Source organism: Spermophilus citellus (genome assembly GCF_964194105.1).
Source record: "Spermophilus citellus genome assembly, chromosome: 15".
Classification (NCBI taxonomy): Eukaryota; Metazoa; Chordata; class Mammalia; order Rodentia; family Sciuridae; genus Spermophilus; species Spermophilus citellus.
Window position 1 is genome coordinate 21,949,522 of NC_138195.1, and position 288,358 is coordinate 22,237,879.

Sequence of the window (288,358 nt, forward strand, 5' to 3'; positions counted from 1 at the left end):
CTTCCCAGGTCACTTGGATTACAGGCTCCGCCACACCCAGGCACTTTTTTTTTTCTTAATAGTAATCACAGCAGCTTGAAACTGTGTTTCTATAACCTACTGTTTACTATTTAAACAGTCATTCAGAGATTTCAACTGATTATTTCATGATTCCCAAACTAACAAGTCCTTGGCCTATGATGGCAGATGGATATTTGACCATCTGCCCGCTTGGCTGACTAATCTATACTTTCGCCCCTGTTCATGGATTGATAGAGACTCATGGGGCATTATGATCAAGATGTAGTTCCATGCCAGATGAATTCAGAAATTTACTCTGAGTTATGTGTTCATTTTGATTCAGACTTTACCTAGGAAGCCGGGATAATACTGAAAGAGTTTGTCTTAATATTTTGTAAAGTGGTTTGATAACCAATACCTTTTAGCATCAAATCTTTTAGGAAAAATCTCACAATAGCAATGATTATAGGACCATGAGGCAAATCTGGGAGAAAAAATATTTTATTGGAAGTGTTTGTATATTGATGTATAGGCCATGTTATATAACAATAATTACATCTGAAATCTTTTTAGAAGATATTTCAATTGATCTCTCTATTTCCTGATTTCTCAATTTGGACTTACCTTCAGGCTACAACCACTATGTAGTTCTATCTAGACACTTTTTTCTTCAGAGTCTTTTAACTTTTATGTGAGTATAATCATGTTATGGGTATTGTCCTGTGTTTTTATTGTTGTCACTTTTTACATTATCTTTTTACTTTTATTTGAGTTTCTTTTACTCTATTAAGAAAATTCTGCCAGCTAAGCATTCCTGTTTCTATATACTGCATCAAAAACACAGAGAATTTCAGGGTTTCACAGAATCTTATCAACTAGTCAAAGTAGTACTTCCAAATGTGTTTATCATCCTGGGCAAACGGTTGTCATGATCAACCACCTACAACTTAAAGGGTATTAAAGTGATTTTCTGGATATAGTAAGTGCCACAGTAAAATCTGAACTCAGGTTCCTAACTATTAGCCTAATATTTTACAATTTTACTACTTCTGTAGGTGGTTTTTGTTGTTGTTTATTTATTTTTTCATTGTTTCTTTTTAGTTAAACATGACAGTAGAAATTATATCACATAATTACAAAAACATGGAATATATCTGCTTGTAATGCAGTCCCCAGTATCTCTTCTTCCCCTCCCCTCATGCACTCCAGCCCCTCCCTTTCCTCCACTGATCTTTCTGCCATTTTCCCATAGATATTTTTTTAAATTAAATGATTTCAGGTTTGCACAATGGTTTCTCTATGATATATTCACATATGTACATAGGAAAATAATGTTAGATTAATTCCAGGGTCTGTCCTTTGCTGATTTCTCCTCCCTTCTCTTGACTCCTGTTTGTCTATTCCACTGAAATTCTATTTTTTTAATGCTCCCCACCCATTTATTTTGGATTAGCTTCCACATGTCAAACAAAATATTCAAGCTTTTGTTTTATGGGAATATCTTATTTCACTTAGCATGATAGTCTCCAGATCCACCGATTTACTAAAAATTTTCATAGTCATTCATTTCTTCTATTTCTCCATTAGGTATATATACCTCATTTTCTTTATCCATTTATCTGTAGAAAGGCACCAAGCTTGGCCCCATAACTTGGATATTGTGAATTGTTCTGGTATAAACATTGATGTGTCTGCCTCAGTATAGTATGCTGATTTTAGATCCTTTGGATATATACCAAGAAGGTGTATAACTGGTTCAAATGGTGGTTCCATTCCTAGTTTTTAGAGGAATCTCCATACTGCTTTCCAGAGGGGTTGTACCAATTTGCAGTTTCACCAAAAGTGTATGAGTACACCTTTTCTCCTCACATCCTTGCCAACATTTATTGTTATTTGTATTCTTGATAATTGCCATTCTGGTTGGAGTGAGATGAAATCGCAGAGTAGTTTTAATTTCCACATAGCTGAGTGTTTTAACAACAGAATAGGAGAGCTTGTCTAGTGAACTCAGCTGAACCCAACTGAAGAAGGTGAAAGTGAAGGTAGTGCATGATCGCCATCCAGAGAATCAGAATGGAAGCAATAGAGGAAAGACAAGTTTGAAGAGGAACATTCTGAGTTTTGGAGGCATAGGTTTTGAGAAAGAGATCAGAATATTAAGTTTTGTGGCCAATTTGTTAATGACCAAACAAACATGAATGGCAGAGGATGTTGGGAGCTATCTAGAAAGGCATATTTAAAAATTGGTGCCCAAGGGAGGTTGCTGTTGCATGCTTTTCTGCTTTATTGGAGGAATGGGCAAAATCCAAGTTCCTGTGGAAAGATCTTAAAATTATTTGAGCCACTGGGAAGAGCAGAGAGCAATGTGAGGAAGGGTTAGAGTTCCTCAAGCATCATGGGGCTTGAAGTTGCTGAACTTCAATTTTCTATTTCCCTGAACAGATGTCTGCTCACATTCATCCAACTCACTGATTCCATTCCTATGTAGGGTTGGGCTGGATTGTGATTGGGTGGCAGAGCCATCATGAAGCTTCAGTTGAGTAGCTGTATAACATGTTCACACTGAGATCAGTGACTGACACTCATTTAGCTTATTTTCCAGGAGCAGGAAGAGAGAGCTCCTAACTTTGTCCTTTGAGCCCAACCTTGTTTCAGAAATCTTCATCTTCATAGGATGAAGTAGGAGATTGTCTTTGAGTCCTGCAGCAGAGGGCCTTTGGAGTGGGAGCCCATAGGGAGAAAGTTATTTACATAGTACTTAGGGAAACAGAGGTACAGCTTCCAGAACTCTACTTTGCCAATAATCTTTCCTCTTGAGTGTCTGAATGCCCTACAGAATTTTGAATTACTTGGTATTTAATGTGGCACTGAATAAGGTAGGACCTATATAAGATCATGAGTTGCATTTTATAATGTATAATGCCTCCATCTTGCAGGGAAAAGTATTCTCAATAACACATTACACATTTGTTTTTTACTATTGTAAGTTCATCTTTCAAACAATTTAAATGGAACAGGTAACTCCCTATGATATTTCTGGATAAAGGGGAGCAATAGATTCTTTTCAGGAAGTCGTTTCCATGCTGAGGAACTATACGTGCCACTTTCAAGTTAATGTGGCTTAGTCTTTGATTCCTGGAGATACAAGGGAGTAGAGACAGTGTATCTGAGGTAGAAACCTCATCTGGGTTACCAGTGTTTGTTTCAGTTCAGGTAATAGCAGTGATTCCTCCGATTAGTTGGATTTTCTGTTCAGCCTTCAGGACCATTTTTTAAAAAGGTTTATTCTCAGGCTCTGTCAACCTGGCCATCACCTTTGAAACAGAACTAAGTATGTCTTCTTTTACTATTCCATTGATTAGAAAAGTAGAGTCGAGGAGGGTAAAAATACTGTTTTTTAAAACAGAGGTCATATGTTAATTACATCAATTTAGAAAAATCATGTAATATAATGATATCCAGATATTGACCAGCTTTTATTTCTTTGAAAACCTGGGCTCACTCAATGTTGTTTTTCATTTTTGCTCTAATGATTTTCCAGGGAATCTGGTTCTGTTGAAGATGGGCTTACATACAATGTGGGCACCAATAAATCTGATACCAAGGTAAAGTGCACCATTGTGAAATTAATGTTCTTGGTATGAATTTTGTTTTGTGAAGTGTGTACCATTACAATTAGCAGTGATCTTCTGGTTATTTTATGTTGGAATTTTGCAAAATAAACAATGTTATGTGCAGTTGAAGTTTTTCTTTATTTTATTTTTATAGTTTTGTACATAGTGATGGTCTGCAAGCACTTAAGGGTGGTAGCAGCTGGAAAATATGTAGTGATACAAGAACTGGATTATGTAGAGCCTTCCAGCTGCAGAGAAATAATGAGATTTGGTCAGGGATTTTTGTTTATTTACTGTGACCTAAGTCCTACTGATGTGACTAACATGATATTTGGATCTAAATTAATTTTTAATTAATTAGTTTTGGTAATTATCATGGTGACTTTTGTTTGAAAGCTGCACAGCACATTGCCTGTAGTAGTTGTTCTCTGAGCCACTTTATATTTTAGTATCACATCATTTTTGGTAGAGATTTTTCTCCTTCTCAATCCTTGGTTCTAAATTTACACTAGATTTTGTTAAGAACTATGAAAATTTAGAAATTTTAAATCTGTTTTTTAAAATTTGTATGACAATGGTATTGCCCCCATGTTTTCTGAGTACTTCCATTAAAAGAGTATTTAAATCTCTTCATCCATCTGAAGGATATATTACAAATAATAATCAGTTCTAGAAAGAAAGACTCTCACCATATTGTACAACATTAATTACAAGATTGTTTTTACATAGTTATGTTTTAACATATTCACTCCAAGACCTCATGTCACATTCTAAGATTCAAATTATAGAAGTTTCTGTACTTATTTATTTTATTTTGGTACCAGGGATTGAACTCAAGGGCACTCAACTACTGAGCCACATCCCCAGCCCTATTTTCTATTTTATTTAGAGGCAGGGTCTCACTGAGTTGCTTAGTGCTCACCATTCCTGAGACGAGTTTTGAACTTTTGATCTTCATGTCTCAGCCTTCCTAGCTGTCATTGGAGGTTTGCTAGGGATTGCATAAACTCTGCACCACTTTATGTATGTGGATGTTTTCTCAATATTGTCTTTTCATGAATATTAGGTCTCTATATTTTCTTTTATCTTGTACAATTTCCTTTTTATCATTATGCAGTTTTCTTTGAATTGTTACATAATCTCTTACCTTGGTTAATTCCTATGTATAAATTTATTTCTATTGTGAGTGGAGTTGTTATCGTGATTTCATTCATTTTATTGTATACATATATCATTTATGTTTGTATGTTGATTTTGTTTTCAGCTACTTTGCTAAGTTTGTTTATCCCATCTTAACTTCTTCTGGGAGAGCCATTAAGATCTTCTAAAAGAGGATCACAGAATATGTGAAAAGGGATAGTTTGACTTCTTACTTTTTATTTGCTTCCCTTGTCTAATTGCTCTGACTGAAATTTCAGGTGCTATTTTGTATAGGAGTAGTGAGCATGCAGAGCTTATTCTTGTTTCTGATTTTAGGAGAAATGCCATAGATTTTCACCATTCAGTGTGCCATTGGCTTTGGCTTTGCCTTTGCCATACATGACTGTTGTAATACTATAACAAGTTCTTGATGTCCTTTGTTTCTTAGGACTTTTCTCATGAGGAATGGCAGAATTTTGTCAGAGGCTTTTTTTACTTCTATTGTAATGATCATGAGATTTTTGTCCTCTATTGTGTATGTGGTGTACTGCATTGATTTGCATATGTTGAACCATTTTGCATTCTTCTAATTAATTGAATGTTATGTTGTTCTATGATGATTAAATGTGTTGATGAAATTGTCTTCAAGTATTCCATGAGGGTTTTTGCATATATCTTCCTCAAGCATATAATTAAATAATTTTCTTTCCTTGTTTCCTTCTTATTCAGTTTTCCTATAATTTCGCAAATATTATGTGTTTTGCCAGTCTCCTTCTTTTCTCTCCCATGTAATCTTTGGGGGTGCATCATTATTAGTTGTCATTTGATGGTCTGGCAGAATTCAGCCATGAATCTCTATGAGGTATGTTTTTATTCTCCTGGTTTCTGGTGTTTTAATTTTAACCTTGTCAGATGCTTTTTGTGCTTCTATTGAGATAGTTATGGGATTCTTGTGTTTTTGTGTCATGATGTGATGAATTACATTGGTTGTTTTCCCTACGATTGGCCAACATTGCATCCCTGGAGTGAAAACCACTTTTCTATGTTGTCTAGGCTCTGTTTGGGTAGGTAATCTTAATGTAGAAATTTTTCAATGTTTTTATAATTTTCTATGTGTTTGGAGTATAAGTTTTCAAAATATTTTCTGATTAGCCTCTGTATTACAATTCAATATTGTCTGTGGTGATATTTCCATATACATCATAAATTTTAGAAAATTGAATTTTTTCCTTCTTTCTCTGATTAGCATGGCTTAAGGTTTATCAATTTTATCTATTTTTTTTAAAGGAACAACTTTTTGTATCATTGTTATATTAGAAACTTTTTTTTGTTTCCATTTCATTGAATTGACCCTGATTTTAATTATTTTTCATCTTGTGCTACATTTAGTGTTAATTTGCTCTTCTTTTTCTAGGGCTATGGGATGTAATCTTAGGTTATTTATTTGGAGAATTTTTATTCTTTTAATGAATGAAATCAGTGCTCTGAGTTCTCGTCATAGAATCACCTTCATAGTGTCTCAGTGTTTTGGATATGTTGTGTGACTATTCTCATTTATTTTATATATCCTTATATGTTATCCATGACATCCTCTGCTATTCTTCAGTCATTCAGTAGCATACTATTTAACTTATAGTTATTAGAGAAGCTTTTATATTTTATTATGTTGTTGCTTTCTAATTTCATTCCATGATGATCTGATGGAATGCAAGGTAATTTTCTAATTTTTTGAATGACTTAGAGATGCTTTGTGGCCTCAGATGTGGTCTATTTTATAAAATGATCTGTGTGTTTCTGAGAAGAACCTGTTTGTAATGCTTGCTCCTTAGATTTATTATGTTTTTCCCTTTCTAGACTGACTGTGAAGGAAAAGAAGAAGTTAGTAAATATTTTTGGCAATCCAAGAATGATGGTAATCTCTTTGGTGACTTTCCATTCTTGTACTGTTTATTGACTTGAAATTACAGAGAGTTTCATGTGTATTTTACTTTTTTTCATGAAAGCAAAATGTGACCCGGACAAGGAAGAAAATCAAGCCTCACATGACAAGAATGATTCTGATAAAGGAGTAGAATGTATATTTTGGGCTGCTCCTGTCAGAATCAAAGTTAAGAGCTTGCATGATACTCCTCCTTCGTCACCTGACATGAAGGTAAGGCTCCTTGTAACAAATTTTTCCCACTCCCCCTTTTTAACCTATCATCCTCCATATCCTTATAATGGTGACACTGATCCTAAAAAGAAATATAAGGCCCCTAGTAGTTCACAATAGCAAATGAGTATAGCACCAAGAAAGAATTATGTGCAGGACTGAGATTTGTAGATGTTGGTAGAAGAAAAGATTGTCATGTATGCTGTTGTGGAGGGAAAGAAGTAGAAAGAAACCAAATGAATAGCTGAAAGGTGAATTTGAATGTTAGAAGGCAGAAAAATAGGAAGTAGTCTTTAATGAAGAGCAATATAACTATGTAGATTGAATAAGAAAGTGAACACAAAGGACGTACTGCAAACAACAGAATTAGTGAAGTGAAGGATAGCAGTAACTGTAGACAAGGGTCTTCTGAAACACTTGAAATTCATGTCAACTAAGAAGTGAAAGAAATATAATTTGTCTTTCTAGTTTTAGGAGTAACCACCCTCCTGATTTCCATAGTGTCTATAATAATATTCATACTTACAGATTAATTCTAGATAGGGCAGAGGAGTGGGAGGGAAAAGGTGAGGGCAGGGCATTAGCAAGGATGGTGGAATGTGATAGACATCATTATCCAAAGTACAAGTATAAAGGCATGAATTGGTGTCAACCTACTTTATATACAACTAGAGATGTGAAAAATTGTACTGTATATGTGTAATAAGAATTGTGATGCATTCTGCTGTCATTTATTTAAAAAATCAACAAAAAATAATATTCATCCTCAACAATAATGTTGAAGAATTCCTATTCCCCATATCATCATTATAGTTTATTTCTTGTATTCTTAAATATTGCCTTTCTGAATGGGGTAAGATAGACTCTGAATTCAATTTTGATTTGCATGTTCTTGATGGCGAAAGACAGTGAATAGCACTTCATATAAATGCTGAGCAATTATACATTTTCCTTTGTGACCTCTCTATTCATGTGCCATTGATTAAATGGGTTGTTTTTATTTCCAGTGCTGAATTTCAGTCTTATTTTATACCTAGTATACCAGTCCTTTGTCAAAGATTAACCAGCAAGGATTTCCCTCCATGCAATAAACTTTCTCCTTACTTTGTTAATAGTTTCATTTGCTCTTCTAAAGATTTTATTTGAGTGCACTTCTGTTTGTGTCTTTTTGCTATTATTTCCTCTGCTATAATATTCCTGTTCGTAAAGCCTTAGTCTAGTTATATGATGAGATGTTTCCCCGGATTATCTAGAAGCATTAGCAGCACATCTACTCTGAATCTATATTTTGTATCTGCTTTGTGTTATCTTGTGCATGGGGAGATATAGAGATCTATATCATTCTTCAACATATGGATATCCATTTTAACCAATACCATGTGTTTTTCGATAAAGTGCCTTATGGTTGAACATGAGTTGAGTTCATTGTGATATAATCATACATGCATTTTGTTGGTACCATTTCAGACCCAGGTTCCTCCCTTTCCTTTTTCTCCTCCCTCACCTTCCTCTCTTCTACTAGATACCTTTACACTCCTTTAATTTTTAATTTTTAATCAGTGCTTATTGAGATACATAAAAGTGGAGGTCACCATGATATACTTACACATGGAGGTCAAGTAATTATGTCACATTCTTTGCACATTCCCTCTACGAATCTAACCTTTCTCCTTCCCCATCAGTCATTTTCTACTTCACTAATCTTCCCTTAACTTCATGATATCCATTCCAACATTGTTCTTCTTCTGTTGCTTTAGCTTTGCCTATGAGAGAAAACTTTTCTTTGCTTGATTTTCTCATTTCACTTATTGTATTTTGTACGACATTCTCCAATTTCATCCATTTATTGGCTGATAGAAAAATCTCATTCAAAAAGACAGAGTAAAACTTTTCTATGTATATATACCACATTTATATTCCATTCAGTACGTCTTGGCTACTTGTTTTGCTATAGACATTGATGTATTTGTATCCCCATTTGTCTGCTGATTTTACCACTTTGGACAAACACAGAGGAGTATATCTCCACATGGTGGTTTCATTCCCAGTTTTTTGAGAAATCTCCATTCTCCCTCCCAGAGTGTTTGCACCAACTTGTCGTCCCACCAACAATGTGTGAGTGTACCTTTTCTCCAAATTCTCTCTGACCTTTATTGTCTATATTCTTGATATTTAACATTCTAACTGAATTCAGAGGAAAATCTCTGTGTAGTTTTGACTTGCATTTCCTTGATTACTAGATATTTTGATCATTTTTTTCTTACATATTTAATCATTTATGTTTCTTCTCTTGAGAAATGTTTGCTTAGTTCTTATTCATTGACTTAATTGTGTTCATGATATTAAATGTTTTGTATTCTTTATATATTCTTATTTATTCCCTCTCAGGGGAGTTGTAGATAAGATTTTCTCCTCTTCTGTAGGTTCATTCTTCAATCTCTTTATCATTTCCTTTGTTGCCAGGTCCTTTTTCAAGAAACTTTCTTTTTCCATGCATTTGTTCTTGACATTTCTGTCCAGGAATCAGATGACTGCAAATTTGTGGATCTGTCTTTGTGTTTTCAGTCAGTTCTGGATTGTTTTAATGCCAGGGTCATGCTGTTTTCCTTACTATTGCTCTGTGTTATACTTTGAAATTGTGTATTATATTGCATTCTGCATTACTCTTATGTTTCAAGTTTTCATTTTCAATTTTTGGTCTTTTTTTCAATGATATGAATTTCAGGATAATTTTTTCCAGTTCCATGAACACCATCAGAGGTTTGATAGAAATTGCATAAAATCTGTGAATCACTTTCTGAATATAGATATGTTCCCAACATCGTCTGCCTTTTCTTGAATATTAGATATTATCTATTTTCTGATGATTTATTTTTCTTCTTATTTTTGCTCTTGAGACTTCTTTAATTTCATTTTATCATTCTGCTATTTGCCTCTTTGAATTGCATTACTCCTACGTATGATTTTGCTTCTACTATAAATGGAGATGTTATCCTAATTTCAGTTTTAGTGTGGTTGTTTTTATTGTATGTGGATGTATTCTTCATATTTGTATTGTGAAGTTGTTTTTATTCCTAAAATTGCTGAAATTCTATATCCCATCTTATCTTCTTCTGGTAGAGCCTTGAGAATGTTCTCAAAGAGGATCACATGACCTGTACACAATAATTTGACTTCTTAACTTTTTATTTACTTTTCCTGTCTAATTGACTTCTTACTTTTTATTCACTTCCTCTTTCTAATTGCTCTGAATAAAATTCCATTGAGTGCCTTTAAATGTGAGATCTGGTGAACAAGCACACCTCATCCTTAGTTCTGAATGTAGAGAAAATGTCATAGATTTTCCACCATTCAACATGCCCTTTACTTTGGATTTGGAATACACAGACTTTATAATACTACAGCAAGTTTCTGATGTCCTCTGTTTTAAAAACTTCTCATTAAAGACTGTTGAATTTTGTTAGAGGCTTCTTCTGTCCTGTATCTCTGAGGTGTACTGCATTTCTTGATTTCCATTGTTAAGCCATTCATGAATTTTATTGTATATAATTATGGAAATATGTTGTTGAAATTGTTTTGCAGTATTTCATGAAGGGTTTTGCAAATATCTTCAAAATGAATATTATTAAATCTATTTATTTCCCTTTTGTTTTATTATCCAAATTTCCTGTAAGTGTGATTTTACCTCATTGAGTGCATTTGCCAGTTACTTCCCTTTCATATCCCTTGTTATCTTTTGGGGAGCATCAGTGTTGGTTCTTATTGGAAGGTCTGAAACAATTCAGCCATGAATCTCTTTGGTCCTGAGCTTTTGTTTTTGGAAGGCTGATTATTACTAGTTCAATATAATTGCTGGCATCCTGTGTTTTTCCTTCCCAGAATGCCCCTGAGGACAAAGAGGAAGTATGTGAAAATTTCCAGCAATCCAGGAATCATGGTAATGTCTTTGAAGTCTGCCAAATGTGCTCTTAATTGACTTACAATTACACAGATTTTCATGTATGTTTTACTTTGACTTCTTCCCATAACAGGTAAAATCGACCTGGGGAAACAAGAACACCGAGCCTTGCTGGACAACAATCGTTCTGAGACTGAGAGAGAACATGTGGTTTCCACCTCCCGTTCAGTACATACCACAAAGAAGGGCTTGCGTGATGCTACCCCTTCATCACCTGACCCCAAAGTAAGGCATGTTTTAATACTTGTTTCCCGTCCCCTGGCCACATCTTTGATTTCTTCTTCTGTTTTTTGTTTGTTTGTTTTTAGCATATCATCTCTTATATCCTCATAATGGTGACAATGATCCTACACAGAGGGCCCCTAACTCAGGGTCACAAAAGGAAATAAGTGTCTCACCAGGAGGGGCATAAGGACAGGATTGTGCTTTGTGGGAGTCAAGAACTGTCAGGCCTGCGAATGTGGAATAAAGAACTAGAAAGCAAAGCCAATAAGTAGCTACTGGAAGCTGGAAGAGAGATTTTCATGCCCCAAATAAACCTTTGTTTGAGTGCTGACTAGAGTTTTTCAGTCAAGAGTGGGCATTGGTACAGCTGGGCCCTTTTGAGTTTCAGGAGTCAGCTCCATTCTGATTCTCATAGTGGATGTAGTACTAAGCATCCTCACCAACAATGTTGAAGCATTCCTATTTCCACATGATCATCAGTGTGTATCATGTATGTTCTCAACATTACCTTCCCGAACGGGGTAAGATGGACTCGCTGTTGAAATTTGATTTGCATGTCCCTCATGTGTGAAGACTGGGATTGTTAGGACCTTGATGAGCTGAGCGATTAGCCATGTTCCTTTGTGTACTTCGTGATCATGAGCCATTGGGTAAATGGGTTGTTTGTCTTCCCAGAGCTCAGTACCTTTAGCTGTTTATATTTAGTATGGCAATCCACTGTCCAAGAGAAACTCCTAGGCTATATGCTTTCTCCTCACCCTGTGAATGGTTTTCTTTGCTGTTCTGCAGATTGAATTTGGATGCGCTCATGTTGACCACTTCTTGCGAGCACGTTCTCACGTGCAATATTCCTCTTCCTAAAGTCTTCTTTGATGCCTCTATTCGGAGGTGTTTCCCCTGTATTCCTTCCAATGGCTGCCATCTTTCTCATTTGTTATATGTAAGTTTGTTAGCCCTCTTGTGTTGTGTTGTGCATAAGGAGAAACAGAGACCTAGTTTCACTCTGCTTGGTATGGATATCCAGTTTGCCCAATTCCATCCGTTGTTTTGCTTTTGCATTGGATTAAACATGTGCTTGATAGTTGGGTTCCTATGGACATATTCATACACGTAGTTTTTTTTACACCATTCAGACCCTGGTTCCTCTCTCTTATTTCCCTGCACCCTCAACTGGCTCTAATCTACTGGTCTAACTACCATTCATTCATTCATTTAGTGGTTTTTTATAGATATACATTGAATTGCAATTCACCATGATATAATTTCATGCTTGTAGAGAATGTTCATCAACATTCCCTCCACTACCCTAACTCTTGTGTCCTCCCAAAGATCTTTATCTGCTCTACTAGCCTTTGCTTTCACTTCATGATATCCATGCCTACCTTGCTCCTAGTAGGTTGCTTTACCTTCAGCCTCCATTGGAATCCTTTCAATGCTCCATAGTGTCCTATGACTTATTGAATTGAGCATGGGATTCTCCACTTCCTTCCACTCATCGAAAATGGTATAAGTTCATTCTTCAACATATACTAAAACTTGTTCGTGTGTATACGCCTCATTGTATCATCCATTCAATATGTCGCTGCTGCTAAGGGTTTATGCGGCTACAGACATTGATACACTTGTGTCCCTGCTGGTCAGCTGAACACAAAAGAGGCATGGATATCAAGATCCTGGGGTGGTTCCATTGCTTGTTTTTGGAGGAATCTCCATAGTGCCTCCCACAGTGGTTGATCTAATGTGTGGTTGCCCTAATGTGTGGTTGCCCTATTGTCTGTTGTTTTGCATCTCTGGAGCCCAAATTGCATCCCGAGGTGAATCCCATGGGATCCTAGTGGTGTCCTATCTTTTCCCTGTGCTTTGGAAAGTGAATTACCGATGTTTTACTAAGATCTTCTGCATTTATTTTCATGAGAATGATTGGCCTCAAGTTTTGTTTCCTGATGGGTCTTTGTCTGGTTTTGGAATCGGGATGATGCGGCCTTCACAGAATGAGTCTGTCCGGGTTCCCTCCCTTTCTTTTCCATGGAATGGTTTCAGGGGTTTCCCATTAACTCTTTATCAAAGGACTGGTTGAACTGGGCTCAGCTTCCATCAGGTCCTGGGCTTTCCTTTGCTGGTAGGGTCCAGCGTATCTTCAATTTCATGGCTTGATTTGGATCTGTTTAAATTTCTGATGTGCATTTGGGTCGGCAATGCTGGTATAAGTTTCCCAAATAGTTTCTGATTATCCTCTCAATTTCATTGTGCTCCACGTTGATGGATCCTTTTCATTCCAAATTTCAGGAAATTGAGTCTTGTCTTCCTGTCTTTGGATAGTGTGCATAAAGTTTCATCAAATTTATGTTTGGTTTCAAAGAACCAAGTTTGTATATTGTTGATTTTGTTGGAACCTTGTTGTTTTCAGTTCTTAAAGTTTGGTTCTGATTTCAATTATTTGCCATCAAGGGCTGCATTCAGTGTTGATTTCTCCTTTTTCCATGGCCTTGAAATGTCATGGGAGGTTTGTGTTTGGGAGGTTTTCTGTTCTCTTAAGGAATAAGATCGGGGCTGTGAACCTTCTTCTCTGAACCACCTTCTGAGTAACCCTGGGTTGTGGATAGGTTGTGTGGCTCTTCTCAGCAACCTTGAAGTATTGTTTATTTCATCTCTCATGTCTTCTGCTCTCCAGTAGTTGATCGCTCAGTCCTTGGGGGCTTGAGAGGCTCCTGTGTTTTTATTCTACTGTTGATTTCTGATTTCATTGCATAAAAGTCTGATGGAACACCAGGCATTCTCCCTAATTGTTTCCTATGAACTGATCCTTCCTTTGTGGCATCCGATGTGGTGTTTTTCAGAAAACTATCTCTGTGCTTCGGAGAAGAAAGTGTCTTTATAGTGCTTGCTAATTCCTGGCATCCTGTGTTTTTCCTTCCCAGAATGCCCCTGAGGACAAAGAGGAAGTATGTGAAAATTTCCAGCAATCCAGGAATCATGGTAATGTCTTTGAAGTCTGCCAAATGTGCTCTTAATTGACTTACAATTACACAGATTTTCATGTATGTTTTACTTTGACTTCTTCCCATAACAGGTAAAATCGACCTGGGGAAACAAGAACACCAAGCCTTGCTGGACAACAATCGTTCTGAGAGTGAGAGAGAACATGTGGTTTCCACCTCCCGTTCAGTACATACCACAAAGAAGGGCTTGCCAAAGCAATGGAGATAGCTAAACACAGATGAAACTTCTAAAACATGAGCTAAAATAAATCTTTCCTCCCTTTAATTTATTTATCAGGTACTTTTTTACAGTGATGCAAAGATGAAACAGAAAATCACAACCAAGAAGTGGAGGTCATTGATGTGAGTGTACCTAACAATGTGGTTCAGAAGCCTTTGAAATTGTTTGGTGGAAAGAATTTGGAAAAAAATTGGAAAAGTGGGTTCAAGAAAGTCTAGAATGTATAAGCAAAGCTTAATAGGTATTTTGTCACAGTGACAAAACATTAATATAAGGTGGCAGGGAGTGAATTAAAATCCACTTCAGTCTGGCTGAAGACTGAGCTCTTTTCATTCCCTTATATTGTCATTATTAGTATAATATTTCATCTGGTCCACTAGTCAGACTATGGTCTACTTGAGTACAAGTTTAACATTTCATTTATCTTTATTTACCAGTGTCTTATACAGTGGTTTTGCAGTAGTAGATAAAACTGGCAATATATATTTGTGGTTGGTTAATAAAAAACAAAACAGTTTAGTAACTTAATTTATGTGATTAGGGATTAGGTAATGGGAGCAGGCCAGGGGATGTTAGTGAATTATATGTGGCACTAATGCAACTCTTTACATTGTCCTTTATAAGTAATTGCTCTCCACTCCGTATCAAAGGGAGAGAGAAAGTTTATCTTGTCTCTTTAACTATAATAGAATTTTTAAAAATCTGACAATAAGTGGGTTCTCTGTATGCTGATCATCTTCCATCTTCCCCTTGACTTGGCTAAGAACTGAGGATAATGGACAATGGAGCTTGTTCTCCCTGGTCCTTCCTCTGATTTCTGAGTTGCCATGCCCCTTTCTAATGGCTCATTTCTCTTTTCCTTTCACTTAACTTGGCTTTTATATATCTGTCCATCACTGACTAACTACCAGCTAGGATGGCCCGGCTCTTTTTAAACTTTCAAAGGAAGCTGCCTGCTCTGAATATGTAATGTTTAAGAATGGGTTTTGGTAAGTACTTAAGAACAATTGTTTACGTTCCTTCAAATGTTGCCAAGTAATAAATAGTTGTTTGGAAGTGAAGGGTAAAGTGATATTTCATCACCCTGTTCTTGGCTATTGGTAATGTCTTAAATTATAAAACTGTGCTCTGACCTTTGTAGGGGGATCTCACCAGCTTGGGGTTACTGAGTGTGCAGAGATACTCTCTTTCCTACTTAGTACCCTGGGCACTGCTCAATCCTAGCCTGGTTGGAACTCCACTGTTTGAACCTTTGAAGCCGATTGAAGTTTCTGAGCCAACAAAAGAGGCAAAGGGCCTTTGTACTTCAGCAAGGAAATGTTCCAGTTCTTTTGCACTTTCCTAATGAAGGCAGGCCCAGGAGCCCTGTTTTCTCTGGTGCACAGAGAGGTTGTAGAGAATAAAGGCAACTTGACTCTTTGGGGTCACTCCTCTCTTCCCAGGGACTTTTATGGATGGTCTTCCAGCCATTGAGAGGTTTGGTACTCATTCAGATTTCAAAGCTTTAGGTTTGGATGAGGGGGTAAAAAGAGCTAGCTGTGTATTGCTGAATTCCATGAGTTATTTCAGTGTATGAACACTCAGGTATACTTTTTCTCATTTACCACCATCCCCATCCAGCTTCATTTGTTTAGATCACCTATTGGCCTTGTAGCAATTTCAGTTTGCCATAATAAATTTACATTGTAAGTTCTTGTGCTATGAAGTGTCAACTATTTAACATTGTTAATGTTAGACCAATTTAAAGTGTTTTATAGAATGAGTTCTGATATTAATTCTAGCATATGTAATGCTTCTAATAAGCTAAGTGAATGAATAAGTCTTTTTTCATGACATGATTTTAGAAAATTTGAGATTTTTTAAAGTCCAGGATTCAAATTCCATTGTGTCCTGTTGTGTTATATATGTGGATATGGAAATTGAGGTAAGTATAATTGTGAACAGCAGTACTTAAAAAAGCTTTAGGATTTGATCCTTTTGGTCCTCAAAAGTATAAGTAAGCTATTTGGACCTAGAGTGATTATTGGATATAAGTTAGTATGTAAGATTATAACTATGTCCCATTGGTTATCAACCAGAATTCTCCAAATTTGCAGAACCAATGAGATGTAAAAGAATGTTCTGAATGACTTAGAAGAATCTGGCTCATATCAGACTCCAATTTTAGATCTAATCCTACCTAAAATTTTCTATAATTTATTACATCAGAGAACTCAAGGAGTTATTTTTATGCTGAGAAAATTGGACTCAAGTAAAAGATATTTTCATCACTTCATCTAATTACAAAGCTCAGCACAGAACTATAACTATTCAAATATGTTGCAGATATAATAAAGAGAGTGAATAGCAATGAAAGATGTTCTTGACTAGCTGCCTGGGTAAGCTAGCTGCCCTGGTAAGCTAAGCTAGAAGATAGGGGAAATGACTCGATTCTTGGACTGGAAAGTAAAGAAGCAGTATGTGTGTGTGTGTGTGTGTGTGTGTGTGTGTGTGTGTGTGTGTGTACATGCGCGCACACGTATGCTGGGGATGAAACCCTGGACCTTGAACATGCTAAGCAAATAGTATACTGCTGATACCACTGACATACATCCCCAATCTGGAAAAAGTAATTGCTTTTTAATTAGATATTTCCAACATTTTGCTTATATTCCCAACATTTTGCTTAACTATGATATCTATTATTTTTAGCAGCATATAGTTTATCCCATCAATGAAATATGTTTTCACTACAACTGACTTAAAAAACATTATCTTCCATTGAGGAAAAAAAAGAGAGATAGAGACAGGACTTACATGTGGGTCACCAACCTTGGGACAAACATACATAGAGTTCAGATTTAGGCTATAGTCTGTATCCCTTGGGATGATTCTTATCTTCCTTTGGCTTAACCCAAAATCACATTAGCTCTTAGAAAGAAACAATTATTTATAGGGAGATAAAATTTAGAAAAAATAATACTCTGAGTTTGAAAGTAAAACAAAGGAAAATTCAGTATGACAGGGGAGAATTTAAAAGTCAGTAAAATATTTTAAATCCTTAAGCAATGAATTCTGTTTGGTTCAGAGAAAAACTTTAACTTTTTCTAAATCCCAATTAGTTGTGGACAGATTAAATAGATATTAGCTTATCTAATTTCCTTCCAATATATTGCTACTAAGAAGTTTGCATCCAAATCTAAGAAACCTGAAATTAAATCCAAATCATGTAACTTAGCAGACATGTGACCTAACCAGTCATCTCTCTCTAAACCTTAACTTTCTCACCTGTAAAATAGGGTAAAGAATGACTATTTTTAAAGTAAGTGTAAAATTAAACCTTAATAAACAATAATTTCTAACGTGTTATATCTAAAACTCAATTACTGTCAGTACATTTTTATTGTTTCTGGAAGTCATTGGAAAAAAAAAACTGGTTTTTAAAAAATTTATCTAGTTATTCTTACCTCATAGAGACCAAACAACTTAGACAAATGGATCTCTATACACAGTGGTAGTAGTTTACACTAGTCCAAGATATGATACTACTTCCCAGAAAATAGAAGGGATAGGAAAGAGTAGGAAAGAGGTTGGAACAGGTAATTTTTATATTGTCATAAGCTATAACCTTATTGTGCACTAATTTGGAAATATTCCTAAGATTTCACTAAGATTCCAAATAAGACATATAAATACTATGCAAACACATGAGCATTCTTATTATTGGACATCTATGTACTTCACACATTTTAGGTGCTTTACATATGCCACTTTCATTTACTTCTCACTGTGACCCTATAGAATAGTTATCATCCAAATTTTTAGTTGAGGGAACTAACGCTGAGAATTAACCTGGATTTGTAAGCAATGTGTACATTAAAAAGTAGAAGTAGGGAGGATGCTTTTGCAGTAAACTAGTTGAGAGGAATTATTAGTCTGTGGGAATATAAAGTGAATCTATAGGGAGCATTCTATAATGTGGTTTTGTCCAAAATGGCATATCACAGCAATCAATTTAATTAAACAACAACTATATGTGCAAGCATGTTCTTACAACACTTTGGACCATATCTTGGACTTTCCCTTAACAAATATGGTTTATAAATTAAATGGACTTTAATTAAGAGAGAATGCCTGAACTCCTACGTAGTATCTGATTTAAAGTGAGATTGAGAAATCTCCCTTGTGAAATGTTTAACAATTCTGGCTACCAGGATCTACTTTTGGATATCTGATCGTTAAAACTGAATATTTGGTGAGTAAGTATTAAGTTGGCCCTGAAGATATATCACTGCTATCTCAATATTCACTCTTCTCTGAATTTACCAAATGAAAATAGCCAATATAATCTTTTTTAATTTACTATTTATATTTACCACCCCTTTCTTTATAATGAACCATACATATACACAGCCATAATGCAAAGGAATATTTTTAAAATATATATTTTGATTAACTGCAAGACTGATCTTTTGCTAGCGTGATCAGTTATGTGACTTTTTTCCTTTTTTGTTTTTTACCAAAAAACCTTTCCTCTACTAACCTGAAGCTGAAATCTTGTATTTTATCATCTGAGAGTTAGTTTTCTAGCATTAGATTACCGTAGAGTAGGATTTCTTAATGTCAACATCTTGGACCAGATAATTCCCTGTTGTTGGGGGTCTGTCCTGTGCAATGTAGGCTATTTAGCAGGCTTTCTGTTCTCCATCTACTATATGCCATTGGCAATTCCCCCAATCCAAATTATAAAGAACAAAACTATATACAGACATTGCCAAATGTGCCCTACAAGGCAAACTGTCTTTGATTACAACCACGGACCCAGATGTAAGGATTATGTTGCTTCATTTTCAGTCACAAGATTTAATGATTAAGTTTGTTTTTCCACATGTATAACAACTTGAATGACTGAAGAAGTTTATAATTATTACTACTAAAAATCAATTTCTCCTCATTTTAAAAGAGCATATATGTCCATTGAAAGAATTATCAGAAAATACCAACACAACTATTAGAAAACATTATTTAATCACACTCATTCCTATGTTCCAGAGACAAGCAGCATTATTATTTATGTATTAACCTTCTTGATCAGATTCTTCAAAATGACATTCTACCACATACACTTCTTAGGAATCTGATTATTTTTAAATTGATAACATAGGAAAAGTTATCCACCTACAGTGTTATTTTAAAAGAATAACAGAACTTTACAGTTCGTGAGCCATTCATTCATTTAATAAGTATAATGAGCCTCTGTGTGTCAGGAACTGTGCTAGAAATAAAATTTTTGAAGACAGTTGAGAAAGGAACCATCCTCATCAAGTTGGGGAGACCAAAAAAGGAGATTAAAAAATGTAAAAGAAAAAGAAGAAAGAAAGAAAGAACAAAAGAAAGAAAGGAAGGAAGGAAGGAAGAGCCTAACACCCTGAAGCAAAACAGGTCATTGATTTAGAACATGTACTGGATTCTTAGAGATGGCATACAATCTTAGTTGGATATCATTTTCAATCTGATACCTCAGTCGGCAGTTCCATTAGTCTTTCAAGCCTTCAGCCCCTATGTGGAATGAGGTAAGACCAGTAGATCCTATTGTCATATGCCTGCTGCTGTGCCTCTTTTGCTTTAAAGTGGGTTCCTTGATCTGTGTGATATTGTATTTTTAGTGGACTAAACAATCTGTAAACCTTCAGATAATGATGCTGGCTGAGTACCTACAGAGAAGGAAAGACAGTTTAAACCAAGAAAAAAGTTGACTCTCATCAAAATGAATCTCATCATTCATTGAACATTGTATTATGTATCCTAGTTGATGTAATTATGTCAAGAAAAAGAAATAAAGACATTCAAGTTGAAATGCAAAAAATAAGCTATTTGCAAAAGACAGGATTGTTTATATGTAGAAAGTCTCAATCTACACACCCCTCCAAAAAAAAAAAAAAAAAAACTTATGAGAACTAAGAAGTGGATTTAGAAAGGCCATAGGATGTCCATATAATGTATAGCTTAGGATACTTATATAAATGGAATCAAAATACATTTATAAATGAAAACAAATTCATGAAATTAACAAACAATGTCATTTTGATGTGCATTTTCTTTTTCTTTGCTTGAACATGAATAAGACCCACTCTAATCATAATATTCTACATTGTTTTGAGATAAGTGCATCCATTTCTTTGTTACATGTGATAATTCAAACTCTTCTTCCATTCCTTTTCTATTTCAACTATTCGTACAATCTTTTGACAGCAATTTGGATTTTAATGGGTTTAAATGCTTCATTCATTTGTTAATTAGAAAGCACGAATAAAAATTATGTAACTTGCACTCCACACAAAATAATCATAACTGCAAGTGTAAACTTTGCCACTGAAATGTGGCAGCACTCATCTATGCTTTCACCAAAATGATGTAGAATGTTTATATTAATTAATTTCTAAATATTTTCATGATTTTTTAAAAAAATCACAGACTCTTCATAAAAATATCTCTGTGGATTCTATGGAAATTCTTGGATTCCTCTCATTTGGCAATCAACTATATGAAGTCTTACATTATCTGTAGTATTGTGTCCTATATATTAATTACCACGTTTGGTTTGCTCAGTAAAGGTTTGCTTCTTTTTTTAATATTTATTTTTTAGTTGTAGTTGGATATAATACCTCTATTTTACTCATATATTTTTATGTGGTGCTGAGGATAGAACCCAGGGTCTTGCATGCGCTAGACGAGCGCTCTACTGCTGAGCCACGACCCCAGCCCACTTCTTATATTCTAAAAGTAGTAGGCACTTATCTGATACATATGGGTAAAATTATGCTTAAACTCTTTTTTCATGGATACAATGCCTTTGACCCATGCAAAGTATTGTTTTACTTTTCTCTCTGAAAGAGGTAACATTTTATATGTGCCCTGTAGTTGCACAAATTAATAGATCTGAAATATGTAAGCATTTAATGGTTTTATGTATGGCATGGGAACAGAAGATTTATCTCATTAAATCCTATTATGAAGCTTATGCTGTTATCCATATCCTTGGTGCTTAAGAAAGTATAAAAGCACTGAAGCTCAGAGACATTCAGCAATTTGTCTAATGTAACCCAGCTGCTAAGCAGCAGAACTGGGGTCTGAACTCATGCAGATTGGCTCTGAACCAGAGCCAGAGCATTAGACCTCAATGTCTAATGCTCAGAGAATCCTGGAAATATCTTGAATATCCTTGGTATGTTTGCCTTCTGAGTTCCACATTTTGCCCTCCAGCTACTTAAGTTGTTTGGAATGTCTGTTACACAAACACAAATGAAAAAAATCTTATCTCTGATCCATGAAGGTCCATCAGGACATTCTTTCTCAATGTTGGTTTAGTGGGTTTATTTTTTTTCTTGAGTTTTGTGCATGATTTGATGGGGACTACTAATGAGATAGGAGCAGTAAGGTACTTATTTGAGGAGACTGACTTTTCTGGCAAAGGTTTCCTCCAATAATCAAAAGATACCATTCCCTTTTAAAATACCCAAGGAGAGAAACTGCTTCTTCTTTATTCTCTACATTAATCCAGATGGAGCCAGAGGAGATTCACAAGCCATCTGGATTTAATTAGATAGTGTAGAGTATAGATATGGTGGTGGCAGAATTGCTGTGAAAGAATTAGATTTTATGGAGAGAACCTTAGATTTAGAGTTAGGAATTCTGGTTCTTTGTGGCTTCTATTACTAACTTTCCATAGTTTTTTTTAATCAAAAGAAAAGGGATTGTGGCTCAGCGGTAAAGCACTCGTCTAGCATGTGCAAGGCCCTGGGTTCGATCCTCAGCACCACATAAAAATAAATAAATAAAATAAAGGTATTGTGTCCAACTATTTCTAAAACATAAATGTTAAAAAAAGAAAACAAATCTTTGTCACCTCACCAAATTTTACTTTGGAGATCAATAATAAGTTATAGGGAAATGTCTCAAAAAGCATACATATCTGCAGAGTGTGAAAGATTCTTTTGTTACTAACTAGGTACAGCAACATTTAAGCCATGGTATTTTTTTATATCTTTATTTTATTTGTATGTGGTGCTGAGGATCAAATCAAACCCAGTGCCTCATGGATGCTAGGTGAGTGCTCTACCACTGAGTCACAACTCCAGCCCTAAACCATACTATTTTTTAAACAACTTTTCTAATTATATGATAATTAACCCTCTTTCTCATCTGTGACAAGTTGATTGGACTGAAGATGGGGGAGCAAGACAGTTTGAGGCTTTAATTTGGAGCCCAGACTCTGCATCACTTTGCTCTGTCATCAGCCCTCTAGCCTTTATTTGCAAACCTCCCTTCTCCTTCTCATTTCCTCAGATTTAAGAAGTTAAAATATTTAGGCATAATTCTTCAGTGTTTCGAGAAAGTCAAAGAGTTATTATTAATTTTATATTCGACTGAGGACTCTAAAATAGTTGAATAAGAGAGAAATAATCTACATAGAGCTTGTAATTAGCCAGCTATGAGTGGGGAGAATCAGCTTCTATTAGGGGAAACTTCAGCTGGATTAAACAATAGCAGTGTGTAGTTCTCTGATTCTGGTTCCAGTTTGGAGCTATAGTGACTCTTCAGGAGTTTATTCCTTAAAAGATATTTGTGGCTGTTCTCATTTCATTGGCAAATATTTGGAAATTTAGGATTTGGAGTATGTTCTTTGAAAAACATCAATTCTTTATTAGGTAGCTCAGGGTAGAAGGAGCAAAATCATTCTGTATCTCCACTTATATTATACTCTCGATTCAGTCTTGCCTCTTAGATAAGTAAAATAAGACAAATAAGTTAAAAAAAAGAAGAAGAATCACCAAATAAAAACAGCACTTGAGCATTAAAAACCTAGAAGGATTGGGATTTCTTTTTGTCTTTTTTCCCCGACCCCCCACCCAACATTTTCCAAACCCATTTATTCTTCCAGGATTCTTAGTCTGATTTAGAAGTTGGAAGAAATATTTTCATTTATTTTCTTTATTAGCATCAAATTTTATTCTTATAAGTGCCTATTTCTTTAAAAAATGTTTTTAAATGTTATTATATAATATGTGATAGTGGTGTTTGAAGAGAAGACTTTGAGTTTATCATTGCCTTTGAATTATTTAACAATTCTATAAGTTGAATATAACTGATAGTAGCTTAAAAGAATTCTTGTTTATAGACATACAGATAAATTCACTCTAGCAGAGGTTCAAAGACTTCCCTCTTCCACTATGGATATAGCATTTTTGTGTCCATTTGCAAATTAATTTCCACAGTCCTTGTCTATATACCATGTCTGTTCTCTGGATACTCTTTTGAGCTGGTTTTAATGTCTTACTGGTTCTCATTTATTTGAGTTAAATGAAATATTTGATATATGCTCATTTTATATTTATCTGTGAGTCATGATTTTACATTTGTTAAGAATGATTCTTGGCCATGAATTTAGGCTCCAGAGTTAACCAGGCATGGACTAAGACCTAATTTGGCAGTTTACCAGCTGTGTAACATTAGGCAAAACAGTTAACCCTCTCTATTGGTAACAACAGTCTCATTGGATTGCTGCAGGGATTATGTGACAAAGTACTTCTATTCTGAAATTTGGAAGCACTCAATAAATATTTGAGTTATTGTTTGTTCCTTTTACTTTTATAATAGTTGGTAGAGCTAGTATATGGAGTGACCAATGTGTAACAGCAATAAAGTGGATCCATTCAATCAACATCCTAAAAAGTACAACAGACTTCTCTTTTTGAATACCTCTTAAGTTTCTGTCTTTAACTTAACTATCTATATAGATCAAAAATATTTTAAGAAGCCATACAAATAAAAAGGGGCTCATGAATTTCAAATTCCATTTAGGTATATTTAATATGCAAAGGTTAATCAGTGAATAATTTTGCAATCACGTTTGCACAGAAAAACACTGGTAACAGTCAATTTCATCTATTTATTTTCCAAATAAGTTTTCCTGAAGTTCTTCCTCTAATATGTAATTTTCAGCTGGTGCACATTTACTATCAGGACTTTTTCAGCAGATTAAGAACACAGACTGTCCTTAAAAGATTAGTACTCTTAGCCTTAATTCTAGCTAAAGTCATGAATATAATTAATTCCTCCTGAATTTATTCTTTGTGTTTTACATTTAGAAAAATTGAAACAAACCACCTTTTTTGGTAAAATGAAATAAATAATTAAATACTTTTTAAAGTGGTTTGACAGTCAGTTGACAAAAGTAGACATATTAGCATGTGGTATTTTATGCCATTTATGTAAACAGCCATTTATTCCAATTTGAAGTTCCTTTCACAATCCTTTAGAGATTAAGATTTCTGACTTTTAGGAGATTTATTACCAATCTTCTTAACTTCTGGAAAAAAGTATTCCACCTACCCCCCTTCAACATTCCCCACCCATCTACTCCATTCTGTACTTACAATTATGCAAATAGTATTCCCTTAAATGAGACACATGAGAGTCTCATGTGCTCTCTGTAAATGTAACTTCAGGATATGTCTAGAATATTTCTCTCACGTTAGATTGCTTTAGATTCTGAAAAAGGTAATAATAAAAATATTTTACTTTGTTAAGTCCAGTGTTTACAAAAATCCCAGGCCACATCCCACATCATGCTCCCTTTTGCCACCTTCCTATAGAAACGTTTGCTTCGTATGAGCTACCACCAAGCCTATATAAATGCTGTCTTCCCACTAATTTCACAATAGATCTTAACTCTGGGGTATGTTAGACTTCCATTCCCTCATCTTAAGTGCATCAGAATATCAATATATTGTTAAAGTGTCCCCACGTGATTCATATTCAGTCACTGTCCTTAGCTTTAAGCTTCATGAAACAGGGGCTGGTTTTGCTCATTCATCATTATTATTCCTATACTATAACAAAGCATTTGTCAAATAAAGAAAAGAATAAATGAATGAATACTAAATAGTGTTTCCTTGGAAAACACTACCTTAGGAAAACATTTGTCAAGCAATCATATTACTGAACAAATACTTGTGTGTGTGTGTGTTTTGTTTTGTTTTCTTTGGGATATGTGAGGAGGGATGGTCCAATTTTCTCATTTCATGGACTTAACACCTTTGTGCTTTTGCTGCAACACTACTTGCTTAACATCTTTGGATTTTCTGCTGCAGAAAATTTTTTTCCACAGAAGATTTTCTGTGGAATTGTTCTGTTACTGTGGAGCTGAGGGCTATGGTCAGAGAAGACCCTGGGTGTTTTCTGCAGCCATATTTGATCTAGTTTTTCAATAGCTTCTAAAGCTCTGAATTTTATGTGATGAGTTCCCCAAGTTCACCCTGATTTACGTTTTTTTTTTTTTCTGGAGTCTGCTGAAGTCACACTATCACAGTGAATGCTTTCTTTGTTCATTACATTTTACAATATTATCTAGCTTCTTTGAACAACCACTGCCCTTCTTTATTCATTAATACAAAAAGTGGATCTTAGTGCCACTGGTATAGATTCTATAGTCAAATCTCACAATAGTTCCTATAAACAACCACTGCATTATTATTTATCAATACAAAAAGTATATCTGAGTGTTGCTGGTATAGACTGTATAGTCAAATTGTCTGTTTTTAAATATTTCCTGTAACAATTCTAGCTATCTAACTCTGTGCAAATTATTCAATCTTTTCATATCTTAGTTTCTTCATCTATAAAATGAAGATGTATAAAATGTCCTTGCCCCATAGAGCAGTGAGGATTAAATGGGACAATGAATGCAAAACCTTCAGCATCATGTTTTGACCTTAGTAAAAATCCAATTGTTATTAGCCATCTTTTATTTGTTTCTTGATAGTTGTAATTTTTTGAAAACATTGTTTGCTAGGTTTCATAGGTTTATATCCTGATGTACCTTCATGGATTATGAAGTCATTATCTTGATAGTATATGTTGTACATAGTTGATTTGCAAACCATAATTGTTGGTTATTACAGATAGTGCTTGAACAGGTGTTTTAGTCAACTTTTTGTCTGCTGTGATGAAAAGACCTGAAAAGAACAATTTTAGAGGAGTAAAATTTTATCTGAGGCTCACTGTTTCAGAGATCTCAGTCTATAGATGGCTGATTCCACAGCTCTGGGCTGGAGGTGAGGCAGAAAATCAAAGTGGAAGGGCATGGTGGTGAAAAGTAGCTGAAGATATGACAATCAGAAATCAGAGAGATACCCGAGTTCACCAGGGACAAAATATATACCCCAAAGGTATGTCCAAAGAGACCTACCTTGTCCAGCCATTCCCTCTCTGCCCATAGTTATCAGTGAGTTCATTCAAGTAGATTAGTGCACTGATTAGGTAAGGGTCTCATAACCCCATAATTTCACCTCTAAACTTTCTTGCATTGTCTCTCACATGAGATTTTGGGGGACACCTCCTATCTAAACTAAAACAGAAACAAATATATTTGGTTTAGTATTCTCTTCTAACTCTCACATTTCTAAATTAATGGAATTTCTGGTATGTGAAGAAGCATTAGTAGACTTTAAAATTGGCCTGGACTCAAAGACAGACTCTCTCCTGGCATCTAAATCTCCATCCCAAGAGAAATATGACCCACCAAAGAATACTTTGAACCATGACTTGGGTTTCAGATGTACAAAATTGATATCTTTAAAGACCTGCACTACTTGAGACATCTTAGTTCTTTAGAATTCAAAAAGGTGTTAGAGAACTTATAAGATTGCTAGATAATTTCAGGACAGTAAGAAAACCTAGTATGCTTTCCTCTCACCAGCCACCATGTTTTTTTCCTCTGCATCTTATAGAATAATTTTTCTTAAAAGTGGGCCGAGAACAATACTAGGTTACAATCAACTGAACAATGTTTAGAAACCACAAATGCCCATGTTTTATCCAAGACCAACTAAATTAGAGAATCTCTGGATATGGAGTCAAACATCACTATTCACAAAATGTCCTCAGATGAATGTTATATGCAGGCAATTTTGACAATCACTAAGAGAAGAAGATGCTTTTCTAAGAATCAATAGGAGATGTACAAATCTGAACATAACTTTGTGCTCTAGGTATCATGGTGGATACAAAAACAACTAAAAGTTTTCACAGTTCAAGGAGTTTTCAACTCCTTGGACTTCCACCCAGAAAAAGATAAATTGTCAAAGTCTCCAAGGTGGACAACATAAGTGGGATAGAAAGTAAAAGCTATAGAAATGTTGAGGTGAGAAGTCAGCGAATGCCAGAGTATCCAAGAGTTGCACAATAGAGGAGGGGGAGACAACTGAAGATTTAGAGAGTTAAGATGGTAATAAAGGCTGCCCTTGACTTCTTTTTTAATAATTTTTAATTTTTTTAGTTATGACAGTAGAATGTATTTTGACCCATTATACATATATGAAGTGTAACTTCCCATTCTTATGGTTTCCTTTGACTTTTGTTTTAATAGTTGTAGATGGACAGTAGAAGCATGCCTTTATTTTATTTATTGTTTATGCTATGCTGAGTATCCAACCCAATGTCTCACATGTGCTAGGTAAGAGCTCTGCCACTGAGCTACAGTCCCAGCCCTGCCCCTTGACTTTTCAACATTAACTTTGGGACACATTTTCAGGAATTTAAGTGTCTGCTAAGAAGCTTATATGCTTGTGGCCAAAATTTTTAAGGCACTACAAAGCTTTATGAACACATGTTGTTATTTCTATGAAGTTTCAGTTATCAGAATAGCTCTTGAAGGTAATGCTATTGTTTAAGAAACTGACAGAAAAGATAAGTTAGAGCTTTAAAGAAATGTGTCATGTCTGCAGGTACACATTGAATTTGAGGGAACAAGTTAGCAAACTGAGAAATAGACAATAGGCCACTTGTCAATGTTTCTTAGAAAATCAGTGCTCCTTTTGGTTTTCAGTCTGTCCGAAGGTCATATGGAGAGTACAAACTCCATAAAAAGCTGGCTTGCCTCCAGTGGCTTGATCCCCAGCATAGGGGCTACACTCTGCTTTGTACATGATAGTGAACTTGGTCTTTGACTATGTGTTTCTTTCAATGAGAACCTGGAATCTCATCTCTGCCTATTTTGACAATTTTTCTTGCCTATTGGCCCTAAGAATTGTACATGGAAAAAAAATTAAAAATTTTAAAGGCATTTGAAATGAATATACCTTTTGACTCCTTTCAAGAGTATTTTTTTATACAGGGAATTTTAGGTATCTAGGATTTCATTTCTGAGACTCACACCTTCATAACACTTCAGTCAAAAGAAACTCATTAGTTAGAGGCATCACATGTCTATTTGAAGCCAGTTTTATTTTAACAGAGGACACTGCATACCACATTCTAGTTGGCTTGAGATCGTTTTTTTTTTTTTATATTGTTGGTCATTCAAAACATTACATAGTTCTTAATATATCATATTTCACAATTTGATTCAAGTGGGTTATGACTCCCATTTTTACCCCTTATACAGATTGCTGTATCACATCAGTTACACTTCCATTGATTTACATATTGCCATTCTAGTGTCTGATGTATTCTGCTGTCTATCCTATTCTCTACTATCCCACTTCCCCTCCCCTCCCCTCCCCTCCCCTTTTCTCTCTCTACCCCCTCTACTGTAAATCATTTCTTCCACTTGTATTATTCTTCTCTTATCCCTCCTTTCCTCTTATATGTAATTTTGTAAAACCCTGAGGATCACCTTCCATTTCCATGCGATTTCCCTTCTCACTCCCTTTCCCTCCCACCTCTCATCCCTGTTTAATGTTAATCTTCTTCTCAAGCTCTTCGTCCCTACCCTGTCCTTGGTTACTCTCCTTATATCAAAGCAGTCATTTGGCATTTGTTTTTTAAGGATTGGCTAGCTTCACTTAGCATAATCTGCTCTAATGCCATCCATTTCCCTCCAAATTCTATGATTTTGTCATTTTTTAATACAGAGTAATACTCCATTGTGTATAAATGCCACATTTTTTTATCCATTCATCTATTGAAGAGCATCTAGGTTGGTTCCACAATCTTGCTATCGTGAATTGTGCTGCTATGAACATCGATGTAGCAGTGTCCCTGTAGCATGCTCTTATTAGGTCTTTAGGGAATAGACCAAGAAAGGGAATAGCTGGGTCAAATGGTGGTTCCATTCCCAGCTTTCCAAGAAATCTCCAGACTGCTTTCCAAATTGGCTGCACCAATTTGCAGTCCCACCAACAATGAATAAGTGTGCCCTTTCCCCCACATCCTCTCCAGCACTTGTTGTTGTTGGACTTCATAATGGCTGAAAATCTTACTGGAGTGTATCTTAGGGTGGTTTTGATTTGCATTTCTCTGACGGCTAGCGATGGTGAGCATTTTTTCATGTACTTATTAATTGATTGTATGTCCTCCTCTGAGAAGTGTCTGTTCAGGTCCTTGACCCATTTGTTGATTGGGTTATTTGTTATCTTATTGTCTAATTTTTTGAGTTCTTTGTATACTCTGGATATTAGGGCTCTATCTGAAGTGTGTGGAGTAAAGATTTGTTCCCAGGATGTAGGCTCCCTGTTTACCTCTCTTATTGTTTCTTTTGCTGAGAAAAAACTTTTTAGTTTGAGTAAGTCCCATTTGTTGATTCTAGTTGTTAACTCTTGTGCTATGGGTGTCCAATTGAGGAATTTGGAGCCCGACCCCACAGTATGTAGATCATAGCCAACTTTTTCTTCTACCAGACGCCGTGTTTCTGATTTAATATCAAGCTCCTTGATCCATTTTGAGTTAACTTTTGTGCATGGCGAGAGAAAGGGATTCAGTTTCATTTTGATGCAAATGGATTTCCAGTTTTCCCAGCACCATTTGTTGAAGATGTTATTCTTCCTCCATTGAATGCTTTTAGCCCCTTTATCAAATATAAGATAGTTGTAGTTTTGTGGATTGGTTACTGTGTCCTCTATTCTGTACCATTGGTCCACCTGCCTGTTTTGGTACCAGTACCATGCTGTTTTTGTTACTATTGCTCTGTAGTATAGTTTGAAGTCTGGTATCGCTATACCGCCTGATTCACACTTCCTGCTTAGCATTGTTTTTGCTATTCTGGGTCTTTTATTATTCCATATGAATTTCATGATTGTTTTATCTATTTCTACAAGAAATGCTGTTGGGATTTTGATTGGCATTGCATTGAACTTATAGAGAACTTTTGGTAATATCGCCATTTTGATGATGTTAGTTCTGCCTATCCATGAACAGGGTATATTTTTCCATTTTCTAAGGTCTTCTTCTATATCTCTCTTTAGGGTTCTGTAGTTTTCATTGTATAAGTCTTTCACCTCTTTTGTTAGGTTGATTCCCAAGTATTTTATTTTTTGGGGGGATATTGTGAATGGAGTAGTTGTCCTCATTTCCGTTTCAGAGGATTTGTCGCTGATATACAGGAATGCATTTGATTTATGCCTGTTGATTTTATATCCTGCCACTTTGCTGAATTCATTTATTAGCTCTAATAGTTTCTTTGTAGACCCTTTTGGGTCTGCTAGGTATAGAATCATGTCATCTGCAAATAGTGATAATTTAAGTTCTTCTTTTCCTATTTTTATGCCTTTAATTTCTTTCGTCTGTCTAATTGCTCTGGCCAGTGTTTTGAGGACTATGTTGAACAGAAGTGGTGAGAGAGGGCATCCCTGTCTTGTACCAGATCTTAGAGGGAATGCCTTCAATTTTTCTCCATTCAGAATGATGCTGGCCTGTGGCTTATTATAGATTGCTTTTACAATGTTGAGGTATGATCCTGTTATCCCTAATTTTTCTAGAGTTTTGAAAATAAAGGGATGCTGTACTTTGTCGAATGCTTTTTCTGCATCTATTGAGATGATCATATGGTTCTTATTTTTAAGTCTATTGATGTGGTGAATAACATTTATTGATTTCCGTATATTGAACCAGCCTTGCATCCCAGGGATGAATCCTACTTGATCATGGTGTATAATTTTTTTGATATGTTTTTGAATCCAATTCGCCAGAATTTTATTGAGGATTTTTGCATCTAGGTTCATTAGAGATATTGGTCTGTAGTTTTCTTTCTTTGAAGTGTCTTTGTCTGGTTTAGGGATCAGGGAGATGTTGGCCTCGTAGAATGTATTTGGAAGTTCTCCCTCTTATTCTATTTCCTGAAATAGCTTGAAAAGTATAGGTGTTAGTTCCTCTTTAAAGGTTTTGTAAAACTCTGCTGTATACCCATCAAGTCCTGGGCTTTTCTTAGTTGGTAGTCTTTTGACGGTTTCTTCTATTTCCTCTATTGTTATTGGTCTGTTTAGGTTGTCTATATCCTCCTGACTCAATCTGGGCAGATCATATGACTTAAGAAATTTATCTATGCCTTCACTATCTTCTATTTTATTGGAGTATAAGGATTCAAAATAATTTCTGATTATCTTCTGTATTTCTGAAGTGTCTGTTGTGATATTGCCTTTTTCATCCCATATGCTAGTAATTTGAGTTCTCTCTCTTCTTCTCTTCATTAGCATGGCTAAGGGTCTGTCGATTTTATTTATTTTTTCAAAGAACCAACTTTTAGTTTTGTCATTTTTTTTAATGTTTCTTTTGTTTCAATTTCATTAATTTCAGCTCTGATTTTAATTATTTCTTGCCTTCTACTTCTTTTGCTGTTGTTTTGCTCTTCTGTTTCTAGTATTTTGAGATGAAGTATGAGATCATTTATTTGTTGGTTTTTTCTTTTTTTAAGGAATGAACTCCAAGCAATGAATTTTCCTCTTAGAACTGCTTTCAATGTGTCCCATAGATTCCGATATGTTGTGTCTGTGTTTTCATTTAACTCTAAGAAGTTTTTAATTTCCTCCTTGATGTCTTCTAAAACCCATTGATCATTCAGTAACCTATTGTTCATTCTCCAAGTGATGCATGATTTTTCCTTCCTTCTTTTATCGTTGATTTTCAGTTTCATTCCATTATGATCAGATAGGATGCATGGTATTATCTCTACTCCTTTATATTGTCTAAGAGTTGCCCTGTGACATAATATATGATCTATTTTTGAGAAGGATCCATGTGCTGCTGAGAAAAAAGTGTAACTGCTTGATGTTGGGTGGTATATTCTATATATGTCAATTAAGTCTAGGTTATTAATTGTGTTATTGAGTTCTATAGTTTCCTTATTTAACTTTTGTTTGGAAGATCTGTCCAGTGGTGAGAGAGGTGTGTTGAAGTCTCCCATGATTATTGTATGGTGGTCTATTAGACTCTTGAACTTGAGAAGAATTTGCTTGACGAACATAGCTGCACCATTGTTTGGGGCATATATATTTATGATTGTTATGTCTTGTTGGTGTATGGTTCCCTTGAGCAGTATGCAGTGTCCCTCTTTATCCATTTTGATTAACTTTGGCTTGAAATCTATTTTATTAGATATGAGTATGGACACTCCTGCTTGTTTCCGCAGTCCATATGAGTGGTATGATTTTTCCCAACCTTTCACCTTCAGTCTATGTATATCTTTTCCTATCAAATGTGTCTCCTGTAGGCAGCATATTGTTGGGTCTTGTTTTGTGATCCATTCAACTAGCCTGTGTCTCTTAATTGGTGAGTTTAAGCCATTAACATTTAGGGTTATTATTGAGATATGGTTTGTTCTTCCAGCCATATTTGTTTATTAATGTTACTAAACCTGATTTGTTTTCCTCTTTGATTATTTTCCTCCCTTTACTGTCCTACCTCCCACTGTTGGTTTTCATTATTATTTTCCATTTCCTCTTCCTGTAATGTTTTGCCAAGGATTTTTTGAAGAGATGGTTTTCTAGCTGTGAATTCTTTTAACTTTTGTTTATCGTGGAAGGTTTTAATTTCATCTTCCATCCTGAAGCTTAATTTCGCCGGATACACGATTCTTGGTTGGAACCCATTTTCTTTCAGTGTTTGAAATATGTTATTCCAGGATCTTCTAGCTTTCAGAGTCTGTGTTGAGAGATAAGCTGTTATCCTGATTGGTTTACCCCTAAATGTAATCTGCTTCCTTTCTCTTGTAGCTTTTAAAATTCTCTCCTTATTCTGTATGTTGGGCATCTTCATTATAATGTGTCTAGGTGTGGATCTCTTATGATTTTGCGTCCTGTAGGCTTCTAGGATTTGGGATTCCGTCTCATTCTTCAAGTCTGGGAAGTTTTCTCGTATTATTTCATTGAATAGATTGTTTATTCCTTTGGTTTGGAGCTCTGTGCCTTCCTGTATCCCAATGACTCTTAAGTTTGGTCTTTTAATGTTATCCCATATTTCTTGGATGTTTTGCTCATGGTTTCTTAGCAGTCTTGCTGAGCTGTCTATGTTCTTTTCAAGTTGAAATACTTTGTCTTCATTGTCTGATGTTCTATCTTTTAAGTGATCTACTCTGCTGGTAGTATTCTCAATTGAGTTTTTAAGTTGGTTTATTGCTTCCTGCATTTCTAGGATTTCTATTTGTTTGTTTTTCATTACCTCTATCTCCCTGTGTAATTGATCTTTTACTTCCTGGATTTGCTTATGTAGTTCCTTGTCAAAGTGATCTTTCACTGTCTGATTTTGCTGTTTCATGTCTTCCTTGAGACTCCAGATCATCTGAAGCATGTATATCCTGAACTCTTTTTATGACATTCCATCTGTTGCAGCTATTACCTCTTCTAAAGTTGAGTTGACCTGCGTTGCTTTTGGTCCTTTCTTTCCTTGTCTTTTCATACTGCTCGCGTTTCTTTCTGCTTGGTGAAACTGTTGTGTTTTTGAAATTTTCCCCCTATTTATTTATATTGCTCTTGTATAGTTGGAAAATCTCCCTTGCAGGGCGGGTAGTGGCTGTGCTCCTCCTCTAATTAGGGTGATCTGTCTACCACTCTGGTCAGTCGCAGGTCTGGCCACCCTGTGGGCACGGGTGGCGGCCCTGCTCTGCCCGCACTCTAATTGTGGTTACGTAACTACCACGCCCTCGGGTCGTTGGTCCTGATCCGGATGTGGGCGGCGGCTCTGCTCGGCCCCTACTCCAATTGGTGTGACGTGTCTACCACGCTGGCAGGCCTCTAGTCCTGTTCCGCCGGTGGGTCGCAGGTCTGCCTACCTTGCGGGCTCGGGCGGCAGTTCTGCTCAGCCCCCACTCCCAATGGGGGTACCTGACTGCCTCAACAACGGGTCGCTGGGCCTTTTCCGGACATGGGCGGCGGCTCTGCTCCACCCCCGCTCCAACCAGTGTGATGTGACTGCCTCGGTGCTATGTGTCCACCACGCTGGCAGGCTACCGGGCCTGTCCTGCCAGTGGGACGCAGGTCTGCCTAACTTGCAGGCTCAGACGGCGGCTCTGCACAGCCCCTACTCCAAACGGGGTGACTTGGCTACCACATCATCGGGTCGCTGGTCCTGTTCTAGGTGTGGGCGGCTACTCTCTTCGGCCCCAGCTGCAGTTGTGATACCATGCTGGCGGGTCACTTGGCCTGCTCTGGGCGCAGGCGGCAGCTCCACTCTGTCCCCCTGGCCCCCACAGCACCCAGCAGGACCCGGGCCGAGAAGCAGTCACCGCAGTTTCCCCAACCCTAGGCCAAACAGCTTCGGGAGCCAGAACCTGGCCTCTCCGATCCCGGCTCATGCTCCACTAGGAGCAGGCTCCAAGGAACGACCCCTGCGGGTTCCCCTGCCCCAGGCCAAAGCAACTCCGGGAGCCAGAGCCCGGCCGCTCCAAGCTCTCCGAGCTCGGTGCACGCTCTGCTGGGAGCAGGCTCAAAGACGAAGTCCCCGCGGGCTCCCCAGTCCCGGGCCAAAACTGTTCCGGGAGTCAGAACACCGCCGCCCCGAGCTCAGTGCATGCTCCACTTGGAGCTGGCCTCAACACGCAGTCTCCGCAGGTTCCCCAGCCCTGGGCCAAAGCAGCCCCGGGAACCAGATTCCGGCCACTCAGAGCCCGGCGCACGCCTTTCCAGGAGCGAGCCCCTAGGAGTATTCTCCACTGGTTCTCCAGCCCCGAGCCTGAGCAATCTGTCTGTGAGACGCAGGCAAATACCAGCCTGAAATCACCTGTTCCGTAGCTGAATGAGCTGAGATCAGTAGAAAACAAGGATGATTACATCAGCTCTCCAAGATGGCGGCTGCTGTCCTCCTCCGTGGTCCGACCGGTGTCGAGAACTGAACTGGACCGCTTCTCTCCTCTGTTTCAAAGCCGGAACTCAGCACTAAGCACGGCCATTGCACCACTGGCAGGAGCCCCCAGAATCCGCATCGCTGCACCCCCGCTCCGGCACCTCGCCGCTTCCCAGCGCACGCCGCAGACTCCAGCTGCAGGACGCAACCCTCCGTGCGGAGAAATCGCCCGCGTCTGAGCCCCCGCAGCGGAACCTCGCGTGATGGAAGTCCGTCCACTAGATTCTGGAGCACCTCAATTTCACTGGAAATTCCCAACAAGATAGCCTTCAGCTGTTTCACCTCGTCTTTCTCCTGCACAGTGACGCGGCACACTGGGGTGATGCACTCCCTTTGCCGCCATCTTCCCCTCTTGAGATCGGTTTTTTTGAGAAGCAAAATCTGAATGAACATTGACCCCAATTACTGGCATTTTTTGTGTGTGTGCTTCAGTGCTGCTGTTTCAGAATAAAAAGCAATGACTAAACCCCACAGAAAAGGCTTTATAAACTTTTGTAGTTAGTCTATAGCTCATTTTTCTTTTTTTCATGGTCACTGAATTGATTTTTCCTTGTTGTTGTACATAATGTTCAATTACAGTGCATTGCCAAATTCAGATGACCATCAGCTATCAGAGAAACTCTCTGGAACTTGAGAGAAAATATACATTTTAAAGCCTTCCCAAATGATGACATCACAGCCTCTGACTTTCTCATCTGGAGAGCTTGTCACTATTTTTAGGTTGCTCTATCAGGTTGTTTAGATTTTGCCATTGAATGAACTTGTCAGTTACCTTCATTAAGAATAATGTATAAGTTGTCTTAATTTTCCACTTTGGAAAATTATCTTTAAAATATAATTGGTATAAATGCTTTTCTAGGGGTTATTTCAATTTGACCTTAAAACCAAGCCATTAAAAATGAATTAGCCTCCACCAAAGAAAAAAGTAAAACAAAATAGAAGCCCTGGGTCATAGATCCAGGATGAACACTCATTTAGAAAACCAATTCAAATTGAAATAGAAGGCTGAATAGAGTCTGGGAGGGTCTCCAGGAAAAATGGAAATGGGAAATTACCTAACAGGTTATATTTGCAAGGGATTCTGTTGAAATGCTGGCTGCTAGAGGATATAGTAAGACTTAAGAGTAAATTCAGAGAAAAATCAAGTATATTCTTTAAAAAGCTGTAATATATAACTCTAGGAAAAAGCAAAACATATGTTCTGGAAAGAAAATGTAATTAGAGTATGTGATTTGGTCATGAAGTGACTCATATTTACAGTTAAAGTTAGACCTAAAGTGATTTAGAAGCATGGAGATAAATCTTAGGAAAAAAAGTTATTTGAAAGTAGTTACCTTTAGAGAGTGAGGTTAATATTGCTGAGGATGATGGAGCAACTATTCTTGCATTAGTATGAATTACTTAGCACTCTATAATTTTTAAAAATCTGTTACCTATGTGGTTTTAATAAAAATAAGAATTAAATATTTAAAATATGTTTATATTTCTAGTTCTTTTTGCATGAGTAAAAGCTTGCTATGTTTTTCCCTAATTTTTTATGGAAGAGTACAAAAGGGTGTTGTTTTCTCGACATGTGAATTATAAAAGTTTGGTTGTGTTTGGCAGGATGGAGGAAGAACCTTAGAACAGGATTCTGTCTAGAAAGGTATTGGTCAAATTTAGTTTACAACTCTGTTTAACTTTGACCTCTGATAAATAAGCAGGGAAACTATCATGAACCTCAGAGGATTCATTTAAGATGCTGAGTTTCTTCTAACCATTATTGGTTAGTGGCTCAAACATAATTCTCAATTTGAAAAATATTCCTCTGGGTTGCCTGTGTGTACACTGGGCTTGTATTTAAATCCTACATTAGTCAGTGCATCTTGCTAGATCTAATGTTTTTGGATGAATATGGAAACAGGAGGCTGAGGAATCAAAATGCATGTCTAAAAGTCAACAAGGATTTACCCTGAACCCTTGTCTATGAGCAGAAATGCTTTGTGCCTTCTAATTCATTCTTGAAGTAATTTTTCTTAATTTACAAATCAGAATCCGTGACAGGGCAATATGTATGGGTTTATAATTATACTTTTTTACTTGAATAAATTTCAAATTCTTACATCAGCTGGCACTTACACTCATGCATCCATATTCTGTCATGCCCCAGTCATTCAAACAAAACTAAAATATTTATGGATTGGCAATTGGTCATTTTGAGTTGAGGCATGCAATTTTTTTTTTACTATTTTAAGTATGTAGAATTGTTTATACTTGGGTTAAGAATTAACAGAGTCTAGTTTAGCCTTAGATTATGAAGGAATATGGTATGCATTTGGGAAAAGAAACTAATAATAACTAAGCATATGCTATGTAGTGGGTATATTACATACATTATTTCATTAATTCCCACAAAAGCCTGCATTATTATTCTTAGTTTAAATACATGAAGCAGAGAGATGTCTGACTTTTCTAACGACTCTTAGCTATTCAATAGTAGAACTGTAACTTTAAGGGACTGCAGGTAATAAAAAAAGGAGAGAGTCTGACTAATTTTTATTAATTTAAATCCAGTTGCAGCAACATCACAAGTGAAATTTATTAAAAGTGGAAACTATGGCTTCAATTCAAGGCCTATTAAATAAAAATTTCTGAAAGAAGAGCCAGGAAATACCTTGTGATTCTTGACAACCACTGCTATAGTATAACTGCAAAAATTATGCTCCAGTTATTTTGTAGAATACATGGTGTTATCCTGTGATTAACCTCCTTGAAACTCAGCCTTGTTTAATTACCTACTACTTCTCATTCCTATGGATTCAGTTAGAATTTCTGAAAATTCTACATACAGAATATGTCAGATGATTAAATTTTATCCTTGAGTTGGGTCAAAGAATTAGCATTTTTCTCCTTAGATTATGTTTATAATATAATCATAAAAACAATAGCAGAGTAGCAAGAAGAGAGCTGAGAAATATTATATATGTATGCCTTCATGGCAAAACCCACAATTGCTCTATATTTATTTAATGTGTTTGTTTTTAATGACTGATACTATTTTAACTAATATGTGCCAATTTTTCTCCCACTTATTCTGATGATTGTGTTTCTCTCTCTTACCCCAACACCATCTTAGTCCTTATGCATAGTTTATGTCCCAAGTATCTTTGAGAAGTCTGAATGAATGTTCCCAGAATCCCTAGAAAGGTTATTTCCAGCAATTTAATAAAAAGACAAATAAGAGATGGACACAAATCCAAATGCAATACATTTTTTAAAAACACAAGAAAAAAGAAAGAAAAGAAGTTTGCACTTTCTCATTTTTTTCCATAAACCTAAATAAATGGGCTATGACCTAAATATAACAAAGCAGAAATAACAGAACAAAAAGAGATGAGGGCAGTTTATGCTCTTCCTACTGTGTCCCTTTCCAAAAACAGAAACTTGTTAATGTAGGAAGGTAGGGGGTATGGGTTTTGGCACCAGAATATTTCTTTGATAATAACTCAGTGCATATTTAAAATTTGGATGTATAATGTCAGGAGTTTGTTCTGGGATATTCATTTTGAGTTTAACAAATATTTCTTGAATGGTCTATATTGAAGCCCTCTGAATTTTGAAATACTAAACTCTTACTCAGAGTCAGGAGACATGAGTTCTAGTTTCATTTAGTGTGAAACATAAAGCTGGTCACTCATTTTCCTCTGACCATCAATCTCTTTCTCTATCAAAGAAAGTGTCAAGCCAGATATTTCTGAGTTCTTTTCAAACTCTAGGAGTCTATGACTGCATTTATAATCATGCCACAAGGAATGTATGGATTTTTCTTTTTTGGCTTAGGAAATTTTGACTGACTTTATCATAAATTTGTTTAAATTAATGAAAGATTACAACAGGACAGACATATTTTTATTGTCAACACAGTAGGCATTATTTCTTGGATAAATATGCAGTTATTATGAGTGTAACAGAGGTCCCTAGATAGAATCTGCTTATGTCTGATATAGTTATTAAGTTAGTTGTTCGGCTGATAAAATACAATCCTGATGCTCAAGGTGCAAAGTAAAGAATAGAAAATGGTAAAATATTTGCATCCTAATAACTCTAGGTAATATCTTCTATATTACTATTTTCACTTCTTTTTAGGCAGCTTTATTGAACTTTAATTGACATACAACAAACTGCATATTTTAAAAATACCTACTTTTAGAAGTTTTGATACATGCCTGCATGTTAAGTATGACCTATAAATCCATTACCATAATAAAGATAATAATCATATATAGTAGACCCAAAAGGTTCCTTGTGCCTCTTTATCATTTTTTTCCTTCTATCCTGCCCATAAAACCCTTCATGTTCACCACCTGGTTGTTTCCAGACAACCATTGATCTGTTTTTTATCACTATAAATTAGTTTGGATTTCCTAGAATTTTTACATAAATAGAATTATACAGAAAATACTTTTTTCTGTTTTTTTCAAACTGAATAAGTATAATCAGATTCATCTATGTTACAACATGCATCATGTTTGTCCCTTTATTTATTATATCCATTTATTTATATCCATTATACAGATATAATATAATTTGTTTCTCTATTAATGTATTGATGGACATTAGGATTGATTTTAATTTGGAGCTTTTATAAATCAGTGATAGGAACTTTTGCATACTTTTCTTTCTGTGGCTCACATTTCTTTTGGGTAAATTACCAAGGAGTAGAATGTCTATGTCATATGCTAGATATATATTTAGCTTTATAAATCCTTTCAAACTGTTTTCTAACAAAGTTGCGCCATTTGTAAAACCAAAGTGTCTCCCTTTTATCATTACAAAATAACTTCTCAATTCCTAATGACATTCTGTGTTCTAAAATCTACTTAGTCTGATATAGCCATTCCAGCTTTCCTTTGTTAATGTTAGCATAGCATATCTTTTTCCATACTTTTACTTCTTAATTTATTTGGCTTTTAAATTTGAAATGAGTCTTTGGTAGTCCTCATATATGTGGATATTAATTTTTCATTCTAAATAAAAATCTCGGTTTTTTTAATTGTGTTTAGATCATTCATACATCATGTGATTATTAGGATGGCAAGATTTAAATTGACCTCCTATTTGTTTTCTGTTTATATGCTTTTTGTTCTCCATTTACTTTTTTCTGCCTTCTTTTGGGTAAAAATTTTTTTATTATCCTATTTTATCTGATCATTAGTTGTAATTTGTTACCTTAGGGAATGCCTCACAGTTTATAGTATACATCTTTAACTTAGGATAGGCAACTATTTCATGTATAGTAAAAGGACCTCATAATACTTCCATTTCTCCCTTCTTGGTCTTTGTGCTATTATCATCACATATTTTACTTCCACATAATTTTATAACTCTATATTCCATTGCTATTGTTTTTTTTGGCATGTGCAGTAAATTGTCCTGTGGTTACATGCCTATAATCTCAGCTAAATGGAAGGCTGAGACAAGAGGATGGAAAGTTGGAAGTCAGCCTCAGTAACTTAGTGAAGCCCTAAGCAATGTAGTGAGACCCTATCTCAAAATAAAAATTTAAAAAGGCTGTTTATGTGGCTCACTGGTAAGGTGCCTCTGATTCAATCCTTAGTACCATAAGAAAACAAAAAAACAAAAGACCCCACAAATCTGTAATGCCTTCATGTAGATTCAAATTTTCTTCAGATATCATTTTCCTTTTGCCTGAGTATTTCTGTAAATAGTTCTTGTAATGCAAGACTACTAGTGATAAATTTTCCCATGTTTTTATGTTAAAAGCTTTATGTCAGATTTTCTTAAAAATATTTTCACTGGGTATAAAATTCCAGATTGACAGGTTTTTCCTCCCTTTTTGGTACATTAAAAATATTGCTTTACTGTGTTTCTATTTATTTTGATATGAAATCTCTAACTTTAGTTTTGTTCCTCTGTATATATATTGCAATGTTTTCTTTTTCCTCTAGCTGCTTATAAAACTTTCTAATCATCACTGATTTGGGACAAGTTGTTTAAGATGTGCCTTGTTATACAATTCTTTAGATTTCTTGTTTTTAGGGGTTTTGAGAATTCCAACATATCTTTTAGGTGAGGGTCAGTTTGTTTGACCTTTCTCTTCATCATAGGTGGTATTTTCCTATCTCTTTGCACACCTGGTAATTTTTGATAGGATACAAGATATTCCATGCTTTACCTTGTTGAGTGCTGTGAATCTCTTTGTATTCTAATAACTATTCTTGAGTTTTGTTGTAGTACACAGTTAAGTAATTTAGAAACAATTTGATCCTTTTGGCTACTGCTTTTAAGATTTATTAGCAAGACCTAAGCAATATTTTATCTAGGTCTAATTGTTCCCCAATATAGAAGATTCTCCTTAATACTCTCTAATAGCTCATGAATTATGAAGTCTTCCTTTCTGGAAGAAAATTGAGCACTATTTCTTGCCCTATGTGGAATCTGAGCACTGTTGCACATAATGTTTTTGAGTATTTCTTTCCCTACTCTCAGATCATTTCTGTCTATGCATTCCTGAGTATTATTTGTTCAATAATTGAGAAGGACCTCTTCTTATTTTGGGAGTACCCTTTCTTTGCAGTCCTTTCATTTCTAGTACTCTGCAAACTCTAAGTGCTCTATTATCTCTAAACAAGCTTTCGTCTCTTCAACTCAAGGATTTCTTGGGTTCTGATTGTGTTTCTCATCAGTGCACTTGACCTGGAAAATCTCTCAAGGCAATCAAAGGGTGTCCTTCATTTGTTTACCATATCTTAGAGATGACTGTTCTGCATTGCCTAATATTCAGAATCCTGAAAATATTTTTTTTGTTAACTTTATTTGACTTTATAATTTTTTCTGGCAGGAGGATAAACTCAATTCCTATTTTTTCTTCTTAGAACCAGAAGTCTTCTCTATTTTTAAAGTACCTTAACATTACAAAAAAGAGAGGGTAAGAGAACAGAAATCTTTGGGCAGGGTGTGGGGGAAGCTTCCACAACATTTTAGATAAAGGAATTATCTAAATTTTAATGCTTAAAATATAAATAAAAAAGTTATAGTATAGGCTTTTAAATTAATTTAGATAAAGGAATTATCTAAATTTTAATGCTTAAAAATATAAATAAAAAGTTATAATATAGGCTTTTAAATTTTGTCCTGAAGAAAGGCTCAAGAAATATATGCATGCTTTGTTAATTTCTTTTCACTGTCATTATTTCTATATATTCTCAATGCAAAATATAAAAGCACAAATGTCATTCCAGACATAAAACTGTATAGTTTTAGAACATGTGACTATTTACCCTGACCCCATTTGGCTATGTTGATCTATTTACTATGTTTTGAGTAACTTGCATATAAGGGGACTGTGAATGGCAATAAGCCTTTGAATTCTTTCACATAAGAACCAAGTCACACTTTTTGAAGATGATGAAGTGATCATTTCTGTTGGTGAATCTTAAATACAACAATCATTTTGATTGCTTCATTGAAGTCTGACTTAGTAAGACAGCAACAGCATTTCCCTTCAACAAATCTCAAGATCATACCAACCATTTCATGAGAAAATTTGAAAAATGTCCAGGATTTCACATAGTATTAACAGGTCAATGTGAATCTCTTTTCTTTTGCCATGGTCTACTGACAATAAATGGAAAGAGAGTAGAGTAGTAGAGAATATTGTTAAATTAAAATCAAACCTTGAATTTCATAGTTGCCTTTTAGACTTCTCTTTTATATTTCACTTTTTTTCTCTTCCATTTTGTGAACCCCATTTCCAAAATGTTTAAAAAAATAATTTATGGTACTTCTCAAATTCTTTTAGAAAGCACTACATGGAAATTCTTTCACTACATGCAAACAGTAATCTAGGTTGTTACTGCACATGGCTGACATATTTGGAGGGCAGACACTTCCCATCTTTGTCAAGTCCAGGAATCAATCATAGCCTAATGTGATGCTAAAGCTAGAAAGACCTTACAGAGTGCCTAGTCCAGGAGTTTCAAACATCAGGCATGAGGCCCTCATTCTTGTATCCTGTGCTTAGAACTAATTGATCATAAAACATTCCACTGTTACAAAAAGATTTATCTCAGGTATTTCAGTTCAAGTAACCTAGGCAGGCACCACTTATTACTAAAAGTAAAACAGTAAAGAAAAGAACATCTTATTTGTCATTGAGGATATAGTCCATTCTCTTAATTTTACATATATGGGAACAGAGACTTCCTGTCAGCCGCAGTACTAATATTGGGACCGGGACCCTAACTCTGAGCACAGGCATTCCAGAATGTCTTCATAATCCTCTAGGGCCAAACATTGTGTGATACAGGATGACAGAGCTGGCTTGTAAAGAAAATTAAGTGTCCTTAATTATTCTGTTCTGCTTATTTTCAGATTGAGGTCAAGTATGAAATGGAAAATTTACTAAAAGGAAAAAAAAGGTTTTTAACTGATTTAGAAAACAAATTATGTTGGTAAAACAACCCCAGAAAAAAGGGAACTATGGGTTTTATTTGCTATTTTTTTTAACCTAGCCAGCTTTTCAGAGAGCCAGAGAGAAGAATATCCACATAAAATTATTTCAGAGTCATTGCAAGTCTCCAATACTTAGAATCCTTAGCCATTTCTCCATACCTGTAGTTCCTTTAGTAAATTATAGTCTATCAGTGCCTACTGAATGATTATGCTGAAAAACAGATTGCTGGGAAGAAAAGGAACTCATTGCCTCATGTATCAACAAGTCTCAACAGATTATTTTCTAGGGAAGTTTGTGATCAAGAGAACTAAAAATAAAGTACATAGTAGGGAAGAAGATGTGGAAAATGAGGCTGGGACAGAAAAGGGTATTTTTTTAAAATTGAAGATAAGTGAGAATTAAGTGAGTTGCCCAATATCTTTCATGTATAATTGAATTTTTGAACCCCAATAATCCTTTAATTCATGTTACACTCTACCACTTTATACCCAGCTCCAGCCATTACTCAGAAACCTTCACCATTACTAACAATTACTGACTAAAGTTTAAAATAACAATCACTATTAGTTGAAAATGTACTATGTACTAGACTACATGCTTACTGTTTTTAGCATGCAGTAACTCACTTAGTATACTTAGAAAAATTATATTGTACATTTATTTATTATCCCCATTTTATAGATAATAAAAAGTGAATCTTAGAAAAGTTAAGAAATTTGTCTAAAAATTCTGAGATAGAAAGTTACAGAGATTGAGTCACAATCTGTCAGATGGCAAGCCAAACTTTAAACCACTATCCTAACTTGTTTCCAATCTTTTCATTACAAAAGAGAAGAGTCTTAGCCTTGTTTTATATATTCCTCAGTATTAATAATGCAATTATGGAACAATGTAAGAATTCTAAAGAATTCATATACCTTTCCACTTTTGCTAAAAAGCAACAAAAATGTGAAAGGATAACTGATAGATTGTGAAGCAAAACTAACAGCAAAAGTCAATAACCAAATCAAAGCCTTTGATCAAAACTTCATATTTTATACCTAAAACAAAGCAAACAACAACAACAATAAAACCCCACTAAAGAATACAATTAAATGTTAGATGTTATAATCCATTTGTCACAAACTCATTCTCATGTCTATTTATATGCACAAGTACAATTCTAAAAACATACAACAAAGCTTTTAAGCCCAAAGTCATCCCAACCGAATTGTATGTGAATCTCTTTCTGGATAGTTGAACAGGCAGAGTTAAGTTTGGGAGATTTTGAAAACCTGAGGATATTATAATCTAAATATTTGTTTCATTGGTGGTTAAAGTCTTTGGGATACTGAGGGTTGTTTTCTCTAAAAGGAAGTTCTCGATAGATCAGTTACAAGCCAAAGGAAATGGTAGAAATCTAGATGCAAAGAAGTACATGATATGGAACTGCAGAGCTCAAATCTGGGCTGTACTATTAGAAAAATTGGTATTTTTTTATATGTGGCCTAATGTTTTATATATTTACTGACAAAAACCTATATATATTTTGCACAATGTGTTGTTGAAATAGTATACTTTGTTGAATAACTAAATCAAGCTAATTAATGATTGATAAGCCCTTATAGACTTCTTATTTTATGTGTGTATATGTGCTAAAATATTTGAAACTGCTCTCTTAACAGTTTTCAAGAATACAAAACATTGATTTAACTGTGTTAACCATGTTGTATGATAGATTGTAAACTTTTTCCATCTATCTAACTTAAATTTTATACACATTGACCAACATTTCTCACACTTGCTCTCACCATTCAGCCCCTGGTAACCACTTTTCTTGTCTCTATTTCTGTGAATTCAACTTTTTCAGATTCCATATATAAGCGAAATAATGCATTATTTGTCTTTCTGTGCATGGTTTATTTCCACATAGCATAATGTTCCCCTCGTTCACACATGTTGTCACAAATGACAAGATTTTCTCCTTTTTTAGGTTGACTAGCATTTCATTGTGTATTTAGAACATATTTTCTTTATTCATTCAATAACTGATGGACACAGGATGATTTCCAAATATTTGCTATTAAGAATGCTATAGTGAACATGGGGATACAGATATATTTTTGACATATTTATTTTTTAATTTCCTTTGGATGTATGCTTGGTTTCTGATCTTATGTTAGTTCTATTTTCAATTGTTTGGGGGCACCTACATACTTTTTTCATAATGGCTATATTACTTTACATTACCACCAACAATGTACAAAGATTCCATTTTCTTCACATTCTCTTCAACACTTGTTAACTTTTGTCTTATCAATAATGTTCAGTTTAACAAGTATGAGGTGATAACTCATTGTGGTTTTAATTTGCATTTCTCTAATGAATAGTGATTTTAAGCGTTGTTTCATATACTTATAGACCATTGTTTGTCTTCTTCCAAGAAATATCTATTCAGATCCTTGACCTTTTTTTTTTTTCATTTGTTTTACTTTGTTCTCAATACTGGGTATTGAATCCAGGGCCTTGCTCCTGCTAGGAAAGAGATATATTGCTGAGCTAGATAATTCTATTTTTAATTTTCTATTTATTATTATTTAATTATTATCATCATCATCATCATCATTATCATCATCATCATTAATATTTTCTATTTTTCTTACTAACTTTCCCAGACTGGCCTTGAACTTGTGATCCTCCTGCCTTCACCTCCTAAGTAACTGAAATTGCAGGCAGGCATGTACCACAAGGCCCAGTGCCTTTTCCTATTTTTTTAGTTTCCTACCATTGAGTTCCTTATATATTTTAGATATTAATCCTTAATCAGATATATCATTTGCAAATATTTTCTGCTATTCCATAGGTTGCCTCTTCCACTCTGTTGATTATTTCCATGGTTGTACAGAAGGTTTTTAGTTTCATATAATCACATTTTTTCTCTCTCTTATTTTGGTCCCTATACTTTTAGTTTCATATCCAAAAAAATGAGGTCAAGACCAATTTGGTGGAGTATTTCCCCTATTTTCTTCTAGTAATTTTACAAATTTCAAGTCTTACATTTAAATCTTCAATTCATTTTGAGTTGATTTTTGTATAGTTGTATTAGATAAAGATCTACTTTTATTTTTCTGCATGTGGATATTTAGTTGTCCCAACACCATTTACTGAAGAGACTGTCATTTCCCCATTGTGTGTTCTTGGTATCTTTGTGGAAAATCAATTACTTGTAAATGGATAGATTTATTTTTAGGCTTTCTATTCTGTCATATTTGTCTATTGCTGAGAGCCATAGCTAAGTAGGAATGACACATGGCAATTTCCTTGACAGCCTACCCCATGTTGCTTAGAGGAAGGACTCTCCATTGTGGAAATGGGCTTGCCTTGGACTCAGGTCATTTGCAGTGACATTGCATGAATGTTTGAGAAAGGTGACCCTGCTCAAGGACCAGGGTGGATCCGGGTTTAGGGAGGATCCTGCTGGATTAGGGTGGGTCCAGGTTTAGGGTGTATCCTGCTGGGAATAGGGAGTATCCCGCTCCTTGGGTTTAGGGTGGTTCCAGGTTTAAGGTGGACCCTGCTGGGAATAGGGCATATCCTGCTGCCTCAGGCGCCTGCTCCTATTGAGTTCTTGCAGAATTCAGAGAGTATTTTGGCATGCAGAGCCCGGTGGAGTTGTGGATTTTCCCCAGAACGTGCGTGTAGAGTGCCCGTGTGAGAGTTCAGGAATAAAGAGTTGCTGTTTGAATCTACAAGGCTGTGAGTGGCTCGTGATTTTGTGCCCAGCCAGACTGCGGCAGTTTATGTGTCTGTTTTTGTCCCCTGCTCTTTTGATTACTGCAGCTTATAGTATATTTTGAAGACAAGTGTTATGATGCTCCCAGCTTTGCTCTTTTTGTTCAGAAAGTATTATTTTCACTCATTTGGAGGAATTATAATGATCTCAAAAGATGAAAGCATATCAATAAAGAAAATCTTTTGAGATAAGTGTCTGGTCTTTACCCAACAATTCTTTTTGTAGGAAAAATCAGAAACTTCCTAAGAGGATTCACTTATCTTGAGAATATGAAACTGGTATTCTTAAAAACAAAAGAAAAAGAAAAGAAAGAAAAAATGGCTCTTGCTATATTTGCATATAATACAAATCAGACCTTTGCCTTTAAAAGGGGTAATACAATTGTCCCTTGTTCTAATTTGTTTCTAAAAAGTTTTGATTTTTTTATATCTTCTATGACAAATTCCTCATTTGAAAACATATTTTTATTTATTTATTTATTTATTTTAGTTCTCGGCGGACACAACATCTTTGTTGGTATGTGGTGCTGAGGATCGAACCCAGGTTGCACACACGCCAGGCGAGCGCGCTACCGCTTGAGCCACATCCCCAGCCCCCTGAAAACATATTTTTAAATTTCCACCTGTAAAAAATGATTTCTGATTTTTATCTTGTTATTGATTACTATTTTTATTCCATTATTATATAATGGAATAAAAGGAATTATCTCTATTTTTTTTTGTATTTGCTAAGACTTTCTTTGTCCCAAAATATGGTCTATTCTAGAGATGATTCCATGTGCAGCTGACAAGAAAGGGAATTCAGTTTTGATAATGGAATATTCTACAGATATCTATTAGGTCCTATTGATTAATAATATCTTATTTAGTTTTGGAGAGGTTTTGCTAAGTTTATGTCTGGATGACTTATCTATTGTTGAGAGATGTGTGTTGAAATCATCTAGAATTATTGCACTAGGGTCTATTTGAGTCTTTATATTGAGTAGGGTTTGTTTTGTGTATGGAGATGTACTGACCTTTGGGACATAAATTTTTATAATTATATCTTGATGTCGGATAATTTTCTTAACCAGTATGAAATTACATTCTTTGTTCCTTTTGATTAATTTTGGCTTAAAGTCCACTTTGTCAGATATGAGAGCAGCTATTCCTGCTTGCTTATGGTCTCCATTTGCATGGTATGTCTTTTTTATCCTTTCATCTTCAGCTTGTGGATGTTTTTGTCTATATGGAGAGACTCTTGTAATAACAAATGGTGCAAAAATCAACTCAAAGTATATCAAAGACCTAGAAATTAAAACATAAACTTTGCAACTGCTGGAAGAAAATAAGGGCAATTACTCCAGTATAGTTGCACAGGCATCTACTTCCTTAACAAGACCCCTAAAGCTCAAGAAATAAAGAATCAACAAATAGGACAGCATCAAATGAAAAATCTTTTGTATCACAAAGGAAACAGAGTGTTAAAGGGAATGCATACAGAATGGGATAAAATTTTTGCCAGCTCTTTCTCTGACATGGGATTAATACCCAGAATATATAAAGAAATAAAAAAACCCACAAATACACACACAAAAACAACAACAACAATTGAAAGGAAAGTGACCACAACACTTGGAGCAACCAAAAGATCTTTATTGCAGCAGTGCAACAAAGAGAAAGGAAAGAAGGAAAGAGAGAGAGAGAGAGAAAGAAGAGAAGAGATGAACAGGGAGAGAACAAGAGCAAGAGAGAGACAGAGAGCATGCAAGAAAAAGAGAGAGAGAGAGAGAGCAAGAGAGAGAGAGCAAGAGAGAGGGGGGCCTGGCAGGAGGGAGTTTTTATAGCCCAAATCTAATGGGGCCTCTGGGTCTGCAAGCTGCCTTGTTGGCCCAAGGGGGGTTGAGTGCTCGGCCTTGAGCGGGACTTGACACAAACAGGTGATAAAGGACCAGATAGAGGGGGGTTTGAGTGCATGGGCTATCTTGCAGCCAACATCTGTTCAGCCTGCCCTGCAGACAACACAGTTCAGCCTGCTCTGCACCCAACAACAATAACCCAATCAATAAATGAGCAAATGAGTGAAATAGACATTCTTCAAAAGAAGAAATACAAATGGACCATAAATATATGAAGAAATGTTTAACATCCCTATTTATCAGGAAATGAAAATGAAAACATTGAGGTTTTATCTCACTACACTTAAAATGGCAATCATCAAGAATACAAATGATAATAAATATCGGTGAGTATGGGAGGAAAAATGTACAAGCATACATTCTTGGTGAGACTTCAAATTGCTATAACCACTTTGGAAAGTAGTACAGAGATTCTTCAAAGACTAGAAATTAAGCCATTATATGACCCAGCTATTCCATTCCTTGGCATTTATCCAAAGGAACTGAAATTAAAATATGTAACTCAGAAATTCAGAGTTGAATTCTCACCAGTAGAAATGAATTCGTCTTGGTGGAATGGGCTGGCTGTGGCATAAAAGCTAAGAAAGAGAGAACAGAGAAAAAAACACAGGACATAAAAAGTAATTTAAAGGTGGGGGTAGGATGGGCTAGCCAATCTTTGGAATGGAGCTTCTAAAAAGAATGAGATGGATCCCGTGCTTGCTTTATTTATATTGGGGAACATCAAAGGTTTTCCAAGAAATGTTCTTTGCCAAATAAGGTAGGAGGTGGGCTGTCCAGTTCCCAATGGGTTACACCCAGTCCAGCTCCAGAGCTATGAGAGCAATCTTCCTAGGAGAGTAGAGATAGAGGTCACCTGCATTGGGCAATCCATTGAGTGGGAAGAGCCACAAAATAGTTCACAATGCCAAATAGAAATCTCCCGGCTTCTATACTGAGAGAAGACCCTCAAGGAATTCACGGGTGCTTTCCTGCATTGAATGTTTTCTCTCATATGTGGAAGATAAAGAGAATTAAGTAAATGAAGGGGGATCCCATGAAAATAGAAGGGAGATCAATAGAGTAGAAAACGGAGGTTGAGGGGGCCAGGAGGAGGGTCAGGCAAAGAGAGGAACTTTAAAATGTAATTAAACAAGTTATGCTATACACATATATTAATAAATCACAGGGTATTCCACAGTTATGCATATTTATAAAGCACAAATTAAAAGATAAATAGAAGGAAGACCAACAGAGTAAAGAGGGGAGCAGGGTAAGAGAGGAGAGGATGGAAAGTAGAAATAATAGGGATTGTAATGGAGCAAATTATGTTCCATGTATATATGATTATGTCAAATTGAAACCCACTATTATGTATAACTATAATGCACTCATAAAAATCTAAATAGACTGACTGACCCTTTCAGGAAGTGTAGAAAATTTTAGTATTTTTTTGTTTTTAATGGGCTTTGCTCACTGGACATATGTTAAATCCTGAGTCAACTGTGCCATCTTTAATACTTGACTGGAATAAAAAGTATGACCAGTTTTTGTTGTTGGGCTTGCATGGACCTGAAATAAATTGCAGATGTAAAATCTATTAAAGTCATACATTCAAAGATATTTATTTCTGTATCTAATGAGTCTGGAAACTGCAAAATTTTGAAGATTCAAAGGTACAAAGATGTGATCACTGAATTCAAAGAGTCCATGGCTTTTTAAGCAATATAGTTATTTAGCCATAAGTAATTGTAATTATAAGGGTAACTGTTTTAATGAAAATAAATGTACATGGAAGTGCCAGTACCAGATGAGGTATTTCTAAGTCTGCCAGAACAATTTGGGAAGGCAGAAGATAATATTTATAGAAGACTTAGGCAGAGGAGATGTCACTGCTTCTCTATTCTGGACAAATGCTTACAAAACCAGTCCCAGACTCCTGTTCACTTTTTAATTTCTACTAACTGCTGCTGCTTTTTAATAAAAAAGTACGATAGGTAATAAAATATTTTAAACATGCAGGAAAATACACAGAATGTACATCATTCAAAATCATATCTACCACTAAGAATCAACAAATACTGACATTTTTCCATATTCAGATTATTTTTACCTCATATAGTTTTCATTACAAAAATGAAGTGTAACCTATAGCTGAAGACCTCATCTCATTCCCTTCTTTCCCCAAAGACAGCCACTTGTGTGAAAATATTATGCTTCATTTTTATAATGCATTTTTAAATATTTACCATTCAGATATTTTCATAAATTATATGTATTATTTTAAAGTGTCAATTTGTTTAAAAATGGTATCTTACTCCCTACAAATTTTTATTTCACATTTGTTTAAGATTTTTGTACAGACATATAAATGAGATTAATTCACTTTAACTACTCTATACTATTCCATCATATACATGTAGTATAAGTATTTATCCATTCCTATTGTTAGACATTTAGGTTATTTCTAAATATTTGCTATTACAAACTAGGTAATACTGAGCATCCTTCTGCATGTCAGCCTGTGCACATTTTTATGAGTTTCTCAAGGGTACATACAATCAATGAAATTTATAAAATATGCCCAATTTCTCTGCAAAGATTTTCTTTCATTATACACTACCTGTATTATATTCACACTCTTTAATTTTTGCTTTCCTCATGAATGAAAAATATTGTCTCCTTATTTTCATTTCATTAATCATTAGTGTACTTGTTCACCAGTTTTTTTTTTAAAGGTTTTTGGCCACTTCTGTATTTCCTCTGCAAATTTTCAATTAGTACCTGTTGCCAGTTTCTTGTTAATCTGTTGTTTGTTTTCACTTATTAATTTGTAGAATTTGCTTATATATCCTGTATACTATTCCTGTGTTGTTTATACAGCTCTAAGTTTTAGATTTCTCTGATAATGAACCAAGAAAGTAATCAAGTTTATCAGTCTCTTCCATAGGATCTTGACATTTGAATCTTTTAAAAGAATTTTCCCTGCCTTATTTCAAGAATATTATTCTACATTTAATTAATAATTCTATCACTTTTTACATTTAGGTATTTGATTCTGATGGAAATTTCCTGGAAATATATATAATTCATTTTCCATGTGAATAGACATTGTTCAAGTAACTGTTTGTAATTCATTCTTTGCCACGATAGTATAATGTCACCTTTTAATTCCAAGTTATTTCCACATTCTTTTATGTTTCATGTATCTATTCATTTATTCCAGTGTCAACAGCACACTATCTTAAACACTATAGCTTTAATAATAGGTCTTGATATCTAACAGAGAAAGTCTTTCATCACTGGTCAGATTCCTGGGTAGAAAAACCCTGAGATAGAAATTAGCATGAAGGTTTCCTAGAGATTCCTCTTGGAACTAAAACCTGTGGAAGAGAAAGGAAGAAGGGTGAATTGGCAGAGGAAGAAGTAAAGTCCCAAAAAAGACTTCAGGGAGCTCTGGAACTGGAATACCTTTTTTAGAACTGTCCCTACATTGATGAGTAAGCAGCCCTGGAAAGATGTCATGACCTTGAGCTAGATAACTTTTTTTTTCGAAATTTAAGTATTCTATGTTTCCATTTCCCATGAAATACAATGATAAATATTCAACTTGTATAAAATGTTTGTCAGTATTTATGTTCCACTGCAGGGGGTGTCCTGGTAACATTACCACATAAAAACTGCCAATCACAAATCTGCTCAAGAAACATAAGCATCTTTTAGAATAGTTAAGAGTTATTTTTAAAAATATGACCAAATACTACAATTTACACATGTAAAAGCAGAAACATAGAAGAAAAATGGTTGAAATTATTTTAGAATATTTATGTATTCTAAATGAAAAACTATAATTCAGGAATGATACATAGTATGGTTTGTTATTTAGAGATCATCTGGGAATGGAACAACATTTGACTCAGCTATCCCTCTCCTCCTCGGTCTATACCCAAAGGACTTAAAATCAGCATACTTCAGGGACACAGCCACATCAATGTTTATAGCAGCACAATTTACAATAGCTAAACTGTGGAGCCAAACTAGATGCCCTTCAGTGGACGAATGGATAAAAAAAAATGTGGCATATATACACAATGGAATTTTGCTTAGCAATAAAAGAGAATAAAATCATGGCATTTGCAGGCAAATGGATGATGTTGGAGAAGATAACGCTAAGTTAGTCAATCCCAAAAAAACAAATGCCGAATATTTTCTCTGATATAAGAAGGCTGATTCATAGTGGGGTCGGGGAGCATGGGAGGAATAGACGAACTCTAGATAGGGCAGAGAGGTGGGAGGAAAAGGGAGGGGGCAGGGGGTTATCATGGATGGTGGAATGTGATGGACATAATTACCCAAAGTTCTTGTATAAAGACACGAACACACAAAAAGATGCTGCACATTGTCAATCACTTGGAAAATGCAAATAAACACCTTTTAAACCCCTTATTGAAAGGGTGACTAGTTTTATGCTAAAGAGATAAGAACTATTTTTTTCTGGGAGGGAAACAGTGCAGTAAGGTTCAATGTGTGACTCCCAACTAGATATAGACTATGAATGGGGAAAGAAAAAAAAAAGATTCAATAAAGATTCTGGAATAATACCTTGTCTTTAAACAACAACAACAACAACAAAATTAAAACAAAAACAACAACAAAAACAAACAAAAACAGAGTATCTCTAATCTACTATTGGAAATAGGGTATAGAATCAATTTTCCAATAATGGATTTTTGATAGTTATAAAAAAGATACAATTTTGCAGCTAAAAAGTGTAATTTTTCGGTGCTGTTTAAAAATTCAGTGTTCCCTTCACATATAGTAGAGTCCAAAACAGATAATAGTAGATAAAATAGAGTCCCATATAGATAAATGGAGAGAAACTGAATCATGGGGCATCAGTCTGACCACAGGTTTCAATAAAATTGAGAGAGACACTTCAATGGTTTGTATAAGGTGCCAAGAATTTGAGGTGAAATTATAGCCATAGACTTAAGATCCTGCCAAAAGAACTTGCCTTCTACAAGTTATCCTTCCCCAGGAGTTCAGTAGCCTCTGTTCCCTTGGCCTTCTTTAGTTTCCCCTTAGCTCTTTGAAATTGTGAACTTTTCTCTCCTCTTAATTCTTTTTGAGCCTTGAAGGACTCTGAAGTCCAGAGCTCTTAATCTCTGATCTTCCTTTGTTTCACTCTAACTGCAATTTTTCCCAAACCTCAGTCTCAGGCTTCTAGCCAGGGATAATTCCCACTCTCAGCCAGGCAGACTTCCCAGGGTCAAATGGGTTATTTTTCTGTGTGTGACCTCTGAAGGCTCCCACATAACTCCTCCAATTTCACCTTTCTACTCCTGTGATTTTTTTCTTCCATTTGTCAGCCTTGCAAACATGTTTCTCTGCTTTTATATATATGTCAGCACTATTAGCTAAACTCCACAGTTCACATTTGAGTCTTGCTTGAGTTATTTTTCTTTTCCCATCAGATTGCAGTAAGTTTCCAATTTGTTTTCTCCTAACTTACTTCTATCTCCTCAGCTTTCTTTGACCATTTCTGTGCTGATACAGTGGGTTATTTATTTAAAGCTATCTAAATCCAATACTAAATTGAATGTTGCACTGTTCAATTATTCATTACCACATAAGAATGCTTATTTTTTTTCCATATGCTTCATTATAGGGTTGTTTCTATGGTATACTACATCAAGAAAATATTTTGGAGTAAATTATTTTGATCTATTGATCATATTAATCTATTGACAATTGAAATATTTCAATTTTCTATTGAAAACAAGACATAATATTTTTCCAGAGGAAGGATGACTTGAGAGATATTTTGATGAAAGCTTAGCATTTCAGGAACACACAATTTGAGTCCTTATGCTGTGTTGACTCATAATAGGGCCTCAGAAGTTATTGAGAAATGTACTTCTCTGTTAAGTGAGGATGAACAGCCTCTTGAGTTTTAGATGAGGAAGAAATTGTTAAATCACTTTCCTAACACACTGAGCTTTGTATCTTATCCATTGTCAGAGACTAGTTAAAAAGTAGGAAATGGCTGTCTGGATTTTGTCATACATCCCTCATAATTGAGTAAATTCTTCTAAGCAACAGAACACACATGGGAACTAAAAAAACTTTTTTAACTAAATCACATATTTTGTGGAGGTATTGGGGATTGAACCCAGAAGAACTTAACCAATGAGTCACATACCTAACCCTTTTGATTTTGAGAGAAGTTCTCGCTAAGTTGCTCTGGGCTTCTCTAAATTCCTAAGGCTGGCCTCAATTGTGATCCTTCTGCATCAGCCTCTTGAGTATCTAGGTGTGTGCCATAAGGTAATAGAATATACACACGGAATCTTAAAAAAAAAAAAAAAAAGCATGCTTGTAATCCCAGTGGCTTGGGAGGCTGAGGCAGGAGAATTGCAAGTTCAAAGCCAGCCTCAGCAATTTAATGAGATCCAAAGCCACTCAGCAAGACCCTGTGTCTAAATAAAATATAAAAAAGTCTGGGGATTTGGCTCAGTGGTTAAGCACCTCTGGGTTCAATCCCTGGTACCAAAAAAAAAAAAAAAAAAAAAAAAAAAGAAAAGAAAAAGAAAAAAGGAAAAAACACGCTTCAATTAATATCCTTTGCAAAGTATGTTAAAGAACTTAAGGATATTTCTTCTCTTACCACTGAGTAGAGCTGTATTTAATGAGCCAATGATTTAATACCCATCTTGTTTACAGAGTTTAATCTCCATCTAATTAGAGATGGTATCTTCTTGTTAAATAAACAAATAAGTGAATAAATGACTTTTTAACTAAACCTCCAAAATATGATTTAAGCATGAAGTTCATTTCAGGATTTTGTTTTACCAGGTATTTCAAGATACTTGGGAGTTGAACAATCAAACAATCAATTCCATTTGTTATGTGTCCTTGGCACAGCTGACAACTACCATTTATTGTGTGCTGGCAATTACATATTTTTAGAGGGTTTCACCTAATTTTTAATGAGATGGAAAGATTACTATCTTGGTGTTTAATCCTTGTAAGTAGAATTTATTTATTGACCTACAAATGTTGGGCCTGAAGTATAAAAATAAGACTTTATTTACACATGCAATTTAATAAGAAGTCTGAAGAAGTATAGATTCACAGAAGTTAATCATTAATATAATAAACTATTCCCATCAATTGTTCTCTACTAGATATTGTTCCTCTAATCAGTTCTGTCTATGGAACTTTTTCTAAAGTATATATAAGCAATAGTCTGTCTACCTCCATAACTTTGCTGCTTTGTGCCACTATATTCTAACTGTAGCTATTAAACTCCCTATGGACATAGCTGAGGCTCTGTTGGAGGTAGAACATTAATCCTGACAATCAGAGTCAGGATTGTTTTAATGTTATTGCTATAATAGTCACTGACTTGGCAGCTCAGGGAATAACCTCTTCCAAAGTAATCTGAAATGTCAATCCCAAATCAAAGCAAAATCCTCACTTTGTTGTATACTGACCTCTGGCATATTTTCTTGCCTTGCTCAAATACTGTTAGCAGATGGTTCAGTTTTCCCCTCCACCAGCCATTATCCCTTTCATCTTCATAATAATTTTTGATAATTCTACCAACTCTCTACTGCTGAACCATATAAATTATAACCCCCCAGTTTAGAGATCAAAACTGCCTCAGATCCAGAACCTCAAATTCTTGTACATGAAGATGTGTCATTACTTGTTCTAATGGAAAGAATTAATAAGAAAGGCAAAATGGGAAAATGATCCCTTTGTTCATTGAGAGGAGTCAGCATGTGTAGAGGACCAACAGTGAATGAAAGACAACTTAAAATACATTAAACATGGCAGGGTAAAAGGTGGAGTTCAATCAAGAGTTAAGATGCAAAAAGTAGGCAGTACAGGGCATTAGGAACCTTGGAAACCACACTAAGGTGTTTAGACTGTACTCAAAATTATTGAAGGATTTTTGACAGAGCTGTAACAGGATAAAATTCTCTTATACTATGGGACCTAGTGTGGGAGAATTTTCCCTGAATATGAATACGTGAGAGGCAATTTCCTTTTCTTCCTTCCTCTTATCTTCAATCCTTCCCTTTCTAAGGACTGTGCAAAGTAAGCCTTCTCAAATGAAAAGGGAGATTGTTTTCTTTATGTTTAAATTCAGTTCCATGCTATACATTTCTAACTCTATCCAGGGACATGAGCTGCTTTCTGTTAAGAAGGTCCCACAAAAGGGTCAGGCTAATTTTTTTTTCCAGACTTGTGTTTTTGGTATGCTGTTGGCACTGACAGTCCCTATGGTTACACACTCTGTTAGCCAGAAAACTTCCTTCAAGCAAGCAGGCAAGCAGAGATGTAGGGAACAGAATGGTGGAGAGAGCGGGAAAATGCCCAGCAAGTTGCCTTGTCTAGAAAAGTAATGGGATTCAAAATGATAGCTGAAAGAATGGCTTGTGAACAGAGACAGGCAAAGGCAGGAAGAATAATAACATGTTGAAAGAACTCTGGAAGTAAAAGAAGAAAAGAAAGAATTTATTTAAAAAAGAACATGAGGGTACAAAGAGTAATACAAAGATCATAATAAACTAAATTATTATTTGGAGAAGAAAGAACATTTAGTTTGTAAACTTAAGGCATCTGGGGTTTATATTAATGCTCCAAATATATATTTTTTGCATCCAAATTTATATGTCAAACCTTTCTAATGATGTAGATTTCCCTATGTACCCAGCATAGAATAAATGGTTCTTCAGATTTTAGGAATCATGAGATACTGTTAAGAAGCTACTCAGAGATGTGGAATCTCCTTGTATGGGAAGAAAAAACACACCTATAAACAAATACACCTATAAACAAAACGTTATCTGTATAATTTAAGTGGTTTATGGACACAGTAAACCTTATTCATGAACTCAAATATTCTCTGATAAAGGGATAAGAATAAAATATTTTATCCTCATTTAAATGATGACAGCTAGAAAATAAAAATTATTATTTTTCAGAGAAGAATCATGACATCCTAAAAGGATAAGCATTGGGAGACAGAGAAAGTTTCTACTTAATACTTAATCCCTAACTCTAAGAAATTATTAAAACCTTCACTGTTTATGTTATAATACACATTAAATAGAACATTAAACAGGGCTGTCAGATTGACTTGACAATCCCTGCTTATGTGTTTTATCTAACGATTCAAATTATGCAAGGGAAGGTTAAAATTGTATATTTCAGCTGATCTACTTTACATAAATTGCATGTCTGGTCAAAGGCAAGGTGTCTTTCAATAGAACAGGACCCAGAGGATAGAGATGGGAAGGCAAAGCAGAGAGAAAGAGTGCCAGAGTGGGACTAGGAACTGGAGAGAAATTTAGTCCTCTTCGCACACGTGAATAAATGATGAACATAGCAAATACAATTAAAATCAGAAAATAGTAAAAACACAAAAATGATTTACTATATAAACTTTGTATAATATAAATATTAAGACTCAAAAGTAAAAGTTAAAGAGCCACATATGGGGCAGGGATTAGCAAGGATGGTGGAATGGATAGACAAAGTACATGTATGAAGACACAAATTGGTGTTAACATTCTTTATATACATACCAGAGATATGAAAAATTGTGCTGCATACATGTAATAAGAATTGTAATGTGTTCCGTGTCATTTATTTTTTTAAAAAATCAATAAAAAAAGCTAAATTGGATCTTGGAATAGAAATATTTCCTTAGTGGAAAAGCTGGGGAAATTTGAATAAAGTCTATGGTTTAGTTCATAGTATTATACCCATGTTAATTTTGTAATTTTCCTAACTGTACCATGGTTATGTAAGATGCTGACACTGGAAAAAGTTAGGTGAAGTATATACTAGAACTTTCTGAACTATCTTTGTAGTACTTCCATAATCTAAAATTATTTCAAAATAAAAGTTTAATAAAAAAAGTCCTGAATAGAGGAAAAAAGTAGATCTTGAAAAAATTACCAAGTCATCAAATATGATATCAGAAAACTAAGTGCCAATCCCTCTAACTTTGAAAGATTCATAAAGGTCCCTGGTTCTCTAGCATTACAACTCTATTTCCATAGTTCTCCTTTACATCTAATCTAGTCCCAAGTCTTGTTTCACCTATTAGGAAAGGCAAATGCCTGGTTATGCTTCAGTTTTTCATATTTTTGATTTAACACTTCTAATTTCTGAAGCAAAAACATTCCTTGTTAGCCTTTCTCATTGATGAGATTAATCCAGAAATTAATAATTTCTGTTCATTTCAACCTTGTCAAAATCTCAATTTCTCCTAAGATACTATCTATCTATAGGCATTAGTTTAATTGCGTGGAACAATATCTAATGTGTACTATTAAATGGAATGCCTTGGTGTGTGAACAGTCTGATAAGAAAATACTTCTTTTCCAGTACTTAAGGAATTATGCTGACTGGTTTAATAAAAATAGGTTCACTGAACACTTTTTAAAATTCAATAAACATGTATTAAAAGCCTTTTATTAGCCACATGATGGGGAAACAAAACTAAATGAAATCTATGACTTTAAGGAGATTCTATTCTAGGGAGGACTTGGCCAGGTAAAGATGTAACTTCAGTGTGTTGAGTGCTATTAGAGAAATACATCCACAGTCTTATGAAATTGTACAAGAAAGGCATTAGGACTGTGGCCAAATACATATGTAATAATTCTTTTGCCCAGCGTTAAACACCTATAAAATAGGCTGAAGTGATGCTTTCCCATGGCTTTTTTTTTCAACAGATGTTTTTTCTGTACACACAAAGGATCTTTGAATAGTTCTACTTTAGATACAATGTGTCTATGACACCCACTTTCTGTAGAACACGTTGTTGTATTTTTGTGTAGCATGTTATTTTCCCAATGACTATTTATCATCTGCTCTATGTTTGTCTAATGAATAAAAAGTGCAAGGCGATGAAATAAACCTCAGCCAAACAATGAAAAGGCAACCATGCATCATCAATTTAGCAGGGGAGAAAAGGAACAAATAAAGAGCATAGAGTCTGAGTTGCTTCTGAATACAAGGAAACAGCATCTGTGTTTCTCAACAAGTTAATAGCACCAACTGTGCCAAGTAGTTGGAACCACTGAGAGAGAGGGGAAAAAGGAGCCAGATTAAAAACAAAAACAAAACAAAAAACCCTATTCAGTTGAATTCAGGTGATCCAATAGGATGTAGTTAATCAAGAAACAAACAAAGCAGCCATAATGAGATTCCACATGTGTCCACACATAGTAATTTCTCTTGCTAGTACTATTAATTCAATAAAAAAAAATTTTAATACTTAAAACTATTCATGTATTATTAATCAGCTTATTCTGTCATAACAAAATACCATAACTTGGGGAACTTAAATAAAAGAGGTTTGTTTCTCACAGTTCTAATGATATCAATCATCAGTAGAAAACAATATAAAAGCACAGATTGAAAACTTAGTTCTTGGATACACATCAAAAACAGTGTCAACTGCAGCAGCATTTCTTGATCTGTCAGTGCCTTAGGCATACCTTCCTAATTGTCAAAATGAATAGAGTATCCTGGAAAACCAGCATATCACACATGATAGGAAATAACATAGTGGTTCAATTGGAGCTAAAAAATAAGGCAATGGATTAAAAAAAAGAAAAGAAAAGAAAAGTGCTAGTATATGAATAATATTCTCCCAGGAGAGAGCATTAAAAATATGAGAAATAGCAACTTTCTAAATAAACATTTAGATTATAATATGTTGATAACTTTTTGAATGTAGCTTTGGAGGCAATTTAAAAGAACATTAAGATAAAATATGGTGCTGTTTTTATGTGTGTGTGTTTACTAAGTTTTATCCTGAATGTGTAGAGTGCCTTAAGGTAGATAGTAGAATATTTTTTATTAGTCCTCCATGTCCTTTTGTGGAATGGTATTGACAAATACTTTTCTATAACTTGTCAAAGTAAAACAAAGATATATATATATATATATATATATATATATATATATATATATATATATATGATTTTTTTTTAATTTAGGAAAAGAGGATCTAGCACAAACATAAATACAGCTTATATATTAGGACATTGCACCATTGGTCATCAATTTTGTCAACTGTAAAATGAGAAAACAAATCTGATTTAATCTTCTGAATTTTGCAACTCCATTTTTTTATGTGATCAAACTTCTTTTTTTTTTAAAGAGAGAGAGAGAGAGAATTTTTAATATTTATTTTTTAGTTCTCGGCGGACACAACATCTTTGTTGGTATGTGGTGCTGAGGATCCAACCCTGGCCGCACTCATGCCAGGCGAGCGCCCTACCGCTTGAGCCACATCCCCAGCCCGTGATCAAACTTCTATGTGCAAAAATTCTAGAGAATATTTAGTCTTAGAAAAAAATTTAAACATATTTTTTCTTATTATTCTAAATTAAAAATACCATTTTACTTTTGTGTGGTTTTTATATTAATAAAGTAATTTCACCCATTTTAGTGTATTTTTTTTCTCACTACACCCTGTGAGAGTAATTTCAGTCTGCATTTTTCAAGCAGGAAGCTAAGAGGTGAAATGACTCCTTGTAGGTTATCCCACTAGTAAATGGTAGAGACTTATATCCACCCTTATGACTCTACATTTCTTTTCTACTTGTCTCATAGTATATTCTACTCTTCAGCCCACATAAATACCATTTTAGTAGAAAATAAAAAGTTACTCTGGGGCTGGGGATGTGGCTCAAGTGGTAGCACGCTCGCCTGGCATGCGTGCGACCCGGGTTCGATCCTCAGCACCACATACCAACAAAGATGTTGTGTCCGCTGAGAACTAAAAAATAAATATTAAAAAATTCTCTCTCTCTCTCTCTCTCTCACTCTCTCTTTTAAAAAAAAAGTTATTCTTTATAGTATTTTATAAGCATTTATTGAATACATGGCACATACCTGTGCTGAACTTTGGGGCATTATTAATTAAGCCAGATGAATGCATACACGTTTGTAAAACTGAAGTTTCCACCAGTTTATATTGTCTCTTGACCTTATTTATTTGTAACTTTCCTAATACTTCCATGTACTGAGACAAAAGATGCCTTCTTTAACATTACTTAGAATTTGCCTACAAATGTACATTGACTTAAAGATTTGGCAAGAAGTAAATATAATAGGGAAAGGTATACTATTATACATTAATTTTCTGTGTGTGATTTCTTGATTCTAATACACGGGAAATGGTTCTTTTATACTTCTAGACTAACTATGGAATAATAAGGTTGACTGAAGAATAATTTTTCATTTTCAGGTAAAAAGATGTAACATGAAATCTTGTCTCCATGAGCAGCTATCCAAATAAGAGTTCTAATGGTAGTGAACATGATAAACTTCTAATGAAACAGAGTAATTTTACAAACAAGAATAATTCCGGGTTAGTCAGCTTTCTTTCACTATAATGAATACCTGAGATAGTCAACTTATAAAGAGGAAAAGTTTAGTTTGGCTCTTAATTTTGGAGGTTTTATTCCATTATCAGTTGGCCCCATTGCTATTAGTCCTGTGTCAAGGCAGCACATTTTTGGTAGGGTCATGTGGCAGAGCAAATTCACTGACCTCATAGACATAACGAAAGACGCAGAGAAAGAGATCAGGATCACTCAATCCCCTTTGAGGACGTGCCCTAGTGACCTGAAGATCTTCCATTTAGTCTTAAGGTTTCTACCATTTCTGATACCACCACTTTGGAGACCAAGCCTTCACCCATAGGGACCTTTAGGGGACTCAAGATTCAAACTGTGGTATTCACTAAGAGATTTTATAACGGTGCTATCTCATTGTGATGGAAAGTTCACCTAAGCTTTGCATGTTAGACCTTTGGGAGTTGAACATGTAGTTGTACCAATATAATCATGTGCAGTATTTTGGCTGTTGGAGCTCTCAGGTGGAAAAAGTTGAGAAAGATCCTAACTTATATTGCTCTTTATTGCTAAAAGATAATTGACATTGCAGGAATTTGAGTAGACAGTATATCTTAGTGGTTAAGAGTACCAACTAGTGACACAATGATATCCAAAATACTGGGTTCAGAAGGGAGTTGAATTTGTCCATTTGGAAGTGAATTTAAATTTTGAAGTTGAATTTGGAAGTGAACTCCAGATTTAAAGTTAATAATCTGAGGATAGATAATGTTTTCTAAGGCCTGGATTAGACTGTGGCTTTAAGTTTGAGAGGAAGGGATGGACCCGGACTTGAGATGGGGGTCATCAAACAGTTCATATAATTGTAAACTCTTACATCTTCTCAATTAATCACTTATTAAAAGTCATTGAAAACAGCCACATCTGTTCAAATATCCATATATACCTAAACCAGGTTTTATTTCCAAGCCCTTTGGGAAATTCAGTTACATACCTACTTAGACTTATTTGGCAACTGAAGTCAGAGGAGTAGCTCCTTGGAAGTCTTGGGGTCAGAGAATATTACTAAAAATATATTTAATTTCTAGTCAAGAAAATGAATTCCTGTTTTCATTTGTAGAAAAAAACCCCACATATTTAGCATTGCTGAAACATTACTGAAGGGCATTTGTGTCAAATAATTCTTAGGCTTAAGAGAAAAATGTATGAAAACGTTCTGATTAAAAGTTAAGGATTACTTTATTAGAATTCACTCTTTGTGATCAGCAGTTCATACAAAAATGGAGGGAAAAATGAGGCAAGGAAAAAGAAAATACTAGGTATTATGTTTGTTTCATGGCTTTAAAAAACTATATACATGCTACATATCCTTAAGTGTGCTTACATAATATTAGATTATTTAGGAAAGAATTTACACAATTATTAGCCATATTTTATAGTTTATGCTTATCATGGAAAGATATATATCCTGCTCCTAGGGCTAGGAAATGATATTTTATGTCTTGACAGAAACAATTAATGAATAGGCTAGAAATAAGTTTAAATTTCCTTGGAATATGTACCATTAATTATTATTTTTTTATGTTCTTCAACTTCTTTGATATCAGAAACAGTCTGATGAAGGCAATTTCACACCTAAGGAATACATTTCTTCTCTGAAACAACAATATTTAAATTTTATTCTTTTGTGTTTACCATAAATATAAATGATTATTTTTTAATTTTAATATATTTATGTTTAAATTTATGGTTTTACTAATTGGAGATATCAGAACACTGAGATTTCTTTTAGTTCATTTTATTTTTATCTTACTGTTTGCACTTACATTTGAAAATGTTAAAGAAATATGTATTTCTGATTTTTCCTTTTATTTTATGTACTTTGATAATAAAAATATTGAACTTTAGAAGCTTGGTAAAATAATCAAGAGTGATATTAATATTTAATTCAGCTATTCATGGGAATAGATCCTAAGAAAAATTACCTAAATAAATTTTGGAATAGAAATCTCTTGAAATAATCAACTATATTGTTAATGTCATGATCCAAAGAATCTAGCAATATATTATAATCCAAAATTGTGAATATGAGTTGCAACCATAGCTTGATCAAATCTCATCTACATACAAGGATAAATAGGCTATGATTCTTATTTTTCAGTCTTATAGACTATATTTTATGCATGGAAAACAAACACTATGTGTGACAACTCATGTGATTTTTCTTTCTCTTTTATTTTATCTTCAACAACTGTAATTTAGGACTTTCAGGGTTAAGAATGAGCAAGTCTCAGGCAAACTGGGATGAGTTAGTCAACCTACCAATTGTTCTTGACTCTTCTGCCTACATGGAAAATGAAAGTGATTCACAAGGACATAAATTTTCCTCTGAGACTATGATGACAAAAGCTTTCTTTGAATAGCAGATTAGATAGAAAAAAATAGGTCCCTCATCTGTGTAGTTATATCAGTTTTGAATTGCCTACCTCTGAATTTCTTATCATATGAGAAAAGTCAACTCAGTTCTTTTTTCCTTCAAGTTACTGTAATAATATTTTCTATTAAATGCATACATGTGGATGTTTCCTAACTTCTGGACACATCCACATGAATCTAGATATTTAGAGAAGCTTTTTGAAAAGATGATGTTTAAGCTGAGTCTTGGTCAATGAATAAGACTTAACAAGGTGAAGAAAGACTTTTAGCTTGAGGTAAAACCACAGCAGACACTGTATGGAGTACCTGAAATTCCAATAGAAAAAAAAATAACCCAATCAATAAGTGGACTAAGGAACTGAACAGGAACTTCACAGAAGAAATACAATCAATCAACAAATATGCGAAAAAAAATGTTCAACATCTCTACCAATTAGAGAAATGAAAATCAAAGCTACTCTAAAATTTCATCTCACTCCAGTAAGAATGGCAATTATCAAGAATATAAGGAACAATAAAAGTTGGCAAAGATGTAGGGAAAAGGTACATTCACACATTGCTGGTGGACTGCAAATTGCTGCAACCATTATGGAAAGCAGTATGGAGATTCCTTAGAAAACTTGGAATGGAACCACCATTTGACCCAGCTATGGTCTATGCCCAAAGGACATATCAGCATACTATAGTGACACAGCCACATCAACGTTGATAGCAGCTCAGCTCAAAATAGCCAAACTATGGAACCAACCTAGATGCCCTTCAACAGACAAATGGATAAAGAAAATGTGGTATATATACACAGTAGAATATTACTCAGCTGTAAAGAAGAATGAAATGATGGCATTTTCCAGTAAATGCACGGAGCTGGAGAGTATCATGCTAAGTGAAATAAGCCAGTCCCCCAAACCAGAAACCAAATGTTTTCTCTGATGTGCAGATACTAATTCACAATAAGTGGTTGGGGAGGGGGGCTAGAGAAAAATAGAGAGGAGTGAAGGGAGGGAAGGAGTGGAAGTAGGAAGGATAGTAGAATGAATTGGACATTATTATTTTATGTACATATATGATTACATTACTGGTATGATTCTGCAACATATACAACTAGAAGAACAAGAAGTTATACTTCATTTATGTATGATGTGTCAACATGCATTCTGTCATGTATTACTAAATTAGAACAAATTTTTTAAAAAACTAAAAAAAAAAAAAGTAAAGAAAATAAAGAAATCCTACAGTTTCTTCCATGAAGAACCAGAAGTCAAAATGAAGGACAAACCCAGCCACTGGAATGTAAGTATGTGTTGGATGGAGGGAAGAAACATTATTCAATAAAAGAGTATTCTAGAAAATGTTAAAGGTAGCCAGAGGAAAATGACCTATAAATACAGGAAACAATGATTTAAATGACTGCTCCCTTCTCTTCAGAAACGGAGGAGGCCAGAAGACGCTGGAACAAAATTGTCAAAGGGTTGAAAGGGAAAATCTATCAACCAAGAATTCTATATCAAGTGAAATGTATTCTTCAAAAATGAAGGTAAAATAAAGACCTTTTCAGACTAGAGAATTTATCATTAACTGTCAGCAGACATGCATAGAAATGTTCAAGGAATTTCTCAGGGTGATGAGAAATATCAGATTGAAGCTCAGAATATGAGAAAGAAATGAATAGAATCTGAAATTGTAAATATGAAAGATACTATCTACTGTTATTTAATGAAATACATGTGACTTTTAAAAATCATACCAGAGCTGCAGATGTAGCTCAGTAGTAGAGCACATGCCTGGGTTTGGTCCCCAAAACAACACCTCTCCCTCCAGACAAAGAGTATGCTTTTGTTCTGTGGGATTTAAGTATATAGATGTAACTTATGTGACAACTGTAGTAAAAAGGATGGAGCATTGCAGTAAATTGGCCTATATAGGTTCAAGCTTTCTGTGTTTTATATTAAGTAGTATTAACCCTAAGCAGACTATAAAAAGCTTATATTGTTTACATTTAGAGGTAGAGTTAAAATGTCAATAAATATATTAACATGGATTCCTTAAAAAGTTTAAGTAATCTATAGAAGCTAGCAATAAGGAACAAAGGAAAACAAAATAGAAAAGACAAATGAAAATCAACACATTAGATCTAAATCTAACCATATCAACAATTATAATAAATTTTAATGAGCTAAATATACTAAATAAAATTTAGAGATTATCATAAAGAAATAATAAAAAGACTCAATTATTGCTTTTTATAAGGGTTTATTTAAATGTACAGCTATGGAGAAAAAGAAAGTAAATTAATTAGAAATTATATTATGTAAACAGTAAACATAAGAAGGTGAAGGACTGGGGTTGTGGCTCAGTGGTAGAGCACTTGCTTGGCACATGTGAGGCACTGGGTTCAATACTTAGCACCATCTAAAATAAATAAATAAAAAATAAAAAGGAGGGTATAAAAAAAACCAAGGTGAAAGAGCAGACCCATTATTAATATCAGATAAAATAAAACTTCAAGACAAAATACAACCAGAGATAAAAGAGGATATGATAAATGATAAATGTTCCATTCATAAGAAAGAAAAAGTTATATGTATACTTAATAACAGATCTTTAAAATACATGAAGCAAAAGTTGACAGAATTAAAAAGAAGCATATGATTTTATTATCCCTCAGATATCAACACCCTTCCCTTATAATTTGATAGAATATCTAGGCAATTTCAGTAAATGGATAAATAATCTGAACAACAATATCAACCACCTGGGCCAAAATACATATTAATTTCAAATGTACATGTTATGGTCACCAAAAAAAAAAAAAGGAAAAAGGAAATAAACTACACAAAGTATGCTTTCTGATCACAATGGAATTAAATAAGAAATCAGTAACAGATATCTAAGAATTTCATGGAGGAAAATCAAAAGAATATGAAAACTTACTAAGGGATGCCTTGAAAAGATAGTGTTGAAACTTTCATCAAAATATTATTAAATGGAAAATATTTATAAAGATAATATAAAGGACAGCAATTATTATTAAATGTCCAAACCCCAATTTTGGATAATAATATAATCTTACAAAGTAAACCTTAAGCGTGAAGATTCTCAAAAATAGGGAAAGCAGGAAATAAATAATAGATTATTTAGCACTTATGGTCATAGTCCACATTTTTAGGAAAGATAAACACTGATTATTTCATTTAGAAACCTGTTTATACTGAGAAAAAGAAGCTTTACAAATTTTGTTCTTGGTCAACTTGGGGAACCCAGAATACTCACTTCAACTATTTGTATTGCAGTTTCTTGTTATCCCTGTTATTGTAGCTTCCTGTTATTCATACAACCTAGATCATGGCCTTTTAGAATAATTAATGATTTAATAATCTGAAACCATTTGGGGTAATTTGAGAAGATGGTTCATTCAGGGTTTATGTCTTAGAGTAGTAATACTGGACAATCAGTGGTTAAATTGTGTGCTTTTTCTTGTAGAGCAGAAGTTTTTAAATACAAATCTTATTTGATCATCAACTCTTCTATCTAGTGGTGCAGAAAGCTAACATTTACTCCAAGAAGTCTAAGAAAAGGGAAACTCTAGGGACTAGAGGCACAGACTTTAATCATCTCCTGACTGATAGATGGTCACACAGGTACACAGGTAGTAGTTAAATTCTCATTTTTAGAATATGCTTTTCTCTGCCTGCCCCTAAATGACCTTGTTAGCCAGTTCTTATTAAAAACTACAAAATATGGAAACCTGATTCAATAAATGGTGGCAAGATAAGACAGTTCTATGCATAAAAATAAGCAAGTTTTTTATTTTGAATAAAAATTATTTTAATAATTTAATTTTAATAAGAAATTATTTTTTGTATTTCTTAGTTGTAGTTGAACACAATATTTTTATTTTATGTATTTATTTTTATGTGGTGCTGAGGATCAAACCCAGGGCCTTGCACTTGCTAGCTGAGCATTCCACCACTGAGCCACAACCCCAGCCATGGAAAACTTATTTTTAAAATGCAAGCATAGTTGGAAAATATTTCTTTATTTAATGTGCAATCATATTTGGTTGAAATGTATCCAAAAAACAGATTCAAGCAAGGTAACTTTCTCATACTTGTCAAAACACCTGTAATCAGAATAATTTAATTACAGGAAATCCTTTTATTCTGTTTCCTAGTACCATGTTCTCTAAATTTGTTGCAACTTTACAGTTGGTTCTGTAAGAGAATGATTTTTTTTACTCTACTAGACTGACTGTAAGTTATAAAGGTAGATATCATGTTTGTTTGCTTATAATATTTTGAACAATTAGCATAGTGGCTGGATCAAAATAACTTTAAAAGGAAAATATTAATGATTACATTGTATTCTTCTAGCCCTGTCCATCTCTCCTCATCCATATATAAAACATCATTAGAAAGTGATATAAATTAGTTCAATTTAGCCATTACATACTTCAAAACAAAATGTACATAGTAGATAAAAATTAAAGTGAATCCTGTTTCATGTAAAAAAAGTGGCATAAAGACTAGATTTAGATAATACATATTAAGGTCTTCATAAACAGCAAACTGTTTTGCAAATCTCATTATCTTATTTTTATGTTCCTTACCCCCTTTACCTCTTTCAATCTTCACTAAAATTTCTTCTAATTCCATTCCTTTCTCCACCTTTCTTTTGCTGTGTCCATTTTTCTATATCTTATTTTCTCCCTTCATGTTCATTTTCTTCCACTCAGTCCTCTTTCCTGTAAGGGTGATGCTGCTAATGATGATGACAATAAGGATGATGATGAGGATTATCACCACCAACAGATGAGTAATATGGGTGATACTTCATTAGTATTATGAGAGAGGTCTCACCACACCCAGAGATGAAGTATACATGGTTGATTCCTAAAATCTGTGAAATTATTTATTTTTGCCCTTGGTAGTTTCTCTACATTTTATATTATTTAATATTCATGTCTTTATCTCTTTTAAAAATAAAAGAATGAAGAAAATAATCTCATTCACTCAAACCAAAACAGTAAATCTGTCAGTGGATAAAATTATAACCTAAATTTTTCAAAAATCAAAATGCATCATGAATTTATATTAGTATAAGCAATTTAAATTCTGCAAGATAAATAAACCAAATTTAAGATTAGAGAATATTTTCCATAACTCATTTGATATCAATATTTGTGCCTCTTTTCACTTACTTGGAAATTAGAATTCCTAAGGATATTAACGTAATTATTCATGGGTAAGTGAATAAATTAATGAATTACATAAGAACCTAATACATACATGTATTAATTATAAAATAGAAACACCAATATGCTTACTATGTGGTTTTACATTTTTTTTGTCTTCAACACGTATCTCCTAGAAATATGAACTCAGGTTTATATTTCTGAGTTTATATTTCAAGTTTATATTTACTGAGTTTTCAAGTTACTTGAAAGATTTCTTCTCTGTTTGACTAAACCACCAAATATAGTTATTTGCGTTTGTTTCATTTGGGTTATTTTTAAAGGAAATCTCTTCTTCTTCTTTTTCTTTTTGTTACTTTGACCTAGGCTAATTATCTACACCTTTTTGGGGGGGGGTGTTGGGGACTGAACACATGGACTTATGCAAGCCCTCTACCAACTGTGCTATATTTCCAGCCCCTATCTATACCTTCTTTATATAAACCTTTTTAAAAGATTTATTGAGTCATATAACTTACAATCTACCCAGTAAAGTATGCGATATCAATTTACAGTACCACAAAATAATGTGTACAACAAAATAATTGTTAGACTATTCATATTTTTTTTCAACCAACACTACAATCTTAAGTTTAGATGATTTTCCTCTAAAATACATAAAGACTCAGCGGTGGCTGCTGCCACAGTCCCTGTTGCTGCTAGTGCTGCTAGTGCTGCCACAAACCAGAGGTCTATTCTCAGGGTGCCACTGCCACCACCACCACCCAGTCACTGCCCAGAGGTCCACTGCCATCTCCATCTCAGGGTGCAGCCACCTCCATATAGGGACACCAGCCAGTGCCTGGAGGTCCAGTGTCAGGGTCCCTGAAAGTTTGGCTGCACCTGAGATCTTCCTGTTGGAAGTGCTATTGGCTGACATCTTGTTGCTTCTTCACAGGGTCACACTTTTGTGTGAGTGCATTCTTGGTGGTCTCTCTGCAAGTTGGAACAGCACTGAGATCTTGGGAATGCAGCATGGCCAATCCTGGAGTATCTGAAGCCCAGATCCATCAGATTGTGACTAGGTCTGTGTGGGCCCATCTGGGCCTGGCAATCCCATGAAAAGACAGAGATAATACTCTGTATTCACAATCAGATCATAATGGAATGAAATTAGAAATCAACAATAAAATAAAAAAATAGAAGCTACTCTAACAAATGGAGACTAAATGATACACTACTGAATGATGAATGAACATCACCAACTCAATAGACATTTGGCACTGTTGTGGTAATGGTTTGTGCACTGTGTTGCCTTGACAAATCATTGTGGGAATGTCAAGAGCCATTCCTGGGCTGTGTGTGGACTAGATTGGCATTGAAGCCTAGTGAATAGGAGAATCTGGTGTCTGGGAACTTCCAGTGGAAATTTCCTCTGGCTAAGACTGCCCAGACAGATTATGAACCCTATTCAAGTTATCAACCCTATTCTGGTGCTAGTCCCACATAGCACCAGAGATGGGGTGACCTGCTGCAGTTACATAGCCTCTCTGAGATGGGTGTGACTTGACAAGACACCATGAAGCAAGACTCCATCCCTGAAATCTTATCCTGCTTTTGAAGTACCCCCTTAAATAAACTACTGGAGCCATTTTCTAATTGTCTAGCTCCAGATCCTGTGTGGACTAGACCTATCAGGTGCTCCATCCTTTTAAACTATTTTTCCAACTTTGTTTTTTGTTCTTCACTAATTATTTTAGACTTTAATTTCTTAGGTGGCTTACACCATCCTGAGCAGGAAGAAGGAGCTTTAGCAGTGCTGGTCATCTCCTCTATGGTAAATTTATAAATTTTGTGCTTTTAACTATTTGCTTTTCTTTCCTTCTTTCACTTATCATAATGAACTCTGAATGCTCAAGGGGATAGAGGAGAAGTAGGTGTCCTCATCAACTACCTTTAAGATTCAAGCAGGTTGGCCCTGGGCAGTTTTCTCATTAGTTACATGTAAGTACACCCATGTAGCATTCTCCATTGGGACTTAAACCTCTTCTTGTACAAAATAACATTATTTTTTCTAGATTGAATTTCTAATATCATGATAGGTCTCTGTGCTCAATCATTGAATCTAAGTCAGTTGGTCATAACCCAGCCCCATTTATTTTAAATTATGTTTGCCAAGTTTATTCATAGATCTTCCCAGGTGTTCAAAGATCTGCATTTTTCTCATAAAACCTGTAAAGAATTGGAGTACAAATTTAAGCTTTGCATACATTTAGGTAATGTTTTAATTTATTCTATTTAACAATGTGCATTGCAGAGCTGGAAATAAGCCAGAATATCTTTCATAATTATGACAAAAATCATTTTGTTGTACCAAATTGCCCTCTAGAACATTTCTGTTTGCTTAATGAAAATAACATTTTTTTTTCTGAAACAAAAGCACTCTATTGCAATAAACTTAAATATCTATCACTATTATTTTTCAAATTATATATGTAAGCAAATCTAAGATGCCCCATAACTGGTATTCATTGAACTAGTTAATGTTTATCTCCTAAAAATAAAATTTCTCGTTAAATAAAAATATTTGGCAAGATAAAAATGCATAAATCTTAGTTTTGAAGCATAACATACAATAAATGTGTATGCTTGAGGTACACAATTTGATACATTTTAACATAAGTATATATACCCTATGAAACCATTAATTCAATCAAAATAATTATCATTTACATCACTCCTTCTGGTCCTTTGTAATCCTTCCTCCCTATTCTTCTCCATACCCTTCCTCTGATATCTCATCCCCAAGCAATCACTAATAAGCCAATGCCAGTATATATTTGTAAAAAAATGTTTTATATAAATCAAATCCTTAAGTACTCTTTTGTGTCTGTTTTTTCTCACTCAGCATTAATGAGATTGACCCATATTGTTGTGTAAATCAATAGTTTATTTCTTATATTGCTGAGCCTATTGTACAATTATGTTTCTTTATCCATGCACCTGTTGAGTATTTGAATTGTTTTTAAACTATTACAAATATGATTTTGTGAATATTTGTTACAAATGTTTTTATATAGTAAAAATTTTCATACTCACATACTTTTTTCCCTCTTGGGTAAATAGGAGGAGTGGCTGGGTCATATAATTCACGGACTATATTTCTGAAATTCAGTCTGGTATGTATGTGCATGTATTTTGAGTGGTAATGTCAGATATCTTATGGAAGCTTCAGGATCTTTTCAAAAACTTGTCTAACTATTCCTCAAAGTGGTTGTAACATTTTAAAAACCCCATCAGTAGTGTATCAGAGTTCCAGTATATCCATGTGTTTGTCAATACTTTCTGCAGTCTTTTCAATTTTAGACATTATAGTAGATCTGTAGTATTAACACATCATGCTTTAAGTTTGCATTTACCTAATAACTAATCATGTAGAGCATATTTTAAACATTTATATATCTTTATTGTAGTTTTTCGCTTTCTTACCATTTCTTACCAACTTATAGAGTTATTTATATATTTTGGATGTAAGTCCTTTAACAGGTGGTGCATTTTTAATGTTTGCCCCCAGTATGTGGCTTTTAATTTGTACAATAACTGTCTCTTAAAGAGAAATTTTTAATTTTAGTGAAGCTCAAATTTTACGGATTATAGTTTTGGTGTCATATTGTAGAAAATCTTTACTAACATGAAACCTCAAAGATTTTCCCCATTTTTTTCTAGAACTTATGGTTTTAGATTTTTTAATTTAAATTTTTAATTATTTTAATTTACCTTTTCATGTATGGTTTGAGGTATGAGCTATGGATTGGACTTCCTCTGTTCCATGATATAATTTTTTTAATTGGCTTTATTTGTTGACAAGACTACACCCTTCTCTACTAACTACTTCTGAATCATTGTCTAAAATAAGTTCCCCAAATGAGAGAGATGCCTTTAGTTAATATTTTAGTGCATAAAATGTATGGCCTCCCATAAAATTTCCCTGTGTAAACGTTAGTTATTTTAATAACTATTCTTAAACATAACAAAGTGATAGATATTTTCCTTGTTTGAGAATAGGGAAAATGTTGGGCTAGAATGTAACATAGCTGCAAAGTGTTTGCCCACATTCTCAAAGCTCTGGGTTTGATCCCCAGTTCCAAAAAAGAAAAGACAAAAAAAAAAAGATGGGGGCAAGGAAAATATGGGGGAAATGATAAGCAGCAATCTATTCAATGTAGACTTGAGTTCTTTCCCCTCTTTAAATTTTGTTGTTTTACTTTTTGTCTTTATTGATGCAATAATCTGGTAGTTATTGCATCTATCTAAGGTGATGTTAACTAGGGCACTGGGTTCATCATTGTCAATGAGACATAAACTGAGGCATCAAAATCCCTCTTGTGTACAGGCAACATATCTTCAAAAAAATCCAGTCTGATATGGCAGATGGGCATACATATCACAAACCTATGTATACATTTCCTGAATCAGCCATGTACATAAATCCTCCATGATAATGATAGGACAGAGTTTGCAGACAGAAAATAAGATGCAAAAAATAAGACAAAAAGGATGAAAATGGGGGATAAAAGGCAGGATTTTGCCTAGTCCTAGAGTATGTATTCCTAGAATATCAGCAATCTCTGATATCATATGCATACTCAACCTTTCACATGAAAAGATCAATCAGCTACCATAAAATACCTAACATACCATTTAGAATGCACACATGCACATGTACCCACACCAGACTAAGTTCTGGATATAAATATTAAGTTGTGATTCATAAGAAATCCATTCAATTGTCAAGGAAAACAAAATTCTACATTAAACTTGAGGAGGTAAGTTTGATTTAGGGGAGCCTTTGTCACATTCTATAACTTATTCATATATAATTTTCCCATTGCACTCAAGTGACTATTTTATAGGGGATAAGAAACAAACAAGAATCAAATGGTGAAAAAACTGAATAATTTTCTTAATTCTATCTGCTAAATGCCTGGTACAAGAGACTCCAGATAAAGAGACTCCATGTAAGTGATACAATTAACTATGTTATGTCATCCACAGGTATGGTATTGCCTGAACTTGTATATCTGATCCAAACTAATTGATTAAGTGTGCTTTTTCTTATCTATAGATTTAATTACCCAAAGTATTTTTCTCCTTAACATGAAAAGCTGAAATTTCATGGCAGGATAAAAATCTTTCGTTATCATTATAAACCAGTAATAGTAATGAGTTAGCCTAGTATTTTTATTCCTAAATCTGGTCAGATGGTAATAATGTGATTGGAGTAACAACATGTGAGATTCATGAATTTAGTGAGAAAATAGAAAATATCCATAATTTGACTCTGAGGGAAACATACCAGCTAGGAACGTGTGTGTATACATAAACCCAAGCCATATGAATAATTGTAACCTTTAAATAAGAAGATAATAAAAACATTATAATTGTATCCAATGATTTTATTAATAGCCTATGACAAAAATAAGTAGTACTTGGCCATTGTCTTTATTTATTCATAAAATACCTCCAAATTATCTTTTGCTTTATACAATTTTTTATGTTTTTAAACTTTGCTTACATATAAAACCTCAAATCAAATTTTCTCACCCATAATTACTTCTGAGTCACTAGATAGTAGAGAAATGTTTAAAAAAATAGGGTCATCTCTATTGGGATCATTTATATTTAATTCTACAATAATTATTAAATAAAAATTCACAGTTCTTTAATCATATTTAAAAATATTAATATTACACACTTTAGGACAAGTCAAACGTCCCATTTTGGGTTTTGATCCCAAGTAGTCGTCCCAAGGGCTCTGTCTACATATGGCCAAATGGCCACCTGTTCACACAGGATGTCATTTATTTAGCTTTCTTAAAGATCCAAGTAGGTCACTCACTCCATAATTGATTTGTTATATAGTACATTCGGACGGATTGAATGAATTTTCTTGTTATGTCTATTTGTTTCAACTGCAACAACTCATGCAATAAGAATATAATTAAAAAGTGAGGAATATTAGTTTGGAACACTTGCCCCAAAGTTTAAAGTTTTTCAATAGAATAAATATTCTAAGTATAAGCTACTTTCAATATTTTTAACTAAACAAAGTCTTGACTGAAAGTTTGTAACAAGTTAAAGATCCACCTGCTGTTTTGGGAGAAAAATCCCTATTTTTGACTTACATAGGGAATAATTAAAAATCCTAGCATAATACCTACCATTCACCAGGCAATGTTTTATTGTAGGCATTGACTCCTTTATTGTACAACAACCATATGAAATGGATCCAGTTATTATACTCATATGATAGAGATGGAAAATAATGAACCAAGAGGTCAAGTAACATTAAAAGTTACACAATAGTAATTAGCAGAGCTAGAATTTAGAATGCAAAAGTCTTCCTTCAGAGCCTGTGCCCTTACCAACTGGGCTATCTTGCCACCCCTTATTATTTTTATTTTCTTCTCATACTTTCTGGTTAAATTTAGATCTCACCTTGGTCTCCAAAGTAGTTTTCATCCCCAATACTCCTCTCTCAAAGTGGCCTCTTTCACATAGCTAGACTGAAATGTGAATGGACCAGAAAAAAATTGAGAAGAAATAACTCAGTGATCAAAAATAGATTTTATAAAGAGGTATTAAAAAGTAAAATTTCAGGGCTGGGGTTATGGCTCAGCAGTAGAGTGCTCGCCTATCATGTGTGAGGCCCTGGGTTTGATTCTCAGCACCACATATAAATAAAGGTATTGTATGGAACTACAACTAAAAAATAAATATTAAAAAAGTAAAATTTCTCAGAATAGAGATAGTAAAAGTACAGGTAAGTAAAAAATGACAGCTTGATTGATTAGTTTTTCCAAACTAAGAGGAAAAAATATCTCTCCAAATTTAATAGAAAATAAAATGGGCAATTTAATGAATTGAGATCCTTAAGACAGATTATTAGGCAACGTGAATCACTATTAACACCAACTACTGGGAAATCATGTTTTAAATATATATCTGAAGTCCTACAAATGGAAGTTCAAGTGGGAGTACTAAGGTATAGGATTTGCAGTAGGATAGAGTTTATTAGTTTTGCATTCAGAGAGTGATAAAGGCTTAACAACTAGCTATAGGTCAGGGGGCTTTCTGAGTTGTAGCATTAGCTAATGGATTTCCCATTATGGCCAATTTCAAGCTTCCACCATGACATCACTGAAAACAGGGTTTGAAAGTAATGAATAACAGCACACTATTGTATGGTATTTCTCCACATAGATAAAATAGATGTAAATAACCTCAAAACCATACAGGAGAGTAAAATGAATTAAAAATGATGCATTAAATACTTATAATTTTATTTCTTTGTTATGTAATTTAATTTTTAGTAATGGTTATATTGATAGCAACTGGATTGCAAAGTTCCTGAAAATTTAACATTTGGCTTTTGTGAGCCAAATTGAGCTGATTGGAGTATTCTACTGACAACAAAAAATGTTTAGATGATTTTGTAGGCCATAATGTCAAAATATAAAAGTCTACTCAGTTACTCAGGCCTGATATTAAGTCACCCATTAAGAGTAGGACATATCTTCCTTCAAGAAATGATATCTTGACTGTAAACACCAATTACTGACCATGTCCTCCCCTATCTTCTAGGCCTGTGAAATAAGGAATGTTCAGTCACCTACAGCATGAACAGATTTGCAATTAACTGTGCTGAATTTCTATTCCTTTTTCTGTACAGGTTTTACTCCATGTTAACTGGGGCAGGTTCCACTCCATGTTAACCTCTTGGCACTGGTTTTGATTGCTTTTTATTTCCTGGAACTTTTTTTTCTTTTTGACTTGCTTTCTGAATATTTTTTCATCTTATTTAAGAAGACTTTATCCTGACCATATAAGTCAGGGTTTTGATGAATATTTCTCAATTTTTTTAGATTATCTGCAAACAGAACAGCTAACTTGCCTGAGTATGCTGGATAGGAAGGCAAAAAAAATCCTTTCCCTGCCAGCAATTTAAACAGACTACCCAAATTTATACTAAGGGCTTTCAAGTTGAAATTTTAAGGTTCTTCTTAGAAGTTGTAAGAATGATTTAATGGGCCCATGTTGTGGAGATTAAATGGTTTCCTACAAATACTGCCTTTACCTAGCTGACCACTTAGCTCTTCTCTCAGGTAATCTCTGATAGCATTCAACAATAATTAGGGGAGCTCACTTTACCAGAATATCAAGTCTGCTTTTCCTTAGTAAATGAATGGCTATGTTACATAATACTTATTTTTAATGAATTCCTATGTGTGACAGGTGCTTTATTTTGATCAAATTCTAGTATAGGTAGCTCCTCTAATATGGGCCCTAAGTGCAAAATAATAATTCCAAGTGATTTCAAATATTAAAATGGGGCAGCTGGGAATCAATTCCTGGACATCTAATTCCAGATTTTTATTCTTAATTACTGACACATGCACAGACACACACACACACACACAAATGCATATATACACAATTGAATATTGCACATATTATCATACAAAGTTACATATATAAAACTATATATATGTATAGTGTTATATATATGTATGTTCTCTATCCTTACATAACTATAAGGCAAATTGTCCACAATTCTTAAATGAAAAAACTTAGGCACAAAGGAGTTATATAAATTTCTCAGGAAGTAGTAGATACTGGATTCAAACCCAGACTTGACTGATTCCAAAGCTCCTTCTTACAAATCATATTGCCTTCTGTATAAATTCTTTTTATCGTAATTAAAGCTTGACAAAGAATAATATCATTGTATCAGTTATCTATTGACAAAATAATCCTTCATAATGAACAACCTCAAAACTTTTAACAAATACTTTTTGAAAAATGTGTTTACCTTACATATCTGTGTAGCTTGCCCTACTTGGGCTTGGCTTGTCTGAGTTTAACTGGGTTTGCTCATGCATCTGTATTCAACAGTAGATCAGGTAGATTTCCTGATCCTGGTTGCACTATCTTGGTATTAGTTAATTGCAGATGGTATTATAATGACAGGAGCAATTTGACTCTGCTTTTCTAAGTATGTGCATACAGCAATTGTAGAAGTTTAAAAGAAGGAGGAAAATATAGAAGATCTCTTTCAACCTTCCATTTTTGTTGCAAATGCTAACATTCCATTGGTCAAAGCAAGTCACTTGGCTGGATGCAGAAATCAGTAGGAAGAAACTACAATTTTACTTGGCATCAAATGTATATGTGGATATATGAGGTATGAAGAACTGGGGTCATTAATACAGTCAATCTATTACAGTCATCGTCGTTGGAGCTAAGCAACTAAGGCACAAGAGCATGTATTCAGTTGTGTATGAGATCAACTAACAAATTTTTGGAAAAATTTTGAGCCAGTTATTAAACCATTGGTAACTTTAAATCAGTATATGGGAGCATTTATAACAAAAAGCCTGGGAACTACAAATCAAAGCTTTGTGAAGTCAGTTTGCCAGCATATACATTATATGCATTTAAAAACTTTCAATTTAATGCTTCTCCTATGTATAGAAAATTCCAAGTGATTATGTGATCAAGTTACATTTGTATATTAAAGAAAATATAGAGATAATTATCAGATTGCAATTTTGTTTTCTTTTCCTTAATTACCTTGTGCATATGCAAATAGCCTAAATTAATTGTTCTAAAGATAGACAGCTAATTTCTTGACATGTACAGTATAACATTAATTAAGTAAACATCATCAAGTGAATTACTTGTAAGTCTAAAGATTCCAACTTGCTAAGTATAAGGGTATTTTCATTTTCTTTCATTCTGAGTTTTTCATAAATTTGCTGTAGACAATTCCACAGACAACACCACCAGATTACAGTATCTATAAATTTTTGTCTATTGACAGTTGAAGTTGTAAGTTAGGTGAAAAATTTTAACTACAGAAATTGTAAAACTGTTCCCAGTATCCCTTATTAGAAATGAAAACAGTGGATTTGAGCTCATACACATGTATCATCTCCTCCTTTCTCTTTTTGTGATTATTTACATCGCAAAACAAAGTGTGTATACGTATGTGTGTGTATACAAACACACATATACACACACACACACATATATAGACTATATCTGAAGTCAAGCTATTTCAATTCAAATCCAAGCTCTGTGAGTAAACATTTAAACTGTGTTCATCTGTAAAATGTGGATAAAAACAGTATCTAACTCATAGAATTGTTATGACTATTAAATGTGTTCATACATGTAATGTACTTAGAATATGATTATTAATTTTCAGTAAATAAAGGATTACCTACCATTATTATATGATACCCAAGCCAATTCCATTTCAGTCATTTTTAAAAAACGAATTGGTTAACTCAGAAAGTTTCATCATATTAGTTGTCATTGTTTAAAATATCACTTTAATCCTCAAGGATTTATCATGTTTAGCTATGCTAAGGAGTACATACACACTCAGGAGGACATTAGCAGTCTAGGTACAGGATCATTTCAGCTTTGAAGGCCGTGTATGTATTAATTTATACGGAAGTATCAGTAAAAAAAATCTTATGAGAACACATATTATACCACCTATAATCCCATATGCCTGATAATTATCATATAACAGAATAACCCAAAGTGTGCCTTATAATTATCCATATTTAGATATTTTTAGCTACAGGAAATCATTAGTGTATTAGAAATATTTACTTGCATTTTTCTTTTCATACCTATAACTTCACACTGAGGTCAAAGAGAAAGTGTGAGTTATGTCTTTATGGCGTACAACTAGCTAAAGTCCAGAAGATATAATTAGAAAAAGGAAGAGTAAATGGTCCTGGTAATGGCATGTGAATTACTATAAAAATAAATTATGCTTTCATAATGTACTAAACTGAAATACAAAGACTTTTCATATGTTGTACACATGGAACTTAATTATACAAAATAGATAATTGGAAATTTATATAGACAGACAAATGCATGTATGTCTTGATAAAAAAGCTATATGAGTAATATTTGACAATAAAAGTTACATAAAATGTTTCTATTACATAGTGCTTGTCCCCAGAGCAATATAGAGTAACTATGTAATTTGCTTATCTGTTTGGGAAATCACATGCTGTGACAATGTTAGGCAGAATCTATAAAACAAGTTCAGTTTCTTTTCCAGGCTTTTTTGTAAGATATGTGCAAAGAAAAGAAATAGTGAGGATATTAATGTGGAAATTACCATGGTTCTAATAAATAGAAAATTATTCTTTTATCTACAAGAGACCAAATTGTCTCACTTTGAATATAATGGTCATGGACTATATTGTAAGGAAACTATTATATAATAATTCATTGAGGTCCTAGGAATCAAACTCAGGGCTTCATACATGTTAGGCAACTACTCTATTATTGAACCACATCTATAGCCCTAATTGTAATTATTTCAAAACTAAAATTTATGATATGATACTCATTCAGAACCAAACAGAGACCTGATCAGAAAACTCAATCAATAAGAAGCCCAGATTTCCAAACAATAGCATCATCAGAGTGATTCTCATATTTAGATAAAATAAGAAAATAAAGATGACTTAGTACTAAACTTTAAAATAATATGTATTTTATAATCTATACATATATTTTCATTACATGAAATCAAAGTTGCCTACATATCTGGTTTCCTATTCATCATTGTTTAATTGCCATGGCACAGAAAACACTCAATCTTCCCTGTTCTTTAAAAAAACATAATATTTTTCTGATATATCTATGGAAAAAATTTTTTTACAAAGTGTTTTTAGGGGTAAGATGAATGTTTTTGTGTATCCCTCTACAGATTAAAATGGTTGACTCAGCAGCACTTTACAATGTAGAGCCTGGAGAAGCAACCTGATGGCACTTTAGTTTATTATACTTACAGTGCTCAGGACAAGGGTTTTATTCACATAGATTTCCCTAGCTGAAATCAATTTCTCCCCTTTTTGTGCTTATACAGCACATGATTCCTTTCTCTCATATAGTCTTTGCTGTATGTTGCCTTATTCTAAGCTGTACTTTTTAATGTAAAAGGTGAAATATTAATATTTACAAATATCTCAATACAATTTTTAATGTTTTTCTCTTTCTTCCCTCCAAATTAAACCTTCATTTCTAAATCAATACTCCAAAGCACATGCTTTCTATGAAGAATTCAAAGTATTAGTAGCATTATCAGACAAACAAGTAACAAGGAAAATGAAAGAATAGTGTGAACTAGACTGAAGGAACCATGATTTTGTATATTTTTAGTCTAGATATTGGTATGCCAGAAAACTGTGTGTGTTACCGACCAAGAAATGTTTGTAGTATATACCAAATTATGGAAAGCAGATAATTTGTGTCAGGCTGATGGCAAACAGACTTTTATCTCCTCATGAGCAAGTTCACTTTCTGAATAAATATCTTCTACTTCTCTGTATCCTAGTACTTAGTGCTTTACAACAGAAAGAACTAAATTCTTTGTTAAAAGTACATTAAGCCAATGGAGTTCACATATTTTTAGTTGTAGTTAGACACATGCCTTTATTTTTTATTTATTTTTATGTGTGATTCTTGTCTTTAAGGCAAACCTCTTTCCACTACTCACTATCCATGAGCCATTTCTATTGAGAGGGCATGAGGGTAGGGAAAAAATGAGAGAGAGTGTGAGAGGGAGAGAGAGGAAGAATGAGAGATTTTAACCCATCTTAGCTTTAGATATTTTTTTTGTAGTCTGGGGAGCTGAGGGAGAGCAAACAGATCTGGTCAAGGGTGAAACTTTGAAATTATAATTTTGAAATTTGAAATATAATTTGAAAATTATAAATTTGAAATTATAATTCAGATGCCAAAGACAATTTCACAAGTTTACCCTTTTAGTTCATTTAGAAACCATTGTCTTATTTTATTTTAAATTTTTTAAATTGTAGGTGGATACAACACCTTCATTTTATTTTTATGTGGGGCTGAGGATCAAACTCAATGCCTCCTGAGTGCTAGGAGCCTCACTGAGCCGCAACTGGAGCCCTAGAAACCACTGTCTTGACAAAGGCATTGAGGCCTTTGGAGAAAGAAAAGACAAGAGCCTCTAAAAGAAATTCAACATATCCAAATTAAGTCTTCTTGTGAGGTGGCAGGAAAAAGAAGTCAATCATATTAGGACCAGTATAGATTTTGCTGCACACCCACAGGTGAGAACAATAACATTTGTATCATCTACTACTGTAAATTCACAGCTTCAGCTTCCTTGTAAGAAAGACAAAGGACAAAGTCATCATGAGTTGTTTTACAAAGTTCTTGTATGGTTTCAACTGAAAATGTATTACATTTTATTTAATTATTTTTTTACCTTTTAAAAACTGTATTGTTGCATTGTAATTATAATACATAATAGTGAAAATATAAATAACTACCAACAAATTCGATGTTTGATTTGTTTATGTGGCATAGACAGATTTATTTGATTTAAAATATACTGATACATATCCTAAAATAATATATGTTTGGGTCACATGTATAATGATATCCTTAAAAGAGAAATAGATAAGCTGACTACTAAGGGCCCTTAAGTCCTATTGAGTGTGACATCTGCTTTGCTTTGTTCTCTTTTCTTGCCCCACCATCCACAAGGGCATTTGACTATTACCAAACAAGAAATAAGAAAATGATCTAGAAAGAATGATTGATTCATGAATTGAGATAGTGAAATAATATTGAACAGAAACCAGGGCAATAGAATATAGTAAGATAGTTATGTGGCAAGAACAAACTAAATATGTTTGGTTTGCTTCTAAAGCTAAATTTTGCAAGATAATGGATTAAAATTGAATTTTGTATTACTCAGGTTTCTTGGAATATTTGGACCTTTTTCATAGGCTTACTGTTCATGTAGTATTGCTATAGATTTAGTCTTTCTTTGGTTATGTTTAATTAACTTCTGTGATATCTTAAAAAAGCAAATCAGTGTTTTAGCTGCAAAACAATTTTGGGGGGAGGAAAAATTAAATGCAATGTAGTATTTTGCTATCATAAGAGAAATATCACATGAGAGACCAAAGAAATAATCTCCTTCATCACTACTGAAACATCAACTAAATCCATACAAAGCTGTCAGGTTTGCTCTGTGAATATCTGAAATAAGACTTTGTTACATTTCATGGACTGTCAACACCTTCCACACCATGGAAGATTAGCTCATGATCTGTCCCACAAATGTGTGAATCCACAGATACTTTTTGGTTATATGACACTTATCATAAATAGAGAATCTTATTATCAAGCTTTATGACATGTGCTGATTTAAGTCTTAGAGATCATAGAGTAACCAAAAGACTACATAATATGTAACTACACTGCAGCAGCCATTTCCTTTTTATATGCTATGCATAATTAGCTTTAAAATCATCCATGATTTGTACAAATGAAACCTGTAAGCATTTTTTTCATCTTAGAAATACAAGTTTCAAGAAGACTATTGTGCAGAATAATAAATAAAAGTTTTGTGAAGGACTTTATGCATACAAACAGCCATATAATGAAAAATAATAAAGAAAAATTTCAATGTGAATAAGCTGGTAATTGATTTAAAAGTACTTATTTGTAGTCAAATAGCTCAGATAGCTACACAACTATAGTTATCAGATCACTCTCATTATAGGGTGCTTATAAGTTTTGAACATTGTATTTTAAGAGGAAAATATGAAATTTTAGAGTACAACAAGGACATTATAATTTGGAACAAAGCTGTAGTATGTGGAAAGATTTAATCTAGAGAAAGAAAAAAAGAATCAGAAGAGATATCATGGCTGCCATGTGAAAAATTAACTATTCTCTGTGTCTCTAAGACAAGTAAGGAAACATTCACAGTGGGGAATGTTGATTCCACATAATGAGATAAATAGCATTCTAGACGGAACAGGCTACCCCAAGAGGAAATAGTTCTAGAGTTATTACACATATTTACATACAACTTTGCTAGCTATAATGGGTAAATTTCATACATAGGAAAGGCAGTGGTAAAAGACATGTTCCAATCTGAGTGCATTTGAAACCTTTATGAATGTTATGCAATAAACATGAGTATAGTTAGGAACAATAAATAGTCTCATCTATGTGTACCAACACTGGAGTCCCTTGTTAATAACAGTGGAAGGTAAAAGTCATCTGTCTCCACAGCCTTCCCTATTGCTACTTTCTAACTGAAACCACACCTATGAATAGCTACTGAGTTAATATTTATGATGCTATCCCCCATTGCTAAGAATAGTTAACCAGAAATAACTCCATCTATCTGAATTCTAAGATAATAGCAATAGTTCAGGTGTAGGGGATATGCTGGGAAGGAAAATGTCTTTGTATCATAACATAAGACTGAAAGTGTATTCAATAATGTACTTTATATAAATACATATATATTCTACATCCATGCATACATAGATTTGGATCATCATTAAGTGGGTGTTATTGACTGAGTAATCTCTGTAATAAGCCTCTACATACCCTGAAGTTTTTCTCATCATATGTTTTAGAGCAGAAATAATTTGGAGCCTGGGAAGTTAACTTCAAATGTTTGTATTATGATTATTTTACTAATATAAATATTACAGAGAAAATCTCAAGGAAAATGTGATTGTTAAAAGTGTCCTTTCTTATCATACTAATTAGTGTATGTCACTGATACTACAATAAAATTTGAGAAGGAGTTGTGGAATGTTCAGAAAAAAAAAATGAGGCTGCTTTAGAGTCCCTAAATGCATTTGTTTTAGCCTAGAAAGAACTTGGGGGAAACTAAATTGTACTCATCATTATAAAAGTCACAGCTCTAATTTTGCTGAGATAAAAATCCTTGTGACATTTCTGTGGCTATATTTAAGAGAAGGCTAACTAAATCAGCATTTAAGGGGAGCAGTTTTGTGCTGTGTACAAAACTAAAGGTCTTTTTTTTTTTTGGCCCATGAAGAACTTAGGAAATTAGTTTTGTACCTAACAACAACAACAACAACAACAACAACAACACAATCCCTCAATACTAGAAGGATATATCGAGAAGGCAATATCTACCTGGAACATATGACAAACTAATTGTGATTATATACTTATAACCTTTCTCAACCTGTGCAGTTTATTTCTTCCATGACAAGGTACTTAAGGAGGACTGTGTACTTGAACACATCCTGAATATTCTCTATGCAACAGACACTGAATAGAAGGCACAGAACCAAAGAAGAAAAAAATTTGAGTGGTTCTGTATATAAAGTTCTTTCTTTTCCATTCTTCTCAAGATTTTTTCTCTCAATACCAAATCCTGTCAATTTTTGACTGGTTTTAGCAGAGGATATTTCAAGATAGGATATTCTAAATGCTGTTTTTCAGTTAGGTTGGTTTATTCAAAAACCTGGAATAGCAACAGCTAAAGATGTTGCTTTAAAAATGTTCTTAGGACAAACTATTTATCATTGGAAAATACACTGAAAAATGTGTACATTTTTCTTTATATGCTTTATGATGCTATGCTGTAATATTAACATTTATAGTATATAAATATCAGAATTTTATCTTTTACAATATCAACATATTGAAGGACTTCTCCTTTTTGTAATTTTTTTTTTACAATATCAGAAACATAATAGTATAACATCACTATATTAAATCCATTGTTTCCTTTTTATCCCTAATTATACTGTCCTGCTCTATAATACCTTATAATTTCTTGTTTGGACTATAATATTCTCCCAAACTCTACTCCCTCCATTCCATTCATCTTATGAAACACAGGCAGAGTATTATCATAACATAACTGCAATTTGTCATATAGCAGTCTAAAAAGTTCAGTAGCTCAACATTAACTATAGCATCTAAACAGGCTTCCAATGTAAGTGACCAAGTTCTGATTAACAAAGTGTTTTAGTATGTTGATCTTAATAGTAGTACAGATTAAAGAAGGGAAGTAGGAAGACTACATAAATACATGGCAATTTCAATAATTTGGTTAAAATGATAACAATATGGTAGTACTACTAATAATTCAGGGAAAAGTCACACAACCAAGAAATATTTTAAAATTTCAATGGTTTTGATGATAGTTTGATTTAAATAGAAGAAAGGTAAAAATCAGAAAGTTTGATGGTACTATATAATTAAGAGGTTACTGCTACTAAAGAGTAAAATGGGAAAAATTAGAAAAGTAAATCAGTTTGAGGAGAAATTGATTAATTAGAAATGATTATAAGAATGTAAATAAACATGTTCATTAGAGAGTTGGAAATAGGGCAATGGCTTCTGTTGAGAGTTGGGGACTTGAGACAGGATATGAATATACAAATAGTAGAACTCCACATCATGGACAACCCATGTAATGGGATCCAAATTAAAATAAGTTGTACTACATTTATGTATAATATGTCAAAGTGCATTCTACTGTCATGTATATCTAAAACGAACAAATAAAAAAAGAAAACAAAGGTGAAAATTTAAACATTAAGAGATTAAAACATGAATTCCCAGAGGAAATTTCTTTAAACAGGAAAAGAAGATAATGTCAGAGGTTCAACTTTATAGAACACCTACACTCAAGAGAGCAACATAGAAGTTAAGAGTTGATAAGTATTAAGGACACATATAGAAAGAGATCCAATAGAGTTCAGCAATACAGAAGTTCAACAGAAGTAAACCGTTGAGATATCAAAGTGACTGCAGATGATAAAAGGTCTTTATATTTGGTGCTCTGAAATGTCATCAAATCCAAATGACTTCTGAAGAATAAGAATCAGAGTACTAAAGACTGATGATAAGTTGTGGAGGGTTAAAAGTAAATGGAGCAATAAATAACACTTTTATAGAGTGTAACAATTCACGATGGGTTCCTAATATACATTGGAATAAATATTAAGAAATTGAATAAATTGTTCAGTAAGACAATTTTTAAAACAAGGACATTGGTGATGTGAAAAGACTGAAAAAGGAAGAGAAAAACTGAAGAAACTGGAGGTAGGGAAATAGAAAGATAACTCTACCCTGTAATACAATGCACTGAATAGGTAGCATAGTAGGTTTAACCAGAAACTAGTGAATAAAGGACAGGAACAAAGGAGAAACTTCAGCTTCCATTTTCTTCCCCCAGGAAAGAAGATGAGATCATGTTTATTTTAGAATTAAAATTTTTTTTGCTCTATTAAACTATGCTTGGCAAATGAAAATCCCATATATTTTATATGTACTATGTGATGTTTTAGTATACACTGTGAAATTATTACCAAATTAAGTTAATTAACATCACATATTTATCTTTTTGTGTGTAAGAGCATTTATGATCTAGTCTCTTGGCAGATTTCAAATACACGTTAACTATAGCCACCATGTTGTACATTAGGTTTCTAATGCTCATTCATCTCATAGCTGAAGGTTTGCACTCTTTGGCCTATTCCTCTTTTCTCCACCTTCCAACCCCTAAAAACCACTGTAAATCTTAATTCTGTTTTAGATTGCACTTATAAGTGATATCATGCAGCACTTATCTTTCTAGATATGGATTATTTTATTTAGTGTAATGTCCTCAAGATCTATCCATGTTGATACAAATTGGATTATCTCCTTTGTAAATGCTGAATAGTAGTCTAATGTGTGTATGTGTATCACATTTTCCTTTTCCATTCATCCACCAACAGGTTTTAGGTTGTTTCCACATTTTGACTATTGTAAATAATGCTGTAATAATGAGAGTCAGATATCTCGATGAGGTACTGATTTAATTTCCTTTGGACATATACCCAACAGAATTGTTGAATCATTTGGTAGTCCAATTTCTAATGTTTTGAGTAACCTCCATACTGTTTTCCATAGTGATGGTACCAATTTATATTCCCATCATCAAGGTTTTCCTTTTCTTCATATTCTTGCTAACACCTGTTATCTTTTGAATTTTTTGATAAGTCATTCTGACAGACTTGAGATGATATCTCATTGTTGTTTTGGACTTTTTATTTCCCTTATGATTAATACTATTGAACATCTTTTCATATATCTGTTAGCAATTTGTAGGTCGTCTTTGGAACTTTGTCTATTTAAGTCCTTTGCCCATATTTTAATTGGGTTATTTGTATTTTACTATTGCATTGCATGAGTTTCTTATACATTTTGGATATTAATTCCTTTTTGAATATATGGTTAAAAAATATTTTCTCCCATTCTGTAGGATGTCTTTTCATTTTGTTGATTATTTCTTTCACTGTGCAAACACTTCTTAGTTTATTGTCTCACTTGTCCATTTTTTGCTTTTGTTGCCTGTGCTTTGGTGTCAAATCTAAAAAAATTCATTGCCAATATCAATGTCAAGCAGCTTTTCTTCCATGTTTTCTTCTAGGAGATTTTTGGCTTCAGGTTTTAAGTCTTTAATCACTTTGAATTGACTTCTGTGTATGGTATAAGAGAAGATCCAACTTCATTTTCTTTTTATGTGAATATAACGTTTTTCCACAACATTTATTGAAGAGTCTATCATTTCCACATTGTGTATTCTTGACACTTTTGTAGAAAATTAGATGACTGGAGATAAGCATTTATTTCTTAGCTCTCTTTTCTTTTTGTCCATGTGTCTATTTTTATGCCAGTACCACAGTGTTTGTTACAGCTTTTTAATATAATTTGAAATCAGGAAATGTGATACTTTCCAGCTTTGTTCTTGCTCAAGACTGCTTTAGTTCTTTGGGATGCATTTGTGTGTGTGTAGTTTCATATGAGTTTTAAATTTTTGACTTCTGTGAAAAACACTATTGAAAATTTCATAGGGATTATCTGAATTTGTACATCACATTGGTTAGTGTGGAAATTTTAACACCACTAATTTTCCAGTATATGAACAAATGTGTCTTCTACGAGTTCTTTCATTCAGTTTTCATCATACAGATCTTTTACCTCAGTAGTTCAACTTATTCCTAAGTATTATATTTTTTTCTGAAGCTATCGAGAATATAGGATTCTTTGGTTTCTTTTATGAATGGTTCATTATTAGTTTATGGAAGCACAACAGATTTTTGTATGCCGTTTTTGTATCCTACATCTTGACTGAATTTATTAGTTCTAAGATTTTTTTTGTGTGTGTATCTTCTTATTCTCATTTGTTTTTGGTGGAATCTTCAGGATTTTTTTATACGAAAGAACATGTCATGTATAAACAGACAATTTAAGATCTTCCTTTCAATCTGAATGCCTTTTCTTTTTCCTATCTAATTCTTCTGGCTAAGACTTCCAGTAATCTAGAACAGAAGTATGAATATTATCTAGTTCCTGATTTAAAGGTAAATATTTAAGTTTTCACTGTTGAGTATGATATTAGCTATGGGCTTATCCAGTATGGCCTTTATTACATTGAGGTACATTTATTCTATATCTAATTTGTTGAAGGTTTTTGTCATGAAAGTATGTTGAATATTGAATGTTCTCTTTTTCTCTCTTTTTCTGTTTTGTACTGGGGATTGTACCCAGGGGCACTTTACCACTGAGCTATACCCTCAGCCCTTATTATTTTTTGAGATGGGATCTCACAAAATTATCGAGACTGGCCTTGAATTTGCAATACTCTTACCTCAGTTTTCCCAGTTGCTGGGATTACAGATGTGTGCCATTATGCTTTTGAATGCTCTTTCTGTATTTACTGACATAATTATATAGTTTTTTTTCTTTCATTATCTTAATATGGTGCATCACATTCACTGATTTGCATAGGTTGAAACATCCTCCTGTTTTACAAGCCTGAACACACTTAAACCATAAAGTTATAATAAATATAGAAGTTTTCCTCAGTGTTTTAAAAGTTACTAAAATACTTTCAGGACTTTGTATTATAAAATTGACCAGCTATCCTTTCTTAAAGAGGTCCTCAGTGTCCCATAATAATATCATTATTTTATAGGGTACTTTACAGTTCACAGAGTTTATATGCATTATCTCATTCCATCTTCTTTTGTATTTGTCATAAACCAAATCCTCAGCAGAAAGGTGCCTTGCATTGACTTGACTTCAGAAAGTCACATTAATAATTCTCAAAGTATTAACCATTTCCTGATTATACAGTCTAGTTTACAAATGTGATCATGCTAATTTACTATTTCAAATTTTTTAACAATTTATCATTTCCTTAAGATAAAGTCATTTTATTTATTTTTGAGAGAGAGAGAGAGAGAGAGGGAGAGGGAGAGGGAGAGGGAGAGGGAGAGGGAGAGGGAGAGGGAGAGGGAGAGGGAGAGGGAGAGGGAGAGGGAGAGGGAGGGAGGGAGGGAGAAGGGAAGAGAAAGAGATAATTTTTTAATATTTATTTTTCAGTTTTTGGTGGACACAACATCTTTATTTTTTTATTTTTATGTGGTGCCAAGGATCCAACCCAGCGCCCCGTGCATGCCAGGCAAGCGCATTACCACTTGAGCCACATTCCCAGCCTAAGATAAAGTCATTTTAGAGTTTTCCATGACAATCCAGACTAAGTTATAACCCTTATATGCACTTGCAGAAGTTCCTGTACTTTTTCCTTCACCTCTATCACACTTATCTTTTAAAATAGCTGTCTTTCCTGATAGATTTGAACTCCACATTTCCACACCTGGATATTGTCCTAGGTGATTAACAAATATTTCTAAGAGTTATAGTCCTAATTATATGCATGTTATATTTCTCAGTTGTAAACCAGAAAGACAAACCCACTGTGGTTAGGCTATCAATTTCTAGTTCTACAGAGCAAAGCTTTTGAATACAAGGAATTCACCCTAAGTACTACCTTGTCATATCTTTTGACAAGTAATAATTTACCCTATCCTTAGGAACACCCCTACCATAACGGTATGTTTTCAAACTTCAAAAAGGAGATCCATCTTCATTAATACCTAAATTTATAAAGAGGGTGTTTCACTTTACCATATCCAATTATCTTTCACAGATTTTTTATCAACTTGCAATTGTGCCAAGATTTTTCACAGGCCGGTCCTTCCATTTTAGGAGGCTTCAATTAACTAGATTTAGTTGTGTCATGGCTAAATGGATGTGACTAGAAAGGGTAGCATATAGCAATCTATATGTAAATTATTTCTCTATTGGTTAACATTTATGTTTGAAATTGGAAAATCAATTAAAAGAAACTTAAATTAATTTCCAACAACCACCCATTACAAAAAGGGGGTCAAGTGTCACTATTTTTGATTCCAAGATAGCAACAAAACTAAATCCTATTTCAAAACAGCAAATGGGAACAGAAGTCAATAGGCTTTGCTTTTTGTCTTTTATTCTTAAAACACTGCACATTTACTAAGTGCACTGCAGAATTTTAAATGCTTTTAAAAGCAATGGGCATATAAGTTTAAGGTAACTTGAGGAAGCAACGTCAATCTTCATTTTCTACTGTAGCAAAGATCCCTTCTATACATAAGTATAGAAACCCCATTAGCGTCCAGAACAATGCCTAGCCCAAAATGAGCATTTAATACTTATTTGTTGAACAAATGAAAGATACTCGAGTTTTCGAGCTGGGAAGTGACTGTCGCCCTGAAGCAGGTATGCAATCTTTTCAGCAGGCTAGCTGGCATTTCCTTATCTCCTCACCCTCAGGGTGGCCAAACCCGGGCCCCTATATCCTTACACTCCTCAGGTAACCCGCTAATTTCTCACACAGCTGCAGCTGTTTCTGAGGACTTTCTGGCTCAGCTGAGTGTGGGCAGCAAGCAGACCTGGACTCAGCCCTCTGGCTCCAACACCCCAAACAAAGAGTCTGGGCCCTTGTTTTTCCAAACCGTGATAAACAACCAACCTGCTCGCCCTCGCCTCCCCATGCAGACAGACGCCTTGGTGCCAATACCAGCTCCGCCTGACACCGTGAGAAAAGAGAAACAGCAAGCCACCACCGCTAGGAGCGGGAGGGAGGCGAACGCGCCACGCAGAGAGCTGCGCCCCCAGGTGCCCGTCTTTCCCGCGTGCTCCGTCGTCCGACGCCTCACGCGCGAGGTTGCGGGGGCCGCGGCGCCAGGGCAGCCCCGGGCGCGTGCGCGCGTAAAGGGAGGGGGCACCGCGCGCCAGCAGGTGGGCGCGTCCTCCCGCGCGCGTGCGCGCGCACTCTTTCTCACGTTCCCGGTGCGCCTCGTCCCCTCCCCGCCGAGAGCGCGCGCCTCCCGCCCTCGCGCCGGGTCCCGCTCAGTCTGTCAGCCGCACTCTCCCTAGAGCTCCTGCCAGGGCGGTCGCCTCGGCCGCGTTTCTTCAGCCCAGCGGCTCAGCCTTGGCCTCTTGGCGCCCTGTCTCAGATCTCCTCCCCGCTTCACCACTACCCTTCCTTTCCCGCCCTTCTGACCCACCCACCGCACGGAGAGAGCCTGGATACGAAGCAGGCGGGCTTGAGAAGGGGGTGGGAAAAATGGAGGTGCCGCGCCTGGATCATGCCCTCAACAGCCCCACCAGCCCCTGTGAGGAGGTGATCAAAAACCTTAGCCTGGAGGCCATTCAGCTGTGCGACCGGGAAGGTAAGAGCGGCCGGGACCGAGAGGAGAGGGGCCGAGCCCGCGCCAAGGCTCTGCGGCCGCCCGGGCCCCGCCGATGTCGCCCGTTGGGGGGGGGGGGCAGGATCTTTTGTTGTCCCCCAGGGTGCTAATAAATGCAGGTGCGAGGTCCCCTCCTTCCCCTCTCACCCCAGAAACAAAAGGACCCCAGGGCTTGCTTCTTGGCGCGGAAAGTCGCCCTCGTCCACGGCGTGGGTCGCCGCCTTCGCCTGCCTGGCCCGGGGAGGGCGCCGTTGGCGCCCGCGGCTCCTGCCGGGACCAGGCGTTTCCGATCTTTGCCGCAGTCCGGATTTCCCGGGTCTCTTGGCACCGAGGGAAAATGCCCTTTGGGGGTTTCTGTCACTTCCATCAGGCACGCAAACAGTAGTTAGCATTCCCTGCCTAGAAACTTATCAGACAATGCTTTTGGAAGCCTCCCATCCTCAGACTCCCTAAATTAAGTCCATTTATCCTCTCAAATTGGGGTGAGAGTGACAGTTTTTTAGTGAAGGGGCGAGGGTGGGGTGGGTTGGAAATCCCAAGCATTTCAGCACCAAGGACAGGCACTGGCTTCAAGGTTCAGGGCTGTGATTCAGACAGTAGAGGATAGGAAAGGTAGCAGAATACAACAGTCACTAATATGGCAGTATGTAAAAATGTGATGTGTAACCGATGTGATTCTGCAATCTGTATTTGGGGTAAAAATGGGAGTTCATAACCCACTTGATTCTAATGTATGAAATATGATTTGTCAAGAGCTTTGTAATGTTGTGAACATCCAATAAAAAAAAAAATGTCTGTAAAGGAATTGGCCTAATATAGCTGCTGTGATTCAGATTATATGCGAGCTAAGCACCATTGTGTGCCGAAATTGTATTGTTTATTCTATTGTTAAAGTTGGCAGTCTCCTAAAGAAGGAAATTGGACACAGGTCTGAGCGTTAAAGGGATAAACTAGTACTGTGTGCAGTGTGGGTTACAGGGCATCTGTGTGTGTTGGATTAGCTGGAGAGTCAATGCTTTTGCAGTAATGTGGAATAAAACTTCATTTGTAAAGAAGTCATTTAATTGGTGTTTGGTTGGCCAAACAATTGTAAAATTCTACATCTGACAACAGAAAACCAATTTACAGATTGTCAAGAGGACTCTGAATTCTTTGGAGTATAAATGAAATTAATGTTTAACTATATAGAGAGCTAATGATTGTAAAACATTTTTAAACCAAAGTTATGTAGAGATACCAATATGCTCCCAGTAAGATCATAAAATTTTATTAGTGTAGGCCAAATAGGGAGCAGAAATCTTGTTTGCAAAGTCATTTAAATGGTCTTAAAGTTGTTTAGGTGTTGCTGTTTGGTATATTTAGGTTAAGTAAACACCAAAGTTTAGTTTACTTCTGTTAATATCTACTAATTTTGGAACCAAAATTCAAACCAATGACAGTTTGAATAATTTCTGAAATAGGTATAGTATGAATAAATATGTATTCTTACCAAGGCTACTTATATTTCCTTTATTCATGGATGGTTAAGTGTGTATATTTAGCTCATCTAAAAATCTTTTTGGAATGCCTTATATAAGTTTACGTGATTAGACTAAAGGTTATTTTAAATATATCACATAGGAAGTTATTTGAGTTTTAATTTATACTTTCATGAAGTGACTTTGTAATGCTACCATTTTAATTTGCAAATATTTTAATTTTCTTAGATTGGTTTGAGAGGAAATGAAGAATCAAATAAAAAGTAGATGTCAGTAGTTGGAAGTGGGTAATTCATTGTTGTTCCTCAGATCCCAGTAATCTCGATATTTAAAGTGAATTAATCATGTTTCAAAGATATTAGGGAAAATAAAGTTAAGGGACTTCTTAAATGAAGTTTACAGCGAGTTAATGTAGAGTGCAAAAATTAATGCTACCTTTATTGTGGTCTTTTCTAGAGTAGTAGCTATTTTGTTCTGGTTACATTTTGTAGTTGTTTCTGTTCACATTGTGAATTTTGCAAAACTAGCAAATTATGTAACATTTAATTGGGAATATTTGCAATAAGCAGTTTCTATGAAAATTACTATTTGAAGACCTCTGATTGATTTATTAGAGACTAAGTAGGCTTCAGTAGGTAAAATAGCTTATACCAATGAGTACAACAAGCTAACTATTCTATTAGAAGATTCATAAAAAATTTGGAATGACTAGTGTAGGCAGTTGTTAAATGGTTAACTTTTTTTTCTTTATGATCCTACCTTATGTATCAATTCCAAAAATATTAAATTGTCTCGATGGGAATTATTTAGAGGGGGTAATGTAGTTGTTTTTGAAAAATAGTTCATAAAGTGTTGCATTAAATTTGTCAATCAGACCTTATTTAGCATCATTTTACATTGAGAAATTTTCAGCTGGGTGGTATTTTGTTCCTTTTGCTTCATTTACTTTCCTTCCTCTCAGGTCTCCTTATTTTACTTTTGGCTTAAGCACATAAGTATATCTTCTGCCACACACTTGCCTTTCTACACTATACAGTTATAAGTGTGTGGCAGAAGACATACTTATGTGCTTAAGTACATAATAAGCATTATATTTTCATAATTTTAAGATCATTGAAATAGATTTTTCTCATTTTACTCCACTATTAATTTGATAATGAAAAAAATAAAACATCAATTCCTTAAAAGTATAATAAAGTGTACATTCCTTTACCCTCTCCACTCATACATGTTTTAAATTTTATAATGTTTTGCATATTGTATGAACTAAAAGCTATAGCATCTAGGAACATAACTGTATGTCTTATGTTCCCTTGGCTCTTCTATTTTATATTTTTATTTGTTATTTGCCTATTTTCCTATACATTGATGTTTACATTATTAGCATCAATTCACAATGTTTCTTTTTTCCTAGCCTATAAAAATATTTAGTAGTCTTGGAAGAATATAAATTAGAGTTCAAGTGGTCATGTAATTGGATTTTTAATTAAGCAAGAGGGTTCTTATAAACACACAAACAGAGAGAAACATATACATTATGGGTAGTCTTTCTTTTGGTTGATAGTACTTGGTCCCTGCCCAGGTGTGAAGTTACTTGAAGTTCAAATAAGGATTCTGGATAGATTTCTATTAGGAAATCTTTAAGATGCACTGTAGATTTAGGGGCTCATATAAGTCTGTATTGGAAATAGGAGACTATTTTTGTTTCTCCACCTCTGCTGTGCTGAAATATACTCAGATTGCAAACATGGTATGATTTCATTATGACTTCTCAAAAAATGGAAGGAAAAAATAATTTTTCATTTGTTAGCATCAGTAATATGGGAACTCATTTCCAGGTCATTTCTTTTCTTCTTGTAGAAATTTCAGATGCTCGTTGACCTGATGGGAATAAATTTTAAAGAAATTACACAGAAGCTGACAGATTTAACTTTCTTTGTTTCTAACAATAGTTCTGTGAAGAAAAAGAAAAAACAGTTTTCTCCTTTTTATATGTTTAAAAAAATAGATTTCTTAAAATGTGGACTTTATCATACCTATTTAAATTACAAATCTGTTGAACCTCATTATTTATGCTCATGCATGTGTAAATTAAATTTTGACTCAAAACAAAGTAATCCACATGCTGGGGAGCACAGTGCCTGTTAGATAATCCTTGATAACATTTTCTGAAACAAACATCTAGGAAAAGTACTCATACTCTTTATTACAATGATGTAATTACTCAGTCTCACTGACATGCTGTGGGGGTATGTGTGTATAATAATACCATAACAAATATGACTTTGGTTAGAATATTGACTCCATAGCTGTCCAACCGTAGGCAAGTGACTTAACATTTTTAACAAAGTGGGCAGAGTAATGTCAGTTGTATAGAGGTGTTGAAATAATAAAATGAAGTATATAGTATACAAATAGAGTAATAATTATTGTGAATGAAATATTATTCTCCAAATATGTTATTGAGTTAAACTACTGCTTTATCTCTCTTTTTTTTTGCTAATGTATTAGTCTATGTTGTTTTTCATAATTTCAGTTGTGTATTGTTTAGTTAGGAAATCTTCTACTTTATGAGTAATTAATGCAAACTAAATTATGTATTTTAAAAGAACAGTAAATTTAAAAATCACAGTTAAGTAGTCTTATCCCTTGATTTTATCTTACCATCTCATCAATAATTTTTGTTAGCCTTAGCCCTAAAATATGTTTTCAGCTTCTAATTCAAATCTTTTTGTTTTCTTTTCTTGTGCCTTATGACCTTAGGTACTATTTTGAGTAGGTGTTTGCATAAGAGCGCTTCTTTGTCTTCTTTTTCAGTACTTTTTAAAATATTTTTTCTAAGGATAGCTCTGTACGAGGTCATATGACCTCTGTATTCATTTCTTTTACTCTGGTATGACTATTAAAATGCTGCAAATTCTCATTAGTGAATATGGAAAAAAACAAAAATAAGAACTTAAAAGAAACTAAAAATTGGAACTCATCAGAATTATGTTAAACAATTTCATATTCTTGGTAGGGATTCTCATTCATTCCCCTGGAAGACCAAGAAGTTATTACAGTAAAAGTCTCATCAAAGGATATTTGGCCAGACTCCCTCCAGTGGTAGAATGACTGATGTGTCATAAGTAGTAACACTGGCAATTTGCTCTGTTGCCCAGGTAGGCTGGTCAGAAATTCACTCTATAATGAACAGTATCTACACAATGTCCCAGACTACTTGGTTTTATCTCCACTAGTATTTCCACCTTGTGTATGCCCAATCTTGATTTTTTTTACTCTGATGTAAATATACTTTTCCTCCTTTGAATTGTATCCTGGACTTCAGTGTTAACAACAGTTATATTGCTTATTGCAGCAAGCATGATCCTTCTAGTTTATGATTTCCCTTCTTTGTCCTTAGTAAATTCATAATTTAAGTTTTGCCTTGTAGAATATGCCTCTTTCTTGGATTTATTTTCCATTATTGTTAAATTTCTCTGTAAAAGTCTTTTGTCTGTCTTTTATTATTTAAATCCTGATGTGACTACTCGAAAACGCATGCCTTAACTGTTTAAAATATTTTGTTATTACCAGACAGTAGTTAAATATCTTACTGAGCAGGTAATGTTTCATACACATACATTTTAGAAGTAAAATTAGCGTTTGGGAAGGCTTCTAGTAGAAATGTATAGAAGAAGTAGGCAGAAAAATTAGAAAGCTTTACAATCTTTTATGTAAGATAATGAGTGGCAATGGTATAAAAGAAATCTATAAAGTAACTACTAAAGAATTGATGATTGGGGCTGGGGATGTGGCTCAAGCGGTAGCACTCTCGCCTGGCATGCGTGCGACCCGGGTTCGATCCTCAGCACCACGTACAAACAAAAATGTTGTGTCCACCGGAAATTTAAAAATAAACATTAAATTCTCTCTCTCTCTCTCTCTCTCTCTCAAAAAAAAAAACTAAAAAAAAAAGAATTGATGATTGAATTTTCAGACAAAATGAAATGTGATTAGGAGTAATGTTAGAATTTTGTCTGGAAAGTTCTGAAAATCAGAAGAATCATTATAGAAAATAAAAATAAGGAGAAAGGAAATGATATTTAGACATCATGATGACATCAGGTTTTACGTTTCAAATTTTAGGTCTTAGCGAATATCCAAGTATGTCCTAAGCTCTTTCCAGGGCCTCTTTCCTCTCTCATAGATACTATATTGCCAGAAAAATATTGTGTACTACTTTGTCATTGTTTTTAGTATGGATCCCCTTGAGAGACCTTAAATTCATTTTAGGTTCTTTTTCTTCATTCCTACTCCTTAAAAACTTCTTACAATCTGATGATAAAACTTTTAGAATCATTACTGTATAAAACTAACCATTTGGATATTTAGAGAGGATTGTGAAAAATCATCTGCTTAAAGATATAGAGTCTCCAGTCTGAGTCCTGACAGACTTTTTAGAGGGATTAGTATAAAACAAAAAGAACATTTAAGTTATGTTAAAACATTTGAAATATAACATTGAGACCCCTTGGAAGGTTACAATAAATATTCATCAATTCTTGTATAATGGGAAGAAAAATTCTAGAATACAAAGAAGAATTGCTCATAGAAATTCATGTTCCATTAGGGATTCCAGAACTTATGTGAAAGGGGAAGCTTAGGATTTGACTTAGTGTTAGTCTCTAATGAGCTTTGCTTGTATCTTACTCCTTGAAGGAAAAGAGTGATAATATCCTGGGGATGGTCAACTTTGAACCCCAAAGATGAAATGAATCTACAATCAGGTTTGTTAAAAACGCAAACAAAAACTGCATTTTGAAGTTGCTCTATAGATGTGAATTGAACAAAGAGCATGACACTTGGAATTGGTTCGTTTTGTTTCTCATGACTAATTGAGCCTAGTTTGTGGCTCATTTAAAGAACAGACTTCTCTGGGAATTTTGCGTATCTACTATTTGTTATAGTGGTTGTGGCAACTTTAGTAAATAAATCTGTCCTTTTGTTTCTATAGCCTGTGGGAGTGTTGCTATCTAATTATAGTATGAAAGACTTGTAGCTTTTCCAGACATATGCCTTTAAAGACAAGGCACAACATTTTTTTTCAATATACTTTTCTTCGTGTCCACTAATTTGAATGCTATGGTAAATTTCTCAGCCTTTAACATTTTAAAAGCTGGTTACTAATGCCAACAAGAATCAAAATAATCATCTACTATGTGATAGATTCCTAGTGGTTACATTTTAAAGTTGCATCTATGATGTAGACTAGAAATCAGCAAGTTATGGTCTTTAGGCCAGATCTACTGACCTGTCTTTTTTACAACTAAAATTTTATTGGAACACAGCCATGCCCATTTGTTTGCATGTTTATCCACGGTTATTCTTTTGCCACAGCAGCAGAGAAGAGTAGCTGTGATAGACTCCATAGCCCATAAACCTTAAAATACTTATTGTCTGACTCTTTATTGTAAAAGTTTACTAACATGTTAGATAGAAAATTAAGAATGCAAGTTAGTGTCTCCTGAAAGAAAGATATAAAAGAATTTCTGATAGAAAATTGTATGCTCATTTTGATTTAACATATTATCAGGATTTTAAGATTATGCAGGTCATGCAGAGAACTGTGGAAACCTGACTGTTAGCACAACAATGTTAGCTAATGTGTGGGGTTAGTCCCAAGATGGATGGCCTTTTATTATTCCATTGTGTCTGATAGACAGAAAACAAATCCTAATTTTAACATGAATCTGGCTTTCATATAATAAAATTTAGAAAGACTATTTATGATTAGGTATTTCCAAGTGCACTTATAATTCTATTAATATGTTTTAAAGTGTCAAAGATAACTGAGAATATGTACAATTATATTGATATATACTATGAAATTTATGTAGGTACCATACATCCTTACTTCTTAACCAAACTCTCATTAACAATGAGTCATATTTGGGCTGGGATTGTGGCTCAGCGATAGAGTGCTTGCCTAGCACAGGTGGCAAAAACTTATCTACATTTATAAACTTACTGACATTCTGAATGTATTATCATTTTCTTCATTTTATTAAAGAGTTAGATAAATTGGTTTGCTCAAGTTATTTATATTCAAAGGATTTATAAAAAATTTAATTAATAAAAATATTTCTTTTGAAGCACTTATGCCTTGCTTCAGGACACTCAGCTAATGGGTTTTGAAATTTTCTGTCTATAATATTATAGTTGACTTAGAGAAAAAAACCCTACAATTTAAAGGACATTTTATATGTGATTATCCAAAATTACTTTGAAATACCTCCGTGTCTAATTCTTACTAATGCACAGTTACTACTTTATAAAATCTGGCAATAGCTTTTATAGGAATTTTTTTTATATTATATACTTCCCTTAATATAGTTGTCTCAACATTTCTGACAATTTGGTGGATGATGTTTTGAGAACTGATTTAGACAATATATTTTTCTTCTCCATTATTTTACTGTTTTTTGAATTTACCTACTTAGAAAACTACAAAGACAAATGAAATCTGCCACATTCATAAACTCTTTCAGTTAAATTAGAAAGATTTTATATAATTTTAGCATTTCAATTAATCAGGTATATGTGTTGAATAGTTTTGTATTCTCTGCATTTTAAGACATGTATCAAGGCACATGTCTTTAAAAAAAACAGCATACTTATTTAACATTGGTTGCAATATGAGAAATGCAGGATTTAATGAGTTTTTTTCCAATTGTATATGCTTTTTTTTTTTTTTTTGTAAGTGGCATAATGACTGTTCCATTGTCAGATTTACAACTTCAGTTACTATTTTGTTACAAAATTATGGACTTTGTCAGAGATTATATCACTATTTTGCAAAATCTTTTCATGTGAAACTTAATGAAAACTTGTCAGATTTTATCATTACAAATTAAGTACTAATGATAAATGACTATCTTTTTATTTTAACTTTGAGCATTTCTCAGAGATGCTAGCAGATTTATTTCACTTTGAATGGTATATCCGTTGTTAAACTTGGTTAGTATTTCTTGTGTATCTAGGAATCCATTTCTAGTTTTATAGGTAATTATTTTATTACCTATTACTGGAAAAAGTGTAATTGTATCCCAAACTTAGAAGTAACTTAATTATTAATATAATTAGAGATGAAATAAACAAAACTCAGACCAATTCCTTAACCTGTTTAATTTGTTATGATGAGAAGAAAATCCAAACAGATGCAGGTGAACCTTTCCTGCAACTAACTGAATGCTACATGTAGTACATGATGTTTGTAATGTTTTACTTGATCATATTTTTGGTGGCTTGAATTTCAACAAACAGGAAATAGAACCACATGTTTTTATACACTGTACCATTTTGTGCACTGAGTTGTAGGCAATGTTTTATTTTGCTACTCACCCAAAATCACATAATATGGCACAATTTAATGTATGCCATTCGTATTACTATTTTAAAATTAGTTTAAAAATAATTACAAAGAAAGTTAAATGATGATGTTTGCTGAAGTCATCTTTTTAATAAAAATATTTAAATCAGTTTTCAGTTTTCAGTAGTTCTCACAGTTTATCCTAGAGGGCTTGTTAGAGCACAGATTGCTGAGCTCCATCCCCTGAGTTTCAGATAGATTAGATCTGGGGTGGAGCCCAAAAATTTACTTTTCTAACAAGTTTCCAGATGATGCTCATGTCAGTGACCCATTGGAGAAACAATGCTGTAGATAAGCATAGTTTTTAGGTAAGGAAGTATATTTTTCAATTTTCCATTACTATAAGGGAATGCTGGAGGCTGGGTGATTTGTAAGGAAAATAGGTTCATTTAGTTAACAGTTTTGGAGACTGAAAGTCCAAACAGCATGGCACTGGCTCTGGTATGGGCCCTTGTCTAGCAAAGGCCCTCTGGCTACCTCATCATGGTAAAATCATCTGTGAGAAGGAGAAATTATATGGTGAAACAGGAAGCTAGAGAGAGACCAGGGATGACCTTGTCTGTCTTTTTTAATAATACTCTTGCCAGAGACAACCAGGGGCCCCAAGAATTACCTCAATCCCTTCCAAGGGTAATGCCCTAATTAGCTAATGACCTCCTACCAAGTACAAAATCTCACCTCTTATTTTTAATTGATTTTATTTTTTAAATACATGACAGCAGAATGCTTTACAATTCTTTTTACACATATAGAGCACAATTTTTCATGTCTATGTTTATATATAAAGTATGTGCACACTAATTCATGTCTTCATACATGTACTTTGGATAATGATGTCCATTACATTCCACCATCATTGCTAACCCTATGCCCCCTCCCTTTCCCTCCCACCCCTCTGCCCTATCTAGAGTTTGTCTATTCCTCCCATGTTCCTCCTCCCTACCCCACTATGAGTCAGACTTCTTATATCAGAGAAAATATTCAGCATTTGATTTTTTTGGGATTGGATAACTTCACTTAGCATTATCTTCTCTAACTCCATCCATTTACTAGCAAATGCCATGATTTTATTCTCTTTTATTGCTGAGTAATACTCCATTGCGTATATATGCCACATTTTTTTTTATCCATTCATCTACTGAAGGGCATCTAGGTTGACTCCACAGTTTAGCTATTGTGAATTGTGCTGCTATAAACATTGATATGGCTGTGTCCCTGTAGTATGCTGATTTTACGTCCTTTGGGTTAGACCCAGGAGAGGAATAGCTGGGTCAAATGGTGGTTCCATTCCCAGTCTTCCAAGGAATCCCCATACTGCTTTCCATATTGGCTGTACCAATTTGCATTCCCACCAGCAATGTATGGGAGTGCCTTTTCCCCCACATCCTCGCCAACACTTATTGTTGTTTGTCTTCATAATAGCTGCCATTCTGACTGGAGTGAGATGATATCTTAGAGTGGTTTTGATTTGCATTTCTCTAATTGCTGGAGATGATGAACATTTTTTTTATATATTTGTTGATTGATTGTGTATCCTCTTCTGAGAAGTCAAGTGTCTGTTCATGTCAGAACTAGTAAATGAATTCAGCAAAGTAGCAGGATATAAAATCAGCACCCATAAATCAAAAGCATTTCTGCATATCAGTGGTAAATCCTCAGAGAGGGAAATGAGTAAAACTACCCCATTTACAATAGCCTCAAAAAAAAAAAAAACAAACTTGTGAATCAATGAAAGAGATGAAAGATCTATACAATGAAAACTACAGAACCCTAAAGAAAGAAATCAAAGAAGACCTTAGAAGATGGAAAGATCTACCTTGCTCTTGGATAGGCAGAATTAATGTTATCAAAATGACCAAACTACCAAAAGCACTATACAGATTTAATGCAATTCTGATCAAAATCCCAATGACATTCCTCATAGAAATAGAAAAAGCATTCACCTCTTTTTTTTGGTACTAGGGATTGAACTCTGGGCAGGGAAGAGTGGGGTGGGGGTGATCCACACTGAGCTTCATCCCCAGTTGTTCTTTATTTTTTATTTTGACATAGTGTCTCACTAAATTGCTGAGGCTAGTTTTGAACTTAGAATTCTCCTGTTAGCCTTTCAAATTGCTGCAGCTACAGGCATTCACCACCACACCTGGCCAAGCCTTGCCTCTTAATGATCCCAACATCTCTTAACATTGCCACACTGAGATCACACTTTTAACGCAAGAAACCTTGGGGACAAACTACATCCAAAACATATCAGGAAAGAGATATTAAATTTGGGGTTTTAGAAGTGGTATTCTGGCATTCCTTTTGATGATATTGAACTCCAGGAGTTTAACCAGTTAATGATAACTAATTATGATAGGTAGGATTCCTAAAACAAGACAGGTAAAAATTAGTGGTGGAATCAATGAATATTCTAAGGTAAAGATCTGTAAATTTGTAATTAAATTGGAATATCTCAAGTGAGACATGAAAATTGAGTTGAGAATGGCTCATTTTGATAGATTGGGAAGTTGGGTATATTTTGACACTACAAAAACAAAATAGGAATTATTGGATGGAGGGAACATAAAGAGGTAGGCTTGGTGTAATAATCTATTAAAGTAATCTCTGGGTCAGTTTAGATTTGAAATGTTTTTGAAATATCTAGATGGAAATGTGTAGAAGGCCATTAGAAATATACATCCATGTCTCATAGAGAGTAAAATTGTGGACATAGTTGGAAATTTGGTAGTCTAAACTGTTTCTCAGTTGCCCTTATTTTTCCTTTTTCAATGTTCGTTCCTTGTCAGTGTTTGAGATCCATGTCAGGTGTGGAACTGCTTATTAGAGTGAATAAATTAGAATACTGGTGCTTGCTTTGGCAGTATCTGAAAGTATCATTTGATAATTAGTGTTTTTTAAATATATTATCAGTTTTAGTAGGGTACATTTTAGGAAGTTAAACATGGATGAAATACAGTTGACCTAAGCTCTGTACTAGATATGTTTCTTTCCCTACTTTTGACTGTATATAATTATTTTGTTTACTATGGAAATAACACTGAATTAATTTTTCTTACTTAGCAATATATTCTGCTGTAACATAAATAAATATTCTTATTCATAAAATAAATTAATTGTTGGAGCTTAAATTACATGGGAGCTTAAAGAAAAACAAATCTTCACCAAATCTATTTCTTAGGTTTCATACTGAATATATACTATTAAATTATCTCTGACATTTTTATAAGAGGAAGCATATACTAAACTGGAAATGCAAAGATTTAGCATTTTTCGTTTTACTTCTAAACCATGTCTTAGGTAGCTAAATTATAATTGTGCTGACGATTTGACCTTGAGCCTATTATTTTAATGTTTACTAGAGTATTTGTTTAGAGCTAACCTAAATGAGACCTTTTTTTACACTTACATTTTGTTTTTTGCAGATTCTTTCTTTTTAGGTAACCCTTCCATTTTAAAGTATAATTTTTCTCTAACATTTTCAAGCTGAGTATTTTACCCTATTTGTGTATTCTGGTGCAATTTGTTATATCCAGTTTTTTTTCTGGGGCTTAATATGTTGATTATGTTTAGTGATTTTTTTTTTTAAAAGGAAAGTCTAGTGACTAAAAAGCAATGGTTCTGGAATTTACTCTTCATATTACTTGTTTTGCTAAAAGCTTCATTTATTTAAATTCTAGAGGTAAAATTGACAGTAACAAAATTTGATTGCAGTAATGATAAATGTTCCAAATAGAATCTAGCCATTTCTACTATACAAGAACTCTTTTTGTATCATATTTTGTAGTAATGTATCTTAATTTATATAGATATTTCTAAGAACTTTACATATATTTCTAAGAGTTTCATATGAATCAACTATTGAACTTTTTTTGCTTCTCTTAACAGTTTGAAAATATTTTCCTATAGTATTAATACTTTCTAATTTTAATTTTCTAAAATACAATGCCCACCTAGTTTCCTTATTATATAATAATATTTAAATGAAAATCTTAAATAATTTCCTGGTAACATTCATTATGCTATTTAGCACAAATCATGTGTTGGTATTTTGTTATTTTCATTGTACTTTAAATTCAGATGTTATATATTTTAAGAAAATCTGAAATATGAAATCTAAACTTATAAAACACATTAGTCAGGCAATATTTTTCCTATAATAGTATTCACCATTACTGCTTTAGAATATGACAGAAAGGTAAAATGGCAAAAAGTGAAAACAAATAATTCTCTTACGTAATGATTTCTTAAATTATTCCTGAAAGTTTTATGAGAGGAAGCATATACTAAATTGGATATTAACAGATTTCATATTTTCTGTGTTATCTATATTTAAGCCATGTCATAGGTAGCTAAATTATGATTTTGCCGACAATTATTTTTAAATAATTTTGCTGATAATTATATTAAAATTGTACTCTAAAAGGCCAAATTTGTGTCATTTACCTGTAAATGTGCCAAGCTTATCCAGTGTTTCTGTCAATATTAATTTTTCCTTATGGTCCACAGAACACTTATAAACTATAAAAAAAATAGTATGTTTAAGTGTGGTGATGTAAGAAAGGGAAAAAGAATTTTAACCAGAACAGTTTTTGTGAAAATCAAAAGCATTTTTCAAAATTTGTACGTTGAGTAATATTTATTAATAATATAAATTATGGCATTGTAAAGTTTATTTTGGCACTGTAATTTAACTATTTTTAAAGTGATTTTTATTGTCTTGCATTATCATTAAGGGTCTGTGACTTTTGTAGGTGATGAAAAATATTTTAGTTTCTTATCTTAGGCTCATGTCTTAGGCCCCTATAGTAAAGTCAGATTAACTAAAGAAAAGCATATAAATTTGATTTAACATAAATTTTATGTGACACAGAAGCCACCTTGAGGAAATGAAGATCCAAAGAATCTCCAATTCTTCCCTAGATTTGGAGAAATATGATTGAAAGAAAAGAGGATCTGATCTAATGATAATAAACTAGGAGAATTTAACAAGGCCTATTGTTTTCAACTTCTCTGTATTCTTTGTGTGTGTGTGTGTGTGTGTGTGTGTGTGTGTGTGTGGTGCTGGGGATAGAACCCAGGGCCTTCTGCATGCAAGGCAAGCATTGTACCAATTGAGCTATACTACTGTAGCCCTCCTCTGTATTCTTATGTCTTCAGAGTTAAGAATGTTCTTTTCCTCTGGGTATAGGTAGATCACCTGCTCATGGAAGTCTTATGACCTGTTTTGGAAAAGGTAAGAAAAGATCAGGGTGTGAACTTCTTAAGCTGTTTTCTCAAATCTTTCAGCTTAGTATAGTTTGGAGCAGTATGTCCTAAACTCATCACTTACTAACATTTTTCTGATATATTCTCTTAGGAAATTATATGGGTCTTTTGATCATAGTAATGTAAAGTTGACTAAAATACATGGATTGTAAGTAAAAAGAATCAGTCCATAAGATGGCTGACTCCATTGCTCTGGTCCCAATATGAAGCAGAGCATCATAATCAAAGGACAGGGCTAAAGAAAACAGCTTACCTCATGATCATCAGGAGACAGAGAGGGGAAGGGGCTACAGGGAAGTTGAACCCTTCTAGGTCACGTGTACCTTCTCTAGCCATGCCCAACCTGCCTCCAGTTACCACCCAGTCAGTCTTTTCAAACTGGGATAGATTGTTTTTCTTACAGCTCTCACAGTCCAATCATTTCACCTCTGAACATTCTTGCATTAATATAGGTGGTTTTGGGGGACATCTCATATCCAAACTATAATAATAATGTTTTAATTTTAGTTTCTAATCTGATATTTTCGCAATTAATATATTAAGTTTTGCTAACCTTGGTAGGGAGTACCTTCTCTAGTATGCTTTCAGTAATTGTGTTTTCATGCTTTCATATTTCAATTCATTAATGCATTTATCATTCACTCAGCAAATATTTATTAGGGCCAGGTGCTCATTAACACAGTAGGAAAGAATCTCATAAAGTTGTTTAAAATTTATCAAATTGATATACTCAAAATTAGATTGCAAAGAGACAACAGCATTGCAGTTCCTTGTGAACATTTTATTCATATTATGCTGATGTAGGAGACCTCTCTTGCCCAAATGGCATTTTAAATAGATATTTTTCATGAATGTTGTGTGTTTTGGTCATAAGGCCTAAAAAGATTTAATTAACTTATACATTTTCTATAGAAGAATTTTCTCTTGATTTTTTCTAATCAGTGAATGGGATGGATTGAAACTAAAAAAGTTTCTTCTCTGGAAATACAAGGAGGCCTGGGCACAGCCAGTGGCAGGTGCTGCAGGAGTGGTAGCTTGTCCCCATTTGCGCTGCACTGGAGACACTGACATGCCAGGCATGGCCCCAGCCCCCAGCTAAGGTAGCATTTCAGTCAAAAGGGAAGAGGATGTCACCAGGCTGCCTGTGTATACTGCCTGTGGCCTGGCTCTCTGGGGCTGTGAACAGAAGTTCTAGGAAGCATGAGCCCCTTTGTACCCACCCCGGGGCATGTGGATAGGGCGAAGACCTTGCTCCCGGGACCTCTCAGCCATGCAGGGAACCAGCAGAGCACCTTGGAGTCAGGAGTCCTCCCTGGCCCAGCCCTTCCCCTCCAGTGGCGCCAAACAGCTGTGGCCTCCTCCAGTCAGGGAAAGTGGTGGGTGTAGGGCTGGACAGCAGAATACATCAGTCACTAGAAAGGCAATTTGTAAATCAATGGAAATGTAACTGATGTGACACAGCAATCTGTATACGGGTAAAAATGGGAGTTCATAACCCACTTGAATCAAACTGTGAAATATGGTATGTTAAGAACTATGTAATGTTTTGAACAACCAACAATAAAAAAAAAGTAAAAAAAAGAGCCCCCCCCCAAAAAAAAAAGTTTCTTCTCAGCAAAAGAAATAATCTGTGAGGTGAATAGATAGCCTACATCCTGGGAGCAAATTTTTACCCCTCACACATCAGATAGAGCACTAATATCTATAGTATATAAAAAACTCAAAAAGCTAAGCACCAAATAAAATAAATAATGCAATGAATAAATAGGCCAAGGAACTGAAAAGACACTTCATAGAAGAGGATATACAATCAATCACAAATATATTAAAAAATGTTCATCATCTCTAATAATTAGAGAAATGCAAATCAAAACTGCTCTAAGATATCATCTCACTCCAGACAGAATGGCAGCTATTATGAAGATAAACAACAATATATGTGATGGCGAGGATGTGGGGAAAAAAGTGCACTCATACATTGCTGATGGAACTGCAAATTGGTTCCGCCAATATGGAAAGCAGTATGGAGATTCCTTGGAAAACTGTGAATGGAACCACCATTTGACCCAGCTATCCCTCTCCTTGGTCTATACCCAAAGGACTTAAAAGCAGCACACTACAGGGACACAGCCACAACAGTGTTTATAGCAGCACATTCACAATAGCTAAACTGTGGAATCAACCTGGATGCCCTTCAGTAGATGCCCTTCATCTGATGGGATAAATAAATGTGGCATATATACACAATGAAACTTTACTCTGCATTAAAAGAGAATAAAAGCATGACATTGCAGGTAAATGGATGGCATTGGGGAAGATAATGTTAAGTGAATTCAGCCAATCCAAAAAAAAAAAAAAAAGAAATGCTGAATGTTTTCTCTGAAATAAGGAGGCTGATTCATATTGGGGTAGGGAGGGGGAGCATGGGAGGATTAGATGAATTCTAGATAGGGAAGAGGGGTGGGAGGTAAAGGGAGGGGGCAGGGGATTAGCAAGGGCAATGGAATGTGATGGGCATCATTAACAAAGTACATGTATGAATAACCTAACTGGGTGTCAACATACTTTATATATAATCAGAGATATGAAAAATTGTTGTATATTTGTATAATAAGAATTTTAATGCAAAAAAACAAAGTACATGTATAAAGGCATGAATTGGGGTGAACATACTCTATATACAAAAATATGAAAAATTATATTCTATATGTGTAATATGAATTATAATGCATTCCGCATCCTGTATTTTAAAAATAAAATCAATAAAAGTAAAAAATAAAGAAATACATAACAAAAAAACACAAAACAAATGATCCAGTTTTGCAAACAAATAAGCAGCACTAAAAATAGAAATAAGAACTGTTATAGATTAGAAGACCCAGAAGCTCCACACCAACCAAATATAATGTACAGATTTCTGTGGAAATGTGATTATCAAACCAAACATGAGAAGATATTTTGAAAACCTTTCAATCAGACTTACAGAAAGCTTGCTAGAGTACCAAGAATTCCCACATACCCTTCATGTGTTAAGGACTTACAATGTTTACTTTATCTCTATCTTACACTGCTGGGAATTGAATCCACGTTCTTGCACATGCTTAGCACATGCTCTCCCAGTGAGCTACATTCAACTCCTGAATAATATTTGTAATACCTTTATGTTCCCTTGTTTTAAGACCATGATAAAGTAGACAAACAGAAATGCTCATATGTAGATTGAGTTAAGTGGGCTATTTTGACAGCTGAGCCGAAGTGTAGATGATATATTTTGTAATAATTCTCCTTCACTAGCATTTCATCTATTCTGCTTAGTAATTTTATTTTTAATCATGGCAATTTTAGTAGAAGAATTGAAAATCACCATCTCAATTTCTTATGACCACTCACCTCTTTCAAAGCATCTACTTTTTGTGAAATCATAATGGGATGGATGGCAGCAAAATCATAGTTGATTTAAGCTACTCATCATTTCTGTCATTAATCATGCATGTTTGCAGACAATTTGTTCAGACTTAACTGTTACTGTCGTAAAGGATACAAGTTCATCCAATGCAAAGATAATTGTAGCTCTCTGTGGTTCACTAATTGGGCATTGAATCCCCATTTTGAGACTAGCAAAGTGTGGCAGGACTCATGTTCATCAGGAATGGAGTGAGGAGTGGAGCAAGTTTTAGGAGCTGTGGTCAGGGAAGGAGGTGGAGGCCAGGTCACCTTTTTATTCTGAGATGGGAATCTTTTGGAAAGACATGAGAAGAGGAGTTAATATGTGAGGAACTCTTGTGTCAACTTGAGCCTCGAAGTAAAAAGAGGGGTAATGTTCTCTGTAGAATTCACCAGCCCTAGTCCAATCCACATACCCATGTATGTTTGAGAATTCAGTAGGTTGTCAAGCATTGCATCAGGTGAGGAACAGATAGAGGGCAGAATCTGTTGTCTAAAGCTCATAAACGTGATCAGACATGAAGGCAACACTGTCTGTGTCCTCAACAGAATCCAGAAATAAGAGCCATCCACAGAAGACAGATTGATGTATGTGGTGATATTTTTCAGAGAACTATGTAAGAGTTAAGTATGGTTAATATACATAAATCATAAGGTGATTTATAAAATCATTAACAGAAATATCTTACCAGGTGGCAGTGAGACCACTTCAAAAAGAATGTGCTTCACTTAAAGTTTTGTCGGATTGTCACCTTAATTTAGAAGAGGAGACTCAAGAATTAAAAAGAAACTAGATAAAGTCACAAGTCAAGTATGTATGAAATTGGACATTTAACCGTCAATCTAAAGTTTTTAAAGTTTTAGGATACTAATTTCAGTGCATGGCATTCTTTGGATTTCCATTATACTTGATTTTTATTATAATTTTAATATTCTCTTGATTGAACTTATTTATTTGTTTTTTTCTTTCAGTACTGGGGGTTGAACATGTAAGGAGTGGACTTCAGGACCATTTTTTAAAAAGTTTTATTCTCAGGCTCTGTCAACCTGGCCATCACCTTTGAAACAGAACTAAGTATGTTTTCTTTTACTATTCCATTGATTAGAAAAGTGGAGTTAAGGGGGTTAAAATAATGTTTTTAAAAACAGAGGTCATATGTTAATTACATCAATCTAGAAAAATCATGTAACATAGTGATATCCAGATATTGACCAGCTTTTATTTCTTTGAAAACCTGGGCTCACTGAATGTTGTTTTTCATTTTTGCTCAAATGATTTTCCAGGGAATCTGGTTCTGTTGAAGATGGGCTTACAAACAATGTGGTCATCAATAAATCTGATGCCAAGGTAAAGTGCACCATTGTGAAATTAATATTCTTGGTATGAATTTTGTTTTGTGAAGTGTGTACCATTACAATTAGCAGTGATCTTCTGATTATTTTATGTTGGAATTTTGCAAAATAAACAATGTTATGTGCACTTGAAATTTTTCTTTATTTTATTTTTATAGTTTTGTAATAGTGATGGTCTGCAAGCACTTAAGGTTGGTAGCAACTGGAAAATATGTAGTGATACAAGAACTGGATTGTAGAGCCTTCCAGCTGCAGATAAATAATGAAACTTGGTCAGGGATTTTTGTTTATTTACTGTGACCTAAGTCCTACTGATGTAACTTACATAATATTTGGATTTTAATTAATTTTTATTTAATTAGTTTTGGTAATTATCATGGTGACTTTTGTTTGAAAGCTGCACAGCACATTGCCTGTAGTAGTTGTTCTCTGAGCCACTTTATATTTTAGTATCACATCATTTTTGGTAGAGATTTTTCTCCTTTTCCATCCTTGGTTCTAAATTTACACTAGATTTTGTTAAGAACTGTGAAAATTTAGAAATTTTAAATCTGTTTTTCAAAATTTGTATGTCAATGGTATTGCCCCCATGTTTTCTGAGTACTTCCATTAAAAGAGTATTTAAATCTCTTCATCCATCTGAAGGATATATTACAAATAATAGTGCCAGAAACAAAAACTCTCACCATATTGTACAACATTAATTACAAGATTGTTTTTACATAGTTATGTTTTAACATATTCACTCCAAGATCTCATGTCACATTCTAAGATTCAAATTATAGAAGTTTCTGTACTTATTTATTGTATTTTGGTACCAGGGATTGACCTTAAGGGCACTCAACTACTGAGTCACATCCCCAGCCCTATTTTCTATTTTATTTAAAGGCATGGTCTCACTGAGTAGCTTAGCGCTCACCAGTACTGAGACGAGTTTTGAACTTTTGATCTTCATGTCTCAGCCTTCCTAGCTGTCATTGGAGGTTTGCTAGGGATTTCATAAACTCTTTAACACTTTATGTATGTGGATGTTTTCTCAATATTGTCTGTCTTTTCATGAATATTAGAGGTCTTTATATTTTCTTTTATCTTGTATAATTTCCTTTTTATCATTATGCAATTTTCTTTGAATTTTTATATAATCTCTTACCTTGGTTAATTCCTATATGTAAATTTATTTCTATTGTGAGTGGAGTTGTTATCGTGATTTCATTCATTTTATTGTATACATATATCATTTATGTTTGTATGTTGATTTTGTTTTCAGCTACTTTGCTAAGTTTGTTTATCCCATCTTAACTTCTTCTGGGAGAGCCATTAAGATCTTCTAAAACAGGATCACATAATATGTAAAAAGGGATAATTTGACTTCTTACTTTTTATTTGCTTCCCTTGTCTAATTTCTCTGACTAAAATTTCAGGTGCTATTTTGTACAGGAGTAGTGAGCATGCAGAGCTTATTCTTGTTTCTGATTTTAGGAGAAATGCCATAGATTTTCACCATTCAGTATGCCATTGGCTTTGGCTTTGCCTTTGCCATACATGACTGTTGTAATTCTATAACAAGTTCTTGATGTCCTTTGTTTCTTAGGACTTTTCTCATGAGGAATGGTAGAATTTTGTCAGAGGCTTTTTTTACTTCTATTGTAATGATCATGAGATTTTTGTCCTCGATTGTGTATGTGGTGTAGTGCATTGATTTGCATATGTTGAACCATTTTGCATTCTTCTAATTAATTGAATTTTATGTTGTTCTATGATGATTAAATGTGTTGTTGAAATTGTCTTCAAGTATTCCACGAGGGTTTTTGCAAATATCTTCCTCAAGTATATAATTAAATAATTTTCATTCCCTGTTTCGTTCTTATTCAGTTTTCCTATAATTTCTCAAATATTATGTGTTTGCCAGTCTCCTTCTTTTCTCTCCCATGTAATCTTTGGGGGTGCATCATTATTAGTTGTCATTTGATGGTCTGGCAGAATTCAGCCATGAATCTCTCTGAGGTATGTTTTTATTCTCCTGGTTTCTGGTGTTTTAATTTTAACTTTGTCAGATGCTTTTTCTGCTTCTATTGAGATAGTCATGGGATTCTTGTCTTTTTGTGTCATGATGTGATGAATTACATTGGTTGTTTTCCCTATGATCTGCCAACATTGCAACCCTAGAGTGAAAACCACTTGCTTGTAGTGCACTATCTTATGTGTTTTGGTATGCAATTTCCCATTTTATTAAGAACATATCATATTTTATTAAGAATATTTCCATTTATGTATATCAGACTTATTGGACTGAATTTTTGTTTCCTTGAGGTGTCTTTGATTTTGAAATCAGCTTGGTTCTAGCTTCATAGAAGGAGTTTGGAAGTCTCCCTTTACTTTTTTTTCCATAAATAATTTGGAGAGGATTGATGTTAATTCTTCATTGAAGATCTGGTTGAAATCAGTTGAGATTCCATGTGTCCTTGGCTCTTCTTTGTGGCTGGGCTTTTGATAATATCTTTTATTCCATTGCTTGAAATTGATCTTTAAATGTTCTATGTTGTCTTGGCTCTGTTTGGGTAGGTAATCTTTATGTAGAAATTTCTCAATGTCTTTATGATTTCCTATGTGATTAGAGATTAAGTTTTCAAAGTATTTTCTGATTACCTCTGTATTACAATCCAATGTTATCTGTGGTGATATTTCCATATACATCATAAATTTTAAAAAATTGAATTTTTTCCTTCTTTCTCTGATTAGCAAGGCTTAATGTTTATCAATTTTATCTAATTTTTTTAAAGGAACAACTTTTTGTATCATTGTTATATTAGAATTTTTTTTTGTTTCCATTTCATTGACTTGACCCTGATTTTAATTATTTTTATCTTGTGCTACATTTAGTGTTAATTTGCTCTTCGTTTTCTAGGGCTATGGGATGTAATCTTAGGTTATTTATTTGGAGAGTTTTCATTCTTTTAATGAATGAAATCAGTGCTCTGAGTTCTTCTCATAGAATACCTATATAGTGTCTCAGTGTATTGGATATGTTGTGTGACTATTCTCATTTATTTTATATATCCTTATATTTTATCCATGACATCCTCTGCTATCCTTCAGTCATTCAGTAGCATACTATTTAGCTTATAGTTATTAGATAAGCTTTTATTTTTTATTATGTTGTTGCTTTCTAATTTCATTCCATGATGATCTGATGGAATGCAAGGTAATTTTCTAATTTTTTGAATGACTTAGAGATGCTTTGTGGCCTCAGATGTGGTTTATTTTATAAAATGATCTGTGTGTTTCTGAGAAGAACCTGTTTGTAATGCTTGCTCCTTAGATTTACCATGTTTTTCCCTTCCTAGACTGACTGTGAAGGAAAAGGAGAAGTTAGTAAATATTTTTGGCAATCCAAGAATGATGGTAATCTCTTTGGTGACTTTCCATTCTTGTACTGTTTATTGACTTGAAATTACAGAGTTTCATGTGTATTTTACTTTTTTTTCATGAAAGCAAAATGTGTCCAGGACAAGGAAGAAAATCAAGCCTCACATGACAAGAATGATTCTGATAAAGGAGTAGAATGTATATTTTGGACTGCTCCTGCCAGAAGAATCAAAGCCAAGAGCTTGCATGGTACTCCTCCTTCGTCACCTGACATGAAGGTAAGGCTCCTTGTAACAAATTTTTCCCACTCCCCCTTTTTAACCTATCATCCTCCATATCCTTATAATGGTGATACTGATCCTAAAAAGAAATATAAGGCCACTAGGAGTTCACAATAGCAAATGAGTATAGCACCAAGAAAGAATTATGTGCAGGATTGAGATTTGTAGATGTTGGCAGAAGAAAAGATTGTCATGTATGCTGTTGTGGAGGGAAAGAAGTAGAAAGAAACCAAATGAATAGCTGAAAGGTGAATTTGAATGTTAGAAGGCAGAAAAATAGGAAGTAGTCTTTAATGAAGAGCAATATAACTATGTAGATTGAATAAGAAAGTGAACACAAAGGATGTACTGCAAACAACAGAATTGCCAGTCTGGCTGGGCACAATTCAGGAGCCACTTGTCAAAAGAAACTAACTTTATTTTTAGAACTACAAACGCCAAACAAAACCGCTCCTCAGGAAAAACCCCTCAGAGCCCAACTGCCACCACCGGCTTCCCACAAGCCTCTCACCCCCACACAACCCTCACCATTTCCCACAATCCTCCTGTTCTTGAGGCCAATTGGCTGGGTTGTGTGGGCGGAGCCAAAGAAGTCCCCCAATGAGCAGCTCCGTGGAAGAGCCAATCAGCTAGATGTTGCTGGGGCCGCTGTGAGCCAATCATCAGCCGGCAGTCTGAAGGGCAGGGAAACAGCCCAATGAACATCACCGCAGAGGAGCCAATCAGCTAGATGTTGCTGGGGCCACTGTGAGCCAATCATCAGCTGGCAGTCTGAAGAACAGGGAAACAGCCCAATGAACATCACCGCAGAGGAGCCAATCAGCTAGATGTTGCTGGGGCCGCTGTGAGCCAATCATCAGCTGGCAGCTGGAAGTTTGCTGGCAGCTGGAAGTTTGCTGGGGCCCCTTTGGCTGTGGCTCTCAACATCTCCCCCTCTCTGTTTAAACAACAAGCATGTGGCTTGGGGACCGTGCCTGCCTTAGGTTGTCCAATACTACATATGGTCCTTACCCGTCTTCGGATGAGCTGACCTCAGGGCGTCAGCCTCCTGTCTTAGGTTGGTACCATTGTAATTGGATCTTACCCGTCATTGACTACCGGTCCAGTATACAGCCACACCTGTGGAGAGGTCTTTGTCATGACAAGCAGAGGGGAGGAAGATACACCAAGGCAATTGACGGCTCTTGTTGGAAAAATTGTACAACCGATGACATCATCAGCAAAAATACCCCAACTCTACCACAAGTCGCTGCACCAACAGATAGTTCACAATGCATACAAGTGAGTTCACAATGCATACAAGTGACACATAGTTTAGGCAAGTTCTGCAAGCAGTTCAGTGATGGCTATTGCCGAAACTGTAGATTAGTTTTATCTTTGTCTTCACCGGCACTGGGATGAAGATAGGAATTCTAGCAATAATGGCTAAAGAAAAAATTATGTAACATTCCAGAAGGCACTAAAAGAAAACAATTTTCTTAACAATTTACATTATCTTGAAGAGAATTATTAAATATAATGAAAAGGTAAGGTGAGAATTATTAAATATAATGAAAAGGAAAGGTGAAAATAAACAAACAGATCTGTTAACCTCCTTTTTTGTTTACATATTAAAACAATTCTTAATAGTTATTTACCCAATTTAAATTAAACCATTTAAATCACGTGAATAAAAAAAAAAAATATTTGGATCTATTTTTTCATGAGCGCTCATCATATATGATATATGGACATACGTACATTCAAACATATAACACAAAACACAAGTGTGCACACATAATATAATACATACAACACATAACATAATAGTAAAGGCCTTATAACTTTTTACAGGTGAAATCTCCATTGCAATGTTTAAAAACTCTATAGTCAAAAAAAAAAAAAATAGAACTGATCAGCAAAACATTAACCTAGGTCTGTATGAGCTCAAAAAACAAAATAGAAATTCATGATATGGGAAAGGGCAATAATAAAATAGATATTGAAAAAAGCATCCTGGTTCTGTCGCAGATGTAAGGATAGCCAAATTGGAGTTTTGGATATCAGCTGTTATGGATCTGAGCCAAATCATCTTCTTTTTGGTCTGTAGAATTCGCTTTAGTTAATCTCTCTGGAATCCAAATCGGCTGCTGTTCTCCCTGTGGAAATACACAAACAGGCCCCCGACTCCAGACAATCACTGGGTCAGGACTTTAGTTAATCTCTCCGGAATCCAAATCGGCTGCTGTTCTTCCTGTGGAAACGCACAAACAGACCCCCAACTCCAGACAATTACTGGGTCAGGACCTTTCCATTGTCCTGTTAGAATATCTTTCCAAAGTACCTTGGGCTTATGTACATTTTTTGGACACATATGCCTTTCTGCAGCACTAAGTCCTGATGAATCCAAATTTAAAAAGTTTAGAGTAAAAAGGGTTATTTTAAGTTTATCTTTGGGGAATATATACCCCTTCCCAATTCCGTCTTTTTGCTTTAATAAGTACATTTTAATAGTTTGATGAGCTCTTTCAACTATGCCTTGTCCCTGTGGATTGTATGGGATTCCTGTTATATGAGTAATGCCAAATGATGAACAAAATTGTTTAAAAGAGGTAGAAGTATAACCAGGGGCATTATCTGTTTTTAACTGTTTTGGAATGCCCACAGTGGCAAAATTTTGTAAGCAATGAGCTATAACATCTTTAGTTTTTTCTCCGGCATGAAGGGAGCCCATCAAAAATCCAGAAGAAGTATCAACTGTAACATGCAAATATTTTAATTTTCCAAATTCTGGTAAGTGTGTGACGTCCATCTGCCAAATATGGTTAGGTATCAATCCTCTAGGATTGACTCCAAGATTAACTTGTGGTAAAAAGGTCACACAATTTTGACATTGTTTTATTATTTGTCTAGCTTGTTCCTTAGTTATTTTAAAACGCTTTTGTAAAGTGTTAGCATTGACATGGAACCTTTTATGAAAATTTATAGCTTCTTCTAGTGTAGAGAAAATATGTATGTCATGTGTAGTTTTATCTGCTAAATCATTGCCCAAACTAAGGGCTCCAGGCAATCCTGTATGTGCCCTGATATGTCCTATAAAGAATGGATCTTTTCTGTTCCAGATTAAACTTTGTATAGTGGAAAACAAAGAGAAAACTGTAGAAGAAGGGGAAATCCTACCAGCATCTTCAAGGGATACTATAGCATTAACTATATACTGACTATCAGAAAATAAATTAAATACAGAATCTTTAAACATCACAAAAGCTTGTAATACTGCATTAAGCTCTACCTTTTGAGCTGATTGTTTGGGTACTAAAAATGTAAAAGTTTGATCAGGTGTAACTATTGCTGCTGTACCATTATTTGACCCATCAGTGAATATATTTGGAGCATTCATGATAGGTGTTTTTCTTGTCATTTTTGGAAAAATTACAGGATGCAATGACCAAAAAGACAATAAAGGATTAGATGGTAAGTGGTTATCAAATGAAACATTAGATTTGCACATGATTATTGCCCAAGTATTTAACTCATTAGCTAATTCATCAATTTGATTCATAGTATATGGAGTAATAATTTTATTGGGAGAAATTCCAAATACTCCCTTTGCTGTTTTTATTCCTTTGAGTATTAATTGTCCTACAGCCTCAGGATACCTAGTAAGAATAATGTTAGGAGAATAAGATAAATGTATCCATAATAATGGACCTTCTTGCCAAAATACTCCTGTAGGAATATTTTTTGTTGGTAGTACAATAAATAATAAAGGCAAACTTATATCAATTCTATCCAAATGCATATTTTCCATATATGTTTCAATGATTTTTAATGCCTTTCTTGCTTCAGGCATTAACATTCGGGGTGAATTTGGATCTGATGGACCTTTTAAGATATCAAATAAAGGTCCCAACTCTCCTGTTGGTATACCTAGATAAGGCCTTATCCAGTTTATGTCTCCTAATAACTTTTGAAAGTCATTAAGTGATTTGAGTTGATCTACTCGTATTTGAATTTTTGGTGGACGGACCATGGTTGAGGATAATAGAACTCCTAAATAATTAATTGGAAAATTTAATTGTACTTTATCTATTGCTATCTCTAGATTATAATTTTTTAATAAATTTGTAAATGTGGCATAACATTCTAGCAATGTGTTTTTATCTTTATGTGCTAATAATACATCATCCATATAGTGAAATATTTGTAGTTCAGGATTTTTATTTCTAAGTGGCTGGATTACTTTGTTAACATAAATTTGACACATAGTTGGGCTGTTAGCCATCCCTTGAGGGAGTACTTTCCATTCATATCTCTGATCAGTACCTTCATGATTCAGTGCAGGGATAGTAAATGCAAAACGTGGACTATCCTCAGGATGAATTGGAATTGAAAAAAAACAATCTTTAATATCTATAACTAAAACATACCAAGTTTTTGGCAAAGCAGACAATTGAGGAATCCCCGATTGAGCAGGTTCCATAATGACCATTTCATTATTAATGGCTCTTAAATCTTGCAGTAATCTCCATTTACCAGATTTCTTTTTGATGACAAAAATGGGAGTATTATGGGGAGATACAGAAGGTTGTATATGTCCTTCCGCTAATTGTTGTTTGACCAGATCACGGGCTACTTGTATCTTTTCTTTAGTCAAGGGCCACTGAGGAACCCATACTGGTCTTTCTGATTTCCATGTAATTTTTATTGTCTCAGTGGCCCTTTGTGAAAATCCAACCCATGTCTGTCTGTTCCTTGATCTATTTGTATTGGTTCTGCTATACCTTGTTCTTGTTTTTCTAATCTTTTTCCTTTCCTAAAACCTTGTCTAGCCATAATAGTGGGTGCATTTTGATTGATGTTATATGTTAATGTCAAACCTAATTGATCTAAGACATCTCGTCCCCATAAATTTACGGGAAGATGATCCAATACATATGGCTGTATAGTTCCTTCACATCCTTCAGGATCCTTCCAATCTAATACCATCGCGCTTCTATCGGGATTAGTCGCCACTCCTAGGCCTCGAAGCGTTTGAGTGGCTTGTTGTAATGGCCAATGTTTTGGCCATTCTTGACGAGAGATGATGCTAAGGTCTGCACCTGTATCCAGTAGCCCATTAAATTCATGTCCTTGAATATTTAGTTTTAGCATGGGGCGAGAATCTAAATTTAAAGAAAGCATAGCCCAATCTACACCTGTGGAGCCTAATCCCTTGGAACCTCTTTCTACAGCATGACTGGAAAATTTATCATGTAGGCTTGGTATTATTAGTAACTGTGCTATTCTATCTCCTGGTGAAATTATTGATATACCCTTTGGAGAACTGGCTATAATTTTTATTTCACCTTCATAATCGGGATCAATTACCCCAGGACTTATCAAAAGTCCTTTTAGAGTAGAAGAGCTGCGTCCCAATAATAAGCCTACTGTTCCTTTGGGAAGAGGTCCTTTTACCCCTGTGGGAATGATTTGAACTCCCATCTCTGGAGTTAGTACTGATCTGGCGGAGGCGCAGATGTCCAACCCTGTGCTCCCTCTGGTTTGTCTGATGAGGGATCTGATGGACAATGTGTCCTGGTCACTACCCTGATGGGGTTGCTGGGTTCCTCCAGTGCTCCGTATATTTGTGGTTTGGGGCCCCGGAGCATTGGGGCCCCCTGTCCATTTTTTGGCAATGGAGCCCGATGCCTTTGTCCACGATATTGTGGATAAACACCTTGTCCTTGTTCGTTTTTTGATAATGGAGTACCCTCTATGGTGGTTTGAGAACGGCATTCATTAGCCCAATGTAATGGAGTACCCTCTATGGTGGTTTGAGAACGGCATTCATTAGCCCAATGTCTCCCTCTACGGCATCGTGGGCAAATACCCGGTATTCTACTCCTTTGATACCTAGTTTTGTTAAACCCTCCTCCTATGGGGCAATTCCTTTTAAAATGTCCTGTTTGTTGACAATTGTAGCATGTTCTTGGCCTGGTATATAAAGCCTGTTTTACTGCAGTTGCCACAATTTGCCCTTGTTCATTAATGTCTCTGGCATCTAAAGCCTGTTTTACTGCAGCTGCCATGACTTGCTCTTGTTCATTAATGTCTCTACATAATTTAATATATGTGTTTAAATCTTCCTGTTTCCATGGTCTAATGATATCTCTGCACCAACGATTCGCTTGGTCATACACCAGTTGTTTTATTAATGGCATTGCTTGTTCTGTATTCCCAAAAACTCTGGTAGCTGTTTGAATAAGCCTATCTACAAATTCAGCATAAGGTTCATTAGCTCCTTTTATTATCTTAGATAATTGACCTTGTAAACCTCCATGTCCTTGTAAAGTCTTCCATGCCTTAACTGCATCTACAGCAATTTGTGAGTATACGCCAGGATCATATGCAATTTGTTGCTGCCGATCTTCATAAGGTCCCTTTCCTAACAACATATCTAGATTTCTCTGAGAATAACCAGCTGCTGCATTTCGCCTAGCCGTCTCCTTGCAAAATTCCTCATTGGCAACCTTCCATAACAGATATTGTCCTCCATTTAGCACAGCTTTACACATATTAGCCCAATCTGCTGGCGTCATGCTTAAGTTGGTAATGGATTCGACTAAGCTTACAGTGAAGGGTGCTTGAGGACCATAGGTTGTTACAGCCTCTTTTAGCTCCTTCACTGTTTTGAAATTTAAACCCTGGTAAATTCGCTGCCCTCCTACCTCAAATACAGGGCATACTTGAGATCCTGTCTCAGGATCCCAACTATCAACTGCGGGGGTTGGGAGCCTCCTAGCATATGGAGGTGGTGCTGTTGATTGGACACTTATGCCCTCTGGTGATAGAATGCTGTTAGTAGCAGTCTCCTGTAGAGGTGGTGCTGTTGGTTGGACACTTACACTCTCTGATAGAAAGGTGTTATTAGCAGTCTCCTGTTGTAACTTTTCCCCTGATGGCTTTTTCTGCTCTAAACTTCCTTCCTCTGCCTCACTAGCTCGAAAGACCTTCTCTTTTACTTGAATCTTTATGTCTTCTCCTTCCTCTACCTTTGTCTGAATTGAAGGCTTTGGACTAAGCAAACCAGATACCAACGCCCACAATGTCAATGTGCCAACTGGCAGAGTCCCTGGGTTGTTCTTTTCTATTCTTTTTAAATCCTCACCATGATGGTCCCACTGTGATATATCTAACAACTCCTCCTTAAAAAGCCATGGGCTACATTGTTGTATTGTATCAACGTATGCCCTGACTGTTCTTGATTTTACTGCGATGCCTCCTTCCTCTAACAATTTACTTAACAGTCTTTTGGTTTGTTTTTTACTAATTGCTGATCCCGTATTTCTACTATAATACAACCCAACAAGATAACCCCAAACAAAACTGAGACAGAATGAAATAAAAATGGAACCACACAAAATCATTATGACAGCCTTTCTATCCTCCTGACATGTGCATCCGTCCTTTCTCCCCATCTGTTCCTCAGACGCAAATAGTTTTTCCTCAGACGCAAATAGTTTTTCCTCAGATGTGAGCGGTTTCTCCAGGGACAGGCAAGTTAAAACAAAAATGAAGCAAAACAAAAGAGGAATCTTAGAATGGCTACCCATCCTCTTGCCCTGCCCTCAGGGGCGAGCAGTTTACTTACCCTCAGTCGCTTCCCGTGCGAGCCACCAAATGCCGCAGTCTGGCTGGGCACAATTCAGGAGCCACTTGTCAAAAGAAACTAACTTTATTTTTAGAACTACAAACGCCAAACAAAACCGCTCCTCAGGAAAAACCCCTCAGAGCCCAACTGCCACCACCGGCTTCCCACAAGCCTCTCACCCCCACACAACCCTCACCACCTCCCACAATCCTCCTGTTCTTGAGGCCGATTGGCTGGGTCGTGTGGGCGGAGCCAAAGAAGTCCCCCAATGAGCAGCTCCGTGGAAGAGCCAATCAGCTAGATGTTGCTGGGGCCGCTGTGAGCCAATCATCAGCCGGCAGTCTGAAGGGCAGGGAAACAGCCCAATGAACATCACCGCAGAGGAGCCAATCAGCTAGATGTTGCTGGGGCCACTGTGAGCCAATCATCAGCTGGCAGTCTGAAGGGCAGGGAAACAGCCCAATGAACATCACCGCAGAGGAGCCAATCAGCTAGATGTTGCTGGGGCCGCTGTGAGCCAATCATCAGCTGGCAGCTGGAAGTTTGCTGGGGCCCCTTTGGCTGTGGCTCTCAACAAGAATTAGTGAAGTTAAGGATAGCAGTAACTGTAGACAAGGGTCTTCTGAAACACTTGAAATTCATTTTAACTAATAATTGAAAGACATATAAATCTCACATATTTAATGTTTATGGAGTACTCAAATAGTTCCGACATGGAGAAGTGGGTGAGTGGAATTCTAGAATCAGTGAAGGTCTTTCCATGTGTGACATTTAAGTGGACCCATCAAGGAAGGGAAGGGGCCAGCACCATAAAGGTCTAGGAGAGGACTACGTTCTCTCCAGAGAGAACACTTGTCTACCATTCATCTCCTCATATTCTGGAGGGATTGGGAACAGGGTGTGAGATAACATCACCACGATCGTTTTATGATTGTGAAATATAAGAACACATTCAAATATATGCCTACACATTTTAGATACTTAATGAATTTCATCACTTCCCTTCTTAGTAAGAGTTCAAATAATTATTTCATCTTAGTACTAATGAAAATGATTAAGATATAGTTTTGGACCTCTGCACCTTTGTTATACAGAATAGAGGGTTTCACTGTGGCATATTTTCATATGTGTATAAGTTAGTGTGAAGCATATCACTCCCAAAATATAGCCTTAGCATCTCCTCCTCCTTCAGTTTCTCTCTTCTCCCTTTTCACTAATTGTCTTCTCTCAAATTTGGTGATGAACCTTTCCACTAATGACATGTTCCTTTCTGTGTCTGGCTTATTTGGTTCAATAGGGTGCTGTCCAGTTCCATCAATTTTTCTGCTACATGACACAATTCTTAGGCCTGAAAACTAGTCCATTGTGTGTACACTGACTATTGTTTTTCTGTAAATAGTGGGGCATGGTATTGCTGGGTCAATTGATATTTGTCTTTTTAGTTTTAGGAGTAACCTCCTGATTCCCATAGTGGGTGTCATAATATGCATCCTCACCAATAATGTTGATGAATTCCTATTCCCCAATCATCATTGGTGTTTATCTCTTGAATTCTTGAATATTGCCTTTATGAATGGGGTAAGATAGACTCTGAATAGAATTTTGATTTGCATGTACCTGATGGCTAAAGACAGTGAATAGCACTTCATATAGAAGCTGAGCAATTATACATTTTCCTTGGTGACCTCTCTGTTTATGTTGCATTGATTAAGTGGGCTGTTTGCATTTCCAGTGCTGAATTTCTTACTTGTTTATATATTTAATATACCAATCCTTTATCAAAGATTAGCCAGCGAGGATTGCCCTCTATGCTATAAACTTTCTCCTCACTATATTGGTGGGTCCCTTTGGTCTTATGAAAATTTTATTTTGATGCACTTCTGTTTGTGCCTTTGTGCCATTATTTTCTCTGCTCTAATATTTCTGTTCATAAAGCCTTAGTCTGTGGTATATGATGAGATATTTCCCTGGATTACCTAGAAGCATTAGCAGCATTCCTATTACTCAATCTATGTTTTGTATCCATTTTGTGTTGTCTTGTGCATGGGGAGATACAGAGATCTATACCCATTCTTCAACATATGGATATCCATTTTAACCAATACCATGTGTTTTTCCATAAAGTGCCTTGTGGTTGAACATGAGTTGAGTTCATTGTGATATAATCATACATGCATTTTGTCGGCACCATTTCAGAACCGAGTTCCTCCCTTTCCTTTCTCTCCTCCCTCACCTTCCTCTCCTCTACTGGACACCGTTCCACTCCTTTATTTTTTAATTTTTTATCAGTGCTTATTGAGATACACAAAGATTGAGGTCAACATAACATACTTCCACATGCACATCGAGTAATTATGTCACATTCATTGCCTATTCCCTCCATGAATCTAACCTTTCTACTTCTCCATCAGTCATTTTCTACTTCACTAATCTTCCCTTAACTTCATGATATCCATTCCACTATTGTTTTTCCTATTTTGCTTTAGCTTTTGCGAATGAGAGAAAAGTTTTCTTTGCTTGGTTTTCTCATTTGACTTATTGCATTTTGTATGACATTCCCAATTCCATCTATTTATTGGCTCATGGCTAAATCTCATTGGAAAAGACAGACCAAAACTTTTATATGTATATATACCACATTTATATTCCATTCAGTATTTCTTGGCTACTGTGTGTTGTTTTGCTATAGACATTGATGTATTTGTATCCCTATTGGTCTGCTGATTTTTCCACTTTGGACATATAACTGCTGAGTATATCTCCACATAGTGGTTTCAATCACAGTTTTTTGAGAAATATCCAATCTCCCTCCCAGAGGGTTTGCACTAACTTGTGGTCCCACCAACAATGAATGAGTGTACCTTTTTCCCACATTCTCACCAACCTTTAATGTCTATATTCTTGGTGTTTAACATTCTAACTGAATTCAGAGGAAAATCTCTGTGTAGTTTTGAATTGCATATCCTTGATTAGCAGATACTTAGATCATTTTTTTCTTACTTATTTGATCTTTTGTGTTTCTTCTTTTGAAAAATGTTTGTTTAGTTCATATTAATTGACTTAATTGTATTTATGGAATTAAGTGTTTTGTATTGTTTGAATATTCTTATTAATGCCCTCTCAGATGAGATGTAGACAGATTTTATCCTCTTCTATAGATTTTTCTCCTTACTCTCTTTATCATTTCGTTTATTGCTTGGACTTAAAAAAAAAAGCTTTCTTTTCCCATGCATTTGTTGTTGGCATTTCTGTCCAGAAATCAGATGACTGCATATTTGTGGATTTGTATCTGTCTCTTCAGTCAGTTCTGATTGTTTTAATGCCAGGGCCATGTGTTTTCCTATCTATTGCTCTGTGTTATGCTTTGAAATTGTGTACTGCAGTGCATTCTGCATTGCTCTTATGTTTCAAGTTTTCATTTTCAATTTTTGGTCTTTTTTCAATGATATGAATTTCAGGATAATTTTTTCCAGTTCCATGAATATCATCAGAGTTATGATAGAAATTGCATAAAATCTGTGAACCACTTTATTCGAATATAGATATATTCCCAACATTAAATCTGCTTTTTTATAATATTAGATGTTTCTCTAATTTATGATGTCTCTTTTTTTCTTACTGAGACTTCTTCAACTTCATTTTATGATTTTGCCATTTTCCACTTTAGATTGGATTATTCCTATGTATGATTTTGCTTCTACTATAAATGGAGATGTTATCCATATTTCAGTCTCAGTGGGGTTCTTTGTATTTGTATTGTATTATGCATGCTTGTGTTTTGAAGTTGTTTTCAGAGAGATTGCTAAAGTTCTATATCCCATCTTAACTACTTCTGATAGAGCCTTTAGGATCTTCCAAAAGAGGTTAACATGATCTGTACATATGGAAAATTGACTTCTTTTTTATTTAATTCCCTTGTCTAATTGCTCTGACTATAATTTCAGGGGATCTGGTGAAATGTGAAATCTGGTGAACATGCACACCTCATTCTTATTTCTGATTTTAGAGGAAATGCTGTAGATTTTTCTCCATTCAGTTTGCCCTTTACTTTGGATTTGGAATATATAGAGTTTGTAATACTATAGGAAGTTCTTGCTGTACTCTGTTTGCTAAGACATCTCATGAAGGACTGTTGAATTTTGTCAGAGGCTTCTTCTATATCTATTGAGGTCATCATGAGAATTTTGTCTTGTATCTCTGTGGTTTTCTGCAATTATTGATTGGCATGTGTTGAATCATTTTGCATCTTTAAAATTAATCCAATTTTATGTTGTATGATTCTTACAATGTGTTATTCGAAATATTTTCATTAATTCCATGAGGGTTTTGCAAAGATCTTCCTCAAGAATATTATTAAAATTTTTCTTTTCTTGTTTTGTTCTTATGCAGTTTCCTAAAAGAGTGATATTGCCTTCATGATATTGCCCTCCTAGAATGCATTTGCCAGTGTCCTTAATTTCTATCACATATAATCTTTGGGGGAGTAGCCGTGTTAGTTCTCATCTGATGGTCTGGCAAAATTCAGCCATGAATCACTCTGGTACTTGCATTTTTTGAAAGGCTTTTCATAACTGCTTCAATATAGTGACATATTATTAGTCCGTTTCAATTTCCAGTTATTCTCTTGAATCAATTTTTGTAAGTCATATATAGAGAGACATTTATCTACTACTTCCACATATTCTAAATTTCATAATGTAAATCATCCTAACATTCTCTGGATTTATTGGCATTTAAGTTTTCAATATAGTTCTTAATGTTCCTCAGGATTTCATAAAGGTGTGTTGTAAGATCCACTTCTTTTGTCTTAAATTTATTCATTTATATCTTCTCTCTCTTTACTTGGTTTGGTTTTGTGCAGGCTTTATCCATCTTGTTTATCTTTTCAAAAACCAAATCTTGGTTCCATTGATCCTTTGTATTTTTTCAATCATTTTCCATGTTAATTAATTTTCATACTAATATTTATCCTTCCTTTGTTTCTACTAGAATTGGAGTTGGATTGTTCTTGTTTCCCTAAGTCCTGGAGATTCCACTGTAGTTTATTTAGTTGATATCCCTCACATTTTTTATGGTATGTAGCCACATTTATAAATTTCCATCTTAGCATTGGTTTCATTGTACCCTCTAGATCTGGATTGTGTTTCTCTTTTTAATTGATTTTATGGGTCTTTTAATATTTCCCTGACCTGATTTGTGCATGAGCCATACATCGGGTAAAATTGTATTGCTCATTCTCTAATAAGATGTACTGTCTCTGTGTTTTTCTTGGTCTCAGTTTGAAATATTATTTTAATATCATCAGATGATATGTGAGAAATTGCTTTGTGTATATGCTACAAATAGCCTTTATAGCCTACTCTGGAACCTGTTTATGAGAATAATGAATATTATACTATTATTCTACTGAGTATATATTCTGTAGACATTGTAAAGTCCTTTTGATCAAACGTACACTTGAAGTCTGTAATTTTTGTTGATTTTTTTTGGTCTGGATGACATAGCTATTTGTTAGAGTGATCAATTGAAGTGACATACACTTATTAAACTGGTATCCATCTATTTTTTTCACTTTGAGAAATATTTTTCATGAAATTAAGGGCACTGATATATTTACAGCCATTATATCTTCTTGTTGGATTATTCCTTTTACCAGTAGGTAGTAACCTCCTTGTCATGTCTGGTTCTTTGTGGTTTGAAGTCTGCTTTGACAAATATGAGAAGAGCCAGTGTTCCTTGCATTTGGCTTCCATTTGTATGAAATGGAAATACCATTTTCTATCCTTTCATTCTGAGAGTCTCTTTGAATATGATTTTTTTTTCTGACAGAAACGTACAATTGTGTCTTGGTATTTTCCTTCAGTATTCCACTTAATGTCTTTTAATTGAATCGTGAAACCCATTTACATTCAGTGTAAATGGTAGACAGGTATGTATTTTTTTCATGGTACTTTGCTTTCTTTTAACATTGGATTCACTCATAATTCACAGTTTCTTACCTACTCTTGTGACATTTATTCTTTCGCATGCTCTGTTTTTTTAATCTTTTTTATATGTAGGATTTCTTTGATTACCTTCAGCAGTGCTGGCTTAAATGGTCATGAATTGTTTTAGTTTACTCCCATGAAAGTGGTTTATGGGTTTTGATTGTTTCTTGCTTATTTGCTGCATTTGTTCATGAGTTTCAGAAGTTTTCAGGTGCAGTTTATTGGGTCTTGTAAACTGAGAATCATGTCTTTTCGAAATAGAGAGTAGTGTTAGGTCTTCTTTTCCTGGATGTATGCCTCTTCTTTCTCTTTTGTGGATAATAGCTCTGGTTAGAGTGACAAAGGCGTATTTTGAACAGAAGTGATAAGAGCAGGCATCCCTGACATTTTCAGTTTTTAGAAGGAATGCTTTCAGTTTGTCTCTATATAGAATGAGGTTGGCCTTGGTTTTAGTATAAATATATTTCACAATGTTGAGGTATGTTTTTACTCCTCCTGGTTTCTTGTGTTTTAACTTCTATTTTGTTAAATGCTTTTTCTGCTTCTTTTGAGATAGTCATGTTATTCTAGTCTTTTTGTGTCATGATGTGGTAAATGATAAGGGTTGTTTTCCCTATGTTCAGCCAACATTGCAACCTTAGAGTGCAACCCACTTGCTTGTAGTGAACTATCTTTTTCATGTGTTTTACTATGCAATTTACCAGTATTTTTTAAGAACATTTCCTTTTTTAATATATTTTCTATTTAATTGATTTTATTTCTTTAAATACACAACAGCAATATACATTACTATTCTTGTTACACATATAGAGCACAATTTTTCATATCTTTGTATATAAAGTATGTTCATGCCAATTCCTGTCTTTATACATGTACTTTGTTTTTTTGTATTATAATTCTTATTATTCATCTATACCATAATTTTTCATATCTCTGTATATAAAGTAGATTGACACCCAATTTGTGCCTTCATTCATGTACTTTGAATAATAATGTCCATCACATTCCATCATCCTTGCTAATCCCCTGCCTTCTCCCTTTCTCTCCCATCTCTCTTTCCTATCTAGAATGCATCTATTCCACCCAAGGTCCTTCTACCTACCGCAATATGAGTCAGCCTCCTTATAGCAGATAAAACATTCAGCATTTGTTTTTTGGGGATTAGCTAACTTAGTTAACATTACCTTGTCTAATGCCATCCATTTACCTGTAAATGCCATGATTTTATTCTTTAGTTGCTGAGTAGTATCCTATTGTGTATGCCACATTTTTTTTTATCCATTCATCCACTGAAGGGCATCAAGGTTGGATCCACAGTTTAGCTATGGTGTATTGTGCTGCTATAAACATTGATGTGGATGTGTCCCTGTAGTATGTGTTTAAAACAAAACAAAACAATTTTTTATGTACATTAGGATTATTGGCCTGAAGTTTTGTTTCCTTGATGTGTCTTTGTCTGATTTTGGAATCAGTGTGATTCTAGCTTCATAGAGGAGTTTGGATGTGTCACCTCCATTTTTTTCTTCATAGAATAATTTGAAGAGGACTGATGTTAATTCTTCATTGAAGGTCTGATTGAAATATATTGAGATCCCATTGTGTGCTTTTGCTTTTCATTGTGGCTGGGCTTTGATAGTATCTTCTATTTCATAGTTTGAAATTGATCTTTTTAATTTTCTATGTTGTCAAGGCTCAGTTTGGGTAGGTAATTTTTATGTAGAAATTTCTCAATGTCTTTATGATTTTCTATGTGATTGGAGTATAAGTTTTGCAAATATTTTCTGATTAGCCTCTCTATTCCAATCTAAAGTTTTCTGTTTGATATTTACTTATACATCATAAATTTTAGACAATTGTATTTTTTCTTCTTTCTCTAATAAGAATGTCTTAAGGTTTATCCATTTTATCTTATTTTTTTTAAATACCAACTTTTTGTATCATTGTTGTTTTAGAAACTGTTTTGTTGTTTCCATTTCATGGATCTTGCCTCTGATTTTAATTCTTTCCCATCTTGTGCTGCATTTAATGTTGATTTATTCTTATTTTTCTATTACTTAGGTTATTTATTTGGGGAGTTTCTATTCTTTTAATGAATGAAATCAGTTTTCTGAGCTCTCCTCATTGAACACCTTCATAATGCCTCTGAGTTTTGGATATGTTGTGTCTCTATTCTCATTAACTTTTGAGTATTATATTTTGTCCATGATGTCTTCTGCTGTCCTTTGGTCAGTCAGTAGCATGCATTTAGTTTATATTTGTTAGAGAAGCTTTTATTTTTTTATTATGTTGTTGCTTTCTAATTTTATTCTGTGATGATCTGATGGGATGCACGGTAAGTTTCAATTATTTGGATGGACTGAGAGATGCTTTGTGGCCTCAGATGTGGTGTATTTTATAAAATGATCTGTGTGTTGCTGAGAAGAACCTTTATGTAATGGTTTCTCATTACACTTATCATGTTTTTTTTCTTCCTAGACTGTCTGTGAAGAAAAAGGAGAAGTTCATAAATATTTTTGGCAATCCAAGAAAGATGGTAATCTCTTTGAAGACTCTCCATTCTTGTGCTGTTTATTCACTTGAAATTACAGAGAGTTTCACGTGTATTTTAATTTTTTTTCATGAAAGCAAAACATGATCAGGAGAAGCATGAAAATCAAGCCTCAGGTGACAACAGTGATTCTGATAGAGTAGGGGAACATATATTTTGGACTGCTCCTTCCAGAAGAATGAAATTCAAGAGCTTGCATGGTACTCCTCCTTCGTCACCTGACATGAAGGTAAGGCTCCTTGTAACAAATTTTTCCTACCCCCTTTTTGAACGTATCATCTTCAATATCCTCAGAATGCTGACACTGTTCCGACAAAAATATAAGGCCACTAGTAGTTCACAAGAGAAAATGAGTATAGCACCAAGAAAGAATTATGTGCAGGACTGAGATTTGTAGATGTTGATAGAATAAATGATTGTCATGTAAGCTGTTGAGGAAGAAAAGAAGTAGAAATAAAACCAAATGAATAGCTGAAAACTAGGTGAATCTTAAGGTTAGAAGGCAAAAAATTAGGAAGTAGTCTTTAAAGAAGAGCAACGTAACTGTGTAGATTGAATAAGAGAGTGAAAACAAAGGATATATACTGCAAACAACAAAATTAGAGAAGTGAAGATTAGCAGGAACTATAGACGAGAGTCTATTGAAACACTTGAAATTAATTTCAACTAAGAAGCAAAAGAAATATAATTTGTCTTTCTATTTTAGGAGTAACCACCCTCCTGATTTCCATAGTGTCTGTAATAATATTCATCCTCATAGATGAATTCTAGATAGGGCAGAGGAGTGAGAGGGAAAAGGAGAGGGCAGGGCATTAGCAAGGATGGTGGAATGTGATAGACATCATTATCCAAAGTACAAGTATGAAGGCATGAATTGGTGTCAACCTATTTTATATACAACTATAGATATGAAAAAATGTGCTGTATATGTGTAATAATAATTGTGATGCATTCTGCTGTCATTCATTTAAAAAATCAACAAAAATAATATTCATCATTGACAATAATGTTGAAGAATTCCTATTCCCCATATCATCATTGGAGTTTATTTCTTGTATTCTTGAATATTGCCTCTCTGAATGGGGTAAGATAGGCTCCAAATTGAATTTTGATTTGCATGTTTCTGATGGCTAAAGACAGTGAATAGCACTTCATATAAATGCTGAGCAATTATACATTTTCCTTTGTGACCTCTCTGTTCATGTGCCATTGATTAAATGGGTTGTTTGTATTTCCAGTGCTGAATTTCAGTCTTATTTTATACGTATTATACCAGTCCTTTGTCAAAGATTAACCAGCAAGGATTGTCCTCCATGCAATAAACTTTCTCCTTACTCTGTTAATAGTTTCCTTTGCTCTTCTGAAGATTTTATTTGAGTGCACTTCTGTTTGTGTCTTTTTGCTATTATTTCCTCTGCTATAATATTCCTGTTCGTAAAGCCTTAGTCTAGTTATATGATGTGATGTTTCCCTGGATTACCTAGAAGCATTAGCAGCACATCTACTCTGAATCTATATTTTGTATCTGCTTTGTGTTGTCTTGTGCATGGGGAGATATAGAGATCTATATCATTCTTCAACATATGGATATCCAGTTTAACCAATACCATGTGTTTTTCTATAAAGAGCCTTATGGTTGAACATGAGTTGAGTTCATTGGGATATAATCATACATGCATTTTGTTGGTACTATTTTAGACCCGGGTTCCTCCCTTTCCTTTTTCTCCTCCCTCACCTTCCTCTCCTCTAGTAGATACCTTTACACTCCTTTAATTTTTAATTTTTAATCAGTGATAATTGAGATACATAAAAGTGGAGGTCACCATTATATACTTACACATGGACATCAAGTAATTATGTCACATTCATTGCACATTCCCTCTAGGAATCTAACATTTCTCCTTCCACATCAGTCATTTTCTACTTCACTAATCTTCCCTTAACTTCATGATATCCATTCCACCATTGTTCTTCTTTTGTTGCTTTAGCTTTGCCTATGAGAGAAAACTTTTCTTTGCTTGATTTTCTCATTTCACTTATTGTATTTTGTACGACATTCTCCAATTTCATCCATTTATTGGCTGATAGAAAAATCTCATTCAAAAAGACAGAGTAAAACTTTTCTATGTATATATACCACATTTATATTCCATTCAGTACGTCTTGGCTACTTGTTTTGCTATAGACATTGATGTATTTGTATCCCCAGTTGTCTGCTGATTTTACCACTTTGGACAAACACAGAGGAGTATATCTCCACATGGTGGTGGTTTCATTCCCAGTTTTTTGAGAAATCTCCATTCTCCCTCCCAGAGTGTTTGCACTAACTTGTCGTCCCACCAACAATGTGTGAGTGTACCTTTTCTCCAAATTCTCTCTGACCTTTATTGTCTATATTCTTGATATTTAACATTCTAACTGAATTCAGAGGAAAATCTCTGTGTAGTTTTGACTTGCATTTCCTTGATTACTAGATATTTTGATCATTTTTTTCTTACATATTTAATCATTTATGTTTCTTCTCTTGAGAAATGTTTGCTTAGTTCTTATTCATTGACTTAATTGTGTTCATGATATTAAATGTTTTGTATTCTTTATATATTCTTATTTATTCCCTCTCAGGGGAGTTGTAGATAAGATTTTCTCCTCTTCTGTAGGTTCATTCTTCAATCTCTTTATCATTTCCTTTGTTGCCAGGTCCTTTTTCAAGAAACTTTCTTTTTCCATGCATTTGTTCTTGACATTTCTGTCCAGGAATCAGATGACTGCAAATTTGTGGATCGGTCTTTGTGTTTTCAGTCAGTTCTGGATTGTTTTAATGCCAGGGTCACGCTGTTTTCCTTACTAGTGCTCTGTGTTATACATTGAAATTGTGTATTATATTGCATTCTGCATTACTCTTACGTTTCAAGTTTTCATTTTCAATTTTTGGTCTTTTTTTCAATGATATGAATTTCAGGATAATTTTTTCCAGTTCCATGAACACCATCAGAGGTTTGATACAAATTGCATAAAATCTGTGAATCACTTTCTGAATATAGATATGTTCCCAACATCGTCTGCCTTTTCTTGAATATTAGATATTATCTATTTTCTGATGATTTATTTTTCTTCTTATTTTTGCTCTTGAGACTTCTTTAATTTCATTTTATCATTCTGCTATTTGCCTCTTTGAATTGGATTACTCCTATGTATGATTTTGCTTCTACTATAAATGGAGATGTTATCCTAATTTCAGTTTTAGTGTGGTTGTTTTTATTGTATGTGGATGTATTCTTCATATTTGTATTGTCAAGTTGTTTTTATTCCTAAAATTGCTGAAATTCTATATCCCATCTTATCTTCTTCTGGTAGAGCCTTGAGAATGTTCTCAAAGAAGATCACATGACCTGTACACAATAATTTGACTTCTTAACTTTTTATTTACTTTTCCTGTCTAATTAACTTCTTACTTTTTATTCACTTCCTCTTTCTAATTGCTCTGAATAAAATTCCATTGAGTGCCTTTAAATGTGAGATCTGGTGAACAAGCACACCTCATCCTTAGTTCTGAATCTAGAGAAAATGTCATAGATTTTCCACCATTCAATATGCCCTTTACTTTGGATTTGGTATACACAGACTTTATAATACTACAGCAAGTTTCTGATGTCCTCTGTTTTAAAAACTTCTCATTAAAGACTGTTGAATTTTGTTAGAGGCTTCTTCTGTCCTGTATCTCTGAGGTATACTGCATTTCTTGATTTCCATTGTTAAGCCATTCATGAATTTTATTGTATATAATTATGGAAATATGGTGTTGAAATTGTTTTGCAGTATTTCATGAAGGGTTTTGCAAATATCTTCAAAATGAATATTATTAAATCTATTTATTTCCCTTTTGTTTTATTATCCAAATTTCCTGTAAGTGTGATTTTACCTCATTGAGTGCATTTGCCAGTTACTTCCCTTTCATATCCCTTGTTATCTTTTGGGGAGCATCAGTGTTGGTTCTTATTGGAAGGTCTGAAACAATTCAGCCATGAATCTCTTTGGTCCTGAGCTTTTTTTTTTGGAAGGCTGATTATTACTAGTTGAATATAATTGCATGGTGCTTGTCTGTTTAGATTTTCAGTATCCTTTTGATTCTATTTTTGTATGTCATACATTTCTAGAACTCTATCCAATTTTTCTACATTTTCTACTTTTTATGATGTAAATTATCCAAATAGTGCTCTGGATTTCCCATTTATTAGCATTTAACTTTTTAATATAGTCCTTAATTGTCTGAATTTCGGAAACGTGTCTGTTGTAAGATCTATATTTTTGCCTGTAAATTGATTCATTTGTATTTTCTTTCTCTTTGCTCTTTATAGTGTGTAAGTGTTTAGATATGTTGTGTCTTTATTCTCACTTTTAAGTATTCTTAGATATCATCCATGCTGTACTATTATTTACTCTAGAGGTGTTAGAATAGCTTTTATTTTTTATTGTATTGTTACTTTCTAATTTCATTCCATTATCTGACGGCATGCAAGGGACCACGTCTCATGTTTTTGATGTATTAACTGATGCTTTGTGGCCTCATATGTGGTCTGTTTTAGAAAATGATCTTTGCCCTTCAGAGAAAAAAGTGTATGTAAGACTTTCTCATTACAGTTACCATATTTTTATCCTTTTTCCCTTTCTAGACTGTCCATGAAGGGAAAGGAGAAGTTCGTAAATATTTTTGGCAATCCAGGAATGACGGTAATCTCTTTGAGACTGCTCATTTTTGTGCTGTTTATCAATTTGAAGTTAGAGAGAATTTCATGAGTGTTTTGCTTCATTTTTTATCATAAAAGGAAAATATGACCAGAATAAGCAAGGAAATCAAACCTTGCTAGACAGCAGTGATTCTGATAATGAAGCAGAAAATGTAGTTTGGAACACTTGTGCAAAAAATATGAAAGTAAAGAGCTTGCATGGTACTCCTCCTACTTCACGTGGCAAGAAGGTAAGATGCATTGTAAGACTTTTTTCCCAGGCCCTGTTAACATATCATCTCCCATATCCTCATAATGGTGACATTGATCCTAGAAAAAAATATAAGGTTCCTACTAGTTCACCATAGCAAATAAGCACAGCACCAAGAAAGACATGTGTGCCAGGACTGTGATTTGTAGAAGTTTTAGCGTGTAATCAGTGGTTAGGAATGCCCTTTCAGAAGGAAGTAAAACCAAATGAAAGAGAGAAAAAACAAATGAATACCTAGGTGAATCTGAATGTGAGAAAGGAGAAAAATTGGAATTATTCCTGAAAGAAGAATGACATAACTATCTAGATTGAGTGAGAGAGTGAAGATAAAGAGGTACTGCAAACACAACAAGAAGAGTGAAGTTAAGGACACCTGGAACTGTAGACTAGATTCATCTGAAACACTTGAAATGCATTTTAATTAAGAAGAGAAAGAAATATAATTCTCACTTCTTTCAAATATTTGAAATACTTGTGTAGTTCCAATGTGCAGAGTTGTGTGAGTGGAATACTGGAATCAGTGAAGATCTTACCATGTGTAACAATTAAGTGGACAAGTCAGGCAGGGAGAGAGCCAGCCTCATAAAAATGTAGCAGGAGAATATTGTGGACAGAGAGAACATTTGTTTACCATTCTTCTTCTCACATTGTGGAGTGGCAGGATCACAGGTGATAGAAAACATGACCACAAAAAAAAAAAAAAAAGAAAACATGACCACAGTCATTTTGTGATTCTAAAATATACAAACATATGCATAAATATAACTACACATATTAGATACTTAATAAATTTCTTCACTTCCCGACTTATCGAGATTTGGAATAATTATTTTATCTGAGCAGTAATGAATTATAGATTGAAAATGATTAAGATGGTCAAAGTTTTGGGACAGTGCACATTGGCTTTACAGAATAGAGGGTTTCACTGTGGTATACTTGCATACGTGTATAAGTTAGTTTGAAGCAGGTCACTCACAAAACATTATTCTATGTGTTCTTTTTTAAAATATAAGACATCCTAACATAAAACTAGTAGATTTCTCATTCATTGCCATTTAATGTTCCTTAGTAGTATCAAGTGGTCCTCTGGATTTCAAAAAACTGTTGGTTATAAGAACCACATTTTGGATAGTAAATTATTTCACTTGTATCTTCTGTCTCTCTCCTTTGGTTACTTTGGTTCAGATTTATAAGACTTGTTTCTCTTCTCAAAAACACAACTCTCTTTTTCATTCATATTCTTTTTCATTCCTTTGGCATGAATATGTATCATTTGTTCATTTGTCTTGGATTTGGAGTGGGATTGTTCTTGTTTCCCTAAGACCTCGAGATTCATCTCTAGGCTATAGAGTTGAGATCCCTCTGATAAGGTAGTTAGCCTTATAAGATATGTAGCCTTATCACTTATATAGTTGATATCTTCTTACTTGTTTATATATTTAATATACCAATCCTTTATCAAAGATTAGCCAGCGAGGATTGCCCTCTATGCTATAAACTTTCTCCTCACTATATTGGTGGGTCCCTTTGGTCTTATGAAAATTTTACTTTGATGCACTTCTGTTTGTGTCTTTGTGCTATTATTTCCTCTGCTTAATATTTCTGTACATAAAGCCTTAGTCTGTGGTATATAATGAGATGTTTCCTTGGATTACCTAGAAGCATTAGCAGCATTCCTATTACTCAATCTATGTTTTGTATCCATTTTGTGTTGTCTTGTGCATGGGGAGATATAGAGATCTATATCCATTCTTCAACATATGGATATCCATTTTAACCATTACTATGTGTTTTTCTATAAAGTGCCTTGTGGTTGAACATGAGTTGAGTTCATTGTGATATAATAATCACATTCATTGCCTATTCCCTCCAGGAATCTAACCTTTCTACTTCCCCATCAATCATTTTCTACTTCACTAATCTTCCCTTAACTTTGTGATGTCCATTCCACTATTGTTTTTCCTAGGTTGCTTTATCTTTTGCCTATGAGAGAAAACTTTTCTGTGCTTGGTTTTCTCATTTGACTTATTGCATTTTGTATGACATTCCCAATTCCATCTATTTATTGGCTCATATCTAAGTCTCACTAGAAAAGACAGAGTAAAACTTATATATATCACATTTATATTCCATTCAGTATGTCTTGGCTACTGTGTGTTGTTTTCTATAGACATTGATATATTTGTATCTCTATTGGTCTGCTGATTTTTCCACTTTGGACATATAACTGGTGCATATATGTCTATATGGTGGTTTCAATCACAGTTTTTTGAGAAATCTCCATTCTCCCTCCTAGAGTGTTTGCACTAACTTGTCGTCCCACCAACAATGTATGAATGTACCTTTTTCCCACGTTCTCACCAACATTTATTGTCTATATTCTTGGTCTTTAACATTCTAACTGAATTCAGAGGAAAATCTCTGTGTAGTTTTGACTTGCATATCCTTGATTAGTAGATACTTAGATCAATTTTTCTTACTTATTTGATCTTTTGTGTTTCTTCTTTTGAAAAATGTTTGTTTAGTTCGTATTGACTTAATTGTATTTATGGCATTAAGTGTTTTGTATTGTTTGAATATTCTTATTGATGCTCTCTCAGATGAGTTGTAGACAGATTTTATCCTCTTCTATAGATTTTTTTCTTTACTCTCTTTATCATTTCTTTTATTGCTTGGCCTTTTTTAATTAAAGCTTTCTTTTCCCATGCATTTGTTGTTGGCATTTCTGTCCAGGAATCAGATGACTGCAGTTTTGTGGATTTGTATCTGTGTCTTCAGTCAGTTCTGATTGTTTTAATTCCAGGGTCATGTGTTTTCCTATATATTGCTCTGTGTTATGCTTTGAAATTGTGTACTGTAGTGCATTCTGCATTGCTCTTATGTTTCAAGTTTTCATTTTCAATTTTTGGTCTTTTTCTCAATGATATGAATTTCAGGATAATTTTTCCAGTTCCATGAATATCATCAGAGTTATGATAGAAATTGCATAAAATCTGTGAACCACTTTCTGAATATAGATATATTCCCAACATTAAATCTGCTTTTTTTTATAATATTAGATGTTTCTCTAATTTACAATGTCTCTTGTTTTCTTACTGAGACTTCTGCAACTTCATTTTATGATTTTGCCATTTGCCACTTTAGATTGGATTATGCCTATGTATGATTTTGCTTCTACTATAAATGGAGATGTTATCCCTATTTCAGTCTCAGTGGGGTTGTTTGTATTTGTATTGTATTATGCTTGCTTGTATTTTGAAGTTGTTTTCAGAGAGTTTGATAAAGTTCTATATCCCATCTTAACTTCTTCTGGTAGAGCCTTTAGGATCTTCCAAAAGAGGTTAACATAATCTGTACATAGGAAAAATTGACTTCTTTTTTTATTTACTTCCCTTGTCTAATTGCTCTGACTATAATTTCAGGGGATCTGGTGAAATGTGAAATCTGGTGAACATGCACACCTCATTTTTATTTCTGATTTTAGATGAAATGCTGTAGATTTTTCTCCATTCAGTTTGCCCTTTACTTTGGATTTAGAATATAGAGAGTTTGTAATACTATAGGAAGTTCTTGCTGTACTCTGTTTGCTAAGACATCTCATGAAGGACTGTTGAATTTTTTCAGAGGCTTCTTCTATATCTATTGAGGTCTTCATGAGACTTTTGTCTTGTGTCTCTGTGGTTTTCTGCAATTATTGATTTGCATGTGTTGAACCATTTTGTATTCTTCTAATTAATCCAATTTTATGTTGTTGTATGATGCTTACAATATGTTATTTGAATTATTTTCATTAATTCCACGAGGGTTTTGCAAATACCTTCCTCAAGAATATTATTAAAATTTTTTTCTGGGCTGGGGATGTGGCTCAAGCGGTATCAAGCTCGCCTGGCATGCGTGCGGCCCGGGTTCGATCCTCAGCACCACACACTAACAAAGATGTTGTGTCCGCCGAGAACTAAAAAATAAATATTAAAAATTCTCTCTCTCTCTCTCTCGCTCTCGCTCTCGCTCTCGCTCTCGCTCTCGCTCTCGCTCTCGCTCTCTCTCTCTTCTCTCACTCTCTCTTTAATTTTTTTTTCTTTTCTTGTTTTGTTCTTATGCAGTTTTCCTAAAAGAGTGATATTGCCTTCATGATATTGCCCTCCTAGAATGCATTTGCCAGTGTCCTTCATTTCTATCACATGTAATCTTTGGGGGAGTAGCCATGTTAGTTCTCATCTGATGGTCTGGCAAAATTCAGCCATGAATCTCTCTGGTACTTGCATTTTTTGAAAGGCTTTTCATAACTGCTTCAATATGATGACATATTATTGGTCTGTTTAAATTTCCAGTTATTCTCTTGAATCAATTTTTGTAAGTCATATAGAGAGAGACATTTATCTACTACTTCCATATATTCTAAATTTCATAATGTAAATCATCCTAACATTCTCTGGATTTATTGGCATTTAACTTTTCAATGTGGTCCTTCATGTTCCTCAGGATTTCATAAAGGTGTGTTGTAAGATCCACTTCTTTTGTCTTAATTTTATTCATTTATATCTTCTCTCTCTTTACTTGGTTTGGTTTGATGCAGGCTTTATCCATCTTGTTTATCTTTCCAAAAACCAACTCTTGGTTCCATTGATCCTTTGTATTTTTTTCAATCATTTTCCATGTTATTAATTTTCATACTAATATTTATCATTCCTTTGTTTTTACTGGAATTGTAGTTGGATTGTTCTTGGTTCCCTAAGTCCTGGAGATTCCACTGTAGTTTATTTAGTTGATATCCCTCGTATTTTTTATGGTATGTAGCCACATTTATAAATTTCCATCTAAGCACTGCTTTCATTGTACCCTCTAGATCTGGATTGTGTTTCTCTTTTTAATTGATTTTATGGGTCTTTTAATATTTCCCCTGACCTGATTTGTGGATGAGCCATACATCGGGTAAAAGTGTATTGCTCATCTCTAAGAAGATGTACTGTTTCTGTGTTTTTCTTGGTCTCAGTTTGAAATATTATTTTAATATCATCAGATGATATGTGAGGAATTGATTTGTGTATATGCTACGAATAGACTTTACAGCCTACTCTGGAACCTGTTTATGAGAAAAATGAATATTATACTATTATTCTACTGAGTATATATTCTGAGGACATTGTAAAGTCCTTTTGATCAAACGTACCCTTGAAGTGTGTAATTTTTGTTGATTTTTTTTGGTCTGGATGACATAGCTATTTGTTAGAGTGATCAATTGAAGTGACCTACACTTATTAAACTGTTATACATCTGTTTTTTTTCACTTTGAGAAATATTTTCCATAAATTAGGGGCACTGATATATTTACAGCCATTATATCTTCTTGTTGGATTATTCCTTTTACCAGTAGGTAGTAATCTCCTTGTCATGTCTGGTTCTTTGTGGTTTGAAGTCTGCTTTTGCAAATATGAGAAGAACCAGTGCTCCTTGCATTTGCCTTCCATTTGTATAAAATGGAAATACCATTTTCTATCCTTTCATTCTGAGAGTCTCTTTGAATGTGATGTTTTTCTTTTTCTCACAGAAAAATCTTGATATTTTCCTTCAGTATTCCACTTAATGTCTTTTAATTGAATCAAACCCATTTACATTCAGTGTAAATGGTAGACAGGTATGTATTTTTTTCATGGTACTTTGCTTTCTTTTAACATTGGATTCACTCATAATTCACAGTTGCTTACCTACTCTAGTGACATTTATTCTTTCGCATGCTCTGTTTTTTTAATCTTTTTTATATGTAGGATTTCTTTGATTACCTTCAGCAGTGCTGGCTTAAATGGTCATGAATTGTTTGTTTACTCCCATGAAAGTGATTTATGGGTTTTCATTGTTTCTTGCTAGTTTGCTGCATTTGTTCATGAGTTTCAGAAGTTTTCAGGTGCAGTTTCTTGGGTCTTGTAAACTGAGAATCATGTCTTTTCGAAATAGAGAGTAGTGTTAGGTCTTCTTTTCCTGGATGTATGCCTCTTCTTTCTCTTTTGTGGATAATAGCTCTGGCTAGAGTGACAAAGGAGTATTTTGAACAGAAGTGGTAAGAGCAGGCATCCTTGAAATTTTCCAGTTTTTAGAAGGAATGCTTTCAGTTTGTCTCTGTATAGAATGAGGTTGGCCTTGGTTTTAGTATAAATATATTTCACAATGTTGAGGTATGTTTTTACTCTTCCTGGTTCCTTGTGTTTTAACATCTATTTTTTTAAATGCTTTTTCTGCTTCTTTTGAGATACTCATGGTATTCTTGTCTTTTTGTGTCATGATGTGGTAAATGATAAGGGTTGTTTTCCCTATGTTTAGCCAACATTGCATCCCTAGAGTGCAATGCACTTGTTTGTAGTGGGCTATCTTTTTCATGTGTTTTACTATGCAATTTACCAATTTTTTTAAGAACATTTCCTTTTTTATATATTTTCTATTTAATTGATTTTATTTCTTTAAATACACAACAGCAATATATATTACTATTCTCATTGCACATATAGAGAACAGTTTTTCATATCTTTGTATATAAAGTATGTTCATGCCAATTCCTGTCTTTATACATGCACTTTGTTTTTTTGTATTACAATTCTTATTATTCATGTATACCATAATTTTTCATATCTCTGTATATAAAGTAGGTTGACACCCAATTTGTGCCTTCCTTCATGTACTTTGAATAATATTGTCTATCACATTCCATCATCCTTGCTAATGCCCTGCCTTCTCCCTTTCTCTCCCATCTCTCTTTCCTATCTAGAATGCATCTATTCCACCCAAGGTCCCTCTACCTACCCCACTATGAGTCAACCTCCTTATATCAGAGAAAACGTTCAGCATTTGTTTTTTGGGGGTTAGCTAACTTAGTTAACATTACCTTGTCTAATGCCATCCATTTACCTGTAAATGCCATGATTTTATTCTTTAGTTGCTGAGTAATATTCCATTGTGTATGCCACATTTTTTTTTATCCATTCATCCACTGAAGGGCATCAAAGTTGGATCCACAGTTTAGCTATGGTGTATTGTGCTGCTATAAACATTGATGTGGCTGTATCCTTGTAGTATGTGTTTAAAACAAAACAAAACAATTTTTATGTACATTAGGATTATTGGCCTGAAGTTTTGTTTCCTTGATGTGTCTTTGTCTGATTTTAGAATCAGCGTAATTCTAGCTTCATAGAGGAGTTTGGATGTGTCACCTCCATTTTTTTCTTCATAGAATACTTTGAAGAGGACTGATGTTAATTCTTCATTGAAGGTCTGGTTGAAATCCATTGAGATCCCATTGTGTGCTTTTGCTTTTCATTGTGGCTGGGCTTTGAATAGTATCTTCTATTTCATAGTTTGAAATTGATCTTTTAATTTTCTATGTTGTCAAGGCTCAGTTTGGGGAGGTAATCTTAATGTAGAAATTTATGAATGTCTTTATGATTTTCTATGTGATTGGAGTATAAGTTTTGCAAATATTTTCTGATAGCCTCTCTATTCCAATCTAAAGTTGTATGTTTGATATTTACTTATACACCATAAATTTTAGACAATTGTATTTTTTCTTCTTTCTCTAATAAGCATGGCTTAAGGTTTATCCATTTTATCTTATTTTTTTAAAAAAAGACCAACTTTTTGTATCATTGTTGTTTTAGAAACTGTTTTGTTGTTTCCATTTCATGGATCTTGCCTCTGATTTTAATTCTTTCCCATCTTGTGCTGCATTTAGTGTTGATTTGTTCTTCTTTTTCTATTAGGTTATTTATTTGGGGAGTTTCTATTCTTGTAATGAATTAAATCAGTGTTCTGGGCTCTCGTCATTGAACCACTTTCATAATGCCTCTGAGTTTTGGATATGTTGTGTCTCTATTCTCATTTACTTTTAAATATTATATTTTGTCCATGATGTCTTCTGCTATCCTTTGGTCAATCAGAAGCATGCATTTAGTTTATATTTGTTAGAGAAGCTTTTATTTTTTTATTATGTTGTTGCTTTCTAATTTCATTCTGTGATGATCTGAAGGGATGCACGGTAAGTTTCCAATTATTTGGGTGGACTGAGCGATGCTTTGTGGCCCCAGATGTGGTGTATTTTATAAAATGATCTGTGTGTTGCTGAGAAGAACCTTTATGTAATGCTTTCTCATTACACTTATCATGTTTTTTTCTTCCTAGACTGTCTGTGAAGAAAAACAAGAAGTTTGTAAATATTGTTGGCAATCCAAGAATGATGGTAATCTCTTTGGTAACTTTCCATTCTTGTGCTGTTTATTCACTTAAAATTACAGAGAGTTTCACGTGTATTTTAATTTTTTTTTTCATGAAAGCAAAATGTGATCGGGAGAAGCATGAAAATCAAGCCTCAGGTGACAACAGTGATTCTGATAGAGTAGGGGAAAATATATTTTGGACTGCTTCTGCCAGAAGAATCAAAGTCAAGAGCTTGCATGGCACTCCTCCTTCATCACCTGACACAAAGGTAAGGCTCTTTGTACCAAATTTTTCCTACCCCCTTTTTGAACATATCATCTTCAATATCCTCAGAATGCTGACACTGTTTCTACAAAAAAAAATATAAGGCCACTAGTAGTTCACAAGAACAAGTGAGCATAGCACCAAGAAAGAATTATGTGCAGGACTGAGATTTGTAGATGTTGGTAGAAGAAAAGATTGTCATGTACGCTGTTGCGGAAGGAAAGATGTAGAAAGAAAACCAAATGAATAGCTGAAAGCTAGGTGAATCTTAAGGTTAGAAGGCAAAAAATTAGGAAGTAGTCTTTAAAGAAGAGCAAGGTAACTGTGTAGATTGATAAGAGAGTGAAAACAAAGGATATACTGCAAACAACAAAATTAGAGAATTCAAGATTAGCAGGAACTGTAGACGAGAGTCTATTGAAACACTTGAAATTCATTTCAACTAGGAAGTGAAAGAAATATAATTTGTCTTTCTAGTTTTAGGAGTAACCACCCTCCTGATTTCCATAGTGTCTATAATAATATTCATACTTACAGATTAATTCTAGATAGGGCAGAGGAGTGAGAGGGAAAAGGAGAGGGCAGGACATTAGCAAGGATGGTGGAATGTGATAGACATCATTATCCAAAGTACAAGTATGAAGGCATGAATTGGTGTCAACCTATTTTATATAAAACTAGAGATATTAAAAATTGTGCTGTATGTGTGTAATAAGAATTGTGATGCATTCTGTCATTTATTTAAAAAATCAACAAAAAATAATATTCATCCTCAACAATAATGTTGATGAATTCCTATTCCCCATATCATCATTGGTGGAGTTTATTTCTTGTATTCTTGAATATTGCCTTTCTGAATGCGGTAAGATAGACTCTGGATTCGATTTTGATTTGCATGTCCCTGATGGCTAAAGACAGTGAATAGCACTTCATATAAATGCTGAGCAATTATACATTTTCCTTTGTGACCTCTCTGTTCATGTGCCTTGATTAAATGGGTTGTTTGTATTTCCAGTGCTGTTTGTATTTCCAGTATTTTCAGTCTTACTTTATACTTATTATACCAGTCCTTTGTCAAAGATTAACCATCAACGATTGTCTTCCATGCAATAAACTTTCTCCTTACTCTGTTAATAGTTTCCTTTGCTCTTCTGAAGATTTTATTTGAGTGCACTTCTGTTTGTGTATTTTTGCTATTATTTCCTTTGCTATAATATTCCTGTTCATAAAGCCTTAGTCTAGTTATATGATGAGATGTTTCCCTGGATTACCTAGAAGCATTAGCAGCACATCTACTCTGAATCTATATTTTGTATCTGCTTTGTGTTGTCTTGTGCATGGGAAGATATAGAGATCTATATCATTCTTCAACATATGGATATCCAGTTTAACCAATACCATGTGTTTTTCTATAAAAAGCCTTATGGTTGAACATGGGTTGAGTTCATTGTGATATAATCATACATGCATTTTGTTGGTACTATTTCAGACCCGGGTTCCTCCCTTTCCTTTTTCTCCTCCCTCACCTTCCTCTCCTCCAGTAGATACCTTTACACTCTTTTAATTTTTAATTTTTAATCAGTGATAATTGAGATACATAAAAGTGGAGGTCACCATGATATACTTACAAATGGACATCAAGTAATTATGTCACATTCATTGCACATTCCCTCTAGGAATCTAACATTTCTCCTTCCACATCAGTCATTTTCTACTTCACTAATCTTCCCTTAACTTCATGATATCCATTCCACCATTGTTCCTCTTCGGTTGCTTTAGCTTTGCCTATGAGAGAAAACTTTTCTGTGCTTGATTTACTCATTTCACTTATTGAATTTTGTACGACATTCTCCAATTTCATCTATTTATTGGCTCACAGAGAAATCTCCTTCAAAAAGACAAGGTAAAACTTTTCTATGTATATATACCACATTTATATTCCATTCAGTATGTCTTGGCTACTGTGTGTTGTTTTGCTATAGACATTGATATATGTGTATCCCCATTGGTCTGCTGATTTTACCACTTTGGACAAACACAGAGGAGTATATCTCCACATGGTGGTTTCATTCCCAGTTTTTTGAGAAATCTCCATTCTCCCTCCCAGAGTGTTTGCACTAACTTGTCGTCCCACCAACAATGTGTGAGTGTACCTTTTCTCCAAATTCTCTCTGACATTTATTGTCTATATTCTTGATGTTTAACATTCTAACTGAATTCAGAGGAAAATCTCTGAGTAGATTTGACTTGCATTTCCTTGATTACTAGATATTTTGATCATTTTTTCTTACATATTTGATCATTTATGTTTCTTGAGAAATGTTTGCTTAGTTCTTATTCATTGACTTAATTGTGTTTATGATGTTAAATGTTTTATATTATTTATATATTCTTATTTATTCCCTCTCAGGGGAGTTGTAGATAAGATTTCTCCTCTTCTGTATGTTCACTCTTCATTCTCTTTATCATTTCCTTTGTTGCCAGGTCCTTTTTCAAGAAACTTTCTTTTTCCATGCATTTGTTCTTGACATTTCTGTCCAGGAATCAGATGACTGCAAATTTGTGGATGTGTCTTTGTGTTTTCAGTCATTTCTGGTTTGTTTTAATGCCAGGGTCATGCTGTTTTCCTTACTATTGCTCTGTGTTATACTTTGAAATTGTTTATTATATTGCATTCTGCATTGCTCTTATGTTTCAAGTTTTCATTTTCAATTTTTGGTCTTTTTTTCAACCATATGAATTTCAGAATAATTTTTTCAGTTCCTTGAATATCATTGGAGTTTGGGTAGAAATTGCATAAAATCTGTGAATCATTTTCTGAATATAGATATGTTCCCAACATTGTCTGCCTTTTCTTGAATATTAGATGTTATCTATTTTCTGATGATTTCCTTTTCTTCTTCTTTTTGCTCTTGATACTTCTTTAATTTCATTTTATCATTCTGCCATTGCCTCTTTGAATTGGATTACTCCCAGGTATGATTTTGCTTCTACTATAAATGGAGATGTTATCCTAATTTCAGTTTCAATGAGGTTGTTTTTAGTGTATGGATGTATTCTTCATATTTGTATTTTGAAGTTGTTTTTATTCCTAAAAACGCTAAAATTCTATATCTCATCTTAACTTCTTCTGGTAGAGCCTTGAGAATGTTCTCAAAGAGGATCACATGATGTGTACATAATAATTTGACTTCTTAACTTTTTTTAAGAAAATTTTTCCTGTCTAATTGACTTCTTAACTTTTTATTCACTTCCTCTTTCTAACTGCCCTGAATACAATTTCATGGTATGCCTTTAAATGTGAGATCTGGTGTACAAGCACACCTCATTCTTAGTTCTGAATCTAGAGAAAATGCCATAGATTTTCCACCATTCAATATGCCCTTTACTTTGGATTTGGAATACACAGCCTTTATAATACTATAGCAAGTTTCTGATGTCCTCTGTTTTAAAAACTTCTCATTAAAGACTGTTGAATTTTGTCAGAGGCTCCTTCTGTCCTGTATCTCTGAGGTATCCTGCATTTCTTGATTTCCATTGTTAAACCATTCATGAATTCTATTGTATATAATTATGTAAATATGTTGTTGAAATAGTTTCGCAGAATTTCATGAAGGTTTTTGCAAATATCTTCAAAATGAATATTATTAAATCTATTTCTTTCCCTTTTGTTTTATTATCCAAGTTTTCTGTAAGTGTGATATTACCTCATTGAATGTGTTTGCCAGTTTCTTCCTTTTTATATCCCTTGTTATCTTTGGGGGAGCATCAGTGTTGGTTCTTATTGGAAGGTCTGAAAAATTCAGCCATGAATCTCTTTGGTCCTGAGCTTTGTTTTGGAAGGCTGATTATTACTGGTTCAATATAATTGCATGCTGCTTGTCTGTTTAGATTTTCAGTATCCCTTTGATTCTATTTTTATACGTCATACATTTCTAGAACTCCATCCAATTCTTCTACATTTTCTACTCTTTATAATGTAAATTATCCAAATTGTGCTCTGGATTTCCCATTTATTAGCATTTAACTTTTCAATATAGTCCTTAATTGTCTCTGAATTTCAGAAACTTGTTTGTTTTAAGATCCATATTTTTGCCTGTAAATTTATTCATTTGTATTTTATTTCTCTTTACTTGGGTTAGTTTGGTTCAGGGTTTACCATTTCTGTCTTTGCAAAGAACCAACTCTTCGTTTCATTGATCAATTGGATTGTTCAATTATTTTTCTGTTTTATTAATTTTGGCAAAAATACCCTTCATTCCCTTCCCTTTTCTTCTCTTCTCTCCTTTTTCTCCTTTCTTCTTCTTCTTCTTCTTCTTCTTCTTCTTCTTCTTCTTCTTCTTCTTCCTCCTCTTCTTCCTCCTCCTCCTCCTCCTCCTCCTCCTCCTCCTCCTCCTCCTCCTCCTTCTTTCTTCTCCTTCTTCCTTCTTCCTTTCTCCTTCTTCTTCTTCTTCTTCTTCTTCTTCTTCTTCTTCTTCTTCTTCTTCTTCTTCTTCCTCTCCTCCTCCTCCTCCTCCTCCTCCTCCTCCTCCTCCTCCTCCTCCTCCTCCTCCTCCTCCTTCTTCTTCTTCTTCTTCTTCTTCTTCCTCTCCTCCTCCTCCTGCTCCTCTTCTTATTCTTCTTCTTCTTCTTCTTCTTCCTCTCCTCCTCCTCCTCCTCCTCCTCCTCCTCCTCCTCCTCCTCCTCCTCCTCCTCCTCCTCCTCCTCCTCCTCCTCCTCTTCTTCTTCTTCTTCTTCTTCTTCTTCTTCTTCTTCTTCCTCTCCTCCTCCTCCTGCTCCTCTTCTTATTCTTCTTCCTCTCTCTCTCTCTCCTGCTCTCTCTCTCTCTCCCTCCCTCCCTCCCTCCCACCCTTCCTCCCTCCATTTCTTTCTTCTAGATTTGGTGTTGGATTGTTACTTTTTTCCCTAAGAACTCCCGAATCATCTATAGGCTATTTAATTGAGATCCTTCTGATTTTTTTAAGGTTTGCAGCCACGTTTATAAATTTCCATCTTAGAACTGTTTTCATTGTTTCCCACAGATTCTGGGATCCTTTTCAATTGATTCTAAGGGTCTTTTCATACTTTCTCTGATTTCTTTGATGAGCTATGCATCCTGCAAAAGAATATTGCTCATTCTCTCAGTGATGGTACTATTTCTGTAATTTTTCTTGGTGTATACTTGAAATGTTACTTTATTATGATTAGATAATATGCAAGAATTATTTTTATAGCTTTGTGTGTTTGCTAAGAATAGCCTATAAGAACATTCTAAGAATGGGTTTACTACTGTTGTCTGAGGAAATATTTCATAGATATATGTAAAGTTTTCTTGATCAAAAGGGCAGTTGATCTCTATAGTAACTGTTGATTTTTTTGGTCTGGATGACATAGCTCTTGGTGAGTGTGGTGTATTGAAGTAACCCTCATTTATTTTACTTGGGCCCATCTGTTCCTTTTCTTTAAGTAGTTCTTGTTTCATGAAAACTTAGGCAATGATGTTCAGGGAGTAACTATTTATACTCATTAGAATTTTTGTAAGCTTATTCCTGTAACCAGTAGGTAGTTATCTTCTTTTAACCAAGATTATCCTTCACCAAGTTATTCCTTTAACCAATAGGTAGTGATCCTCAAAATTGTTTCTGATTATCCTCTATATTCCAATGTTGTCCATGGTGATATTTCCTTATACACCACAAATTTTAGAAAATTGAGTTATATTCTCCTTTGTTTGGTTAGCATGACTAAGGGTTTATCAATTTTATCATTTTTTAAGAGCCAACATTTTATACTACTGTTGTATTAGAAACTTTTTTTGTTTCCATTTCATTTATCTTAGGTCTGATTTTAATTATTTCCCATCTTGTGCTGCTTTCAGTGTTGATTTGTTCTTCAGTTTCCAGGGCTTTGAGACGTAATGTTCCATTATTTATTTTGAGACTTTCTATTCTTTTAATAAATGAGATTGGTGCTCTGAGCTTTCTGCTTATAAGCACCTTTATAGTGTCTCAGTGTTTAGATATGTTGTGTCTTTATTCTCACTTTTAAGTATTCTTAGATATCATCCATGCTGTACTATTATTTATTCTAGAAGTGTTAGAATAGCTATTATTTTTTTATTGTATTGTTACATTCTAATTTCATTCCATTATCTGACGGCATGCAAGGAACCACGTCTCATGTTTTTGATGTATTAACTGATGCTTTGTGGCTTCATATGTGGTCTGTTTTAGAAAATGATCTTTGCCCTTCAGAGAAAAAAGTGTATGTAAGACTTTCTCATTACAGTTACCATATTTTTATCCTTTTTCCCTTTCTAGACTGTCCATGAAGGGAAAGGAGAAGTTCGTAAATATTTTTGGCAATCCAGGAATGACGGTAATCTCTTTGAGACTGCTCATTTTTGTGCTGTTTATCAATTTGAAGTTAGAGAGAATTTCATGAGTGTTTTGCTTCATTTTTTTATCATAAAAGGAAAATATGACCAGAATAAGCAAGGAAATCAAACCTTGCTAGACAGCAGTGATTCTGATAATGAAACAGAAAATGTAGTTTGGAACACTTGTGCAAAAAATATGAAAGTAAAGAGCTTGCATGGTACTCCTCCTACTTCACGTGGCAAGAAGGTAAGATGCATTGTAAGACTTTTTTCCCAGGCCCTGTTAACATATCATCTCCCATATCCTCATAATGGTGACATTGATCCTAGAAAAAATATAAGGTTCCTACTAGTTCACCATAGCAAATAAGCACAGCACCAAGAAAGACATGTGTGCCAGGACTGTGATTTGTAGAAGTTTTAGCGTGTAATCAGTGGTTAGGAATGCCCTTTCAGAAGGAAGTAAAACCAAATGAAAGAGAGAAAAAACAAATGAATACCTAGGTGAATCTGAATGTGAGAAAGGAGAAAAATTGGAATTATTCCTGAAAGAAGAATGACATAACTATCTAGATTGAGTGAGAGAGTGAAGATAAAGAGGTACTGCAAACACAACAAGAAGAGTGAAGTTAAGGACACCTGGAACTGTAGACTAGATTCATCTGAAACACTTGAAATGCATTTTAATTAAGAAGAGAAAGAAATATAATTCTCACTTCTTTCAAATATTTGAAATACTTGTGTAGTTCCAATGTGCAGAGTTGTGTGAGTGGAATACTGGAATCAGTGAAGATCTTACCATGTATAACAATTAAGTGGACAAGTCAGGCAGAGTGAAAGCCAGCCTCATAAAAGTGTAGCAGGAGAATATTGTGGACAGAGAGAACATTTGTTTACTTACCATTCTTCTTCTCACATTGTGGAGTGGCAGGATCACAGGTGTTAGTAAACATGACCACAGTCATTTTGTGATTCTAAAATATACAAACATATGCATAAATATAACTACACATATTAGATACTTAATAAATTTATTCACTTCCCAACTTACTGAGATTTGGAATATTTTTTTTTTTATCTGAGCAGTAATGAATTATAGATTGAAAATGATTAAGATGGTCAAAGTTTTGAGACAGTGCACATTGGTTTTACAGAATAGAGGGTTTCACTGTGGTATACTTGCATACGTGTATATGTTAGTTTGAAGCAGGTCATTCACAAAATATTATTCTATGTGTTTTTTTTTAAATATAAGACATCTAACATGAAACTAGTGGATTTCTCATTCATTGCCAATTAACGTTCCTTAGTAGTATCAAGTGGTCCTCTGGATTTCAAAAAAAAAGAACCACATTTTAGATAGTAAATTATTTCACTTCTATATTCTGTCTCTCTCCTTTGGTTACTTTGGTTCAGATTTATAAAACTTGTTTCTCTTCTCAAAAACACAACTCTCATTTTCATTCATATTCTTTTTCATTCCTTTGGCATGAATATGTATCATTTATTCATTTGTCCTTGATTTGGAATGGGACTGTTCTTGTTTCCCTAAGACCTTGAGATTCATCTCTAGGCTATATAGTTGAGATCCCTCTGATAAGGTATGTAGCCTTATAAGATATGTAGCCTTATAACTTATATAATTGAGATCCCTCTGATAAAGTATGTAGCCTTATAAGGTATGTAGCCACGTTTATACTTTTCCTCTTTGACTGCATTCATTGTGTGTAGCAGACACTGGGATGTGTTTTTCTTTTCAGTTGATTATAATGATCTGTTAATCTATTTGCTGATTTCTTGGAGGACCGATTCTTTATGCCAAAGTGTATATGGCTCATTGTCTTGTGATTGTGCTCTTTCTATCCCTTTTTTTGGTGTGCATTTGAAATATTATTTGACTGGCATCTGACAATATAAAAGGAATCACTTTGTGGTGTGTACTTGCTAAGAATTGTCTTCATGACCTATATGGAGTCTGTTTTAGAGCAAATTCCATAAGAAGCCTGAGTACAGCACTTTTTTCTAAGGAAGTATTCCATAGATACCTGTAAAGTCCTCTGGATCAAAAAGTACAGTTGAATTTTGTAGGAATGTTTGATATTTTGTCTGAGTGAAATACCTCTTAGTGAATTTGGCAGAGAGAAGTGACCCAAACTTGTGTTACAGGGCCCCTGTGTCCCTTTCCTTGGAGGAGTTTGTGGCTGATGTAATTGGGGTCATTGGTGTTCCGGGCACAGTCCTTTACCATTCTTATTGGATTACTCCTTTTTCTAGTAGGTATGATCTTCTTTGTCACCTCTACTAATGGAGGGTTGAAGTCTGATGTAGCAAATATGACAATAGCTATTGCTCCTTGCTGTTGGCGTCCATCAGCATGAAATGCAAATACTATTTTCCATCCTTTCGATCTCTGCATCTCTGTGCATGTGAAGTACATTTTCTGCCAACAATATGCGTTTGGGTCTTGATTTCTTCACTTAATATTCCACACAGTGCCTTTAATTGAAGAATCAAGCTCATTTACATTCGGTATGAATGATGAGAGGTACATGTTACTTGGTGGAATTTTGCTTGATTTGAAGTGTTGGAGTCAGTCATAATTCACATTGCTTACATATATTGAAATTTATTCTTTCCCATGCTCCACACTGTCTGATTTTAATGTTCTTCTTTCACGTGTAGATTTGTCTGAGTACTTTCAGATTGCTTCATTAGTGCCCCTGTATTGCTTTTAGTTTTCTCTTAGCAATTGTGTGATGGGGGTTAACTTATATTGTGCTCCTTTTCTCAATTGCTTTCTTTCTTCTAAATTTTTCTGGTGAAGATTTAAAATCTTCTATGTACAGAATCATGTTGTAGTAAAACCACACTAGTTTTAGCTGCTTGTTACCTGTATGAATCCCTTTCTTTGCTTGGCCTAATAGCACTGGCTACTGTGACATAGACTGCTTGGAACAGAAATGATAAAAGGGGGCATCCCTGTCTCGTTTCATGTCTAAGAAACATGCTTGGTGTTGTCTCCATTTCCAATGATGTTGACTTCACGTTTACCATAAAAAAGCTTTTACAAGGTTGAGGTATGTTCCTACTATCCTTTGTTTTTCTTGTGTTTCGAATCCTTATTTTGTGAAATGCTTGTGCTGCCTCTATTGAGATAACCTGGGATTCTGGTCTGTATGTGTGTTGGTATGGTGAATGGCATCTGTTGTTTTGCATCTATGGAGCCCAAATTGCATCCCGAGATGAATGGCATGGGATCGTGGTGTCCTATGTTTTTCCTGTGCTTTGGTAAGTGAATTACCCATGTTTTATTAAGATATTCTGCATTTATTTTCATGAGGATTATTGGCCTCATGTTTTGTTTCCTGATGTGTCTTTATCTGGTTTTGGAATCGGGGTGATGCGGCATTCATAGAATGAGTCTGGCCAGGTTCCCTCCATTTCTCCTTAATGGAATTTTTTCAGGGGCTTCCCCATTAACTCTTTTTACAAGGTCTGGTTGAACTGGGCTCAGCTTCCATCAGGTCCTGGGCTTTCCTTTGTTGGTAGGGTTCAGCGTATCTTCAATTTCATTGCTTGATTTGCATCTGTTTAAATTTGTGATGTTCATTTGGGTCGGCAATGCTGGTATAAGTTTTCCAAATAGTTTCTGATTATCCTATTTCATTGTGCTCAATAGTGTTCAATAGCCCCCTTTCTTCCAAATGGCTGCATGGGAGATGGGTATATAGGGAGAGGGATTTTCCCTCTGCTAGCTCTTGTGCCCTTGTGGCAACTATGAGTTCAGCTTTTGGTTGGTGATATTGGGTGGGAGAGGTTTTGGCTCTATGATGGATGAGAGGGAAATGATAGCATATCCTGCTACTTTAACCCCTTCATGTATAAAGGAGCTACCATCTGAGAACCAGACAAGGTCCAAATAGGGAAGGGGTCCCTCAGAAATGGTGGTAGGACAGGGTAAAATCATCTCTAATTCCTCCAGGCATCTGTGAATGGGATCTTGTGGGGGAGAAGATGGGAGGAGGGATGCAGGGTTTAATGGAGAGCAGGGCTGAAAAGAGATGGAGGGATTTTCAGGGAGAGACAAGGAGGGAGACAAGTTGAATCCAATGCCCCAGTCAATTAATGATGCAGATGGATTGTGCAGGTATAAAAAACTTCATGAATCAACAATACAGTACCCTGCAGAAAGGAAACCTGGAAGAAATGGTTCCCTGGTCAGCCACTAAGAATATGTAGGATAGAATTTGCAATGCCCTATGTCTCCAGGGCCACACATGAAATTCCAAAACTATCCTCAGCTCTACTGATTTTTTCTCTTTTATCATTTTATTTTATTTTTAAAATTTTTATTTGGTGTTTTTAGATATACATAACAGCAGAGTGTATTTTGACATACTATACATACATGGAGTGTAACCCATTTCGTTAGGATCCAATATTTGTGGTTGTACATAATGTGGAATTACACTTGTCATGTATTCAGTTATAAAAAAAAGGAAAGTCCAATTAACTCTATTGACTTTCTCTACTCACTCCCCTTCCCTTGTTTTTATTCCTTTTTTCTAATCCAATGATCTTCTATTCTTCTCTTCTCTACCCTCCTTTGTTGTGGATTAGCATCCACATATTAGAGAGAACATTCGACCATTGTTTTGTTGTTGTTGTTGTTTATCCTGAAAGTCTCTAGTTCTGTCCATTTCACAGAAAATATGAAAGTTTTATTCATCATTATAGCTGAGTAATATTCAATTGTATGTGTGTCACATTTTTGATCCATTCATCTGTTGAAGAGAACCTAGTTTGATTATTTAGCTTGGTGTTTGTGAATTAAGGGGTAAACATTGATGTGGCTGTGTCACTATAGTATGCTTATTTTAACTCCCTTGGCTATAGTCCAGGGCGTAGGCAAACTGGCATAATTGGTAGTTCCATTTCAATTTTTCTAAGATCCATACGGTATTCCATAGAGCTTGCACCAATTCACAGTCCTACCAGCAATGAAGGAGTGAACTTTTTTCCCACATCCTCATGAACATTTACTGTAACTTGCATTCTTGATAATTGCCATTCTGAATGGAATGTGATGGATTCTCATTATAGTTTTATTTTAAATTTCTCGAAATGCTGAATATTTTTTATATATTTTTTACCATTGTATTTCTTCTTCCATGAAATATCTTTTCAGTTCCTTTGCCCCCTTATTAATTGGGTTATTGGGTTATTTTTCCCCTTTTTGGTGTTAAGTTCTTTAAGTTCTCTGTGTGTCCTGGAGTTAAATCTACTGACTTTTTTATGTCTCCCTCTCTTCTTCCATGCTGTGTTAACAGAGACAATAGCCATGAGAAGACACAATATTCTTGTTCTAGAGGTTCTCTTTGGAAAGGTTTTAGTTTTCAATAAATCCTTGTCTGCTTTTTAAGTACCCTTGATTTCAGTAATGGGAATTTAGATATCTTCTTAATAAGCAAGAAGGAAATCTTTCTGCAACTCATTATCAATGTTAATTTTACCAGAGTGTTTCTGAGCCTCTTCCTCTGAGCTGTGTTGGCAAGTTTACTGCAGCTGAAGATCAAAGAGGTGAACAGAAAATAAATAAGCATAAAGAAGGTAAGAGTTACATGTCCTATACAATTTGCAGGTTGAATGTTTACTTAAAGCATGTACACTGGTATATTCTAATACATGAAGGAAGGCACCTAATAAGTAGTAAGGAAAAAGAAATGAAAGATATATGAGTGGCATATTGGATAAAGGCTCAGCAAGACATTTCATTAGGAGTATCACTAGAAGAGCTGAATTATTGATTCAATCTTCAAACACCTTCAGATAGGAAAGTTGAAAAATAAAAAAAAAAAGGATGTGAGCATTGGGAATGAAGAATAAGAAAGGGAGAAATGACAGAGTGCATAAAAGAAAAGAAGGTGGTGCATACATTGGTGGGAGTGAAATTCATGTAATACTTTAGGAAGATGATGGAGAGGCTATTCCATGTGTGGGGAGAATTTGTGCACTTCCAGTTCCAAAACTTGTCTGAAAAGGGGAAATTCCCAACACTGCCTGTATTACTCACTATTGGGAAGGCAGCAAGGATTAAAGTAGCTGATCATGCAGAGCTATTTTTTTCTTAAATGAATATGAACCTTTGAACATAGCAAGCCATACATGTGTGTAATTTGATGTTATTTTAAAATGTTGGTACTCCTAGGAGAGAGCCACATAGTCTAGCACATGAGAATTAGGAAAAGAAAAAATGATTTTTCTGGAGACATCAGGAAAACCACAGCAGGAAAATGTCCATCAAATAGTCTGTGACTTCTCATACAGCTTCAATTTGGGGTCATGACACTGAGGTTGAGAGCCAAATAGAGATCAACTATGGGAATTGGAAGCTGATACAGTTCATCAGAGCTTCTGTTGCCTCAAAGAATCATCCATGTTACAAAAGGCACATTCTGTCTGAGCAGAGGAGGTCTGGAATTCTACATTCCCAAAGGCTTCTATATTTATTTTAATTTTTGGTATCCTGACCACATTCTATTTAGCAAGGTATAGACTTCCTTTTAGAAAAATCTGGATAAAGATCTGTTGGATACAAGTTCAAGGAATAACAAGATCCAGGGATGGCTTATATTTTCTTGTTATATCCAAACATGCTTTCTGACAAATATGGAGGACCCAAAAGTTGAAGTGACAGAAAGTATAATTCTTTAATACAATTGCTAAATAGGGAGGAAAGAGACAAAGTGGGACTAGTTTGTACAGAGAATGCAACATTCTATAGTTCAATCTTTGAATACTCAATTTGTTACTTTGAGAATCAACTACATGGATTTTGAAAAGTAAAGGATATTCATATCTAATCATTCATATATATCTGTTTATCTCTCCTTTCTTATTACCAAACTCAAATAATTTGAGTTTCTTCTACATAATTTTTAGATGATCTTGGTACATCTTCTCACAGAAGTAGATTGAGAACAGCAAACATAGCTCAGCCAGATGATGCAAGAAATGTAGGCACACTGGTGTCCAATGCAGGCATGGAAAAAGATAATTTTTTTAAAAAATAAACTGTAATTCTAAAGATATGTATCTCAGTTTAACAGTTCACAAAGCTTTCTTTGATGAGAATTGTGTATTCCACTGGCTGTTATCATAACTTTTCACATACTAAATCACAGGAGAATCTAAGGGATAGTCTCCATCATTGTAATAAATAGGTACAAATAATTCTGGTGTGTCACTGTTAGGAGACACAATGTTACAGTCCTCATGCAGCCAAGATTTTATCCTGTGGTCAGACTTTCTTTGCATCAATCGGAATATTGCCATTGGAAAATGAACACTGTCCTACTTGATTTCTGGTTATGGAAATCATAATCTAGTTTTGGCAATCTGACTGCATGTTTTGTGAAACCTACATTCTTGGTTGTGTTTTTCTGTGTCACAGTTGGTTTTTAATTAATTTAATTTTTTACACAAATGGAGCACAATTTTTCATTGCTCTGGTTGTACATGATGTAGAGTCACATCATACATGGAATAATACCTTTGCATGGGGTAATACTGTCTGTTTCATTCCACAGTCTTTTCCCCAACACACACCTTCTCCCCTTTCCTTCCTGCCTCTGATCATCCTAAAGTTTCTCCATTCTTCCCTTTCCTCCCCCTGCTCCCATTATGGAGGAACATCCACTTATCAGAGAATACATTTGCCTTTTGGTTTTGTGGGGTAGGCTTACTTCACACAGTATGATATTCTCCAACTCCATCTATTAACCTGTAAATGCCATAATTTCATTCTTCTCTAAGGCTGATCTCTAATATTCCATTGTGTATTCCAGTTTTTTTATCCATCATCTATTGAAGGGATTCTATGTGGGTTCCACAGTTTAGCTATTGTAAATTGAGCTGCTATATATATTGAGATGGCTGCATAACTATAGAATGCTGATTTGAAGTCTTTTGGGTATATGCTGAGGAATGGGATAGCTGGGTCAAATGGTGGTTCCATTCCAAGTTTTCTAAGGAATCTTCATATTGCTTTCCAAAGTGCTTTCACTATTTTCCAATCCCACCAGCAATGAATGGTATACATTTTCCCAAATCCTTGCCAGGACTTATTGTTGCTTAAATTCTTGATAATTGCCATTCTTACTAGAATGAGAAGAAAACTTAGTTTAGATTTGCATTTCTTTAATTGCTAGAGATGTTGAACAGTTTTTCATACATTTGTTGAACAATTGTATATCTTTGTCTGTGAAGTCTCTGCTCATTTCCTTAGCCCATTTATTGATTGGGTTGCTTGCTTTTAGGTGTTAAGTGTTGGTGTTAAGTATTTGTGTTCTTTATATATCCCAATGATTACTTCTCTATTTGATGTGAATGTACTAAAAATTTGTTCCTTAAATAGGTTCTTTCCTTCACCTCATTGATATTTTCTTTTGCTGAGAAGCAGCATTTTAGTTTGAATACTTTCCATTTATTGATTCTTGATTTTATTTCTTGCACTTTAGGAATCAGATCCTAAGCTGACATGATGAAGATTTGAGCCTGCTTTTTCTTCTATTAGGTGCAGAGTCTGGTCTAATTCCTAGTTCCTTGATCCACTTTGAGCTGAGTTTTGTGCAGGGTGAAAGATAGAGGTTTAATTTCATTTTGCTGCATATGGATTTCTAGTTTTCCTAGCACCACTTTTCTACAATGAATGTTATTGGTGCCTTTGTCTAGTAAGAGATAACTCTATTTATGTAGATTTGTGACTGTGTCCTCTATCCTGTTCCATTGATCTAGGTATCTATTTTGGTGCCAATACCATGTTGTTTTCATTACTATAGCTCTGTAGTATAGTTTAAGTTCTGATACAGTGATGCCACCTTCTTCACTCTTCTTCCTAAGGTTTGCTTTGGCTATTCTGTGTCTCTTGTTTTTCCAAATAAATTTCATGGTTGCTTTTTCTATTTCTATGAGGAATATCATTGGTTTAAATTGGAATTGCATTAAATTTATAAAGCGCTTTTGGTAGTTTGGTCATTTTGATAATATTAATCCTGCTTATCCAAGACTTTCGATTTTTATTTCTTTTCTTTTTCCATGTTTGGTGGGAATATTTGAGAAAACTTGGCAAATGCCAATGTTTAGTATCCTTGTTTGAAAAAAAAAAGATATATACAATTACAAAAAAAATGATCTTAATCTTGAATGTTCCTACACTTATCTTTATATCACTTGAATTCCCAGAAATTTTTAGGGATTCAGAATTTGATGTTTTTAGACTGTAATATGTTAGAAAAATTCTCACTGAATTGCTGGACATTGGTGCACATTACAATCTCTTATTCTTGGGGTAAAACAAAAGTTTTCCTTGATTCCATGAGTTAGAGGCAAGTTTTTAAAACCGAGAGAACAACTCTCCTTAAAAACTAGTTTTAGTACTAACTTGACACCAAGTCTATGCAGATAATATCATTGAACATTAGTTCAACATTATGTATCTGTTAAGTCAGTGCCCTTATTCCCTGACTTGATTGGGTTTGTACTATGAAATCACACCTATTTCATATTTTTCTCTTTCCTGTACATTATCATCTTGTACTGTTTTTTATAGAAGAAAATCAATTATTTCCAGGGTATTTCCTAAGAGCTATAAATTTACAGGTACTTACTTGTACCATTGAATTTAGTGTTCTTACTTCCTTTTTCTTTTTAAAGGAAGGGGTTTGAAATCAGGGCCTTTTGCATGCTAAGAAGATTCCCTACAACTGAGCCTCACCCCTAGCCTTGTCTTATTCATTGTTGGGCTTGGTATCCAAGAATCAGGAAATTATTAACAAAACACCTAAATGAGTGTCCTGGACCTAGGAACATACAAAAGTGAAAACCAACCAAGTAAACACAAGCAACTTACACAGTCCCTGTAATTCACCTCACAAATCATTTGATACTTTTGTAGAGAATTGAGCAGAGTCTCATCTACCAGGGAATCATATTTATACCGATATTCATTGAATAAAAACTTATTTTATAATATTGTTTATATTGAATATTTTTTGTGGGAATTTCTTCATTTCAGGCAGGCATCTTCTTAATGTTGCATATTCCCTTGTACTTGTTCATCTCCTTCCATTTATCCAGATGTGCCTGACATTCACTATACACATAGCATTTAGAAAAATCTAGCTTCCATGAAATTATGTTCATGAATCACTAAAGGACATGAATGGGCAAGTATTTCAATGTTACCTCTAGTGCTTTCATAATATGACTTTTGCTCAACTCTCTATCATTTGTCCTTTCCTGTCTTCCCTTCCCTCTGGCCTTACTCCTCACTAATTCCTATATTTTGGGGCAAGCACACACCCCATTTAATACTCATCCTTCTCTCTTGCTACTTCCTGTCTTGCTTGTACTCTTTCCTGCACTCTGGCTGGGCTACCCTTACCTCTTAAGTCTCAGCTCAGGAATACCTCCAGAAAAACCATCCCTGGCACCTTTTTATTCATACTAGCACTACCAGGAGCTCAATCAACACTTAGAGGGTCCAATGAATAGACAGTTTACACCAGATGACCTAAAATATTGTCCCTTCCAGTTGAGCAGTAAAAGAGATTTACTTGTAAAGAAATCGTTGATGTCTCTAGTGGTGAAATAATAGTAGGGAAGTTGATGAATTGGTAAAGTAGGCCCAAGGAAAGAAGCCCTCATTAATGTCATCATAAGGAATTATAGCCATAATTAAGTAGGATTTCACAGAGCAAACTGAGTCTCAGGGACAGAAAAGGAATACTACCTCAGATATGAGGAACAGGGAGTAAACTGATAAAGATGTGAGAAGTTGTCAGTAATTTTCGAAGCCATTAATGATGAAAAGTAGATGATTCATATTCTCTATCAAGAGGTATAGAAGAGTGTATGGCTTGAATTTTATTTTTTATGGCACTTTCAAATTTAATTTCTAGGGATTATTTTTTTATTTGAGTAGATGAATTTGTGGATTAACATTTGAGATGTTTGTATGCATTAAAGCTGGTGACATGTAGTGTCCTACCAGGTGTTTTGATGAATTTTGGGATGAATAGAAGTATTTCCTAAAGAAATAATCCTAGGTGATGCTGTGGAGCACACTACATTTATAGTGACTTGGGAGGCTGATGCAGACTGCTGGTAGGTTTCAGGCCAGTAGGGTGCTGGAGACAGACCCTGTCATGAAATAAACTAAAAAGACCTGTGGAATGACCTCTGTGGTAGACCAGGTGCCAACCATGTACAAGACCCTGGGTTTAATATCTAGCAACACACACACATACACACACACACACACATACACACACAGAAACACAGACATAAAATCAAATGAATTGTAAGATAATAAAATAAGAATAAAGGAAGTACATATTTAACTAAAGATTATGGTCCATTAAAATTACTAATTGATAAAATAAAAAGATATTACTATTGTTTTATTAGACTATTGCTTTTTCTGTGCCCTCTATATTGTTTAATAACTGTTTACTTTTCTTCAGCAGCACTACATGTGGAAGTAGAATCAGAGAACCACCAGAGAAGGCTTAATGGCCCAGAAAAGAAACAGCCACATGTGTGTAATTATATAAATATTAATTGGTGGTTTCATAGTGGTTACTATGCTTTAATAATGTAGAGTAGTTCAAATGCAATTGCCTTTCAGAATTGATTTATAAATCTATACATCATAGATTAATTTTTAATTTAAAACATTATAAATGGTTATGTATCTTAAAATGTGTTTATTTTCCATAGTAAAATGGCAAAACATTTATCCTTTGAAGTGAGGCCACTTTAAGATTATTGAATGTGCTCCCATTTGTATAATATCTGTAAATGATAAAGGAAAAATTTGGGTCTTATGAATAAACAGTTGAAATTATGAACAAATATCAAGCTAATGGCAGCTTAATTATACTCATTGTGAAAGAGAGTGGTCATTCCCAGTCACTCAAAACTTTTAGTTTAATATAACCAGTGACTAATTGCCATAGTTCAAGAGTTCATTCTGCTTGACTTTGGAGCATATGGAAAGGCAGATAAAAGGATTATAATAAAAACACTAGTGAAAATGAAGGTCATCATTCCTACCAGAATTGAATCTTTGTTATTAGAGTACAAACACCCATTTGCATTCAATGTAACATTTGGTACATCTCATTAAACACTTTTATCCATCATTTTAAGAGGACAATAGAAAATAAATCTACAGATTCAGTTGTTTGGTAGTTATGAAGATTCGGAAGTGTCTTATCAATGCATTGTTCACTCATGTTGCCTTTTTTTCTATGCTGAGGTTTGTGCTTATGTCCTGATAGATTCCTCTTCCACTGTTATGGATAGGTCTTTTACTGAACCACTTTTCCATGGGGTGGTCACAAGTTACATCCTGGTCACAGGTTACATCTCAGTGTAAAATCCCCAATTTAGTTTCCATACTCATTGATGTCTTTCTCACAGGAGATAATAACCATCAGTCAGTTTGACAAAACATATATATGCTTAAACAATTCTTTATTGAAAACAACCTCTTTAAACTACCATCTACAATGAAATGAAGTAAGAATAACAATCTAGAAGTAACTGGCTAAAGAATTTATCATTAGTAATAGTGCAACAGTCATTAGCCAGAAATTAGAAGAAGGAAAAAAGCGTGGGAGGGCAGGGACAGATAAGAACACATGAGGAACCCATCCAAACTCATTCTATGAAGCTAGTCTAGTATCATTCTGATTCCAAAACTGAACAAAGACACATCAAAGAAAGAAAACTTGGGACCAATATTCTTGGTGAACATAGACACTGAAATTCTTAATAAATACTGGCAAATCACATACAAAAATACTTTAAAAAGACAGTGCACAATGATCCAGAGGATTTTATGCAAGGCATGCAAGGCTTTTTTTAACATTGGAAGTCAGTAAATGTATTTATCACATAAGTAGACTCACATGAGTATCACAATAAATGCAAAGAAAGTACTCAATAAAGCACAGCATTCACTCAGTTTTAAAATACTAGAAAAGTTAGGTAAATGAGGAACATCCCTCAGAATTGTATGAGTTATATATATGACAAAACCAAGGCCAATGTCATTTTAAATGAAGACAGCATTCCCTCTAAAAACTGGAACAAGACAGGGCTGCCCTTTCACTCTTTCTATTCAACATATTTCTAGAACAACTGGCCAGAGCGATTAGGAAAAAGAAAGAAAAGGGATACAAAATTAAAGGGATACAAAAGAAGAGCTAGAAGTATTTATGATTGCCTATGACATGACATGATCCTGTATTTAGAAGACCCAAAATCACCACCAGAAAATTTCTAGAGTTCAAAAATGAATTCAGCAAAGTACCAGGTTACAAAATTAACAACCAGAAATCAAATACATTCCTATATTTCAATGATGAATCAGCTGATAGAGAAATTAAGGAAACTATCTCATTCATATAAGCCTCAAAATACATGGGAATCAATCTAACAAAGGAGATGAAAGACCTCCATAATAAAAACTAGAGAACACTAAAGAAAGAAAATTGAAGAAGACCTTAGAAGACGGAAAGATCTCACATGTCCTTGAATAGGCACAATTAATATTATCAAAATGGACATACTACCAAAAGCATAATACAAATGTAGTGCAATTCCTATTAAAATACAATATCATTATTTATAGAAATAGAAGAAGCAGACATTAAATTTGTTAGGAGAAATAAGAGGCCCAGAATACCTAAAGCAAACCTGAACAAGAAAAGTGAATCAGGAAGCATCATAACACAGACATTAAATTATATTACAGTGCTACTGTAACAAAAAAGAGCATGATATTGGCATCAAAACAGGCATGATGATCAAAGGAATAGAATAGAAGGCACAGAGATAAACACACAAATACAGTAATTTCTCACCCGGCAAAGGCGCCAAAAATATACACTGAAAAAAAAAAAACTGCTTCAACCAATGGCGCTGGGAAAACTGAAAATGCACAAGTAGAAAAATAAAATGAAACTCTTATCTCTCACACTGCACAAAAGTCAATTCAAGATGTATCAGAAACCTAGGAATTAGACCAGACACTCTTCATAATCTAGAAGAAAAAGTCTGCTTAGGAACCGATTCCTCAACAAGATTCCTAAAGCACAAGAATTAAAAACAAGAATCAATAAAGGGAATGCTATCAAACTAAAAACTTCTTCACAGCAAAGGAAACAATCAAGAATGTGATGAGAGCCTGAAGAATGGGAGAAAACTTTGTCAACCACACCTCAGACAAGGCATTAATTTCCCAGATGTATGAAGAATTAAAAAATCTCAACACCAAAAGAACAAATAACCCCATCAATAAGTGGGCAAAAGAACTAAACAGACATTATCAAAAGAAGAAATATAAAGGTCAAAAAATATATGGAAAAAATGTTCAACATCTCTAGAAATTACAGAAATGCAAAATAAAACTATGCTGAGATTATATCTCCAATCAGAATGGCAACTGTCATGACTATAAGTAACAATGAATGTTGGCAAGTATGTGGGTAAAAGGGAACATTTGCACATTGTTGGCTACACTTCAAAATAGTGCAACCACTCTGGAACACAGTACAGAGATTCCTCATGAAGTAGCAATTGAGCCACCATTTGACCCAGTTATCTCACTTCTTGTTATATATCCAAAAGACTTAATGTCAGCCTACTACAGTGATGCAACCACATCATTGCTTGTACCAGTACAATGCACAATAGCTAAGCTATGGAACCAACCTAGATGCTAATCAATTGATGAATGGATAAAGAAATTGTGAGATATATCCATATATATGTATTTATATAACATATATATATATTATATATATGTGACTTTATGATATTTGCTGGTAAAGGGATAGATCTGGAGACTGTCGTGTTAAGTGAAATAAGCCAATGCCCCAAAACCAAAGGTTGAATGTTCTCTCTGATATGTGAAAGGCAAGAATAGAAGTTCAATGGATTAGAAATGGGGAATGAAGGGAAGGAAGGCGGGTAGAAATAGGAAAGACAGTGGAATTAATCTGACATCGTTTTCCTATGTGCATATGAATACACTACAATGAATCTCACTATCATGTACATCCACAAGACTGGGATCCTAATTAGAATAAGATATATTTCATGCTTATATCAGTATATCAAAATAGATTCTATTGTAATGTATAACTAAAAAGAGCAAAGAAAAATTTCAAAAAACAAAACCTGAGGAGAAAAGGAAATAAAGAAGAGAAAGGATAGGAGTACATTTGAGAATGAGGACAAAGGTACAAATACCAAAGAGATAATGCAAATATTACCTAAACTTAGAAATGTGACACATAATGTGTGAAAACTGTATCAAAATGTTACAGAAAGCAAGATCAAAACCCATAAAAGTTTAACATTGCTCCTTACTGATGTAATTAAGATACAAGCACATTTTTCTGAGTCTTGTAATTTTATAATCCACCATTGGAAGAAGATTTCATGTGAGTGATTGCATGTCAATATGTTCCTTTCTATCACCAGACTGAATAGGTTAACCCTGGTAGTAAATCAGTGTAGGCTGAGCTCCTCTCTTCCTTTCCCTATAGGGCTTACTAAGGAAAAGTTGCCAGTCACAATAGTAATTTTACCTCCCTTTTTAAAAATTGCTATTTTTTATGTATTTATTTATACCTCAGTTGGAGGCATTGCTCTTGTAGGAGCTGGGTGCTCAAACGTTTTGCCTAAGGAGGCTGTGGACCATTCAGTACTACAGACCATTAGTCTTCCAGATTCTGCCTCACTGTTCCTGGACCCTTCTCCCTCAGGATCCAATATACAGTTACTTTTATCCCTGCCATGAAGTTCAAACCACATATTAGAAATGGGCATTGATTTCCTTGACCTCCAATCTACAGACTGGCCATCAAATGGATTGTATTTCCTACCAACCAGAGTTTTCAACATTTCTGTACAACACTCTCTTTTCTTGGCTCAAACTAATTTTCAGAGTGGGAGCCCACCAACCCAGTTAAGAGAGATGTTGGAAGATTTTTCCCCTGCACAAAGTGTCAGCCATGAACCTTTTCCCATTGTGACTACCCCTGAAAGGTCTCTCTGAATCTGTAGGGAGGTGACTAGACCCCCTTTCTTGGTGGAGGTGGCCACACTTCTCCTAATGTCTCAGAATATGGTGGAGTGTCCACATCTGGTAGTCTGGTAGATCTGTTCTCTATTGGGGATTGCACTCACCAACATTTTTGGAGAGTTTGTTTGGACATTCTAGCATGGGAGCAAGCTATCGATGTTGGAAGAATGGTTTTCCTACAAATGTTTAAGGTTGCTCTTAGGAAGGACACAGAATGAGCACTTAGGAAGAAAATATGACACAGCCTAGCAAGACAGATCAGGTGAATCAACACTAAGGATCCCTGAGGTGGCAGATTTTGCACACAGAAGACTCTCACATCCCAGCCCAGGGTTTGTAGTAGATACAAACTTCATACTCACAGAGCTTGAACAGCATTTAAGTGAAAGTGCCCTGGGTTTTTGTCCTTTATGAAAACTACTTGACTGCTTCTCCAGCTGCCCAGAGTTCTCAATAGATCTGTGTCTCAATTTCTCTATGGGGCATGATCTGACATGATCTTGAGGTGGGTCTCTGCTCATCCAGTGAATTAGTGTATTAGTTTAATCTTGGAACTATAATTATTAATAATTAGAGGGGTTTCTGATCTACTATTTAGAAGGTGTAGACAAAGGAGCCCTAGTGAGGATGTTTCCCTGTCCAAGCATTAGAATCTGTCAGGAATAACCTTAAGCGCCCCAAATTTCTAGTGCCAGCTTGTGCAGAATTCAAGTCAGCCTTTGCCTTGACTGTTCATTTGGCCTATAGTAGATTAAATTTTGTTGAGATTGATGGGTTTCTCACATTTAGAGGAGTTTCCCCTTTCTAACATCACTCTGTTCTGTGCACTCCTGGGATGTTTTCTTTTTATGAGTTCTGTTATCATTCTAAAGTTGTGACCCAGTGCTTACCCACAGATGCCCATCCATGTCCTTGTGCATTTACACAAGTGTTGATTAAATTCCACTGAGATAGCTTTCAGGAGGTACTGAATGTTTCTACACTGCCTGTTTTCTACATGAGTATATATTTTTAATGTTATTTCTTTTTAAATTTTTTTTGTAGTTGTAGATGGACAACATGCCTTTATGTTATCTATTTATTTTTATGTGGTGCTGAGGATCAAACCCAGTGCCTCACCTGTGGTAGGTAAATGCTCCACCATTGTGCTACATACAGCCCCAGCCCTGATGTTCTTTCTTAAATGAAAAAAATGTACCCACTGTACCTAAAAGATAAGTACTATTATCTAAGTAAACAAAAATTCTTCTCAGTAGTTTATCCATCTCTTTGACTACTTTCTGTTTTTTTTTAAATAAAATGTTTTTTTTTTAATTCTTGATGAACCTTTATTTATTTTTCTGTGGTGCTGACAATGGAACCCAGTGCCTCACACATGCTAGGCAAGCACTCCACCACTAAGCCATGACCCCAGGCCTCAACTACTTTCATTGCAATAAAAATTTTGCAAAAATATTTAAATTTTCCTAAGCCTTTTTTAACCTAAGTGAAGCAGCTGTGACATATTCTAATTTTAGTCCCACATGACATCCTCTGAAGTCTTGTCAGTTATCTTATTTTAGCACTAAAATAGTCTGTCATTGTAGTATTTTAAATGTTGAATGCTTATATAAAAAGTGTATCAATGAAATTATGGTAAACTATGTAGGTTTAGTGTTATTGGCAGGGAATGTATAGTAGTTAGGCATACTGAAGTTGGTCCTTTGTTGAAACATGACACTGGTTTCTATTTTCTCTGAATATGTTTTCTGTGTTTCCTTCCATGCTCAGTGTTCAGAGCCAGTAGCCATATGAAGACAAAAGTTAGGCTTCATCTTGAAAAGATTTGGTTTTCAATAAATAGTTGCTTTTAATTTTTGTTGATTTCCAAAATGGTAATTTAGATGTCTTCTTAGTATGTGAATAGGAAATCTTTATGCAACTCACTATTGACATTCATTCCACCAGAAAATTTGTGAGAGTCCTTCACTGAGCTGTGTTGGACATCTATCTGCGCCTTCAGATCAAAGACAAAAGCGTGCAGTAAGTGTTCATATAAAAGGTAAGAACTATGCAGTATAACAATTTAGTTCCAAGTTCTTTGAACTAAATGTTTGCTTAAGACATGAGCACTGGCATGTTTTAATAACTGACAAAAGTGACTATTAAATAGTAAGGAAGAAGAGAAGTGAAATGATACTAAGTGGTATAACTTATTACTTTTCAACTACAGGTTAAGTTGGGAATGTCACTAAAGGAAATTAATTATTAGTTCCTTTTCCAGACATGCTAATCCCAGAGGAAAGTTGGTAAATAAGAAAAAGAAAGAAGAGGAAATGGAGACTAAGAAAGGCAGAAAATAGAGGGAATAAATGAAGGAAAAATGAGCAGGCTGATACAATTGAATTCATTACTACTTTAGAAAGAGCATGAGCAGCTTATTAAATGTGGGAAGAATTTATGAGCTTCTAGAACCAAAACTTGTCCAAGAAGTAGAATAAAATTTTCCCATTCCTCCCATCTCCCTCACTGTTGGAAAAGCATTAGGGATTGAAATACCTGAACACACAAAGCTGTTTAATTTACCACATATAACAGCTATTTGCATCTATAGTTAGGTGTCATTTTAAAGTGTTGCTATTTCCTAGGACAGGATCATATAGTCCAGTACTAAATAATGGAGAAGAAATTGTAAGATTATTTATGGAAAGACAAGAAAATCACAACCTGATAAAATGTTCATAGACAGTTTGTGACTTCTTATACAGTTTCAACTTGGGGGATGTGATAGGGAGGAACATGAGGCTAGATTCCCCCCAGAAAAAGAGAAGTTAGAGGAAGTGAAGGCAGATTCAGTAAAGACCAGAGATTCTCAATCTTTAATGAATCATCTGTGTGTGTGGGGGACATGTTAAGATTGCACATTGTGAATAATTAGGATGTTGGTTCTACATTTTGAATACATTGTAAGGTGATTGCAGTAGTTCTGGTTTCCAGATCTCATTCTAATTAGCTCCCGTGTACCTTTAAAGAAATCTGGAAGAAGGGCCTTGGAATAATAGTTCAAGATACAGTAAGATCAAGGCAGAAGAAAAGCTTGCTTTTATATCTATGCATGTTCCTTGTCAAGAGGAAGGGGGAAAAAGATGCAGTAGTAGAAGTTATAAGCTTCAGATGCTATTGCTAAATGAACAGGGAGGAAGAAAGTAATGGGAATAATCCATACAAACAATGTAAAATGGAAAGTATCAAAACAACCAGTCTAGACATTATTTTTTTAAAATCAGAATGGCAGCATAAATAAGGAAGGAAAGAAAAAAATGTAAGCTAATTAACTTGGAACTTAATGATGAGGAAATTTGATAAAATTTAATTCACATGGCTTCAGTATATTTCTTCCCTTTTAATCCAAATATTAGGTAATGGCTGCTACAGAGATTATCGGAAGCAGGAGGAATTGTTGGGATTGGAGTAATAGGGACATATATTTCATTGATAATAGCTACTCATATGAGACTTATGTTGTCATAAGAGCATTGACTGTTTTTGAAATGATAGCTAATTGTTCCCCTAGTATTTTTTACCTCCTTTTTTTATTGGGGCTTGGGATGGAACCCCTGCCATTGGTCTTGATAGGAATGAACACTGTTACTGAGCTACATCCCATCCTTGGTAATATAACCTACTTTTTTCTTATAACTTTTAGTTGTGATTGACAAAATATACCTACCTTTCTTTCTTTCTTTCTTTCTTTCTTTCTTTCTTTCTTTCTTTCTTTCTTTCTTTCTTTCTTTCTTTCCTTATTATTAGGTGCTAAGGATCAAATTCAGTGGCTCACATGTGCTAGGCAACTACTCTACCACTGAGCTACAACCCCAGCCCTATAACCTAATTTTTAATGAGATAGTCATTTTACTAAAATCTTTTAAAGACTGAGAAGATACACCACACCAGAGTAATGCTGGAAACAAAATAAATTAGAGAGCTTATTCCTTGAATACCAAAATTATTACTTTGAATATCAATCATGCTGATTTTGAAATATAAAGGGTATTGATATCTAATTCTATGACTGTATTTACTGCTTTCTTTTTGATTATCATATTCTAAAATTGTAAGATTACTATATATAATTTCTTAGGTGAAGTTCCTACATCTTTTTACATGAGTGCATCAAGTGACTCGAACATTTGCATTTATATAAGAAATGTAAATGCATCAGGATCCCATAAGGGTATGTAAAATCAAGAATATTTTTAGTGAACAGTTTTTCTCAAAGCAAATAGCTAAACTGATCAATTGAGCAAATTTTCTTTAATGAGAAGTGTATATTCATTCCATCAGGCTTTTAGCATACTTTGTACTTCTTAAATTGCAGGACAGTTTGAGGAATATGTTCCATACCTGTAATATAAATGTATAAAAGTAAACAAATACAAAGTGAAAACAAGCAACTTAGTCCATGTTGTTCGTTTCACATGTCATTTGGTATCTTTTTATAGACTGAGCAGAGTCTCATTTACCAGGGAATCAGATTTATACATGAATTCATTCAATTAAAATGCATTTTACAAAGGACACACAAAATATTTTTATAAGAATTCCTTCATTTCAGGCATGCATCATCTGAATTTTGCACTATTCCCTCAGGCTTGTTCATCTTCTCTCGTTTATCCAAATGCCCCTGACATTCGCTGTATGCATAGCATTTAGAGAAATGTGTTTATGTAATCTTTCCCGTGCAGTTATGCCCTTGCACCATTCCTTAAACAACACTAATGGGCGAGTGTCAGAAAGTCACCACTAATGCTGTTGTCATATGACTTCTGCCTAACTCTGTCTTTAGCCCTTTCCCTATCTGCACTTTCCTCTGGCGTTACTATTCACCAGTTCCTATATTTTTAAACAAGCACACAACCTGTTTAATACTTGAATGCCTCTCCTGCTATTGCCTGTCATGCTCTCACACTTTCCTGCACTCTGGCTGGCTACCCTCACCCTGTAAGTCTCAGCTCAGGTATTATCTCTAGAAAAGCCATCCCAGACACCTTTTAGTCACCCTAGCATTTATAAGGAATTCAATAAGCAATTCAATAAAGAAATAAAGACTGTTCATTCATACCAGGTGACACAAAAGATTGTCCCCACAAGTCTAGGTTCAAATAGGATTGACATGTAAATAAATAATTTTTTTCTTCAGATGGTAAAGGTATAGTAGAAAAATCAATAAAGAAAAACCAATTACCCTAAGGAAAGAAATACTAGTTTTTTTGTGCAAAATCTATAATAATGGAAGAATTTACTTAGCAGACTGACTCTAAAATTTGGAAAAGTAGTTTGTCAGAAAAGTCCACAAAACTATTTCAGAAATAAGGAAGAGGGCGTTTACAAATGAAAATATAGAAAGTATCAGTAATTTTTGAAAGTATCAATGATGAAAAGTTGAAAGTTGTTAATAAGTTACTCTTATGACATTTGAGTTAGAAAACAGAGGACAGTGTAAACATCTATGTTTCTTTGGTATTTTTATATTTTGTCTCTCAGTATTTGATCATTTCTATTGAATGGGTGCATTTGTGGATGAGTCTTTGAAACCACTGTATGCATGGAACCTGGTGACCCCTAGAGCCTGTCCAAGTGATTTCTTTTGGATAAGTAGAATTATTTCCTGGAAAAATCCATATTTGCTTAGTGACTTTGAGCTCACCTGTAATCTCAGCTACTCAGCAGGCTGAGGTAGGAAAATGGAAGGTTTGAGGCCAGCCTACACACTGTGTAAAGACAATGTCTCAAAATAAAATTAAAAGGCATGGGATGGAACTCAGTGGTAGAGTACTTGCAAAGCATGTACAAGGCCCTGGGTTCAACCCTGTAGCACATAGGCACACACACATATCAGTGAAAACCAAACCAAATGAGATGAACTGCAATAAAATAAAATAAGATAAAAAGAAGTAGATGTTCAGATAAAGATTAAGCTTCATTTGAATTATTTATTGGGAAAATAAATATAAATTTTCATTATGATGATAATGATGATGATGGTTGGCTTCTTTAATTCCAATTTGATAGAGTATTACATTTTTTATTGTTACCAGTACATTTTTCAACAGCACCACGTTTAGAAATTACATCAGATGAAGAGCAAAATACACTTGAAGGATCTGAAAGTAACCAGTTACTGGTATGTAAAACCTGTACATTTAAATTCCTGCTCTCATATTGTTTTCTTTGCTTAGTAATTAGTATATGCCAAATGCAATTACCATTCAGAATATTCTTTCAGAATCAATAGATCATATTTTAATATTGATTTTCAAAGTCTTTTAACTTATGATTAATCTTAAAATATGTCTGGTAACGTAGCAACTTATACCTAAATTTTATCCTTAGAAAAGAGGTCAATTTGTCAGATTATTGCATATAGGAAAGCATTCTTGACTCTCTGAGTCTGGTTTATTTCATTGGGCATGATATTCTGCAATTCCATCCATTTACCAGCAAATGCCATCATGTCATTATTGCTTACGACTGAGTAAAACTCCATTGTGTACATGTGCCACATTTTTTTTCTTTATCCATTCATCTGTTAACAAGCACCTGGACGGGGTTCATATTTGGCTACTGAAAATTGTGCTGCTGTAAATTGTGCTGCTATATAACTATAGTATGCTGACTTTAGTTCTTTTGGATAATTATTGAGGGATGGGATAGCTCGGTCATAGGGTTTTGCATTCCTAGTCTCTTGAGGAATCTCCATATTGGTTTCCAAAGTGTTTGTGTTAATTTGAAGTTCCACTAACATTTATTATTGTTTGTATTCTTGATCATTTCTAGGGTTGTTGAACATCTTTTCATATCCTTGTTGGCCATTTGCATTTCTTTTTTGAGAATTATAAGTTAAGTTTAGTTATTTTTCCCATTTATTACTTGTTTTTGCTTACATAAGCTTTGTAATTTGATGCTGTCCCAATTAATTGATTATTAATTTCATTCCTTGCCCTTTAGGAGTCTTGTTAAGGAAGTTGTTGCCTCTACCAATTTGTTGGAGTGTTGAGCCTATGATTTCTTCTAGCAGGTGCAAAATTTCTAGTATAATTCCTAGGTCTTTGATCCACTTTGAATTGAACTGTGTACATTGTGAAGATATGGATCTAGTTGCATTCTTCTTTATTTGGTGTGTAGTTTTCCCAATGTTCAGAGCAAATGATCTGAGGTTTTTCTCCATTCAGTATGACATTGGCTTTGGATTTTCATATTGGCCTTTACAATGTTGAGATTGTTCCTTTTATCCTAAGTTTCTCCAGTGTTTTAACGTGAATGGGAATTCTCTCTCTTTGATTAGTTTGGTTAAGGGTTTATCACTCTTGTTCATCTTTTTTAAGAATCAACTTTGTTGCATTTATCCTTTGTATTGCTTTTAAATTCTCAATTGCATGAATTTAAGCTCTTATCTTAATTATTACCTATCTTCTACTGATTTTGGAATTATACTGTTCTTTTTGAAGGTATTAAAATATAATGTTAGATTTTTTGTTTGGTATTTTTCTTTTATTTTAATGTATAAATGCTATAAATTTCCCACTAGGACTGCCTTCATACAGTCCCAGAGGTCTTGGTATTGTTCTATTCTCATTTGTTTTTAATAATTTAATTTCTTCCCCAATTTCTTCTTTGGCCAATTCCTGATAGAAAAGTGTATTACTTCATTTCAAGGTGTTAAAATGGTCTCTAATTTTTATCTGGTTCTTAACTCCTAATTTCATTCCATCATTATCTGATAGAATGCAAGGAATTATCTCTTTTTGTATTTGCTAAGACTTTCTTTGTGCTCCCAAATATTATCTGTTTTAGAGAAAGTTTCATGCGCCTTTGAGGGTAAAATTAATTCACTTCAATAGATGAAATATTCTATAGATGTCTGTTAAGTTCATTTCATTAATTCTACTTTTTACTCTTGGTTTATGTTTGGATGACCTATCAAATAATGACATGGTTTGTTGAAATCACCCAGTATTACTGTATTGAGTTCTATTCAATTCTTTATAATATTGAGAAAGGCTTGCTTTTTGTTCATCAGTACACCAATGTTTGGGGCACAAAGACAATCGTTTCATCTTGTTGTTGGTTGATTCCCTTAATAAGTATGAAATAACCCAGTTTGTCTTTTCTGATTAATTCTGGCTTGATGTCTACTTTGATAGGAGAGTAGCTACCTATAGGCCAGGTAGAAAATTATAGTCTCATTCTGTCTGGTAGCTCTTACTTCACTGCTTCCTTTCTGGACTTTGTAGGCGTGGAGGGCTGCTGCCTGCTCTGCCATCTTCAGTCTCTAAAGGACTTAGAATTCTTTGATTTCCAAAGGAAAATTCCTGTAGCCCAGATGAAGGAGGAAGGGTGATGAGAAAGTCAAGAGTTACTCAGGAACAGCACCTTAGTAGGGAGAATTCAGGGAGGGTATTTGAACCCTGAGGAGGGTGGCTCAGGGTTAGAGTTGGGTGTGTGAGGAGGGGCTGCCCAGCTGTGCTGGTAGGAGGGCCCCAACTCACTTTGACAGGCCCATGTGTGTCCCTGCCATCCAGTGTAGACCACCTGCTGCTCCTCAGGTCCTTCACATCCACACACTGTCTTGCTTGGTGCGTATTGATATTGGCTCTTAAAATGTGTTAACTCCAGAGGAAGAATCAATTTAAAGGAAAACACTCTCTAATTTGAGAAGTTATGTACTTGATTTGAGGAAAAGGTTGCTTCTGGAGTGTCTATCCCTGTAGTAATGCAGAAATGTCTTAAACACAAAGAACCCAGTCTTCAAAATTCTCTCCTTCTCATATATGCTCTGGGTTTCTAAAACATTCTGACCAGTCATTTGCTAAGATGCATCGAAGAGAAAATAAATTAAAGCCTGAACATAACAAACTAGAAACTGAACATTCTTCTAACACTGAGGAGAATTTTCATAATAATACAGAAAATTAAAAACTAGAAGTTGTTATAGTTACAATGAGAGAAGACCAAGGATTTGATCTACAAATAAAAGTAACTATGAACATAAGTACTCCTAGTTGGAATTTAAATCCTGGACCCATGCTTAGGGTCTAGTAAGTCAAAGCCATCTTGATTCAAGTCTTACCTAATCCCAAGAAGTGAATCAAATTACTCAAATAAAAAGGCACAGTATTTATACTGTTAATGACACTTGTAAGAAAACAAAATCAAATCAAATTTTGTCCCAGAATCCATCATGTCATGCAGTGCTATAGCTGTAAAAGCATGAGAACTGAATTAGAAAAGGTGAGTTTCTCTCTACCACTTAGTGGCAGAATAATAAAAGGATGTCTAGGTGAACACTTACTGCAAAACAAGGGAAGGTTTAAGAATGAGATAGGCATGTCTCAGGTAGAGGTCTTGACATTAGAGAAAGAAAAAGTTCACCTTCAAAATGGGAGAGCTATTCTCTTGTTGCTACTCTTGGTTTTTCTCAGTATCAATTGTATTCTGATTTCCTGCTTTGAAAAAGCTCATGTATTAAATAGTGTTATCTAAATAAGAAATTCTGTCTAGAAATTTATGCTTTCTTCTCTCTCCATAAAGAGAATTTCAGGAAAATATTCTCATGATCTTTCTTTCTCATCATCTTAAGTCAATCAATCTTACAAGTGGCCTGTGAACTGGGAAAGTAATTTAGACCTATACCATATGACCTTCTGAACCAAGATAAGCATAAAGAAGTTGCTGACAGAATGTAATAAGCTTGAGGTGTTTTTTTTTTTCTCCCTCTTGGTGTAAGATTAATTCACATTTATTTACACATAGACACAAACAAAAACACACAACACACACACAAACACACACACACACACACACACACACACACACAAAGGAAATGCAAGGGAAAGTTATGGCTGAGATGGAATATATCCTTGTGCCTAGTTTTGAGATATGTTTTCAGACAAACTAATCTGTTTATTGTGCTTTTATCTGTATAAATTTATCTGTTTTACCAAACCATTGAAACATAATTCTAATATGAGCACTTTAAATATCTTTTACAAGTATATATACTTCTTTTAAAGTCACTTCTGTTAAGTGTTTCTGTTTCAGTCAGCCCTTTCCTTTAGGTTGTTTTGAAAAATTTGTTAATCTTGGTATGTTTGACCTTATCACATAAAGAAGCATTAAATCTCAGCCCCAGATTTTGTACTTGATTTCAATGTAGAACATGGATGTCTGAAGTTCTAAGTTTTAAATATAGACAAAATCTAGACATATCATTTTAAAAATAAATGTAGTAGCATATGAACTAGGAGGCTTCCCATCTCCCAAGAAATAATTGGTTTACTTTTTCTGGATAATTTATCTGATGCAGAATTGTGAAATTGTGGTAACTTTCCATGCTACCAAAATGCTAGGTAGTGCCAATTGGGAGTCATTAAAACTTTCTTGGTTTTACTCCCAAGTAGGTAATGGGGCTAATGCTGATAACCAGTCTGGGAAGCATCTCATTTTCCAGCATTCCATAGTTACAAGGTAGCAATTTTGTCCTGCTCCTTGTGTTGCAGCAAATTTTAGTTCAAATGTTGCAATGAGCACCTTCACTCTTTTGCTCTCCCTGTATCCAAATGACAAAAGAATTGCACAAGGCAAGGTGGCGGAGGTTGGAGACTAGCTTAATACAGAAAGGGGAAATCTTCCTCTTTACTGAGGCTCAACAATGACACAGTCCCTGAATTTGGGTGTTTAATGTACAATCCAGGTAGGAAAGACAGAAGAGGACTCCTTTCCTATCCTTTTCTTTTTATGTCTGCCAGAGCTACAGGGAGTGTAAATGCTAGATAGCAAAAATGGCTCAAAATAAAAGCATGGAATGAAAAATTGTTCTATTTGAAATTTTGGAAAACTCTTGTTATTTCCACTCAAACAAAAATGAAGCAGAATTGGCAAAAATTTTCAATGATATTTTATAAAATTAAAGGAAGCTCAAAATATTTTATGGGCTGAAATAATGACAATTAAACTAAATCAGGAGGTAAAATCAAGGATAAAAGCAGAAAAAAAGAAACCTTTTTTGTTAGAAAGTAGCATGATCATCCTTATCATTCATTAAAGGTAGAGGAAAAAAAGATGAAGCACCCAATTGAAACAAAAGAATCACAAAACCTATGTGAAGGTACTGAAGATACTGATTATAATGATGAACCCATGGAACAGCGAAAGAGCAGAAAAAATGATCATGAGCCTTTTTCTCTTACAAAGAGTCAAGAACATGATGGGTAAGCATGTGGCAGTACTCCACAGTAGATAATTGTTATTCTCCTCTAAATCTCATTCTAATTTGGTCTAACATTCACGATTGAGAAACATTAAGCTTTACCTGGGGATATTCAACCTTGCAATGTTTCCAGAAAAAAATGAAAGTAAACAATGAGATACCATTTTATTATGAATGTATTGATGAATTTTATTTAAAATGTAATAACTAAGATAGGGAACTGTGATGAAGAGAACATTCTCATACAGTGTTTATAAATTAAATTTATCAGCACTTTTGGAAGGGTAATTTAGAGGCATGTACCAGAGATTTAGAATATTATTCGCCAAACCTAACAGCCTCACTTCTATTCCTGGATCCTTCTTGGAATGGAAAATATACTTGTAAATGCATGCCTGCCCACATATATTAAGGATAAATATTATATGATATACATAATGCATATAATATATATGAATATTTCTCATATGCATAACAGGAACATTAAATGCAATATATGTATTAAGGATATATATATATATATATATATATATATATATATATATATACACACACACACACACACACACACACACACACACACACATATTTATTTATTTATTTATTTAAGGGTATTTATTATAGCACTGTTATATCATTAAGTGAGAATCTAAATTCCTATCAATAAGGAAACAGTTAAATTTCCATATCTATAAACTAATGTAGTAAGCAATCATTTAAAAAATGAGGTTGGTTCTATAGCATACTGTCAATTTCACATTAAAGTACACTTATGACAGTTGCATGACACCTCTTAAACAAATTTTGTTCTAATTCTTGGGATTATCGTCATGTATAGAGATGATTTTGTATGGTACTCTAAAATATCAGGTGTATCAACTTGATAGGGGTTTAGATTCTCAGGAAAATGGAAAGTTTGTTGGTGCACAACAGAAAAGTGAACTATCCACAACCTACTACTAAATATTGCTTTGATATTTTAAATTATACAAACCTTGCTTCCCCATACCAACAGTGGCATTGAAAATGGATTTTGTGCTCAGGAAGTATTTGTGAAATGCATGAATACACTGTTGGATTATCATACCTGTTGATAAATTTCTTTAGAAAAAAAAATCTTTAGTTTACCAAAACTAAACTAGCTTTTAAACTATGTTTTAAAACATATTGGCACAATTCAAAAATTATTATTTATAATTATCATCAGATATGGAATAATAATGTATATTGATCTGCTATTCTGTGTCTTAAAAACACCAGAAGAGAATTATTATTTTTCATAGTGTATTGTGATACACACGTTTAAACCTGGAATCTATATTTGGGGTTTGCTGCTGACTATTTCTATGCGTTTAAGCAAGTTACTTGGCCTTTCTTTGCCTAGTTTCTTCCTTTATATAATACATTATATGGTATCTGCCTTATGGAATTATGAAGATGATAACAAGTTGAACCCATGTAGAGTGTTAGAAAAATGCACAGTAATTGCATTGTAGGTTTTGAAAAATTAACTCATTATACAAAAAGACTTTCCCTTATATAAGGATTTAAGCCATATTTTACTATGAGGTTTGAGTCCTTGGTAAAAATTTGTCTTTTATTTTGATTATAATAGCAGAATCTGCTGTATTTATTTCTATTAAAGAATTCAAGTAACATGATACTTTTCCTTTGGCTGTCATATAGTGTGATCTAAATTTTATTTTTCTAATATTCTTTATGTAGTATTATTCTTTGTCCCTTAATGTTCCTCTTTCTGTTTATGATTGCAGAAAATGATTGTACTTTAAATAGCCTGTAAAATTTATGAATAGGAGAGATAATAACAAATGTAAAGATTTTACATAAAAATATATTATACATTCTTATTAACATATTAATATTTACCTGAAAGGATTTTATGAGTGTGTCTTTTCTTTTATTAGGGCCAGAGAGAAAGCATCTAACTCAAAGAGAAAGGTATTGTTAAAAATAATAAAAGGTAGTTTTATTCAAAAACACACTGTGAAAGGCTAAGTGACATAATTTTAAAATTTATATTGTATTGTAAAATGTAACATGAACCAGGAATGGTAGCGCATCCCTGTAATCCCAGTGGCTGGGGAGGCAGAAGCTGGAGGATTGAGAGTTCAAAGCCAGCCTCAGCAAAAGCGAGGTGCTAAGCAACTCAGTGAGACCCTGTCTCTAAATAACGTAGAATAGGGTGAGATGTGGCTCAGTGGTCAGATGCCCCCGAATTCGATCCCCAGTTCCTTCACCCTGCCCCCAGGAAAAAAAAAAAAACATGTAACCTGAAATAATAGAGAATCTTTTTAGGTAAAGGCTTCTACTTTGGGAAAGTGATTAAGAAATAGTCACCATTGATAAAGACATCCTTTTGACAGAAACTAGCTGTTATTTAACAAATACCTGTTTTTAGCATATAAAATAACAGACAGATGTTCCTTCTATGAATTTAGTACATGGTATAAATATTTGAGGGACATTTAGAAATCATATTTTTTTTTACAGGTCAAAACAACGGCCAATGCCATGGAAAACTTTGATAACTTAAGTAAGTCATGTCCAACAGCCTCAGAGGATTGTGAGTTGGCTTACCCTAATGATAAGAAAATTTTACAGTTGATTGAACAACATAAAACATCATGTAAAGGTAGGGCCTTTGCATAAAAATTAGGCCTTTTATGTATATTATAATAATAGATGCATAAATAAGAAATATTATTATGTTATAATAATAATACAATAACATTGCTTAGCAGTGCACCAGGGAGAGGTGATATTTTATAGCTGTTTCTATCAGAAATATACATTATATTAAAATAGATGGAAAACTGGGTTTCACTCTGAGCCAAAGAGCTAGGATAATTCCCACTGCACTTTTCTTTGTGAATGGCACCCTGGCTTCTTTTGTTGGCTGTGTTGCTCTCTTGTGCCTTGATCATGATCTTTGTCTCTTGTGCCTTGATCATGATCACTGTCTATCTGAAGTCTGCAGTAACCTTACACCTGTTTTTCCTGCTACCCCACCTCATAAAACCATGCCCTAGCCTGCAACCATAATTATACATTTTTAAAAATTCAGATATGATCATGTTAAGCCTACCCTTAAAACCTATCTCTCACATATTTTTGCTATAAGGTGAAAAAGATTTCAGTCCTCTTGCTTATCCTGCATTGATGTGCCCCAACCACTGTCTTAGATGTGTGTCCTTAGAGTACAGCTTTTTGTTTTAAAAGTTTCAATGTGAGATATTATTGAAAATATGATAAACTGCACATATGTAAATTATGCAATTTGACAAGTTTTAACATACAAGTTACACACATTTAAATACCATAATCAAGATGTTTAACATTTCTAGCAATTAGAGAAAATGCAAATTAAAACTGTACTAGAGACTTCATCTCACTCCAGTTAGAATGGCAACAATCAAGAATACAAGCAACAATAAATATTGGTTGAGGGTGTGGGGAAAAGGGTACCCTCATACTCGCTGGTGGGACTGCAAATTTGTATAACCACTCTGGAAATCATCATGGAGATTTTTCAGAAAACTTAGAATGGAACCACCATTTGTTCCAGTTATCCCACTCCTTAAAATCAACCTACTGTAGTGACATAGCAAAATCTATGTTTGTAGCAGCTCAATTCGCACAATAGGCAAGCTATGGAAACAACCTAATTGTCCTTCAACAGATGAATGGATAAATAAAATGTGGTAGATATACAAAATATATACAGAATGGAGTATTACTCAGCTGTAAAGAAAAAATTAAAATAATGGCACATGCTAGTAAATGGATAGATCTGGAGAATATTATGCTAATTGAAATAAGCCCATTCCCCAAAATGAAAGGCCAAAAGTTCTTTCTGATATATGCTAACCCAAAACAAGGAGGGTGGGGAGGGAAAGAATAGAAATCCATCACTGGATAAAGGAAATGAGGGAGGGGGGGAAGGACAATAGAATTATCAGACATAACTTTCCTAGCCTCATATTTGAATAAATGACCAGGGTAACTCTGCAGCATGTACCACCACAAGAATAGGATCCTAAATAAAATGAATTATACTCTATGTATGTTAATTTCCAAAAATACATTCTAGTGTCATGTATATTGATAAAGAACAAATTTAAAAAAAACAGTTAAGAAACCCATTAATCATAAAATACTCCTCATGACGCTATATATTCCCTAATTAAGAAATCTCAAACAGCTTTCCAACATATTTCCATATTTTTCAATGCCCATAGTATGAAAGGTCCCATTCTTTCCTATCTTTAATATCAAGTCGTATGGTCAATTTTTAATAATTATAACCTTTCTAAGAGGGTGGTCTGCACACATGCACACATCAGAATGGTTTCAATATGCCTTACACTAATGACCAGTAATGTTGAGGATGTTCCATGTGCTTATTATTAATTTGGATGACATTTTTGGTCACTTATCCTTTTAATTCTCTGTTATTTTGTTTGTTCTTTTAAATTATTCATTCCAGTAGGATCCATTTTGATATATTCATACAAGCATGGGATATATTTTATTCTAATCAGGCTTCCAATCTTGTGGATGTATACAATGTTGAGATTCACTGTGGTGTATTCCTGTATTTAGATAGGAAAGTTATGTCAGATTCATTCCACTCTTTCCTCAGGATACCATTCCTTATCAGCTATTTTTTTTGCAAGAAATTTTCACCACTTTGTGTCTTGATATTTTCTCCTCTTAGTTATTTTTAAGAGCTTCAGTTTTAAATTTTGATTAACTCTAACTTATATATTTATGCAAATAACAGATTTTGTCATTTGTGTCATAGCATTTTAATTTCTTTTGTGATCCATTTGATTTTAAGCTGACATAGTAGGGGGACATATTGATGGGGTACACTGCAGAGTGATTGAGATATCTCATATCTCATATATCTCTTATCTCTTTTAGAATCATGCAAAATCCTTTCTAGGGAATAGCTATTAAGAAACCAAACTACATGCCCTTCAACAGATGAATGAATAAAAAAATGGGATATATGTATGCATATACCTATACATATGAAGTAAACAGACACACACTCAATGGAATATTAGTCAGCCAAAAAAAAAGAATAACTTTGTCATTTGCCAGAAATATTTTGTTGTTGATTTCTGATCATGACTTCATAATCAGGGAACATATTGTGCATGGTTAAATTATTATGACATCTTAAATTACAATTTATTGTCTGATCTTAGTATCTGTTCCATTTTGGTAGACAATGGTGGTGTTAAGCTTTTCTACATTCTTGCTGTCTTTCTGCCTACTTTTTCTACCACTTATTGAGTGAGGAGTTTGGCCCCTCAAATGATAATTGTAAATTTGCTTATTACTGTTTGGAGCTCTATCAATTTTTTGCCTCAAGAATTTTGTATCTATATGGTACACAAAAACATTTGTGATCATATAGATATATCATCTTTTTCATCAATTGAATCTTTTATCACTGTGCAATTACCATGTTTATTGCTGGTAGTGTTTTGTAATATGAAATCTCATTGGGCCTTTATGTAGCCATTCCCATGAAGCCTTCTTTTATCAAGTGTCAGTGTGGTTTATATTTTTAACCAATGTGTGTCTAAATTAAAAAATGTATTTCCTGTAGGAGATGGGAAGCACATAGTTGTAGAAAGCACATTTCTTGTAGAAAGCATAGAGTTGAATCAGACTATTTTGTTCATACTAACAACCTGCCTTGTAATTTGAATTTTTAGAGCTTTTTGTTATATACATTTGGCCCTTGAACAGTGTTGGTGTCAGGAGTGTCACCCACCTGTGCAATCAAAGAAAATCTGTGTGTATATTTGAATCTGCAAAAATCAGAGGTACTAATAGCCTGCTGTTGAGCAACGCTGTCTTTCTAATAGAAACAATTAACATATTTTGTATGTTAAAGGTGTTGAATATGAGGGAAAATGTATAAAAACTGTGAGAGATCATTTTTTACAGTCATAGCCAATTTGCTGGAGACCAACTACTCCCATGGAGATAATTAGCATCATGGGGCCTTTTATGCAGCAGTTCATAACAACTCAGTAACCATAGGAGGTGACTACATAATTATTTGAGTAGTGCAGTTATATACTATGACATCTCCTGACTTCTCTGAGATCTTTCAAATTGTTTATAATTTCCTAAAACAAATAAACAAATCTGTGTATAAAACAACTCCTAGAGTTTAATCCTCTATTGTTCAATGGTTAATGTAGTTGGACTACCCTATCATCATGCTCTTTGATTTCTATCAGTGTTCCTCCCCTCAAGTGTAGTTTGTGTTTCTTTTTTAACTATATCTTTCATCCTCCTCTTCTCCTTCTGAATTTTATTTTGGAAGTGAGTCAGGTTACTAGTAATGAGCTTGATATCCTTCCCAGTCTTGTTTTTATGATTGTTCATGTGATCAGCTGGTTATGAATTCTCCACTACTGGGAGTTGCTGATGACTCTCCCCTTATCCTGTGAAATATCTATTTTTCCAGATTGACTGATGGGCAGAGACACCCTTCTTGGCACTCTGTGAACAGGAGACGGTTCCTCTAACCTAAGCAATGCTTTTTCTTTGGGTCTCAGGTTGCTTCTTGGCACTCCTTTGTCATCCATTACTGCTAAAAATTCAAAGGGGGTCCTCTGCAGATGTCCAGGGTTCTTTCTCTGTAGTACTTTCTCCTCTCCTGCTCTATCCTGTGATGTCTCTGTGTCTTGGTTTTACCAGAATCTCAGCTCCATCACCTCAGCTCAGAGAGGCTGGTAGACTCTCCTTCTGCTTGTTCTTCTTGAATCACCACCTTGAAGCTCTCACAACAGGGAGATGGCACACTTACAAAGCTTACATCATTTGTTTCCTGTCTACTGGGGATCATTTTCCTCATTGTCTGAAGTGTCCACGGTCTTGGGAAATGCACTTTAATATCTTTGGCCTGTTTTGGTTTGGGTAGTTTCTGGTGGGATCAGGAAGCAGTACCTGTTACTTCCTCCTGGCCAAAAGCAGATTGTCATAGAGCCTCAGTACATGCTGTATGTTGACTAGAATGCTCTTCTTCACCCTCTGCCCAGCTGCTTCCTGATAATTTTCATTTCTCTGGGGAGTCATATTTTCCTCAGGGAAAACTTTCTGTAGCTCTGATTCCATAATGTGATTACAGAACTCTATTTCCCTACATTATCCATTTATTTGTCTGTCTTCTCCTCTACACTTTAAGCTAAAGAAGAAAATGGATCTCATCTGGTAAGTTTTTCTACAGAATATATTATAATGTGCCAAATGTTGTAGGCACTCCGCGTGCATTTCTTCAGTGCATGAGTGCCTGGGAAAATGTACAGTCCTTCATATATGAAAAATATTCACATATTTGACTTTTATCATGTTTGTTTTAAAAATTTATTGTTGTTTGTTTTAAAAAAATAAATTTTCGACTGTATTTTATTCATTTAAAAAATTTGCATTGCAATCATTGCTTCATGTTTTTTCCATTATATAGATTCTGTGAGCCTATCCAAAATCGAGGACGCAGTTATTTCATCTCAAAGAACAATGGAACATAGAAAATGTCACTGTTCACAGTGTTCACTATTTACAGAAAAACCTACAAAGATGGAAACTAAAGTTTGTGAGCTGAAAATAAAGCTATCAGATGCAAAAAAAGTAAATGCCATGCTAGAGCATGAAAAAGCAGAGTGGAAACAGGAACTCTCTAATTTGAGGTTTGATATCCTAACTTTAAAGAAATGTTTGAATGATCCATTTTTTGCTGGAAAAAAATAATTTTATTAGATCTTCTTAGTTACACATTAGAGAAAAATCCATTTTGATAAAATTATACAAGCATAGGACATTTTGTATTTCCTGACTTACCTTTTGGCATTTCATAAGGGAGAAAACTTCTAATTCTTCTGGAGTGTAAAAATCTTGGAAATAAAAACAAGTTGGTAGGAATGATTAGTTCTACCAATTGAACGCATATTCTTCCCAATCACAATTCTACTGGCTACATAAAAGCCCACTTTACAGGAATCTCAATATTCTTTAACAAATAAAAATTTTCAACTGTATTTTATTCATTTAAAAATTTGTATGGCAATCATTGCTTCAAGAAACTTCATTTATAGAAATTGTTTTCTATATGTTTATTTTGACTACATCCTTCAAAATACAATTATTTATTTAAAGTAGAGACATTTTTAAAAGGTATTTAATCAGTATTTCTAAATTGTACCCTAGAAAAATTATGTAAATTTACAATTCCAAGAGAGGCTGAAATGGGCATTTTCCTCAATGAAGAAACATGTTTTGAAAAATTGCACATTTTTTTCTTCTTGTGCCTGGGATGGAACCCAGGATTTTGTTCAAGTGTATAGGTGTGCTCTTGCTGAGCTATATCCCCAGATGCTGTCTTATTCTTAAGACCCATGAAATAAAATATGAATTAAAAAGTGATGACTATTGGGCTAGGGATGTGGCTCAAGCGGTAGCGCGCTCGCCTCGCATGCGTGCGGCCCGGGTTCGATCCTCAGCACCACATACAAACAAAGATGTTGTGTCCGCCGAGAACTAAAAATAAATATTAAAAATTCTCTCTCTCTCTCTCACTCTCCTCTCTCACTCTCTCTTTAAAAAAAAAAGTGATGACTATTTTGTTCAATTTATCTCATATATAAATAAAATAAGTTCAAATTTCTCTGGTAAAAGGACCTATACTCTTTATTATTGGATTAAATATAAGGTTCTGTCTTGTTCCAAGACTAATTTCTACATTGTTTATAAAGTACATAATAATCAACAAGATCACTTGAAAGTGTTACCCAAAAAGAAATAATAAAAAGTGTAATACAAGGAATTATACTCCTTACATTAGGAGTATAATATAGTAATGTGCTGTTATGTGTTGTGTGAAAACCTATGAAGTTACTATATTACATTGTGAATCATTTCAAGGGATATGTTTAATGTTTCATGAAGATAAACCTTATTTCCAGTAAACTTATAAACTGGTTTTTAAACAATAATTTTTTAAAACAACTTTAAATCATATTTAGAATTCAGGAGGAATTCTTAAAGTTAAGTTTCAACTTGTGAATTTACAGAATCATCTCAAAATTTCTTTTGCATAATTTTACCAGAGTTATTAGTAACAGAATCTTGCCCAATAACAGAATATTCTTTATTACCTTTATATATCTAAATCTCTTTTATTTCTAGATATAGATATATACCCTTTGAGAGTTATTGAAGTAGGAAATAAAATGTGAAAACAAGAAGGGAAATGTATTTGAGAACACAGAATTTGTATTAGGATAATAAATTAACATATGAAGAGCAGTTCATAAAGTGAACTTTTTTCTAACAAAATGAATTTTAAGATAACTTATTTAACTGCAGATGTGAACTACAAGAAGAAGAGAAGAAGAGAAAAAATGCTGATCATCTTTTGAAAAAAATTAAGCACCAGTTAAGAGAAAAAGAAGAGGATTATAATAAAGAAATGGAAATAAAAAGACAACTTGAAATGGCTCTGAAAACAAGAGATATGGAACTGAATACTGAAAGAAATAAGGTAAAGCAGGTAAAATAAGTGTCAAATTTCTTACTTTATTTCAACATTAATTATACTATTTGCATAATTTAATACATGTGGTCATGTTTCAATTCATGATTGGGATAAGATCTGAGAAAGGTGTCCTTCAGTAATTCCATCATTATGCAATCATAAGCTTGAACTTGCACAAACAGAAGATGTCTACCCTGCAATATAATCTTATGAGTCCACTGTTGCATACCAGTCTGTTGTCTAACAAAGCATTGTTATGTCGTGCATGACTACATTATTTAGGTTTAAAACAAAAGGCATCTTTTGGCTTTTATGGCTAAAATTTTTTATTGAAATGTTGACATCTAATATATGTTCCACGTGATTTCTGAATGTAGTAATGGAAGCTGAGTGGAGTTAACTCACTAACATAATTGTTAATTTGGGCATTTTATGTTATAACACAGGCTAAATTACTTTGAAACTATCAGGAAAATTATTAAATGTTTTGTAAAATATTGTATTTCATGATGCTGTCTCACTCTGCTTTTAGGAGATGTTTTTGATCTGAGAAATTTATCTGTTATTTATGAGATTAAAATTTGAGCTATCCATGTGGGATAAAGTTTCATGTGCTTTAATAGTGTCCTTCTTTTTAAAATATTTTTATCAGAGTACCATAATTATACATAGTAATTAGGTTCATTTTATCAAAATCATATGTGCAATGAATTTGATTTCAAGCCCCATTCCCCCTCTTTTACTCACTTTCTCCTTCCTGTTATCCTCCTCTCTTCTCTATTAAGCATCCTTTCTTTTCTATATGCATTAAAGTGAAAATGCCTTTGGTATCTTTATATATGAATATATAACATGATTTTGTTAAATTTGTTCCATTTATTTTCCCCTTTTCTTCCTTCCTACCTCTCATTCTCCTACACCTACTTCACTCATCTTTCCTCTATCTTTCTGCTCTCTGATCTCCTCTCCCACTGGCTTCTTTCCCATATTATGCTCTAGCTTCCACCTATGAAAGAAAACATTCAACCTTTGATTTTCAGTTGGGTTTATTTCACTTAGCATGATTTTCCCCATTTCTATCCATTTACTGGGAAATGCCCTTCTAACATTCTATTTTATGGCTGAGCAAAACTCTGTGGTGTATATTTACCACATTTTTAAATCTGATCATCCATTAATGGACATCTGGCCTGGTTCCATAGCTTGGCTACTGTGAACTGTTCTGCAGTAAACCTTGAAGGGTATTGCTGTGGTATGCTGATTTTAGATATTTTGGATATTCAAGGAGGAGTTGGAATAGCTGCATCACATGGTGATTCCATTCCTAGTTTTTTCAGTAATCTCCACATTGCTTTTGAGATTGGTTGTACTAGTTTGTAGTCCCAGCCTCAATGTAAAGAGAGTGCCTTTCTCCCACATCCTCACCAATATTTGTCATTACTCATGTTCCTGATCATTGGTATTCTAACTGGACTGAGATGAAATCTTAGTGTAATTTTGATTTGCATTTCCTTAATTTCTAGAGATGCTGAAGATTTTTCATATATTCTTGTCAATTTGTGTTTCTATTTTTGAGAAGTAGAATGTGTATAGAACATTTTCAGAAATGGAGAACCAAAAAAAATTTGGAAAATTTTTATCAGTCAAGTATATGTACAGCTAAGGCTCTTACTATGGCTTGGTTCTATATATTAGAATGTAAACCTTTTTTTAAACATGGTCACAGCTATTAATCACTGATTCTATGTCTTGGGTCTGTTGTACTTCAGGAAAAGTGTTCTTTAATTCTGAGATTCTTATAACTCATCATTTCTTTTGTACTCTTATAGATTCCCTTTCTTCAATTAACTTTTTGAACTTCTGGGAATATATGCTTTTATAAGGTCTGAAGTTTAGCTCTAATTTTTCTCCATATATATTAAGTGTTGCAATGAATGGATATCCAACTGGAGAAAATTATATATATATATAATTTTTGGAATTGAGTGCTAGCTAACTATTTCCTTGGTTTTACTTAGGTTTCTACTAGCAATAAAATGGGAAAAGATCTGTTTGATAAATATCACAGGATAAAGGATATAATTGCTAGGAAAATAATAGAAATAGACACAATAAAACATGAGAACCAAGAAAAGGAAAAGAAATACCTTGAGGGTATTGAAATTTTAAAAGGTAAGTATGATGACCTTCAAAAGACAATCAAGCAGAAAGAGGAAACAGCTGGAGCGAATCTATTCCAGGATAATGAACAATTTAATAAGATTAAAGGTGAGATAATGATACTAAAATTTCAACTGGAGTATAAAAAAGAAAACAGGGAAAGACTGGAAACAGAAGTTAAGTCATACCATACCACATTGGCTGCTGTACCCTTCCATCATTATGAAGGCCAGACATCAAAAGGATACCAAGAATTTGTTTTCCAGTCAGCCAGGGAGGAATACTTGCATTCACAGGCCAAAATGAAGTTTGATATCTCTCGCCTCAAAGCTCATAGTGATGATGTTTCTGAAGAACTTGTTAACTATGAAGAAAGATTCTGTATCCTAAAAAATAAAGTCCGTCAGACAAGACATGCTGTTAAAGAAATGACTTTGAATTTAGAAACTATACAAAGAGACCTACAGCAAGCACAGTGTCAGATAAAGAAAATTAAATATACATATCACAATGAACAAACTAAAGTGAATAAATATGATGGGAAGCAGGATTCCATAGAGGAGAGATCACAACCACAGACTGAAAATACATTGCTTCAACAGCAATTGCACAAACCTCATAACGAATCTGTCAATAAAGACACAGTAATAAGTATCCAACAGCAATGTCATGATATTGTAGAAAAACTTCGAGCTGAGACTAAAAACCACAATCTCATTCTGGAAAACATAGTTAAATTAATCAATAAATGTGATCGTATTGAAGAAAGACTGAATCAATATGAAAATGAGAAAACAGAAAGAACAGTAAGTATCAAGGATAAAAACATATGAATTACCTTTAATGGAGAATTAAACAAAGTAATGTTTGCTTATGACTAAATGTTGAATCTAATTGTGTGGAAAAATCCATACACTATAAATGTATTTGCTCTATCAACTCCAAAACAACCTCACTTCTGCCAAATTCACATTTGACCTAATTCCCAACACAAAGAAATAATCCATGTTTGAAGTGATGTCTGCTTATTTCCCTGCTCTGGTCATTATTCATTGTATACATGCTTTGAAATATCACACTGTACCTTATAAATATGTACAATTATGTGGTGATTAAAACTAAAGATTCAGAGGTACATAGTACTACTGCATTCAAAATTTACCAAAAAAAATTGAAAATGTTGAATCTGAGATATTTTACTCAATGCTGTACATTGAGTAAAAAAGGCATTGTGTTTCCTATGAAGCTTGAAGATGTTAATTTACAAATATTTAATATACCTACACTGATATTAAAAATGTAGTTAGTCACTTGAATTCAAATTTAATTAAGCTTTTAGGTCTTTGGGGTATAGTCTGAGAAGAGGAATAGCTGGGTCAAATGGTGGTTCTATTCCAAGCTTTCCAAGGAATCTCCATACTGCCCTCCAAATTGGCTACACTTATTTGCAGTCCCACCAGCGATGTATGAGTGTACCCCCCCCCACATCCTCGCCAGCACTTGTTGTTGTTTGGCTTCATAATGGGTGCCATTCTTACTGAAGTGAGATGGTATTTTAGAGTAGTTTTAATTTGTATTTCTCTGATTGCTAGAGGTGGTGAGCATTTTTTCCTGTATTTGTTGATTGATTGTACATCCTCTTCTAAGAAGTTTCTGTTCAGGTCCTTGGCACATTTGTTGATTGGATTTTTTTTTTTTGTTATACCCTAGAGATTACAGCTCTATTTGATGTCTGAGGGGTAAAAATTTGTTCCCAGGATGTAGGCTCCCTATTCACCTCACATATTATTTCTCTTGCTGAGAAAAAAAAATTAGTTTGAAAAACAGCATACTACAGGGACACAGCCACATCAATGTTTATAGCAGCATAATGTACAATAGCTAGACTGTGGAACTAACCTAGATATGCCCTTCAATGGATGAATGGATAAAAAATATTGGCATATACACAATGGAATATTACTCAGCACTAAAAAATAACAAGATCATGGCATTTGCAGGGAAATGGATGGCATTAGAGCAGACTATGCTAAGTGAAGTTAGCCAATCCCTAAAAAACAAATGTTTTCCCTGATATAAGGGGGGTGACTCAAAATGGGGTAGGGAGGAAGAGCATGAAAAGAAGATTACCTCTAGATAGGGAAGAGAAGTGGGAGGGAAAGGAAGGGAGAAGGGGAATTGCATGGAAAATGTAAAGAGACCCTCATTGTTATACAGAATACATGTGTGATGAAGTGAGGGGAAAAAAAGTGTGTCACATTAGATTGGGTAGAGAGGACTGATTGTAGGGGAGGAGAGAGGAAGGGAGGAAAGGAAGGACAACAGAATAAAACAGACATTATAATTGCTGTATGTATATACATGACTGCATGACCAATGTGATTCTGCAACCTGTACATTCAGAAAAATGAGAAATTATTCCCCATCTGATTCAAATATAAGATATGTCAAGATCATTGTATTGTCATGTGTAACTAATTAAAACAAATAAAAAAATAAAATGCATTCAGGAAAAACAATATTATATCAAGCTATGAGATAGTTTGCAGGAACATGTCATGCAAGGAAAAAATCCAAACCAAACCAAACAAATGATCCACTTTCACACACAAATAAGCAGCACTAAGAAAAGAAATATGAACTGTTGTAGATTAGAAGACACAGAAGGTCCACACCAACCAAATATAATGTAGGGATCTCTATTGGAATGTAATTAAGCAAACCAAAAATGAAAAGATATTTTGATAATCTTTCAATTTCAGACTTACAGAAAGCTTGCTAGAGTACCAAGAATTCCCACATACCCTTCATGTGTTAAGGACTTACCGTGTTTACTTTATCACTCTGTCTTACACTGCTGGGAATTGAACCCAAGTTCTTGCACAGGCTTAGCACATTCTCTCCCAATGAACTGTGTCCCACCCTTGAATAATATTTGTAATACCTTGATGTTCCCTTGTATTAAGACCATGATGAAGTCGACAAAAAGAAATGCTCATATGTAGACTGAGTTAAGTGGGCTATTTTGACAGCTGAGCTGAAGTGTAGATGATATATTTTGTAATAATTCTCCTTCACTAGCATTTTATCTATTCTGCTTAGTTCTTTTATTCATGGCAGTAGTAGTAGAATTGAAAATAACCATCTCAATTTTTTATGACCACTCACCTCTTTCAAAGCATCTACTTTTTGTGAAATCATAATGGGATGGATGGCAGCAAAATCATAGTTGATTTAAGCTACTCATCATTTCTGTCATTAATCATGCATGTTTGCAGACAGTTTGTTCAGACTTAACTGTTACTGTCGTAAAGGATACAAGTTCATCCAATGCAAAGATAATTGTAGCTCTCTGTGGTTCACTAATTGGGCATTGAATCCCCATTTTGAGACTAGCAAAGTGTGGCAGGACTCACGTATACCAGGAATGGAGTGAGGAGTGGAGCAAGTTTTAGGAGCTGTGTTCAGGGAAGTAGGTGGAGCCAGGTCACCTAGGGTCTCCTTTTTATTCTTAGTTGGGAATCTTTTGGAAAGACTTGAGCAGAGGAGTGAATGTGTGAGGAACTCTGATGTCAATTTGAGCCTCTAAGAAAAAAGGGGTAATGTTCTCTGTAGAATTCACCAGCCCTAGTCCAATCCACATACCCATGTATGTTTGAGAATTCAGTAGGTTGTCAAGCATTGCATCAGGGGAGGAACAGTTAGAGGGCTGAATCTGTTGTCTGAAGAACATAAAAGTGATCAGACTTGAAGACAACACCTTCTGTGTCCTCAACAGAATCCAGAAATAAGAACCATCCACAGAATATAGATTGATGTATGTGGTGATATTTTTCAGAGAACTATGTAAGAGTTAAGTATGGTTAATATCCAGAAATCATAAGGTGATTTATAAAATCATTAACAGAAATATCTTACCAGGTAGCAGTGAGACCACTTCAACAAGAACTGGCTTCACTTGAAGTTTCATCTGATTGTCATCTTAATTTAGAAGAGGAGACACAGGAATTAAGAAGAAACTAGAAACTAGTCACAAGTCAAATATGTATGAAATTGGACATTTAAAATCTAAAATCTAAAAATTTTAAACAATAAAAAGCATTTTAGGATACTAATTTCAGTGCCTAGCATTCTTTTAATTTCCATTATACTTGATTTTTATTATGATTTTATTATTATTCTCTTGATTGAACTTATTTATTTGTTTTTGTTTTTCAGTACTGGGGATTGAACATGTAAAGATGAACATTCTCATAATAATCTTATCATTCTGATGCTGCCTGACCATATGAATGTTGAACTGAGGAATGAAGAATGGGGAAACCCAAAGCTCTGTTACTCAGCCACATTGATAATTAACTCAGTGTTCAACAATGGGCAAATTATATTTCAAAGTAATGTTTTAGTAAACTGTGAAATCTTTGAGAGACAGAATATAATAATAATGCATTTTGTTCCATTTGCTATAGAATTTGTACCTAGACTTAATAGAACTTCTGCAAACATTCCAGTAAAAATATCAAGTTATTTTATTATCATTTAAGAATATTTTCTACCTTGGGTTTTACTTTTTTAAATTCTGACCTTATATTTTTATTTTGTGTTTTTATAATGCTTCTGTATTTCTGGTTTAACATTTCAAGTTTGCTTTTATTTACGTTTCTACACATTTAGTTTTACATGTTTCTTAGTCATGCTTTTTAAATTATTTCTGCTTTTTTAACTTTATATTTAATGTACTCAGCCTGGTCAATCATTGATTAGTAAACTTCATTTTTAGACTTTCAAAAATAAATAGAAGACTATGTTTTCTCTCAGTACAACTATACTATATTCACTGTAAAATATTTCTTTGTAGCAAAATATGTCATCATTATTCCAAATTCCTCTTTAATCCAGGGGCTATACAGAAAAATGAATTGTTATTTTTTCCACTCAAGTGGATTTAGAGTTAATTGTTGTTGGTGATAATGGGTATTTCCATGTATATATGGAATACACAAATTCACAAGGTTAAATAAAATTAGCATATATTAAATTTAAAAATTGAATCTTTCTTGGCTCCTACAACTAAATTTGAATTTAGTTGTAGTATGTACCCATTGGATTTTTATGTACTCTCAAACTACTCAAACTATAATATAATTTGGCCAATGTCACTAACACTCCCCGCCCATCCCTACCTCCTGCCCCTAGATCTTTTTCCTTTACTGGTCTCCCTTTTATTTTCATGATTTTGTTCCAACATTTCTCTACCTTTTTCCTCTCTAGCTTCTGCATGTGAGAGAAAGCATACAACATTTGACCTTCTGAGTTTGATTTATTTTGCTTAACATAATCCATTTTGCTGCAAATGACATAATTTCATTTTTCTTTCTGGCTGAATAAAATTCCATTGTGTATATTCACATTTTCTTCACCTTTTCACCTTTGATGAACACCTAGGCTGTTTCCATAATTTGGCAATTTTGGATTGTGCTGTTTAAAAGATGGACATGCATGTGTCACTGTACAAAGATGAGGTTAATTCTTCAGGATAAACACTGAAAGATGGTATTGCTGGGTCATGTGGCAGTTCCATGCCTAGAATGTTGAGAAAACTCCATACTGAGTAGTTGTTGTACTAATTTACCATCCCACCAACAGTACAAGCATTCCTTTTTCTCCACATCCTCGTGTTATATTATTATATATGTATTCTTGATATCTGTCATTCTGACTGGTTTGAGATGAAATCAGTGTAGTTTTAATTTTCGTTTCCCTTATTGCTAGTGATGTGTGGAACATTTTTCATAAATTTGTTGGCTTCTGTTTACTTTATCTGCCCACTTACTAATTGGTTCATTTGATTTTTTTGTGTGTAAAGCATTTGAGGTTTTCATATACTTTATGTATTCTCCATCAGAAGAGTAGCTAGAAAAGATTTTCTACTGTTTTATTGGCTCTGTGTTCACATACCTAGTTATTCCCTTTGCTATGGAGAAGCTTTTTCATTTGATGTCATCCCATTTATTAATTGCTGGCATTATTTACTAAGCTTAGGGGTCCTAAAATGTTATGTTATATTTTCCCACTACAATGGAATTAGACTTTCTTTTTGGTGATGATAATGTTTCTGTGAATGTGTGTGTTTGTGTGTGTGTATGTGTGAGAGTGTGTGTGTGTGTAATACTAATTTCACAAAGTTGAATAAAGTGAGAACATATTAAGTTAAAAAAAATTAAAACTTTCTTAGCACCTACAACTAAATTTGAAGTGCAAGTGCACATCAATTTGAGTTTTATGTACTAAAACTTCCCAAGTGACAAGTGTTGTTAATAACTTTATGGAATTAAATTCACATTATTGATGGCTTACTTTTATTTCCCAATTGTTATTTCTAAATATGTACCTAAGAGTTTAGATAGACATTATTTTGCCACATCAAGACTGTGGCTATAGCAATGTTTTAATTTATTAAGTGCAGTCAACCTTATATACTTTTTCTAATTTTTCATTTTAAGCATTGACATGTTTTTTTTTTTCCTGATGAGAAAGAATTCTAAAGTCTTAAAATATTTCCCTTTTTGTTTGGTTCTTCAACTTTAAATTTTTGGAAATAATTTTAAAATTAATGTTCCAGGTTCTATTAAAAAGAACTTTGTTTCTCTGAACCATTTGAGCGTAAATTTCTGAGACTTGCCATCATTTGTGATTACTAAAATATTACTTCTAAGTCAGAACATGCTCCATAACTTCCATACAACTTTCACAAGAAAAAGTTAATACTAATACATTCTATCAATCACTTAATCCTCAGATTCTTTTGAAGTTTTGTGACTTGACTAATAGTGTCCTTTCTAGCCAAAGGGATTTCATTGGGATCTGGAGAATGCACTTAGTATTGTATTCCTTAGATTCCTGAAGTCTCAAACATTTCTCAGTCTTTCCTTAACTTTCATGACATGAATGGAATCTTTTAAGGACATCACTTTTAGAATTTATCTCAAGTGGATTTTTTTTCAGTCTTTTTTTTTTATGATTACACTTAGATCACACTTTCTGTGAAGAGTATCAAATAATTTTGTGATTCTCTTCTAATCCCATCATGTATCCTATACATTTATTTTTTTTTTATTGGATGTTCACAACTTTACAAAGCTCATGACAAATCATATTTCATAAATTAGAATCAATTGGGTTATGAACTCCCATTTTTTCCCAAATACAGATTGCAGAATCACATCGGTTACACATCACATTTTTACATACTGCCATATTAGTGACTGTTGTATTCTGCTACTTTTCCTATCCTCTACTATCCCCCCTCCCCTCCCCTCCCATCTTCTCTCTCTACCCAATCTACTGTAATTCATTTCCCTCCATGTTTGTTATCCCATTCCCCTCGTAAACTCTTAAATGTAATTTTGTATAACAATGAGGGTCTCCCTCCATTTCCATGTGATTTCCCTTTTTTTTCTCCCTTTCCCTCCCGCCTCATGTCTCTGTTTAATGCTAATCTTTTCTTCCTGCTCATCCTCCCTGTTCTGTTCTTAGTTGCTCTCATTATATCAAGGAAGACATTTGGTATTTGTTTTTTAGGGATTGGCTAGCTTCACTAAGCATAATCTGCTCTAGTGCCATCCATTTCCCTGCAAATTCCGTGATTTTGTCATTTTTTAGTGCTGCTTAATACTCCATGGTGTATAAATGCCACATTTTTTTTTTTATCCATTCATCTATTGAAGGGCATCTGGGTTGATTCCACAGTCTAGCAATTGTGAATTGTGCTGCTATGAACATCGATGTGGCAGTATCCCTGTAGTGTGCTCTTTTAAGGTCTTCAGGAAATAGTCTGAGAAGGGCAATAGCTGGGTCAAATGGTGGTTCCATTCCCAGCTTTCCCAGGAATCTCCATACTGCTTTCCAAATTGGCCGCACCCGTTTGCAGTCCCACCAGCAGTGTACAAGAGTACCCTTTTCCCCACATCCTCGCCAGCACTTGTTGTTGTTTGACTTCATCATGGCTGCCAATCTTACTGGGGTGAGGTGGTATCTTAGGGTGGTTTTGATTTGCATTTCCTTGACTGCTAGAGATGGTGAGCATTTTTTCATGTACTTGTTGATTGATTGTATATCCTCCTCTGAGAAGTGTCTGTTCAGGTCCTTGGCCCATTTGTTAATTGGGTTATTTGTTTTCTTGTTGTCTAATTTTTTGAGTTCTTTGTATACTCTGGATATTAGGGCTCTATCTGAAGTGTGAGGAGTAAAAATTTGTTCCCAGGATGTAGGCTCCCTATTTACCTCTCTTATTGTTTCTCTTGCTGAGAAAAAACTTTTCAGTTTAAGAAAGTCCCATTTGTTGATTCTTGTTATTAACTCTTGTGCTATGGGTGTCCTATTAAGGAATTTTGAGCCCGTCCCCACAATCTGTAGATCGGAGCCAACTTTTTCTTCTATCAGACGGAGAGTCTCTGATTTGATATCTAGCTCCTTTATCCACTTTGAGTTGACTTTTGTGCATGGCGAGAGGAGGGGATTCAGTTTCATTTTGTTGCATATGGATTTCCAGTTTTCCCAACACCATTTGTTGAAGATGCTATCCTTTCTCCATTGCATGTTTTTAGCTCCTTTATCAAATATAAGATAGTTGTAGCTTTGTGGTTTAGTCTCTGTGTCCTCTATTCTGTACCATTGGTCCACCCGCCTGTTCTGGTACCAGTACCATGCTGTTTTTATTACTATTGCTCTGTAATATAGTTTGAAATCTGGTATCGCTATACCACCTGATTCACACTTCCTGCTTAGAATTGTTTTTGCTATTCTGGGTCTTTTATTTTTCCATATGAATTTCATGATTGCTTTATCTATTTCTACAAGAAATGCCATTGGGATTTTGATTGGCATTGCATTGAACCTATAGAGAACTTTTGGTAATATCGCCATTTTGATGATGTTAGTTCTGCCTATCCATGAACAGGGTATATTTTTCCATCTTCTAAGCTCCTCTTCAATTTGTTTCTTTAGGGTTCTGTAGTTTTCATTGTATAGGTCTTTCACCTCTTTTGTTAGGTTGATTCCCAAGTATTTTATTTTTTTTGAGGTTATTGTGAATGGAGTGTTTTTCCTCATTTCCATTTCAGAAGTTTTGTCACTGATATACAGAAATGCCTTTGATTTATGTGTGTTGATTTTATATCCTGCCACTTTGCTGAATTCATTTATTAGTTCTAGTAGGTTTTTTTTAGACCGTTTTAGGTCTTCTAGGTATAGAATCATGTCATCCGCAAATAGTGATAATTTAAGTTCTTCTTTTCCTATTTTTATGCCTTTAATTTCTTTCGTCTGTCTAATTGCTCTGGCCAGTGTTTCGAGAACTATATTGAATAGAAGTGGTGATAGGGGGCATCCCTGACTTGTTCCAGATTTTAGAGGGAATGCCTTCAATTTTTCTCCATTCAGAATGATGCTAGCCTGAGGCTTAGCATAGATAGCTTTTACAATGTCGAGGTAAGTTCCTGTTATCCCTATTTTTTCTAATGTTTTGAACATAAAGGTATGCTGTACTTTGTCAAATGCTTTTTCTGCGTCTATCGAGATGATCATATGGTTCTTATCTTTAAGCCTATTGATATGGTGGATAACATTTATTGATTTCCGTATATTGAACCATCCTTGCATCCCAGGGATGAATCCTACTTGATCATGGTGCACAATTTTTTTGATATGTCTTTGTATCCAATTTGCCAGAATTTTATTGAGGATTTTTGCATCTAGGTTCATTAGAGATATTGGTCTGTAGTTTTCTTTCTTTGAGGTGTCTTTGTCTGGTTTCGGAATCAGGGTGATGTTGGCCTCATAGAATGAATTTGGAAGAGCTCCCTCTTTTTCTGTTTCCTGAAATAACTTGAAAAGTATTATTATTAATTCTTCTTTAAAGGTTTTGTAGAACTCCGCTGTATACCCATCCGGTCCTGGGCTTTTCTTGGTTGGAAGTTTTTTGCTTGCTTCTTCTATTTCATCTATCGATATTGGTCTGTTTAAGTTGTGAGTTTCCTCCTGACTCAGTCTGGGCAAATCATATGACTTAAGGAATTTATCGATGTCTTCACTTTCTTCTATCTTATTGGAATATAGGTTTTCAAAATAATTTCTAATTGTTTTCTGTATTTCTGAAGCGTCTGTTGTAATATTGCCTTTTTCATCCCGAATGTTAGTGATTTGAGTTCTCTCTCTTCTTCTCTTCGTTAGAATGGCTAGGGGTCTGTCGATCTTATTTATTTTTTCAAAGAACCAACTTTTTGTTTTGTTAATTTTTTCAATAGTTTCTTTTGTTTCAATTTCATTGATTTCTGCTCTGATTTTAATTAGTTCTTGCCTTCTGCTACATTTGCTATTGTTTTGCTCTTCCTTTTCTAGGGCTTTGAGATGAAGTGTGAGCTCATTTATTTGTTGGTTTTTCCTTTTTTTGAGGAATGACGACCAGGCGATGAATTTTCCTCTTAAAACTGCTTTCATTGTGTCCCATAGATTCCGATATGTTGTGTCTGTATTTTCATTTATCTCTAAGAATTTTTTGATTTCCTCCTTTATGTCTTCTGTAACCCATTGATCATTCAGTAACATATTGTTCATTTTCCATGTGATGTAGGATTTTTCCTTCCTTCTTTTATCATTGATTTCCAGTTTCATTCCATTATGATCTGATAAAGTGCATGGTATTATCTCAACCCCTTTATATTTACCGAGGGTTGCCCTATGGCATAATATATGATCTATTTTTGAGAAGGTTCCATGTGCTGCTGAGAAAAAAGTATATCCACTTGATGATGGTTGATATATTCTATATATGTCAGTTAAGTCTAGGTTATTGATAGTGATATTGAGGTCAATAGTTTCTTTATTCAACTTTTGTTTGGAGGATCTGTCCAATGGTGAGAGAGGTGTGTTGAAGTCACCCATGATTATTGTGTTGTGGTCTATTTGATTCTTGAACTTGAGGAGAGTTTGTTTTATGAACATCGCAGCGCCATTATTTGGTGCATAAATATTGATAATTGTTATGTCTTGTTGGTGAATGGTTCCTTTTAACAGTATATAATGTCCTTCCTTATCCCTTTTGATTAGCTTAGTCTTGAAGTCGATTTTATTCGATATGAGAATGGCCATGCCTGCTTGCTTACGAGGACCGTGTGCTTGGTATATTTTTTCCCAACCTTTTACCTTGAGTCTGTGTGTGTCTTTTCCAATCAGATGAGTCTCCTGGATGCAACATATTGTTGGATTTGTTTTTTTAATCCATGTTACCAGCCTATGTCACTTTATTGGAGAGTTTAAGCCATTAACGTTTAGAGTTACTATTGATATATGGTTTGTACTTCCTGCCATGTTTGATTATTTATCTTTTTTTCCCCCCCTAATTTAGTTTGTTTCTCCATGTTTAGCTTTCCCCCCTTCCTCTGTCTTTACCGAGGCACTTCCCGCTGATGGTTTTGGTTATTGTTTTCCATTTCTTCCTCGTGTAGAGTTTTGCTCAAGACGCTTTGCAATGCTGGTTTTCTGGCTACAAATTCTTTTAGCTTTTGTTTATCATGAAAGATTTTTATTTCGTTGTCGTATCTGAAGCTTAATTTTGCTGAATACAGAATTCTTGGTTGGCATCCATTGTCTTTCAGTGTTTGAAATACGTTGTTCCAGGCTCTTCTCGCTTTCAGCGTCTGTGATGAAAAATCCGTTGTCAGCCTTATTGGTTTACCCCTAAATGTAATCTGTCTCTTTTCTCTTGTAGCTTTTAATATTTTCTCCTTGTTCTGTATATTGGATAGCTTCATAACAATGTGTCTTGGCGTTGGTCTACTGTGATTTTGTGTGCTCGGTGTCCTGTATGCATCTACAATTTGTATATCTGTTTCCTTTTTTATTTCTGGAAAGTTTTCTGTAATTATCTCATTCAGCAGGTTATTCATTCCCTTGGCATGAATCTCTGTGCCTTCCTCTATCCCGATGACTCGTAAGTTTGGTTTTTTTAAGTTATCCAAAATCTCTTGGATGTTTTTCTCGTGATTTTTTACCAGCCTATCTGAGTTGGCTAGACTCTTTTCAAGTTGATATATTTTGTCTTCATTATCTGACGTTCTGGCTTCTACTTGCTCCACTCTGTTAGTGATACTCTCGATTGAGTTTTTAATTTGGTTTATCGTTTCCTTCATTTCTAGAATTATTGTTTGATTTTTTTTTAATAATCTCTATCTCCTGATAAAGATGCTTAACTTCTTCTTTTATCTGTTTTTGTAATTCCTTTTCAATGTGATCTTTAAGAATCCTTTCCATCTGTCTAAGGTGTTCCTTGAGTTCTTTATATGGCCATTTTTCTGATGACTCCAGGTCCTCCTGAATATTTAGGCTGTCCTGCATTGTTTGTACTCCTTTTCTTCCTTGCTTTTTTATGCTCATGATACTTCTTATTCTGTTTGACTGCTGAGTTACTTTTTACTCTTATAAATTTATTTGATGCTTGGGAGGAGAGGTATTAGAGGGGAAGGGAAGAAGTCACTAAAGAGTGTGAGTGTAGGCAGGTGGGGTTCAAGAGAGGGGGAATAAGAAAGTTGAAAAGAAATGAATAGACAAAAGAAAAAAGTGAGAAGAAAGATAGAAAAAACGAAAAAATAAAAATTTAAAACAAACAAAAAAAAATTATAATGGTATTAAAAAATGGAAATTAAAGTTTAAAAAAATAGTAATAATAATAGAATAAAAAGAATTAAAAAAAAATTGAAACCATTGATAAGAAAGTTAAAGAACAACAACAACGTCAACTACAAAAAGTGAAAAAAAAATACTAATAATAATCATTAAAAAAAATAATAATAATAAATGCAGTCATAGAGCTCGATTAACTTCTCTTCCAGTAGGTGGAGCTATGCCCACTGGGCCAGGCTTCTCCTCTTGATAGGTGGGAACCAATCACTGTGCCTCAGCTCTTCTTCCCATACTGTGCAAGTCTCCAGTCCTGAGTGCCTAGGTCCTTCTCTTGTGGTTCCTCAATCCAGGCCCCACTCGCCTGTGATGCTTACCACATTACTGGCTACACGCCGGGTCTGCTGCTCCTGGGAGCCCTGTTTTCAAGGATGCCTGGGCACACCCTTTCTGTTTTCCTCCCTCGGACCCTACGTTTGTAGGGCTTGGGGCTGAGGACCCCCAGCAAATTTGTTTGCCCTCAGGTAGCAACTCCCCTGGTAGCTGGTGCAAGGGACCTCTGTTGTCAGCCCTGGTGGGAGCGATAACCGCGCTCTTGGGCACCACGCTTGTTCACGACCTTAGCAGCGCCGCCGTGGCCTCCGCTGCTCCTCGGCCCGGTGCCTAGCTCCCAGGGCCCAAGCGGCTGCCGCCGCGGCTCTTCAACCCCCTCCTCCGGAGCACGGGTCCCCTCGCAGGGGGATGCCCAACGACCCCAGAGCAGGCTCTGCCCCAAGGTGCAGCAGGGAACAGGCGACCGAGGTGCTTGAGGCCGTGGTCCAGCCTTCAGAGGACGGGGCTCGGCACGCAGCCCAGTTCCTGTCTCTAGATGTGGCTGCTGGACAGTGTAGACAGGGCCATCAAGGCAGCATGCCGAAAGCACATGGCGGCTCCCGCGGAGTGGATTTTCGGCCCGAAACCCCAGCCCAGCCAACAATTTCAGTCCATTAACTCTCCCTGTATAGACAATATTCAAAAAAAAAAAAAAAAAAAAAGGCCGGGTGTACTGAGCTTTCTTTGCCTCAGGTACTTAAGATCCACTGCTGATTACCCATTCAGCTTCTCTGCAGGGAGCAAAGTGAAAGAGGAAGCATATGGGCGCAAAGCGCCCGCGGCTCTGAACAGGAAAGCGTCTGGGAGCCAAGCGTCTCTTTTTCAATCTTTTTGTTTTTTCTGCTGCTTGGCCGGGTGGTCCACTACAGACTGATGGTGAAAGGAGCTCTAACAAGCTGTGCAAAGTCTCTATTAAAGCCACTACTCTGAGCACCAGTTTCAGCTGTTCAGCAACCCCCGTACGCAGCCCAGTTCGCTATTTCATAAAGGCTTGGTTAGATTCCCTTCACGTCGCCTCCTGAGCTGGGTGGGTGGGGGGGCTCTTTGCCGTGCGGGTGGGGACCCTTATTGCTGCGCCGGAGCCCGGCCGCCGGGGGCCGTTTGCAGAACCGGGCAGGCGGCGCTGGCGGCCGTTTGGCGGCGGCTGGCAGGGAGACTGAACCTCTGCACCGCGTGGCCAAGATTCACTCGCCTGGGACAAACTGTCACCTCTCATAAACTTACTGATTCCCGGCAGGTCTCCTTTCCACGGAATTTTGCTAGAGGTTCCTCCGTAGGTAGATTCTAGGTGTATTAATGGGTCTTTCTGATCGCGTTACTGTGGAGATCCTGAAAATACTGCTTCCTCCCCGGCCGCCATGTTGGGTCCCTCTCCTATAAGTTTAATTTTCCCATTAGTGATGATGTTAACCTGGGATCACTACAAAGGGGAATCTTGAGATTTTTGAGATTTTTCTCTTGTGTGATATTGTATTTTCACCTCATAATTATTTCATGTTTTATGGGTATATAACTTGAGACTATATAAATGCTTGTGCTCCTCATGCAACTTTGAATTTATTCATTTATTTTACCCATATGGATCCAGGGTAAAATCCACTTATTCAGGGTACTATTTGTTAATATCATTTTATACTCATTTTTCTTTTTATAAATGCTCTGGTTTAATAATTTCAGACTTATAAACTTTATAATGCAAAGAATTTCTAGATACTACTTCCCAAATATTAACAGTTTATTATTGTTGCTTTATTCCTTCTCCACTATTCTCTTGTTTTCTAATTTTTTTGTAGTTGTAGATGGATAGAATGCCCAGTGCCTCACCATGCTAGACAAATGCTCTGCAACTGAGCTATAATCCCAGCCCTCCACTATTCTCTTTTTGTAAATAAATATAAATGTAGGTATATAATATAGTCTAGTTTCTCTGAAACATGAGTGTTACACATGATACTGTTTTATTCCTAAATATGAGGGTCTCCTAAAAACAAGGTATTATATAACTGTAATATAATCATCAAAACCAGGAAATTAAAATTGAACTAAGACTATCTAATATATAAACTTCATTTAGATTTGCAACTTATCTCAGCAATGCCCTTAACAACCATAGTAAATCCAAGATTAGGGATTTTCACAATTTGTAATTCATTGTGTCCAGAGGTCTTATTTCTTTAGTATCCTTTAATCTGGGACAGGCACTGAGACTTTCTGTGCTGTTCATGACATATATAATTTTAAATAGTATAGGTCAGTAGTCTCATGGATTTTTCCTCAGTCTGGGTTCAGATGATGTTTTCTGATGTTTGGATTCAGGTTCAGCCATTAAGGCAGAAATGTCCACTAGTGATGTTGAGTTTTTCCCAATGTAGCATATTCAGTCTTCACTGCAAGACCCCTGATTTGATGAAGCAAGCAGTGACGTTGAGGAACCCCACATGGCTGAGAACTATTTACAGCCTCCAGGAAGAGCAAGCATCCTCTAGGACTTAAAGGAAGCTTCTAGTCAAATGAGCAAACAGCTGGTGGCCTCAGTTACACAGTCACAAGAAACTATGGAGGCAAGTACTTGGTTTCGTGCCTGGCCAATATTGACTTTGACTATTTCGTTAAGGAGTATCTGCCAGTTTGGTCCATGCTATAGTTTCTATTTTCCCTTTGTGCTTCATAAACATCTTATGCAGAGATACTTTGAAACTCTGTAGAAATCTGGCTGGTCTCAAAATATCACCCTCTAGATTTGGCATTTCACTGATGGTTCTTGTTTGAATCAAATTATTACCATGATGATTTACCCAATAATGATGTTCTTATTCTTTCATTTAGTCAACATAGACAAATACAAAAAAACACAAATGGGAGAGAAGAGTAAGCTTATTGTTTTGGTATTTTGCACACCCCAAATTTGGATAATGGTGGCCATTTCAAGGTAATTCTATGTTTATTTGTTGTGTTCTCACTCATCTTTGAGTACTTTCTGACTCTTTGGCACAACAATATTTCCCCAGATCATTTTGTATTTTCTCTACTCTGGACCCAGAATTAGTCATTTTTTTTTTTTTTTCCGAGAAGCTCTGATTCACATTCGGGGAGAAAGATGTGGGCACTATTTGTTGTAGTTGTGAATATTGCCCTTGGAGTTGTTGTGTTAAGCACATTCATTTTATATTATATATATAACATACAAAGCTGAATATATATTTCATATAGATAACATGCATAAGTCCTAGAGGATGCTTGCTCTTCCTGGAGGCTGTAAATAGTTCTCAGCCATGTGGGGTTCCTCAACGTCACTGCTTGCTTCATCAAATCAGGGGTCTTGCAGTGAAGACTGAATATGCTACATTTGGAAAAACTCAACATCACTAGTGGACATTTCTGCCTTAATAGGAACATTTATACAAATCTATTTCACATATATATATGTGTGTTCTAAGTGCATTTATTATAGTATTTAACATAGCAATTTGGATATAATATTATTACTACTCAATAAGAAAACCATTCTATTTTCACATCCATAAAATAATGTAGTATGCAACCATGTTTAAAATTTTAAACTGTAGAGAATAATAATAGTGTGAAGTATAATTAAAGCACTCTAGATAGATGACACATCCTAAGCAAATTTATTTCAAATACCTGTAATAATTGCTAAATTACAAAAGGAAGCTGCCTGCTATTGGCACTGTACCTTGTTACTAGAATAATTATTGGTTGTTATATTTTTGGGTTTTGTTCCCAGTGCATGAATGCTCATATAGAGGGCCATCAAATTAATCTGAATGTCACTAATGGATTGCCCATGGGGATCCATGTCCCACTAATCCTTCAGAGTATTTAGTAAAGCATATTAAATTGGTACTTTGACATACTAAACAAGGGACTTGAAGGGACTTTGATATACTAAACAAGGAGTTGACAAAAGTTTTCTGCAGAGCACCAGGTAGAAAATAGTTTATGCTGTGTGGACCAGAATTTCCTCTATGGGTGAAGTCTGATTGTGCTATAAATGTTAAGTGAAGGTATATGAGTGTAATCCAACACAACTTTATTTTCAGGGATAGAGGCATACTACAGTGGTAGAGCACTTTCCTAGAGGGCATCAGGCTCTGGGTTCACTAAAACCACTGCAAAACAAAATGAAACAAACAAACAAAAAAAAAACCCTCCATTTGCAAAAAAAAAAAAAAAAAGGGCAATGAATTAATTTGGGTGTAGAAGCACTAATTTTCAGATCTTGTGTTAAACCCAAGGGACTGCTACTGCAGGGAATCTTCCCTTCAGTGGCACTCTGCACGCATGTCATGTTTCTTTTTATAGATGATGGTGTGACTGTGCAAAACATATACAATTCACAAAAAGTCAGTTTATAAAATAAGATTATTTTCTGAATCTCTCCCCCTTGGTTACTGTTATTAAATCTAGTATCTCAATATGATTGCATACTTCATATATTTGATTAGCTTAAAATATCCTCAAATTAAAGTACTTTTATCATTCAAGAAATATTGCCCTCAAATTGTTTATTAATATGCTCTTTATTCACAAAAACTAGTAAATTAATAGATTTAATAAGGAATTGGTGAAATACATTCAAGGGGGTTTTGTTTAGTTTATAATTTTATGAATTTATTACTTAAAACCTTAGTCTAGTATTTTTTGGTACCCCATATATGTAATTTTAAGACTCTTTGAAGTGTTGTAAATATATTGCATAATTATTATATCAGAATTGAAAGATACAGTTAAACAAGATAAAAATTAGATCACCTACAATTATGACATTTAGTTTTAATTCATTGAGAAGGAGGGTCTGTACTCCCTGACTTCATTGCCCTTTTAAATCCTTGAGTGAATTTTAGGGCATTCACTACCATTCAGCCATATCTCAGGCTCTTTGTTCATTCTTGAACTTGCTAAAGATTTGTTCATAAGTACTCCTCTAACATTCTACTACCCAAAGTTACCATTGATTTTCACTTTAGCAAATCTAGACAAAACTACATTCACCACATTTTACATTTATACACTGAACAATGAAAAAAGAGCATAGACTCCATGTAAATTAGCAGCTCTGCAAAATGACTTCTCTTTCACAACCACACCTAGAAGTATGGACAGCCCTCCATCCCATCCAAATAATGTTAGTACAGCTAAGACAACATCAGTACAGAGTGCAAAAGTAAGAACAGCCTTATTGAAAGTGGGGAGGAACAAGTACCCAGAACAGCCTATTCTTAAGTGGACACAATCTGGTAGGATCAGGAGAAAATAACAAATTCTCAATTTTCTCCTTGGGAGTCAGAAAAGGGAACATAAATCCAACATTCTGGTGTTCCAGGTGATTGCTTTATTTCTCCTGTGACACAGAGAGCTGAAATAGAGGACCCTGAGAACAGGAGAGAATTTGGCAACTGATTGAGCACCTGAGTACTGCAGACAGACACCAGGAATAGTAGGTTATACATTTGTGACAGAAGGTCACAGCTCTCTGCTTGGAAGGCTCAGAGAATTTGAATTTCCAAAAAGATTGGAGAAGTCATGAAATATCTAGCTGAGATTATTAGTGAGGGTTTCCCTGTATGGATAACCAAACAGAAATGGTTAGTCACAAGTATATCAGTTTAAGGAGCACTACAGAATAAGTCAGAAGACAGAGCAGGTATCGTACACAAACCTGACAGATTTAAAATAAGACATCTTAGTATTCATGATAAGAAATGAGCAAGAGTGACAAAAACATTCTTATCTTAAAGTATCAAAAATATTACTAAAATGAAAGAAATGAATGACTTTGGAAATGTAATATCAGGAATAAATTGATAAAACATTCAAATAATCATTGAATTTGTGGCTCTCAATCTTCTTTTTTTCTTCTGCAGTAATGATGGTACCAAGAGCACCCTGCCCTTGAGAATAGTCCCAGGCCTTATTTTTAGTTTCTTTATATTGAGACAGATTGTCAATAAGTTGCCCAGGATACTTAAATTTTGGACTTCTATTGCCTCAGCCTGGGTAATCTCTAGGATTTCATGCATGCACCACTGCACACAGCTTAACAACCTTTAATTTTTTTTCTTAGTTGTAGACAGACACAATACCTTTATTTTATCTGTTTTATTTATATATGGTGCTGAGGATGAAACCCAGAGCCTCACATGTGCTAGGCAAGCACTCTACCACTGAGCCACAACCCCAGTCCCTTGTCAATCTTAATTAAGGGGGAAAAAAAGGCAAGTGAAACTACAGTAATAGTAAAAAGCAATAAATAACCACAGGTCTGGAAGAGTTTTCTGAATGTTTTCATTAATATCTTACACATAATATTAGAATTTTCCTTTTACATAATCATACATACATAGAACGTAATTGCCTCCACTTCAGTCCCCAGTACTACTCATTTCCCAGCTCTCCTAGTACCCCCTTTCCCATACTTCTAATCTACAAGCCTTCCTTCAATTTATTTGAAGTTTCTTAAACTACTGATTTATAGACAAAGGTGAAATTCATTCATTGTACTTTATTTACATATATGTCCATAGCATTGGTCAAAATTGTTTCTTATTCTTTCTTTTTTTCTTTTTCTTTCTTTCTTTCTTTCTTTTTCTTTTTCTTTTTTTTTTTTTTTGGTAGTGGGGTTTGAACACATGGTCACTTAGCCACTGAGGCACATTCCCAGAACATTTTTATGTTTTACTTTGAGTCAGGGTCTCCTAAGTGGCTTACTGATTTGCTAAATTGCCAAGGCTGGCTTTGAAATTGTGATCCTCAGCTTCCCAAGCTGCTGAGATTACAGGTGTGCACCACCGGCACCTGGCACACTGGTCAGTTTGATTCCAGCAATTCTAAATTCTCCATTTCCCGTTCCTCTTCCCTGTCCCTCAACCCTTCTTGCTCTGCTTTGAGACTTTAAACACAATGTAAACTGATCAATAAAAACAGTTTGTAATCATGTGTGGGTATACTGGAAGTTGAAAATTTGTAACTCAATGTAGCTCTTATAGGAAAGTGAGGGAGAGGGGATCAGCTGTCATTGACTCCAGAAATGTGTCCAAACACAACAGTGATTTCTTGACTTTGCAGAAGACTTTAAGCAAGCCAAGGAGTATTCCTTCTACAGGGCACTAGTTTCCCGAGCTCCTCCTGAGCCTATGCAGTAAGTAGTCTCTCAAGGAGAACCCTGAATTCTAGAGCAAACAATATGTGTTCTGTTTGACATAGTGCTGTATGAAGCACCAGCTAGTTGACCCAATGCTTTCCAAAACCACTTGGGATATTTGCAATGTCCACTGCAGCCAAAAGTGTTGGGCAAAACCAGATCCTTCTGAGGTATGTCTGGACTTCAAGCCAAGGTCCTCCCTTATCAGGGAGGCCCCTCTTCAGTTCCACTGGGGTAGGGGAATGGCTTTATGGATGATGGTTAATGAATCAAGTAAATTACACACACAGGAGCATGCTATCATAAAAGATGCAAATGAAACTGCAAAGCCTAACAATACACACACTGTGAATAATCACTTCTGCAGTTTCTAGGGCTTCCTAAAACTATATGTGCACTGGAATATTTACCAAAGTGTCTTTGCCCAATGGCAAATATGTCACTAAGGAAATTCCTACAGGTTTTTGTTTTCCTATGGGAATATTCTCCATGAACTGAAGTTATAAACTGAGGAGTTCAGAGAAAAGTTCTGTTTCTAACACCTAATACCATCTTACTAGTGTATTCTGGGATGGAAGACATATTCTATACATTTATGATACAATTATGGAAAATTCCATGCTATTTGGAAAAATGCATCAAACATCTGGCTTATTAATGAAGAAACATAAACGTTTAATTACAAGCACTCAAAAGTCAAGTGCAAAAGTTGTGATTCAACCACTGTGAAAATACATCCTGTCAGATTTAAACTGTTTCATATAAGGATATTTACTGTCTTGGGTTTATTGTTCTCTTCTACATGAAAAAATATCTCCAAATCAAATGGAATCATGCATTCACAAAATACACACTATTTCTTACCATTACAAGTGTAAACATGCTTTTATTATTGTTTTCTTTGAGAAAAATAGATGTTTGAACAAGGCTGTGTTAGAGTCTAGTTGAGGTTTTCTTTTTCAACTCAGCATATTCCAGTTTCACAGAGTATTTGGGAAACAGTGACCACCAGTGAAGAGGCTGCTAGTACCCACAGACTGATTGCAGCAATCTTCATAATCCTGGGCCCCAGCAGTCACCAGGAATGAGGAACTTGCAACACTGACAAGTAGTCTGGGAGAGTGAGGCCAGAACCTGTAGACATGAAGCAGGTGAATATGAGAGCAGGACCATGTAGAGCAGATACCATCTACTCTGAGTAAGGAGGGTACCTGACCCCTGACCTTGGGGCCACTAGGGTAAAATTCACACACCTTGAACTCCCATTGTTTTCTGCAGTGTACTGCCTCATAGTACTGAGAGGAGTAATGGGGTTTGGAATCCCTGTCAATTTGTCCTTACCAATTTTGTATTTGTGTTAGCAAACTCTTAGTGGTAATGTTTGTAGGATTTCAGGGCCAAAGCACATGCCATGCAAAGGATTCTTATTTACATTGATAATATAGAGATGATTTATATTTCCAGCCATTTTTATTTATTTTTTGACCTTCAAGCCAAGACTTCATTCTCTTTTAGTTGAGTATTCTTCTAGGGAGTTTGATTCCTCTACTGGTTCTGATTCTTTCTTTTGCATGAAATATTTCATTGAGTAAATTTCATAGTGCAGGCTTTTGGTTATTTGAATTCTTTTACATTTAGTATGGAAGTTTTTTATTCCCTTTTCAATTATGAAGGACAAATTTTGCTGGGTATGTTAATCTTGGTTGGTATATATGATTCCAAGCCCTCCCTGCTTTTAGAGTTTGATCTCTGAATGCATTTGAAATTCTAACTGGTTTTCTACAAAATGTGACTTCCTTCTTCATTCTGAACCTTTAAAAATTCTAACCTTAGTCTGTATATTAGGCATTTTATTATACTGTGTTTTGGAGAAGATCTTTATTGATCCCTCCTATTTTGGGTTCTAAGAGGCTCTATATTTGGATTTCCATCTCATTTTAAATGTTTTGCAAATTTTTGGTATATTGAAGTTTGTGCATTCATATATTTTGTATTTTGGTGCCTTCATCTATGCCAATGATTCTTTGTTATCTAAGAATATTTAGGTCATGGTCTCTTAACATCTTTACTGTTGACTTTATTTTTAAAATTACACAGTTTGCCTTCAAGGTCTGATAATCTATCTTCAAAGTGGTCTAATTTATCAGTGATGTTTTCCACTTAATTTTTAATTTGGTTTACTGAATCTTTTCAGGATTTCTCTTTGATTCCTTTTCAGAATCTTTTCTTTTGAAATCATCTTTTACTTCCTGTATTTTTAAACTCCTTACATCTTTTTAGTTCACTGAATATTTGAACTATAAACTTTCTTAATTCTCAACATTTTATTCACTGTGGTGTCAATGAGATCAGTTGAAGTGTTGTGGGTTTTTTAGGGTGGTAGGTTCACTTGTTTTTTATATTTGTGTATACCCATCTTCTGAGATGATTATTACCTCTACTACTGTTTTTTGTACCAAGGATAGAACCCAGGAGCTTAACCAGTGAACCTCACCTCCAGTCCATTTATTTTTTTTTTTTATTTTGAGACAGTCTTCCTCAGTTGCCTAGTGCCTCATTATGTTGCTCAGGCTGGCCTTGAACTTGTGACCTTCCTGCAAAAACATCCTGAGCTCCTGGGATTCCAGGCATGAGGCTCCACGCCTAGTTATTATTTCTACTTTTAAACAAGAGACAATTGAGTGAGCTTCTTTGTGTAAGTGCCATGGGCTGGGTGAATATCCAGGTATTGATACTCCCATTCAGCATGTATCATCTGCTGTTCCCAATCTCAGCATCACTGATGCAGCCCTATACCGAAAACCCCAAACCTGAAATCCAGAACCTCTGAGCACTGACATGACACCCCAAGTGGAAAATCCCACACCATGAGACGGGTGCAGTGAGAACACAGACACAAGCTGAGTGTGGCACACACCCATGATCCCAGCAACTCCCGAGGCAGAGGCAGAAAACAAACCCTAGACAGCACTTCTTCCTCCAAGTCTTCACAGTGAGGCTGCCCACAGGGTGGCCATCTTACCTTTTCAATCACGTATAAAGCCCAGTGCCAATAATTATGACAAGCAAGCATATCCGAGTCCTGTGGAAAGAAGAAGAGAATCAAAGAAGCAGCTGGCAGCCCCAGGAGAAACCAGTACCATCCTGTGCTGCACAGAACCAGTCACCTCCAAGGGCAGCCCAGCAGCCCTGCCAGGCACCGGCTCCCAGGCTTCCCTGTGCTGGGCATCTGTACACTACCTTATGGTCTTCAGGGCTGAGGGGCAGCAACCATCACTCCTGCTTTTACAGAGGGGAAGCTGGGGCTGGGGCAGGTAAATGCATTGTCAGCCCCCAGCTAGAAGCAGCAGTCCTCTTACGGGCCACCAAATGCTGCAGTCTGGCTGGGCACAATTCAGGAGCCACTTATCAAGCAGGAATGAACTTTATGTTTAGAATGCACACACCACACCATGGGACATCTTCAGGAATTCCATCAGAGCCCAACTGCCACTACCGGCTTCCTGCGAGCCTCTCAACCCCCTCCCTTCCCGCTCTTGAGGCTGATTGGCTGGGTCGCGTGGGCAGAGCCAAAAGTGTACCCCAATGAGCAGCTCCGTGGACTGAAAGGGTGGGGAAACAGCCCAATGAGCTTCACCGAAGAGGAGCCAATCAGCTGGAAGTTTGCTGGGGCCACTAAAAAGCATTTTTCACATTTTTTTTTTTTTTTTTTGGTACCAGGGATTGAACTCAAGGGTACTTGACCATTGAGCCACATCCACAGCCCTATTTTGTATTTTATTGAGAGACTGGGTCTTACTGAGTTGCTTAGCACCTCATTATTGATGAGGCTGGCTTTGAACTCACCATCCTCCTACCTCAGTCTCCTGAGCCACTGGGATTACAGGTGTGCACCACCGTGCCCAGCCATCTTTCACTCTTGATAAGTGGGAGTCATGTGGATTGTGGATAGTTTGTGACCAGTATACTTAGTATCTTCAGAGCAAACTTCACACTAGTAAACTTAGGTTAAGTGTAACTTGATGAAAAAATTCTCTACTGTTCTCATATTCTGGGTATAAAATTGTAGTAACATTCTGGAATAGGTTCATATTCTGGATATAAAATTGTAACATTCTGGAATAGGTTGGGAAATGAGTTATTAAAGATAGTAAAGTTACTGTTACATTATGTAGGAGATGAAAAGAAGAGATTAAATAGACAGAAAGAATGAAAGAAAAAAATAAAAATAAAAACCAAGTTAAAAAGAAAGATGGATGGAGGAATTTGTGTTAGTGGCAGATAATGTAAGAGGGAAAATTGGGACTAATAGGAGCAACTCTGATCTAGGAAAACAAAAATAGAATTGTTTCCAATCTTTAAAACATTACAAGAATACAATCAAATATTGATGAGGGTGTAATATTGATAAAAGATAACATTTATGGATTCAAAATAAAAAGATCAAAACTGATATTAGTGCTCTATGTAATATCCAAGCCAAAGTGGAAAAAAATTATTGTTGAGTCTTGCTTGTTTGGATTTCACCAGAATTTGGGACCTTTAGAAGATGTCCACCAATCTTCAGCTTTAAGTCTATGTTTCTCTGGGTGTGGCAATAGTGTGCACACCAGCTCTAAAAAAATTCTAGGAGGCTCCCTCTATCTTTGGTATATTTGGGTACCTATTAGCTTCCTGTTGGATCAGAGGAGAGGGCATCTGATTTTTGTGAGTAAGCAGCCTAGTTATACCATGTTAGGAGGTATAGTCTTGTGTGCTCTGCTGAAGAAAAACTCCATGTATCCAGGGCTGTCAAATCCAGGGTGTGGTACTAGTGTATGTTTTGGAGGGTGTAAGGTGTGGCAGTGTAAGTTAGAGGTATTTTAACTTGTTTGATATGATGCTGGGTGGCCCATGGGGCAGAATGGTACATGGCTGCACCCCTCTCTGGGGTGCACAAGTCAGTATACTTGAACCTGGGCACACTGGGAGGTAGATGGTGTTTGTGGGATGTAGTGTCCAGTATGCATGTGGTTTTCTCCTGGCCACTGTGGCTTGACAACCACTGTTAGAGCACAAGAAGAGTTCTTGCCCCAAAAGGCCTCCCAGTCCACAGAGTGTTTGGGACAACAGAATCTGCCTTAATAGAGACCCTTCCAGATTTTGACAGGTTAATGGGGGGAAAAATAACTTACTTATTCCTGGAACAGGCCTTTGACGTGCATCTCTTTCATTGGCTGGTACCCATCCCTAATCAGTAGGCTATGGGTAATTCTCTATCTTATGATGCTCAAGGACATCATCAAGCTGAGCTTTCTCTCCTACTTCCCAAGACTGGACATACCGTACATAATGCTGATCTTACTGCCTTGCTGACAGAGATAAGCTCTTGCTGTCCTTTTTTTCCCCGAAAGTGGGACACTAAATTAAATAGGTGAAACACTTCATGAGAAGCCACAAACTTCTATACAAGTCCTTCAAACTTGGTTTCTTTACAGAAATGCAATTGACAAAACCTCTCTTTTTCAACCTACCTGTTCTTCTCTTTCTGTGCCTAACTATGCAGCCCCTTTAAATCCCCTGCTGCTCCTCCTGCAGCTGCACAACATTCCTGGCAACAACATTCTGCCTGGAGTTGTCCTGGAGCCTCCCATGCATATATAAGACTCTTCTGACAAATTCACTGCCATTGCCTCTGTGGCTGGCTGAAGCAGACGCCCAGCCCCAGCTAGTTCCCAGTTAATTTAGTGTTTTGAACAAGCTGTGGAAGAGGGGGAATCTCATAGCTTACCTGTGTGTCCTATTAAGATAAACTCTGCTAACCAGTTACCTTTTGCTATATTGAAAGATTTACAACCTTTAAATGGAAGGGGAAGTACAAGATTTGACTCTAATGTCATTGAAATTGTTCATCAGTTACTATAAGTAGACCTGAATTAACTATTTAAATGAGCAGTCAATTACAGGGTTATCAGACACAAATACTAATGTCATGGTAATAATTTTATGGTATGGCTTTATGCATGGGCTCAAGAGGCCACTCTGGTCTAGGGCAAAGGAAATAAAAATAAAAAGTATCCAAAGGCTCCCTGGGGCTACCAGGCTCTAGCCTTTCTAATCCACAACAAATCATCACTTATATTCAACTGTATATGAAAAGTGTTACTAGATTTGCAAGATTTAAAACAAAAAAGAAAGAAATCTCCACAAAGTATATAAATTGCAACACCATGCTTTAAGAGAATTATAAAAGAAAAAAATGGTTACAACAGTTTTACTTACATTTCAATTTCTGCTGGATCTCTAACATTCCTAGCCTTATATTTAAAATGTAAATTACAGGACCTACAAGATTTACTAGACTTATAAAAAACTAGTTAAACAAAAAGGAGAAAAGTGTCTCTCTTAAATCCAAACTACTTGGCTACTGTCTATGTTCAGCTGGCTTTCTTGACTAATCCCTCCCTAATGTTACAGCACAGAAAGACAAAAGAAAAAACATTCTAAATATACAAGCTTTCTTTTTGAGAAAAAGTTTTTTCTTAAAAATTTTACAGGCTTCCAACTGACTCTTATCTAAACTACAAGTACACTCTTACCTGATAAAGTCAGTATTATGGCAATATAGGTTTCTAAGTATTCTATTTAAGCTGATGTATTTTTCTGATCAGTCTTATTTCATCTAACTATACAGGCTTTTACATTATGTCTTTATCCAAAGGTCAATTTCTCCAGAGTTAACTCTCACATACATTTGAAATTTTTTTTAATAAATCCTTAGGAAATATGGACTTGATGATGTTGGGCATGTTTCTGATAAGCATCACAGACAAATAGCCGCCTATCTGAAACCATTGATTTCAGTATCCATCATAGCTGTTAGGTATTAAACCTAGCATTTCCAATTACACAGGCCTATCCTATGTCTATATATTATGTACTTGATATCAAAGTTGACATTTAGACAAAGGAGCATTCATGAATAAAAATTGAAATTAAAAATGAATCCAAATAACTTAATTCAAATCAAGTCATCAAATAAAAATATAAATGTCTTTAAGGTTCTAACTTATGGGTTTTTCTAGTGACCAAAAAATAAAATTTTAATTTCTAAAAAAATGTCTATGATATAATGTCCATTACTTCTAAAATTTTTTCTTCAAGAAAACAGAGATGATTAATACTTTTCAACATGTTTTTCCTATATTTTCGTATTACATTTAAAATAGTAAGTTAAGTTTAACATAAAAGGGATTAATCATCATGAGTTTAGTTTCTTCAATATGTAAATTAAAAATTATAGCTAATGCCAAACTGATCTCTCAGTTTTTCCAGTTGTTAAAGGAACAGAATGCTACCTCATTTTTTAAATTTAACTCTTTCTTTAAATAGGCTTTACAGAAAATTAAGAAGGATTATAAACAATAATTATGAGTCAACTTTCAATATCTAATGTGCCATTGCATTGCTTTTACAACAGTAGTTACTATTATAACCAAAAAATTATATATATATATATATATATATATATATATATATATATACATATATATATGTGTATATATATATATATACATATATATATATATATATATACACACACACACACACACACACACACACACACACACAAATACTATGAAATTCAGGGTCACAAGTGAGCCTTTGCAACATAAATATATATAGTCTTCACTTTTCAGGCTATGATATTTTGCCTTTTACTGACATGTATACTCAATTAATTACTAATGATCATACTGAAGTTTTATCCTTAACAGGCAGACATTTATGTTTTATACCTTACTTATAAAAAATTTCATATCTCTACCATCGAGTTATATTAACAGATATTTTAACACCAATTAATTCTTACATGCCTCACTTACACATACTTTTTCTTCCTTGATTTCTACTGTTCCTCTTGTAGATGAAATAACAATATATACGGGTGGAGGTAAACAAAAAATAATAATATTGGTTCTTATTAATGAGAAATAGACTATTATACCCTACCTCAAATCTCTCCACAACAAGCTAAGTTAACTACCATTATCCTGGCACTAAGACTATTTTGTAATACTTTAAACATTATTACAGATTGGCTGTCTCTTGTCCATCAAGGAAGTCCACGGAACAGGGTAGAGTATGTGGCTGCAGAGTCGCTAATCAGAAAGCAGGTCTCATTTTATTGTGTAATTACTATATATACATTTAGGCAGTAGCTAAGCAGAATTCAGGCAGCCACCAATGCAATTTCTTCTATCTGTCCTTCCAGAGACCAATTCAGGAGTAGGCCATGGAGCAAGTGCAGAAACTGCAACACATGACCTCATGCCCAGGGCTGTGCCTACAGGGTAAGTGGCCTGCCACTCATGCACCTAGCATGAGCAGAGCGGCCTGCCACTCAGACACCATTAACCTATGCCATGTATGCAGTAGTTCATGCACTTGTCCCCACAGATAACTAAACTTGTTCCTCTTATTTTTATAGCTGGGTTATGTCCTCATTTGGATTCCAACTTACTATCTCTTTTTTTAACCCTTTATCTCGCTCTCTTATATTAAAAAAAAAAAAAATTGCTGGACCTTTGACTAAAGGTAACACTCACGCAGATAAAGCTGTGAAATCCCTTTGTCTTTTAAGATGGTATAAAATCCCATGGATTTTTTTCATCAAAATACTTGAACACTAATGAAGATGTTTTCCATCCTTTTACAACAGGCTCATGCTATAGTTAACAACTGTTCTCAGTGTGTACCCTTCTACACCCCTATGTGGAAATCCATAAATCCACAAGACCTACATTGCAATGTACTTTGATAAATGGATGTTACCCATTTCCATCCTTTTCATCCTTGTTCCTTTCTTTATGTTTTTATTGATACTCATTCTGGGTTCAATAGGGCTAGTGCCCATAGGTCTAAAAGGGTATCTGATTATATTTATTATTTATTAGTCTGCTTTGCCACCATGGGCAACCCTGCTCATTTAAAAACAAATATGCCACTCTATTTACATCTTGTGCTTTTTTCAAATTTTGTGATAATACAATATAATTTTAAATTATAAAATTTCTCATAATTCTACCAGACAAACTTTGGTTAAATGAGCATATCATACTCTTAATACTTGCCTTTTAGCAGTTGAAGACAGGAAATAATTAAAATTAGAGCTGAAATCAATGAAATAGAAACAATTGAAAAAATCAACAAAACATTGGTTCTTTGAAAATATAAAGAAAATTAATAGACCTAAGCTATGCTAGCGAAGAGAAAAAGAGAGAAAACTCAAATTACTAGCAAACGTGACGAAAAAGATAATATCTCAACAGACACTACAGAAATACAGAGGATAATTAAAAATCACTTTGAAAACTTAAACTCCAATAAAATAGAAGATATTGAAGGCATCAACAAATTTCTTAAGTCATATGATTTGCCCAGATTGAATCAGGAGGATATACACAATTTAAACAGACCAATATCAAGTGATGAAATAGAGGACACCATCAGAAGTCTACCAACCAAAAACAACAAAAAAAAAAAAAAAAAAAAAAAAAAAACCCAAGTCCGGGTGGATACACAGCAGAGTTCTACAAGACCTTTAATGAAGAACTAATATCAGCACTCCTCAATTTATTTCATGAAATAGAAAAAGAGGCAGCACTTCCAAACTCATTCTATGAGGCCAATATTATCCTGATTCCAAAACTGGGCAACAAAAATAAAACTTGAGACCAATATCTCTAATGAAACATAGATGCAAAATTTCTCAATAACATTCTGGCAAATCAAATGTAAAAACATATCAAAAAGATAGTGCCCCACGATCAAGTGGGATTCATTCTAGTGATGCAAGTTTGGTTCAACATATGAAAATTAATAAATGTAAATCATCACATCAATAGACTTAAAAGATAAGAATCATATGATCACCTCAATAGATACAGAAAAAGCATTTAACAAAATACAACACATCTACATGTTCAAAATTCTAGCAAAACTAGAGATAACAGGAACATATCTCAACATCATAAAGGCTATCTATGCTAAGCCTCAGGCCAACATCATTCTAAATAAGGAACAATTAAAGGCATTCCCTCTAAAAACTTAAACAAGATAGGGATGCCCTCTTTCACCACTTCTTGAAACACTAGCCAGAGCAATTAGAAAAAAGAAATTAAAGGATATGTATAAGTAAAGAAGAATTTAAATTAGCACTGTTAGATGACGATATGATTCTATACCTAGAAGACTTAAAAGCTCCACCAGAAAACTTCTAGAACAAGTAAATGAATTCAGCAAATTATCAGGATATAAAATCAACACTCATATATCAAAAACATTTCTGTATATCGGTGACAAATCTTCTGACATGAAAATGAGGAAAACTACACCATTTACAATATCCTCAAAAAAATACTTGGGAATCAATAAAAGAGGTAAAAGATCTATACGATAAAAACTACAGAATTCTAAAGAAAGAAATCAAAGAAGATCTTAGAAAATTGAAAGATCTACCTTGTTCTTGGATAGGCAGAATTAATATTATCAAAATGACCATACTTCTGAAAGCACTATACAGATTTAATTCAATTATGATCAAAATACCAATAGCATTCCTCATAGAAATAGGAAAAGAAATCATGAAATTCATCTGGAAAAATGAGAGACTCAGAATAGCTTCCATAGCAGGAAGACTGAAGCAGGTGGCATCACTATACCAGATCTTAAACTATACAACAAACAAATAGTAATAAAAACAGCATGTATTGCACCAAAACAGACTGGTAGACTAATGGTACAGAATAGAGGACACAGAGACCAACCCAAAAAACTACAATTATCTTATATTAGACAAAGGTGCCAAGAATATGCATTGGAGAAAAGACAGCCTCTTCAACAAATGGTGCTGGCAAAACTGGAAATCCATATACAACAAAGTGAAATTAAACTTCTATCTCTCACTATGCACAAAACTCAAGTCAAAATGGATCAAGGATTTAGGAATACAACCAGAGACCCTGTGTCTAATACAAGAAAAAGTAGCTCTAATCTCTATCATGTGGGATTAGGTCCCAACTTCCTTAAACAGACTCCTGTGGTACAAGAATTAGAATCAAGAATCAATAAATGGGATAAACTCAAACTAAAACGTTTCTTCTCAGCAAAATAAACAATCTGTGAGGTGAATAGAGAGCCTACATCTTAGGAGCAAATCTTTACCCCTCACATATCACATAGAGCACAAATCTCTAGGGTATATAAAGAAAGAACTCAAAAAGATAATCACCAAAAAACAAATAATGAAATTAATAAATGGGCCAAGGACCTGAACAGACACTTCTTAGAACATGACATACAATCAATCAACAAATACATAAAAAAAATATTCATCATCACTAGCAATTAGAGAAATGCAAATCAAAACCACTCTAAGATTTCATCTCACTCCAGTCCAATGGCAGCTATTATAAGTGTTGGTGAGGATGCGAGGGAAAAGATACACTCATACACTGCTGGTGGGACTACAAATTGCTGCTGCCAATATGGAAAGCAGTATGGAGATTTCTTGGAAAACTTGTAATGGAACCACCATTTGACCCAGCTATCCCTGTCCTCTGTCGATACTCAATGGACAGCATACTACAAGGACGCAGATACATCAGTGTTCATAGTAACACAATTCACAATAGCTAAACTGTGGAACCAAATTAGATGCCCTTCAGTAGATGAATGGATGAAAAAATGTGACATATATACACAATGGAATATTATGCAGAATAAAAGAGAATAAAATTTTAGCATTTGCAGGTAAATGGATGGAGTTGGAGAAGATAATGCTAAGTAAAGTTAATAAATCCCAAATTAAAAAATGCTGAATTTTTTTCTCTGATATATGGTGACGGATTCATAGTGGAGTAGCAAGGGGGAGGAGCATGGGAGGAATAGACGACCTCTAGATAGGGCAGAGGGGTGGGAGGGTAATGGAGGGGGCTGGGGATTAGCAATGATGGTGGAATGTGATAGAAATCATTATCCATTATCCAAAGTACATGTATGAAGACATTTACTGGTGTGAACATACTTTATATACAGAGATAAATTGTGCTCTATATGTGTAATAAAAATTATAATGCATTCTACTGTCATATACTTAAAAATCAATTTTAAAAACTTGCTTTTAAAAACAAAAACAAAAAGGGATAAACCCTCTCACATATGAATAATGCTTTAAATATTGTTTTATTTACAGTTAATGCACTCAACATGCAATACAAAGCTAATACTCACAATTGGTCATCTGCTTTGGATAGACATTTTATTCCCAAACAGCCATTACCATAAATTTATATAAAATATATAGGACTCCACCAGACCCAGCATGACAAGACCTTATGCCTCTGATCACATGGGGAAAAGGATAGACTGCTATGCTGACACCAACAGGTCCAGTTTGGATTCCAGCTCAGTGTGAGAGACCTATCAGTTATAAATGGACATCAGGGACTTCACAACCTGATTCCCAAGTTTTGTTTGATTTTGCATGAGGAGAATCTCACCAAACAAAAGAACAATGATCACTCTCCTCAAAAGAAAAGAAATGCCAAGCTACTAGACTTCCAGTAACTTAGGTAGATACAAAATCATTAATAGCATAAGTTCAACAGCTATTGGCTCAAATGAGGTTAAAATAAACTCTGAAAAACTTAGTTACTGCTTTGATTGCTAAACTCACACAAAGTATTTACATACTTTGGTCTTAAAAATAATGTTGTTCTGTTGTTGTGCCCCAGTTATGGAAAGTTAGTACAATCAGAATCCTTGACTTCTAAAATCCATTATAATAATATCTGGGTTAACTTATATAAAATTGTTATATACCTGCAAAAATGTCTCATGGTACCCACTGTTGTCTTAGCAGACTGTGTTCTTACCATCCCCACAGGATTTAATAAACTACCATCCTGCACAACATATCCATAAAGATCTAGTCCACTTGGTGAAAACTGTGATGATTCAGAAAACTCTCTCTCTAAGGAAGAATTTAACACTTTGACATTTTCCTTAGTGGTATCCCTTGACTAGGTGTCGGGGTTTACAAAACCACTATATAAAACTTGCCTGTGCTGTGGTAAAAAATATTAATCATACCTCTATGGCAATTAATATACTTAATGAAGAACAACAACATTGTCAATCCATACTTAACAATTGGCCTGCAATTGATTGTTTGGTATTATTGCATCCTAAAGGATGTGAGGAACTTAATAATATGTGTTGTTTTAACTTAAATGATAACAGTAAATTCTATTTCAAAGGAGTTAGATTACTTTAATGATATCATTGATAAGGACCAACAAGATGATGGAGGTTGAGACTTTTTGGATTGTTAACTTCATGGTTACCCAACTTTACTTGGGCCAAACAATTATTCATAGGTGGATGTTCACTAATATTGTGATTATTATGTTGTGCTTGCTGTTGTCAATGCCTACCCTATTTTATACCACCACCAATATTTTATATATATATATATATATATATATATATATATATATATATATATATATACATATATATATTTCATCTGATCCAAAAGGCCTTAAAAAATAAAAAGGAGAGATGTTGGGATGCTGATTGTGGAAATATACAGGGAAGCATTTCCCTGGTTAGAATACTCCCAGAGGGCAAGAGGCACCTTGTTTCCCACCCTTAGAATGCCCTGTAATCTCTCTGAGGATCAAATAATACAGCTAATATATGTGCAATGTCTAGCTGGCATGGCATTGACCTGGGATTCCTCTATGTTCAGAGCCTCATCAAGCCTTGATCTTGTTTGAAGGCACATAACTGCTTGAAATAGAAGAACTTTCTTTGTTTGCTAGATGACTACATTGTTTCACCAAGTTTCAGTGCTCTTGGGGCTGCCCACCTGACAGTAACTTCAGACAATGGTCATTCTTGAGAACTGCACAAAGTTTCTGACATTGCATATTGTAACTGTGGAATGTAACTGCAGAATAAGCAACCTTATTGATACTCTAAACAATAATGTGGTTATGGTACTAATGACCTAATGTAACCTATTGGTATAAATAATCTTGGCTGCTTGAACAAAGAGCCACTCTGCAACCTTCCCTGCCTCTGCACCTTGTCTCTGTGTCTCTCCTTATTGTCGTCATTCTTTACAGTGGTTATCCTCAAAAATGCCCTTTCCTGGTTCCTTGATCCTGATGAATCTTAGTGGCTCCTGGTACTGGCTGTCCAGGAGCTCAGGAAGGACTTCTTGCACTTCACACAGGATCCTTGGACTGCTATCAGAAGGCATTTGGTTTCATCCAGCTCTAAGTGAGCCCCCACTGCAAGCCCCACTCCCTTGGTTTAGACAGCAAAGAGGAACTCTCCTTCAAAGGGACTTGGAATCTTGCACCTCCAGTTCTGCTTCTAGTGCCTTCCCTTCCACCTTCCAAATCTCCACCAGCTTCTGGGCAGAAGGGCCCAGTGCTGACTGAGTACATGCAGTGGGCCTTCCAGGGTCCCTTGGCCATGGTGGCCACTCAAGTGTTGGCCATCATGCAGGTGGGTGGGGGTTTTCTGATCCTGTGAAATCAGCAAGGACCTAACCTCCTAGGTCAAGATCTCAGCAGGATAACTGAAGCCCTCAGAACAGGGTTCCAAGACAGGTGTGGCCCTTGAAGCTGCTCATGTCCACTGTGTCTCTGTTGTTCAGGTTTGCTTGGTAATTATTCTTCATTTGTTAGCTGATACATGACCACTGAGTGGCTCAGACAGTGACTAAGTGATGAGACTAGGTTCGTTCTTCTGGATTTCAGAAGTATTGAAAAGCTCTAGCGTAGAAGGCAGGGGCCTGTGAGACCTAGTAATGGAATCTAAATTAATTTGGACAGATAAGTCTCTTGTCCGGAGCTTCTGGAAAAGGGTCTTCAGGTATAAAGCTCAAACCAAGATCCACATGGCTGCTTTTGAGGACAAAGTACCAAGATCCACAGGGCTGCTTTTGAGGGCAAAGTACCAAGATCCACAGGGCTGCATTTGGGGCAAAGTACTAAGATCCACAAGGCTACATTTGAGCGCAAAGTACCATGATCCACACGGCTGCAATTGGGGTCAAGGTACCAAGATCCACAGGGCTGCATTTGAGGGAAAGGTACCAGATTCCACAGGGCTGCATTTGAGGGCAAGTTACCAAGATCCAGAGGTCTGCTTTTGAGGGAAAAGTACCAAGATCCACAGAAGTGCTTTTGAGGGCAAAGTACTAAGATCCACAGGGCTGCATTTGAGGGCAAGGTACCAAGATCCACAGGGCTGCATTTGAGGGCAAAGTACCAAGATCCACAGGGCTCCGTTTGAGGGCAAAGTACCAAGATAAACAGGGTTGCTTTTGAGGGAAAAGTACCAAGATCCACGGGGCTACTTTTCAGGGATAAGTACAAAGATCCACAGGCATGCATTTTAGGGCAAAGTACAGAAAATGAAGCATATCCTCATTCACGGGAAGCTGGTGTGGATGATAGAGACAAGAAAAACAGGTAATAGTGTCTGAGGGTCCTGAGGACAGGCTGCTGACCAGTAAGGCAGAATCCTCCACCTTTCCCACTGGGCAAGAGGGCAGGAGGGAAAGGAAACCAGCTCCCCTTTCACCAGGATGCTTGACTTTCCTGCGCTCACAAGCTCCTCAATACCTGGGATCTATAGACCTTGGGTGTCACAGTCTTGCTCGGCACAAAAGCTGAATCGGGAACAAACTTTATTTCCGAACTCCCCCGAATGCCAGGCATGCAGCCTTCTCCTGGGACACACCAGAACAACCAGAAATCCCTCCTCTGGAAATCCCTCCTCCCGCACTTTCCCAACCAATGGGAACTCTCCAGGAATCCCAGGGAGAACTCCAAAGTAGCAGCCTGAGGGAGAAAGCAGGGTTCTAATATACAATTGATTACACAGCTTAACATAACCATTATCATCTCAATGGCTTGCTGGTGTCACCTCTCAACCACTCTGTTCTGGAAAAAATGCCATGTGTCATTCCATCTTAGCTATGGCTCTCAACATCTCCCCCTCTCTGTTTAAACAACAAGCATGTGGCTTAGGGACTGTGCCTGCCTTAGGTTGTCCAATACTACATATGGTCCTCACCCATCATCAGATGAGCTGACTTCAAGGCGTCAGCCTTCTGTCTTAGGTTGGTACCACTGCAGTTGGATCTTACCTGTCACTGACTACTGGTCCAGCATAGAGCTATACTTGTAGATAGGTCTATGCACCAGTGGGGGGATTAGGTTTTTTGCCTCACCTCTGTTGGCACCCATATTTGGCCTTTGCACCAGTGTGGGGGGGGTGAGGTTATTTGCCTCACCTCTGTTGTCCTCCAAATTTGGCCTTGGTGCTAGTGGGGGGGTGAGGTTCTTTGCCTCACCTCTGTTGGCCCCCAAATTTGGCCTTGGTTTCAGTGGGGGGTGAGGTTCTTTGCCTAACCTCTATTGGCCCCCAAATTTTAGAACATCACTAGCAAAAGGGAGGAGAATACAGAAATGCCATGACACCAAGCCAATTGACGGGTTCTTTGGAAATATTGTACCACCGGTGACACCATCAGCAAAGATACTCCAGCACTATCACAATTCACTGCACCAGCAGATAGTTCACAATGTATAAAAGTGATACATAGTCCAGGCAAGTTCTGCAAGCAGTTCAAACCAGAAGAATCTCTCAATATGTCCATTTCCTCCCAAAGTAAATCGACTCCTTGATTGAGCATTACTTGTTGAGTTATTATTTATTGATGCATCAGTATATACAGTTTACTGTGATAGCTATCAAAGAAGCTGTAGTTTGGTTTTATCTTTGTCTTCACTGGCACTGGGATGAAGATAGGAATTCTGGCAATGATGGCTAAAAAAAATTATGTAACATTCCAACAGGTACTAAGAAAACAATTTTCTGAACAATTTACATTATCCTGAACAGAATTATTAAATATAATGAAAAGGAAAGGTGAAAGTAAACAAACAGATCTGTTAACCTTCTTATTTTTTCACATATCAAAACAATCCTCAACAGCTGTTTACCCAATTTAAATTAAACCATTTAAATTACGTGAATAATATAAATATTTGGATCCATTTTTTCATGAGCATTCCTCATATATGATATATGGATATACGCACATGCAGACATACAACACAAAACACAAGTGTGCACTCATAACATACAACACATAAGACAATATTAAAGGCCTTGTAGCTTTACACAGGTGAAATCTCCATTGCAATGTTTAAAAACTCCACAGTCAAAAAATAAAACTGATCAGAAAAACATTAACCTAGGTCTGTATGAGCTCAAAAAATAAAATAGAACTTTATGATGTGGGAAACGGAAATAATAAAATAGATATTGAAAAAAGACATCCTGGTTACCACCTGGGATTGACTCTTATTTGGATATACCATCCTTTAACCTGTAACTTGCATAATGGGTCTGAAGGTATTCCCACAAGCAAGCCCCAAGATTTTTTACATTTAAAATAGGCTTTAATGGTGTTCATTGTTAATTAGCTTACAGATGTGGGAGAACCACTGTTGCAGATGTAAGAATAGCCAAGCTGGAGCTCTGGATATCAGCTATTATGGATTTGAGTCAAATCATCTTCTTTTTGGTCTGTAGACATCGCTTTGTTTAGACTCTCTGGAATCCAAATCAGCTGCTGTTCTCCCTGTTGAAACACACAAACAGAACCCTGTCTCCAGACAATCACTGGGTCAGGACATTTCATTGTCCTGTTAAAAATATCCTTCCAAAGTACCTTAGGCTTATGTATATTTTTGGATACATATGTCTTTCCGCAGGCCTAAGCCCTGATGAATCCAAATTTAAAAAGTTTAGAGTAAAAGGGTTATTTCAAGTTTATCTTTGGGGATATATACACCTTTCCAATTCCGTATTTTTGTTTTAACAAGTACATTTTAATAGTTTGATGAGCTCTTTCAACTATACCTTGTCCCTGAGGATTGTATTGATTTCCTGTTATATGAGTAATGCCAAATGATGAGCAAAATTGTTTAAAAGAGGTAGAAGTATAACCAGGACCATTATCTGTTTTTAACTGTTTTGGAATGCCCACAGTGGCAAAGTTTTGTAAGCAATGAGCAATAATATCTTTAGTTTTGTCTCCGGCATGAAGGGAGCCCATCAAAAATCTGGAAGAAGAATCAACTGTAACATGCAAATATTTTAATTTTCCAAATTCTGGCAAGTGTGTGATGTCCATCTGCCAAATATGGTTAGGTATCAATCCTCTAGGATTGACTCCAAGATTAACTTGTGGTAAGAAGGTCACACAATTTTGACATTGTTTTATTATTTGTCTAGCTGATTCCTTAGTTATTTTAAAATGCTTTTGTAAAGTATTAGCATTGACATGGAACCTTTTATGAAAATTTGTAGCTTCTTCTAGTGTAGAGAAAATATGTATGACATGTGTAGTTTTATCTGCTAAATCATTGCTCAAACTAAGGTCTCCAGGCAATCCTGTATGTGCCCTGATATGTTCTATAAAGAATGGATCTTTTCTGTCCCAGATTAGACTTTGTATAGTGGAAAGCAAAGAGAAAACCGTAGAGGAAGGGGAAATCCTACCAGCATCTTCAAGGGATACTATAGCATTAACTATATACTGACTATCAGGAAATAAATTAAATACAGAATTTTTAAACATCACAAAGGCTTGTAATACTGCATTAAGCTCTACCTTTTGAGCTGATTTTTTGGGTTCTAAAAATGTAAAATTTTGATCACAGGTACCTACAGCTGCTGTAGTATTATTTGACACATCAGTGAATATATTTGGAGCATTCATGATAGGTGTTTTTCTAGTCATTTTTGGAAAAACTACAGGATGCGAGGACCAAAAAGACAACAAAGGATTAGATGGTAAGTGATTATCAAATGAAACATTAGATTTGCACATGATTATTGCCCAAGTATTTAACTCATTAGCTAACTCATAAGTTTGATCCATAGTATATTAAGTAATAATTTTATTGGGAGAAATTCCAAACACTCCCTTTGCTACTTTTATTCCTTTGAGTATTAATTGTCCTACAGCCTCAGAATACCTAGTAAGAATAGTGTTGGGAGAATAAGATAAATGTATCCACAATAAGGGAACTTCTTGCCAAAATACTCCTGTAGGAATTTTTTTTTTGTTGGTAGTACAATAAATAATAAAGGCAAACTTATATCAATTCTATCCAAATGCATATTTTCCATATATGTTTCAATAATTTTTAATGCCTTTCTTGCTTCAGGTGTTAACATGTGGGGTGAATGTGGATCTGATGGACTTTTAGGATATCAAAAAAGGTCCCAACTCTCCTGTTGGTATGCCTAGATAAGGCCTTATCCAATTTATGTCTCCTAATAACTTTTGAAAGTGTTAAGTGATTTGAGTTGATCTACTCTTATTTGAATTTTTGGGGGATGGAACATGGTTGAGTATAATAGAACTCCTAAATAATTAATTGGAAAATTTAATTGTACTTTATCTATTGCTATCTCTAGATTATAATTTTTTAATAAATTTGTAAATGTGGCATAACATTCTAGCAATGTGTTTTTATCTTTATGTGCTAATAATACATCATCCATATAGTGAAATATTTGTAGTTGAGAATTTTGATTTCTAAGTGGCTGGATTGCTTTGTTAACATAAATTTGACACATAGTTGGGCTGTTAGCCATCCCTTGAGGGAGTACTTTCCATTCATATCTCTGATCAGTACCTTCATGATTCAGTGCAGGGATAGTAAATGCACAACGTGGACTATCCTCAGGTTGAATTGGAATTGAAAAAAAAAAATCTTTAATATCTATAGCTAAAACATACCAGGTTTTTGGCAAAGCAGACAATTGGGAATCCCCGATTGAGCAGGTCCCATAATAACCATCTCATTATTAATGGCTCTTAAATCTTGCAATAATCTCCATTTACCAGATTTCTTTTTGATGACAAAAATGGGAGTATTATGGGGAGATACAGAAGGTTGTATATGTCCCTCCGCTAATTGTTTTTTGACCAGGTCATGGACTACTTGTATCTTTTCTTTAGTCAGAGTCCACTGAGGAACCCATACTGGTCTTTCTGATTTCCAAATAATTTTGATTGTCTCAGTGGCCCCTTCTGAAAACCCAATCCATGTCTATTTATTCCTTGATATATTTGAAAATTGGTGCTGTTATACCTTGTTCCTATTCTCCTAATCTTTTTTCTTTCCTAAAACCTTGTCTAGCCCTAGTAGTGGATGCATTAGAATTGATGTTATTTGTCAATGTCAAACCTAATTGATCTAGGGCATCTTGTCCCCATAAATTTAAAGGAAGATGATCCAATACATATGGTTGTATAGCTCCTTCACATCCTTCAGGATCCTTCCAATCTAATACCATTGCACATCTATGGGGATTAGTTGCCCCTCCTAGGCCTCGGCGCATTTGAGTGGCTTGTTGTAATGGCCAATGTTTTGGCCATTCTTGACGAGAGATGATGCTAAGGTCTGCACCTGTATCAAGTACCCATTAAATTTATGTCCTTCAATATTTAGTTTTGGCATTGGATGAGAATCTAAATTTAAAGACAGCATAGCCCATTCTACACTTGTGGAGCCTAATTCCCTGGAACCTCTTTCTACAGTACGACTGGAAAATTTATCATGTAGGCTAGGTATTATTAATATCTGTGCTATTCTGTCTCCTGGTGAAATTACTGATATACCTTTTGGAGAAATAGCTATAATTTTTATTTCACCTTCATAATCGAGATCAATTACTCCAGGACTTATCATAAGTCCTTTTAGAGTAGAAGAACTGCGTCCCAATAATAAGCCTTCTGTTCCTTGGGGAGAGGTCCTTTTACTCCTGTGGGAATGATTTTAACTCCCTTTTGTGGAGTTAGTACTGCTCTGGCGGAGGCACAGATGTCCAACCCTGCACTCCCTTTGGTTTGTCTGATGAGGGATCTAATGGATAATGTGTCCTGGGCACTACCCTGATGGTGTTGTTGTGTTCCTCCATTGCCCCGTATATTTGTGGTTGTGGGCCCCAGAGCATTGGGCCCCCTTTCTGTTTTGTGGCAATAAAACCCGATGCTTTTATCCATGATATCATGGGTAAACACCTGGTCCTTGTCCGGTTTTTGATAACAGAGTACCCTCTATGGTGGTTTGAGAATGGCATTAATTAGTCCAATGTCTCCCTTTACGGCATCGTGGGCAAATACCTGGTATTCTACTTTTTTGATACCTAGTTTTTTTAAACCCTCCTCCTATGAGGCAACTCCTTTTAAAATGTCCTGTTTGTTCACAATTGTAGCATGTTTTCGGCCTGGCATCTAAAACCTGTTGTACTTAAGCTGCCAGGACTTGCCCTTGTTCATTAATGTCTCTACATAATTTAATATATGTGTTTAAATCTCCATGTTTCCATGGTCTAATGGCCTCCTTGCACCATCTGTTTGCTTGCTCAAAGGCTAGCTGTTTAATTAATGGCATTACTTGCTCTGTATCCCCCAAAACTCTGGTAGCTGTTTGAATAAGCCTATCTACAAATTCAGTGTAAGGTTCATTAGCTCCTTGTATTACCTTAGATAATTGACCTTGTAAATCTCCATGTCCTTGTAAAGTCTTGAATGCCCTAACTGCATCAGCAGCAATTTGTGAGTATGTAGCAGGATCATATGCAATTTGTTGCAGCTGACCCTCATAAGGTCTTTTTCCTAACAACATATCTAGATTTCTCTGAGGATAACCAGCTGCTGCATTTTGCCTAGCCGTCTCCATGCAAAATTCCTCATTGGCAACCTTCCATCACAGGTATTGTCCTCCATTTAGCACAGCTTTACACATATTAGCCCAATCTGCTGGCATCATGTTCAAGTTGGTAATGGATTCGACCAAGCTTATGGTGAAGGGTGCTTGAGGACCATAGGTTGTTATAGCCTCTTTTAGCTGCTTCACTGTTTTGAAATCTAAAACATGGTGAATTTGCTGCCCTCCTGCCTGTTCAAATACAGGGCATGCTAATCTTTGAGGTCCTTTCTCAGGATCCCATCTATCAACTATGGGGGTTGAGGGCCCCATAGGCGGAGCTATTGGTTGGACACTTACACCCTCTGGTGATAGAAAGTTTTTAGTAGCAGCCTCCTGTTGTAACTTTTCTCCTGATGGCTTTTTCTGCTCTAAACTCTCTTCCCCTTTCTAACTATCTCGAGAGGCCTCCTCTTTTTTCCTGATCTAATATGTCTTCTACCATAGTCTGAACTGAAAGGTTTGGACTAGGCAAACAAAATCATATCATCATCCACAATGGCAATGTGCCAACTGGCAGAGTTCCTGGGTTTTTCTTTTCCCTGTCCCTTAAATATTCACAGTGATGGTCCCATTGTGATATATTCAACAACTCCTCCTTAAAAAGCCATGGGCTACATTTTTGTATTGTATCAACCTATGCCCTGACTCTTTTTGGTTTTACTGAGGTGCCTCCTTCCTCTTACAATTTACTTAACATTCTTTGGGTTTGTTTTTTGTTAATTTCTGACCCCATATTTCTGCTACAAGGATAAGGCAACTCAAATAGATAACTCAAAACAAAACCGAAGCAAAACAAAACAAAAATGGAACAAAAAATCTTTGTATCAAGTTTCCTATTTTTTTTTTTAAATGTATATTCGTGGTCTATCTCTATCTCTTCCTCAGGGCCTAACAACTTCAAACCTTGACCCAACCATTTTTCCCAGTTTGCCTGAGAAAGTTCTAGGGAAAGGCATCTTGAAACAAAAACAAAAAAAATCAAAACAAGAATACATTTTTTTTGAAATGGTAACCCATTCTCTCACCTTCCCTCAGGGGTGAGCAATTTACCTTATCACTTACCCTCAGGTGTTACCTTCACGGGCCACCAAATGCTGCAGTCTGCCTGGGCACAAATCATGAGCCACTGAAGCAGGAACAAACTTTATTTCTAAACTCCCAGGAACTCTCTGGGAATCCCAGGGAGAACTCCAAAGTAGCAAAGAACTCCAAAGTAGCAGGCCAAGGCAGACAGCAGGGGTCTAATATGCAATTGAATACACAGCTTAACATAACCATTATCATCTCAATGGCTTGCTGGCATCACCTCTCAACCACTCTGTTCTGGCAAAAATTCTATGCATTATTCTGACTCAGCTATGGCTCTCAGCACTTGGAGACCAGGCAGACTTATTGAACAGAAAAAAAAAAAAAAAAAAAAAAACCAAAACAACAACAACAAAAAAAAACACCCTTAGCCTGCTTCCCAGCTACTTAAAATTCTCCTAGAGAATGTTTGAGTGACTACTTAAAAGTGACTTAAATCACAAAATTTTGTACCCACACTTTGTTTTAATGTACACATTTTTAAGTATATTATGTATATTGTAGAAACATGCAGTATGAGAAAAAAGTTTCCCATAATATAGCAACTTAATGGCAAAAATAATTCTTTGAATACCATCTGGAATCCCTTTGCATCAGTGTAGACCTATGTATAGATGTCCTCTACTGAGGACAATTACAGGGACATTTTGAAATGGCATGTTGGCTCCTTGTTCTGTTTTTTGTTTCTAATGTTATTTCCCACTAGCATATTTAGGGGTGCCATTTTCACTCTTAAATAGATTTTCCTTTTTTCTTGTATACTCCACTTGTACCCATTCATTGACTTCTGCAGGCTTACTCAGTGTTGCTTTAAGCAGCCAACTATCTTCATAACCAGATTTGTTGACAAGCCTGGATTTTCTGTAAGCATTGCACTAATTGAAGTTACTTCCTGAGAGAGCATAGAGTTCATTGGAAGCTTTCACACTTAATGAAGCCACAAACACATCATGCTTTTTCATTTCAGTCATGGGTCTCTGCTATGCAAATGGTGCCAAGGCAGATGCCTTAGCCAAGCCAGGCAATGAGCCCTCCTATCAGTGTCCTTTGGCCTTAGGGAAGTCCAGGCTATATCCTGGAGAGGGCACCCCTGCCTGAGTGGGGGCCACCACTGGGCGGAAATGGACTGCGGTGCTGTCACAGCTTGTCTCGGGGACCTTGAGAACAACACAGTGCATAAAGTGTACCCTTGGCCTCCCACAGGTAGCTCCACCTGGATGCAGCACCCCTGTGACTCTGGGCTACGTAGATGCTAGAACCCAGGGACTCTGAACCTTAGTCCAGCCCAGTCGGATCATAAGCCCCGACTACAACATTGTAGATGATACGCTCCAGGTAAAGCCTGTCCATGACTGTGGGGTACAGCAAAGCAGCCTGGATGCTGCAGAATTTGGGAGGTGTCCGGTACTGGTCATCCACAACCCCAGGAAGGACTTCTTGCACTTCCATCAGAAATACTTCAACTGGAACTGGTAGGCTTTGAGATTCCTCCAGCTCTACCTGGGCTGCCTCTGCAAGCCCTGCTTGGCTTTGTGCAGCAAGGGGAACACTCCTACAAAGGAATGGTCTAGTGGGACCTGCAGTCTTATACCTCCAGTTCTGTTTCTGGTACTGCATTTACCACCTTATTATCCCAAACTTCCACCTACTCTGGCCAGAGGAGTCCAGGGTTGGTTGGAGAGCAGGTGGCAGGACGTCCAGGAAATGCTGGCCACACTGGCCATGCCAATACTGGCCATTCTGTGCAGGTGGGTGGGGCTTCCTGGTCAATGCAAATATGGAATTCCCAAACAAGAACACAAAACCCGATTTTATTTCCAGGTTATTTGAAATACATTTGTTTAAATAATGACATATGTAGGGTCTACTTTCATATTTGGAAGCTGAAGCACTCAGTGAAGGAAAATGTGTTGAAATGAATGGACTTTTGAGACTTCACTTCAAATATCGATACTTTAAAAGTATTAGAAGGTACAGCTTTTGGGTATGCACCAATTGCAAATATTTGTAAAAATACTGAAAATGTTTTAAAGTTAAAACATTTTCTGTGTCCAAATTATTTTTTGCACCAAAACTTTTTTCTAAATAGTGTAAAAGAAAGCAGGGAAGCAAATTGGAAATAGGGTTTATCTTAAAACTCAAACAAAACAAAGAATTTTACAATAAATGGTGATATTTTTGCTGTGGGAAAAGTTGGATAAAAGTTAATTATCTATCCATGGTAAGGCTTGAGCAGGAAAAGTGGAAAAGTGAATAATTTTCCAATGAGAAAATTTAGATAAATTAAGGAAAAATACCAAGAAGAGTTTAGTTTTTGTAAATTTTTCTCAGTTTCTGTGTATGAATGAGGTGCTATTTGATCTGGGGAACAACAACATTTAATTTAGGGAAGGAAGATGCAGAGTTGCAAACGTGTTTAAAAGGCAGTTTTAGGAGGGTTCTGAGGATACCATGTTGTCAGTGACTAGGCAGTGATTATGGAGAAGCCTTAGGGGAGAACAAATTATTAAGTGTGAGATGACACTTTTCTGCCTGAACCAACCAATTAGATAAGAGTCAAACCATGCTGTCAAATCTACACCATCTTACTGGAATGTGGGAGCTAAGGAGATTACATATGAAACCAAGCTGCATTTTGAATTTACTGGTCCTTTTTTCTGCCACTGCCTAGGAAAATTACACGGAGTATTTAGTAAATTACTGTCTCTTGCCTTTTTTTGCAACTCTCCAAATTATGAAGGGAATTGTTCATGTAAATAAGAGATGAAATTAAGAGATGATAGTCTGTTCTTCTAGTTTTCTGCTCCAATTGTATCACAAAGTGACCTGGGAAGATTTTAAAATTGACAAACCTAGGTTCTTCCCTGGAGGAAGAACAAGTCCAATAGGGCCTGGACATGGATATTTATAATATTTCCTGAGATCCGGACCCAACTCCTGGAGAAGATAAGTGTAATATACAAAATCCCAGATCCCTAAAATTGAAGAAATAACTGGAAGAACTGGAGTTTGACTAGGTACTACTGCCTTCCAATCTCTCCTTCCAAATTAGTTTAACTTATATATTTTTTTTCAATTTCCATGGCTGGGAATTTAAAAGAAGTATGATTAAGGATAAATTTTTGGCTTACAGAATACAACCTTTTTCCTTTCAACCACATTAATCATCTATTATCATTTAAAGGGTGATTAGAAACTTTCTTATGGTAGTCTTTCAGTAAGGGAGACCAACCTTTTAAGGATTTTATGTCTCTGTTATTTAGACTATTGAGTGAACAAAAGCTGACTTTAGAAATGAGTTTCTCAGTTAGAATAACAGCAAATGTTGAATATTTTTAGCAGCAGTTGGAAGCTAGTCTATGTCATTAGGTCTATTGTGTTTCAGGGACTGTCATAATCAGCCTAGCAGTTTTAAAAACTGAAAACCATGTAGTAGAAACACAAAGGGTGCTCCTCTTAATAACCTATTGTCAAGCATTCCTATGCAACTAAATTCTTATTTAAATAATAGTCCAGGAGAACAGTAAACAAATGGAGTATGAGTTCATAGGCAGTGGAAAAATTTGAAATGAAGATGTTATGAATTTTTATATTATATTTTGAGGCCTCATTTTTGGGGCAAAATATGGTATTAAATAAAGGAAGGATTTTATATGAAAATACTTGCTTTGTGCATGAGCTTTTGAAAACATACCCACAGCAAAATTAAAATCAAGGACTGCAGACTAAATGTAACCCACAGGATTATTTAATTTGCCTTCATTTATGGAGTCACCATTTAAAGTGCAGGTAATTTAGTGTATTTCATGATGCTAAAGTTAATCCATGTAGGTCAATGTAAATCTTTTGTTGATTCAGAAAATTTCTGAATTAATAACTTTAAATTGCAATTAAAATGTAAAAAAAAGTAAAAGAGAATTTAAAAATAGATATGGACTATGAAAGTGATGATAATTATAACCCGGGATTATAAGTGAGAATATATTTTGTGTTGAGCTTTCTAACAGCTAATATAAATAGCTTTTATTTTATAATATCAGCATATGCAGGGAGCAATTAAGAATGAGATAAAAGGTCATTTTAAGCTTCCTTTAATTCAAAACCCATTTCCTTAGAGATCTATTGGAGCAGGAGTGCCTGACATTGGTATCTGGAATCCTGACACTATAAATACAGTCACATGGGTTTATACAACATGAAGGAAGCTTCATCCTTATTTGAAAACTCTCAGTGTTGTCTCCTAGAAACTCTTAATTCCTCAAATGTAACTGTTTTATACAAAAAGTTGTTCAAATTTTTATTAATTATGACAAACACTTCTTTAATACTTGACATATAATGAACAGTTTCATAATATTTCTCTAACAAGGAATCAAGGAATCTTAATGAGGAGGCTTGGTATTTATGGAAAAGTAGATATTCCTTGGAATACAGATTGATAAACCAGGCCCTTGAAAAGAAAATTTAGCACATTAATTCAACAAAAATACTTAAATCATTTACCTTCTACATTTTGGGGTTTGGGGTTTTTGAGATAAAAGATCTAGTCCCTGTCCTCAAGAAGTTCTTGGTTTAGAAGGGAGCTGCAACCACACAGCGTCAAGATACCATGATAAATGCTATGATGGAGACCAAGATTTCTGTAATCCATTAGGTCTTTTATAAGTTTCCTGCTTCAGTTGAGAAATTTTGTGAATAAATTGTTTTTTTTTTCCAAGGAGAGCCACATGCCATATTTACTTGCTATGAAGCACAACAAACAACAAGTTGCAGCACTTTTAATTCAGAAAAAAAGCAAATATACATGTAGTTGACAAGGAGAAAAGGTGTAGTAGTGATATTTTTCAAAGTTTAAAGGAATGAAAAATAATTCAAGTAAAAAAATTAATGGGAAGAAGAATATTAACTTAGAATTATTTGGATAAGGTGAAATTTAAGAACACATATCACCTTTTAGGAAAGCAATTATATGGACTGGGAAATACAAATAACATTATACAGTATGATTCTATGGCCCAGAGCAGACATGTACTCATTCTGCCACTTTTGCCAACTGACTAATTTTCTTCCTATGTAGAGGTAGGGTAGGAAAGGGGTACAATCTGGCAGAGCTATCATGGAGCTTTAGTTCGATGGTTGGTAACATGTTTATGCTGAGACCAATGACTGAGACTCCATTTAGCTTGCTTTCTAGGAGTGAGGAAAGAGCAGCTCCCACTCATGGTCATTGAAGCCAACCTTGTTTAAGGAAACTACATTTTTATAGGATGAAGCTTGAAAGTTCCTGCAGAAGAAGGACATGGGAGTGGAAGCCCACAGGAAGGAAGATATTGAGATATTTGAGGAAACAGAAGTACAACTTATTTAGATAGTACTTAGGGAAACTGAGTCCCACGTGCAGTACTCTATCTCAGAGGCAATCATTCCCACTGAGTGTCTGAGTGTCTGTGAATACTTCGAAGTGCTTTTATGGCCCTGGAGGACTTTTACTGGGAAATTAATTGAATTGTATAATTTATAATGTTTTATGTGTCTAAGAAAGGAATTCCCAATAACAACATATACATTTGTTCTTTTCTCTTGTGTATCTTCATCTTTCAAAACATTAACATGTTTCAGGGAAATCCCTGTGCTATTTTTGGGTAAAGAGAAGCAATAGGTATATTTTCATACATGGTTTCCATGCCAAAGCACCAAGGCTACGACGTTCCAGTTAGTCAAATCTGATCCAGGGAGAGACAAGGGAGAAGGAGCAGTATATCTTTCTACCTCATGCTAGATTATCAGGTTTGTTTCAGTCCAGGCCACAAAGGTTATGTTGGCCTCTGATTGGATTCTTCAGTTCAGACTTTAGGAAAGGTGGTGTTTGAAGATAAATGATTCTCAGACTTGGCCAATTTGAAATTGATCTAAGTGTGACTTCACTGAATGATTCATAGAATGGGAAAAGTGAAGGCAGAAAGAAGTAAACAAATGTTTTCTTAAAATGGAGGTCAAATTTTAATCCTATCAGCCAAAAACCTCATTTAATATAGTGATATCCAAACACTCACCAAATTTTATTTCTTTAAAATTTGGACTCACCCATTTTTATAATGCATTTTGCTCCAAAGATTTGCAGAGGAACCTTGTGCTGGTGATATCAAGCCTACTTCAGAAGAGAGCAACAACAAATCTGATACCAAGGTGAATGCCCTATTGTCAAATTCACTTTCTTGCTGTGAGTTTTTTTTTGTTAAGTATTTAGTCTTACAATTTAGCAATACTTTCCTTGTTATTTTATTTGGAAACGTTCTTTGAGGAATTATTTGATACAATATGTTGGGTTTGTTTGGTTTTGTATTTCTTATATATGTGCAATAGTGGAATGACTACAATCATAATTATCCATTCACAGCATAATTTTTTTAACTCTGTATATAAAGAATGTTCATGCCAAATCATGACATTATACATGAGCTCTCTTTTTTTGCATTTCAATTCTTAATACACCTTTATACCACACCAGTGTTCCATCTGATAATTTAGGAAAGTAGGGGCTTTTGAAAATCCATAACCACAGCAAAATTACATTATTAGAAGCATTCTAATGTCACAGGAAATATGAGATTTGGTCAAGGATTATTTAAATAAGTTCACAGTGACTTTCAAAATCAGATTATATAATTTATAATACTCAGGACAAAATAAATTTTTAATGAATTGAATAAGTATTTATGAATCTTGAAATTTTCCTAATGCCTTTAGTTTGAACGCTATGCAGAACACTTCACATAATTTTTCCTCTTGGCCACTTTATGTTTTCATGTCATATACTTTTTATGAGAGTTTTTCCTCAATTTCTATTCTGGGTTCATATTTACATTTAAACTGTGAGAATTTGTGAAAAAGTAGAAACTTTAAAGCTGTTTCTCAATATTTATATTGTAAAGGTATTTTATTGTACTCTGGTTTCTGAGTCTTTTCCATTAAGAATATTTAAATCTCTTAATCTAATTGAAGACTAGATGTTTTCGGCAAATAATAACAAGTTCTTGAAGCAGAAAGTCTGAAAAACCATGTGGTATGATTTGAACTTCCAAAAACTTTTTAATTGTAGTGTTTTAAAACATAGACACTGAATATTTATGTCTTTGTCTATAATTTCAGATTCAGAAATTTGTGTATTTAGTTATTTAAGTATTCATTTTAAAGCTCTGTTGTCTCTCCTGAGGTAGGAAATGTGGGTGTGTCTTGGAAAACTGAGAATAGGGTTTGAGGTAAAGACTTCTACATATATTGTGAACCTGAATAAGTGGGCAGACAAGAAGATACCTGTATAATGAAGTGTTTTAAGTAATAAGCCTGAGGTAGCTAATCATTAAGGTTCTTGGATTTCTGAAAACATGGCTTTGGTTTATATTTTCCTTTGAAGTTCAAGAGGTACAAGTTATGGTGATTTATCAGAAACTAAAGTCACAAATAAGAAGCAATCAAAGTGAGGAAGTGTCACAAATAGGAAAGTGTTATGGTGTGAAGTGATCTATATAATCAGTAAGTCATAGGTATAGTTTATAGGTATAAGGCAAGATAGAATACATAATCAGCAATAGACATAGATTAAAGACTATAGGATTAAAGTAAGATAACATAGATAAGTGACAGTAAGGCATAAGTTTTATCAGGAATAAGCCTAAATAATAGTAGGAAAATCATGTAAGTGTAAAACATAGGATTTAAGCTGTAGGATAAGTCAGTGTATTAGTATAGTTATAGAAAAAATAAGCAAGTAGGTTAATATAGATATATAGATAAGGTCAGATTAACATAGCAACTTGATCTTGTATCTTGCATATAATAAAGGATTTAGGGTTTATAGATAATAGTAAATGGTCAGATGAAATGTGTGTGTTGGATATAAGAAAACTGTAGTTTTAAGCAGGCATCAAATAAGTTACTAGTACTGAATGTGTAAAGCAATTGCTTTGGTAGAGTCTCATTAGTCACTTGCAACAATTCCCACCATGATGGGATTATGGGAATAGGGTCATTGTAGTCATTTGAATAAAAAGATGTGACTATAGAAACTCCATTTTAGTTTCTATATTTGTTACTGTCTCTGTGAAGAGAGGACTGCATGTCTCATTTTTAGAAAATAGAAATGAAAGCCGTTTTCTTATAAAAATTGCTATTCTAGTCTTTGTACCTTACAAATTGTACCTTTCTCAGGATTCAGTGGTGGTCATTGTTGAGTTAGATCCTGGGTTTGAATGCCCTCATGGGTCTACATGATTTTGATGTAGATTCTTACCTCAACGACCCCCCACCCAAATTCAGGATATGACTGTCTAACACTTGCTTGAACCCTGGACTGTGGTCAACTGAACTGCAAAGCTAATGCTTTTTTTAGCTTCTGTTTATGGCTTGCTTGCTGGATGGAAAATTCCAGTCTTGCCTAGAGCCCACAGGTCCCATTTATTAATGTTTTAATTTCTGTCATTGTCTTGTTTATATGAGGATAAGCATGTCACTGAGTTGTGTTTTTTGTCCTTATATTCTCCTTGAATGGAGCAGGAAGTTGCTGTCCTCCCACAGAGCTTGAGTCTCTATGTGGGTGACAGTCCCTGGCCAGGTAAATAAAGATCTTTTTAGATTGAATTTGGACTTAGAGTGCTTTCTGAGGCTTCTCTCCATAATAAAAGAAGGTAGCAGAATACTCCTCACTTCTTTCAGCTTTGAGCTAAAATTAGGAGTTTAGATCAAAATTCCTTAAAATTTTTGAGGCTTCATCTATGTACTATTAAATATTAAATACCTTTTTTTAGTTACACCTACTCTTAAGTGTTCTGATTACCAGTTCTCTCTTTCAGAAGGAAATTGGGGAAAATTTATTTTTTTCCTACTGACAATGTTATAGATTTCAGGTCTTTCTTTTCTTATGGCAGGTGAAGCAGTTCGAAGCCAAATTCAGTTAGGCAGTAAGCTGTGAACTAAATTTTTATGGGTTTAAATATCATCAGTCTAGAAAATTAAGATTGTTAGTTAAGTGCTTAGCTTAATTGATTTGCATTCATTTGATGTGAGATAGATAGTCCTGATTACAGGAATTTAAATCTTAGTACTTGCTTTAGAGATTTGAAGGCTCTTGGTCTAAATTTAACCTAATTCCTAGCTTAAGATTGATAGTTAAGCCATAAGGGGAAGGGAGAGGGTTGATGTAATTATCAGAGTTAGCATGGAGAGGGTTTATTTTTGTGCTTTTGAACTGTCATTTTATTTTAGTGTTGTTGGATGATGGAAATAACGTTAGGGATGTTCACTAGACAAGTCGTATATAGAAATATAGGCTTAGTAAAGCTATTATTGGTATTGATATAGGTATAATGATGTTGTTAGTTGATACAAATTCTTTGATAATAATTCATTTTGGGTTGAATCCAGTTAGTGGGGGAAGTTCACTTAGAATATATAAGAATTACTGAAACTAATAGAGGAAAATCGTTTCAGATGTTGGAGAGTGAAAGGGTGGTGTTTTTCTTATTTTAATGGAATAATATGAACATGTGGACTGTATGTATAATGTAAATAATCATATTAAATGAGTCAATGTAGGATTGAATATGATGATTGCTATTATTCAGCCTATGTAGTCAGTTGATGAGTGTGCTGAGATTTTTCATAATTGAGTTTGATTGAGTCCTCCTCAGTCTCCTCATACATGAGACATAATTGCTATTATTATCATTAAGGACAAATTGATTGAGGGGGGAATTTGAAACATAATGAAGATTGGAGAAATTTTTGGTCATGTTAGTTGGATTAGCGCTGATATAAATGGAACTCCTTGGGTAACTTTTGTGTCTCATAGGTGAAATGGGGAAAATATTAGGGCTGAAATTTGGTTAGGTGAATTGATTAGAGTTCATTGTCCTGAATGTATACAACTGGGGATGCTAGAGCCTGAATTAAGAAATATTTGGATACAGATTCTGTGGATTGAGGGTTTGCTTTGTTAATTAAAAGAGAGATAATAGCTAGTATGCTTATTTCTAGTCCTACTGAGATAAGTAGTCAGTGGGAACTAAATAGTGTAATTAAAGTTCTTGAAAATGAGGTGAAATCAATGGTAGAGGCAACTAGGGAATTAGTTAGTACAGGAAGGGTATAAACAACATTTTGGAGGGTATAAACCAATATTTTAGCTTATTTAGCTGACCTTGCTAATAATAATAATAATAATGATGTGTAAGATAGCATGAAGAATTTTGGATACTTAAGGTTAGGTTCAAATCTTATGGCTCTAGAAATAAAAGGGTTTAAGCCTCTATTATTTACTCTATGAAAATAACTCTTTTGTCAGACATATGTCTTTAGGTTTGAGGGGTACATATGCCATGAAAATGGGCAGGGAGATGTGCCACATGCATAGAGCTAGTGTTAGGGGTTATAAGTATTTTATAATAAATGTATGAGTTAGAAATGTTGAAATTAGTACTAGGGTTTGTAATGTTTTGAATGTAAAGATTTCAGGGATTGATAGGTTGAAGAGTGCTCCTATGAGTACTCAATGTAGGAGTGAACTTTTTTCGCCACTTCTTCACAAATATTTATTATTACTTCCATTCTTGATAATTGCTATTCTGAATGGAGTGTGATGGATTCTCATTGTAGTTTTAATTTACATTTCTCTAATTTCTAAAGATGCTGAACTTTTTTCATACTTTTTTTACTATTGTATTTCTTCTGTCAAGTGTCTTTTCAGTTTATTTGGGTTATTTGGTATTTTTTTCTTTTTTGGTGTTAAGTTCTTTAGCCTATTATGGTGTCTGATTTTCTTGAGATTTGGAAATTTATCATTTTTAATCCTAGAGAGGGCATCTTATAGTCTCCCACCTATTGGGAATTCTCTTAATATTCCAATAACCAATGTGTTCTCTGTCTCACCTGATCTCTGACTCTATACAGTTGCACTGCAATGTTTCCCCCTAGTATCCTGTGTCATCAGGGAGTTCTATGCCAGTCAATTAGGTTAAATCTTAGGTCGGCTTCTGTAGTGCCATATACTTCTAGATTGACATTTCTTTCTTAGTATATGTCTTTAAAATTCTTCCTTGAAAGGAAAGAATTGCAGAGTCTACCCAAAGCCTGTGTGCTATTATTCTGTGTACATCAAGAAATGTTTTCTTACTATTTTGTCATCTTATTCAACTCCTTTTTCTATCAATCAAATGAGTACCAAAAATATGTAGGTTCAGAAGAGAGGACACAGAAACTAACCCACAAAACTACAATTATATTATATTTGACAAAGGTGCCAAAAACATGCATTGAAGAAATGATAGCCTCTTCAACAAATGGTACTGGCAAAACTGGAAATCCATATGCAACAAAATGAAATTAAACCCCTACCTCTCACCATGCACAAAACTTAACTCAAAAATGGATCAAGGACTTAGGAATAAAACCTGAGAGTCTATGTCTAATACAAGAAAAAGCAGGCCCTAATCTCTATCATTTGGAATTAGGCCCCAGCTTCCTTAATCAGATCCCTATAATGCAAGAATTGAAATCAAGAGTCAATAAATGGGATGGACTCAAACTAAAAAGTTTTCTTCTCAGCAAAAGAAACAATCTGTGGGCGAATAGAGAGCCTACATCTTGGGAGCAAATCTTTAACCCTCACACATCATATAGAGCACCAATCTCTAGGGTATATAAAGAACTCAAGAAACAAAACACCAAAAAAAAAAAAAAAAACACAACCCAGTCAATAAATGGGCCAAGGACCTGAAGAGACACTTCTCAAAACATAGCACACAATCAATCAACAAATACATGAAAAAATGTTCATCATCACTAGCAACAAATCAAAACAAACAACTATAAGTGTTGGTGAGGATTCAAGGGAAAAGGTACACTTTTACACTGCAGGTGAAACTGCAAATTGGTGCAGCCAATTTGGAAAGCAGTATGGAGATTATTTGGAAAATTGGGAAAGGAATCACCATTTGACCCAGCTATCCCTCTCCTCTGTCTATACAGAAAGGACTATAAAAGAGTATATTACAGTGACACCACCAAATAAATGTTTATAGCAGCCCAATTTATAATAGCTAAACTGTGGAACCAACCTAGATACCCTCAAATAGATGAATGAATACAAAAAAATGTGGCATATATACACAATGGAATATTATTCAGCAATAAGAGAGAATAAAATGATGGCATTTGCAAGTAAATGGATGGAGTTAAAGAAGATAATGCTAAGTGAAGTTAGCCAATCCCCCCAAAAAACAACAAATACCAAATGTTTTCTTTGATTTAAAAATGCTTAGTCATAATGGGATAGGGAGTGGGAGCATGGAAGGAAAAGACAAACTCTAGAAAAGGCAGAGTGATTGGAGAGGAAGGGAGAGGGCATTGGGGTTATTAATGATGGTGGAATGTGATGATCATTATTATCCAAAGTACATGTATGAAGACATGAATTGGTGTGAATACACTGTATATACAACAAGAGATATGAAAATTTTGCTCTATATGTGTAATAAGAATTGTAATTCATTCCACAGTCATATATAAATTAAACAAAAACAACAAATGACAATCCTTGCCAGTTAATCTTTGACAGAGGATAGGTATATTAAATATATAAACAAGCAAGAAATTCAGCACTGGAAATGCAAAAAACCCATTTAGTTAATGGCACATGAATTTAGAGGTCACAAGTAAAAATGTATAATTGCTCAGCTCTTATATGAAGTGCTATTCACTGTTTTTAGCCATTAGGGACATGAAATAAAAATTCAATTTAATGTCCATATTACCCCATTCAGATGAGAATTCTTCAACATTTTTTGTGATGATGCATATTATCACATGCACTATGGGAATCAGGACAGAGGTTAGTCCTAAAACTAGAAAGAAAAATCAATTGGACCAGCAATACCATACTACACTATTTACAGAAAAACCATAGTCATTCAGACACTCAAGGGGAAAGACTATTGGCAAAGTAGAGTACTGGAAGCTGTACCTCTGTTTCCCTAAGTACAATCTAAATAACTTCTTTTCTGTGGGCTCCCACTCCAAAGGCCCTCTCCTATAGGACTCAAAGGCAATCTCCTACTTTTAAATCTTCATCCTATGAAGATGAAGATTTCTGAAACAAGGTTGAGCTCAAAGCACAAAGTTAGGAGATCTCTCTTCCTGCTCCTGGAAAACGAGCTAAATGAGTGTCAGTCACTGAACTCAGTGTGAACATGTTACCCAACTACTCAACTGAAGCTTCATGATGGCTCTGACACCCAATCACAACCCTGTCCAACCCGACATAGGAATGGTATCAGTGAGTTGGATGAATGTGAGCAGACATCTGTTCAGGGAAATAGAAAATTGACATTCAGGAACTTCAAGCCCCATGATGCTTGAGGAATTCTAGGCCATCCTCACTGCTCTTCCCAGTGGCTCAAATAATTTAAAGATCTTTCCACAGAAACTTGGATTTTGCCCTTTCCTCCAATAAAGCAGAAAAGCACACAATAACATCTTCAGCACCCCCTTGGCACCAATTTTAAATATGCCTTTCTAGATAGCGCCCAACATTCTCTGTCATTCATGTTTGTTTGGCATTTACCAATTTGGCCATAAAACCTAATATTCTGATCTCTTTTCTCAAAACCTATGCCTCCAAAACTCGCATTGTTTCTCTTCAAACTTGTAAAGACTCTATTGCTTCCATTCTGGTCCTCTAGATGGCGATCATGCACTATCTTCACTCTCACCTTCTACAGTTGGGTTCACTAGACAAGTCCTATTGTTAAAACACTCAGCTATGTGCAAATTAAAACTACACTGCAATTTCATCTCACTCCAACCAGAATGACAATTGTCAAGAATACAAGTAATGAGGTATATATACCTAATGAAGAAATAGCAGAAATGAATGACTTTATAAAAATTGTTAGTAAATCGATGGATCTGGAGACTATCATGCTAAGTGAAATAAGACATCCCCATAAACCCAAAGTTTGAATATTTTGTCTGATATGTGGAAGCTAATCCAAAATAAATGGGTGGGAGCATTAAAAAACGAATAGAATTTCAGTGGAATAGACAAATAGGAGTCAAGAGAAGGGAGAGGAAATCAGCAAAGGATGGAACCTAGAATGAATCTGACATAATTTTCCTATGTACATATATGAATATATGATAGTGAAACCATTGTGCACACCTGTAATCATTTAATTTTTTAAAATATCTATGAGAAAATGGCAGAAAGATCAGTGGAGGAGAGGAAGAGGCTGGGATGGATGAGGGAAGGGGAAGAAGAGATAATGGGGATTGCATAATGACCAGATATGTTCCATGCTTTTGTAATTATGTGATATGATTTCTACTGTCATGTTTAACTAAAAAGAAACAATGAAAAAAATAAATAAACAACAACAACAAGAAACATCTACAGAAGTAGTAAAATTGTAAAATATTGGGCTAATATTAGGAACATGAGTTTAGATTTTACTGTGGCCACTTACTATATCCAGAAAATCACTTTAATTCCCTTTAAGTTGTAGGTTGTTGATCATAACAACCATTTGCCCAGGATGATAAACACATTTCAAAGTACTACTTTGACTAGTTGATAAGATTCCTTGAAACCCTGAAATTCTTTGTGCTTTTGATGCAGTATATAGAAACAGGAATACTTAGCTGGCAGAATTTTCTTAATAGAGCAAAAGAAACTCAAAGAAAAGTAGAAGAGAATGTAAAAAATGACAACAATAAAAACACAGGGCAATACTCATAACACGATTATACTCACATAAAGTTAAAAGACTCTGAAGAAAAAAGTGTTTAGATAGAACTACATAGTGGTTGTAGCCTGAAGATAAATCCAAACTAAGAAATCAGGAAAGAGATAAATTAATTAAAATATCTTCTAAAAAGATTTCAAATGTAATTAATGTTTTATAACATGGCCTATACATCAATATACAGATACTTCCAATAAAATATTTTTTCTCCCAGATTTACCTGATTTTGTTCATATAAAACCCATGGTCCTATAATCATTGCTATTGTGAGATTTTTTTCCTAAAAAATTTAATGTTAAAAGGTATTGGTTATCAAACCAATCTACAAAATATTAAGGCAAATCTTTGCAGTATTATCCCGGCTTCCCAGGTAAAGTTTGAATCAAAATGAACACATAACTCAGTGTAAATTTCTGAGTTCATCTGGTAAGAATCTACATCTTGATCCTAATGCCCCATGAGACTCTATCAAAAGTATAGACTAGTCAGCCAAGCAGGCAGACAGTCAGATATCAATCTGCCATCGTAGGCGAGGTACTTGTTAGTTTGGGAATCACGGAATAATCAGTTGAAATCTCTGAATGACTGTTTAAATAGTAAACAGTAGGTTATAGAAACACAGTTTCAAGATGCTGTTATTATTATTAAGAAAAAAAAGTGCCTGAGTGTGGTGGAGCCTGTAATCCAAGTGACCTGGGAAGCTGAGGCAGGAGGATCCCAAGTTCAAGACTATCCTCAGCATCTTAGCAATGTCCTAAACAACTTAGCAAGATTCTCTCTCAAAATAAGAAATAGAAAAGAACTGGGGATAGGACTCACTGGTTAAACACACTTGGGTTCAATCCCTGGTACCAAAAGTAAGAGAGAGAGAGAGAGAGAGAGAGAGAGAGAGAGAGAGAGAGAGAGAGAGCGAGAGAGAACAAATGCCAGGCACATGATACAACAGAACACTCAAAACACCCTCCTTTTTTCTGTATGCTCTAAATACTTAACAAATACATTTTTTCAATAATTTTTAGGTGTAGATGGACACAATGCCTTTATTTTATTTGCATATTTTTATGTGGTGCAGAGTATTGAACCCAGGGCCTCACACATGCTAGGCAAGCACTCCACTGCTGAGCCACAATCCAGCCCTAACAAAAAATACAATTTTTAAATCCATAAAATCCTACCTGGTTAAAGTTTCATTTTTAGAACTCTCATCTGTTATTAAATAAAGGGGCAAAATTAATCAACAGTACAAAAACATGAAATCTGGTATGAGAATGATATTTTATTTAAAAGTATTCTTTTGGGACCATTCATGGAGATTCTTCTTGAATGGATATTATTTAATTTACTGATAGGCAATTAAGGCATTAAAAAAATCTCATGTCCCCTTTTTTTTGGATTTTTCAAATGAAAGGAAAAAGATCAAGATTTATCAGTGTTGGATTCCTAAACTGACACCCATAATCCTAACTTAAAGCTAAAAGACTGACAGAAAAACAAGTCACTAGCAAAATCCTTAGCATATAACTGACAGGGCCAAACACATAGCAGGAGCTTTCTGGAACAATGGCAAAAGAACAATTATAAGAAGTATACTTATTGTGTCCTTGTACACAACAGTGTCTCCAGATTTTCAGTCAAAACTATTTAGAATAAAGTACCTCACCATGAGGAATTTAGTAGAATGACAAAACAGTGGAAGAGACAAGGGACAAATACTTACAAAGAAAATCCAGATTTCCATTGAGAAGTGCTTGATAGAAATCTTGTGACTTCTCACTAATCCTGTTTTGCTAATTTCTTAGTTCCAACTATTTTTCTCTCTCTTTGTGTGATGCAAATAAGGCTTGTTCTTCCACAGAAAGGACCACTGGAAAAATAATTCCCTTATAAGTTTGATTACTCTGATCCATATATAACTGTCTTACAGAAGCTTACATGGAAGTTTTGAGGAGGCAGTAGCAAGTTTCAAGGAGAAATAGTTGATATACTAATAATACCTAAATAGAACTCTTAATAAATTCAAGGGGGATGAAGGGAAGGGAGAGGAGAGGACAAGAAGTAGGAAAGACCTTTCTTGTTCTTTGAAGGGCAAATTTAATATTGTCAAAATTGCCATGCTACAAAAATATTACAGTTTCAATTCAATCTCATCAAAAAACAATGACATTCTTCACAAAAGTGAAAAATATCAGTCCTAAAATTCATTTGGAAGAATAAAAAATTCAGAATAGTCAATACTAAGAAAGATAGAAATGCTAAAGGCATGACAATACCTGATATCAAACTGTACTCCACAGCTGTGGTAACAAAAATATCAGGGTATTGGCATCAAAACGTGCATAGAGACCAAGGAAATGGAAAACACAGAGACAAATCCACACAATCACTTGATATTTTGTGACAAAGGTCCCAAAAACATACATGGGAGAAAAGATAACCTTTATAACTAATGGTGCTTAAATGACTATCCATATGTACCAGAAACATCTTTCAAGTTGAACAAATGCCGATCAAAGTTGATCAATGTAACAGGAATTACATCAGAAACTTTGCAACTGCTAAAAGAAGAGACAGAGTCAACACTCCAACATATTGTCTCAGTTGTCAACTGCCTTGAGAAGAACCTAAGCTCAAGAAAGAAAATCAAGAGTCAATAGTATGATATCATCAAATTTAAAACATTGTGCATGCAAAGCATACAATTGTGAGCAAGAATATAGAGCATACAGAATAGGAGAAAATCTTTTCCAGCTGCTTCTCCAAAAGCAGAATGATATCTAGAATATATAAAGAACCCTATAAAGATTAACACCATAAAAGAAAGAAAGAAACCAATGAATTAATGGGCCAAAGAACAAAACAGACACTTCTTAAAAGCAAAAATACAAATAGCCAAGCAATACATGAAAGGAGTTCAACTTCCCTAGGGAAATCCAAGTCAAAAACCACACTGAGATTTCATCTCACTTAAATAATGGCAACTTGGAGGAAAATAAACAATGCTTAATGTTCAATATTTAATGAAACATAAAGTTCATATTCTAGTATCAAGTTTATTTTTCCAATGACAATATTATAGGAGCTGTGCATGGTGGCACACACTTGTAATCCCAGACTTCAGAGGTTCAGGGGAAAAGGTACACTCATACCTTGTGATGGAGACTTCAGACTTCAAATTAATAAAATCACTCTGGAAAACTGCATGGAGATTTCTCAAAAGCTAGGAATGAAACCCTCCAGCTATCCCACTCCTCCTTCCTGTTTATACAAAAGAACTAAAATCAGCACAATGAAGTCACATCAATTTTTATAGCAGGGCAATTCATAAGACCAAGATATAGAACCAGCCCAAGTGCACATCATTAGATAAATGGATGGAAAGGAGGGTATACATAGACAATGGGTTTTTACTCAGCCATAACAGTCAATTACGGCATTTGCTTATAAATGGATTGACCTAGAGAACATCATGCTGAGTGAAATAAGCCAGACACAGAAAGTCAAGGATGGAATGTTTTCTCTCTGATGCAGAACCTAGAACAAAATAAAGAAAAATGGGAAGAAGGCTATGAAAATGGAAGGGATACCAGTGGAATAGAAGAAGAGGATAGATGGGAAGACAAGAGGGACAGGAAAGGGGAGCAACTATGAATGATGTTGATCAAATTAGGCTAGGCACACATATGAATATACCACAAAACATTTCAACTCTGTGTCTATGGACAAGCACAAATGTTAATGACTGTAAATAGAGAGAAGGAGGGCCAGTAGGATAGAGAAAGGAGAACAATAGAAGGCAGGTGGGGATGGAAGGAGGTCCTAGAAATTATGTGGAACAAATTATATTCCATGCATATATAGTTATGTCAATAATAAACCCCAATATTATATATAGCTATAATGCCCTAATAAAAAATTTACAAAGGCTTAAATGTAGCAACATCTAAGACAAAAGTCACCTTTGTAAACAAATTATTTTTCTAGTCTTATATATAACTTTTATTTTAATCATGGACACTCACTTTCACATTTGAATTTTTTATGTTTTAAACCCTCCCATAGAATTTGGAAACAAAACAAGGATTGGGAAGTTTGTTTACAATTCAAGAGTTTAATGTAATTCTTCCCAGAAAATTAGTATAGCAAAATTTACCTGATTGGAAAGTCCTTACATCGTTCACTTCAACTACCTCATTTGCTTTATTTTTCTCTTCAAAGGCAGCCTTGATGGGTTTGGAAACAAGATATTATATTAAAATTGTATAGTCATAAAATATATAGTTAATAATTCTAGGAAAAAATGAAAATATTTTACCCTAACATGAGGATGTTTCTTTTGAGAGACTGAAAAGCAAAAGAATCAGATAATCAATTGTACATCAAGGTATCAAAAATAATCAGAAATTCAGACAAAGTTAGTACAGAGAAGAATTCTTATGCATAATTTGATAATGAAGACAAAATATACCATCTTGAAAAGAGTCTAGCCAACTCAGAAAGGCTGGTAAAAAATCACGAGAAAAACATCCAAGAGTTATGGGATAACATGAAGAAACCAAACTTACGAGTCATCGGGATAGAAGAAGGTACAGAGATTCAAACCAAGGGAATGAGAAACCTGCTGAATGAGATAATTACAGAAAATTTTCCAGAAATAAAAAAGGAAACAGATATACAAATTGAAGATGCATACAGGACACCGAGCACACAAAACCACAGTAGACCAATGCCAAGACACATTGTTATGAAGATATCCAATATACAGAACAAAGAGAAAATATTAAAAGCTACAAGAGAAAGGAGACAGATTACATTTAGGGGTAAACCAATACGGTTAACATGGATGGAAGTTCAAACCACATATCAATAGTAACTCTGAATGTTAATGGCTTAAACTCTCCAATAAAGCGACATAGGCTGGTATCATGGATTAAAAAAACAAATCCAACAATATGCTGCCTCCAGGAGACACATCTGATTGGAAAAGACATACACAGGCTGAAGGTGAAAGGATGGGAAAAAATATACCACACACACGGTCCTCGCAAGCAAGCAGGGGTGGCCATCCTCATATCGAATAAAATCGACTTCAAGACTAAGTTAATAAAAAGGGATAAAGAAGGTCATTATATACTGTTAAAAGGAACCATTCACCAACAAGACATAACAATTATCAATATTTACGCACCAAATAATGGTGCTGTGACATTCATAAAACAAATTCTCCTCAAATTCAAGAATCAAATAGACCACAACACAATAATTATGGGAGACTTCAACACACCTCTCTCACCATTGGACAGATCCTCCAAACAAAAGTTAAATAAAGAAACAATAGAACTCAATACCACAATCAATAACCTAGACTTAACTGACTTATATAGAATATATCAACCATCATCAAATGGATATACTTTTTTCTCAGCAGCACACGGATCCTTCTCAAAAATAGACCATATATTATGCCATAGGGCAACCCTCAGTAAATATAAAGGGGTGGAGATAATACCATGCATTTTATCTGATCATAATGGAATGAAACTGGAAATCAATGATAAAAGAAGGAAGGAAAAATCCTACATCACATGGAAAATGAACAATATACTACTGAATGATCAATGGGTTACAGAAGACATAAAGGAGGAAATCAAAAAATTCTTAGAGATAAACGAAAATACAGACACAACATATCGAAATCTATGGGACACAATGAAAGCAGTTTTAAGAGGAAAGTTCATCGCCTGGTGGTCATTCCTCAAAAAAAGAAGAAACCAACAAATAAATGAGCGCACACTCCAACTCAAAGCCCTAGAAAAGGAAGAGCAAAACAACAGCAAATGTAGCAGAAGGCAAGAAATAATTAAAATCAGAGAGGAAATTAATGAAATTGAAACAAAAGAAACTATTGAAAAAATTGACAAAACTAAAAGTTGGTTCTTCGAAAAAATAAATAAGATCGACAGACCTTTAGCCATGCTAACGAAGAGAAGAAGAGAGAGAACTCAAATTACTAACATACGGGATGAAAAAGGCAATATCACAACAGATGCTACAGAAATACAGAAGACAATTAGAAATTATTTTGAAAACCTATATTCCAATAAAATAGAGGATAGTGAAGACATCGATAAATTTCTTAAGTCATATGATTTGCCCAGACTGAGTCAGGAGGATACACACAATCTGAACAGACCAATATCAATGGATGAAATTGAAGAAGCCATGAAAAGACTACCAACCAAGAAAAGCCCAGGATCGGATGGGTATACAGCAGAGTTTTACAAAACCTTTAAAGAAGAATTAATACTAATACTTTTCAAGTTATTTCAGAATAGAAAAAGAGGGAGCTCTTCCAAATTCATTCTATGAGGCCAACATCACCCTGATCCCGAAACCAGACAAAGACACCTCAAAGAAAGAAAACTACAGACCAATATCTCTAATGAACCTAGATGCAAAAATCCTCAATAAAATTCTGGTGAATTGAATACAAAAACACATCAAAAAAATAGTGCACCATGATCAAGTAGGATTCATCCCTGGGATGCAAGGATGGTTCAACATACAGAAATCAATAAATGTTATTCACCACATGAATAGACTTAAAGATAAGAACCATATGATCATCTCGATAGATGCAGAGAAAGCACTCGACAAAGTACATCATGCCTTTATGTTCAAAACATTAGAAAAACTAGGGATAACAGGAACTTACCTTGACATTGTAAAAGCTATCTATGCTAAGTCTCATGCTAGCATCATTCTGAATGGACAAAAGTTGAAGGCATTCCCTCTAAAATCCGGAACAAGACAGGGATGCCCTCTATCTCCACTTCTATTCAATATAGTTCTCGAAACACTGGCCAGAGCAATTAGACAGACGAAAGAAATTAAAGGCATAAAAATAGGAAAAGAAGAACTTAAATTATCACTCTTTGTAGATGACTTGATTCTACACCTAGAAGACCCAAAAGGGTCTACAAAGAAACTACTAGAACTAATAAATGAATTCAGCAAAGTAGCAGGATATAAAATCAACACACATAAATCAAAGGCATTTCTGTATATCAGCGACAAAACTTCTGAAATGGAAATGAGGAAAAACACTCCATTCACGATATCCTCAAAAAAATAAAATAAAATACTTGGGAATCAACCTAACAAAAGAGGTGAAAGATTTATACAATGAAAACTACAGAACCCTAAAGAGAGAAGTAGAAGAAGATCTTAGAAGATGGAAAAATATACCCTGTTCATGGATAGGCAGAACTAACATCATCAAAATGGAGATATTAACAAAAGTTCTCTATAGATTTAATGCAATGCCAATCAAAATCCCAACGGCATTTCTTGTAGAAATAGATAAAGCAATCATGAAATCCATATGGAAAAATAAAAGACCCAGAATAGCAAAAGCAATTCTAAGCAGAAAGTGTGAATCAGACGGTATGGCGATACCAGATTTCAAACTATATTACAGAGCAATAGTGACAAAAACAACATGGTACTGGTACCAAAACAGGCGGGTGGACCAATGGTATAAAATAGAGGACACAGAGACTAATCCACAAAGTTACAACTATCTTATATTTGATAAAGGGGCTATAAACATGCAATGGAGGAAGGATAGCATCTTCAACAAATGGTGTTGGGAAAACTGGAAATCCATATGCAACAAAATGAAACTGAATCCCTTTCTCTCGCCATGCACAAAAGTTAACTCAAAATGGATCAAGGAGCTTGATATCAAATCAGAAACTCTGCATCTGATAGAGGATAAAGTTGGCTCCGATCTACAGATTGTGGGGTCGGGCTCCAAATTCCTTAATAGGACACCCATAGCACAAGAGTTAACAACTAGAATCAACAAATGGGACTTAATTAAACTTAAAAGTTTTTTCTCAGCAAAAGAAACAATAAGAGAGGTAAATAGGGAGCCTACATCCTGGGAACAAATTTTTACGCCTCACACTTCAGATAGAGTCCTAATATCCAGAGTATACAACGAGCTCAAACAATTAGACAATAAGATAACAAATAACCCAATCAACAAATGGGCCAAGGACCTGAACAGACACTTCTCAGAGGAGGATATACAATCAATCAACAAGTACATGAAAAAATGCTCTCCATCTCTAGCAGTCAGAGAAATGCAAATCAAAACCACCCTAAGATACCGTCTCACTCCAGTAAGATTGGCAGCCATGATGAAGTCAAACAACAACAAGTGCTGGCGAGGATGTGGAGAAAAGGGTACACTTGTACATTGCTGGTGGGACTGCAAATTGGTGCGGCCAATTTGGAAAGCAGTTTGGAGATTCCTGGGAAAGCTGGGAATGGAACCACCATTTGACCCTGCTATTGCCCTTCTCGGACTATTCCCTGAAGACCTTAAAAGAGCATGCTACAGGGATACTGCCACATCGATGTTCATAGCAGCACAATTCACAATAGCTAGACTGTGGAACCAACCCAGATGTCCTTCTATAGATGAATGGATAAAAAAAATGTGGCATCTATACACAATGGAGTACTATGCAGCAATAAAAAATGACAATATCATAGTATTTTCAGGGAAATGAATGGCACTAGAGCAGATTATGCTTAGTGAAGCTAGCCAAACCCTAAAAAACAAATACCAAATGTCTTCTTTGATATAATGAGAGCAACTATGAACAGAGCAGGGAGGAATAGTAGGAAGAAAAGATTAACATTAAACAGAGACTGGAGATGAGAGGGAAAGGGAGAGAAAAGGGAAATTGCATGGAAATGAAGGGAGACCCTCATTGCTAAACAAAATTACATATAAGAGGTTGTGAGGGGAATGGGAAAATAAACAAAGAGAGAAATGAATTACAGTAGATGGGGTAGAGAGAGAAGTTGGGAGGGGAGGGGAGGGGGGATAGTAGGGGATAGGAAAGGTAGCAGAATACAACAATTACTATTAGGGTATTATGTAAAATTGTGGATGTGTAACCGACGTGATTCTGCAATCTGCATTTGGGGTAAAATTGGGGGTTCATAACCCACTTCAATCTAATGTATGAAATATGATATGTCAAGAGCTTTGTAATGTTGTGAACAACCAATAAAAAAAAGAAAAAAAAAGATAAAAACACATTGCTAAAATGTTATGCCACACTTACAAATTTATTAAAAAATTATAATCTAGAGATAACAATAGATAAAGTACAATTAAATTTTCCAATTAATTATTTAGGAGTTCTATTATACTCAACAATGTTCCATCCCCCCAAAATTCAAATAAGAGTAGGTCAACTCAAATCACTTAACACTTTCAAAAGTTATTAGGAGACATAAATTGGATATGGCCTTATCTAGGCATACCAACAGGAGAGTTGGGACCTTTTTTGATATCCTAAAAGTCCATCAGATCCAAATTCACCCTACATGTTAATACCTGAAGCAAGAAAGGCATTAAAAATTATTGAAATATATATGGAAAATATGCATTTGGATAGAATTGATATAAGTTTGCCTTTATTATTTATTGTACTACCAACAAAAAAAAAATCCTACAGGAGTATTTTGGCAAGAAGTTCTCTTATTGTGGATACATTTATCTTATTCTCCTAACACTATCCTTACTAGGTATTCTGAGGCTGTAGGACAATTAATACTCAAAGTAATAAAATTAGCAAAGGGAGTGTTTGGAATTTCTCCCAATAAAATTATTACTCAATATACTATGGATCAAATTGATGAGTTAGCTAATGAGTTAAATACTTGGGTGGTAATTATGTATAAATCTAATGTTTCATTTGATAATCACTTACCATCTAATCCTTTGTTATCTTTTTGGTCCTCGCATCCTGTAGTTTTTCCAAAAATGACAAGAAATACACCTATCATGAATTCTCCAAATATATTCACTGATGTGTCAAATAATGATACAGCAGCAGTAGTTACCCCTGATCAAACTTTTACATTTTTAGTACCCAAACAATCAGCTCAAAAGGTAGAGCTTAATGCAGTATTACAAGCTTTTGTGATGTTTAAAAATTCTGTATTTAATTTATTTACTGATAGTCAGTATACAGTTATTGCTATAGTATCCCTTGAAGATGCTGGTAGGATTTCCCCTTCCTCTACGGTTTTCTCTTTGCTTTCCACTATACAAAGTCTAATCTGGGACAGAAAAGATCCATTCTTTATAAGACATATCACGGCACATACAGGATTGCCTGGAGACCTTAGTTTGGGCAATGATTTAGCAGATAAAACTACACATGTCATACATATTTTCTCTACACTAGAAGAAGCTACAAATTTTCATAAAAGGTTCCATGTCAATGCTAATACTTTACAAAAGCATTTTAAAATAACTAAGGAACCAGCTAGACAAATAATAAAACAATGTCAAAATTGTGTGACCTTCTTACCACAAGTTAATCTTGGAGTCAATCCTAGAGGATTGATACCTAACCATATTTGGCAGATGGACGTCACACACTTGCCAGAATTTGGAAAATTAAAATATTTGCATGTTACAGTTGATTCTTCTTCCAGATTTTTGATGGGCTCCCTTCATGCCGGAGAAAAAACTAAAGATATTATTGCTCATTACTTACAAAACTTTGCCACTGTGGGCATTCCAAAACAGTTAAAAACAGATAATGGTCCTGGTTATACTTCTACCTCTTTTAAACAATTTTGCGCATCATTTGGCATTACTCACATAACAGGAAATCAATACAATCCTCAGGGACAAGGCATAGTTGAAAGAGCTCATCAAACTATTAAAATATACTTATTAAAACAAAAATATGGAATTGGAAAGGGGTATATATCCCCCAAAGATAAACTTAAAATAACCCTTTTACTCTAAACTTTTAAAATTTGGATTCATCAGGGCTTAGTGCTGTGGAAATCATATGTATCCAAAAAATTTACATAAGCCTAAGGTACTTTGGAAGGATATTTTAACAGGACAATGAAAGGTTCTGACCCAGTGATTGTCTGGAGTCGGGGTTCTGTTTGTGTGTTTCCACAGAGAGAACAGCAACTGATTTGGATTCCAAAGCAACTAACCAAAGTGATTTCTACAGACCAAAAAGAAGATTATTTGACCCAAATCCATAACAGTTGATATCCATAGCTCCATCTTGGCTATTTTTACATGTGCGACAGTGATTAACCAGGATGCTTTTTTCAATATTTATTTTATTATTGCATTTTTCCACATCATGAAGTTCTATTTTATTTTTTGAGCTCATACAGACCTAGGTTAATGTTTTTCTGATCAGTTTTATTTTTTGACTGTGGAGTTTTTAAACATTGCAATGGAGATTTCACCTGTGTAAAGCTAAAAGGCCTTTACTATTGTCTTATGTGTTGTATGTTTGTGCGCATACTTGTGTTTTGTGTTGTATGTCTGTTTGTGCATATGTCCGTAGATCATATATGAGGATCTCTCATGAAAAATGTATCCAAATATTTTTATTATTCACGTGATTTAAATGGTTTAATTTAAATTGAGTAAACAACTGTTGAGGATTTTTTTAATATGTGAACAAATAAGGAGGTTACAGATCTGTTTGTTTACTTTCACCTTTCCTTTTCATTATATTTAATAATTCTGTTCAGGATAATGTAAATTGTTCAGAAAATTGTTTTCTTAGTACCTGTTGGAATGTTACATATTTTTTTTAGCCGTCATTGCCAAAATTCCTATCTTCATCCCAGTGCTGGTGAAGACAAAGATAAAACCAAACTACAGCTTCTTCGATAGCTAAATGAATAATAACTCAACAAGTAATGCTCAATCAGGGAGTTGATTTACTTTGGGAGTAAATGGACATATTGATAGATTCCTCTGTTTTGAACTGCTTTCAGAACTTTCCTGGACTATGCATCACTTGTATGCATGTGAAGTATATGTTGGTGCAGGGAATTGTGGTAGTGCTGGCGTATCTTTGCTGATGGTGTCACTGGTGATACAGTTTTTCCAAAGGAGCCATCAATTGGCTTGGTATTGTGGCATTTCTGTATCCTCCTCCCTTCTACTAGTGATGGTCTAAAATTTTGGGGCCAACAGAGGTGAGGCAAAGAACCTCACCCCCCCCACCACTGGTGCAAAGGCCTATCAACAAGTATGGCTGTATGCTGGACTGGTAGTCAGCGATGGGTATGATCCAATTACAGTGGTACCAACCTAAGACAGGAGGCTGACGCCTAGAGGTCAGCTCATCTGATGATAGGTAAAAACCATATGTTGTATTGGACAACCTAACACGCATGGTCCCTAAGCCACATTGCTTGTTGTTTAATTAAACATAAGAGGGGAGATGCTGAGGGCCATAGCCAAGTAGGAATGATGCATGGCATTTTGGGTTGAAAGGTGACCCCAGCAAGCCATTGATATGATAATGATTATGTTAAGATGTGCATTCAATTGGAGATTAGACCCCTGCTGTCTGCCTAGGCCTGCTACTTTGGAGCTCTTGCAGGATTCCTGGAGGTTCCCATTGGTTGGGGAAGTGCGGTAGGAGGGAATTCCAGAGGAGGGATTTCCTGTTGGTGTAGTGTCTCCTGGGAGAAAGCCACGTGTGTGGCATTTTCACGGGAGTTTTGAAAATAAAGTTTGTTCCTGCTTGAGTGGCTCTTGATTTTGTGCCAAGCCAGACCGCGGCAACTTTTCTCATCTTAGCAAAGCAAAAACCCTCCTTTGAGCTCACATTCTACTCCACTTACCACTGTGTCCTTTATTTCTTTAACAGTGAAGCAGTGAAAGAAGTGTCCATGCCCTGTCATTTTTAATGTCCTCCCATCCTCACGTGGACAAGTGCATTGAGCTGTTATTTTTAATCACTCCCTGAAAACAGCACATGTCAACACAACTGTTGTCCTCTGTGTTGCCTCTGTGTAGATTTAATTTTCATTACTCATCTTACTTGATCTATCAGCAGCTGATAGAACTCTTTGCTAGTGTTCTACTCTTTTCATTTGGCCTCCAGCACACCTCTGCTGGCTTTCATCCCACTTCATGGCTGATCCTTCTCTACCTCTATCGGTATATTTTATCTCCCTGTCCTTGAAAACTGAATTTTCCCCAAGCCAATTCTTCCATTTCTTCTCTTTTCAAAGTGCATTCACTCCTTTGATAAATTCAGTTTCACACCTTTAAATAATACCAACATGCTGACAACTCCCAAATTTATATACCATTCATTCGAGACCTATTTTTTTGAATATATAAGTTATTTTAAAACTAGTAGCCCAGAAATTCATTACAAATGGAAATTAGCTAATGCCCTTTCTCTACTCAAATTCATTCATGGCCTCCCCTGTCACTCAAAATAAAAACCAGAGATTTCTCAGTGGTCTATAAAGTTTCTCTGAGCTGGTTCTCCCACAGCTTCTCTACGTGCTCCCTTCTGTTCTCCTTGTCACTCACTCCATTCATCTGGCCTGAACTGTTTCCTGTTCTTTAATCTTGGTGACTGTACTACATACTTAGTGCATTTGGACTTGTTTTTACCTCCACATCTCATTCTCATTCTCCAACTCTTTAAGGTCTTCAGTCAAATCACTATAGCATATGACCCTCACCACTTCATCGTATGCCCATTTTCTGTTTTGCTCTTCATAGAAAGCATGTTTAGGATATTCCAACTAATATGCTATACATTTTAATTATTTACTCATTACTATACCAAAACATAAGGCCCATGAGAAGAAGAAATGTCTGTTTTGCTGTTTGTTGCTAAATTCTTCACACTTACCACTTGGAAAACACAGCTTGCTCAATAATGTTGGTGTTTCTCAGAGTGTAGTGCCCAGACCAGAAGCATCAAAGCTACCTGGAAGAGAGAGGTATGTGTTAGAGATCACAATTCTTGAGCCCAGTACAACAGTACTCAACCCAGAACTCTGGGAATGGGGTCCAACAATCTTTTTTTTTTTTTTTTTTACAAACTTCCCAGGTGTTTTTTGTTTCTGCTGATGCTGAGAATCATCATGGTGAATATTTATTGAGTGAGAATAGACATGAGGAAACTTGTGTTCTTGTTACTTTTTTTGATTAACATGCAGTCATACCTTTTGGGTTAAAGTGTCATGCAAATAAATGAGAAAAACCATTTTGTAGAATTTATTTTTTTCTGATGTGATTCATAAATCTAATAAGAAAAAGACTCTAGTTTATCATTTAGGAAAAAAAAGCATATATCTTATCCTAAGCCACAAATTCAAATCTATTGAAAAGTAATAGATTTGCAAAGTCATAATTGAATTTATAGAATTAATTTATGGTTTTGATTCAATTTTAGTTGAAACTTCTGTTAAAAATTAGTTCCAAGAATTTTGTCCTATGATTTAAAAAGTTATAAAGCTTTTTATTAATCAATTTGCTTTCTTGGTATTTCCCTTTTTGTAGACTTTCATCTTTCACTTTATTAGGTGAAATTGCTGTGTGTTCCCTGAAATCAAACAGATCACATGTAAGCATCTACTTCACATCTGATGTCTGGAATCCACTCTCTTCTAGTAAGACAGGACACAGAGTGAATTATGGTTTGTGAAGTCTCTCAGATTCTGTGAAGCAGAATGAAAACTTCCTCCCTTACTCTCTAAGTATGAAGTTATTAGAATCTTTTCTAGGGTGAGCAAATGTTTCTGTTAGCACAGGATAAAACATGTTTATGTTTTATGTACTGATATAAAATAGCATCCCTCAATATAGAAAGTGCCCTGGTTTCCTGAAAATTTATAAGGTCACCCTACTTATTTTGTATATTTCTATATGATATATAAAGCATTTTAAATAATATTGTATTATTACTTAATATGCATATTAAAAATGCTGAGAGTGTTTTTTGGTGCTCCTAAGATATATATAAAATAAGAAATAACTGTGGAAGTTGATGTATATATTCAATTTGCTTATCTATAATAATCAATTCACTATCAAATTTTCACCTTATATGTGCAATAAAAACAAAGCAACCTTATAAAAATAAATTAATAGACATAACAGAGTAAAAATAAATAATATCTTGAACAAAATTTTAATTATCTCTAATATCCTTTAGATGCATTGTCTTTGGAAATTCATTCAAAATATTTAGACTCTATTCTTCTAATGTAATAGTTAGGAAGAAGAAATTTGAATATAACATATGTATAAATGAGTATTATATAGTATTATATGTTTGACTATAAATTTCCATGTATTAATGTAATGTTTTGCTTAGATTGAGTATTATATAGTATTATATGTTTGACTATAAATTTCCATGTATTAATGTAATGTTTTGCTTAGATTTAATTAGTCTTTTCCAATTCTAACACTGAACACCCACATCAATTTTCATAGTTGTTATGTTCCTCAGTGTGTAGTACCAAGATAATGTTAGGATGTCACTACAACAGAACAATGAAATTACAGGTTACTTTGCCTGATATTTTTCCTTTACTAGGCCAACCTTCTCTACCATTTATTTGACTTTATGCAGATACAACATTATGATTTTTAAAAGTGCCAGTAGATGTGTATAGTAATTAATGCTGAATATGATTCTAGTTTCTGGGTCAAGTTCCATGATTTTTGGCTTGCAGCACATCCGTAGGCCAAAATGAAGGGTACTGAAATACACATTGCAAATGCATTTATCTTACTGAATAAGTCTATCAATGAGATTAGGTGTTTTCCCTTTGAGAATTCAGATCTCACATGAATATCATACCACATTATTATGAGCAAGACTTTGACACCATTCCTTTGGAATAATTTTAAAAGTTGTCTAGCTTTTTAAAATTTTAATTGTTTGTGCACACTGATTTGCTGAGAATTTAAAATTCTTATAAGTTGTGATCTAATATCCTCTAGGCTTGGCTAGTATGTATAGTTTTAATAAAAGAAAAAGTACTTGTTAGTTGACAGGAATACCCACCTGTGAAATAATTTATACTGGGATTTGTAAGAATTACTTCAATTATATGATCAATTATGTAGCTCTTTTAGACTATCAGGATCTTTGTGACAAAGATATTTGTTTACCTGTTGCATTTTCAGTAGTGTTACACTTCCCTGCTTGGTCTATCCAATCAGCCCCTGTCTGGCAGTCTGTTCATTACAGTTGTGCTGGCATCCCCTCTTGACCTCCATGTCCAGAACAACTGTGTGGCATTTCACATGAATAACAAAACCAGCTGGCGTCAACACATTGACCTTCTCATGACATCGATGTAGGCGGTTTGTATACATAATCATGGCCACAGCCTGCTTATGTATGTACCAAGTGTGGGTTTGGTTACAATTGGATTCCTTCAGTTTGTAGTTCACAGTTGACCTTAACAACACCAATTTGAGCTACTCTTTTCTTTCATCAATAAATGCTATTAAAGCAGTCTCAATTTGTAAAGTGCTGAATTTTATGGGAAAAAAATCTTGCTTCAGTCCAGTGCCACTCTCTTTAATGAGTTGCTCTACAATTGGGATGTACATATAATTTTTTGTACACATAATTTTAATAGGTACATGTGGTATGGCAAGATTGCAATAAATCACCAAGTCGATCTTAAAGCAGAAGATAGAACATTTATTCACCAAGTCGAGGTCTGGATCCACCAGCTGGAGGTCTTGATTCACCAGCTGGCTGGCCAAGAGGCAGACAGCAAGTCTACCCCCTTTGACTCCCTTCAGGAGGGTACACCTTTTATAGTTCAAAATCACATTAATCATAAGTGGCTGTTGCTATGATTCAAAGTCATAAACAAATGTCATGAGGAGTAGGGCAAAACATCCCTAGTTGAGTACAAATAAAAGAATGATTACTAACATCTGGAAAATCAATCTCTGACAGGGTACATTGTCCAAGAAAACTGGGAATCAAAAAGAGAACAATTTTTATATTGTATAAGAATTGTCATTTTGTGTTGCCAAACATGCTAGCTAAGAAACTGTTGATGGGCACAGAGGCAGGGATTTCCCATGGGAGAAATACTGTAATAAGCCAAATATTATAGCTATAAGAAAATATATATATATATATATATATATATATATACTTATAAAATAAATATCTATAAAATATTTTTTAAATTATTTAAACAGGATAATTTAAATAATCAGAATACAATTGGTATTTGTTACAATATAGACAGAACAATTTTTATTTAAGACTACTTTTTCTCTGGCAGAGTAAGTATAGCATTTAAAAGTATATTTATTTAGCTTACTAAATAAGTCAGAAAAATCACTGATATTGAGATTTGCCAGTCTCACACTTTTACACAAAAATAGTTATAATTGGTACCCAGAATAGAACAAACCTCTGCTCCAAAGTGTCTGCTTAGCCTGAAACCAGACTCTTAAAACTAACTTTTTGAAGGCTTATATTTTTAAAACTGTTCATGGGTTTTGTATCTCATTCAATTCTTATAACAATTGTTTGCCTTAATGCATTTTCCAGAAAGCAACAGAAATATTGATGCTCCAGAATGTGTCATCATGTGTTATGGGCCAGTCTATATGGGTAATGACCAAACAGAGTCCATTTTACCATAAGACTCTATGTCATGTAAAAAAAATCAAAGCAAATTCTTTATCTATATACTTCTTTTATTGAACTTCTTTCAAATTTGAACTCTCTATAAACTATTATATATTTGGTTACTTAAGGATCATGTCATACATATGTATGTATATGGTGTGTGTGTGTGTGTGTGTGTGTGTGTGTGTGTGTGTGTGTGCATGCATGTGTGTTAAAAACAGTAAATGCTCAGTAATATTATGGAAATGGGGGTGGGGGCTGGGCCTGTAACTCAGTGGTAGAGTGCTTGCCTAGCATCCACAGAGCTATGGGTTCTATCCCTAGCACTGCAAAATAAATAAATATTTTGGAAATGAATACACTGTGAATTTGATTCTTGAGAACTGATTATTAAGCCTTACTGATTGAATTACTTAAAAGCTTCTCATTGCTTTATTCTAGAGGAAATTCAGATGAGTTTTTCCCCTTTCATCCTATAATCTTAACAGATACAGATTTGTGTGTCTGTGTATATATCTTTTTTTTTTTTAGTGCACTAAAATAGTTGGGTTCATGTTGATAAAGTTATACATGGACTTTTATTGACTTTATTTCGGTCCCTTGTTCCCTCCCTTCTCCTCCCTTTCTCCTTTCCCCTATGCTCTTCCTCTACTCCAGTGGTCTATGTTTCCTCCCTTTATTTAATTTTAATTGGTGCCTTACAGATATACATAAAGGTAGAATTCACTATGGCATATTTATACAGGCATAGAGCACAATTACGTAAAATTCATTCTGCATTTCCTCCTGTTTCCCATTCCTCATCCCTCCTGCTCTATGTGCTTGTACTCCACTGCTCTTTCCTATATTTTTATGAAGACAGACAGATACAAATTTTTGAAACCCTAAATGCACTCCTGTTCTAATGTATATTTATGAGAGTGAACTTTAGATATACTCTCTTTTGTTTACTGATTAAACAATTAGAATATAATATTCACACCCTCAAATAAGCCAAATCATTCAATAAAATTGGGTAGAACTGAAATTAAGGATATCTAAAAACAGCTACCTGAAACTTTGGGAAATTTCAGTGATAAAAATACAATGGCTGACAGCATTTTAACCAAGAAATTTTTCCTTTTATACATAGACAGTTTCAAGGTTGTTGAGTTGCTCCTTGTGGTCCCTACTAAAATGCTTATATGTTAAGGAACTACAAAATTCACAAGCCAGATCTTTTTCTTGTTTCTTTTCCAAAATGAACCCATATTTGTAACCCATTTGTAATGTCTGGTTCAATTCCCAGCCAAACAAGCAAAGACACTTTCTGAGCAGTGATAGCAAGTCTACACCTGTTTGTTTACAATTTGTCTGACAATGAGTCAGAAGCCTTCAATTTTTTTTGTACAAACCTTCTCAGATTGATTTAGCAAACTGGAATAATTTCCTGTCTGTCTCTCAATTTTTATAATCTAAGAAAAGTGACTGCTATATTTTCAGTCTTCCTGTCTGATACAGAAGAGATACTATGTATTTCACAGAGAAAATAATGTCTTTTCTGTTCACTTAAGTTGTACTGACTTATCACAAAAACCTGGTTTTTGGTTACATCATTGCTCACAAGGTTGTCCTTGCCTGAGGAAACATGGCTACTCTGATTAGCAGTAAGCCACAGTTCTTTCTTTCTGATGCAACAGGACTGTGAAATTAAGCGTGCTTGGGTGAGCTGTTTCAACAAGCATTAGTGATTGGACCCTGGCCTTCTACAAAGGCTGCCCCAAAGGAAACCACACCCATTTACCAAGAGACTAGGGAGGACTTCTGTGGTTTTATTCTTGATACCATTTCCAAGTAAATCAAGCTGGGAATCACTGGAAGAATGTTTGATTCCAGAGCTGAGACAGGAAATGCACAGAAAAAGCCAAGAATATTTTCTGACAACAGAAAGCAAGGAAAGATATTAGAGATGACTGGGGACATGGTCATGCCAAAATGAATCAGGGCCAGCTGCATACATATTCCAATAGTAAAAGATGAGACAAGTTGGAGATAATATTAGAACTGTGGTGAATTAAAATAATCAAGCATTATTTTTAAAATCCTGTGAGTTTATAATTATGTTCCAAAATATACAACAAATCTTTGGATACCTTTAGACTTCAGGACACACTATCCCAAAAATATGACTATAAGAAAAGAGACTATGCCACCCTCAAAAACACTGCCTTGCCAAAATGGTATTTTGAGACCAATCATCTGTGTACTAGTGGTGTTCATTGCTAATGAATAACCACTGGACATTATGTCTAGAAAATTTTAGTGGACAAAGCTAAGAAATGCATATTTTAAGACCATACATATTATGTACTTATGTCAATAATTTCAATTTTATTTGTAAATACAGAATGTTTTGGCTAAATTCTCAGATATTATTGTTATAAACCTTTTTATCATAAAAATCTTGATTCCTAATCATATTAACAAAATTTACATTTTTTCAACTACACCTGCTAAATATTTTAAGAATAAAAATCTGAGAAACTATAAACACAGTATTAGCTCTGAAAAGTTGCTCTTTTATAAAAAAAAAATTTTCATCCATAAAGGAAATCCACATTAGTATAATTATCTGTATCAGGAAGAGGGCTGCTCCACAACACTTTTACTACCTGGGAGATTTTTCTTAAACTCTATATAATAAAGCATCTTTATTCACTGTATGTTTCCTCCCCTTGTCCTTTTGTCCTCCCATAACTTGTCTCTATCAACCCCCCACCCCAAGTTCAAAGCTAAACCATCAAAATAGCTTGAAATGCTCTATAAGCTTCAATCATATGCCCCTTATTGGATCTTCACATGGTTTTTCTCCTATTGATACATCTCATGTCATTTTAATTTGAAGCTCAGCCAAAGAAATTTGAAGGGCAGAGGAAAACCATTTTCCTTCCCCCAAAGCTCATTTGCTTAAGAGCCAACCCACTATTTTGAACACTGTTTTTTTTTTTAAGAATAGCAGTAATATCCAAAAGTTAACATACTAGATATTTATTTAACTTTTAATTTTTTTATGAATTTCAACTCTAATTCAATAAAATAGTAGATGTGGAAAATTCCTCTTTATTAAATTATCTTAGTTAACAAAGTATGAAATGATAGAATAAATATGTAATAATTTTTCAAGCCTTTAAATAAATTAATAGGTAAAAGCAATACTTATCAATGGCTGATAATGGTTTTCAATAGCTGATAATATCATAAAAAGAGATATAACTAGATGTTGTGCCTCTCCTAAAAAAGAAGAGTAAACACCTAGAAAACAGTCCTGCCATATCAAGTCTCTATATTCTGACTTAGTAGTGTGATATGGGGTTTGAAATTGTTTATTCATAAAATGTTTTCAGAGTGTGTGTGGCAAGGTGCAACAAAGTAAATATAATTTTAAAATAAGAAAGGAAAAAAGAAGTATTCTTTATAATCACATGAAATGCATACACCATTTCTGGAGACATTCAACTAAAACGTGAAAATTTATGATATGGTAATCACTTTGTATTTGAGAAATACCAAGAAAATTATTGTTAATTTTAAAAGGTATAATAATGGTACAGTTTGCTATGTTTAAGAAAGAGTCCTGATTTTCCAATACACACATAAGATAGGATTTATTTAGTGTTATGAGATTAACAGACTTTATAATCGTTAAGTATGTATTAGAGCACAAGCGAGAGGATAGCAGAGAATGACAGAGGTTATAGATCACTGTGTTATTTTTTTCTATGTCCAAATTTCCCATAAAAAATTGTTTTTAACTGCCTCTGAAAAACTATTGAGCATATTTGGGAAAGAGTCAAGTTTTTTTAGTGTTTCCATAAAATCCTCACCAATGTCTCATGTATATGTGTGTAGATTATTATCATTTTTTTTGGAAGACCAGAAGAGCTTCCATAATGTTTTCAAAGATGAGTAAATGAACAGGAATATTACTAAGATTCCTTAAATTCCAACATGGCCTCCCTTGAAAACCAACAATTCAAACTAAACCATCAAAATAATAATTTTATTAAAAGACATTTCTTGTTTCCCAGTAAACATCTTAAAACAGAATTCTTTTTTAAAATTTTTTTATTCGTTGTTCACAACATTACAAAGCTCTTGACATATCATATTTCATACATTAGATTGAAGTAGGTTATGAACCCCCAATTTTACCCCAAATGCAGATTGCAGAATCAAATCGGTTACACATCCACAATTTTACATAATGACCTATTAGTAATTGTTGTATTCTGCTACCTTTCCTATCCCCTACTATCCCCCCTCCCCTCCCCTCCCATCTTCTCTCTCTACCCCATCTACTGTAATTCATTTCTCTCCTTGTTTATTTTCCCATTCCCCTCACAAACTCTTATATGTAATTTTGTATAGCAATGAGGGTCTCCCTTCATTTCCATGCAATTTCCCTTTTCTCTCCCTTTCCCTCCCATCTCATGTCTCTGTTTAATGTTAATCTTTTCTTCCTACTGTTCCTCCCTGCTCTGTTCATAGTTGCTCTCATTATATCAAAGAAGACATTTGGTATTTGTTTTTTAGGGATTGGCTAGCTTCACTAAGCATAATCTGCTCTAGTGCCATCCATCTCCCTGCAAATTCTATGATTTTGTCATTTTTTATTGCTGCATAGTACTCCATTGTGTATAGATGCCACATTTTTATTATTCATTCATCTATTGAAGGGCATCTGGGTTGGTTCCACAGTCTAGCTATTGTGAATTGTGCTGCTATGAACATCAATGTGGCAGTATCCCTGTAGCATGCTCTTTTAAGGTCTTCAGGGAATAGTCCGAGAAGGGCAATAGCAGGGTCAAATGGTGGTTCCATTCCCAGCTTTCCCAAGAATCTCCAAACTGCTTTCCAAATTGGCCGCACCAATTTGCAGTCCCACCAGCAATGTACAAGTGTACTCTTTTCTCCACATCCTCGCCAGCACTTGTTGTTGTTTGACTTCATAGTGGCTGCCAATCTTACTGGAATGAGATGGTATCTTAGGGTGGTTTTGATTTGCATTTCTCTGACTGCTAGAGATGGTGAGCATTTTTTCATGTACTTGTTGATTGATTGTATGTCCTCCTCTGAGAAGTGTCTGTTCAGGTCCTTGGCCCATTTGTTGATTGGGTTATTTGTTATCTTATTGTCTAATTATTTGAGTTCTTTGTATACTCTGGATATTAGGGCTCTATCTAAAGTGTGAGGAGTAAAAATTTGTTCCCAGGATGTAGGCTCCCTGCTTACCTCTCTTATTGTTTCTCTTGCTGAGAAAAAACTTTTAAGTTTAATTAAGTCCCATTTGTTGATTCTTGTTATTAACTCTTGTGCTATGGGTGTCCTATTAAGGAATTTGGAGCCTGACCCCACAATATGTAGATCGGAGCCAACTTTTTCTTCTGTCAGACGCAGAGTCTCTGATTTGATATCAAGTTCCTTGATCCATTTTGAGTTAACTTTTGTGCATGGCGAGAGAAAGGGATTCAGTTTCATTTTGTTGCATATAGATTGATAATCCCTGCTCTAAAGATGAAAGTTTAGCTCATAAATTCAATAAGATTCTTAAATCCTCTTGTTACTGTGTTTTAGCTTTAGGTGTTATTGAGAATAAAGTTACAGTCCCTGTCCTCAAGAAAGTTTTAGTTTTAGTTTTAGAAAGGAGCAAAAGTTATATAATTCCAAAACACCATGATAAAGGCTATGACAGAGGCAAAGATTCCTGGGAGGAGTAAACAGTTGAAGCAAGTTTTGGAGATGACTGGAGTTCATGTGGCCACTCTAGGCAGAATAGGGCTTTGTAAAGTGAAAGAGCAGCCCATCTGTAAGTACAGGCCATAGAAGGAAGAGGTTGCTCTTCATCTTCTTTATATATAATATGTTTCTGTTCATATGGTCTATTATCAGATTTTAAGTTCAACTGAGTAATTTTGTTAATAAATTAGTTTTGTTTTCCAGAAAGGCCGCATGCCACTTTTAATTGCTGTATAGAAAAACAAACAGCAGATTGCAGAATTTTGAATTCAATGAAAGCAAATATACATGCTGTGGATCAGAAGGAAAGATATCATATTAAAAAAAAAAGCCTTAATGATGCTGTGATAGTCACTCAAGTCAGAAATATTAAATTAATTGGAAGAAGAATGATAACGTATAATTATTGAGTGAGAAATATGAGCACAAATCACTTGTTAGATAGAAATGTGATTACTTGGACTGGGACATACAAATATATATATATGGTATGATTTATTCCTTTACAATATTACCTGTGTTTTTTGTTTTTAAGGGATTTTGTGCATCACATGATCTTGTGTTGTCCAAAGGGTTTCATGTAAGATTTTAAAGTGTGGATTTAGTTTATTTTTGATTCAATACTGAAGTCCTTAACCTTTCTATTGTGTTTTTAGCTTCAGCTTTTTAACACTTTCCCTTTGAAATTGCTATATTAAGCAAAAAATAGACATTGAAAATCATTTTTTCATTTGGGTGATTATTTACCTTAAATTACTTTCTTTGAACTAATTTATATTATATTATTTCTAAATGAGAATTAATTGCAATTGCTAGATGCTTTACTTTTTCTAAAATATTTTGATACTTTAGTTTTTAATTAATTTTTTGCTTGTTTTAATTAGTTATTCATGAAAGTAGATGCATTTATGCATTTTGACATATCATACTTAGATGGGATATAGTTTCACATTTTTCTGAGTGTACATGTTGCAAAATAATATTAGTAATGCAGATATATATATATATATATATATATATATACATACAGAAATAATGTCTGTTTCCTTCTTCTATCTTTTCTATCCCCACATCCCCTCCCCTCCCTTCCCATCACTTCCCTCTACCTAATCTAAGGTAAGGCTATTTTTCTCTAGTGCCCACAGCTTATTGTGAATTATCATCCACATATTGGAGAAAAATATTGGCCTTTGGTTTTATAAGATTGGCTTATTTTACTTAGCATGATATTCTTCAACACCATCCATTTATTGGTGAATGCCATGATTCCACTCTTCTTTAAAACTGAGTAATATTCCATTATGTGTATATACCACATTTTCTTTATCCATTCATCTATTGAGGGACACCTAGGTTGGTTCCATAGTTTAACTATTGTTTTAATTTCATCTTCAAATCTGAAACTTATTTTTTCTGGATATAAAATTCTTGATTGGCATCCATTTTCTTTCAGAGCTTGAAGTATGTTATTCCAGGAACTCCTAGCTTTGGGGATCTGGTTTGATAAATCAGTTGAGGTCTGAATTGGTTTCCCCTTATACATAAATATTTGATTTTTTTTCTCTCCCAGCCTTTAAGATCTTATCTTTATTCTCTGTTTTAGTCATTCTCATTATCATGTGTCTTGGTGTGGGGTAGCTGTAATTTTGTACATATGAGGTCCTATAAGCCTCTTGTATTTGATTTTCCATTCCATAGGTTTGGTGTAGTTTCTGCTATTATATCATTGAAAAGAGTGTGCATTCCTTTGGTTTGTATCTTTCCTCCTTCATCTATTCTGATAATTCTTCAATTTGTTTTTTTCATGTTATCCCATAATTCTTGGATGTTCTATTCATGGTTTCTTACCATTTTCTCTTCATGGTCAACGCTGTGTTCAAGCCTATATATTTTGTCTTCATTGTCTCAGGTTCTTTCTTCCAAGTGGTCTAGTCTGTTGGTGATACTCTCTGTTGAATTTATAATATGGTTTACTGATTTCTTTATTTCGAGGATCTTCTTAATTTTTTTCATGATCTCTAACTCTTTATTGAAGTGGTCTTTCACTTCCTGTGTTTTTCCCTTGACTTCACTCCTTATACTATCCCTTACTTCACATTTCAATTTAACTATGTATAATCTGAACTCCTTCTTGAACATTTCTTCTACTGTGTGATCAGTGGCTTCTGTTGTTGAAGCATCTTGGTTTGTTTGGGTGCTTTATTTTCTTGTGTTTTTTTTTTTATGTTGTTAGTGTGTTTTTCCATCTAGAAGTATGAATCTAAGGCAGCATAAATTCTACCCTGTAGACCTCTAGTGTCCCTGAAGGTTTCCAGCACTTTGCCTTTAATACTGAGACCAATATCAACAGCACCCAGTGTACACACTATATAGCCTTAAACCTAATAGCATCCAGTAAGGCATCTACTGCTTTCTCATATTAAACCAAAATGATGAGTTTAATAACTATAGTAAAAACAGAAAATTGTTAAAACAGTTTATAATTTCAAATGATGTATGAGAGACAGAGGTAATATAATATGCAGTTTTCGGTTTTCGTGAGAGAGGAAGAGAGAAGCTAGAAGTAAAAATTCACAGGAAGAGTAGAAGAGGAGCTGACAGAGATTGGCTATTAGTTGGAGAAAGTTGGAAAGAAAACCCAAGAAAGTAGACAAGAGAGAGAAAGAATATACACAAAGAGAAAAAATTAAAGACATAAGAATACAAGAAAAATGAAAAATTCCATTCATATATTATTATCCCCCACACAGAAAGTAAAAGACCTCTTCAATAAAGAGATTGTGAAAAAAAACTAAGCAGAAGTCCTCAATATGAAGGAGTCAGTAAACCACATTATAAATTCAATAAAAAAATCCTGTTCCAAATATGGTAGAGAGATTAAAGAATTGAAAAATAAAATAAGTGTAGCTGGAAAGTCAAATGGTCTGTGTCAGTGTTCAACAGTTTCTCAGCCCCGTCTCTGACATCTCTTGGGATCACCAAACCAAGATCAGCCCTCACAAACCCAGTCTCTATCCCATTCATCTGGGCTTCAGCTACTTCAGGCTTGGCCATGCTGCAGTCTCAAGTTCTCAATGCTGCTCCTATTGCAGACACCACTAGAGATACACTCCTCCAAAGGAGCAACCCCAAGATGCAGCAGCATGACAAGGGCTATCAGCAGTCTCAGCAGGAAGACCCAGGCACCTCCAAACCTGTAAGCACCCCCACAATGGACCTGCAGGTCCTGGCTGGAGTCCCCAGACTGAGGCTTTTGTGATGGCAAACCTGCTGGCACCCAGGTCCCCAGGCCCTGGATGGTTTCCCAAAATGGGTGTAGCCATGTGCAACCAAACCTAGAGTCTCCCATGAAGCAGTCCTGAGGCCATGGTAGCAGTGGTAGTGGCAGCAGTTATTGGCAGCAGGTGCAGCTGTGGGGGTAACCACTGCAGCTGTGGGGGACACTTCACTAGGCATTCTCCCAGGGTCAGCAGCAGTGTCGGCTTCAGTTGCATCCATGGCAGAGGTGTCTTCTGTGATAGCAGCACCCAGAAAGAAGACATCTAGGTGACCCCAGGTTGCAGAATCAGAGGCGGCAGCAATGGTTATAGAGGTACACGTGGAAGCTGATTGACAGGATACTTTTGGTTCAGAGACAGAGACCACCAAAGTAACATTGTAAGTAAGATCTGAGGTAACGAAGGCTACAGAGGCTGTGCCCAGAGAAGAGATCTCCAGTCTTGGCAGTTGTACCTGCGACAGCAGCATCACCTGATGCTTATGTTTTTGTTTTTGTATTTTTGTTTGTTAGTTTTTTAATATTTTATTAGTTGTTGGTGAACCTTTATTTATTTTTATGAGGTGCTGAGAATTGAACCCAGTGCCTCACACATGCTAGGCAAGTGCTCTACCACTGAGCTAAAACCCAGCCCAATGCTTTAATTTTTAATTGGCATGGGAGAAGAAAAGAAAAATAGATTTACTGGAATAAACATTGCTTGTAATGAAGAAAGGCCATGGGTGTCTGACAATGAGAAAAGAGACTTTGGATTCATGCACAACTTGTTTGCTTTTATAGATATCCATGTTGCAAAGTGTGTCAACTTGGAAACGTTAATTATCACTAAATATGTTTCCCAATATGAAAAGGGATAAATATATGCTTAATGAGTGATTGTAAGATGATACATGTAACATTGAGTTCATCATCTAGAAAATGCTTGTCAGTGTTTTAATTGAAACAATGATGATGATGATGGTGATGATGATTGTCATCATCATTATTATCATCTTAAGATACATGTAGCTCATACTTACTTAACTAGTACATAGCTGTGAAATATATATTACATCAGACTAGGGATGAAAATGAGCATTCTTCATTGAAATTTTACCTACTTTATTTTTTTATTGCTTAAATTAATAAAATTTTATTTGTTTTAATTAGTTACACATGACAGTACAATGACCTTGACATATCATACATTTGAATCAGATGGGATATAATATCTCATTTTTCTGAGTATGAAGGTTGCAGAATCACATTGGTCATGCATTCACATATATACACACAGTAATAATAATGTCTGCTTCATTCTACTATCCTTCTTATCTCCCCAAACCATTCCCTCCCCTCCCATCACTTTTTACCTACTTTAGATGAATAACCTCATCATTCTTATTGTCCAAAAAAGAATTTTAAGTTTGTAACTTCTCCCCCATTGGGACAAAAGGTTTTCTTTCTTGTGTTTTTTAGTCTTAGAGATGATTTGCAAAGATGAACACTTAATTTCCCAAAATGGTTATGTCTGTTAGTATAAATAAAGCAAGCTGTTAAATTGGTAAAAATATATAATATTACTGCTTAAATAACTTCATTAAAGTACCTAAGGATGAAGTTATCTTTGTTATTGTAGAATTGCCCTCATGCTTGTTGCCAATATAAATCAAAAAAATATCATCAAGCCCCTTCTTCAAAGTGGTATTGATATCTTTGCTACAAATAACTCTGGAGAGAAAGCATTAGTTTATGCTGTTGGTAGTGGTCATGCTGTGTAAGTATTACATTAAAATACTAACCAACATTAAATGGAGGTTAACGATAAATACAACTATTGCTTCTTACACATGAGGTAAGTTTCATAGTTCAGGTATAAATAGTAGTATGCCTGCTTCATAGCCCAAAACTGCAAATGTCTACATTAGTTAGAAATAGATTTTTCTAGGTTGATGAAATTAAAATATGACGTCTGTTTTTAAAAACATTATTTTTACCCCCCTTGTCTCCACTTTTCCAATCAATGGAATAGTAAAGAAGACATACTTTGTTCAGTGTCAAAGGTGATGGCCAGGGTAACAGAGCCTGAGAATAAACCTTTTTTTTAAAAAAAAAAAATGGTCCTGAAGGCTGAACTGAAAATCTAGCTGATGAGAGAAATCACTGGTATTACCTGAATTGAAAGAAAAGTTGGTAACTCAGATGAGGTTTCTACTTCAGCTACATTGTCCCTCCTCCCTTGTATCTCCAGGGATCAAAGACTAAACCATATTAACTTGAAAATGGCAAGTTCAGTTCCTCAGCATGGAAATGACTTCCTGAAAAGGAAAGAATTTTTATCCAGAAATATCATAGAATGTTACCTGTTCCATTTAAATTGCTTGAAAGATGAACATACAATAGAAAAAAAAAATGTGTAATGTGTTATTGAGAATACATTTCCCTGCAAGATGGAGGCATTATACATTATAAAATGCAACTCATGATCTTATATAGGTCCTATATTATTCAGTACCACATTAAGTAGCAAGTAATTCAAAATTCTGAAGACATTCAGACACTCAAGGGGAAAGACTAATGGCAAAGTAGAGTACTGGAAGCTGTAACTCTGTTTCTCTAAGTACAATCTAAATAACTTCCTTCCTATGGGCTCCCACTACAAAGGCCCTCTCCTGCAGGACTCAAAGGCAATCTCCTACTTTTAAATCTTCATCCTATGAAGATGACAATTTCTGAAAGAAGGTTGGGCTCAAAGGACAAAGTTAGGAGCTCTCTCATAATGCTCCTGGAAAGTGAGCTAAATGACTGTCAGTCACTGACCTCAGTGTGAACATGTTATACAGCTACTCAACTGAAGCTTCATGATGGCTCTGATACCCAATCACAACCCTGCCCATCCCTACATAGGAATGGAATCAGTGAGTTGGATGAATGTGAGCAGATATCTATTCAGGGAAATAGAAAATTGAAGTTCAGGAACTTCCAGCCCCATGATGCTTGAGGAACTCTAACCCTTCCTCACATTTCTCTCTGCTCTTCCCAGTGGCTCAAATTATTTTAAGATCTTTCCACAGAAACTTGGATTTTGCCCATTCCTCCAATAAAGCAGAAAAACATGCAACAGCAACCTCTCTTCAGCACCAATTTTTAAATATGACTGACTTTCTAGATAGCCCCCAACATCTTCTGTCATTCATGTTTGTTTGGTCTTTAACAAATTGTCCACAAAACCTAATATTCTGATGTCTTTCTCAAAACCTATGCCTCCAAAACTCAGTATGTTCCTCTTCAAACTTGTCTTTCTTCTATTGCTTCCATTCTGATCCTCTGGATGGCGATCATACACTATCTTCACTTTCACCTTCTTTAGTTGAATTCAGCTGAGTTCACTAGACAAGCTCTCCTATTCTGTTGTTAAAACACTCAGCTATGTGCAAATTAAAACTACTCTGCGGTTTCATCTCACTCCAACCAGAATGGCAATTATCAAGAATACAAGTAACAATAAATGTTGGCAAGGATATGTGGAGAAAAGGTGTACTCATTCACTGCTGGTGAAACTGCAAATTGGTACAACCCTTCTGGAAAGCAGTATGGAGATTCCTCTAAAAACTAGGAATGGAACTACCATTTGACCCAGTTATACAACTTCTTGGTATATATCCAAAGGATCTAAAATCAGCATACTATGGTGAGGCAGACACATCAATGTTTATACCAGAACAATTCACAGTATCCAAGTTATGGGGCCAAGCTTGGTGCCTTTCTACAGATAAATGGATAAAGAAAATGAGGTATATATACCTAATGCTGAAATAGCAGAAATGAATGACTATGAAAATTTTTAGTAAATCGATGGATCTGGAGACTATCATGCTACGTGAAATAAGACATTCCCATAAAACCAAAGTTTGAATATTTTGTCTGATATGTGGAAGCTAATCCAAAATAAATGGGTGGGAGCATTAAAAAAAGAATAGAATTTCAGTGGAATAGACAAATAGGAGTCAAGAGAAGGGAGGGGAAATCAGCAAAGAATGGACCCTGGAATGAATCTGACATAATTTTCCTATGTACGTATATGAATATATGGTAGTGAAACCATTGTGCACACCTGTAATCATTTAATTTTTAAAAATAATTATGGGAAAATGGCAGAAAGATCAGTGGAGAAAAGGGAGGGGCTAGAGTGGATGAGGGGAGGGGAAGAAGAGATACTGGGGACTGCATTACAAGCAGATATATTCCATGCTTTTGTAATTATGTGATATGATTTCTAGTGTCATGCATAACTAAAAAGAAACAATAAAAAATAAATAACAACAACAATAAGAAAAGCACCTATAGAACAGTAAAATTGTACACTATTGGGCCAATAGTTAGGAACCTGAATTTAGATTCTACTGTGGCCACTTACTATATCCAGAATATCACTTTAATATCCTTAAGTTGTAGGTCGTTATAATAACACCTATTTTCCCAGGATGATAAACACATTTGGAAGTAATACTTTGACAAGTTGATAAGATTCCTTAAAACCCTGAAATTCTCAATTCTTTTGATGTGGTTTATAGAAAGAGGAACACTTAGCTGGCAGAATTTTCTTAATAGAGCAAAAGAAACTCAAAGAAAGGTAAAAAGAGAATGTAAAAAAAAAAAAGACTATACTCATAACACGATTATACTCACATAAAAGTTAAAAGACTATGAGGAAAAAAGTGTCTAGATAGAACTACATAGTGGTTGTAGTCTGAAGGTAAATCCAAACTGAAAATCAGGAAATAGAAAACTCAATTGAAATATCTTCTAAAAAGATTTCAAATGTAATTAATGTTATATAACATAGCCTATACATCAATATACCACACCTCCAATAAAATAATTTTTCTCCCAGACTTGCCTGATTTTGTTCATATAAAACCCATGGTCTTATAATAATTGCTATTGTGAGATTTTTCCTAAAAGATTTAATGTTAAAAGGTGTTGATTATCAAACCACTCTACAAAATATTAAGACAAACTCTTGCAGTATTATCCCAACTCCCCAGGTAAAGTCTGAATCAAAATGAACACATAACTCAGAGTAAATTACTGAATTCATCTGGTATGGATCTACATCTTGATCATAATGCCCCATGAGTCTCTATCAATCCATGTACAGGGGTGAAAGTATAGATTAGTCAGCCAAGTGGGCAGACAGTCAAATGTCCATCTCCCATCATAGGCCAACTACTTTAGTTTGAAAATAATGGGATAGTCAGTTCAAATCTGAATGACAGTGTTTTAGTTAGTAAACAGTAGGTTATAAAAACACAGTTTCAAGCTGCTGTGATTATTAATAAGAAAAAAAAGTGCCTGGGTATGGCAGAGCCTGTAATCCCAGTAACCTGGGAAGCTGAGGCAGGAGGATCCCAAGTTCAAGACTAGCTTCGGCATCTTACAAATGTCCTAAACAACTTAGCAAGACCCTGTCTCAAAATAAAAAATAAAAAAGAACTGGGGATTGGGCTCACTGGTTAAGCGCACCTGGGTTCAATCCCTGGTGTCAAAATGGAAAGAAAAAAGAGAAAAACATAAAATAAAACAAGTTTGAGGCACTTGATAGGATCTCTAGCTCAGAACAGAACACTCAAAACATCCTCCTTTTCTCTGTATGTTTTAAATACTTAACAAATACAATTTTAAATCCATAAAATCCTACCTGCTTAAAGTTTCATTTTTAGAACTCTCATCTGTTATTAAAGAAAAGGGTAAATTAACCAACAGTATAAAAACATGAAATAGTAAATGTATGAGACTGATATTTTATTACAGAGTATTCCTTTGGGACAATTCATGGAAACTCTTCTTGAATGAATAGTATTTATTTTACTGATAGGCATAAGGCATTAAAAAGTTTTATGCCCCCCCTTTTTTTGGATTTGTCAAATGAAAGGATAAAGAACAAGTTTTATCAGTGTTCGATTCCTAAACTGATTGTTCATGCTCATAACACTAACTGAAAGCTGAAAGACTGACAGAAAAATAAGTCACTAGCAAAATCATTAGCATATAACTGACAGGGCCAAATACATAGCAGGAATTTTCTGGAACAATGGCAATAGAACAATTATGAGGAGTATAGTATTGCATCCTTGCACACAACAGTGTCTCCAGGTTTTCAGTCAAAACTAGTTAGAATAAAATACCTCACTTCGAGGAAGCTAGTTCTGTGGGCAGTATACTTAGTAGAATGATAAAATACAGGAACACACAAGGGACAAATACTTACAAGGAAAATCTAGACTTCCATTGAGAAGTGCTTGATAGAAATTGTTGTGGCTGTTTTCACTAATCCTGTTTTTTTTTATCACTTTAATATAATTTATTTATTTTTTTAATTATTTTATTGTTGGTTGTTCAAAACATTACATAGTTCTTATTATACCATATTTCACAGATTGATTCAAGTGGGTTATGAACTCCCATTTTTACCCCGTATACAGATTGCTGTGTCACATCAGTTACATTTCCATTGATTTACAAATTGCCTTTCTAGTGACTGATGTATTCTGCTGTCTATCCCATTCTCCACTGTCCCCTCAACCCTCCCCTCCCCTCCCCTCCCCTACTCTCTCTCCATCCCCTCTACTATAAATCGTTTCTTCCACTTATATAATTTTTCTCCTACTCCTCCTTTCCTCTTATATGTAATTGTGTATAACCCTGAGGCTCACCTTCCAATTCCATGCAATTTCCCTTAACTCTCACTTTCCCTCCCGCCTATCATCCCTGTTTAATGTTATTCTTCTTCTCCAGCTCTTCGTCTCTACTCTGTCCTTGGTTACTCCCCTTATATCAAAGAAGACATTTGACATTTGTTTTTTAAGGATTGGCTAGCTTCACTTAGCATAATCTGCTCTAATGCCATCCATTTCCCTCCAAATTCTATGATTTTGTCATTTCTTATTGCAGAGTAATATTCCATTGTGTATAAATGCCACATTTTTTTAATCCACTCAGGCTCGGGACTGGAAACTCTGAGGAGAATACTAATCCTGTTTTGCTAGTTTCTTAGTTCCACCTATTTTCTCTCTTTGTGTGATGCAAATAAGGCTTGTACTCCCACAGACAGGACCATTGGAAAGATGACTCCCTTATATGTTTGATTACTCTGATCCATACATAACTGTCTTACAGAAGCTTACATGGAAGCTCTGAGGAGGCAGTAGCAAGTTTCAAGAAGGAATAGTTGATATACTAATAATACCTAAATAGAACTATTAATAAACTCAAGAGGAAAGAGGAGGAGGAGGAGGAGGAGGATAGGGAGGAGGAGGAGGGAGGAGGAGAGAACAAGGAGTAGGGAATACCTTGCTTGTTCTTGGAAGGGCAAATTTAATATTGTCAAAATGGCCATACTACAAAAAATACTACACAGTTTCAATTCAATCTCACCAAAAAACCAATGACATTCTTCACAAAACTGGAAAATAGCAGTCCCAAAATTCATTTGGAAGAATAAATCTTTAGAATAGTCAATACTAAGAAAGAAGGGAAATGCTAAAGGCACGACAATACCTGATATCAAACTGTACTCCACAGCTATGCTAACAAAAATATCAGGGTATTGGCATCAAAACGTGCATAGAGACCAATGGAATAGAAAACATAGAGACAAATCCACATAGTCACTTGATACTTGACAAAGGTCCCAAAAACATACATGGGAGAAAAGATAACCTTTATAACTAATGGTGCTGAGACCAACTACCCATATGCACCAGAAACATCTTTAAACCTGGACATTTGTCAAATCAAAGTGGATCAATGTCACAGGAATTAGATCAGAAAGTTTGCAACTGCTAAAAGAAGAGACAGAGTCAACACTCCAACATTTTGTCTCAGTTGCCAATGCCTTAAGAAGACCCTAAGCTCAAGAAAGAAAATCAAGAATCAATAGTGGGATGGCATCAAATTTAAAAAGGTGTGCATTCAAAGCATCCAATTGAGAGCAAGAATATAGAGCATAGGATAGGAGAAAATCTTTTCCAGCTGCTTCTCCAAAAGCAGAATGATATCTAGAATATATAAAGAACCTTATAAAGATTAACACCAAAAAAGAAAGAAAGAAACCAATGAATAAATGGGCCAAAGAACAAAACAGACACTTCTTAAAAGAAAAAAAATACAAATAGCCAAGCAACACCTGAAAGGAGTTCAACATCCCTAGGGAAATCCAAGTCAAAAACCACACTGAGATTTCATCTCACTTTAATAATGGCAATTTGGGGGAATATGAACAATAATGAATTCTGGAGAGACCAAGGGGAAAAAAGGTACACTCATACTTTGTGATGGAGACTTCAAATGAATGAAATCACTCAGGAAAACTGCATGGGAATTTCTCAAAAGCTAGGAATGGAACCACCCAGCTATCCCACTCCTCCTCCCTGTTTATCCCAAAGAGCTAAAATCAGCACAATGCAGTCACATCAATTTTTATAGCAGTGCAACTCATAGGACCAAGATATAGAACCAGCCCAAGTTCACATAAGTAGATGAATGGATGGAGAAGGTGGTATATATAGAAAATGGTCTTTTACTCAGCCATAACAGTCAATTACGGCATTTGCTTATAAATGGATTGACCTGGAGAACATTACACTGAGTGAAATAAGCCAGACTCAGAATGTCAAGGATGGAATTTTTTTTCTCATATGCAGAAGCTAGAACAAAATGAAGAAATATGGGGGAAATCCTATGGAAATGGAAGGGATACCATTGCAATAGAAGAAGAGGATACATGAGGATACAAGAGGGACAGGAAAAGTGAGCCACTATGAAAGATGTTGATCAAATTATGCTAGGCACACATATGAATATACCACAAAACATTTAAAATCTGTATCTATGGACAAGCACAAATGTTAAAGACTGTAAATAGAGAGAAGGAGGGCCAGTAGAATAGAGGAAGGAGAACAACAGAAGGCAGGTGGGGAGAGGTCCTAGAAATTATGTGGAGCAAATTATATTCCATGCATGTATTGTTATGTCAATAACAAACCACATTATTATATATATCTATAATGCACTAATAAAAATTTTTACAAAGGTTTAAATGTAGCAACATCTAAGACAAAGTTCTTTATAAAAAATTATTTTTCTAGGCTTTTAAATGACTTTTATTTTAATCATAGACACTGACTTTCACATTTGAATTTTTTATGTGAAACCCTCCCATAGAATTTGGAAACAAAACAAGGATTGGGAAGTTTGCTTACAATTCAAAAGTTTAATGTAGCTCTTTCCAGAAAATTTGTATAGCAAAATTTACCTGATTAGAATGTCCTTACATCAATCACCTCCACTACCTCATTTGCTTTATTTTTATCTTCAAGGGCAGCCTTGATGGGTTTGGAAACAAGATATTATATTAAAATTGTATATGTCATACAACATATAGTTAACAATTCTAGAAAAAATGGAAACATTTTACTCTAATATGAGAATGTTTCCCTGGAGAGTCTGAAAATCAAAAGGGATTGATAATCAATTATACAGGAACATATCAAAAATAATCATAAATTCAGACAAAGTTAGTACAGAGAAGAATTCTTATTCATAGTTTGATGATGAGTACTTTTAGCTTGGGACTTTTTCTTTATGTTTACAGCAAAAACATGACAGAATATACTGTAAAAAAATCAGGAATACAGGTTTAATGAAACCTAAAGTTAAGATTCCAGTAACAATTTTATGTTTTCAATGAAACTATTATAGGAGCTGTGCATGATGGCACACACTTGTAATCCCAGTTTCAGAGGCTGAGCCGGGAGGATTGTGCATTCAAAGCCTTCCTCAGCAATGTAGCAAAGACCTAAACAACTCAGTGATACCCTCTCTAAACAGAATACCAAACATGGCTAGGCATGTGGCTCAGTGATTAAGTGCCTTTGAGTTCAAATCCTGGTAATATATATATGAATGAAAGTGTACATACAACAAAGTAAACATACTGATTAGTGTAGAACAACATGATCCCTAGTCAGAGGAACAACTCACAACCCTAAGAGTTGTGAGTCAAATGTCAAAGCTTATATTAGAAAGTATGGAATATGTTATTGTTGGAACACATTAGAATCATTTACATGATTATAAGATGTGTATACTGCTCCTACAATTGCCCTCTAATGGAATAAGTGCAAATTATGGCATTTGTTGGTTTCTCCACCTCACATTTTGCTTCTGTGTTAATGAAAATATCTATAATCTCAAGTCAGTAAACAGCACAAAAATGAGCAGACTTCAAGTATCTTACCATTTTCCTGAAATGCTGAACATCTCCACATACTCTTCCTTTTACTTCAGGAACATTCTGGGAATCAAGAAAAGCTTTATGTATAATGAGCATTACATTTGGTAAAATAATTATAATATTCAGCATTACTTCATGATACATTGGAAAGAACGTAGGTTTCTGAATCATTCGGACTTACATTCCAACCCCAATTCTGCCATTTAATGATCTGCATTTCCACATAGGCTGAGAATTATAAGAGATGATAGAGACATCTCCAAACATTACTCCCCTCACCTCTAGTCAGTTATTAGGCAAATACTGTGATATCCAATAGATTATTTTCTTGACCACAATAATCCTGGATAAATATTTGATCCATTGGTAGCTCAGCATACTTGTCAAAATATGATATTTAAGAAATTCCAAGTAATTACTCATGAGTTTTGGATGTTCCCATGATTTTTATTTGCACAAAGTACCTCTTGAGCTGACTGTTGAGGACAATTTACAACTGAGATGGGATAGAGTCTTTTTATCCTGTATGTCAGACACCTGAAGACAAGTGATTGCATACATTTGTCTGCATCTGACAAAGGCAATAATGAATCCTTTAGGACAATGATGGGTGAATGACAGGTGCACACAGCAAATAGATAACAGAAAGACTAATTAAAGAAGCCACCATGGAGGCACAGGTGGCTGAGGGAAATATTGAGCCTAGAGGTAAAACATTTCTAGAAAGTTAAGGGAGGAGAAAGAAACAAACAAAAAGAGGGAAACATGACCAGTCAAGTGAACATGTGTTTAAGCCAAAGGAGAAAGAAAAGAAGTTAGAGTGGAGCATGGAAAGAAATACAACAGAATTTGGACCAAACAAATAATACTGATAATACTGATTTTGATTACACTACAATTTCTTTCTCTAAAAAAATTCTATCTGGGCTGGGGATGTGGCTCAAGCGGTAGCGCGCTCGCCTGGCATGCATGCGGCCCGGGTTCGATCCTCAGCACCACATACCAACAAAGATGTTGTGTCCGCCGAGAACTAAAAAATAAAAAAAAAAATAAAAAATTCTATAATAAAGCAATTAGTTTCATTACCATATATGAAATTGAATTATAAAATCATAGTTATGAACCCTTGACTCTAACCCCTTGGGATGTAAAATCCTGTCTATAGGTTAAAAATTTTGGTTGGGGTGACTTCAGAGTATAAACCAACCTCGGAATGATTTTAATCCAGACACAACTTGTCTAAATTCAAACTCATTAATTGACTCAAACTATTTTTCAATAGAACAAGTTATCCTAGGGATAACAGTGCAAACCTACTCAAGAGTCCACATTGACAGTAGGGTTTAAGACCTTGATGTTGGATCAGGACATCCAAAGAATGTAACTGCTATTAATGGTTCATTTGTTAATAATTAAAGTCCTGAATGATCTCAGTTCAGACTGGAGAAATCAAGGTCAGTTTCTAGCTAGTAAAATATTTCTCCCAGTTAAAAAGGACAACAGAATTAAGTCCAATTCTACACTTTTTTCTTAGAATAATGGATGAAATAATCTAAACCTAGTAAACCATTACTCACCCTGCCCTAGAATAGGGTCTGTTAACATGGAAGAGCCCAGCAATTGTATAATACTTCAAACTTTATTACCAGAAGTTCAATTCCTCAACTTAACACATATTCTTAGTTAACTTACTATTCCTGGTTGTCTCAAATTTAGTAGTAATAGCTTTCTTAAGTTTAGTTGAATGAAAAATACAGGGTTACATACAACTCTAAAAAGGCCCAAACATTCTTCAACCATTTGCTGATGCAATTACATTATTTATTAAAGAACCACACAAACTTCTAA

The 288,358-nt window shown here is 35.0% G+C and overlaps 1 protein-coding gene across 1 annotated transcript; it reads left to right on the forward strand.

Moving 5' to 3' along the window:
* Window positions 1–10,786: 10,786 nt before the first annotated feature.
* Window positions 10,787–236,146, forward strand: LOC308634036 (ankyrin repeat domain-containing protein 26-like; the record flags this gene model as incomplete). Its single annotated transcript, XM_081267627.1, has 14 exons — window positions 10,787–10,843; window positions 10,938–11,089; window positions 158,077–158,170; window positions 164,086–164,159; window positions 170,670–170,763; window positions 172,843–172,935; window positions 174,800–174,885; window positions 179,808–179,971; window positions 181,896–181,929; window positions 182,482–182,623; window positions 187,487–187,709; window positions 189,385–189,568; window positions 191,572–192,519; window positions 236,078–236,146. The coding sequence occupies exons 6-14, from the start codon at window positions 172,866–172,868 to the stop codon at window positions 236,144–236,146; spliced, it is 1,920 nt and encodes a 639-aa protein (XP_081123753.1). The 5' UTR covers window positions 10,787–10,843; window positions 10,938–11,089; window positions 158,077–158,170; window positions 164,086–164,159; window positions 170,670–170,763; window positions 172,843–172,865.
* Between the last annotated feature and the right edge of the window lie 52,212 nt (window positions 236,147–288,358).